We start from the raw sequence: 243,793 nt of genomic DNA on the forward strand, positions 1-243,793 counted from the left end.
AAAGCTCTTAGAAGGAAATAGAGGCAAGTCTTGACAATCTTAGGTTTGGCAATGGTGTCTTAAATAGGAACTCACAACAACATGGGCAACAAAAGAAAAATAGAAAAATTAAATTTCATTAAAACTTAGAACTTTTGTGCCTCAAACTATACTATCAGAAGAGAATAAAAAGACGATTCACAGACATGGAGAAAATATCTTCAAATCACATATCCGAGAAGGGTTTAATACCCAAAGAATACCTACAACTCAACAACAACAACAAAAAAAAAAAAAACAGCCCAAATAAAAGATGGGCAAAGGGCTTGAATAGACATTTTAAAGAAAATATACAAATGGACAATAAGTACATGCTATTCATCACTGGTCATTGGAGAACTGCAAATCAAAACTATTTCATACCACTTAGCACCCACTAAAATAACCTTAATTTAAAAAAAAAAAAAAAAAAAGCAGATAATAGCAACCATTGACCATGATATGGAAAAACTGTAATGCTTGTACATTGCTTTTGGGGATGTAAAATCATGCAGGTGTTTTGGAAAACGGTCTGCATTTCCTCAAAAAGTCACAAACAGTGTTACAATATGATTCAGCAATTCTACTTATACACCCAAGAGAACTGAAAACATACTCAAAAAACAAAACCCACCACATCTTGGCCAATGTTCACAGCAGCATTATTCACAATAGCCAAAAATTAGAAACAACTTAAATGACTAACAACTGATGAATGTGTAAATAAAACATACTATATTCATATAGTACAATATTATCCAATCATAAAAATAAAGAATTGACATGATCTTTGTGGATAAACCTTGAAAATATTATCCTGAGTGAAAAAAGTCAAACACAAAAGGCCATATATTGTATGAAAACATTTATATGTAATGCCCAGAAAGGGAAATCTGTACACACACAAACTAGATCAGTGGTTTTTAGGAATTGAGAGGAGGAAGCCCTGACAATCAACCACTAATATACTTAGCGTTTCTTTCTGGGGTGATAAAAATACTTTGGAATTAAGTAGTGGAGATAGTTATACAACTTTTGGAATAAAATAGAATTATAGAATTGTATACATGTAAAGGGCAAATTTTATGTTATATGAATTGAATCTCAATTTTAAAAAGCATGGTTTAAGGGAAAAATAAGTGTGAAAGTCAAAGGATATCTTCGACAGAAACTTATCAAAAGAGAATTTTATCTCCTAATACTGGAGGACAGAGAAATCTAAGAATAGGCCAGTACTTAGCATACTTCAAAAAAAAAAGTTAAATGCCCAACACAGGTAAATCTGCTAAATTCAATGCTGTGATTGGCAAAGATTGGAAATCTAAGATAGATGCGCGTCATCTAGACTGATGTACTATGTACCCCAAATTCCTCTGACTTCAAGTCTTCAGAAGTGGCCTACTCCTCACTGTTAAAGACAGATGCTTCCTCTTTGCTCAAAGACAACATGGAAGCCTCCCTCTTGTAATAAACAAGTATCTCCATTTCATGATCTTTCCCCTCTGTCCCTCCTATAAATCAATAAAGTTAAGTCATTTCCCATCCAGAGAGGAGCTAGGTGTGGTAAAGGAGAAAAGATGGCACCCCAAAGGAACTTCAACAGCCAGGAGCCAGGAGAATAAATATAGCAATCAATGGAGGGCAGGTGGAGACTGGGGAGAGCATTTTGAAGAGTTTACCAATGCTGGCATGCTTTGTCTAGGATATAAGAATTAAGATCCTGGCAGTGCCCTTCCATGGAGTGTTAAGGTGCTGCCAATAGAGTTGTTACATACTTACAGAAAGCGATGGTCCACACTTAGTAAAGTAGGTTTGTCAGAACTCCCATGGCAGACAGTAGAAGAAGACAGGATGCTAGAGTAGATAGACTACAAGTCAAATAACCCACCAGATAACTTTTCTCCTTAGAAAGATACAAGTATTTTCTCCTTAGAAAGACCTAAGGAATAAAATATTTGGTCAGAATGGCAACAGCATCACTGAGAAGCCAGGTGGTGGCACCCATCCACAGATCAGGAGAGATAGTGCAAGATGATGTTGCGAAATTAGGTTCGTTAGTAGCAATGAGAAAGATATGATCCCAAAAGAATAGAGGTCAGGTGGTAGTGATCCTCTATCAAAGTGGATAACTGTCATAATTAGTGGCAAATTAGGGAGGCACAATGGGGAGGGTTAATAAAACATGCATTTCTCCGAGCAAAGTATAAAGAAGGTCAACAAGTGCATTATTCACTCTGTACAACCAAAAATAAATAGATAATAAGATAAAGGAACAGACACTGGGGGCAGCCACCCCAAGGAAAAACACACAATTCCTTAACCTGTTTTTCAACTCAAAAACCATTCACTGAAGCAGAGTCTGGGGCTCCAGGAGGAAGGACTCTGAAACAAATGTAAAAGGTGATGGATGATTCCCCGAGTCTTTCCACAAAGTAGCTTCAAACACTTATATATTGAAGGGAATATATATTGGGGGAAAGGAAATATATATTGATGAAAGGAAAACATTGAAATAGTTAGAGAACTACAGGTGGGTCTGAAATGACACTAGTACCCAGGGAATCATAGCATTGTCATTGCATTCTGTTAGGGGTGGGATGGTGGTCTCTGGGCCAGCTAATAAATGCAATCGTGGCCCACTCCAGTTCCTAAGGGCCCAATGAGTGCATGGACTCGCATAATAGTCATTTCTCTATCCTCAAAAACATAAGGTACTTAGTAGTTTGAAAAGCCAACATTGGTTCCTTCACCTAAAGAGCAAGCACTATTGTAGTGAGGAATAAAGGACCAAGGGAAAACCCCTTCACTTCCTTGCCCACTCCTTGGCCAAGTGTCACACTCTTGGGAGAATGGCAGAGATTGGTGCATTCTAAAGGCTCACAGGGGTCATGGTTCCCAGCATCATCTTCCTTTAATTCTAAAGGAATTAAAGTCCAATTCCTTCAGATGCTAAAGAAATCCTGAAGATTGGCAAACTCAACAAAATTGTAGCCCTGATTTCAACTGTCATGCTATTATATGATATAATATCTGCCATCGGGGCCGGGGATGTGGCTTAAGAGGTAGTGCGCTCACCTGGCATGCGTGCCGCCCGGGTTCGATCCTCAGCACCACATACAAACAAAGATGTTGTGTCCACGAACAACTAAAAAAATAAATATTTTAAAAAATTTCTCTCTCTCTCTCTCTCTCTCTCTCTCTCTCTCTCTCTCTCTCTCAAAAAAAAAAAATAATAATAATAATATCTGCCATCAATGTGGTACCTGTATTCTTTTCCATTCTCATCTGATAGGAGAATCAGAAATTCTCATTCATTCAGAATGGACAACAGTATACACTTACCATCATGTTCCAGGAAGAGGTACATCCACAATTGGGAGCAAGAGGACCAATGGAACATTACTAGTGCCCCCAGAGGCCCCTGTCATCCACCACTGTTACTAGAGCTTCAGTTCCCCTCATGGTTGCATGGTTGTCCTATACGACCACTGATGGAAGAATAAACCTTGCATTTGGTTTACACATGGTCAGCTTACTATAGGAGTAAAGAAAAAAACAGGTTGCAACTGCCTAATAGGATAACTTTTAAAGATAGAAATGAAGGGAAATCCTAATGGGCAGAGCTACAGGCAGTATATCTAGTTGTATAGTTTTTGTTGAAAGAGAGTAGACAGTAGCAAATGCCTTGACCCATTGGTAAAATGGCTGATAGCAGAAAAATTGAAGGATAGAGAGGAAAAGGCATGTGGATATACTTATGGGAAGGGGCATGGTGTGTAAATATCCTTGCATTGACCATTAATGCCTTCCAGAGAACATCCAACATAGAAAAGACAATTCAACCACCAAAGCAAGACTCAATCAACCAGCTAATAATCAGCCAGCGTATCACTGGCCAGGCCAGTGTTGGATTATAGGTGCAAAAATTAAATAGCCATAGTGGAAAGAGACTACAAAAGTGTCAGTAAGATGCCTCCCATTTATTGGGGCAGACCTGATCACTACTACCACAAAACGTGGAACTGCCTACCAGTATTGAACACCATTCCTCAAAGAAACTCCAGGCAACTGAGAGACAATTGACTACATTGAACTCCTCCCACTTTGGAAGGAACACCTGATCTGAGAAGACAAATACTATGAGCATAGGTTTGGCTTCTCTGCCGACAGGGCATCAGCCACTACCACCATATGAGGGTTTTCAGTATATTCAAACCTCTGCTACAGAACTCCACATAATTCACTTTACAGCAAAATAAGTTAAGCAATGGGTTCCACCGTCCCACCACAAATCAGACCACTCAAAAGCAGCCAGACCAACAGAGCCAACCAAACAGGCTGTTAAAGTCAGAGCTTTTCAGAGACAAGACTCTGAAAGGATAGGATCCCATCTGTGAGGACACACTGTATGGTTCGAACCAGTGACCATGACACTCTGTGTCTGAAAGGAGGAACGGGTGTGTCTGGGAGGGAAGGGGTTGAGATAGGGGCTGCTTCACTTTCAGGGACCTCTCATGGAACTGGTACTTCTTAGCCTGACAACTCTGGTTTCCATAGGTTTACAGGTTCCAGACTTCCAAAGGAGATCCAACAGTTTTCAATCTACACTTGATACCCAAGCATTTGGGGGGCCCTTATGCGAAGGAAGCAATATGCAAAGAGAGCAGTTACCATCCTTTCAAGTCGAGTTGTCCCTGACCACCAGGAGGAAGTCGGACAGCAAGGAATATAATAAGTATCCAAGCGATCCAGTGGGGCATCACTGAATATTCTTTGGCTCAAATTGATGAGGAATAAAGAGCTGGGGATATAGCTTAGTAGTAGAGGTCTTGCCTAGCCTAGCATATGTGAGGCGAGGGTTCAATCCACAGTACCCCAAAAAGGTGGAGGAGAGTTCATTGATGAAAGCAGCACCAAGCCTAGAAGGGACATGCTGATTAGGAACTCAGATATCTCAGAACGGGGGTCTGAGTACCCCAAAGTTTAAGCCACTTAGCCCAGAGAAGGTGGAAGTGGAGGGTGAAAGGAAACTATAATGGAAAACAGAGGAAGGAGCTGATGACTGTCAATTGTCACTCAAGCCAAGCTTAGTAATAGGGACCCCAGTTCACCCAACTAACTTACCCCTTCCTCACGGAAAGTGGCCAGCACAGTCCTGGAGGATCTGCTTTCAGAATTCACACAAAGAAGAGGGTCAGAGCAGCAGAAAGAGCAGGACAGAGCCCATGCTGAGACGGGATGACTGGTCTCCTCTGGCCTGTAGACTCATCCTGCCCCTGCTGACGGAAGTGCTTCCACCTAACAGCTCTCAGCTGTGAGACCTTTCTAGCAACTGCCCTCAGCTGAAGAGAGCTTCCTTTCCCAGTGTCACACGCTCTTACAGCAGGGATAGATCAACATGGCCTTATAACAGCCTGCCCGCCTCCTCAATGTAGGAAATGTGCACCCTTAGCCATGGCATTCCTGGAGAGGGATTAACAGACTATCAATTATCCATCAATAGCTCTTTTTGCGCAATCCCACTGCCTTCTCTTCCCCACAGGTGTTACTCCTGAAAGCAACTCCAAAAATCTTCCTGCTTGCAAATCTATGCCTCAGAGTTTGATATCTGGGAGGCCTGACCTACAAAGTTTATAATGATACCAAAATAGAAAGAAAAGATTCCAGACGACCTTGCATTTTAAGTTTCTTATCACTAGATTAAGGTTATTTGGGATCATATCTTAATTCTGCTAAATTATCTTTTAACCATCCTGATTAACATATTATCAAACATCCCCAAAGAAAATTGGAGAACTTATCCTATGGTTTTCAAGTCTCCAAAAGGCTGTTTTAATCTCAATAAATGACCTCACTTCACAGAAATCAAGGCTGAGCATTATTTCTTTTAACCTCCTTCCTCCCTCTCCTAAATTTGTGTACTCACACATACTTTGTTCCTTTCTTCCTTTCTCAGATAATAAAATGTCTCCTTCCATGCTAAGGTTAATTCTTATTACTTAGTTCTTTACCCTACGGTTTCCTGAATTCTCCAAAGTGGTATTTTATCAAAGTCCTTAATCTCTTCATCTGAAAGTTTCCTTCCTTTTAGTTTATTAATATCTAAAACATTATTCCATCAAAATCTTTAATCTCTCCATATAAAAGTTTCTTTCCTTTTAGTCTATAAATACCATTGCCTGTTTAAAGAATAAAAACAGAAACAAAATCTTGGGGTCTATTTTTTTTTCCTTAACATGCATATTTTTCTCCTATTCTTCACCACTAAACAGGGGTGAAGTCTGTAATCACAATATGTCATTTTGAGTCCTCAGTAAACTGCGGTCTGGAGTCTATGCCCACATCCACTAAACTGCCCCTCTGTGAAGGCACTGGTGATTCCTGATAGTCAAGCTCAGTGGCTTTTCCTCAGTCCTCTCCCTTTTCGGCCACTCCATGATATTTTGCATCATTTGGCCTTGTATTATTTTTTCCCACATTTTTTTTTATTCTGTTTTGGTTTTGATAATTAGTTCTTCTTAAACCATGTCATACATTTCTCATACTGATATCACATGGCCCATTATAGTACAGGCAGGGGGATTTACTTTTGGTGGACCACGTTTCTATACCTTCATACCTTCTATACCTTCATACCTTCTATACCTTCATACCTTCTATGAACTCCAGCCTGGAGTTCCTTGTTCCTGGCACCTTCAACACATGCTTCTCCTTTTTCTGCAGATACTTAATAATAGCAGCTAGTTAGCCTCAAAGTTTTTCTTAATGTGTTCCATTTTCAAGGTCAGTTTTTGTTCTACCATCTTGCTGAAGTTGTTGCTTTCCTCCAAAGCCTCCAAGGGACTTTTTTGCTCTTGTTCTTTCTTCTCTCTTAATTGCTTCAGCACCTGGGCCTCCTGAGACTTTCTTTCCTCTGCAGCCTCTACTTTTTCCTGGACCTCATCTAGGACAGGGTTTTCTCCTTTGGAGAAACAAGAATTCTTTGGACTTCTGAGATAGGACATGGAGGCATTAAGATCAGCTCAAATGCCTGGCTGGGGGCAGACCTGCTGATTTGCTTCAATTCCGTATTATCTTCAGTGTAGATGTCAATCTTGCAAATTCCTGGTGGAAGCAAATTCAAGCCAGGGACAGCATGGACAACCCCTTCATCTACTCCTTGTAGACTATTGCCGTTTTAGCCATTGTGGGGGACGTGCCCATGCTGAGTAGTGGGGAAGGCAAAGCCTCCAGCTAGAGCAGCAGAGAGAGCAAGAGGAAACTCAGGCCTGGTATTATTCATAAAACTCTCCTTATTACATCTCCCAAGAAGCTGTTCTGCCCAGATTCCTATAAAACTCCCTAACCATATTTTCTTAGTTTCTAACCACCCACTATAGCCACTCCTAATATTCTGTTTTTAATTCCTTTCCAACTATAACCTTCCTCTGCTTTAGTAAATCCATTTTTTCCCATCTTGAACTACAAAAATGATGATTTCCCCATTTGGGATAGTTTCTCTTTAGCTCTAAAACACATTTTTACCATGTAGTAATATGTTAATTATTAACAGCAAAATAAATCTTTTATTGTGAATCTTTCTATCCTCAGGTACTAAGTATTCATGCTAAATGTGTGTTAAACATGCTCAACATCTTTTCATGGTAATTTTATTAAGATAATAACATAGATTTTTATCCTTTGATGTAGAGTACTATAATGACAGATTTACTGATAGCTGGTTGTTTTTCTGTTCTTGAAATAAATTCTACTTAAAATGTGGTATTTTTTACACTAGTAGATAGAATTTGTTCAAGATTTCTAAATCAACATGCACAAGTGAAATTGACTCACACATTTTATTGGAACTATCTTCATGGGTTTTGTGTTAGGGTTATTCTTTTCCTGTGCTCTGAAAAATTTTATAGAACATAAAAAGTAGCTGTTTCATAACAATGCCAAAGATGAGGCTAGAACTCTTTTTAATTTCTGCCGAAGTCCAGCTGAGCCAAATAACCGAGAGGTGACAAGCAACCTGAAGGTTGAAGTGGGAACTACTTTATTGCGAGTGAACTTAGCAGGAACTGAGCGAGAACTCAAAGTCGCGGGCACCTGAGGTAGCAGGAGACGCTTCTCTGCAGGACCGCAGAGGTACATATACCCAACTAATTACACACAGCTTAACTTAATTAACATCATCTAGATACAGCAGTCAGTCATTAAGGAATCCTCATCATCTTAATGACTCGCTGGCGTTACTTCACAAACCACTCCTCCTGGCAAAGTGCCAGGCGCCACCTTGACTTGATTTGCATCCCCAACAAATTTCCACCCTTTTATTGGTGCATTATAGTTATGCATATTGATGAGATTTGTTGTTACATATTGGTACATGCACACAATATAACAATATAATTCCGTCAGTATCACTCCCTAGCACTTTCCCCCTCCATCCCTGCCTCCCACCACTTGATCCCTTTCCTCTACTGTTCTCCCTTCAATTTTCATGAGCTACCCTCCCTCACATCTTTCTTTTCCTTTTTCCTCTCTAGCTTCGCATATGACAGAAAACATGTGACCCTTGACCTTCTGAGTTTGGGTTATTTTCTAACATAATTACATATATTTCCATCTGTTTCCCCAAAAATGACATTTCATTTTTTTCTTTATGGCTGAATAAAACTCCATCGTGTATATATATATATATACATCACATTTTCTTTATATATTCATCTATTGATGGACACCAGGGCTTGTTCCATAGTTTGGCTACTGTGAACTGTGCTGCTATAAACTTGAGTATTACTATAGTAGGATGACTTTAATTCTTTAGGATAAATACTGATGGGTAGTATAGCTGGGTCATATGGTGGTTCCATGCCCAGTCCTTTGAGGAACCTCTATACTGATTTCCATAATGGCTTTGCTACTTTACAATTCCATCAACACTGTAAAAGTCTAGAACTCATTTTTTAAGGTAGTCCTTTAGACATTACATTTCTCCCATGGTTTCTCAGCTATTCAGAGGGTGTTTTGTTTTGTTTTGTTTTGTGGGGCAGGGGTTCATCCATATATTTTAACTAGATACCATGCAAAAACATGGGGTTTTTTCGAATATATTAGTGAACTGGCAGGAAAAAAAAATAAAAGAAATTTAAAAGACCAGAACTTCCATGAAAGTGGATATCCAGTGAACTGATTCCTACTGGCCTGGAAACTGAGTTTTAATGAAATTCACCTACAACAAAAAGATGACAAAGCCTGAATTTTTTACAAAGTGGGGAATCAGATTCAGAAAATCCTGAATAATGACATGAAAAAGTAAATGAGAGGGAAAGCCTTACAAGGAGATACAATAAATAATGTGTGGTGATAGCCTTGACTCTGGGAGAAGAGTGATAGAAATTCTCACCTGAGAATTCATAGTTTCAGGCCCTCCCTTGGATGGAATCAGAATCAGAATTTCCATTACTTGTGCCATTGGGAAAACTCCAAACTAAAATTAAACTTAAAGTAAACTTAGGTTAGTAGTGCCCTCTAGGTCCCTGGCAAAAGCAAACACAATATCACTGGAGAAACGCATCTAAACTCATTTCTCAAATTTCCAAAAATAAAATTTCAAGGTTGCGTACTCAACAATGAATATCACAGAAGAAAGGAGAAATAAGCAACGATGATCAGAAATCAGCAAAATCAAGAGAATATAGGATTACATATGCAGCAACAATTACATCTATTAGAATGATCAGATACAGAATAAAAACAGATACATATAATACAAAATAAAATAATGCATTGAAAACAAAAATGATGAAACAATTGACCACCAAAATTGACAATGTGGATTTAAAGACAGAATTATTAAAAATTAACTCAGCAACTTAATGTCAGGTTAAACTGTACAGTAAAAAAGCTGAAAAGAGAATCAGAAAACTAGAAAATTTTTGGGAAAAAAAATTTTCAGATGAATTTCTCAGATGGAAAATATGAAAAGAAAAATAATTAATAAACAGGGAGAATAGAGAGGAAGAAAATACACAGAGTACATCACAAAGTAACCATGAGATTAAAAAACTAAAGACAATTTAAGAAGTAGGAAATATAGGGCTGGGGTAGCTCAGTGGTAGAGTGTGTGCCTACTCTGCATGAGGCCCTGGGTCCAACCTAAAGTTTCAAGACAAAGTAGAGAGAAAATAAAAAGCAATATTTTATTACTTAAAAGCATAATTATAACACACCCAAAACAAAGAGAAGATCTTACAACCCACCAGGGAGAAAAAAACAAAATAGATTATCTACAACAGAACAACATACTAATTATTAATCTCTCAGGAGTAACAATAAAAGCAAAAATACCTAAAAGAACAATTATCAGTAAGAATTATATTCTCAATACTATCCTTCAAGAATGAAGTTGAAGTCATGAGCAGTAGTACATGTAATTCCAGCAATTCAATAGGCTGAGACAGGAAGATCACAAGCTTGAGGTCAGCCTCAGCAACTTAGCAAGACTTTCAACAACTTAGTAAGACCTGCCTCAAAATAAAAAATAAAAGGAACAGGGAGTTATCTCAGTGGTAAAGCACCCATGAGTTTAGTCCCAGTACCAAAAAAAAGTAAATAAATAAAGTTGAAATTAAAATGTATCATCAACATACATCACTAGAGGAATGTCTAAAACATGTCATTTATGAAACTAACTCCTTAGAGAAGACCTGAGATGTAAGATATTCCAGTGTTCTAGTCAGCTTTTTCACTGCTATGAGTGAAAGACCCAACCAGAACAACTGTAAAGGAAGAAAAGTTTGTTTGAGGGCTCACAGTTTCAGAGGTCTAAGTCTATGGACAGCTGACTCCATTCCTCAGGGTCAAGGTGAGACAGGATATCATGGCAAAAGAGTGTGGAAGGAAACAGTTTACACGGTGATCAGGAAGCAGAGAAAGTCCACTTGCCATATACAAATATATACCCAGAGTCACGCCCCAATTCCCAACTCCTCCAGACACACCCTACCACTTCAGTTATCACTCAGTTAATCCCTATCAGGGGATTAATTCACTGATTAGGTTAAGACTCTTACAACCCAATCATTTCTCTTCTGAATTTTCTTGCACTATCTCACAAGTGAGCTCTTGGAGGACACCTCACATCCAAACCATAACATCCAGCCATCGAAGGTAATGGTAAACATGAGATCACTCTGAAAAAGCATTGTATAAATCAACAGCAATAATATTTAATTGCAGGATTCAAATATTAAGATAGAACTTAAATATCAAACAAAATGAAAGTATTATTTTTAATAATAAGGAAGTTGATCAAAATTTAATTATTCTAAGTCTTCATATTGTCCAGGACAATGGTATTGTATTCTGTAGAAGGGAAAGAATGTGAGAAAATGATAGTAACTTCTTAGTTTATTTCACACACAAAATCAATTTCATATGGATATGGCCTCACTGTGAACAGCAAAAAAATGTAATACAGACAGAAGAAAAGAAAGAGCTCTATCTTTATGATAAGCATATGGGAGAATTTCTAGAACAAACAAAAATCCTAATCCATACACTCTTACCAACAAATGTTTATTGAATTCCTCCTAACAAGCATTGTTCTATGTGCTTGTAGACTGAACAGAAGGATTATACAAAAAGATTGTAATAAAGTATATAATATCCCTATCAGTAGAGAGGGAAATAATAATAAAAAAATAATAACTTAATTTAAAAGTAAACAAGAATGGAGGGGGAAAAAAGAAATAAAGCAGAACAAATAAAAAGTTCAAAATTAAATAGAAGAAATAAATTAAATATATTAGTAATTACAATAAATGTAAATGGAAGTAAATTTTTGCTAAAAAACAAAATCAGCCACTTCTGATTTATAAGAGAAATGTTTCCATTTAAGGACAGGGTAACATTCAAACTATTTTAGCAATAATGTGAAAATAACTGATAATATTTTTATTATAATGACTTATAGGGTTAAAATTTAATAGAGTAAATTAGAATATAATGTGAAATAGAGTTGATAAAAAGTCTGAGTGATTCTGTAATCATTAAAGCTGTTCAATCAATAGTTAAAACTCTTTCTCAGAAACAATGTGAATTAAAAACAGGGTCAATTGTTTAAAATAAGTAAATAAATAAAATTTTAAAATTTTTTAAAAACTCTTTCTCATAAAAACAATCAAGCACTTTCCCACCCTTGCTGTATAAATTATATCTCAGTATAACTAAATAAGAGAGATTCAGGAGAAGACAACACTTTCCACATTCTAATATGCTATGTAGTTTGTAGTGAATTATCTTTATTTTCATCAACTCTAAGAATATAAAATCCCATACGCAATGTCCATTAAAATGTTAAATGTTTGTAAAGATATCAAATTTGTGAGACATGCTTATGGTATTAGCTGATAAAAAGAGACTTCTAAACTGGGTACGGGGGTGCATGCCTCCCTGTAATCCCAGCAACTCCAAAGGCTGAGGCAGGAGGATCACAAGTTCAAAACCAGCAAAAGCGAGACACTAAGAATGAAGTAAAAAGCAGGTCTGGGGATGTGGCTCAGTAGTTGAGTGCCCCTGAGTTCAAACCCTGCTACCCCACCCAAAAAATTAAAAATAAAAAAACAGACTTCTAAATTGTACCTATCATATAGTTTAATCTAAGTTTTTTTTAAAAAAAAACTTCAATATAGAATAAATGTTGAAAGAAGCATTCTAAAATATAAGTGTTAATGGCCACAGTGTTTGGATGGTAGAATTTTTCCTATTTCTTAAGCTTTATTTTGTATGTATGAGTAAGTTTTACAATGAAAAGGAACTTCGAATGAAAACGTTTTATATGTGTATATGAATGACCATGTATTTGCACATAGTGTCAATATTTTATGCATAAAGATAATATGAGAAGTAGCAGAGAAATTCCTTAAACTTCAGGCAAAGCCTTGATAACAGGGAACTTAGCTATAATTTTACAGTGGTCATAACTACCAGAAAAATTGAACCATCCATTTAGGAATATTAGTTATGCCTAGAAAACACCCAGGTTCATTTTCACTACAATTGACAAGACCAAATAATAGATTTGAGGAGAAATTTGTTCAGGAAATTTTAGAATGTAGACAATCTAAAAATCACATTCATTGTGCATTTTCTAGTCACTATGTTAATTACCTTAAATACATTATCTCCTTAATCTACACAGGAACTCTGTGACATAGCATCTTTTGCAACAGTGGTTAAGAAAATGAATTCATATCTTTCCGTCCACTTGTAGTAGAACCAAAAAAGCAGGTTTGCCCATGAGTTATGTGAGATTCTACTTTACAACTGAAAATGTTCTGAAGATTGGCTATCCCAACATAGAACAGTTGAGGAACTGCAGTACTGAAGGAGAAAAGAGGCTCATTGATGATCACACAAGAAGTCAGTGGGAACAATGCCAATTCCAAAACTACCATTTTTTTTTCTTTCCAATATACCACACTTTGTTTCCTGATCACTTGAGCTCAATCAAAATGATCAAATAGTTGTATTCAAAAATTACCTCAATAATATATTCCTCCCTGATGGTTTCTTTCCCAAGCATACTTTTTTTTTTTAATTCTCATATTCATTCACATAATTTCAACATTGTAGACTTTAAGGGCAACACCTTGAGGTTCAATATGGATAGACCATCTGCTTTGGGGGAAGAACAATATAATAATCGCTTGAACAAAGCAGCAAGCTTTCAATATATAGATTCTCTATTAAAATGTTCATGAAGCAATTCTCCCTTTTACTGCTGTGAAATGAAAACACTATATCTTCTATTAAAAATTCATTAAGGAATGCCATTCATAAAAAGATTCAATTACATATATGAAACTTACCCCACTGTGACCTGTATTAAGTTATTCTATAAGACCATATAATCCTATTTTTGTCCTGAGTTCATCTCTAGAACCAAAAGGATTGAATTTCGTTACAAAAAACAGCTCTACTCTCCCAGTTAGAGTCCCAGAGGACCCTGACTCTGTGTGAACTATCCAGGATATAGGGTGGAAAAAGACCATTGAAGTGCGCTCTCTCGCTCTCTCGCTCTCTCTCTCTCTCTCTCTCTCTCTCTCTCTCTCTCTCTCTCTCTCTCTCTCTCTCACACACACACACACACACACACACACACCACAGCCTTTCTATATTATTCTTTCCATTTGAGATTGACCAGAGTTATCCCCTTAACTAGTAGACTATCACAGCATTCATTCATTTTTGACAAGAAGCTTAGCAAGGGTCATGCCCTAATCCAAGGTTGATCTCCTAAAAATCATAACTAAAAACTCTCAGGCCTTACTTTTAAGCATTCCTATTGAAATTGTCCTCCCCACTCCCAACTAAAGACATAAATTCCCTGTCTGTCTCTTGCATCATAGATTGTTTCAGACTATTTAGTTAAACTTCTCTCTGCGAAGAAATCCCCATAGCCAGAACAATAGGCCATACTCTGCTTGAATAACCGCAAATGATGGGAAACTCGATAGTGCTTCCTGAAGCAATCTGGGCTTTGTGCGGTAGCTCTAGCAGGAATTTTTTCCTTGTGTTGGTCATGGAGTCTGGTAATGCTTGCCTAAATGTGCCATGGGTTATTAGCCATGTCTACCTCCGCAAGAGAGAAGATCATTAACCCCCATGAAGGTGGCAAGTGTGTTCCCTCATTCATTCCATTTGCCTTTGTGCTCTACAGAACCTTGATCTTCAATATGTGTTAAAATACAGCAAAAATTAGAGCACAGACATTTAGGGTTAAATTTTTTTTTTGTCTAAAAATATTTTTTTCTTCGTCAGTCATTTTAAACACTGATCCATAGACTAGCTTCATCAGAACTGCCAGGAAATTATTTTTTTTTAATCTTGGGTCAGTCCTCTAAAGATCATGATTCATAAAAGCTGGAATAAGACTTGGGAAATCAAACTTTAAAAAAGGAAAATAAAACACCTCCTTCTAGAGATCCTGATACATATCCCAAGTTTAAGAACGAGTGGTCTAAGTAATTCCTAAATTTGTAGAGTCTCTCTGCTTTTAATTAGTGTATTTTTCATTATGCAGAATAATGGGTTTAACTATGTAGAGTTTCTTTTAGTATTCTATACCTCAGATCATTACTATGCTTCTTAATATTTAAACAAACATACAACAGACACAAATTGTGAGCTTACCCACAACTACGAGAACGTACCTCCTTAGTTTCCTGTTGCTGCAGGTCAGATTCCATGGGACACAAGCTTTGGGTCAGAGATTGGCATTTAGAAAGCTTAGTGGGGAGTGGTTGATAACTATGGGGTAAAGCAATGAAGCAGGATTGGAAAAAGAACCCAGATGCCAACTCCAGATCAACCTCCGTACCTCTGAGGTTGGAATCACTGAGGGTTGTTTGGAGCTGGACTAGGGGTTGGGTATTCATACCAGAATATACAATATACCAGTCACTGGAAACAGGCTACTGCCGAGTGGGGACAGGACCCTGGCAGGATGACTTTCCTCATCAAAGGGGAGCCAAATGGGGAATGAGTTCCTCAGTCTTGAACAGGGATCTGGGTGCCATTTACAACAAGCTCTTCACCTACCTTCACAGAGAAAAGTGAGGCAAGGATTAAACCTGAGCATTTCTTAGTAGAGAACTAGCAGCTTTTAACTTGCCAATAAGAGCCCTTTACTGTCTTACTTCCTCCCGTTTCAACCACTGGATGTTTGTGGAATGATTCACCACTCAAAGAAGCATGGATTTTTACGTGGAATTATTTCTATCCCTTAAATGGCATTTCTTAGGGCCTCTTCATGTACAGCTTTGATTAATCAGAATAAATTGCCTCAAAACAATGGGTCATTTATTAGGCTTATTTGTTTGTTTGTTTGTTTGTTTAGAATAATTGTTATTAATACAAGTATTCCCCCTTAATAATGTCTTTTTGTGGTTGTTTTTAATCTGGATACTTTTTTATTATTATTATTTCTATTTGTTCTACTTAGTTAGAATGACAGCAGAATGCATTCGGTTCATTGTACACAAATGGAGCCCAACATTTCAGTTCTCTGATTGTATATGACATAGAGACGCACTGTTCATGCAATCATACGTGTACCTAATGTCCATCTCATTCCACCATCTTTTCTACTCCCATATTCTCTCCCCACCCTCCTCTTTGCCCAAACAAAAGTTCCTCCATTCTTCCCATACCCCACACCCCCCATCATAGATCAGCATCCACTAATCAGAGAAAATATTCAGCTTTTAGTTTTTTGAGATTGGCTTACTTTGCTTAGCATAATTAATTATTTTATTTTATTTTTGGGGGAAGAGAAAAAACTCCCGATTCTTTTAATCATCATACCCCTCAGATCACAGAGAATATCATGAGCAATCATCATTGTGATTTCTCAGGAGTCAGGAAATGTTATCCTTTTCTTTAATTTGCCTGATTTAATAGGTATATCACACAAACAGAATCGTTGAGATCATATCTCAGCAACGCCAAATCAAATGGGACTTCTGGTTACCCAAGGAGCTGTCATCCAGACTGGGGCCCGCGGCAGCCTGCTGAACAGGACACTGGAGTCAAGTACCATTGGCCTGAGCGCTTCAGCTGCTTTCACCTTTGAAACTGAACTTTTCATTCTGTCCCACAGTCCCAGTTTCTTGGAGTAGTGAAGTAAGGTGACATCCTCCCCATCTCAGCGTCATGATGATGACACAGAAAGATCTAACATGGTACACACCTGCAACATCATGATTCCTGTCCAGGAGTCCTCCTGCCGTCTGTTCTTCTGCACTGTCTTCATGTCTGGCACATAAACACACTAAGGCAGACATATTCTCAAATCTCTGAATCAGACACATCCCAAAACTTGCTACAATAATGAAAACAACTATTTATGATCAGCCAGGTACTATGGTCAGTGCTGTCATGCACTAATAAAGTGGGTTCTTCTTATTCTCATTTCACAAATGAGGAAACAGAAGCTGCCATCACACAATGAGAATAGCAAAGCACTTCTACCCCTACTCGCCTCCTCTCTCCGTCCTTGACGAAGTCCAGAGTCACAGATGAGAGAAAGAGAATGTTTCTGAAATCCTCTGATATCACTTCATGTTTATGGTCATTAATATAAATGTTTATTTTTAATTACTTACTTTTATTCATAGTAGTTTTCAGCATAGTATCTTTTGTATTAATTTTTTTGTTCATGATATTCATTTATTACCCAGAATGCCCATCATATCAATCAGTATGATAAAACCTTTCATTTCTTTTTTTTCCCCTAAGTTTCCATAGTATATATTGAATTCAATGAGAAAACTCAAAATACTAAATTGAAAAAAAAAAAAACTTTTGCAACCATCTTTTAGGGTAAATTGAATATTCCATTAACAGTAATAAGGAACCATTTGTCACATTTTACCCATGATTCCTTTTGCATTTATAAATACTTGATGTGAATGCTCAACTACAGTAGCCAGTTGCTAGCTCAGCACCATAGCAATAACTGGAAGTTACAGACCAGGTGCTGAATGAGTGAATGCACACAAAGATTCGGTCAATTTAGTTGGAGGTATATCCAGTGTCTTAGTATTGATTTTAGCCTTTGTCCAATTTCCAGGGGTTATATCTGGATGGTGGGATGTTATCAAAAAAAGATTGGGGAGAATAATTCAGAATTAGGATCATCTATAACAAGAACTCTGGAGCTGACAATCTTCACCCCCTAACCCCCACTTCTCCTTTTCCCCTTGGCCCGATCTAGAGTTCATGAAATCCTCCCATGCCCCCAACCCCACGGCTTATTATGGATCAGCATCCTTAAATCAGAGGAAATATTATTCACCATTAAAAGAGAATAAATTCATGGCATTTGCAGATAAATAGACAGAGCTGGAGAATGTGATGCTAAGTGAAATTAGCCAATCCCAAAAAACCAAATGCCAAATGATTTCCCCGATTTCAGCATGCTGACCCATAATTGTATTAATTTTTTTATTATAATAGATTTTCTTTCTACAGAGTAAAAAAAAAAAAGAAAGAAAAAGAAAAAGAAATTAATTGTTGTTCTGCAGTCATAGACTGAGCAAGCAATGTTAGGCATCACACAGGGACCAGACCAACCCCACCTAGAACCACCTTGGCCAAAAAGAAGGGACACTGCCTGCTGACAGGAGGTGCACAGCATCACAGTCATAGACACAAAAGAAACCATTATTGAGCCTACAGGACTGAACTTTGCTATGTCCTCCCTAACACTTGTCACTATCTTTAAGAAAGAAAGAAACAATCAAAGCCTACATTATAAAACACATTTGGAATACACCAGCAGCTTATACAAATGACTTAAGTAAATAATGCAGAAGACTTAGCTAGCATGATATTTGCAAAATACAGAGTTCCTAAATCCCACCTCCAGAACTGCTGATTGCTAGAGCTAGAGAGAAGCTAAGAAATCTGCATTTTTTAACAAGTACCATGGCCACTTCTGATGCAGGTAATTCCCAAGAAACATTAATTTTAAAAATGGATTAAAATATAGACTTAATACAATCAGCAAATACTTATAACATAAATACTAAAATGAAACAAATATTATATTTACAAACTTGCACTTCCAACCCTTCTGTGGGAAGGAAAGGAAGTGGATAGAAAGGAAATCTCATATTTAAAACAAAGGAGGATCACAGGTATGGAAATGAAGCTTTGATCTTTTCTCTTCGATAGGAAAAAAAAAAACTGTAGACTTTCTAGTACAGAAAAGTAATTTCTGCCTCAGGCAAAAAAGGAAAAGAAACTACAAAAAAGTTCTAGTTAGTTGCCAAGAGCCAGTCACTGATCATCATGTCACCAATGGTACATCTAACAACTTGTATCAGGCTACAGCTGAAAATGGCAGCAACTCTGAAAGAATCTGGGCAATCAAGCAGAAGGCCTCAGGTCCACCTATAGTGTCTCTTGGAAAATAAATTGTTATGTGTTTGTCTCAGTGCAGAATAAGAACCACAATCAAGCAAAGGCTGAGGACAGTGCAGGATTTGGGGTGTTGCTCTCCTTATTATCTTTTGAATAGTTATATCATTGATAGTCAATATTCTACATGATATTGGTTCTTTATTAAAGCCCTCCTATTCTCAAAACAGCAGGACTCTATAATACATTATTGTATATACTGGAAAAAAGCATTTAGAAAATGAAATTGGAAAAAGAGCATTTTAAAAGCATCAATTCCTTAGAAATAAATCCAATAAATGATGTGTAACATCTAAAAATTACAAAATGCTCCTGGTAGAGGGAGATTATACTCATGAACTAGAAGACTCAGAGTTATAAAAATATCTTTGTAGTCAGTGCTTTGGGTCAGTTATATTAGCCAAATGAATATCCATATCTAAAAATGAGAACCTTGAGCATTGTCTCAGTTCTGGATGTATTGTAGATCTAAAGGTGAAAGCCAAAACATAAGGGGCTCTGGAAGACATGATTTCCATGACCTTTGAAGAGGCAAAGATGTTTTCTTTTTATTTTTTTACTTGGTACTAGGGATTAAACCCAGAGCTCCACACACATTAAGCAAGCAGTTTACCACTAAACGGTACCCACAATCAGTCAATAATTCCTTAAAGAGAATTCAAAAAGCAGTAGCCAGAAAAGAAACAAAATTAGTAAATTATACTGTTAAAATTAAGAACATCTATTCATCAAAGTCATCATTAAGAAGTAACAAATCAAGCCTCAGAGTAGAAATGTTTGCAATACATCTTACTGACCAAGGGCTCAGATCCAAAACATAAGGAAATTTCTAAAATTGATGACAAAAAGACAGACCATCCAATAGAAAAAACAAGCAAGAAAATTGAACAGGCTTTTGAAATAACCTCGGTTCAAAAGAGACTATCCAAAGGGTCTATAAACATATCTAAAGGCGCTCAACTTCTTTAGTTGAAACCAGAATGAGACCTTGCTACAATTGACTATAAAGGCTAAAAATAAAGATTATAACTTCAAGAGTTAAAGAGCATTATCCATTCATCTTGTTTTTTTACAGTACTATTTTTCCATTCAGCAGAATTAATATTCTGTTATTTCAATCTAGTTAGGATAAAACAATTCCAATTTGAATTGATCTATCTGAATTCTACATACAATGCTAGCTGTTGATTTCTTATCAAATTTTTATTGATTTGCATAACCACTCTTGTGTCTTGGTTCTCAAACACACCTATGGCATAGTACGTAGTGTCCTCTACCCTCTTACCTCTTAGTTTTTGAATGGTTCATAAGTAGAGCTGAGATTATTTCAAGTCAGCCTGGCTCAGAGTTTTATGCTAAGTGCACCTGCTAACAGTGTCATGCATCTCTATGTGTTCAAGAATTGTCTGCTGATTAAATTAAAAGGAGATTAAAAATTTTCTTTGATGAAGTAATAAGCAGAATTAGGTCATATTTAAAATTTTATCAAAGTAACATGTAAAAATATATAATCTGAGTAATGTGCTCATATTTTAAGAATACTAGAGAATGCTACCTTATTATTTAATTGAGGGAAGCAGATAATCTTGAGAACATAATTTATATTATGATGATATATAAATTCAAAACCTTTGCTAGGAAAATATATAGGAAGGTATTTATCAATATTGAGCCTTTTGAACACTTTTAACTGTTGGTGGATCTGAAAATTATACAATCACTGTTGAAATCAGAATGGAGGCTCCTCAAAAGAATAGGCATAGAACCACCATATGACCCAGCCATACCATTCCTCAGTATTTATCCTTAAGAATTAAAGTCATCATACTATGGTGATACATACATTTACGTGTTTACAGCAGCACAATTCACAATAGCCACACTATGGTGAACCAGTCTAAGTGTCTAACAATGGATGTATGAGTAAAGAAAATGTCATATATAGATATACACAATGGAGTTTTATTCAGCCATAAAGGAAAATAAAATTATGGTATTTGCAGGAAAATGGATGGAACTAAAGACCAACATGTTAAGCAAAATAAGTCAAATTCAGAAGGTAAATGGTCATATGATTATTCTTGTATATGGAAGCTAGAGAGAAAAGAAAAGCAAAGGTGGGGTTGGATCTCATGGAAATCAGTAGAGGAAAGGGATCAAGGGATGGGAAAGATGGAGGGCGGGGGGGAGGGGTAAATGCTGGGGAATGATACTTGCCAAATTATATTGTTATATTGTGTGCATATACAAATATGTAACAATAAATCCCATCAATATGCATAACTATAATACACCAATAAAAATGTGAAAAAAAATTTTAAAAAGAGTTAATGAACAGAAACAGACATAACTATTCTATTAACTATTTCTTTAAAAGTGGAGGTAGTAGCTACATTTAGGCTGCAATGCCTGGAAGGTTATACCAGTGTGGACCCTGGGCTTCTCATGATATTGTGGAATGAGTGACTTCATTTTGTGGAAATTGATTGAGCTATGGACTAGGGTCCTGCACTTTTCTGTATGTCCATGTTACAGTTTAGAAATGAGGTAGTCCCCAAAAGCTCCTTGTGAATACAGGACATAAAACAATTAGATTGTGAGAACTATAACCTAATTAGTAGATCAATCAATTTGATTGAGTAATAATTTTGAAAGGACTACTGTACTAGGTGATAACTGTAGGCAGGTGGGGCATGGCAGGAAGAGTAAGGTCACTGGCAGCAGGGCCTGAAAGAGTTTACGCCATGCCCTTCTGTCATGATGCTTGGCCTCATTTTGAACCCACAGCAATGAAATCAGTCATCTGTAGACTGAGACCTCTGAAACTGTGAGATCAAAACAAACTCTTCCTCCTTTAAGTTGTTCTGGTCAGGTATTTTAGTCACCTCAATTAAAATCTGATTTACACAGAATGTTATATTTCAACAAACATTTATTATTTTTAATTCCCAAAACATTTCACAAAGGAAGAATATTAGGTTTTCATTACATACAACAAGTTAGGGATCCACAATCCATACTGCAGGAGCCAACTAAGCCACTGCCCATTCACCAGTGATGGGTGTCTTAAGGCTAATTTATTCTCAAAAATTCAACTGTACCACTTTTTTCCCATTTTTTTCCTGGTTTTTCTTTCTTGCCATCCTCTTAAGTCTGTGTTTTTTTCTTTCTCGATATGGTTTTGGTGCTGATGAGACCAGACTTCATTGGATTTCAGAAATCTATCCATTTTTCATTTCTTAAGAGCCATAGTAGCCATAACACAATTGTAGAAAGCAATTGCCATTTAAATCTAAAAAAAAAAAAAGAAAAGAAAGAAAGAAGATAAAAGAAAACACTATTTAGAAGCTAATCCATCTTCATTCTTTTAAAAATTGATCATGGTTCTACTTTGATTCCAACGTTCTCATTTTAAACTCCCATTGAATTTCTTGTATTTTAGTGTTTTGCAAATAAACAAATTTTTATGAATTTCTATTGCAAAGTACAATATTGGTATTTATGTTTTTATTCTGTATATTTCATTTTCAAGGTCAAAAACAACATTCATTCAATTTCACACTTTATTAAATGTTATGTTGATGTTCCAAATTCCCTTTGGCCCCAACTCTAATCCTTTCTCACTTTTGATTAGTCTAGTTCTTCAGAACCACAGCAATAAAACTGCTTCAGAAGAAAGGAGAATGAGAATGTAGTTATTGGTTTTTACAAAGGGCATGGTAATGAATTTATAAAACAATTAGGTAGTAAATAATTATTGATGCAAGATGAGCAGCACAAATGCTTCCTACTGGGATTTTTAAACTTTACAATTAAACTATTGTTTTTTTTGTTGTTGTTGTTGTTTTTTATTTTTTTTTTATTGGTGGTCGTTCAAAACATTACACAGTTCTTAATACATCATCTTTCACAGTTTGATTCAAGTGGGTTATGAACTCCCAACTTTACCCCGTATACAGATTGCTGTTTCACATCAGTTACCCTTCCATTGATTGACATATTGCCTTTCTAGTGTCTGATGTATTCTGCTGTCTGTCCTATTCTCTACTATCCCCCCTCCCCTCCCCTCCCCTCCCCTCCCCTTTTCTCATCCCTGTTTAATGTAAATCTTCTTCTCAAGCTCTTCGTCCTTACCCTGTCCTTGTTTACTCCCCTTATATCAAAGGGGTCATTTGGTATTTGTTTTTTAACGATTGACTAGCTTCACTTAGCATAATCTGCTCTAATGCCATCCATTTCCCTCCAAATTCTATGATTTTGTCGTTCCTTAATGCAGAGTAATACTCCATTGTGTAAAAATGCCACATTTTTTTATCCATTCATCTATTGAAGGGCATCTAGGCTGATTCCATAATCTTGCTATAGTGAATTGTGCTGCTATGAACATCGTTGTAGCAGTGTCTCTGTAACATGCTCTTATTAGGTCTTTAGGGAATAGACCGAGAAGGGGAATAGCTGGGTCAAATGGTGGTTCCATTCCCAGCTTTCCAAGAAATCTCCATACTGCTTTCCAAATTGGCTGTACCAATTTGCAGTCCCACCAGCAATGAACAAGAGTGCCCTTTTCCCCGCATCCTCTCCAGCACTTATTGTTGTTTGACTTCCTAATGGCTGCCAATCTTACTGGAGTGAGGTGGTATCTTAGGGTAGTTTTGATTTGCATTTCTCTAACTGCTAGCGATGGTGAGCATTTTTTCATGTACTTATTGATTGATTGTATGTCCTCCTCTGAGAACTGTCTGTTCAGGTCCTTGGCCCATTTATTGATTGGGTTATTTGTTATCTTATTGTCTAATTTTTTGAGTTCTTTGTATATTCTGGTTATTAGGGCTCTATCTGAAGTGTGTGGATTAAAGATTTGTTCCCAGGATGTAGGCTCCCTGTTTATCTCTCTTATTGTTTCTTTTGCTGAGAAAAAACTTTTTAGTTTGAGTAAGTCCCATTTGTTGATTCTAGTTGTTAACTCTTGGCTATGGGTGTCCTATTGAGGAATTTGGGGCCCGATCCCATAGTATGTAGATCATAACCAACTTTTTCTTCTATCAGATGCCGTGTCTCTGATTTAATATCAAGCTCCTTAATCCATTTTGAGTTAACTTTTGTGCATGGCGAGAGATAGGGGTTCAGATTCATTTTGATGCAAATGGATTTCCAGTTTTCCCAGCACCATTTGTTGAAGATGCTATCCTTCCTCCATTGCATGCTTTTAGCCCCTTTATCAAATATAAGATAGTTGTAGTTTTGTGGATTGGTTTCTGTGTCCTCTATTCTGTACCATTGGTCCACCCGCCTGTTTTGGTACCAGTACCATGCTGTTTTTGTTACTATTGCTCTGTAGTATAGTTTGAAGTCTGGTATCGCTATACCGCCTGATTCACACTTCCTGCTTAGCATTGTTTTTGCTATTCTGGGTCTTTTATTATTCCATATGAATTTCATGATTCTTTTATCTATTTCTACAAGAAATTCCATTGGGATTTTGATTGGCATTGCATTGAACTTATAGAGAACTTTTGGTAATATCGCCATTTTGATGATGTTAGTTCTACCTATCCATGAGCAGGGTATATTTTTCCATCTTCTAAGGTCTTCTTCTATATCTTTCTTTAGGGTTCTATAATTTTCATTATATAAATCTTTCACCTCTTTTGTTAGGTTGATTCCCAAGTATTTTATTTTTTGGGGGGATATTGTGAATGGAGTAGTTGTCCTCATTTCCGTTTCAGAGGATTTGTCACTGATATACAGGAATGCCTTTGATTTATGCGTGTTGATCTTATATCCTGCCACTTTGTTGAATTCATTTATTAGCTCTAATAGCTTCTTTGTAGACCCTTTTGGGTCTGCTAGGTATAGGATCATATCATCTGCAAATAGTGATAATTTAAGTTCTTCTTTTCCTATTTTTATGCCTTTAATTTCTTTCGTCTGTCTAATTGCTCTGGCCAGTGTTTCGAGGACTATGTTGAACAGAAGTGGTGAGAGAGGGCATCCCTGTCTTGTACCAGATCTTAGAGGGAATGCCTTCAATTTTTCTCCATTCAGAATGATGCTGGCCTGTGGCTTATCGTAGATTGCTTTTACAATGTTGAGGTATGTTCCAGTTATCCCTAGTTTTTCTAGAGTTTTGAACATAAAGGGATGCTGTACTTTGTCGAATGCTTTTTCTGCATCTATCGAGATGATCATATGGTTCTTATTTTTAAGTCTATTGATGTGGTGAATAACATTTATTGATTTCCGTATATTGAACCAGCCTTGCATCCCAGGGATGAATCCTACTTGATCATGATGTATAATTTTTTTGATATGTATTTGAATCCGATTCGCCAGAATTTTATTGAGGATTTTTGAGTCAAGGTTCATTAGAGATATTGGTCTGTAGTATTCTTTCTTTGAAGTGTCTTTGTCTGGTTTCGGAATCAGGGTGATGTTGGCCTCGTAGAATGAATTTGGAAGTTCTCCCTCTTTTTCTATTTCCTGAAATAGCTTGAAAAGTATTGGTGTTAGTTCCTCTTTAAAGGTTTTGTAAAACTCTGCTGTATACCCATCCGGTCCTGGGCTTTTCTTAGTTGGTAATCTTTTGATGGTTTCTTCTATTTCCTCTATTGTTATTGGTCTGTTTAGGTTGTCTATATCCTCCTGACTCAATCTGGGAAGGTCATAAGACTTAAGGAATTTATCTATGCCTTCACTATCTTCTATTTTATTGGAGTATAAGGATTCAAAATAATTTCTGATTATCTTCTGTATTTCTGAAGTGTCTGTTGTGATATTACCTTTTTCATCCCGTATGTTAGTAATTTGAGTTCTCTCTCTTCTTCTCTTCGTTAGCATGGCTAAGGGTCTGTCAATTTTATTTATTTTTTCAAAAAACCAACTTTTAGTCTTGTCAATTTTTTCAATTGTTTCTTTTGTTTCAATTTCATTTATTTCAGCTCTGATTTTAATTATTTCTTGCCTTCTACTTCTTTTGCTGTTGTGTTGCTCTTCTTTTTCTAGGATTTTGAGATGAAGTATGAGATCATTTATTTGTTGGTTTTTTCTTTTTTTGAGGAATGAACTCCAAGCAATGAATTTTCCTCTTAGAACTGCTTTCAATGTGTCCCATAGATTCCGATATGTTGTGTCTGTGTTTTCATTTAACTCTAGGAATTTTTTAATTTCCTCCTTGATGTCTTCTAAAACCCATTGATCATTCAGCAACCTATTGTTCATTCTCCAAGTGATGCTTGATTTTTCCTTCATTCTTTTATCATTGATTTTCAGTTTTATTCCATTATGATCAGATAAGATGCATGGTATTATCTCTACCCCTTTATATTGTCTAAGAGTTGCCCTGTGACATAATATATGGTCTATTTTTGAGAAGGTTCCATGTGCTGCTGAGAAAAAAGTGTAACTACTTGATTTTGGGTGGTATAGTCTATATATGTCAATTAAGTCTAGGTTGTTAATTGTGTTATTGAGTTCTATAGTTTCTTTATTTAACTTTTGTTTGTAATATCTGTCCAGTGGTGAGAGAGGTGTGTTGAAGTCTCCCATGATTATTGTATGGTGGTCTATTAGACTCTTGAACTTGAGGAGAGTTTGCTTGATGAACACAGCCGCACCATTATTTGGGGCATATATATTTATGATTGTTATGTCTTGTTGGTGTATGGTTCCCTTGAGCAGTATGAAGTGTCCTTCTTTATCCCTTTTGATTAACTTTGGCTTGAAATCTATTTTATTAGATATGAGTATGGACACTCCTGCTTGTTTCCGCATTCCATATGAGTGGTATGATTTTTCCCAACCTTTCACCTTCAGTCTATGAATATCTTTTTCTATCAGATGCGTCTCCTGTAGGCAGCATATTGTTGGTTCTTCTTTTGTGATCCATTCTACTAGCCTGTGTCTCTTAATTGGTGAATTTAAGCCATTAACATTTAGGGTTATTATTGAAATATGATTTGTTCTTCTAGCCATATTTGTTTATTGATGTTTCTAAACCTGATTTGTTATCCTCTTTGACTATTTTTCCCCCTTTACTGTCCCATTTCCTCTTCCTGTAATGTTTTGCCAAGGATTTTTTGAAGAGATGGTTTTCTAGCTGCGAATTCTTTTAACTTTTGTTTATCATGGAAGGTTTTAATTTCATCTTCTATCCTGAAGCTTAATTTCGCCGGATACACGATTCTTGGTTGGAACCCATTTTCTTTCAGTGTTTGAAATATGTTATTCCAGGATCTTCTAGCTTTCAGGGTCTGTGTTGAGAGATCAGCTGTTATCCTGATTGGTTTGCCCCTAAATGTAATCTGCTTTCTTTCTCTTGCAGCTTTTAAAATTCTCTCCTTATTCTGTATGTTGGACATCTTCATTATAATGTGTCTAGGTGTGGATCTCTTATGATTTTGCACATTCGGCGTCCTGTAGGCTTCTAGGATTTGTGATTCTGTCTCATTCTTCAAGTCTGGGAAGTTTTCTTGTATAATCTCACTGAATAGTCTGTTTATTCCTTTAGGTTGGAGCTCTGTGCCTTCCTGTATCCCAATGACTCTTAAATTTGGTCTTTTGATATTGTCCTATAATTCTTGGATGTTCTGCTCATGGTTTCTTAGCAGACTTGCTGAGCTGTCTATGTTCTTTTCCAGTTGAAATACTTTGTCTTCATTGTCTGATGTTCTCTCTTCTAAGTGATCTAATCTGCTGGTAGTATTCTCAATTGAGTTTTTAAGTTGGTTTAATGATTCCTGCATTTCTAGGATTTCAATTTGTTTGTTTTTTATTACCTCTATCTCCCTGTGAAATTGATCTTTTACTTCCTGGATTTGTTTGTCAATGTGATCTTTCATTGTCTGATTTTGCTGTCTCATGTCTTCCTTGAGACTCCAGATCATCTGAAGCATATATATCCTGTACTCTTTATCTGACATTCCGTCTGTTGCAGCTATTACCTCTTCTAAAGTTGAGTTGACCTGCATTGCTTGTGGTCCTTTCTTTCCTTGTCTTTTCATACTGCTCGCGTTTCTTTCTGCTGGTGCAACTGTTGTGTTTTTGAAATTTACCTCCTATTTATTTATATTGCTCTTGTATAGTTGGGAAGTCTCCCTTGCAGGGCGGGTAGTGGCTGTGCTCCTCCCCTAATTAGGGTGGTCTGTCTACCACACTAATTGGTCACAGGTCTGCCCCCACTGCAGGCACTGGTGGCTGTTCTGCTCTGACCCCACTCCAATTGTGGTAACGTAACTACCACGCCCTGGGGTCGTTGGTCCTGATCTGGATGTGGGTGGCGGCTCTGCTGTGACCCCACTCCAATTGGTGTGACGTGTCTACCACGCTGGCAGACCTCTAGGCTGGTGGGTCACAGTTCTGCACAGCCCCCACTCCCAATGGGGGTACCTGACTACCTCTCCAACGGGTCGCTGAGCCCCCTCCGGACCCGGGCGGCGACCCTGCTCCACCCCCACTCCAACCAGTGTGATGCGACTGCCTCAGTGTTACGTGTCCACCACGTTGGCAAGCTACCTGGCCTGTCTTGTCAGTGGGTCGCTGGTCCTATTCTAGGCGTGGGCGGCTTCTCTCTTCAGCCCCAGCTGCATTTGGGGTTTCATGATACCACGCCGGCGGGTCACTTGGCCTGCTCTGGGCGCAGGTGGAAGCTCCACTCTGCCCCCACAGCACCCAGCAGGACCCTGGCCGAGAAGCAGTCACCGCCGGTTCCCTAGCCTTGGGCCAAAGCAGCTTAGGTAGCAAGAACCCCGCCTTTCCGATCCAGATACACTCTCTCTGCTGGGAGCTGGCTCCAGCGAGCGACCCCCACGGGTTCCCCAGCCCCAGGCCAAAACTGTCCCGGGAGTCAGAACCCAGTCGCCCCAAGCTCAGCGCACGCTCCACTCGGAGCTCGCCTTCACAGGCAGTCTCTGCAGATTCCTCAGACCTGGGCCCGGTTAGCCCCGGGAACCCAAGTCCCGGGAACCCAAGTCCCGCTGCTCAGTGCCCGGCGCACGCCTTGCCAGGCACGAGCCTTCAAGAGTATTCTCCACAAGATCCCCAGTCCCGATCCTGAGCAAGAAATCTGTCTGCTAGACGCAGGCAAATGCCAGCCTGAATTCACCTGTTCCGTAGCTGAATGAGCTGAGATCAGCAGAACAATGGGATGATTACATCATCACTCCAAGATGGCAGCCGCCGTCCTCCGTGGTCAGACCGGTGACTGGAACCACCGCTTCTCTCCTCTGTCTCAAGCCGGAACTCCGCACCAAGCGCTGCTGATGTATCACTGGCAGGAGCCCTCTGAATCCGTACCACTGTTCTCCCTCTCCTCGCTGTTCTTCCACTCCGGCACCCTGCCGATCCCCAGCGCGCGCCACAGACAACCAGCCGCGGAGCAATCAGGCTATGCGACCCTCCGTGCGGAGAAATGGAGCTCCCACTGCCGAACCTCGCACGATGGAAACCTGTCTATTAGATTCTGTAGCGCCTCAATTTCACTGGAAATTCCCAACAAGATATCCTTCAGCCGTTTCATATCTTCTTTCACTGGCTCAGTGATGCGGCGCACTGGGGTGATGCACTCCCTTCGCCGCCATCTTCTTCCCTAAACTATTGTAAAGAGCAGTGTCTAGCAATTATAATGTCTCATAAAGAATCTGGCCTAAACATTTTTAAATTATTTTTATTGAGCTATTCAAACATAAGCCTCTTTTTTGACGGCATGATTAATGAATAAATGAAATATTGAGTCATCTTCCTTTAAAGACTAATTCTGAGACTAAGTATTTGTTGATAAAAAAAACTATCAAAAGAGGAACAAAAACCATCCTTTCATTCAGAAAAATGGAAAAGAACATTTCTGATTTAAAATAGTGGTAAATAATAGTTAAATTCTCTTCCACTACTGAATAATCAAAAAGATTTTCATTTTCCAATGAAAATGTGTATACTTACAATGTATTCAGATATAGTAAAAGCATTATGCAACCATAGATCATTTTTTAAAATATTTATATGCCAACACTATTTTTATTACTGACAAGCAAGTAGGAATAAAACCTTACATGTCTGACCATTCCTGGGGAAGTGACTATGACCCCAAAGTAACATTTTTCTTCCTCTAAGTGTTGATGATTTCTGTGACAATTCTCCATCTGCTTTCCACTATTTTCACAGGCTTTTTAAATTAAGCTTACATGTGTCGGTTTTCCAAGATTATCTTTGTTTTTGCATAAACCATATGGCTCTTTGACAGAGTTGATTATGCCAATAACATTAGGGAAATATTTAAATGTCATGTCTGTTATGTAAGGGAAAAATCAATGTACGATGGGATGAAGTTGGGATAGGAAGCACTATTTCTACGTATTCATTCCTAGACCATCTTTAAACAAATGACTGTAAGCTTCTCTTTTGCTTCTAAATCATGAAGTGGTTTAAATTCCATGAAGAAAGTCTTTTGCACAGAATATGTTTGAGCTTATCCAATACTTGAAATCTATAGGAAATGCCCAAGGTTCCCGATGTAACTATGCATTAGCAGTCTTGTTATATTAATTTGACAAGTTTTCCTAAAGATCATGTAAAAAGTCAGGGAATTCCTTTAAAAAACAAACTTACTCCAAGAAGCAAAGAGGAAAAGTCAAACAAACTTGAAACCTCTTTTCTCACTATCAAACCCTTGTTGTGTGACTGGAGAACTGTTTCAGAAATAATTAGGTCCATGAGAAGTGTCCTGAATTTTTTTTTAACTTTAACCCGTGATTTATTATTCTATCATATGTGACAGTACCCTCCAGCCACACAGTCCTAGAAAAGGTGACAGAACCCTTCACCCTTAACAACTGAAACTTTGATCCCAAAAAAGGAAAATATACAACAGTTACATTTCCTATTTTAAAATAGCATTCATCTTAAGGAGACTTTCTAGAAGACGCAAAAATAAATTTAGATGACATTGCTAAATGGATGTTTCTTTTTTTATTTTCAAGTAGGCTGGTCTGTCTTACATGTGGAATGGGCATCTGTGTATCTTATAACCCAGAAAAGCTTAGAAGAGCTTCCCTGTCATAATCTCTTTTGCCACTCTGACTTGACTTTATGCCCCCAAATCCCTATTTGCTTCCATTGGCTTAGGCCATTGAAATTCCCTGTCAGAACACTCACAGCTGAGGAAGGGAAGCCATGGCATCCGGGCTGTGTGCACTTTCATTTCCTAGCAAAGAGTAGGGTTCCAAGAAGATGAGCTAAGTGTGTTTTCACTGGGGCACTCCCTAGAAGGAGCAGGCAGGGCTGAGCAGCTACGGGGGAAACAGTTCAAAAGCTGGACAGGGAGAGAGGTGTCATGAGCACATCAGTTATCTGAAGAAAAACAGGGCAGTGGGACCTAACTACAATGCCCCAATAAGATTTCAGTCTACAGCGACTCAGAAGAGCCATTGCTATTGATTATTTATTTATTTATTTAGGTACCAGGGATTGAACTCAGGGGCACTCGACCACTGAGCCACATCTTCAGTCCTATTTTGTATTTTATTTAGAGACAAGGTCTCACTGAGTTACTTAGCACCTCACTTTTGCTGAGGCTGGCTTTGAACTCTCTATCCTCTTGCCTCAGCCTCCCGAGCCACTGAGATTACAAGCATGCACCACTGCACCCGGCTATTGCCCTTTTTGATGAATAAAAAATGAGGATGTTGTAATTTTGCTAGTTAATATTCTTTCTGCATCCTGCATCATAAGAGAGAAAGTACCTATATCAGCTCTTTAGAATTATTCAAAGTATATGGGACTTAAAAAAAAACCTTTATCTTGACTAAAATGAAAAAGAATATTTTTAAAAGTAGAAGAGAGAGAGGAAGGGGGAAAGAGGGTTGTTGTTGTTGTTGTTGTTGTTGTAAAGATGTTCCATGATGGTCAGACATATATAGAATATACCTACTGACTACGTGTAATACATAGCATTATGGACAGATGTACATTTGCAATGAAAAAATGTATAAATGAAGAGACCATTATCCAGGTTCCTCCTAGGTAAAACCACTTCTTTTTTAACATTTTTATGAGTGCATTATAACTATGCTGGGATTCATTTTCATACATATTCACATAAAAGCTTGCTCAATTTCAGTCTCAAGTTTTTCCCCTTTCCCCCTCTTCCTGCCTCCCTTCATCCCCTAAATCTGCTCTATTGGTCTTCCTTCCATTTATTTACTTATTTATTTATTATTAACTGGTGCACTATAGTGACATATAAAAGCAGAATGCACTGTGGTATGTTCACACATGCACATAGCATAATTTGATCAGCCTAACTCCCCACTTCTTTCCCATTTCCTCTCCTCTTCCCTCCTGCTTTATCCCCAGCTCTACTCTATTGCTCTCTCTTCTATTTTTGAGAGGTCCCCTGCTTTTAATTCCTTTTTTCTCTCTAGCTTCTACATATGAGAGAAAACACTTGACACCTGACTTTCTGAGTCTGGCTCATTTCACTTAACATGATGTTCTCTGGTCTCATCCACTTACCAGCAAATGACATTAATTCATTGTTCTTTATGGCTGAGTAAAGATCCACTGTGTATACAGACCATATCTTCTTTATCTATTCATCCATTGACGGACACTTAGTTTGGTTCCGTAACTTGGTTATTGTTAATTATGTTGCTATAAATGTGCCCATATGCCTATATTACCGTAGTATTCTTATTTCCATTATTTTTGGATAGATTCCAAGAAGTAGAATGGCTGTGTCAAATGGTGGTCCCATTCCTAGTCTTTTGAGTAATCTTCATAATGCTTTCCAAAGTGATTGTGATAATTTGCAATCCCATTGACAACGTTTAAGTGTCTTTTACCCCACCATCCTCACCAGGAATTTTTTTTTATTATTCTTGATGATTGCCATTCTGACTGGTGTGAGATGAAATCTCAATGTAGTTTTAATTTGCATTTTCCTGATTGCTAAGAATGTTGAACATTTCTTCATGTATTTGTTGGCCATTTGTATTTCTTCTTTTGAGAAATATCTCTTTAGATCTTTCACCCATTTATTGAGTGCATTATTTGTTTTTTCATTGTTAAATTTTTTAATATCTTTAATTTTGTTTATTTATTTTCCTACGGTGCTGAGGATTGAACCCTTGTGCCTCACATGTGTGAGGCAAGTGCTCTGCCACTGAACTGTACAGCCCCAGTCCCTTCAGTGTTAGATTTTTTAAAATTCTTTATATATTCTGGGTTTTAACCCCTGTTCGAAGAGTAGCTGGTGAAAATCTTCTCCCATTCTGTAGGCTTTCTCTTCACACTCTTTTTTTCTTGCTGTGCGGGAATTTTGTAATTACGCAAAACCACTTACAAAGCTAATTAGTCATGATAATAATAGGAGTAGACATAATGGTTCAAGGAAGTAGAAAGTACTTTTTGCTTCGAAGCTGGGGTGGGAATGGCATTTGAAGGTTCTTCCTGTGCTTAAAGTAAAAGTTTTACCAAACCAAATCATGTAATTCCAAATGTTCGAATTCAGACAGTTCTTATTGGAAATCCAAGGGGAAACCTAAAGAAAAGTACCTTGCCTTTTGATTAAATAAAAGTAAATTTGTCTTAAAGAAATTTTCTTTCAATCATCTACTCTGGTTTTCCCAGTTTCCCTTTAGGTAAACACGTTTCTTCTCTTGCCATTGTAGAACATTCTGCATTATCCACCCACTGTTTACTCTGACCGTGCCCTTCTGTCACTGGGGGCAGAGCCATTATCTGGACTCCACTCTGACATCTTGAGGTCCTTGGACTCCCTTGTCCATACTGCTCTGTGCTACTGACCAAAGGCTCACAGAACTTTCTCCAGTGGTCCTGGAGAGCTCCAGCTGTGGTGCACTGTTTACAGTTGTGTCTTATTTTTAAGAAAGAAAGAAAGATTTTTCCATTGCATCATCTTAATACTTCTAGTCTGATCCCCTCTGAAACTCTCTCCTCCGCCTTAGGCTCAATCACCTCCTCTCTGTGGTATATACACAGCTTATGTACGCATTGACCCTGACACTGATGACACTGCATTCCCCCCAAATTTTAATCAATTTCCTCAGACAATTCATTTCCTGGAACGTTACAACGTAGCACATCTGGCTCTCCAGCCCCCCTCTAATCCCTTCACACAAATAAACAACAAAAATGGTTTTGCCCCATCACTGAAAAATATCTGAACTATAATACAAACTCTTTAAAATATGTTCAGATTAACTTATATAGCATCTATTAACTGTTAGATTTCCTCATCCTTAAGTGTATTATTTTATTTAGTCACCCTCTGAGGTGGTTTTTACTCTCATTTTGAAACCAAGAAAAGTGAGGCACAGAAACATAAGTAAATTTCCCAAAATCACAGGCTAGCATGACAAAGCCAGACACAAAGCAGACCGTGAGATGTCAGAACACAAGAAACACTTGACCTTTTCTTCTCATTTGATTCCAAGTGGTAGTAGCCTCTACAGTGTCTCCAGAATCACCCTTCCAATTCCACAGCAAGGCCAGGCCCTCACCAGGGTACTGGTCTCCCCACTTATTGTTCCCATCCCACCCACAACATGCATTTCCAGAAGAAAGTTTCCAATCCACTATTACCATCACGTGACACTCCTAGTTAAGAAGCCCCTATTGTTTGTCAGATTATCTTCAGAAGTTCAAGCCGCTTCTGCTAAGAAGTCTGTTCCAGGTTTCTTAGCACTTCTCACATCTATTTAACAAAAGCTTGTTTGACACTGAGGACACAGCAGAATGGTTTCTTGTCACTAAGGAACTTATAAGGGAAAGTAGATATTTAAACCAGAGCATGAAAGGCGGTGTTACAGGTGCTCCATAACACAGTGGACCCTCCATATCCATGACTTCCACATCCATTCACTCAACTAATGAGGACTAGAAATATTTGGGAAAAAAAAATGTGATGTTTGTATTCAACATGCACAGAATTTTCATTACTCCCTTTCATTACTCCCTCAATAACACCAACTATCTAACAGCACTCACATTGTATTAGGTGTTATAAATAATCTAGAGAGAGTTGAAAGTATGCTGGAGGACATGCATGGATTAAATGCAAATACTGTGTCATTTTATTTTAAAAGTCTTGAGCATCCACAGATTTGGGTATCTGAAGGGGTCCTGGAACCAATCCCTTACAGACACGGGGGTGACTGCATTTGGAAAACACAACAGACGTGAAGCAAGTATGACCAGCGGTCGGCTTTGAAGAAGGCAGATTGGGAGAGTCTGGGGTGCTGGGGGGTGCTAGACGGGACAGGCACTCATGTAGGAGGAAGCAACAGGAGACACAGCATAGAAAAACCATGGAGTAAGGTCTAGTCCACCTACCATAACCACAGGAGACCGTGCCAAGCAGGGCAGCGCAAAATTAGAGTCATGGTGCAAAGGCAAGTTTGGGTGGATTAGATTTGATGCTTGAGGATGCACTAAATTCACCCCACACTGTTCCTTTCAGTACCTGCCTCTTCATTGATAATTACAATCTCAGAACTCCTATTTGCTGATTTATAGATACAAGCCAGCTCTGCCAAGTATTTTACAAACATTATTTCATTTGATTTTACTTACATCTTATAACAGTACTAAGAAGTAAGTATAGTTATTCCAGTTTTACACATAAGGCAACTGAGGCCAAATATAAGTAATCTTAATAACCTCATCTAAAAACCACCTGAATTTCTTTACTTAAATTCACATTTCAAATGATAAAAAAATAAATAAATAAATTCACAAGGCACTTTTAGTCTTAAAAGTCTTTAGCATCATCCAAAGTTTGAAATTTATTCATTGGTCCCCCAAATGGGGGCAGAGATTAGAGCAATTTTTCTCCTATAGCATCTTGCGTAGAGCTGGGAAAAGCATCAATGTCTCAAAACTCCAGCTTAAAGTTGAGTTAAATAAATTCATAAAAAGTTCTTTTACAACTGATTCACTACATTTTGCATTGAAATATGTTGATTTGTTTTTTATAGTGTTCCTCATAACCTGGAAGTGCTGTGAATCTGTTAACCGTTGTCCATCATGGCCAGGCTGAGCACCACAGTCTTGGTCAATCAAAGCCTATGAAAGTAGGACCAGCCCCTGCCTCCACCTCAGTGTATGAGGATGTATCAAGTACATCACAGCCATCCAATAAATTCCAAATAACAACTTCAGAGAAGAATACAAAACTTTGTTTTAAAGCTCTCCAGTCAGTTATATAGAAGCACAGTAATTACAGGAGAAGGCATTTTAATTCATTTGTTTTTGTTTTGTTTTGGTTTGGTTTTTGTTTTATTGTTTTGTTTTATTTTGTGTTAGTGGGAACTGAATCCAGGGGTGCTTTACCACTGGATTCCAGTTCCCACTGGAGCTACATCCCCAGACCTTTTTTATTTATTTATTTATTTATTTTTTGAGACAGGATCTCACACAGTTGCTGAGGCTGGACTCAAACATGCCCTCCTCCTGCCTCAGCCTTCCCAGTCATTGGAATTACAGGTATACCCCACCATGCCCAACCACCTGTCTTATTTTAGAATTGTCTAGAATCCATTAATATCAACCAAGAGGACTTCAGAAGTTTCTAGATCAAAATATTGCTGAGGAATTCTTGTTCCAACACTTAGTAACCATGTGGCTGGATTACTGTATTTTTTTTCCCCCTGTATTCTTGATTTTCTGGTATCTGGGGCCTCACTGTGAGAGTGAGAGTGCCCCTCCAGCTCTGGCCAATTCTCAGATAGAAGCTATCTCCTTGCAAGTGCACCTTTCACATGCAAACCGATCAATCCAGATGTACTGATCTAAACTACCTTCTGGGTCACATCTCCCACCCCTCCTGCTCCAGCCCATATTCTTCTGCCTTAATCATCAGGAAAATGAGGGGCAATCTCTACTTATTGGAGTCTGAAATTGTTCAAATTAGCCAATCACATGCCTGTTCACCTTGCCTCCTTTATTCCCTCCTGTAGACCCACAATCAGGGCTCTTGTCCACACTTGATTTCTTCTTCCTCCTTCCTCCTGATTCTGGTACTTCCCCATGTGGCCCTTCATGACATGACATGCCTCCTGTTTCCAGGGAAACAGAAAAACTATAATATGGACCGGTGGTGCACAACTGTAGCCCCAGCGCTCAAGAGGCTGAGGCAGGAGGATCACTTAAACCCAGGAGTTCAGAGCCATCCTGGGCAATATGGCAAGACCCCATCTCAAAAAAAATGTCTTCCTTCATGACATTTATTTTCATGTTCACGTCTTATCATACTTGATTAGAAAACATCCAAGGTAACATTTAAAACTGTGACCTAGCCAGGCACCATGGCACATACCTGTAATCCTAGCAGCTCCGGAAGCTGAGACAGGAGAATCGCCAAGTTCAAAATTAGCCTCAACAATGGCCAGACGAGGCGCTAAGCAATTCAGTGAGACTCTGTCTTTAAATAAAATACAAAATAGGGCTGGGGATGTGGCTCAGTGGTCAAGTGCCCCTGAGTTCCATCCCTGGTATTAAAAAAAAAAAAAAAAACAAAACTGTGACCTTTGGGAAATTTTGGACGTCCCTGTGGCCCAGGTTCCACATGTTTACAATGAATGTAACATTACCTGCTTCAATAAAACTAAGTGCTAAGTCATAAAAATCATTTATTCTAAACTTCACGTTCTAAGTCAGTAGACATTATAACTATGGATTACTTGTAGTTTTGACATTATAACTATGGATTACTTGTAGTTTTGACATTCATCTGGAGTTTCATAACATCTTAATAATGTCCAGTTTTGTAAAGGAAGAAATTAAACTGAGTGCAATGCAAGTGTGGTTTCAGTGAATGGTCCTGGTCATGGCCCCAAAGTCTGCAGTTAACGTGGCTTCCTACAGTTGGATCAATGCATTATTCTTATTATGTAATAAAACTTCCTTTGATTTTCTTTGGAAAATGTCCTCCCACTTCCCTCCCCCAAAAAAGTTGGCCGATGATATAAAAAAAAAAAAGATTAAGTAAATAAACTGAAGAAAGAGATGGTTGCAAGCCAGAAAATGTAAGTTTTGGATAAATTAAAGGGCTAAATACTGAATTCAGCAAAAGCTGGAATATATGATGTAAAGTTGACCATATGCTCTATATAAAAACAGCAAAAAGCAATTCTTTAGACTGTTTCAAGCAGCACACCATCAAGTACGAAAAATGCTTATATATGGGAAATCAAACCAACTAAAAATAAAAAGGAGGAGGTCAACTCATGGAAGGAAAAAATGCATAAAAACAGATGACTCCGGTAAATGTGATTAAAGAAAAAGCCAGAAGCTTGTAAACGAAAAAGAAGTTCCAGGAAAGCAATAGAAAACCAGGGCACTGGACTGACCTTTGCTGTGAATAAAGGTAGGTTTAAATTGTTAACAAAGCACTTTTTCCTAGCACATGAAGTAATCATGGGATATAGCAATAATTTCATATGTTGTTATAGAAGTATTTTCTCCAGCACCAAAGAATGCGTTGCATTATATATTACAACAAATATTCAGTACTTTTAAATACTTTTAAAATATTTTTTAAATCACAATCATGAAATCAATGGTATTAATTACTTAAAAGAAGTCAACTTTAAGTTTTAGATTACATTTGAATATAACTGAAACAACAGGCTTCATTATAGGACAAATGGATTTTTTTTTAAATCTTAAAAATCTTTCTTCTTCCTATCAGAACAGTTTTCAGTCCAAATATAGAATTTAACTATGAGAAATAAGGCAATGAGTATGCAGATTATGAACCAAAGTGGTTTTTTTGTGCATTTGAATGAAAAAAAAAAGCTCAAGAAGCAGATAGGCAGAAGGAACTGGAAAGGGATCCAGAGAAAGAAATTAAAGCCCACATACCACCTACGTGGACAACAACCTGATAGAAATCAGTCACCCCGAAAAAAGAGAGACACTTTTCTGCTCAGAGCCGCGGGCGCTCTGCGCCCATCTGCTGCCTCTTTCACCTCGCTACCGGCAGAGAAGCTGAATACGTAATCAACAGCGGATTGTAAGTACCTGACAAAGAAAGCTCAGTACACCACCTTTTTTTTTTTTTTTGAATATTTTCTATACAAGGAGAGTTAGTGGATTGGGAGTGTTGGCTGGGCTGTGGTTTCGGGGCCGAAAATCCACTCCGCGGGAGCCGCCATTTGCTTCCTGCATGCTGTCTTAATGGCTCTGTCTACATGGTCCTGCTGCCGCACCTAGAGATGGGAACTGGGACCACGACTCTGAACGCAGCGGTTGCTTGTTCCCTGCTGCACCTTTGGGCAGAAACTGTTCTGGGGTTGTTCAGCAGTCCCCTGCAAGGGGACCCGCGCTCCGGAGAAAGGGGCCGGAGAGCTGCGGCGGCAGCCGCTTGGACCCCGGGAGTCAGGCACCTAGCCAAGGAGCGACAGAGGTCCCGGCGTCGCTGCTAAGGCCGCGGACAAGCGCGGCGCCCGAGCGCGGCCCAGAGCCTGCTTGCTCAGGATCACTAGGCAAAGCTGAGCTGACGTGGAACTAAGGCGTACAGCCTGGGCCCCTTAGAAAACACACACTGAGCACGAATCAGCTGCATGCAAGCTCTGGTTCGCCTGCTTCTCATGTCTCAGCACTAACGATCCCACTGAAATAACTAGTCCCACCTGAACTCACAGAAGTAAAAGCCAACTGAGCACCATAGCCGGACCCAGGGAACCAGGAGGGACGTGGGACCTGCAGAGCAGAACTCACAGCTATTGCTTCCACCAGTGCTGACAACAGAGGTCCCTTGCACCAGATACCAGGGGAGTTGCTACCTGAGGGCAAACAAGTTCGCTGGGGCCCTCAGCCCCAAGCCATACAAACTTGGGGTCTGAGGGAGGCAAACAGAAAGGGTGTGGCCAGGCATCCATGAAAACAGAGCTCCCAGGAGCAGCAGACCCAGCGTGTAGCCAGTAGTGTGGTAAGCGTCACAGGTGAGCGGGGTCTGGATTGAGGAACCACAAGAGAAGGCTCCAAGTACTCAGGATTGGAGACCCACACAGTCTGGGAAGAAGAGCTGAGACACAGTGATTGGTTCCCACCTATCAAGAAGAGAAGCCTGGCCCAGTAGGCATAGCTCCACCTACTGGAAGAGAAGTTAATCGAGCTCTATGACTGCATTTATTATTATTATTATTTTTCAATGATTATTATTAGTACTTTTTTATTTTTTTATTTATTTTTTTTATTTTTTTATTTTTATTATTTTTTTACTTTTTGATGTTGATTTAGTTGTTCTTTAACTTTCTTATTAATGGTTTCAATTTTTTTTAATTCTCTTTATTCTATTATGGTTACTATTATTTTTTAAACTTTAATTTCCATTTTTTATTATCACTATAATTTTTTGTTTTAAATTTTTAATTTTTCGTTTTTTCTTTCTTTCTTTTCACTTTTTTCTTCTGTCTTTTCATTTCTTTTCAATTTTCTTACTTCCCCTTTCCTGAATTCTACCTGCCTACACTCATTCTCTTTAGTGACTTCTTCCCTTCCCTTCTAATATCTCTCCTCCCAAACATCAAATAAATTTATAAGAGTAAACAGTAACTCAGCAGTCAAACAGAACAAGAAGTAACATGAGCATAAAAAAGCAAGGAAGAAAAGGAGTACAAACAATGAAGGACAGCCTAAATATTCAGGAGGACTTAGAGTCATCAGAAAAATGGCCATATAAAGAACTCAAGGAACACCTTAGACAGATGGAAAAGAACCTTAAAGATCACATTGAAAGTGAATTACAGAAACAGATAAAAGAATAAGTTAAGCATCTTTATCAGGAAATAGAGATTATTAAAAAAAATCAAACAGTAATTCTAGAAATGAAGGAAACGATAAACCAAATTAAAAACTCAATCGAGAGTATCACCAACAGAGTGGAGCAAGTAGAAGCCAGAACGTCAGATAATGAAGACAAAATATATCACCTTGAAAGGAGTCTAGCCAACTCAGATAGGCTGGTAAAAAATCATGAGAAAAACATCCAAGAGATTTGGGATAATATAATAAAACCAAATTTATGAGTCATCGGGATAGAAGAAGGCACAGAGATTAATACCAAGGGAATGAGTAACCTGCTGAATGAAATAATTACAGAAAACTTTCCAGAAATAAAAAAGGAAACAGATATACAAATTGAAGATGCATACAGGACACCGAGCACACAAAATCACAGTAGACCAACACCAAGACACATTGTTATGAAGATATCCAACATACAGAACAAAGAGAAAATATTAAAAGCTACAATAGAAAAGAGGCAGATTACATTTAGGGGTAAACCAATAAGGTTAACAACGGATTTTTCATCACAGACGCTGAAAGCAAGAAGATCCTGGAACAACATATTTCAAACATTGAAAGACAATGGATGCCAACCAAGAATTTTGTATCCAGCAAAATTAAGCTTCAGGTATGACAACGAAATAAAAATCTTTCAGGATAAACAAAAGCTAAAAGAATTCATAGCCAGAAAACCAGCATTGCAAAGCGTCTTGAGCAAAACATTACATGAAAAAGAAATGAAAAACAATAACCAAAACCATCAGTGGGAAGTGCCTCTATAAAGCCAGAGGGCGGGGGGAAAGCTAATCTAGGAGAAACAAACTAAAAGAAGATAAATAATCAAACATGGCTGGAAGTACAAACCATACATCAATAGTAACTCTAAACGTTAATGGCTTAAACTCTCCAATAAAGTGACATAGGCTGGTAACATGGATTAAAAAAACAAAGCCAACAATATTCTGCCTCCAGGAGAGGCATCTGATTGGAAAAGACATACACAGGCTGAAGGTGAAAGGTTGGGAAAAAATATACCACGCACACGGTCCTCGCAAGCAGGCAGGAGTGGCCATCCTCATATCGAATAAAATCGACTTCAAGACTAAATTAATCAAAAGGGATAAGGAAGGTCATTATATACTGTTAAAAGGAACCATTCACCAACAAGACATAACAATTATCAATATTTATGCACCAAATAATGGGGCTGTGACGTTCATGAAAGAAATTCTCCTCAAGTTCAAGAATCAAATAGACCACAATACAATAATTATGGGTGACTTCAACACACCTCTCTCACCATTGGACAGATCCTCCAAACAAAAGTTGAATAAAGAAACTATAGAACTCAATATCACAATCAACAACCTAGACTTAACTGACATATATAGAATATATCATCCAACATCAAGTGGCTATACTTTTTTTTCAACAGCACATGGATCCTTCTCAAAAATAGACCATATATTATGTCATAGGGCATCCCTCAATAAATATACAGGGGTGGAGATAATACCATGCATTTTATCTGATCATAATGCAATGAAAATGGAAATCAATGATAAAAGAAGGAAGGAAAAATCCTACATCACATGGAAAATGAACAATATGTTACTGAATGATCAATGGGTTACAGAAGACATAAAGGAGGAAATCAAAAAATTCTTAGAGATAAATGAAAACACAGGCACAACATATCGGAATCTATGGGACACAATGAAAGCAGTTTTAAGAGGGAAATTCATCGCCTGGAGGTCATACCTCAAAAAAAAGGAAAAACCAACAAATAAATGAGCTCACACTCCATCTCAAAGACCTAGAAAAGGAAGAGCAAAACAACAGCAAATGTAGCAGAAGGCAAGAAATAATTAAAATCAGAGCAGAAATCAATGAAATTGAAACAAAAGAAACTATTAAAAAAATTAACAAAACTAAAAGTTGGTTCTTTGAAAAAATAAATAAGATCGACAGACCCCTAGCCATGCTAACAAAGAGAAGAAGAGAGAGAAGAGAACACAAATTACTAACATACGGGATGAAAAAGGCAATATTACAACAGACACAACAGAAATACAGAAGACAATTAGAAATTATTTTGAAAACCTATATTCCAATAAAATAGAGGATAGTGAAGACATCGATAAATTCCTTAAGTCATATGAGTTGCCCAGACTGAGTCAGGAGGATACCCACAACTTAAACAGACCAATATCAATGGATGAAATAGAAGAAGCAATCAAAAGACTTCCAACCAAGAAAAGCCCAGGACCGGATGGGTATACAGCGGAGTTTTACAAAACCTTTAAAGAAGAATTAATACCAATACTTCTCAAGTTATTTCAGGAAATAGAAAAAGAGGGAGCTCTGCCAAATTCATTCTATGAGGCCAACATCACCCTGATTCCGAAACCAGACAAAGACACCTCAAAGAAAGAAAACTACAGACCAATATCTCTGATGAACCTAGATGCAAAAATCCTCAATAAAATTCTGGCGAATCGGATACAAAGGCACATCAAAAAAATTGTACACCATGATCAAGTAGGATTCATCTCTGGGATGCAAGGCTGGTTCAATATACGGAAATCAATAAATGTTATTCACCACATCAATCGACTTAAAGATAAGAACCATATGATCATCTCAATAGACGCAGAAAAAGCTTTCGACAAAGTACAGCATCCCTTTATGTTCAAAACACTAGAAAAACTAGGGATAACTGGAACTTACCTCGACATTGTAAAAGCTATTTATGCCAAGCCTCAGGCTAGCATCATTCTCAATGGAGAAAAATTGGAGGCATTCCCCCTAAAATCTGGAACAAGACAGGGATGCCCTCTATCACCACTTCTATTCAATATAGTTCTCAAAACACTGGCCAGAGCAATTAGACAGACGAAAGAAATTAAAGGCATAAAAATAGGAAAAGAAGAACTTAAATTATCACTATTTGCGGACGACATGATTCTATACCTAGAAGAACCAAAAGGGTCCACAAAAAAACTATTAGAACTAATAAATGAATTCAGCAAAGTGGCAGGATATAAAATTAACACGCATAAATCAAAGGCATTTCTGCATATCAGCAACAAAACTTCTGAAATGGAAATGAGGAAAAACACTCCATTCACAATATCATCAAAAAAAATAAAATACTTGGGAATCAACCTAACAAAAGAGGTGAAAGATCTATACAATGAAAACTACAGAACCCTAAAAAGAGAAGTAGAAGAAGATCTTAGAAGATGGAAAAATATACCCTGTTCATGGATAGGCAGAACTAACATCATCAAAATGGCGATATTACCAAAAGCTCTCTATAGGTTTAATGCAATGCCAATCAAAATCCCAATGGCATTTCTTGTAGAAATAGATAAAGCAACCATGAAATTCATATGGAAAAATAAAAGACCCAGAATAGCAAAAGCAATTCTAAGCAGGAAGCGTGAATCAGGCGGTATAGCAATACCAGATTTCAAACTATATTACAGAGCAATAGTAGCAAAGACAGCATGGTACTGGTACCAAAACAGGCGGGTAGACCAATGGTACAGAATAGAGGACACAGAGACTAATCCACAAAGCTACAACTATCTTATATTTGATAAAGGAGCTAAAAGCATGCAATGGAGGAAGGATAGCATCTTCAACAAATGGTGCTGGGAAAACTGGAAATCCATTTGCAACAAAATGAATCTGAATCCCCTCCTCTCGCCATGCACAAAAGTTAACTCAAAGTGGATCAAGGAGCTAGATATCAAATCAGAGACTCTGCGCCTGATAGAAGAAAAATTTGGCTCCGATCTACATATTGTGGGGTCGGGTTCCAAATTCCTTAACAGGACACCCATAGCACAAGAGTTAATAACAAGAATCAATAAATGGGACTTACTTAAACTGAAAAGTTTTTTCTCAGCAAGAGAAACAATAAGAGAGGTAAATAGGGAGCCTACATCATGGGAACAAATTTTTACTCCTCACACTTCAGATAGAGCCCTAATATCCAGAGTATACAAAGAACTCAAAAAATTAAACAATAAGAAAACAAATAACCCAATCAACAAATGGGCCAAAGACCTAAAAAGACACTTCTCAGAGGAGGACATACAATCAATCAACAAATACATGAAAAATGCTCACCTTCTCTAGCAGTCAGAGAAATGCAAATCAAAACCACCCTAAGATACCATCTCACTCCAGTAAGATTGGCAGCCATTATGAACTCAATCAACAACAAGTGCTGGCGAGGATGTGGGGAAAAGGGTACTCTTGTACATTGCTGGTGGGACTGCAAACTAGTGCAGCCAATTTGGAAAGCAGTATGGAGATTCCTGGGAAAGCTGGGAATGGAACCACCATTTGACCCAGCTATTACCCTTCTCGGACTATTCCCTGAAGACCTTAAAAGAGCTTACTACAGGGATACTGCCACATCGATGTTCATAGCGGCACAATTCAATCTGGGCTAGACTGTGGAACCAGCCCAGATGCCCTTCAATAGATGAATGGATAAAAAAATGTGGCATTTATACACCATGGAATATTACGCAGCACTAAAAAATGACAAAATCATGGATTTTGCAGGGAAATGGATGGCACTAGAGCAGATTATGCTTAGTGAAGCTAGCCAATCCCTAAAAAACAAATACCAAATGTCTTCTTTGATATAATGAGAATAACCAGGATCAGAGCAGGGAGGAAGAGCAGGAAGGAAAGATCAACATTAAACAGATGCACTAGGTGGGAGGGAAAGGGAGAGAAAAGGAAAATTGCATGGTAATGGAGGGAGACGCTCATTGTTATACTAAATCACACATAAGAGGTTGCGAGGGGAATGGGTAAATAAACAAGGAGAGAAATGAAATACAGTAGATGGGGTAGAGAGACAAGATGGGAGGGGAGGGGAGGGGGGATAGTAGAGGATAGGAAAGGGAGCAGAATACAACAGATACTAATAGGGCATTATGTAAAAATGTGGATGTGTAACAGATGTGATTCTGCAATCTGTATTTGGGGTAAAAATGGGAGTTCATAACCCACTTGAATCTAATGTATGAAACATGATATGTCAAAAGCTTTGTAATGTTTTGAACAACCAATAAAAAAAAAACAAGAAATATTAAAAGTTAAAAAAAAAAAAAAGAAATCAGTCACCCCAAAAGACATCTCCAAATCTGCACGTCTGGCCTAGTTAGATGAGCCAGGGATATCACATCAGTTGTTGGTGACATGAGCACACCTGAAATTTGCATATGCTCCTGTGAGAAACAAGGAAATTCTGAAAACAATATACTTGTTAAAGGATAATTTTATTTATTTTTTAAAGAAGATACAATAATGACAACCATACAAATATAAACTGAACATCTGTCAAAAATTGTATTTAATTCATTCATTAATAAGGGAATCAGAAAAATTTTACAATTGATTCAAAGGAGAATTCAAAGATTTTATCTATGTACATATTATATATAATGTGTATAAAATACAACACATACATACATTTGTACATATATATGGCAATAAATATTCACAGGGCAATAAAAAAATTGTATTCCACTGGATACAATTCCTGTGGACAAGAATCATTTGCATTGTTAGGTGGTTTTGTTTTGTTTTGTTTTGTTCTACAATTTACAAAATTGTAAAACAGCTCAAAGACAATGAAAGAAATCATATAAACTACAAGGAGACACCAGATTATGCCTTGGTTTCCATTAAAGACACCCAATAATCTCTTCATTCAGTTCAGTCCCACACAATAGTTGGAAAAGATCTGAGATCCACAGAAAAACTCAAGAGTATGCAGAGACCTCATTGCAGAGATAAAGGCATATCCCATGGTCATTATCAGTGGACATCCAGGGAATGACCAGGAGCAAGGATCCAGGCAGCCCTCCATGGATGCCTGGTTTTCGAGGTGAGAGACCATTCAGTGGAGCCAGCAAGGGGCAGAGGGTAAAGGCCCTTTCTCCTGCTCCCGTCCAGATACTAAGCTTCTGCTGAATTCAGACACAATACTGGGAAGAAGAAATGAGGAGAAACCCCCTGAGAGGTAGAAAGGTTAAAATTCATGACTTTTAACAGAAAGAGGTCATTTTAAAAATGAAGAATATGGGTTACTTTTAACTGACCGGTGATACTGCTCCCCTCAAAAACTTCACAACTTGAAGTCCCAACTCCAAGAACCTCTAAATGTGACCGTATTTGAAGATAGGCCCTTTAAAGAGCTAGCTAACTTGAGGCCCTAAGTGTGGGCCCCAACTCCATCTGACTGGTATTATAAGTAGAAGAAACCTGAACCCAGGTTCATGTGCACCTAGGGAAAGCCATGTAAGCACACGCAGAGCAGGTGGCTTTTTGCAAAGCCAACAGGAGAGGCCTTGGCAGATACCAATCCTGCCAACACCTTCACCTTGGACTTCCAACCTCCAAAACTGCTTGAAAATAGATTTCTGTTGTTAAGGCATCCAATCTAAGGCATTTTTATCATGGCAACCCTCACTAAATAACACAAGGTTTTAAGGGGTCTTCCTCCCACTTCCACATCAGAAGGGGTAAAAACAAGATGAGAGATTGGTTATGTAAAGTAACAAGTTACCTGTTTGTTCTTCAATCTGGGACATCTGTGGACATTTTATCCTCTTATATTGGATGAGCACTTCATGAAGTTTGAACACATTCTTAGACTCAGGGTTGCAAACAGTTTTTGATAGTCCTAGTTTTTCAGTGGAGCAAAGACTTACGGCCACCAAAGAAATAAGTTTCAAAGAACTCATATCAGATACACATAGCAGTTTCGAAAAAAAGAAAACATACTGCTGCTATGATCTGAATCTTTATTTCCCCTCCAAAATTAATGTGGAAACCATCTACATGGTGGTGCCATTAAAAGGTGGGACCTTTAAAGAGTGAATGAGCCATACAGGTTTTGCCCTCATGAATGGATTAGTACCTTATATAAGGGCTGGAGGGAATTAATTAGGTCCTTTTGTCACTCCACCAACCTCCATACCAGGACGCCACTATAAAGTGCCATCAATGGAGCAGTCCCCTCACCAGATGCTAAACTTTGATTGTAAACTTCCCAGCCTCCAAGACTATGAACAATAGTAAAGAATTTCCATTCTTTATAAATGACTCAGTCTCAGGTATTTTGTTATAGTAGTACAAATGGACTAAGACAACTGTCAATCATGGTTTTAGAATCCAACTCAAGAATATCTTATTTCTAGGGGCTGGAACTGTAGCTCAGTGGCAGAGCACTTGCTTAGCATGTGTGAGGTACTGAGTTCGACCCTCAGCACCTCATAAAAAATGAATAAATAAAACAAAGGCCTCCTGTTCATACACAACTACAAATATAAATAAAAATAATATCTTATTTCTAGTTTTATATCTTCTGCTTAATGTTTATTCCTCTTATCATTTCCATTGCTGTTGAAGCCACTGCTTCTGAGGAAGCCCAACACTGATAGAACCTGCAGAAGGTCTGAAGTACTATTTTGCTTTGCTTTGCTTTGCTTTGTTCTGGTATCAGGGATTGAACCCAGGGGCACTTAACCACCAAGCCACATCCCCAGCACTAAGTTGGTTAGAAGCTCACTAAGTTGCTGAGGCTGGCTTTGAACCTGCAATCCTCCTGCCTCAGCCTCCAGAGCTGCTAGGATTACAGGCATATTTCACTACACATGGCCTAAAGTACTCTTTTTTAACTTTAGCCCACCTTGATCTGACTATAGCATATACCAAAAAAGTGAGCGCCATTCACTTTAGGGTTAAAGAGTCAGATAACATCACAGGTGACATACCATATGATGACAGCACCTCATGTGCCCATGCCATGGACTTTATTTGCTAGGACGGTGTCTATTTTAGCGGCTTTATAAATGACTTTAATCAGCTATGTATACCAACACTAGAGATCTAAGGTGGTCATTTACATTTTGTTTTAATTTATTGAACTCCAAAGGATAAATTATACTAACGAGTGGTATTTCTGAACTCAAATTTTTTAAAATGTATCCGTTATTTAATTAGGTTCTTAGTAAGAAATTTAGAACATCATTTTGTAAGGATGAATTCCATTTTTTTTAGAGCAAAAACCGATTGCATGTAGCCCTGAAGCTGAGAAATAGTTTTGCTCTGGGGTAAAACTTGTGAGTGCAAAGCTTTCTGATCAGCCTTGTGCTGGTGAGGTGTTTGGGGATTTTCACGTTGCTGATATCAATCTCTGTGGAGGTGGTGATAACAAATTTCTGGTGTGTTCTACACGGAGGAACTCAATTGAGGGCAAAAGGTCCAGCCACAAGGAGCAAGCCACTGCTCAGCTCTTGCCTCTATGGTGCCCAGTAAGGGTCATCAACATGGTCCCAGGAGTGAAGCTGCACACAGGTTTCTCACTAGATGACGGGAGATTTTTTTTTTTTTTTTTTGACGTGGCTCAAGGGCTTTTGTGACACATCTTCAGTAGGATACTGTCTAAGCGTTTTGCAGAGCTTGATCATTCTGGTACCACCATTCTTGTTACCACCAACTGCTTTTGTGACGGTAGCAAGAACCTTCTCCTTCTTCTTCTTTTCAACTTGGATTTAGCAGCTGAGTATTTCCCCTCCTACATGGTCTTTCCCAAATACAGAGCAGATGGGAAGCATCTCCAATTGCTCTAATCAGGATCAGGTTTCAGCTGCAGTGGGGATTGGTTTCCCCCTCTTGGGCTTCTTAGCATTAGGGTTATCCTCTCTAATGCACCAATGGCATCAGCCTTCTTGGCTCCAGGTTTCTTTTCCTTAGTATCTCAGCCCTTTCACCCACAATCTTGCAAAACGGGGAAGAGTGATCTCAAGTTTTCCTGATGGGTTCGTAATATATTCCTCAAAATATCATGGAACTGTGGGCTCGGGTTGCAGCTCAGTGGTTAAGCGATTGCCTCGCATGCATGAGGCACTGGGTTTGATCCGCAGCAACACATAAAATAAGTAAATAAGTAAAATAAAGATATTGTGTCCATCTGCAACTAAAAAAAAAATTCTTTTTTAAATATCAGAGAACTGTCAGTATTGTAAGTGAGAAAATTCCCCTTCAGAACATAAAACCAGCATCGGCATGAGGCCAAGCCTCCCCATTTCTACAAAGTAGAGCAATAGAACGATTAAATTGCAAGTAAAAAAAAAAATCACCTTAACTTAAAATTATCCTCATCTTTCTATTTGTTAAGGTTCTGGTGTCAAAGTTTCAAGCAACTCTTTTGATGAGCAATTCCTGGCCACCGTAGCAATTCTAGCTGCCATGGCTAGAAGATAATATTGCATGCACTAAAGCGAAATGCCCAGATGAAAGATGGGCAGAGGGAACGAAGCCAAGTGAAAACAGGACTGCCCAAACTCTGCCTCTTGCTGAAGAAAGCTCCTGTGAACTGTTACGCCAGGGAAACTACTACTTAACATTTCAAAACAAGCCTTTACATGGTCAGCTCAGAACCGGGAAAGAGATGGGAGCTAGGGGGTATGCTGCAGGCAAGAAGAGCATCCCTAAATGGTTTTTCTGCCTTATTTGATTACTTATTAATTTGTCCAACAAATACTTGTTGAAAATAGACTCTGTGCAAGAATGCTAGGCCACAAAGAAGACTTGAAAAGAATCCACATTCTCAAGGTTACTTAAGGTTCAATAGGTATGAAAAATAAATGAACAAACTGTTTCAACACAGTGTTTTTAAATGCTAATGCAGGTAAGTACAGGGATTTTCCTAAGCAGTGTTGGGAAGGAGGAAGACAATAGAAGCTTTCTGAAAGAGCAACTCTAAAGGGTATCAACTCTAAAAGGTATTTTACTCAGTGATCACTAGATTCCAAACCCATGATTTTATTTTATTTATTTATTTATTTATTTATTTTGGTGGCATAAGAGATTAAAACCCAGGGCACTCGACTACTAAGCCACATCCCTGACCCACGTTTTATTTTTTGTGATTTTTTAAATTTATTTTTTATTCTAAAATGTTATATATGACAGCAGAATGCATTACAATTCATATTACACATATAAAGCACATTTTTGCATATTATTTGGGGGGGGTTATTTTTATTTTTTGAAGTTGTACATGGGCAGTATGACTTTATTTTATTTGTTTCATTATTATGTGTGCTAAAGATCGAACCCAGTGCCTCACACATGCTAGGCAAGCACTCTGTCTCTGAGCTACGGCCCCAGCCCTTATTTTTTTTTTTTTGAGATGGGGTCTCACTACGTTGCCCACACTGACCTCCATTTGCCACCTACCTGCCTCAGCCTTCCCCTGATCCCAGGAATTACAGGTATGTGCCACAGCACCCAGCTAAAACCCATGAACTTTGACCTGGGAAAAGGTGTCCCCAGGCAAAAGTATCTGGTACAGAAACATTGCTACACCAATTTCAGCAAGAAAGAAAAACACAAATATGGCATTTCCAAATTTAGTCAACTAGGGACATTGAGTCAGGCCAACTTAAAAACAAGCATAAAATTTAATCATTCCAAGGAGTTGAGTATTATCCCTTATCTACTAATCTAAAATTAAATTTCCCGTTTAGCTTTGACATAGAGACTATTTATTTATAGACATTGAGAAAAAGAAGAAGAAAAGCAAAAATCTTAACCCAGGTCATAGTTCTTAAAACCCAAAGCAGTGAGAAGAAAGCGACACCTAATGGCTGGTTTACTTCAAAACATCTCTGGTTGCACCCTAAAACTCAAGATGGAAAAAAAGAATTTTAACATAAACCATCAAAGATAACCTCAAAAGTCATTCTAAAAAGTCGAAAATGTCATCTAGCCCTCTGGGAAAATATTTCCATGCTAACTTGCTGGGCTGTAGAAATAGTTGACAAGAACGCATTCCAAAGATTAACCATAAACAGCCCAAGTGCTGTGAGACCTCAGGGTAAGACTTTGTTTTCAGTCTTATGACAAATAACAACAAACATTTAGGAGGTACAGATATGTGTGCCAGACCCTGTTCTAAGTGCCTCCTATATTAACTCATTTAAAGATACTTTTCCACAATCCACAATATTTTTGCAAATAAATAATAAGTTCTGTTAAACCCTTAAGGCTAAAATAGAAATGAATTAATGCTGTGAAAAGATGAGAATATTAATTTAATTACTTCTTGGAATAGAATTGTGAAAGCTTGAGAGGTCAGAGTTCATCCTGTTTCTCTGGAGTTGTTTAAATCTATCCCATGAAAGGAGACATAGCTTTTTTACTTACTTTTACTTATTCCTTAATTCTTTCTATCCTGTTCTTTGCTTTCTTGTCCTAATTTGCAACAAGTATTTTTTTTTCCAAACTTCTTTATACCATTCCTAAATTTTGCTGGGAGTTCCTAGACTTAAGACGTAAACTGTTGGAGTTAACTCTTTCCAAGTATCTCCCTCCAATTAGAAATAGTTATCAGGTGAAAAGTGGCTTCTGGCTTCAATTTACTGGGTCCAACATCCAGGCTAATACCAAGAATGAGAATGGGAATCTCAACCTGTCTTTTCTATAGCAAAACACCTTTAAATAAAATCAAATTATAACCTGTAATATGTATTGCCTATTAAAAAATCTTAATTTTATTATTGTGTGAACATCACCTGACTTTATTAAATGTCAAACAACTTAAATGACTCCTAAATTTAAATGTTTCATCTTTCATTAAATTAAAGAAATCATATTTATCCTCATGTAGAATTTTAGCAGTCAACGAATTACATGTAGTCTTCTGTTCTTTGTTATACCTTTTTGTTAATTATTTTAACTATCCATATTTATGGGACAGAGTATAATAATTTCATACAAGTATACAATGTGTAATGATCAAACCAAGGAAGTCAACATTTCCATTTTTTAATTTAATTTAAATTCATTTTTAACTGATACTTTAAAGCATTCATTTACTTTGTATTATTTTATGGGATACCATGTGACCTTTCAGTACATGTACGCATTTTGTTATGTCTAAATCTGATGAACCATATCTATCTCTCCAAACATTTGTCATTTGTTCCTGATGAAAATATTCAAAATCCTTTCTTCTGGCTTTTTGAAATGGACAGTAAATAATTGCTATCTATAGTGCCCCTACTGTACGGTAGGTAGCTCACTGGACTTCACACTCTTAACTAACCATAGCTTCAGCTTTTGGTAATAATCACTCCTTTGCAACTGATAAAGAAACATTACTTTACATCTTATAGACTCATAATTCACTCTGATGCATCTTTTGCTCTTAATACCCCTGATGCATGTCTCTGCTATACATGAAAGTTTTCTCCCCTTTTCTTTAATAGTCAGAACAGAAAAGCACACTCTGGGTAACAACCAGAATGTGTAAAACCCGTTGCTGATGTTTCTCCAATCAAGAAGAGAGAACCTGTTGGGAACAAATTTCTACAAGGTTCAACCTACTTTTCTTGACATTTGGATATTCTGTTCATAATGCATTAGGCAGAGACTACACTAAAATTATCTATTAACCGAGATAATAATCTCCAGCTTCTTCCAAATCTCTTAGAAGAGTTGATCATTTTGTACTCCTCAGAACAAAAGGAGCACACATTTCAGACTCAGAACCCAGAACCATCACAGAGAATTCAAGCTGTCTACTGCTGAATGGACAAATCCCCTGACCTATATAACTTGTTGGTGATTTCCAGAAGCATGGAGAGTAAGAATTTTGTTTTGTTTCAGGTTTTTTTTTTTCCTATTATTCCTCTCAAAGAGGAAGAACTATAAAAGAAAAAAAAGAAACTCTTAAGCTGGGCACAGTGGTGTCCACCTGCAATCCCAGCTACTTGGAAGCTAAAGTAGGAGGATCACAACTTCCAGGCCAGCCTGGGTAACATAACAAGACCCTGTCTCAAACTAACACTAAAAAGGACTGGGGACGTAGCTCAGTTATGGAGTGTCCCTGGGGTGAATCCCCAGTACCAAAAAGAACAAAAAAGAAAATCCATCCCTTTCTTATTCCATCTGTAAAAAGGAAGGAGCATTGTGGTCAAGTCTCTGAATTTGGGGAAAAGAAAAAAAAAAGAAATTATAAAGTTCTCCATCATTTAAGTCCCCAAACTCCCTCACAATCCAGATGTGGGACCCCCTCCCTCTTGATTTCTCCCCAAACACCTCCTCCACCTTTCTCAGGAAACACTGTCTCCTATAAGAGAGTCTGGCACAACTTAGGCTATTGGTCAATGTTTCTCAAATTAATTAACTAGTTAATTATGAAACAGACAGTTGGAAGCTTAATTCCAACTCGTTCACAGGTCAGTTTCTCTGGCTATAGTCAGCCTATTACTACAGTAGTTTCAATTTCAAGGTTTTATTTTCAGAGACGTGGAGGGAAAGCAATAATGTTAAACCAAACTAACAGCTGCAGCCAGGCTTGGGACAGGGAGATGGGGTGACTGTGGTCAGGATATTTCTCCCAAGACACCAGGTGGTTAGATCAGAGAGACGTAAGATAATAATTCTCCTGGTCATGAGAAGACTGGCTTTTCCCATCAGTGAAAGAAAGCCCTTGGTCTAAATGACTTCTGAAATACTGACATGACTATTGCCACAGAGTTTAGACTGAAAACCAGAAAGTGGCTATAGCAGCCAGGGAGTTTTATGGTGTAGTCAAGAAGGAAATTTAATTCACCAAAAATTCAGAGTGGAGAACACTTCTCGTGAGAAAAGAATGAGAGACTGATTCCCAAGGATTTTTTTTCTTTATACAGCAAGACAGAAAAAAAGGAAGGTAAGTGGAGAAATGGGACGGTCAGGAAATTCTGTAGATGGGAAAAGAAAGGGAACTTTTGTGGCTGCCGTAAGTGATGAATTTTCAAACTTTCTAGAGTAAACACCCAGTTTTGTTTATTTTCAATCTGTTACAAACTGATCTCTGATCTTTGCAAAGTCAGAAAGAGACATTGTGATACCACACCTAATGTATGAAAGAGAGTAAGCAGTATCTTGAATGCAATAATTATGCATTTGATGAGCCCTGATATAACACAGTTTTAAAGAAATTTTTCAGACTTGCATCAATAATGAACACACCATGAAGGGCCTACTTACAATCTAACAAACTAGCCTGCTAATGTTTTGTGAATGCTGGCAGAAGACAGCACTCAAAAAATCATAGACAAAAGATAGGTTATTACTTATTGCAATAATAGCAGCCAGAGTATCACTATTTAAGCCAGTTCCTCTGAGTTCCAAAAGCCACACCAAAATGAAGAGAGAGCTAGATAATACTGCATTCAAATGAGTCATGTTCCAGGAAGAAAACCCTGGCCTTAGGAAACCTGAATATTTTATCATTGGAAATAAGCTTGCCGGCCTTTTGCCCCAGCAAAAGATATTATCCTTATTATATTGTATAACAAATATGCTAAGCCTTTGCTCCAGAGGGAGACACTATTTATCTGGGCAAGGTGTATTAGTTTCCTATTTCTACTGCAACGAGTAACCACAAACTTAATGGCTTAACCAATAAAAACAAGTTATTATCTTGAAGTTTTAGAGGTCAGAAGTCCAAATTGGGCCTTGCTACACTACCATCAAGGTGTGGGCAGGGCTGCAGGGCTTCTGGGGCTCTAGAGGAGAATCTGTTTCCTTGATTTTTTTAAGAAAAAGTACACACACACACACACACACACACACCCCCTTACTGAACGTGAATCTCAAGGCTATCTTGGCTTATATGGACCAAAATGTCTAGATAATTCCATATATTATGTGAAAGAGAAACTTTACTAAACTCTCTTTAGCAAAAGTTTCCTGGTTTAATCAACCCTCAGCCACTTGCAGGGATCAATGGACACTTAACAGGAAACAAGCAGGTTGAGTGATCCAGTAAAGCTGCTTTGGAGGCCAACTCTGGGAAAAGAGTCCTTTGATATTTCATACTAGAGCTAAAGAATCCTCCATGTCAGGAATTCTTCACACTTAACCTCAAATCTTGCTATCTGTAGCTTTAGAGCATTTTCTCTTAATCTGACCTTAGGGATACCTCTTCCACATCCTTTGTATCTTCCAGGGGAAAGATAAAAGACTCTCCAGACACTTTCCCTAATAAATTAATCAGAAAGGAAACTTTACTTTTGTTCTTATACCAAACTTATGAAAAAGATTATTTGTTAATTTTTTTTCCAATGAAGATAACTTCTATACATGTTAAGTTATTCTCACTGGAGTAAGCTAAAAGGTGTTTATCACCCTAGGAAAAACATTTTCATTTTATTTATATTAAGAAGTAAAAATAGAAGCACCAAAAAAAAAAAAAACCTGAAGCACCAAGGTAAGATAGAAGATAAAAACAGTATGAGTCTGTGTGAAGAGTAAACCAAAATACCCTTCACACCACTCATGAAATCTTTTATATATTTCAAAGTTTGTAGCTGGGGGTGCAGGTCAGTAGTAGAACCCTTGCCTGGCATCACAAGGCCCTGGGAGGGGGGGAAAAGAGTTAATTTCCAAAGCTTTTCTGGGAAAAACATTTGTTTCCTGTAGTCTCATTTGGAGCCTGAGGACACACAGGTGTGGTGTGTAAGTTGTATGCTGTCAAGCGTACTCACATCTAATGCTGGGGAGGGAAAATCAGAATTGATTTCTGTGGTAGTCCTCCTATGTTTGTTTGGTTATTTTCTGGTGGATGGCAGGAGAGGGTCTTATGCTCACAAACCCAGTCTATTATAGTTTCCCACTAGGGAGAAAGTGCCTAAGGAATGGCATCTCTTTCTAATAGACGCAAAGCACCACATGGACAAGCAGTGGCACTGTGTGTGTCTCATATGGGAGAGAATAAGCTGGGAGCTGTCTTGAATCCCCCTTCAGGTGGCTGAAACCCCAGCAAACACAAGCAGTCAGGGACACAGATGGCAAGAGTCTGCAGATGGAAGAAGCAGGAGCATTCAGCTGGAACAGGGAGCTGGAGATGACAAGAAACTGGTGTCCCCAGATCAAAAGAAAGCATTTCAGAAGAGAACGTTCCTTTTAAGTACTGGCCAAGAGCAGGTCTCAAGGAAGAACCTTATTCCTCTTCTCCCCACCTGTCCTTCCTCTTTCCTGTTTGCAGGGCCAAGGTCAACAACAGGGGTTGACTCGACAGAGTGACAGAGCACCGATGTAACCAGCTACCACAGAGGGGGTGCAAGGTCCTAGAGGAATATTGCCTCTCAATTTTTTTTTTTTGTACAGCTTCAGACCACCACGGCTTAAATAACTTCTGCTTGACTCCAAAATCAATTTCACACAATCACAAGAATTATGATTTACAATGTTCCTTCAATACCCGAAATTTGCGTAAATCTTCACATGGTTTTTTGATGGCTTGATCTTTACTAGCATTTGGAGAATCATGAAATGGCAATCTAAAGCCAAGGAAGGAAATGTAAAAAGCAATTGAACTTCAAGGGAGAAAGAAGACCAAAAGGTAAAATGGAAATAAAGTGGGATAAATAGAAACCAACCGAAGCAGACAAAGGGACCAGATTTCCAATTAGGACAATGTGGCAATTTTTAACTTAATTGGTACCTCGCGATGGAGTTGATAAAAGCAAGACGGCCAACAGGTAGGTTCTAGGCACTGCCTCCAGCCGCTATCTAGTGCCCTGTGGTGATCAGAAGCAGTCGTGCCATTCACGAATGATGCAAGATCCAGGCATCAAGTTGAAAAGCCAGAAGCCATGGAACGTCTTGGACAGGAGCCTTGAAAAACACAAGGAGGATAGTATAGACCCAGGATGGACATTAAATCCAAAGATCACAGTAAAACCATGTGCCTCAATCAACAGAGGCCAGAAAAAAGCAGACCCACAGGTTTTCCCAATTAATTAGATTCAAACCAGGAACCAGGGTACTCGAGAGAAAGAAGGCAAGGCTGAAACCCAGACAGATAAGCAGAAATGTTCTCTTCCACAGAAGGTACACTTGCCCAGGATGCATGCAAAGGTTTGAGAATAGGTACAAGGTCACAGTTTTAAGGAAATCCATTTTCAAACCCTCTACTTTTATAGGTACTTTTGATACCGGTCTTGGGAGATCCTCCATGGGTCCTTGTTTCCCCAGCGTTGAAGATTAAACACCCAGAAATGCCGAGGCAAGTGTAGAAAACAAGTTTTATTTAAGAGAGAAACAGAGACAGCAGACCTCTTGGAAGAGAAGAGGCCCCAACGCTGGGAGTCCACAGGAGTGGGTGTGTCTTGCTCTTTTGTAGACCCCAGAACCCCACACCCACGAGGGGTAAGTGCCAGGATGTGCAATGCAAGGTCAGCTGCTAGCAACCCATGATTTTTCTTTGATACCAGTCCTCATGCTCTTGACCCGCATCATTCAGTACCTATCCTGACAGCCTGGGCTTTGCCCCCTGCCTGTTTGTTGAGGAATATGACAGATCCTATCCACTCAGACTAGGTGGGACTTTTTGGCAAAGGAAGCATGTAGGGAGTCAGTACAGTGGGTCCATTTTTATAGAATTATTCTCTTCACCTCAAGTTCCCACCATCCTCATCTATCTGTCCCCTATACTTTTCCTATAACTGATAATAGCCTGTTAATAATAGCCTGATACTACATTTCTTTCTCACAGTTCTCTTTCTCCCCATTATAAAGAAATGTCCAACCTTTAGATGGCTCCAGGACAAGCAGAATCTATTCAATATTTCCTTCAATGGAGGCCCCATAAAAGTTTCACATAGATTCTCCACAATGAATCTAAATGAAGAGATGAATTTCCTATAGATTCTTACTTTAAGGTAATCATCAAGATTTTTATAGACATTATTTTAAGCAGTTAAAGACTTCTAGTAATCATATGATGAGTTAAGGCCAAAGAAATATTTTAACACTAATAACCTTATTGTCACAAAAACATTATGTGTAATTTATCTTCCATTTTACATTTTGTTGTTGTTGTTGCAATTTACCAGGGAGAACATATCAAGGTGAGAGAGTGATTTTTAAGGATTCGGTTCAGGTGATTATGGGGCCTGCAAGTCTGAAATCTGTTGAAAGAATTAACAGGAGGTCATTTGATTGAGGCAACTCTAGCACCTTGTATGTTCCTGTGTAAACAAACCACGAAATCCAACTCGGGGTGAGTGGTCATATTCTAGTCCAATCAGCAACTTCCAAGTAACCTCCGACAATTTTCCACTGGAATGATTTCTTTACCTTTCTTTTGCAACTACCCTATAAAGCTCTATCCTTATGCTCCTTCAGGCATATCCCCAAAGCTCTTGTAGTCTCAAAATGGCCAACTCATTAATCACTGTACACTCAAATAAACTCTATAAATTTTAATGTGTTTTAGTTTACCTTTCAACAAATCCACAGGGCAGGCTGGAAACTCTGGGGAGTTAATGTCGCAGTCTTGGAAAGAATTTGTTCTTCAAGAAACCTCCTTCAGTTTTTGCTCTTGGGACCTTTACCCGATTAGATGAATCACTACTCTCATTATGAAGAGTGATCTCTTTCACCTAAAGTAGACCAAGTGTAGGTGCTAACCACGTGGGCAAAATGCCTTCAGAGCAACACCTCCATTAGTGTCGACTGAATAACTACATATGTAACAGGGACTTGGAGAAGCTGCCTTTGCCAAAAGCAATGACTTGGGCCTGAAGATGCCCCATGAGTAATTGAAAGCAGGATGGAGCTTGGTGTCTCTGTCTTCCTTTTGCATCTGTCTTCTTCATTACCTTCAACTTTGGACCAGGTTCCTGTTCAGCTCTGCAAATTGACATTTAAGGAGTGTTCATCTAAAACTGATAATACAAAGCTTATGTACCTTAAATTTACTTGTCACATCCCCCCTCAATACTGAGAGACATAGGGGGCATTTGACCATCCGCTTTTACAGCACCAGTTTCTGACCACTTCTGTCTTCAAAGGTTGTTCAATATCTTCCAGAAAATCATCTCACAACGAGAGTCCCCGCCTCAAGCAAGAGAAATCTCTTGGGAACTATTTGCCTCCTGCTCCAAAAATCACAGGTATGCTAGATAAACATCCTGAGAAACAAGAGGAAATTGCCCCTTCGAGTGATAAAGACTTGTCTTACAGTCACCTTGCAGAATCAGAACTGAAATGAATGATTGAGCAGACCATAATCTGACCAAGACTGACGAACTATCTACACATCTCACCCTCTGCCCCAGTTCTTCCCCTGTTGAAACCTAAATTTCTTCTCAGGTCCCTGAAAACATGATTGAAATACCAGATCTCACTTTGCCATCCAAAGGTGCTCATATTGATTAAAGTTCTTTTCCTACTTTTCAGTATTACCTTTTCTGCTTAGTTTTTGGGGCAAGTGGCTGACCCAGATTCATTGGGACCTCCAGAGTCAGGCCTTTGGCCTAGGGCTCTGGTAAACATGTACTTCAACCCAGCCAAATTGTCACAGAAAATTAACCATCACAGTGAACAACAATAGATTTGGGGAAAAAAAATGTCACCTTAAGATAAAATTCAATAAGGGGAAATGGAGTAAAAATATGATTTCAAGGAATAAGAGAAATAATGCAGAAGATGGCACTGAGTAAGATCCTCCAGTGAGGGTCTCCTCATAGATACACCAAGTTAAACAACTATTTGAGCACCAAACTATTTTCACAAGAGCTAAGGAACCACATGAGGAGACCAAAGTACCTGGTTATAGTATAAGAAAAAAAATTCATTTAAAATGGCAAAAAGGAGTTTGATGCAGTAATTCCAACGACTCAGGAGGCTGAGGCAAAAGGACTGCAAAGTTAAACTCAGCAATTTAGCAAGACCCTGTCTCAGAATACATAAAAATAGCTGAGGATGTGCCTCAGGGATAAAAACTCCCCTAGGTTCTATCCTGAATATTCCTCCCACACACAAAAAAAAAAAAAAGAAAAAAAAAAAAAAAGACAGAAAGGAAAGAGTTTCTCTGTCACCCTTCCCCAAATAAAGCAGCATAGAGAAAGATGTCTCCTGCTTGGGGGACAGATACGAAATTAAGTTCATGTCTTAGACTTGAAACACAGTACTGGTCTACCATGGTGAAGCCTAATTCTAAGCAGAGTCCCAAGATCTCTGCCCCAGGCCTGTGCCTGTGAACTAAGCTGCTGGAACTGTGTTAGCCAGGTGTCAAGGGACTACCACCATAACCCTTCCTCCAACCTTGAGCAACAGAGGATGAACTAAGACTCTAGCAGCAGGGGAGCAGAACACAAGATCTAGCACAGGACTAACTTGGAGTTCAGTGTCAGGCCCCCTGCAGTGAGACCCCCTGCACCCCTGGCAGATTTGGAAAAAACCTGGGCTTGGATTGTCCTCAAGTACTGAAACTACACCAACAGCAGACTTGAAGCAAACCTGGGCTTAGAGCACCACCTAGTGCTGCAATTGTGGAAGTACCTCTAGCCTTAGGGAAAAAAGCATCTTTTAATCTGGAATTTCTGGAAAAACCATCCGATTATGAAGACTGGGATAAGTACCTAATCCTTCAATGTGCAGATGTCATCGCATACCAGCAAGCATCAAATACACTCAGAAAACCATGGACTCACGTAAAGACCAAAATTAAGTGCCTCATACTGACGAGATAGTAACCAGTATGGGAAAACTCTCACATGGAAAATTTAAAATAGCTTTTTTGTTTGTTTTTGTTTGTTTGTTTGTTTTGTGGTGCTGGGGATTGAATCCAGGACCTCACACATGCTAGGCAAGCACTCTGCCACTGAGCTACAGCCCCAGCTCTTTTAAGGAAATTTAATGAGCTTTCTGAGAACACAGAAATAATTCTCTAAGAGAGAAACATGACAGAGAGATGGAAATAATTTTTTTTAACCAAACATAAATGCTTGAGCTGGAAATACACTGAAAATAATCATTAATTATTATGAACAACTATCTGTCAACAAATTTGATAACCTCAAAGAAATGGACAAATTCCTGGACAATACAAGACTAAATCATGAAGAAACACAAAACCTGAACAAACCAATAATGAATAACAAGATTGACTTGTATAATAACTACAAAAAAAATAAAATAAGGGGCTGGGGTGGTAGCTCAGTGATAGGGTGCTTGCCTAGCACTTGGGAGGCACTGGGTTCCATCCTCAGCACCACATAAAAATAAGTAAACAAAATAAAGGTATTGTGTGTCCATCTACAATTAAAAACATTTTTTAAATAAAATACCTAGAAATAAATTTAACCAAAAAGTTGAAATATCTCTATAATAAAACTATAAAACATTAATGAAAGGAATTGAGGGTTCAAAAAAATGGAAATTTAGCATTTGTGTTCATGGATTGGAAGAATCAATATTGTTAAAATGCCCATACTACCCAAAGGGGGCTGCAAATTCCATGCAATCACTATCAAAATACTAATTACATCATTCATGGGACTAGTAAAAATATCCAAAAATTAATCCACAAAAAAACGCTGAATAGCTAATGCCATCTTGAATAAACATAACAAAACAGGAGGTGTTACATTATCTAATTTCAATACATACTACAAAGCTAACAAAAACATCATGGTATTGGCATTAAAAGCAGACACATAGAACAATGTAACAGAAGAGAGAGCAGAGAGGTAAACCCACACATCTGGAGACAACTGATTTTGGACAAAGGTGCTAAGAATGCACATTGCAGAAAAGATAAAACCTTTTCAACAAATGGTGCTTGGAAAATTGGTCACTCGTGTGCAAAAGAATGAAATCAGACCCCTATATCTCCACATATAAAAATCAATTCAAAATTTATTAAAGACATAAATGTGAGACATGAAATTATTAGAAGAAAACATGCTTCAGAACATTGGAATGGGAAAAGGTTTTTTGGACAAGACTCCAAAAGCACAAGAAATAAAAGCAAAATAGACTAATGGGATTGTATTAGACAAAAAAACTTGTGCACAGTAAAAGAAATAATCATTGCAGTGAAGAGACAACCTGAAGGTTGGGAGAAAATATTTGCAAACTATACTTCTGACAAGGTATTGACGTCCAGAATTCGTAAAGAATTCAACAGCAAAAAAACAATTTAATGGGCAATAGATCTAAATAGTTCTCAAAAGAACACATACAAATTGCCACAAGTATATGAAAAAGTGCTCAATATTACTAGTCATCAGGAAAATATAAATTAAAAAACAATAAGCACCTCACTCTAGCAAAAATAGATCTTTTCAAAAAGACACAAGATAACAAGTGCTGATAAGGATGTGGAGAAAAGGGAACCCTCTTGGTGGGATGTAAATTAGCTCCACCATCGTGGAAAATAGTATGGAGAAAAATTAAAAATAGAACTACCAAGAAATCTCATTTATCCTTTGGTGTATACGCAAAAGAAATGAAAACCTATCAAAGAGATGTCTGCACTGTCATGTTTATTGCAGCACTATTCACAAAGCCAAAAGATGGAAACAACTGATGAATAGGTAATGAAAATGTGGTTCATATACACAATAAGAACATTATTCGGTCATAAAAAAGCAAGTCCATCAGCAACATGTGACAATATGATGAAACTAGAAATCATTACATTAAGTGAAATAAGCCAGGCACAGAAAGACAAGTGCCACATGATCTTGCTCATTTGTGAAATTCAAAAAAGTGACCTCATACAAGTCATTGAGAGAGGAATGGTGATTACCAGAGGTTGGAGAGAGTACAGGGTGATGGAGAAAGGTTGATCAATGGGTACAAAGTTACAGTTAAGTAGGAATAAAAAGTTTTGCTGCACAGTAGGGTGACTGTAGATAACAATTATCTACTGTATATTTCAAAAAACTGTATATTTCAGAAAGAAAGAATTTGAATGCCTTCACCATAAAGACATGACAAATGTTCAAGGAGACAGATGAGCTCAACCAACCTAATATAAACACTACACAATGTATATACATAAGAAAACATCACATAATATGCCATAAATATTTACAATTTTATGTTTCTGTGTATCAGTTAAAATAAAATTAAAATTAAAAAGGAAATAGTGTGATATTTTCAATATTGTGAACATCAAATCTCTTTTAAGTGTTTTAAAATGCATATCTTTTGTAAAACTTCTTACATATGACAAAAAATTAGATGTCACCATAAAACTATGCAAAAGTCTATAAGCATTGATTATCAAAATTCCTATAAGATTTTGATAAATAAAAATGATTGAAGACAAGCTCTAGTTAGCATAACAGAGTATAGTTGCTAAACTTGTCGGCTCAGACTGCACTGTACACACAAATTAGCTGTGTCAATTTAGGAGTGTAACTAACATGGAGCTCCTTGGTGTGGGAGATCAATGTTATTGTTTTAGTAGTATGTATGTAGCACTTACTTGATCAGGTTTGGGAGAAGATTCACTGAGATTATTTACAAAGCATTTAGCATGGTTCCTGACACAGAGAAACTTAATAAATTCTGGCTATTATTATTATGCAGCAGATATTCTTTGCAGAACATAAACCAGCAAGACCTGTCTATAACACAGAAACTCCTGACACCAGGCTTGTCTTGCCTGTTTCACTTTTCTCTGGTCCTTTCTCATAGTCAGCCCTTGGTGTTCTCTGGGTAGATGTTAAGAGATTGGTCCTGAGTCCCATCCTCAGCTCATCATGTTAGATCCTCTCCAATTTCCCTCACAAAGTACTCTTAGCACTGTGTCATGGTTTAGATATGAGGTGTCCGCCCCCCCCCAAAAAAAAAAAAACTCATGTATAAGACAATGCAAGAACATTTGAGCCTGGCGCAGTGGTACATGCCTGTAATCCCAGTGGCTCAGGAGGCTGAGACAGGAGAATTGTGAGTTCAAAGCCATCCTCAGCAACCACCGGGGGGGGGGGGGGGGGGGGGGGCTAAGCAGCTCAGTGAAACCCTGTCTCTAAATAAAACACAAAATAGAGCTGGGGATGTGGCTCAGTGACCGAGTGCCCCTGCGTTCAATCCCTGGTACACTGCTCCCCACACACACACACACACACACACAAAAAAAAGAACATTCAAAGGCAAAATGATTAGGTAAGAAGAGGAGTAACCTAATAAGAGGAGTGACCTAATCAATAGCCTGACTCACTCTTACAGATTAACTGGGTGGTAACTGTAGGCAGGTAGGCTGTGGCTAGAGGAAGTAGGTCGCAAGGACATGGCTTTGGTGTATATACTTTGGCCCTGGTAAGCAGCACTCCCTTGCTTCTTCCTGATTGCCGTGTTCTGAGCTGCTTTCTTCCTTCATACTCTTCTACCATGATGTTTGGCCTCACGTCAGGAGGGCAACAGAGCTGTCCATCTGTGGACTGGGACCTCTGACGTCATGAGCCCCAGATGAACTTCCTCCCCTCCCATAGTTCTTGTCAGGTCTTTTGATCACAGCAATGAAAAAACTGACTAAAACATATGGAATCCCCAAATATCTTAATGACATGCTGGACCATTTTCCCTTGTACAGGATATAATAACCCCAGCATGACCTCTAAGACTTCACTGCCTTTCTTCCCAGACAGGTTGCTCTTACTCTCTAAAATATTTCCGATGACTACAAGCTCAAAGTCCCTCTGCTAATCTTCTTAATTACTAGATCCCAAAGCTTCAAAGCAATTTTTTCCCCAGCTTACATAATTTTGTTTGTCTACAGGAGCTGTTCATGCCCCAGGTACCATGCAGTGAACCATCAGTCTGTTTGGGCTATTGGCTTCAGTGACTGACGCCTCTTAAAGCTTTTACGACCCCTTGAGCGTGTGTGCTGCTCTTGTCCTCTTCTGTGAACTACCTGGGGCTGCTTCTCCCTCACAGGGCAAACTATTCCTCTGGAGGATTTCATCTACAGAAGGCAGAAATCACTGAACTGTCTAACAACTTTCTGGAATTTTGCCTATTCACCCTAATGGATGATTTTACTCACATTGAATTATTTCTCCAACTGTACGCCTTTGCATTTTTGTTTCAAGTTGAACCTAGGAAATAGATCTCTTCAAAGAGAGAAAACATAAAATATTATATTGACCCTTTGACATCATTGGTTTTGGATTTGATCAAAGATTTCTTTTAATTTGATCTTCACAAGGCATGGATTTTCTGGAACAACCTTGCTCCTTCCTAACTTAAATTTTAAAATTAAAATATTTTTTTTAAAAAAATCATGTATGTAATAAGGCACTTTGAAGACACTTCAGAGAAATGGAACAAAGGGAGAAAAATACCACATTTTCATCACTCAAAGATAATCACTGTTAACATTTTTTAGATCTTTTCTCTGAACCAAAGAAAGAAAAGGAAAAAGAAAAAAAAAATCAACTTCTTCTCCTACACACACACATACACACACACACACACACACACACACACACAATCACACACCACACTAAAAATAAAGGAGGAGAGGAAAAGCAGATCCAATGTGATTTCCTGCCTTTACCTCTTTTGCAGACATGTGCTAATTACCCACCAGCCCTCATTTCCTTAGGTCACCAAAGAAAACAAAAGCCTTTTGAGTGGGCTGGTTTGGTCTTACCTGCCCCTCTGCTAATGAAATTTCCAACCCTGTCTGTTGCTTTTGCTGGCAAGGCAGGCCTCCTACCGCCTCTGTCCTATAGATGGCAGCACGACCTCTAAGACTTCACTGCCTTTCCTCCCAAGTTATGCAATTCACATTTGAAAAAAAGAGTAAAAAAGAAAAAGAAAAAAAAAAAAGTTGAGTTTGAATTATCTGAAAGAGTGTGCCAAGGAGATGGAGAGACTGGGAGGAGATAGAAGGGTCAGTAAAGGTGAAGGTTGTAGAAAATGAATGTCAATGGCAGGGAAGTGACCAAGTCTGTCAAAGGCTTCTAAGTGTTCAAATCAATGAGTACCAAGAGCTGGCCACTGGAGTTAGCAAAATGAAAACCACGGCCATGTCATTGAGGGCAGTCTCAGTAGAGTATGAGAGAAGAAACTGCCTCGAGGCCACAAGGTGACGGCCATGAGCAGGGAAGTCCTGCTGAGTAGTTTTCTGTAAAGAGGAATCGAGAACTGAAGTAAAATTTAGAGGGGAACAGAAGCCCTCAAAAGCACTTTTAAATATGGGAGCTGCTTCAGCACTTATGTGCTGATAGAAATGATCCAGGAGAGAAGGAGAAACAATAATGAGGGAGAAAGGGGGAGTTCAGTTGCAGGAACAGAACCAGAAGCAGAGGAAATCCATAGCTCATCAGTAGGGCACTGCCCCTGGGTACAGGTCATGGTGGGAGATAAGCTCATTCTCTTCTTACTGCTTCGTATTCTCAGTGGCATAAGGTGTGAGGTCATCAGCCAAGAGTGAGAAGGTAAGGAGGTATTGAAGGTTTAACAAGAGACGAAAAGTGATGAATATTCCTCTTAGGAAACAGGAAGGTAGATCACTAGGAAACATACAGGAGGGTTCTGGGAAGCCCCATAGGCTCACTGAGGTTTGAGATCACAAATTGAGTGAGGCCTGTCAGCAGAGGTTTGCTGTTTTCACTAGGCACATGATGACACTCATGAGAAAGACAGATGGAGAGGATTCCTGGCTTCTCCCCAGGCCTCTCCTGCCACTCTTTTGGCTTCTTCAGTGCCTCAACTTCCTCTCTCTATGGCCTTCTCCTGTACAGCTGCTCTGCCCTGTCTGGGGAGCTCCTCCTTCCAGAGCTGCAGCTCTCTTCTTCCAATCCAGATTCCAGTCTCCACCTTCTCTCCAGGTGAAATGCTGCACTTCTGCGTTGGGTCTCCCACTTCTCATGACACTCAGCAAGCACAGCACTGAGTTACTTGGGACAGTGGCCACACAGCTCCCCAAAGCCTGCTGTTCATATGAGGCTCTATTTTGTTGAACATCTTCCACCCAATCTCTAAGACAAGAGGTCTTATCATTATCTTCAATGATGTCCTTTTGAGGTCCCTTTGTGATCCTATATCCAAGCAGTTGCCAAGAATTCCTAAAAACTGGAGGAGTCCCATATTGTATTTCAAATTTAACTCTAGAATCACTATCTTGGGAATGATATTGTCCAAATTATATTTTTAATTGTGTGCCTGTGAGAATAGGTAACAAATCCCATCATTATGTGCAACTATAGTGCACCAATAAAAATATGGAAATTAAATTTAAAAGGAGGTATGGGGAGAAAACTTTTTTTAAAAAAAGTTTATGCTGAGGCTGGGGTTGTGGCTCAGCAGTAGAGTGCTCACCTAGCGTGTGCGAGGCCCTGGATTCGATCCTCAATAAAAATAAAATAAAGGTATTGTGTCCAACAAAAACTAAAATAAACAAATATTTTTTTTTAATTTTATGCTATCATTTCTCCTTAACTCTTTTTCCTGTGATAACTATGATTTTCTTTAAGGGTCTGATATTAGTCCTTGCTGAAAAAAACATCACTGTTTTATAATACAGTTTAAACTCTTTAGCTAGAATTTGCCATCTTCATCTTTCTGAAATTATTACAGCTGATTTTTTTCCAGCTCTTACCTCCCCCTTCTTCCTTCCATAGTTGTGCATAATCCCTAAATAATAAAGTGAGCAGCATCCCTCCTGCTCCTCCCCACCATTACAGCCACTGTATCGCTCACCAACGGCCTCAGGAGCATCTGCATTCCCCAGACCCCTTTGCAATAAATGACTGGTTCTGTTCAAGAAAAGCATCACTTCTAGATTGAGATGGTTGAGAAGAAATTACCTCCCCCACCTCTCTCCTGGCCTTACAGTTACCATGGAGAACCCATGTTCCAAGCTACAAGATGAAGGGGACTTGCCTGACCCAGATCAGACTTGATGTAAGTGGAAAACAGACAGACATTGTAAGCCAATGAGCTTTGGGATTTGCTTAAAGCAGCAGCCAGCATTTGTTATCCCAATGCTTTACTCTTGTACCTTTGTTTATACAGATGTCATTGCTTAAAATGGTTTTTCCTATTCCTATCCATGATTTCTAGCTACTGAAATCCTCTCTTTCTTAAAAACAATACTTCCCAAACACTGGTATGTAGATTGGCAGGTTCATGATGAAACTGTGCCTAAGTCAAGGGGAAGAAAAGAAAAAAGGGCAATGCTATGAGATTTCATAAAAGCAGATATATCAAACTTAAAGCACTTGCCTAAGGCTGAGATAACCCCTTCTATATTCAAGAGTTTTCTTTTGTAAAATAGTCATGATATTAGACAACAGGAGGGATGTTCCCTACCATTATTTGGCAAAATAAAGTTTGGCATCTGTATTTTATTTCCAAAAGTGCTTTCTATTGTTTATCACTTTATATTCCCAAGTTTGGCAGCCAATCCTTTAAAGCCTAACTTTTGGCAGCTTTGTCAGGAAGATGTCCCTTCTCCCACCAGGCCCATGTGACCTCTGATGTCTTTTATTTTGCCTGAAGCCCTTGGTAGGGGTATTTTATCTTTCCCTGAGAAAAAAAAAGTTCCTTTAGGCAAGTGATGCTTTTTTATTCCCCTTCTTATTACCCACACAAAAAAGCTCAGAAAAATCTCTTCTTATTTGAGAAAAATAGAACTCCAAAAAAGATATTAAATAACCTGAACATCATCATTTATAACATTTACTGAGCATTTGCTTACTATATGCCAGGCACTGTTCTTTGCTTTTTTACATGTATTTATTTACTCATTTCTGTCTCACGACAAACCCATCAGGTAGGTGACCATTCCTATTTCTGTGCGAATTCCTTTCCTGCCTGTCCTACAGGAAGAAAGTAAATTAAATTAAGTCATCGAACATTGTCCAGGCAACTGTGACAGAAACTCAATAAGGTGGGAAATAAGCCAATAATATCCAGCTTCCTTTCGTTAAGATTTTAATACCTGTTTGGTCAGGCTTAAATAAAGCTGGATTCATCTGAGAGCCCTGGGATTTTAAATTCAGTGAGTGCCCCACAGGTCAGATCCTTTGGAGGCAGGTGTGCCACTTTACACTTTCAAAGTCTAAAGAGAATTTGGGACTTCAAACATTAGGAAAATATCAATGCTACAAAAATATGAAGATCAGAGGGGCGCTTGGGTCAAGGAGACCCAGGTGATTTCATTTTAAGGTGGTTTCATGTTTTATTTGCCTAGAAATCACAGGACAATTGAACTACTGAACAGCCATAATAGTATGATATCATTTCCCCAAATGTTTTACCACCACAGCCAACACGTACCTTCTATTTTATTAGGAAAAAAAAAAAATAGCAAATGTTTGTAGCAGGACAAAAGTTACCTAAATTTCACATTTTCTCAATGTCAATGTGGTAAATATCTCCTTTTCCCCATTGTCACATCAGTGACTGTCCCAAGGTGAAGCCTCTTCCACACCAGAGAAAACACCCCCTCATCCTCCAGCTGAAAAGCCTGATTGCCACCACCTCCTCCTCCTCCTGGAAGTCCTCCTTCCAAGGCCCATTCTGCAGCACCAACGACTCATCCTGGGGTGCCTGTAGGTGCCTGGCCACAGTCTAACCAGGACAGCCTGAGCCCCTGATTTTAACACTGAGGCAAATCTCTCTCCTTGAGATTTTTTACTCCCATTCAGGTCCCAGCTGCTCCTGAACAGCAGAGATTCACGTGGAATTTTAGAAATGCTATTTGCCACAAGAGCACACACCGTCTCTCCTTTGAAAGTTCCCTTCTGCCTTCAGCGGCAAAAGAACCAAGAACATTCAAGAAATGCTGAAGCGATGACACACCTCACTGCAAACCAAGCAGCCTTCCTGCCTCTCGGTGAGATTGTCAAATATCCTTCTCTAAGAAGTGTATTCTTGTACTGACCAAGGAGTTGAGATGGGATGCCACATATTTTTATAGGAATATGTTATATTGGCTGGGGATGTGGCTCAAGCAGTAGCGTGCTCTCCTCAGCTCCACATAAAAATAAAATAAAGATGTTGTGTCCACCAAAAAAAACTAAAAAAATTAATGTTAAAAAAATAAATTTGTGATATTATATTATATTATGATGTCATATTGCCATATACCAACATATATTTATGTTGCTATTTTTAAGATATCTTTGTTTTGATAAAAGACAATTAGATGAACATGTAATTAAATAAAGCAACTCCTATAAATACAAGGGAAAGTGCCTGGAAATGCACGCATAACAGTATTCCACACAAACAGAAGCAAATGTTCATAGCAGGACAAAAGTTACCTGAATTACATATTTTCTCAATTTCAGTGGTAAATATCCCCATTCCCCCAAGTCTCATCAAGGGGATAAGATGTCATTTTGCAAGTCTTCCTTTAGCATTTACAAAATTCCATTACATAGTAAGTTCAAAAGAAAACATTATCTGTGACATTCAAAATATGAGACAAGCCAGAGTTGTTTGTAATAATGTGAGAAAAGGAGAAATAAATCATTAAATTATAATCAAAAAAGATTTGTCAACTGAAAAGTGGTCATCCAAATAACTTTTACATGATGATTAATTTTTTGAAATGTAAATTCAGAAATGATTTTTTGGATGTGTTTTTGCGGTTAAGGTCTACTTTTTTTTTTCTTTTTTTTTTTTCCTTTGATGAGGATTGAACACCCGGCCTTGCACATGCTAGGCAAGTGCTCTACCACTGAGCCACATCCCAGTACTCAGGTCTATATTTCTGATGTAAACTTTTCAAGGCCAACGTTATACACTATTTACAAAGAACTGTCATAATAAGGAAGGAAAAATATATCTCCTTCTTACTGATGAAGAATGGAAAATATCACCCCAAAATATGACACGTTGGCATACTGAGTATTTGAAGCTGAAGGAAATTGGGGGTAATAAACAAAAAATAGAAAAGTCTCTCTGACCTTTTTCTATCGCCCCTCTTTTGAGGACCCCCATATGACAGGTGTCTGCCCTTTACCCAGAGGGAAGGAATCTGAAACAAGAGTCCAAGAAGAACCCGAACCAATAGGCTTTGCTAAGTGCCCCCAGTCCATTACCATGAACCACTCCCTTTTTATCTAATCACAGTTCTCTACAATTCTATACAACTGTCCACTCTTCCTTAGACATAAGCCTAAAACATCATTTTTTCCCCAGTTCTTTGGGTGTTGGTTTCTAAAGGCTTCTGTGTCACAAAAACAAATGTTAAATGAACTTACCATTATTTTCTCTTGTTGGTCTGTCCTCTGTTATAGGCTGTAAGCCATGAACTTTGTCTTGGGTAAGAAACAGATGGTACTTTTCTCCCATACAGACCCACTGAGGTCCATGGCTGGGATTGTAACCAAGACAGATTAACAAGAGTAAAGCATGCAAGTTTACTCAATAAAGGTCTGCATGGCGTGGGAAACTTCATAATAAACTCAAGACTGAAGAAACCATGAAACCTGAGTGGTTTCTATAGTCAGTTTGGTGAAGAATGGAAATATATGATAGGGAATGGAGATAATATGATGGGGAAAGGGATGAAAGTAAATTGGGGAACCTGGCAAGGCCTGTTGGTTCGGATTCCTACCTTGGCCTTCAGCAATAAGGATGCTCCTTTCCTCCAGTTACAGGGACGGCACCTCTACACAAAGGTCTTATGACCTGCTTCAGGGGAAGGCCAGAAATCCCTTCCTAGGCTTTAGAACCTGCTCATGGGAGAACAGTGGGTGTGGGGAGACTCTACAATTTCTTCAGTCCTTTCATCTTAAAATATTCAATATGCCAAAGTGTCATATTATGGGATAAGTTGTCCTGAACCCTGTCATCACCACAGCTGGCTGTCAGCCTCTCCCTGGGCTGGTTTCTTTCTGCCGATCTTTAGTTTGGTGGCCACAGAAATCTTAAATTTCTGACCCTTTAGAAAAGCCTGCGGGAGACGTATTAATGCAGAGTTTAGGACACATCCAAGATGAGATTAAAATATAACCTCAGACCCTGTGGCAAATTCTATTACAAGAACTTAGAGCAGTGTGTGTTTAAAAGATGATGAATCCGCAAGTTGAGTAACTTTATACTAACTCAAACCATCTCTCCTCAATGTCATTTAAGATCAAGAAAGCTGCACATTGGCCTCTAACTTATATTCATTTCCCTAAAGCACAAACAATGAAGAACAAGGAATCTCATTAGGCTGTTAATTACATCTGTCCTCCAAAAATATGAAGCAAGACCATGAAGTGATTGTTCCAAATGTACCTTCCTACATACCTTCCAACACCTAAAATATTTTAGTATTTGTAAACAATGTATCTACATAGAATTAACTAAAAATACACAAGTATTCCTTTTTCTTATTCTGAACAAGTCTCCAGAACTAAAAGTAAGAACCATGGTCCTCACAGGAACCATGACACACTGAAAAAGAAGGGAAGAAAATCGCATGATTTGAGGGTCAAATAAAATCATTACATGGTCACTTTAAAATCCAGGCATTTTCAATGGGCTGAGAGATTATTTTCTATAAAAAGAAACATATGTTATCCATATAAGTCTTTTCATTAAACCCCAAAGTCCCATCTATTTGGTGGTCATAAAAATTCTACATATGGAAAGAAGGTTTAAAGCCACTGAACTTGAAATTCAATGTACGTGCACACAGACATATGCACATAATTTCCTGGGTGTGTAACTATCAGCATCATGTAAAATGCCTTGGTTGGTCTTGTTCTGTTTTACTTTTTCCAGCGTTAAGTGATACTGAGTTTCAGAGGAGCAGTTTCAAGTGTGGGTTTAGACTTTAACAGGATTTCTTATTTTCTCTGGCCACACGCAGTAGGAAGAAATTTAATTTGGCCCTGAGAGTGGAGGCACGAGGCACTAGTGGTTTTATTTACCTCTCAAATAAACTGCACCACCAAAAATTTAATCATCTGTCCATCATTCTATACAAAGGAATTCGGCCTCTTTCAGATTACAGTGGTAGAAGGGGAAAACCCACAGGACTTGAAATCAGGCAGCCTCACCGTTCAGCAAGCAGTTCTGTGATCAGACTCCTAACGAGACTGGTACCTCGTCTGTATTAAATGGGAGTAAAAATGCCTTCCCTGTCTAGCCTGGGCAAAGAAATGAGAAAATGAATGTTTAGCACTCAGAGAGCCCAGAATCTCTGCTAGGCACTGAGGAAGCAATGATGGATAAGATAGGGCCCCGCTCGGTCCACTGTAAAGAACTTCCTAAACTGCAAAGGGCCACATCATTGAACGGGGTCTTCATACACCAAATACACACAAGTAGAGCAAACAGGCTCACAATCCCCCACACATCTGTCACACAGCTTCAATACAGCTTCCTTTTTCTGTTGTAACCCTCTTCCTCATGCACCCCCCCCCCAATTCTGGATCTTTGTAAAGCGAATCTCATATTTTTTCCACAATAATATCTCAGCATAATTTTCCATAATACATCTGTATCTATCTTTAAATGACAAAGGCTGGGGGTTTTTTTCAAAGTAAAAATCTTTCTTTATTAAAGATTGTTTACTTCATTGTAGTTAGTGTGAATACTAATAGCTAAAGAAGAAAAGGAATTATGATCACTTGAGGACCAAAAGAAATAGTTAAAGGGAACAGCTTTATGAAAATCCTTGGAAAAGATTTTATCCATGTCCTGTTTTTAACATGTTTGCAACATAAAAGCATCCCCAGCTCTCTTCCCCTGGTCCCATGATTCTATTTAACAGTTGTTCCAGAACATTTTACAGCCATTCAGTGGTTTCCACTGATTTCTCTGACTGAGGTGAGGAAAAATATGATCACAAAATGTTCTCCTGCCATTGAAGTATTGAGGAGAAAGTACCATAATGTTCTTTTGTTTTGTTTGTTTGCTTTTAAATTGTTTTTTTATTTGTACGTTTTAGTTATGCCTGACAGTAGAGTGTATACAAAGGCTGTTTTTAAAAGAACAAAATCATAATTACATAGGCATACCTAAATCTCTTCAAAAGTACAAAATCCCCAGCATTTCCTTACTTTTCTACATTTTTTTTTTCCAAAAGAAAAACACTGGCCAGGCTGGTCTCCAAATCCCCAGCTTCACAGCTGGGACTACCAACATGCTCTGCCACACCCAGCTCTTTCTTTATTCTCTATTTTCTGATTTCCTCCTGATTTATAATATATTTTGCTCACTCATTCATTGTCTGTCTCACCTACTGAAACACAAAATGTCTCCCTGCCTTCTGTTTTGTTCCCTACTGTATCCCCAGTACCTAGAATTGTGTGGAAACTTTGAAAGCACTCAACACTCTGTTTCTGAATAAATGAATCCTTACAAGTCAAAGGAATAGATTAGATCCATATGATGAAGTTACAGCAAGACTCTGGCAGGCCTTAAATGTCGCTTTTTCTCAGCCAAGCTTTTAATCCGAGTAAGATAGTTCAAATTTTCTCTGTTCAAGAAAAATTGAAGTCTTGGATTCCATGTAATTGCTTAAAACTGTATCAAGTGACAAGATAGATATTTTAAAATGAGGCCCTCAAAAATAGGGGGACATAATAATTAATTCATACTTTGACGAAAAGCCATTTTACTTCCATACAAAAGTTGTTAGTCCCTGGGAACACAGAAGAGAACATGATCCCCACAACTTGAATTTGCGCTTCCTGTTTATTAATAGTCTAGAAACCAACACATGCTGAGAGAAGAATTTTGCTTCTATCTTGCATTACTCTAACAATAAAGCTAGCATAGAAAGAGCCCTTAGTAGGCACTAGGTGTTCTCCTAAGTGCTTTCCTCACATTACCTCATCTTCATAGTGATCTACAAACTAGGAATAATTATTATGGTTTATATATATCATAGAATGAGGCACAGAGAGAGCGCCACACAGCAGAGCAATCCAGAGAACATTCTCCAGACACCAACACCCCCAGCTGGAGTGTGCTCGGGACTTGAACTCAGGTGGTCTGGGTCAAGTGTTTGCACCTCTACATGATCCCAGAAATATCACGCATCTGCATTCTCTTGAGGAAACCAGCAGTGCGGCAGCTAAAGCAAACCTTGGGAATCGATCCCACCTGGACTGGTGACCAGCTCTAGCACTCACTAGCTGTATGACCTTCAGCAAATTCATTAGGCTTTCTGAGGTTCAGTTTCTTCATTACAAAATAGGAATTTTAACAGCATATTCCTCATAGAATGATTAAAAGTATCAAGTGAAAGAATCTGTGTAAAGCATTTGGCACAAATTTCGACACTTAGCAGTGATCAATGTAGTATGGCAACCAGGAGGAGTCCGTGGGGTCAGACTGCCCTGCTCGAGGCCCAGCTCTGCCATCCCACTCTATGATCTTGAGCAAGCTAGTTCACCTCTCTGTACCTTTATTTCCTTGGCTACAAAATACAAAAACTAACAATACCAACCTCATAGAGTTATGACAACTTAGAGCATTACTTCCTGTAACATGCTTAGAATAGCACCTGACATTATATATTCTCAATACATGTTAATTATTTTAATTGCCTATGCCATTCCTCCCCGGTCCCAACAAAGATCCATGCCAGCTTTTCACATACCCATTATTATATACTTAACATGGCATTAAAATTAACATTTCTGCAAAGATCCCAAAGTAGCAGTTGGGGGGGGGAAAAAAAAACTTCAAAGAAAAATCCCCAGTGACCATATCCAAACTCTACAAATGCAAAGCCCCAGAACTGGCTTCCAAACTCCTGCCCCCTCTGGTCCTCCCGTCACCACTCTGAGGCCCTCACTTGAAGAATATACAAGGATTGGGGGCGGGGGACAGTAAACCTGTGAGATTTATTTGAAGCCCTGTTCATCCTGTGAGATGCTTCCTCCCAAAGAGGCAGGGGGCGGGGGGGGGGGACCCCGGCTCCAAGGGACCATTCAGACAGCCTGAACGTCCTGTGGGTCATCTGTGCTCCATCATGTCTGAGCAGCCTGTGGCAGCAGGACAGGGGCTACACTCAGCTGGAAGGAGCCTGCCCAGTCAGAGTCCATCAGAGTGAGGATGTGTAAGGAGCTCCTGGGATCCCTGGGGCCCAGGGCCAGAGAGGGTAGGTGTGGGGACATTTTCAATTTCCCACCAAAAAGATCACCTGGGAGAGGAAAAGACTTCCCACAGGGAGAGTCTATGAGGAATGGGCCTCTGCAAGGACCAGAGGCAGAGGGACAGCGGTCGTCTTCATGCCAGAGTAAGGCACCATTCGCCTCAAGGGAGCCACACAGGGAATCACCAAAGTCATTCACAAAAGTGCTGCTAGGAAGAGAGCCAGCTCTAGCTGTCCGTCAGGCCTGCGGACATGGAAGCATCCAGTCATGGAAAGCCCTTACCTTCTCTGCGGGGCTGAAAAACCTCATGGGACAGCCTCCATAAACCAGCCTGCCCTGCACAGACCAGTGGCTGCTCAGCTGCAGTGGGGGAAGAACTCACAGGACCCTTGGCTCACAGTGAAGGAGACTCACGAAGTGTACCCAATCAAGTGTGTGTGTCTCACCAAAAACTGGATTCACTGGAGTAAACAGAAGAGTCCTGGACCTGTGAGGGGTTTTCATCCCAAGGCAGGGGAATTCCATCCCACTGAATAAATTAATGTGCGTTTGTGTTGACAGTTTACTTATATATCTATAAGTAGCCTTTGCCACCTGCACACCAGCTCCGTAGCCATAAGGGTTAGGAATGGTCCCACAGCCCTCTGCTCACCTCCATGCTTTAAACTTCCCTGTGACATCTGACCCCAGCAGATCCTGTACTCACTCATCCCACCTCCACCATCAACCTCTAGCTGCCCAAACCTCCCCTCTGTTCCCAGTACAGATCACAGGTACAGCACATGTCCATCCATCCCTCTGACTACCATGTCCTTTTCCCTCTTCCACTTGGTCAAGAATGGCCTCCCCCTAAGGGACACTTTTCCAATCTTCTTCAGAGAGGCTAGCCCCTGCCTGTCCTGTCTTTCAGCGGCATCCTTAGTTTGTGTCCCTTATCGTGTTTTTCATAGGGGGTGTGACCACTTCTCTGGACTAAAGGCCTCATAAGGGCAGGGTCTTATTCCTCCAGGTAGACTCGTTCACTAGCACCAAAAAGATGCAGCATTACTGAATTCTTTTTTTAAATGGCATTTTTGTTTTCTTTGGAATGTTCGGCTTATTTTCATTATCTTTCTGCCAATTTTCCATCTTTAAAATTTTGCATTTGCTATAAATCAACTATTTCTAAGCACAAATTCATAATAGTTGATTTCTGGATGGAAGACAAAAATCTCCCCAAAATGGAGGTATCTGAGAAGATAAGTGGAGGGAAGAGTTCCAGTTCTTTACAGTTGTCCAGTTCTTAATTCATGGGCGGCAGGGGACAGTGGTGGACACTAAGCAGAGCCCATGCCAGCAGGATCTCAACTGCCTCTGCATTTGGAAGGCAGCACCGACTTTCCCTCTTACTCAGAGCCTTGTCCAGAACAACGAAGAAGATGGCCCTGAGATGCAGGCATTTTTTTCTCTGGCTTTTGCTGGAGCTCCCTGCACAGACTGCCCTTTCATCTGCCTTCAGAGCATTTTCTTGTCTGGCCTTAAAAACCCCTGGAGAAACTTCATAAGATTCAACAGACGGAGGCAAGGTCGGCACATTCCAAACTGATTGAAGGAAGAGAACAGATGACGCGCACATTTTTTTCAAGACGACACGTACCTTTTCTCTGCTTAAAGAGGTTACCAGTGAGGGAAAATTGGGGTCTTCCTAAAAGGGGAGGGTTTCAATAAAGTCAATAATCCTTATCATCAACTGATTACCCACCTTGAAAGGAACTCAAGATACTGTTACCCATGTGATATTTGGAAAACTGTATTGGAAAAATAAATATTATTTCAACAGAATATTCAATACAACTGAGCAGTTTCCATATCCTGAGTATGACATACTATTGTATGTTTTCAATCTGGTTCTATCAATCCCATATGAGACAAATTCTCTCTGCTCCTCCTATAAGCAACCAGGTTCACTCCTTTCCCATCACCACCATCTCATTATATAAGTGATGTCTGACTAGGTGCTGATTGTACCACCGGCAGGAACTTGGGATTGAGGAGGGGACAGAAAGCCGGCATTTGGAGGAAGGGATTGGGCAGCAACAGACTCTGTTGCTTGTTTGCTTTCCGGTGGACACCCAATAAATATTTTCTGAATTTATGTGCTGCCTACAGATTCAACGATAAGGTAGTGGGTGATCTTAATTATGATAGAGCACCAAAGCCCAGGGGTTTTTATTTTTAGACACATCAAAACACTGCATCAATGACTATGATGGGAAGATATCTCCATCACTAAGACACCATTTATTGGCCCACAGACTACTTACTACCCAAGGCCCCATGCCAAGGCTTTGGATGCTAGCTGTTATTTATGAGTCCCTGATTTTATAGTAATATTACTACAAGATGCAGTGTGGATGAATGGCACAGCCCCTCTGCTAGTTACCAGATGCAAACACCACTACAGCCTTCTTGCTTAAACCAGTGTTCAGAGGTTATCTATTTCTTCCCTGCACTGCCCAAAGCTGAACAGGCCTGTAGGAAGGAAGGAGAGAGTAGACTCCAGTGAGATCAGAGAGGCGGCATCCACAAAGCATCAGCCTGCTGGTAAAGAGGGGAATGTGTGAGGGGGTTATCCTGGTGTCCTGTACCAGGACTGTGGACTATACTGAGGACTCTCACTCAAAGGTCCATCCTTCTCTCCAGAGAAGTTCACCCAGCATGCCCTAAACACAGCTGCCTTAAGAGATCCAGTTGCTGGAAGAACAAAATGAAAAGTGAACCTATGACCCAAATTTCCCTTCTTTCCAAAAAAGGCACAAAATATAGCACCGAAGTTACTGATTCAATACAGTGGAAGCGGACAGCAGCTTTGTTTCACCTCTATGAAAACTCCTCGACAAGCTCATTTCTATGACCAATTCCAAGAACAGCTGACCTTTTTAAAGTTTTACCTTGACAAATATAACTGCCATTTCTCCTGCGCCTAACCACTTTCTTCCTTCCTCCGAATCATTTCTCGTTAGCCCCATGTAATTACAGCCACCTCAGGGTGTGTTTCAAACTTCCTAAATCCCTAAATAATACCTACACGCCTCCCACATTGCCAGGGCACAGCCTCCTGTCCCTTTTCTTATGGAAACCGCCCTCGCCCTGCAGATGCCCACCCCGTGCTGACCCAGGCAAGGAAGTCATGCATTAAAAGGTTCCTGCGATGCTCATCAATGTGATGTCATCGGTCTATATTTAAAAATCATTTAGATATCCCTCTGCACAATTGAAAGTTGTATTTAATATGATGTTTGGGGGGAGCTATATTATTTCATGCAGTGATTGTGAACAGAAGTCCAATTTATTAACTTTAGCTCAACACCAGGTGGAAAAGCAGGTGAGAAAACTCAGAGGCAGAGATTTTTTAAATAGCTTTTTAACGAGCACTACTTCTTTTCCTTTTGCTCCCAGTAGTTATATATAATGCATGGACGAAAAAGAGGTAGGGGAGGGCTGGGTTTGTAGCTCGGTGGTAGAGTGCTTGCTTCTCACGTATGAGGCCCGGATTCTATCCTCAGACCACATAAAAATAAATAAAGATATTGTGTCCATCTACAACTAGAAAAAAAGAATTTTTTAAAAAAAGAGGTGGGGAAGAGAATAGCAGGACAGAGACAGGGGGAGGGCTAGAGGGAAGAAGAAGGGAAGGAAGGAGTAGAGATAAAGAACAGAGGTACAGAGAGCAAGAAAAGGGAGAAGCTATACTGTTGAGCTTGAGAGAAGAACTCTGTGGCTGTAGAATATCTCTTGGTTGCTGAAAGTTTGGCAAGTAGAGAAGTAGGTAATTACAAGTTTCCAAATGGAACTTGCAGAGGAAATTTTCTTTGGAGCTACCAAAGTAGTCCTGGCATGGCTTGCTCAGTTGTGTGAATCTGTGATCTGAGTATTACCAGTGAGATAGTCTAACTTTCAGAACCAGTTGCCATTGCCTCTGCTCAGTTTGTATTGAGGACACCTGCCTGCCATTGCTGCACTCTGGGATCTCTTTTTGACAGGTGTATGACATTTACTGCTACAATTAAGGATCCGCAGACACTATCTCAGCATCCTAATTATCCGTTAATTTCTGGGCATTTCTAGCAAAAACTCCTTCCATGTTCATATTTCAGGTTTGCAAAAATCAATTTATATTTCTTATATACATTCTATTTCTAGAAATAGCTTCCTGCTTCATAATCTTTGGGGAGGGGGGCGGTATACTGGGTATTTAACTAAGGGACACTTAACCACTGAACCACATTCCCAGCTCATTCTTTTTTAAAAATTTTGAAACAGGGTCTTGCTAAGTTGCTTAGGGCTTCGCTAAATTACCAAGGCAATTTGAACTTGCAATCCTCCTGCCTCAGCCTCCCAAACTGCTGGGATTACAGGCGTGCTCCACCAAATCTGGCTCCTGCTTTATAATCTTAACACACAGTGATCAGTGCTCTCAGGTCTCTTCAAATTAAAGGTGGGTTCATTTTATAGTGAATAGGAGAGAGAAGCCTGCAGTAAATAACTTTTTCATTACGTTATGTAAAGCCCTTTTATTGAGAGCCTTGGGATAAATGCCTTTATGTTCTTAAAAGCCAGAGCTCTTATGTTTCTCCTCAAGGAATTGGGTTGATTATATCTGACAATAAACTATGTATCTGACCAAGTTTGCCTCTTTGCATTTTGATTTGATAAAAAGCATAAATTCTCAAGAGGATGAGAATATAAGCTACAGATGGGGAAATAAAATTTGCAAACTACATATCTAATAAAAGACTATTATCCAAAATATACAAAGAATCCTTAGTCAGGCAAAGTGGTGAGCACCTGTAGTCCCAGCCACTTAGGAGGCAGGAGAATTGCTTGAGGCCAGGAATTCAAGACTAGCCTAAGCAACAAAGCAAGACCCTAAAAGAGAGAGAGAGAACCCTTAAACTCAATGCTAAAAAAAAATGAATAACACAATTTAAAAATGGGCCAAAGACCTAAACAGATACCTTATCAAAAAAGACATAGAGATGGCAAATAGGCATATGATGAAAAGGTGTTTACAAAATATAAATTGAAATAATGAGATACCTCCACACCTTCTATTAGAATAACCAAAAATAATATGCAGGTGAGAATGTGAAGCAACAGGAACCCTCATTCATTACTGGTAGGAGTGCAAAATGGTACAGACACATTGGAAAACAGTTTGGCAAAACTAAATATACTTTTACCATAGAATCTAGCAATCACAGTCCTTGGTATTTATCCAAATGAATTGAAAAATGTATATCCACACAAAGCCTGCACTTGCATTTTTATATTTTATAGCAGCTTTATGCATATTTGCCAAATCACAGAAGCCACCAATATGCCTTTCAGTAGGTAAATTGGTAATAAACTGTGGTACCTAAAGAAAATGGAATATTATTCAATGCTAACATGAAATTAATTATTAGGCCATGAAAAAACATGGAGGAGCCATAAATGCATATTACTGAATGAAAGAAGCCAATCTGAAAGGGCTTATACTGTATGATTTCAACTATATGACATTCAAGAAAAGACAAACCCTGAAGACAGTATGAAACATCAGTATTAGGCAGGGGTAAGGGGAAACAGGGTCAATAAATTAAAACTTATTTATTAAAGCAAAATTTGTTTGAGTTGGGTCAACATACATTCTGCTTATGATGTGAAGAAAACAAAATAACAAGTAAAACAAAATAGAAATTCTGAATTATATAATGCAGAAAGTCCTGATGTGGCTTCCCGAGCTTTCTCTGTGTGTGGTGGGGGGGAGCATGTATTTCATGAATCACTTGAGAATAAGTTTTAAAACCATGTCCCTTTGCCCCTGGACACTTTAGAGAGTAGAGTGTTTTCTTTTTTTTTTTTAATTTTTTCTTTAGTTGTACATGGACACAATACCTTTGTTTTATTTATTTACTTTTTTGTGGTGCTGAGGATCGAACCCAGGGCCTCGCATGTGCTAGGCGAGCACTCTACCACTGAGCCACAACCCCAGTCCTAGTGTTTTCAGAACAAAGATTTGTCTTTCATAACCTCAGGACTTTTAAACTGGCCCAACACTATATCTGTTGTACTCTTACAATAAGTGCATACCAAATCTAATCATGAGTAAACCCTGTGATAAGCCAAGGTCAGAGAGAGAAAATCATGGGACACTCTACATAATCACTTACGTGCAAAAATGTGAAGGTCATGAGAGACAAGGAGGGACTACTAAAGCCGGGCACAGTGGTGCACACCTGTAATCCTAGCTACCCTCAAGACCATGTTGGTCTTTCTCATGACATCATAACTGGAGGCACTATTTGTCCCAAGACTGGTGATGTTAACTTTGATCAGGGTGATGTTTCCCAGATTTTTCCATCATAAGAATACTACTTTGGGGGATGGGGTTGTAGCTCAGCGGTAGAGTGTTCACCTAGCATGTGCAAGGCCCTGGGTTCGATCCTCAGCACCACATAAAAATAAATGAAATAAAGGTATTGGGTCCAACTACAACTAAGAAATAAATATTTAAAAAGAAGACTACTTTGCCCTTTGTGATAAATAATTTTTTAAAATATACTTTGAGACCATGTTAAATAGCCAATACCTCATCAAACATTCATCTTTACTCTTAGTATGCACGCAAGATTCTTGTCTGAACCAATTATTACAATGATGATTGCCATCTTTTTTCATTTATTAGTTGACAATATATTATAAGGAAAACCTTTCCTTCATTTATACTTATGTATTTATATCAGTGTCATTCACAGTCTTGTTTTATTTAATGGTATTTACATTTATAATTGTTACTTTTAATCCCTATGTCCCACTTTTAACTGATAAGAGTCACCCAGGCTGGACTCCATGATTTGTTTCCACCATTCTCTGGACACCTTCGTACTTTCTGGCATGACAATATATTCCAGTTCACCTTGTACTTCCCTACTCCAGCCTGGAATCAGTAATTTTCTTTTCCCAAAGAGCCTACATTCCTTTAAGGGGAGAACAGTATAGACCATCTCAACATACAGAGCTAACTAAGAAATGTGTGTGTTTATGAATGTGTCTAAACTTAGTTCACACTGATATCTCCAATTCCAATCCAACACCATAGAGTCTACCAAAGACATGCACCTTTCATTTATTCTTTTCTCCAATAATAAAAAAATCTGATTCCCTTCATATCTCTCTCCATCCCCCGCCCCCCCACCCTCCACCTCCTTCCCTTTCTCCCTCTTTTTTTTTTTTTTTTTTGGTGTGTGTGTGTGTGTGTGTGTGTGTGTGTGTGTGTGTGTGTGTGTACGGCGGTACTGGGGTTTGAAACTAAGGGTATTCTACCACAAGTTACATCCCTGCCCTTTTTATTTTTTCTGTTTTGAGACAGGGTCTTGCTAAATTGCCTCGGCCATCTTTGAACTTTTAATCCTCCTGCCTTAGACTTATGAGTAGTTGAGATTATAGACATAAGCCACCATTCCCGGGCATTTCTCTTATTTGAGCTAAGTTAATCATCTTTTCACATGTTTAATGCTCACTTTCATACATTTTGTGGGTTTTGCTTTTTGGTTTTGTTTTGTGAATTACCATTTCATGTCTTTCACCAAATTTTTCCTTAGAATTTTAGGAGGATTTTTCCTTGTATTTTGAGATATCTTTATATCTTAGGGATATCATCCCCTTATCTGTGAAATGTTGCAAATATTTTCTTTCAGATAATCATTTGCCTTCTGGCTTTTCTTTACTGTGGTTTCTGCCATATAAAAGGGGTTTTTTATGTGATCACATTTATCAATCATTTCTTTTATTACGTTGGATTTTAGGTCCAGATTACAGATAACTCCCTGCAGGTTTTCTTCTGGTACTCATTTGGTTTTATTTCTGTAGGATTTTGTTGTTGTTGTTTCTTCCGGTACTGGCCATTAATCCAGGGCCTTCCAAACACTAGACAAGTGCTCTATCACTGAGCCACATCCCCAGCCCTTTATTTCTGTCTTTATCCTACATGGTTTTTTGTTTTTTTTTTTTTAATGTCTGATTCAGTTTAATTTTTTTTCTCATATGGGTAAAGTTATACTTTTTTCTTTCTCCAAATGCAATTTGATTTACCAGGCACCATTTAATAAAAGCCCTTATTTGACCTCATTTTAAGACACCACATGTGCTTTTGTCTATTTATGGACCTTTTTATTCTATTCCATTGATCTGTCAGCTCATGCTCCGGCTCTGCATCATTTTAATTTTAGAGGCTTTATAATATACTTAATATGGGATAGGAATAGCACCTTTTTCTGACATATTTTTTTGTGCATGGCTACTATGTACATAATAATTACTGTTTCTTGTGTTTCTTTCTCTATTCGTTTTCTTCATTGCGTTATTTTTTAAAATTCCTTTTACTATTTAAAAAGTTTCTATTTTATTCTAGTATTTACCTGTTGTACATATTTTTAAATAAATTTTTGAAGTTGAAAAGACATATTGTATTTTCCTAAGGAAAAGAGAATACTTAATATATCTCCAGGCATGTAGTTCTCTTAAACAGCATTAGGATAAAGGTATTTAACTTACTTTTACTATCTGGTTTGTCACTTCCTGATGGCTTCTTTGACTATTACCTATTACCTATATCACACTCGATGGACTTATTTCTATTTTTCTTTCTCTCTCTTCTCCATTTTAAATTAATTTATTTATTTGTCATCAAAATATCTTTACATTTTATACTTCCAGATTCACATCCTTCTCTTTTTTCTAATTTATTGATATTTTGCCCTTAGTCCTTCTGTCAAAACTTTTCTAGTCACATTTAGATGGGAAGAAAATCATCCTCTAGTGGACTCTTCAAGAGAAGCTCATTAGTATTCTTTCATTACTGTCATGTTTAAAACTGCTTTCCTACAGCCTCGGTAGCTAAAGGAGAGCTTAGCTGGATAAAGTTGATTCATTTTATTTCCTTGGTTTTCTTTAAGTGCTGTTTGGGACTGGGAGTGTAGCTCAGTGATAAATGCTTGCCTAGCATGTATAAGGACCTAGGTTTGATCGACAGCACTGACAAAAAGTGGAGGAGGGGGGCAGGGGGAAGGAAGAAATTCTGTTTAATTGCCTTGTTTTCTGTTTCCTCCATTGCTTTTGAGAAATCCAATGCCAGTAAAATTCTCTTGTCCTTTAATATCTTTGCCTGAAAGCCATGAAGATTTTTGTCGCTATCTTGGGATGACTTATTTACCTAGGATGAGCCTCAGAGTTCATTGTCCCAGGTTAATATTTCCAAGTACCTCATAAATACTTTCAAAATACTGACCTAGAATGTTCTTCTTTTGTTTCCAGAAAGTTTTCTGGAAGTATGGTTTTAAATAGTAGTTATGTTCCATTCTTTTGGCTTTTTTCTACTGGTCTCCAATGATACCTAAAATGAATTTTTGTTGTTTATCTTCCATTTCAATCACTCATACTAACCATTTTTATGTCTTTTTTTATTATTTTATTTTTACTCTCTTGCTTGCTTTTCCTCCATGTCATTTTCAAATTTTCATTCAAGTAACTTAAGTTTATTGTAATTTAGTCCTTATTTTTTATACTTAATATTTTATCTTCCTTTTATTTCTTTAATTAATCCATTGATAGCTGAATGGACTACAGGGAGACAGTGGAAATGTAGGCAGTGGGACCTGGTTGAAGGCAGCCGGTCACTGGGGCATGCCCTTTGTCCCTAGCCCCTTTATCTCTCTCTCTCTTTCTCTTCCTGGCATCCGTGGACTCAACAGCTTTCCTCTGCATACCCCTCTGACATGATGTTTCTACCTTGAAGCCAGCCAACCAGAGACTGAAACTATAAGCCAAAATAAATATTTCCTCCTTTTGGTTGTTTATGTCAGGTATTTTAGTCACAACAACAAATAGCTAATACAGTGGACTTTCTATTTCCGGAAGCAGTTTTCTCTCTTTCCCTCTTGTGTCTTCTGACAGTGTTAGAGACCCTTCCCTCAACCCCAAGTCCTTCAAAGGATCCTCAGAGAAAACTCTGCTGGAGATGGGTGTTCATTTTTATATTCTCAAGTAATTGTATGTTTGAGTTCCTTTTGTCTTTGAATAACATACACATGAGATTTGTGTAGGTTTTTTTTTTGTCATTCATCTATATTGAGTTTTGGAGAGTGTGTGGAGAAATTTCAATTTAGACTGCCAGCATTACCTCAGCAACCAAGAGATTCCATCAATACATCATTTTAAATGTATAAACATTCAATGATATCATGATTTTAGTTAGATGTGAAAGTAAAAATCTGACAACATGCAATCTACCTAGGATTTTATAAGATCTGATATAAGAATTATAGGAGTTGCCATATACTAATGGCAAATTATAAAAATATGGGCTGCTTTGTTAAAAAATAGTAATTTCCTCAACATTGGAATGAATACTAACTTGACTTAAATGTTAATCTTTATTAGGGCCAGTTTCAATTCTAACAAATAAGTTTCTTTTCATTTCCCTGTCATCCTAAACTTAAACTAAATCAAAGATGTTTCTATTCTTTTCCAGATTTTCAAGGATACAACAAAAATAATAATCATTTTTAGAAATTTACTAGGGCGGTGGGGGAGAGGTGCTGTTTAAATTGTATTGCTTTTTTTTTTTTTACCTCATTTTTGCTGAACATTTGAGAGTTTAATTCCTTGGTGCTTAGGACCATACTTCCATATTCTATAACAAAAAGGACCAGCCATATTTGTAAACTAACTGGGGCATGGCATTCAATCCAGATTTGCAGCAAATCTTCACCCATATTGCAAGCCAGATGGAGAATTTAACTATTTTGTAGCATCTAGCAGCTGTCTTCTCTTGGTTTGCATGCCTAGAGTTAAAACTCATTGCCTGCTGTGTGTTCTTAGCGAAAAGGCTTAAAAATCAGAGCGAAAAGGCTTATAAATCAGATTTTTCTCAGCTTGCTCTTTGAAAATATTCTTAAAACCTAAATGAACATCTTTTTTTCCCTTCTAAAATATTCTTAAGATATTAACAAATTTGATAATCAAACAAAAAACACAGGGAAATCCCATCCAAATGTGATCGTGTCTATGCAATAGATAACTTTGTTTCACCACAGAGTATCATTGCAAATGCTTTACTAAAGAGTTTTTACACAAATTAGGAATTAAGATCACTGAAATGAATTGTCCTCCTGAATAACTCAATACTCAACAGAAGACCGTTGTTTTGTTTTGTTTTTTAAGGCAACTAAACATTACTGGCCAGAAACACCTGCATATGGTTCATCTCTTCCTGGAATGCACTAAATCAGAGTCTTAAAGAGAAATAGGTGGGGAAGCTCAATTTAATGTTCTCATTACAGAAGACAAATGGTAAAACAGATGGTAGGATATAAAGCAATCCCAGCTCTTTATCACTTTGGTTCTCCCAGAATTAAACATTTAGACCACATGATTTTCAAATACATCCATGAAAAAGCAGGAAAACAGAAAGGGCATGCAAATTTTCCTGGAATTCAAACCACAGTCATGGAGATGGGATTTGCTGGGGCCTCAATAAAATCAGAGAGTGTGAAGATTGATCTTTTAACACAAAATTAACATGTGACCCAAAGGGCTCTGGTGCTTTCTTTTTCTCAAATGGAAACTATTTTTGCAAGTAAAGTATGTTTTTAAGGCTGACTGAACTCTCAGCTGGATAGCAATCTTTTGTTCTCATCATATACTAGACCAATTTTTTAAATGCTCATTTTGATAGTAGGAGCCAAGAGCAGCTATCGATTAAACAGACCTACATAACCCTCAGATTCAATTTTACTGTGAAATTTCACTGTGAAATGTAGTCAGAGATCCATTTGCAGAAAGACATTAAGCAGTAGGACTCCAGCCTCAGCTTAGACTCAACAAGGGTAATGAAAGTGACAGCAGAGAAGAAAGGGAGGAATGGGTACCCTAAATCACTGCTGCGAATGAACTTGATAGCACACTCATGGGAAGAACAGAAGTATACTATAAACACAAACTGTACCAGCAATTATGTTACAGTAATAATTTTGCAGCACAATTACTGCTGCAACAAAATTCATGTGTGTTCAACTATTGCTCTCCTTAAGAGAACATCAAGTGTTTGCAAAAGTGACTGATGTCAGATGAAACAGAGGATAACTTCATAGTTCCGTCTTGAGGACCATAAGAGTCAGACATAATAACAATGGCACATTTAAGCCCTGGGTCTCACCACTGTCATTTGCAAGGTGTTCCTCTGAAGTGGCTTTAATCAATAAAGAACAGTATTCCCTCAAAAGAATAAGCCGGACAAGAATGTTCATATTCCTGACAGAATGCTGCCCCATCCTACTGGTTGGAGAAAGGATAGATTGTAAGATAAGCAACGTTTCCGGCCATTAGAATACCATCCTTTCAGAGACCCAGGAAAAGTCAGTTGTCCACAAAGGAAGTAAAGGTTTGGTTTTCATTACACAGTTAGGCACAAGCTAAGATGAATTATAGAATAGGAAAAGTTTGTCTTCTGGGCCCTGATGTGTTTTTTTTTTCTTCTTCTTCTTTTTAACAAACCAAAACAGAGAGACACTTGGGTATGGAACTGAGTGCTGGATTTAGAGACAGAAACCCTTGACTGTGCCACTGATTAACCAGACATCATTCACCAAATTACCTAGTTTCCTCACTACATTACTAATGAAGTTGTGATCCGGGAAAGGATTTAAAACTCATTTTTTCTGAGCTCTGATTTAGACTCTGAAGTCCAAGAGATCATCTCTACTCTTACATTAATTGTTGGGTTGGGGACAAAAAGTGCCTGTGCATATGCCTGAAACTAAGACGTTTTCAACAAAGCTAGGGAGCCTTTACATCGCACTATGGAAACAAACGTGAAAAGCAAACAATATGTTTCCTAGTAAAATCTAAACAAATTCAGAGTTTATGGAAGACACAGTTAGAAAGAGCAGGGCTATAATTCCAAGCTGGGAAGCAGACTCCCTTACACTGAGCAGGGCCTCTCCATCTCAGAGTGCTCTCAGCCAGCTGTCCATCTCCTCCCTCAGGTGTCACAGAGCTTTGAGGCATTCCTGCCTACCTAGATGTAGTCAAAGACTTGAGCTTTAATGGATTACTTATGACATCTCAAAAGCTATTACATCTCAAAGGAATGAATCTCTATTTGTAAAATTTCAGAAAAGATTAAAAAGTCTTGGAGGCTTGATGTAGGTGCGAGTGTGTGCGTGCATGTATATATTCAAAATACTTCCCCTATCATACCTCAAGGGCAATTACACGATTTTACTAGTCAGAGGATCAACCCTTCAGGAGTCTGTTGATTTAGCCTGAGAATCTTCAAGGCAAAGAAGCTCCTCACCTGGGCAGTTTTTTTTTTCATTTGCTAGAACCAAGTTTATAGAAATTATAGTTTCTAAAAAGCCTACTCCGTATCTCACACATATTTATATTCTTGGTTAAAAAAAAATTCACTAACTTGAGATTTTGTGGTTTGCTTTGGTTTTGTTCTGTGGATTTAACCCAGAGCCTTGATCATGGCAGGCAAGTGCTCTACCACTGAACTACATCCCCAGCCCTTTTCACTTTATTTTGAACAGGATCTTGCTAAATTGCCAAGGCTGTCCTTAAACTTGCAATCCTCCTGCCTCAGCGTCTGGAGCTGGAATTATAGGTATATACCACCATGCCTGGCTTAACTTGAAGTTGTTGTTGTTTGTTTGTTGTTTTGTTTTCCTTTGGTTTTGGAGATTGAACCAAAGAGCACTTTTATCACTGAACTATATATCCCTAGCCCTTTATTTATTTATTTAAAATTTTATTTTTATTTTTATTTATTTTAGTTATTTATTGGTACCAGGGATTAAATCCAGATCACTCAACCTGTGAGCCACATCCCAGTCTTTTTTTTTTTTTAAAGAGAGAGAGAGAGAATTTTTAAAAATATATTTTTTTTTAGCTTTCGGTGGACACAACATCTTTATTTTATTTTTATGTGGTGCTGAGGATCGAACCCAACGCCCCGAGCATGCCAGGTGAGCGCGCTACCACTTGAGCCACATCCCCAGCCCCCCCCCCAGTCCTTTTTTTATGTTTTATTTTGAGACAGGGTCTTGCTAAGTCCTTAGGGTCTAACTAAGTTGCTGAGGTTGCTCTCAAACTTGCAAACCTTCTGCCTGAGTCTCCCAAATTACTGGGATTACAGATGTGTGCCACCATGTCCGGCCCTTCCCCCCAAGCTGCCCATTTTGAGACAGTGTCTAAGTTGCTGAGGACCTTGTTAAATTGCAGAATCCACCCAGCTCGGCCTCCAGAGTTTGAGGGATTTCAGGTATGCCCCACTACGCCCAGCTCTCCCAAGTTTTGTGAAAAGTATCATTTTCTAAAATGGTAGTATCGGTAGTAGCTCAAACACTACCATTCCTACCATCAGAGTCTGGCTCACAGAAGCAGCCTTAGTGTTCAAGGGCAGCTGCTTCACCACAATGGTTTCACATAAGGTTTTTTACTTAGGTGAAGCTGCATTCAAAACTCAATTCTCTCATGCAATGATTATAATCTCTCAACAATGTCAAGTTATACAGCTTTGCTTAAACACTGGATTTTTCTATAAAATAGAAATAATACCCACTCATTTTCACATGTACACTAAGCTTTTTTTTTTTTTTTTTCCACTTTGAAACAGGGTCTCACTGAGTTGCCTAGGGCCTCGATAAATTGCTGAGGCTGGCCTCAAACTTGCAATCCTCTTGCATTCGCCTTCCAAATCTCTGGGATCACAGGCATGTCCCACCAAAACCAGCCATACTAAGCTTTTCCTTGCCCACCATATATAAATCTTCATGCATTAGAATTTCCTATAGCCATTATAGATCACTTGTCACAGAAACATGCACCCAGAAATTTACAAAATGAAGCAACATTAAACTAACCAGGGAAATTAAGGAATTACTGACCTACCATGCATTCAAGCAGCAAGACTTACAGTGGCACTTATACAACTGGAAATAGTCAAAATTCATGATTCAGTTTCTTTCAGAACTCAGATCTAAACTGGTTGGCTCAAGTAACAATGAACTGCCAATAGCTTTAAACATATGTTAACTAGAAGAGGTGGTATTTGTGCCATTGTCAAAACTTCACAGTGCATCCAGTCAGGCAGGGCGATTCATCTCTAACCACAGGATCTGGACACCTGGCTCTCTAAAGCAAACCCTAATAGGCCCGGGCATGTTTTTTTGACCTAGCTTTGCTAATAGGGAATGGTGGCTTTGAAGTGTTTCAGAAAGCGTGAGGTTCTCAGTCTTTGTGTGCTCTGCAGCTACCAAGTGTGACCCTTCAGGGTCAAGTCAAGTCAGATGATCCAACAAGAGAGACAAGCAAGGCAGACCCTGGTCCAGCTCCAAAGTGGTGTTTCTGAGATGAAGATGTCAGCAGGAGATCACAGCAGTGGGGAGAGGAGGGATCAGTAGCAACTGCTTTTGTAGCAGTTCCTCTGTCCTTGACAGAAGGTAGCCAAAGGGAGCGGGTCAGGGCTAAAAGCCAGAACAACCATCCCTGTCAGTTATGAAAGTACAAGTGCAGAACATCTTGTGCTTTGAATAAGAATTCAGTCACACTTCTTTCTTTCCCAAACCTTACCTCCCTAGCGTCTCTCTTCACCTTCAGTAAGAAAGCAATCTGAAGATCTGCCAAGCTTCTGATATCTCATCCGAAGAACTTCTGAGTCCAAACTATGAATAATAAACACTCTGCACTACTGAGAAGTCATTTCAGGATCGTCTGTCTGAATGGACTATTGTTTTAGGGGTTTACTTGCAACACCTTAGAAAACGGGTGTTTGCTAAGATCAGGGATCCTCAGCTGGGATACAAACCCACATGCACAATATCCCTTGGGCCATTTCACTCTGTGAGATAAGAAGCAAGAGGAACTGTACAAACACGAAGCTCCTGTTGCTTCTTGTGCCAAGATAAGGTCCTTTCATTTACAACCTTCCTCCTCACTTGGCTCTCACCTATGCTCCAATTTCAGCCTAATCTACTGATAACCAAACACTGACCATTAGGAATTTTTAATCAAGATCACCAAAGAAAATGTAAATAATTACTTAAGATTTGTCTCCTTAAGATCTGTCTCCTGAAAAAGGCCCCTTGGATGGAGATGGAACCTCATAGGAGATGAAACACAAAGCAGATTAAAGATTTCATATGAGTTTACCTATACTAAAACAGTGTGGCCTGCTTCTAAGAAAACCAAAAACAAAACAAAACAAAAAAAGTTACTGGGGCCTCAGCAAACAAGGAGGAAGGGAGAGAACTGAACAGAACTGAACAACATAGCTGCCATGAGCAGTCAATGTAATTAGGCCCTTTCATTCGTTCCTATTTCCCATTTTATCTGAGTGTTTTTTGGGTGGATACAGTTTCTTTGCCTAAAGTTCTGAATGCCAGGACTCTGGTTGCTTAACCTAAAATCATCATTTATGAGGACATTTTTAGAAACTCCAAAAACGCTACGCATAGGACCCCAAGGTATTTTGAAAGGAGTATAGAAAACAATTCCTTGTCAATGTTCATTTACTGAAGAATTTGGCTTTAATAAAATAGGAGTTGGGTTTCTACCTTTCTACTAACAGCTAACAGAGGCAGAGAATCAAAAGGCACTAGGGCAATTATTTTCCTTAAAAATCAAAAGTTAAAACACCCACTCCTCAACCTCAGAGCGAAAAAATCTGCTTACTATCAAAAGCAGAAGTTCACCCAAAGGTAAATGAGAGTCAATTGCCAGTCCTTTCAGACAGTGGAAAGAACAAACGCATAGTTGCTGGCCTTGTTACAGCAGAGTGTTTATAAAACATTTAATGTAGTGTTTCCTTGCCAATTAAAAGTGAGCATAGGATTTACCTTCCAACTTTAATATCTTTGCCTGACTCATAGTGGTAATATGAGCCAAAGGAATTAGGGAAACTCCTAGATACATATATCTGCAAAACCAAATTCACTGGAAATTATCTTTAGGGTAAAAGGAAATGGTATGAGAGCCCTAAAACTGGGATAGGTTGGATTTCCTTTAGCTATGATTGTTTCAACTTGAAATACATTTGTATTTGTAATGTGAAAGTTTGATTATCTGGCCATCTTGTGAATTCTGTGAGCTACCTAATACCCTTCAATAAAGGTCTTTCTGTTACAACTAGCAAGAGAGGATTCAAGTAGAACAGTAAGCCACAGAGTAACTGATGCCAAATATTTCACAGCCAACACACACACACACACACACACACACACACACACACACACACACAAGAAATCTTTGACTGATTTTCTTCTTTAGGCGTGTCTGAAAACAGTGAAGATCTTATTACCATTACATGACTGATAGTTTATTGTACACAGGACAAGTTAATTACATGATCCCCAGTAGGAACATGGAATGAAACACCACTATTGGCAAAACAAAGTAGCCTCTACTTTCCACACAGGAATGCTTAAAGGAAGAAAATGCCAAATTTGATTTTTAAAATTCTGGGCAGAAGGTACAATCAAAGAATAAGGGGTTGCAGTGACTAGTCTTTAAATAAAGTTTCCTATATCTTGTCTGGCAGCAGAGTATGCCTATAATCTGCAAAATCATATTCACAAGAAATTATCTTCAGTGTAAAAGGAAATGGTATTAGGGTCCTGAAACAGGGATAGGTTGAGCCTTTAGCAACGCTGGAGGCTGAAGCAGGAGGATCAAAAGTTTGAAGTCAGCCTCAGCAATTTACAGAGGCCCTTGGTAATTCAGTGAGAATCTATATATAATCTCAAAATAAAAAATAAAGGGCTAGGATAAGGCTCAATGGTAGAGTGTCCTCAATTAAATCCCTATTACTGGAAAAAAAGGGTGGGGGGCTCCTATGTTTTGCAGTTGCTCAGCTGAGAATGCTGACAGTAAGACACAGGGTGGTCCTAAATTTGCACAATTGCAATGTAGGCTGATTACATAGCCCTTCTGTTAAGTATAAGTGAGGGGACCAACTGATTGAGAAAGAGTGAGGCATTCATACCCCCAAAGCCTTAAAACCCATCAGCCTCCTTTGCAAGATGAAATAGTTCTTTTTCTATTCAGCAAAACCTGCTCCTGACTTCACAGAGGAAACTTGATTGTAAATACCTCTCCTGAAGTAGTGCTTCCCAGAGAGGCCAATTCTCCATGTCACTCTTCTTCTCCTGGACCTACAATTAGAGACATTCCAGCACATCCATTGAGGTAAATTACAAACCAAACCACAGAAGGTACCAGGAGAAGAAAAATTATAAGAACTGGCTCATTCATATTATCAGAAACCTGGAGAATAATTGCAAAAAAAAACTAATTCCAAGGATGCTAGATTAGTGAAAGGAATATAATTTTACATTTACTAAATTAAGAATATGAAAGCACATGTAAGAAATTCTGGATACAAAATGTAGTTCAGGGTAACCCAGGTGACTTCCAACTGTTTCCTTCCTTGTTTAATTAACTCAGATCTGGACTCAGCGATAACCTATGCTAAGTGAGGTACTTAAAATTACAGATGTCAGTGATGTGGTGGGAAAAAAAGAACGCAATAACCTAGAGAGATAAGAATAGCAAACAAAAATTATCATATGCAACTTATTTACCTGTTCTCAACTGTGTCTCCAAAGAAGGTCCAAGATCTTTACCAGAACATGGAGAAAAATCTAAATGCTGAGAGAAGTATCAGTTCCTTTTGAAAGCATTATAGTGGTTAAACTATGTGGATCAAGGTAAGGTGGGAAAAGTCACCCTTGCAATAAAGATTATAGATCCCTCTCTCCCTCCTTCCCCCTCTTCTGGCCCTGCTTCCTGGTTGCCGTGAGGTAAATAGTTTTTCTCCTCCACCCCTTTTGCCATGAGGCTCTGCCTCATCACAGGCCCAGAATCAATGGAACCAGCTGACCATGGACTGAAACCTCTGAATTTGTGAGCCAAAATAAATCTTCCCTCCTCTAATTTGACTTTCTCAGGTATTTGTCCAAGTGACAAAAAGCTCACTAACGGAGCCTCCTTACACACACCCCCCCCATCATGCCAGAAGCTTTGGTGGCCCGCAACCCAACTCATGTAGCTCTAATCTCTCCTTTCACTTCTGGACTTCCAGGAGGACTCCAAAGAACTGGAATTCCACAGAGTGGGATCTGGATTTCCTAACAGCTGTCCCCAGGAGGCCAGGCAATGCACAGGAAAGTACAGGGAGTGAACTCCCCATGGGGCTAACATTGACTGGTGGGAGAAATGAGATGAGGGAGCTGGCAGATAATGGCCTTCCTCCCTCGGAAGACCATTCCTCTGTAGGACATGTACCTCTGTAGGCATGGCCTGCGTGGTGATGTCCTGTCTGAATGAGCATCACACTCTTCACACACCACGGGGCAGTGGCCAGCTTTGCAGCGAGCCAACTTGCTTTTTTTCCCCATTCTTCCCTGTCTTATTCCCCTGCTTCCTCTCTCTCAGCATCCTCAGCATCCCATTTCCTTGGGATAGAATACTGCTCAAGTCTTGCTCCAGTCTCCTTTTCTGGACAACCTAAGCTAAGACAGTAATAAACTTGAAAAGAGAATAATAATCACAGAAGGGTTGAGGATGTGGCTCAGTGATGAAGCACTTGCCTGGCATGTGTGCAGACACTGGGTTTAATCCCCAGCTTCACAGAAGAAACCACTACCACCATTATCATCACCATCACCATCACCATCATAGAAGACACTGGAAAATGAAGTAAAGGCCTACCATTTGGGGGGAGGTGGGAAGATTGTACCAAGGACTGAATCACAGGCACTTAACCACTGAGCCACATCCCCAGCCCTTTTTTTATTTTTTATTTTGAGACAAGGTCTAAGTTGCTTAGGGCCTAAGTTGCTGAAGCTGGCTTAGAACTGGTGATCCGCCTGCTTCAGCCTCCTGTACCCAGCTAAGGCCTGCCATTTTTTAAAAGATATTAGACCTGAATAATATACCAGCCAAACTATAGCTAACTTTTAAAGGACAAATGATCACTAATTTCTCTATTCTCAACCACATGATTCATTTATTTATTTTGTGTATCATTATATATTTCTTATCATAATGAAAATAGTCCAAAAGGAAAACTATAGGCAAATTTCACTTATGAATAAAGATGAACACATTTTAAAATGGATTCAAATTCTTGCCGTGTATTAAAAGAACAATTCATCATAACTGAATTTAAATCATGTTAGCAGTTCACATCAATGTCACTGTGAACTAGAGAGTTCAATAATTTTATTATTATTAAATTAGACCCTCAAAAAGATCTGCTTCTCTCTCTCTCTTTCTCTCTCTCTCTCTCTCTCTCTCTCTCTCTCTCTCTCACACACACACACACACACACACACACACACACACACACACACATGCACCATATGAATGGAACACATTAAAGATACAGTTGGATTCTTCCCCGAATATTTTCAAGCCTTCTTTGAGCTCTTCCCTCCCTCAACTACTGATGCCAGAGAGTCTCTGGAGTCCCAAGGACTAGCCCACAGAGTATATTTCAACAGAGTAGTATCCATATTTGAGGAAAGTCCATTCTATTTGTGTAGCCTCACTCAGGCATTGCAGGAGATTGACCATCTCTGACCCTCAGCCTTACATTTCCCAGCACTCCCAAGTCACTAACAACAACAACAAAAACTCATTCAGTTCCAAGAGCCCAATAAAAATGATCCACTGCTGGTTGAGAGTCCATAGGGGAAGTCCAGTGAAAACTGCCCCTACAGCAATATCCCAGTATCCACTGGGAACCCTTTCCTCCTCCTCAGATGACCTATTGCTGGCTTCTTTCCCATCCCACTATTCTAATCTTCCTTCTTCAGAATTGAACAGGATACACATCTCTTGACCTTCCCTATCTGAGGATGCCAGACAGAAATTCAGGATCCACAATATACAAATTGCCAGCAAAGGAGGTAATTAATGCACTTCCATAAAAAGTGCACAGGAAGCAGTGATGTCTGCACTGTAACTTCAGACAACAAAGCCCTTAGTTTTTATCATGTGTTTTATTTTTGTTTTGCTTTGTTTTTGTTTTTGTTTCAGACGGCTTTTTCATCACTGTGATCAAAAGACCTGACAAAAACAACTTAGAGAAGGAAAAGTTTATTTTGGTTCACGGTTTCAGAGGTTGAGTACATGCTCAGCCAACTCCATAGATCTGGGCCCAACATGAGGCCAAAAGACATGGTGGAAAAGTTCGGCAGAGGAAACCAACACAGAACATGATTTCCAGGAAGCAAAGAGAGACCTCTGCTCACTAGGGACAAAATATAAACCACAAAGGGCATGCTCTCAGTAACCCACCTCCTCCAACCACAACCTACCTGCCCAGTTACCACCCCACTAATCCATATCAGTGGATTAATCCACTGATTATGATACAACTTCCACAACCCTACCATTCATCCCTGACCATTCCTTCACTGTCTAATACCTGAGCTTTGGAAGAATACCTCATCCAGTTTTTGTCTTTTGTGGGTATGGTACTGGGGATTAAACCTAGGGGTCCACTACCTCTGAACTACACCCTTTTTATTTTTTTTATTTTGAGACAAGGTCTCACTGAATTGCTGAGGCTGGCCTCAAACTTGTGATCCTTCTGCCTCAGCTGCCAAGTGTCTGGGATTACAGGCGTGTACCACTGTGCTTGACTTCTCATGATTTTACCAATTGTATAGGTATTGAAAGAACAGAATTTCCACAGAACCAAAAATGACAATCTACCATTAACTATCGAGTCAAAATATCCCACCACACTGAGCCTCTTTTTGTTGTCTCATTCTCAGTGTAACAAGTGGCATAGGTACTGGAGAGAGACAGACATGAATCGAAATTATTCTCTGCCCTTTCTTCTTTATAACCCTAGCAACAAGTTAATCAACCCCTCTGACGTTAGCTTTCCTCATCATAAAAACTAGGGAAATAGGACCTACCTCATAGGATTATTAAAGGAGATAATGATAATTAAAGGGGATAATGCTTGTATGATGCTTATTACAGAGACCAGCATATACTATGTGTCATGTTCAATAGATCTTGACTGTTTTGTTTCGTTGTTCTGGGGACTAGCGATTGAACCTAGGTGTGCTTTACTGCTGAGCTATATGCCCAACCCTTTTTATTCTTTAATTCTGAGACAAGACCTCTCTAAGTTGCTGAGGCTGGCCATGAACTTTCAATCCTCCTGCCTCAGACTCCTGAGTCACTGGGATTACAGGTATGAACCACTCTGTCTAGTTATGTTAGCTATTTTTATCTGCCCCAAACATGATCCTTTCATGTATTTCTACAGTTTTCCAAAATAATTTTTAATTTTATCCAGCTAACCCACTTTAAATGTTTCTTTTATGTATTGTGAAGAGTTGAATATAACACCCTTTGGTGTGATAAGAAACACATAATTAACTTCTTGAAAAAGAGTTACACTTCAATGATCATTTTTAACCATGAGTTAAAGGCTATAGGTCCTGACAAGGGAAGAGAAGGAATCACTGCAACAAATCCAAAGCCTGTCACATTGTAGGCATGTTTATTAAATGTTGACTGAATGAGAAACAAAGCTCACAATTATTTAGTGCTTAGAAGGAACTCTGCTTAGTGTTTTAAATTCATTATTTCTAACTCTTACAACTATCCTAAAAAGTAGGCCATGGTAGGTAACGGTGTTAGGTAACAGTGTTAAATAACAGCTCAAGAAAGTTGCCACCTGACCTTCAGCAACCCCCACCCTAATCAGCCAGCTGCCAACAACTGAAAAGACTGTGACTCACTGAAGGCTCAAATGATCATTAGTATTTTTTAGTAAAAAAGTATTTTAGTTAGGGTTGATTTTTAAATAGAGCCATCACACATTTAATAGACTGTAGTAAACCGTAAACATAGCTTTTATAAGCATTGGGAAACTAAAAAAAAAATTCTGACTCACTTTATAACATTATTTGCTTTATTGAAATATTCTAAAACCAAACCCATAATACCTCCAAGGTATGCCTGTATATACAAAAGAAATGAAATCAGTATGTTGAGGAGACATCTGCACTCTCATGTTTATTGCTGCATTATTCACAATGGTCAAAATATGGAAGCAACCTAAGTGCCTAGCAATGGATGAGTAGGTAAAGAAAATGTGATATAAACAGCCTGCCCTCTGTATCTGTGCATGCCGCCTCCATGAATTCAACCAACCTCAGATGGAAAATATTTAGGAAAAAAAAGTCTATCTATATTGATGTATGTAGACTTTTTTCTTTGTCATTATTCCCTAAACAATATAGTAGAATGACTATTTACATTGTAATAGAAGTAATCCAGGGCTGGGGATATGGCTCAAGCGTTAGTGCGCTCGCCTGGCATGCATGCGACCCGGGTTCAATCCTCAGTACCACATACAAACAAAAGATGTTGTGTCCGCTGAAAACTAAAAATAAATAAATAAATATTTTTTTAAAAAAAGAAGTAATCCAGAGATGATTTAAAATATACAGGAGAATATGCATAGGTTATATGCAAATATTGTGTCATTTTATACAAAGGACTTGAGCACCCACAAATTTTGGTATCTGAGGGGTGCTCTGGAATGGAACCTCTACATACAGATAATAAGGATGGCTCATAGTATCTGCATATTTCATACAGAAATATTCCTTTCAACAATAAAAAGGATGAAATCCAGTCATTTCCAAAAACCTGGATGAAGGTGGAGAATATGATATTAAATGATATAAACCAGGCTCAGAAAGACAAATACCACACGATCTCACTCATGCGGAATATAAAAATGTCGATCTCACAGAAGGTGAGGGGAGATTGGCAGTTACCAGAGGCTGGGTGGCAAGGGGAGAGGGGAGGATGGCCAAAGGATATACAATTCCAGTTAAACACAAGGAATGTGCTCAAGAGAGCTGTTGCACAGCACGGTGACGAGATAATGGTGATATGTCGTATTAAAAAAAAAGAGAGACGACATATCACCATTACCTGGTCACCGTGCTGTGCAGCAGCTCTCTTGAGCACATTCCTTGTGTTTAACTGGAATTGTATATCCTTTGGCCATCCGTGATTCTGCAATCTGCATTTGGGGTAAAATTGGGAGTTCATAACCCACTTCAATCTAATGTATGAAATATGATATGTCAAGAGCTTTGTAATGTTGTGAACAACCAATAAAAAAATAAAATAAAAAAAGAGAGAGAATGATGTTAGATGTTCTCACCATAAATAAACTATATGAGTTAATGCAATTGTTAATTAGTTAGTTAACCATTCCATAATGTTTACATCCTTCAAAATACAAGTGGTACACATAAACACACTCAATTTTGTTGGTCAATTTAAAAGAAATAAATGAGGGGGGAAGAAACCGTGTCTAGCGCACAATAAGCAATTTGTATTTATTATTAGAACAGAAGGTTAGGGATGACAGAAGGAGAACAGGAGTGGAATGTGGAGAGAAGGGATAAAAGAGATTAAAAACAGGAAAGAAAGGTGAAAGTATGTGTGATTGATCTCCATTTTATAGGAATAATAGTTGAGTTTCAACGATGTGGAGAGCTTCTACTGACTTTTCTTGAAAATCATACCCTTCACAAAACAGATTATCTAAAGGAAACTGTCACCATCCTATCTCTTCTCTCACTTCCCTACTTCTCACAACTCTCTGTTCAGATAATTAAACTTCTCTGATGCATCTGCTGCTTCCCAGATGGTGCTCTTTCTAATAACAAACATTTCTATCTAGAGTTGGGAAAATTTTTAAAAAAAAGATTTTTTTGATAAAATATGATACTTCCCACCTTTCTGGGATGTTTCTACAGAATCCTCCATACTTTTTTAGTGCATCTTCTGCTACTTTGCTTGGCTGTTGTTGGCCTTTTGCTACCTTTTCCCTGACTCTTGGCCTTGACGCTAGCTTTAGTCCTTTGGAGGAAACAAACGCCTGATTCCTCACTTCAGAAGCATTTCTTGCCACCACTTTTCATTTCAGTAGCAATGAGAGGGTGCATACCCAAGTGTCTGTCATACCGTGAAGCAGAGAACTCCAGAGCAGCCATGAGTAGAGAGTTGGGTCTGAGCCCCAGTGAGATCCTTCCTGACTGGGTGACTTTAGGCAGATCACTCCATCTCCCTGAGCCTCATTTTTCTTTTCAAAAAAATTGGGAAAAGATTGTCAAAATCACAAAGCTGTGGTAAAAAACAAATAAGACAATGAGGCTACAAATACCGTATGCATGGGGTGAGGAATTATCCCTGTGCTCCTTTTATTCTCCAAAAAAATTTAATTTTCTCCATGTACTCCTGGATGTAGATTATTAAAACAGACAGGGTTTAGATCCTTGTTTTAGTCCTTTCAGGCTACTCTAACAAAGTACCATTAAGCTTATGTGCAAAATAAAATTCTAAGTCTCATCTAAATATAATGTAAAATTGGATACAGGTGAGACTCAGAGTATAATTCATCCTGAGTCAAATTCTACCTGTGAGAATTTGTCAACCCAAAGGCATTATGTGCTTCCAAAATACAATGGTGGGATAAGCCTAAGATAGACATTCCCAGTCTAAAATAAAAGGGAAGAAATATAATAGAAGTGACAGGTCTCAGGTACATGAAAAATCTTCAGAGTAAATGACATTAAACCTTAAGGCCCAAGAATAATCTTGACTTGATGTTCTGCCCTCCAATCCCACTGGGGTGGAGATCCCACCTTTTGGACACACTGGGACATGGGTCACACCTTCCAGATTCACTGGGGCAGCAGGATTGCTCCCACAAACTTGCCAGGCAGGAGTTGAGCCCAAGGCTCCAAGACACTCTTCTTAGAGGCCCATCCTTGAAATGCAGGTGGGGGGCAGCCATATTCTCACAGCTCTGCTAGACACAGCACAGGCCACACTAGGGCCTACTCAAGCTGCACCCAGAATATGGAGCTGAGAGCTGGAGTGTGGGCATTGGAGTCCTCAACAGTGAGACAGCACCATGTGCTAAAGTCCTGCTGGCACCAGCAGCCCCTCTGTGAAAACCATCTGCCCCCTTCCACCCAGCTACCCTTGCACTGTGTGCCCATAAATAGAAGGGGCAACAGTGATGATCTCTGAATCATCTACAGGGTAATTCTCCCTTTGTGTTGCTGGATAATTCCTGGCTCTGTTAAGATGGCTAATTGATCTCTTTATCAAACGGTCATTTAGCTATACCCTTAGTTCTCTCTCCCACACAAGGGTTTTTTGTTTGTTTGTTTCTTTACTACTTCTTTCAATAAAATAGGCTGAGAATTTTCCATATCTTTAAAGCATTTTTTTTCTTTTTGTGTCTTACTATAAGCTGTCAGAAGAATCCATGCCACTCCTTCAATAGTACATGTAGAAATTTCCTCAGCCAAATATCCAGTCTCCTTGCTTACAAGCTCTACCTACCACAAGACACTAGGATACAAAAAATTCAGCCAAATAGTTTGTCATCTTATGACAAATATCGCCTTTCCTCCAGTTTCTAATAACATTTTCCTCTTCTGTATGAGATCTCATCAGAATGGCCTTTACTGTCCATATACCTATTAATATTCAGTCTAGAATTAAATGTCTCTAAGAAAATTGAAAGTTTCTCTACAGTTCTTCTCCGCCCCCACCACTTTCCACGCCCCCATCCTGTCTCTTTTTAATCAGCCTTTACCAGAATTGCCTTTAAAAGGTCTGTTCATGGCAACATAGAATTTTTCTAGTATGTGCCTCAAAATTCTCCTAGCCTCTACCCATTACTCATTGCTTCCACATTTTTAGTTGTTTGCTATAACAGCACCCTCCCCTTTTGGGTAATAAAAATACTATAAATTTGGGGGCTTATAAACAGAAATTTATTTTTCATAGTGCTGGAAGCTAAAAAGTCCAGGCTCAATGCACTGACAGATAAAATGTCTTTGAGAGTCTGTCTGCTTCCTGGTTCATAGATGGCCATCTTCCTGCTATATCCTCACAAGACAGAAGGGACAAGGGAGCTCTCTAATGCCTCTTTTATAAGGGCACAAATCCCATTCATGAGAGCTCCACTCTCAAGACCTAGAGTTTCCAATATCTTACTGGAGGTTAGATTTCAAATCTGAATTTTGGAGGAACACAAATATTCAGTCTTATAGCAGTCTTCAATCATTGACAGTCCGATGCATAGGGACTTTGTCTATATGCTTCATGTTAAAGCACCTCACAAATTTTAGATGATATTAATATCTTTTTTTTTAACAAGAGCATTCTGTCTTCTTTATTCCATTTTATTTTATTTTTTTTTATTGTTGGTCGTTCAAAACATTACATAGTTCTTAATATATCATATTTTACAGTTCGATTCAAGTGGGTTATGAACTCCCAATTTTACCCCGTATACAGATTGCTGTATCACATCAGTTACACTTCCATTGATTGACATATTGCCTTTCTAGTGTCTGATGTATTCTGCTGTCTATCCTATTCTCTACTATCCCTCCTCCCCTCCCCTCCCCTACCCTCCCCTTTTCTCTCTCTACCCCCTCTACTGTAAATCATTTCTTCCACATGTATTATCTTATCTTACCCCTCCTTTCCTCTTATATGTTATTTTGTATAACCCTGAGGATCACCTTCCATTTCCATGCGATTTCCCTTCTCACTCCCTTTCCCTCCCACCTCTCATCCCTGTTTAATGATATTAATATCTTCAACCTTTTCATGTTGCTTCATTTTATCAATTCTCCCTGCAGAATGAATCATGTCAAAAAGCTGTAAGTCTTAACATGTGTACTTAGAAATCAGTGTTTGATTTGGACAAGAGAAATTGAGTCACAAAAACACATGACAAGACTTTATATGTTCTTGATAAATATAGTCTGCTATTAATATTTTCTTCATAATTTACAAGAGCATTTTCCAATGTGGGTTGCATACACTCCAGGAAATAAACCAAGTAAATCAACTGATCCATTGGAGACAGAAAAGAACAAAATATGAGATGTGCTATTAATTTTTTTTACCTCATTCTTTTGACTTTCCACTTTTGTGTGTAGCACTAATAATACACTAGTACAGTGTGTATTAATCAGTATAGTTAGAAATAGTGCATTCAGAAGTCATAAGCTTCTGAATATTCATAAAATGAAGATATCATAATAGCCAATTTATAAGGTCAAAAGAATTTCAACGTAGAGAAAGAACCATTCCATTCATTGGGCAATGAAGTCTGAAATCATGGTTTTCTTGACTGATAATAGAGACTGATATTTTCTATTAAGAGTACTTCATGAGAATAGTGAAGGCACAGTAGTCAGTTTTTCTAACCCACAAGTCAAAGAAGTGCTTGTGAAACTCTAAAGTGTAACACTCAGGGGTTTCTGGGCAGAGAAGAATGTGCCTCTTAAAGATAAGCAAAATCACTTGTGTAAAAGATCCAAAGTCGAGTAACTAAGAAGTGCACCTTAACAAGTTGCACCTTAAGCTCCCATCTTCTCATTCCAAACCTGTTGTTGTTGCTGTCATTTTAATTTGCTAATACTGCATCTTTCCGGATTCAAAGCTTGAGTTTTTGTTCTGCTTTTACCACTTATTGCATGAATGACAGAGGAAGGGAGGAAAGAGGGTGAAGAATTAGGTTAGGAAGCAGATTCACATGAGCAGTGGGAACATGGAATTTAAAGGGTCAGCTGTAGCCAAACTCAGAAACTATCACTAGTTTAGTCTTCTTTGTGGGAAGTTAAAGGAACAAAGGAACCACTGAAGGAACATTAAGAGCTATTATATTCCTTAGAATCACTTATATCTGTTAGACATGGTGGCACATGCCTGTAATCACAGCAAGTCTGGAGACTGAGGAAGGAGGATCACAAGTATGAGGGCAGACTCAGCAACTTAGTGAGGCCCTACGCAACTTAGTGAGACTCTGTCTCAAAATAAAAAATAAAAAGGGTTGGGGATGTGGCTCAGTAATAAAGCACCCCTGGGTTCAATCCTCAGTACCAAAAATTTAAATTTAAAAAAAAACACTTAATTCTGTGTAATACACAGATGGAATTTCTATTTTAATAGCCATACAGGGAACATTTAATACTTGAAAAATTTTCCTAGCCATTTTTGCAACTGTGTTTTCTAACCAAAAGAGTGGAAAAGTATGACGGGTTATGCTGAGTCAAAAAAGAAAAATTTTCTCCATTACTCCTCTCTAATTTTACTGCTCATCTGGATTGGCCTACAACACATTTAATGGCCTAGGAATTAATTAGAAATGTCTGTCCTGGTAAAGTGTCTGTTAGTGCTGTGGTTAGTGATTTCTTTCTTAAATTAAGTTTTAAAAGCTACACCATCTCCAGGTAGTGAAACACTCACTCTGGTAGATCCCTTCTCGTTATTCTTACAAATTAGCTGCAATTTCTGAGAGTTTAGTGCCAGTTTTCCATTATGTTGAGTACATACATGATCCAAAGGAGCTCTTAACATTTCTCAAAGTCCTGCCAAGTCATTCCTTCCAAACCTGAGTGAGACCACACACTAAGATGGATACTAAGATTTCTTGGTTTCAAGACTAAAAAAATTGATGGGCTGGGGATGTGGCTCAAGCAGTAACGTGCTTGCCTGGCATGCGCGGGGCGCTGGGTTCGATCCTCAGCACCACACAAAAAATAAATAAAATAAAGATGTTGCGTCCACAGAAAACTAAGAAATGAATATTAAAAAATTCTCCCTCTCTCTCTGTCTCTCTCAAAAAATATTTTTAAAATGACTAAAACAATTGATAAATAAATCAAGTAAAATAAGATGAGGGGACATGTTAAGGCCACTTCCTGTCTAAAACACTTTCCAACTGCAATCACCATAAAGTTTTTTTTAACAGTGCCCAGTGACCTGGCATTTCTCACGAGAAAAGAACCACTTCAGATTGACAACCGTGTGGGAAAACACACAGTCCAAGAAATCAGAAAGTGTCAAGTCAATGCCAATGATCACAATGACTCAAGAAACCACTAAGTCACAACCTCATAAAATGTTCCTCAAAAAATCTGTTATTAGCTTCAGTGTCTTCATAGTCATGACTGACACTAATTAGGCCTTTGATAATAACTGAATGAATAGGATGAAAAGTTTAGCCAGTCTAAAGAATCATGCATCAAATTATAAAATAAGTTATATTTCTCTAGAAATTTAATTTTAAATTCTTGACCTTGAGAACTACAGAAAAATGTCATATTTCTAAAGAAGAGTTTCTGACATGGGCTGGGATTGTAGCTCAGTGGTATAGCTCTTGCCTTGCACGTGTGAGGCACTGAATTCGATCCTCAGCACCACCTAAAACTTAACAAATAAAATAAAAGCATTCTGTCCATACAAAACTACAAATAAATAAAAAAAACCTCTGACATAGACTGCGAAGACTAATGAGGAGGACAACAATTCATCTTTCTTTGAATGACCCAAAAGTATAGCAACATATGCATCTAAAATATGAATGATTTTAAAAAATAAAATATAAAATATAAATAATTTCAATGGTATTAAAATATCCTAGATAAAATACATGCTGTAGAAAATTGCCTCAAATTTTCAGATCTCTAGATACTGAAATAAACAAATATGGGAAAAAATGTAAATTAACAAATTATATATTTTCTGGGCCTCACTATCAGCAAATAAAGCAGAGAACTAGATGGTCAAACATCTATAAATTCCTTTTATTGTGAATCAGAACAAATTCACACAAGAATTTGTGTTTCCTTTTTCTTTTGCAAAACAAGTTCACATCCCATTTCCAGAATATATTATCTGGACCCATGGGTGCTACTGATGACTTTTACTGTTCTTTCTAAGTGATAAACCATTACCTTCTCCCTTCTTCATACCTAGCTCTATCCATCCCAATCATTACAAAAATACAATATGTGAACAAAAAACTCCAAACTCACACTCTCCTAAGAGGAAAACATACAGGAGCAACATGGCAAGGATAATATTCCTCCCTTGAAGAGTGCTAAGAAGAGTTTTTATACACAATGAACGTGTTCACTGTCCACTGGTAAATTTTTAATCTGTCTAATTTCTATCCCTTTACCTGGTTCTACCTGATTATCTTCTTCCCTTGTCCCAGACCCACCAAATGCTCCTCACATTCATGTCTTCATATCCTCATATCCTCAATTGGTTAATTGCTATGATAATATCTGACATGTTTTCTAAGGTATTAATTTAGCCCTAGAAACTTAAATAAACTTGGGCTAGAACTAAGAATCATAGAAATCCTTACATAGTATGTGTTCTGAGATCTTTATGTACAATAATTCATTTCTTCCTCCCAACACATACATAAGCCAACTACTGTCAGTCACGCTTTTATAGACAATGGAAATAAGGCATAGAGAAGTTAGGCAACTAGCTCAAGAATGCACGGCTAGAAATTGGGAGAACTAGAACTGAAACTCAGGCAGTATGTTTCTAAAACCCATACCCTTAACTCCTGTCCTAGACTGCCTTCACAAAATACGCAAACAATACTACACGATGCTAAGTGGGCTTTTAATAACCCCTTACCTATTTTACATGGATTGTTTTGGGAAATTTTCAATTCCTTCAAGTTTAGTGTCTACTTGTTGAAGAAGACACACAAAATAGATGAGCAGACCAAAGTCTTCCAGGTGGAAAAAGTCAATAAGAATGTGTTCAACAAATGAACAGAGGTATTGGGGCTCTTGCTTTCTCCAATCCAGCAGAACTTGCACAACCCTGGTGCTGTCTCTGCTCTGAACCCACATTTTCCATAAACTTCTTTTCTAATCTTAGCAACTGGTTAATGGTAAGGTACATGTTTACATTTGTATTTCTTCTGAGAAATAGCTATTCAGTTCCTTTGCCCATTTAATTTAGTCCTTGAAACTTAAATAAACTTGGGCTAGAACTAATAATCATAGAAGTCTGGGTTATTTTGTTTTGTTTTGTTTTGGTACCAGAAATTGAACCCAGGGGCCTTAAGCACTGATCCACATCCTCATCCCTATTTTGTATTTTATTTAGAGACAGGTTCTCACTGGCCTCACTAAGTTGCTGAGATTAGCTTTAAACTCGAGATCCTCCTTCTCAGCCTCACAAATCACTGGGATTACAGGTGTTCGTCACCACCTGGTGGATTATTTGTGTTTTTAGTGTTAAGATTTTTGAGTTCTTTTTATATCCTGGAAATTAATGTTCCATCTGAGCTGAAGGTAGCAAAGATTTTTTCCCATTGTGCTGGCTTTTGTTTCATGTTCTCGATTGTTTCCTTTGCTGTGAAGCTTTTTAGTTTGATGCCATCCCATTTATTGATTATTGGTTTTACTACTTGCACTTTAGGAGTCTTGTTAAGAAAGCCAGCCCCTGAGCCAGTATGTTGCAGTATTTGGCCTACATTTTCTTCTACTATGAGCAGGGTTTCTGGTCTAATTTATGGGTCTCTGTTATACTTTGAGTTGATTTTTGTGCAGGGTGGGAGATAGGAATTAAATTTCATTCTATGACATATGGATTTCCAGTTTTTCCAGCACCATTTGTTGAAGAAGCTATCTTTTCTCCAATGTATGTTTTGGGCACCTTTATCAAGTATTAGGTAATTGTATTTTTGTAGGTTTGTCTCTGTGTCTTCTATTCTGTTCCAATGATCTTCTTGCCTCTTTGGGGGCCAATACCATGCTGTTTTGTTACTGCAGCTCTGTAGTGTAATTTAAGGTTGGTATTGTGATGCCTCGTGCTTTGCTTTTCTTACTAAGGGCTGCTTTGGCTATTGATTTCTGGCCTCATATTCTTCCAAATGAATTTCATGACTGTTTTTTCTATTTCTATGAAGAACATCATTGGAATTTTGATGGGAATTGCATTGAATCTTATAGCGGTAAGGTACCTGGAGGTGAGCTGGCAGTCATCTTTCCTCCTGTGCTTCCCTCTTGGGCCCTTGCAGTCTGAGTTCCCCACAGATCCTCCAGTGAAACCACACCAGGTGTTGCTTTTTATTATTTTGGCAAAATATTTCAGGCACACAAAAAGATAACAAATGCCACTCGGCTACAGAAATAAAAAATGAAAATGACTACTTTAACCATAGCCCTGGTGAACTCTGTAGATACCTTGTTCTCTCTCCCTTGAATTCACCACTATTCTCGACTCAGGTGTACTTTATACTTCTAATATGCCTAGAAATAATACATGACTTTAAACTTCACAGGAGTGGGGGTGTAACTTGGTAGTAGAGTGCTTTCCTAGCATGTGTGAGGTCCTGAGTTTGATCCGCAGCACCACAAAAAAAGAAAAGAAAAAATAAAAACAAAAATAAATAAATTCTAAAGAAATTACATCCTGGTGTACATATACTATTCGCTCAGTGTTTTGAATTTTCTAATTATAAAAACAATAATCACCACACAGGTTAACAAAAGGAGCCTTGCTGTCACCACAGAAACCCCAGTGGGCTACTCCTAGATCCTACTCTCGTGTCCCAAAGGGACTGACTGTCTGGACTTTTGCCTCACTCCTCCACTGATTTTTTATTTGCTTTTGTTTTGTTTTGGTACTGGAGACTGAACCCCAAAACGCTTAATCTCAAGCCACATCCCCAGCCCTTTTTATTCTTTGAGACAGGGACTCACTAAGTCGCTGAGGCTGGTTCTGAACTTGTGATCCTCTTGCCTCAGCCTTCCAAGTCTCTGGGACTACAAGCGTGCACCACAACACCTGGCTCCTCCACTGTTTTACATAGTTACAACCACTTACTGTGATCCAGTATCACTCAGTGTTAACCACTATTTTATAAAATATTTTTATGCATACTTTTGTGACCTGATTCCCCAGTTCAACATCTTGGAAATGCAGCCACACTGGTTGACACAGAGGTAGTTCATTTTCACTGTGATATATCAGGTACATTGTATGGCAATTCCACACATTATCCATTCTTCTATTTAGAAGATTTTATTTATTTTACCATTTTACTCTCTCATGCTTGCATGTTCCCCACCCCCCGTCTCTCTCTGCTTTTACCATTACCACCAAAGCTGCTATAAATATACTTGATCATGGTCCTGGTATCCACATGCAAGAATAACTATTATTTAACCATTATCATTTTGCTCTGTAACTTGAGTTCTCTGGGGGAATAACTTTGGTCACTTTTGCATTTTCCCAATTTAAATTAAGTCCAGTCTATCCAAGATTTTTCTCTCTGGTCCTTTTATCCAGAGGGGGATAATACAGTTCAGGTGGCCCTATGAAGAAGCATGATTTTGTACCACAAGAAGGTTTCTGGCTCACTTGGCCTTCCACTGGCATCCTATGGGATGTACCTTGTCTTGGTTCTGAATTGTTACTGTTTTGTTTGGGGCTTTGGCTGTTTTCTTTGACAACAGCCTCTGAGATGGTTTAGTTCCCACTTAGCCATTTCTGTGCCTCTCTCAGGGGAAAAAAAAACAAAAAACCTTCCAGATGCCTCCACACTATTCTGTGGCCCTGAAACGATTAGAGGGCTGCTTTGTGCTTACCCTTCCTGGAATCACACAAAAGGGACTTTTCCACCAGGGCTTCTGTCTCCCCTGATTTCATCAACAAGAGAAGCTGAAAATCTCTCCAGTTGCATGAAGCACTAGGGACATAAACAGCAGAATTATCAACAAAGACTGCAGTTTCGGTGAAATTTCAATGTACCTTACTGGTTTGACTTAATTAACTTATCCCGGAGATTACTTGGAAGGCACAGGAAAGATGTTTCCTTTTGTGGAATAAACCAGTGAGAAAATAAAAGGCTCAGTCTCAATACCTTAGAGAAACACTATCCAACATAGTAACCACTAGCCACATGTGCAAATTTAAATTTAAATTGTAAATAATTGCCAGGTGCCTGTGGTACACACTTATAATCCCAGAGATTTGGGAGGCTGAGACAGGAGGATCACAAATTCAAGGCCAGCTTGAGCAATGTAGTGAGACCCTGTCTCGAAATAAAAAATAAAAGGCCCTGGAAGTATTAATTCTTTTTTCTAATGTAGATTCCACATTGTTTTGGAATTATTTGTAACTTAGTGGTCACATTCCACACCAGATTAAAGTAACAAAAAAATTTTTAAATGAAAAAAAAAGAGCAGGGGGGGAGAGTAGAGATGTAGCTCAGTGGTAAAGCACCCCTAGGTTCAATCCCCAATACAAAAAAAAAAAAGTTGTAAATAATTAAAATTAAAATTCAAGATGCAATTCCTCGGTTTCAATACCACATTTCAAGTGCTCAGTGACCACATGTGGTTAGTGGCTACCCCACTGGACAGCACAGAGAGACCATTTGCATCATCACAGAAAATTCTATTGGACAGATAGTACTTAGAAGATGTTTGCATAAGAGTGAGCAGAGTAGGTATGCTAACTTCCCATCACTTTTGACAAAAAACCTGACAAAATCAATGTAAAGAAGAACAATTAATTCGCTCATGCTTTCAGAGGTTTCAGTTCATGGTCAGCTGGCTCTGTTGTTTCTGGGCCTGTGGTGAGGCAGAATATCATGGTGAAGAGGGTATTGTAGAGCAAAGCTGCGTACCTCCCAATGGCCAGGATACAGAGAGACTGAGAAAGAAAAATTGAGAGAAGAAGAAAAAGAAATGTTCAGGGACAAAAATATATCCTTCAAAGGCACACCCCCCCATGACCCACCTCCTCCACCTAGGTCCCACCTCCTAAAATTTCTACCACCTCCCAATAGTGCCACCAGCTGGGGACCAAGCCTTCAACACACAAGTCCTTGAGGGACATTCCAGATACAAACTGGGTAATCTAAAGAAAGACAAGATAGTCTTGTCTTAGTAGGATATTGGCACTAAGCATCTTGATTCACAACTAGATTTCATTTTACCTCTAGGAGCACTAAGGACCACAGGGGCTCACACAGTGAGTAATGGCTGTTTCTGAGACATCTCAGAGACCACCTCTTTCCTGGAGCTGGAGTGGGGAAACCTACCTTGATCTCCATGGTATGCATGTACTTTTTTTTTTTTTTAATGGTGCTGAGGATTGAACTCAGGGCCTTGTGCATTGGAGGCAAGCACTCTACCAACTGAGCTATATCCCCAGCCCTCACATGTACTTTTTAAGACCATAGTCTTAGATCTATTCCAGCAAGTCTCAATGAAAGCAACCAAGTGTTCATCTTTCATGTTTTAGATGTTTTATTTGTTTTGTCATTCTCTGTTCTTTGACTTATGGACTTGTAGCCATAATTGATATATTTTAAAGGCAAATCTGAAATCCTTCCTCTATGTTGTTTCTGTTAATAAAGCTTTATTTGAGGGAGGAAACATTTGGGTCATTCATGGTTATTCAACTAGTCTCGCTTTTTTTTCTTCTCTTCTTCTTTTTTCCTTTTGTTGTACCAGTCTTCAGCCTATTGGCCCTCAGGTGTGCTTCCTCCTCTCCCTCCAAGCCTACTCTATAATAGGGGGCTAAGTCCGGCAGGCTAATTACCAAGGCTTTCTATAGTTGGAGGATCTGGGATCAGCCAGGAAAGGTACTAGAAGAAAACTGAAGAGGAGAAGGAAAGGAGAAACAAGGGGACTTCTTGCTCTCCTTAACTGCCTTTAGCAACATCTCCAGTAATGACACTGTCTCTCTGTGTGCCAGCTCATTCTGCCCAGGCTACTGTGGCTTCATTTTCCTTAGAGTGATCCTGGCCTCTGGGCTCCAGTAACACTAATTCCTGCCCCCATCACTCCCACCAAGGCATGATATTAGATTCTTTCCATTGCCAATATCTGAGTAGGCTCACATATTCTGTTTGACTTCCCAGCAATTTCATCACCCTTGTGACCAATAGCTGCAAGAAATTTCCTGTATTCTACCTACTGAGAGTTTCTGGGTTCCTATGTGGGCTCTGATACAGCTCTACAAAATTTGTTTAAGATCATATGGTAAAGTTGGCAAGTGTTTTTCCCAGTTTTTGCAAAGTGTTCCCATCCCTCCCAGGAGTATATCAGTCTGTTTATGTAGGCCAAGTTCACAAATTCTTTCCTAAATTGCTTGCACATATGTGTACATAAGCTATATTCTGCTATGATTTTTTAAAATTATCATCTTCAAATGCAACAACCACAAAAACATACTGCTGCCAGGATATCATGTTTACTGACTCAGGTTATGCCTGAAACAGTGGCCCCTATAGTATACGAGATGATTTCAATCCAGCTCTCTTGTGCCCTGGCTAGGGCTAAACTGATCCACCAAAAATGATACCTTTTTCTGATTGGTCTTTGGAGGATGGCCACATTTTGTAATTTATCTGTCTAGAAAAGATTACTCTTCCAATTTGTACAAAGCTAACTTTACACTAGAGGTGGCTCCCCACTTTCCACTTTCCTAACCTGGATACATGTAGTACAACAGATCAGAAGTCATCATCTAATCATGTAAACTTCCAAAGAGTGGCACTACAGGTCTACGAATCTTACATTAAGAAAGTCCCTCAATCTTCATAAGCCCTTACCATCTTTTATGTTATATATTGTAATGCATTATAATTTATGGGCTCATCTGACATCGCCATAGATAGTGAGCTCCCCAAGGAGAATAACTGTCTCTTTCAGCTTTGTATCATAAAACTTAACAAAATAACTGCCACATATTATGTGCTCAATACATGTTCACCGAATGAAGACTGAAAGACATTTCCTAGTTTACAAATCATCTTTTCATATATTATCATATTTAATGTTCACAACAACATTATGGAGTAATTCAGGTGATAAGATTTTGCAGATGAGGACCCTGAGATTTGGAGAAGTCAGTCACATTCAATAGTGACACAAGAAGGACTTAGGCTTGGGCCTCCATATTTCTAGATCAATGTCCATGTATTACTCAGTTTTTTGTGACCAAAATACCTGACAAGAACGACTTAGAGGAAAGAAATCTTATTGTAGCTCATGATTTCAGAGATTTAGTCCATGATGGGCTGATTCCATTGTTTTGGGCCCAAGATGAGGCATAAGATTATGACAGAGAGGCATCGTAGAGGGAAACTGCTCAGGCAGGGAAGCAGAAAAAGAAGGAACCACAGAGAAGATGAACCCTTCCAGGCCATGCCCCCAGTGACCCACCTCCTCCAGCCATGCCCTATCTGCCTACATTTACCACCCAGTCCATTCAAACTAAAATGTACTGATTAGACTACAACTCTCACATTCCAATCATTTTACCTCTGAATATTCCTACATTAACACAGGAGACTTGGCGGTGGAGAGGAGGGGAGGCACCTCATATTTGAAAAATAATGTTCCACCCTTGGTCTCCAAAAGCTCATGTCCCTCTCATAGTGCAAAATGCATTCAGTTCATCTCCAAAAGTCCCATACTCACAACATTGCCTGAGACTGCAGGCAAATTCTTGGTTGCAAGGCCCTATAAAAATAAAAAGCAATTATATATATATATATATATATATATATATATATATATATATATATATATATATATCTGATATACAATGGCACAGAGTAAACATTCCTATTCCAAAAGGGAGGAAAAGGGGCATAGAAAGAAGAGATGTGGCCAAAGCAAAATCAAAACCCAGCCAGGCAAACAGGTCCCATAACTCTACATACAGCATCTAGGATGCACAGTGGCAAGATGTTCTCTCCAGAGGTCTTGGGCAGCCCCGCCCCTTTGGCCTTGTCAGTTGCAGCACACGTAGGCTCTCCTAAGCCTGGGTCTCTTCACAGACAGCACCTTTTCTCAGCAGATAGCCCATGCTACTGTCATCTCATAATTCCTGGGGTCTCTATTCCAGTTCAGCTTCACTTTCACAGCTCCATGCATTGCCTTCTCAGGGACAACTTGCAGGCATTCCAACTCTGCTATACTTTGCCTGGCCTCCCAGGTCTTCTTTTGAAATCTTAATGGAAGCCCCAATCAGCCCCTAACTCCAGCAACCCTCATTCCTACAGAACCAGAACCACATGGATGATGCCATCAGCTCAAATAGTAGCTGGCCTCCTGGAATCATGGCTGCAGTAGCCTCTGAGTGCCTGGGTGGCTAAACATGATGAGACAACTTGGTAGGCCCCCCTGGACAAGCAGGATACCCCGCTCCTCTGTGATGTCTTCTCAAAGAAATTTTCCCTTTGATACCCTGGAGCCTGTAATGGGTGTGGTCTTGCAAATCCCTGAGATGCCCTCAAGCCATCTTTCCTATTATCTCTGTGCAAAGTACATCTCTTCAGTGACTATAATCTCTTCTTCAACAACCACACCCTTCTTGGTACCAGTTTCCTTGTACTTTTCTGGCCAACTGCAAGTTTTTTAAATCCTCCCTCTCTGCTTTCTACTCCTGATTCTCACAGTAAAGCTGGATAAATGTTGCCAGCAAAATGCCACTAACTGAATGCTGTACTGCCTTGAAATTTCCTCCACCAGATTAACTAGTCCATCAATTTTAAATTCAGTTTCACACAAAGTCCAGCACATGGGCAGAATGTAGATGGGGCCCTGCTTTGCACGACTCCATGATGAAAAAAAATAGTAGTTTCCATAATCTCCCTTCACCTGTGTTACTCCATTTTTATAAAACAGTAGTTTTCCATAAGCTACTGTATTTTAGTGCTAAGGTGGGATGACTCTATACCTTGTTTGTAGAAGTAAACAACCATCATCTGCCTACCACAACCATAAGGCACAAATTGATAAATAAGAAAAACTTAGAGGAAGGAAAGTTTATTTTGGCTCCAAGTTTCAGAGATTTAGTCCATGGTGGGGCAACTCCATTTCTCTGTGATCAAGGTAAGGCAGAACATCATGGTAGAAGAGCATGGCAGAGGGAAGCTACTCAGGACACGGCAGCTGGGAAGCAGAGGGGAGGGAGGAGAGGACCACAGGGAAGAGGAGCCCTTCCTGGACATGCCCCCAGTGACCCACCTCCTCCAGCCATGTCCCACCTATCTACAGGTACCATTCGGTCTATTCAAACTAGGATGAACTGACTAGGTTACAGCTCTCACAATCCAATCATTTCAACTCTAGACATCCCTGCATTAAGACAGGAGTTTCAGGAGTGCACTGCATATCCAAACCATAACAGTCCTATGGCAGCTACCCAAGGATTCCTCTTTATCCTTATATTAATTTTGTGTAACACTTTTAATTAATAGGGAAAAATCATCCCCTCTGTGTCATCGAATTACAAAACATTTTCCCTCTAAGGAGACAAATTAGAAGAAGAACCTCCTTCCTCCTGGCTAAGTCAGCCTCACCAGGGCTCAGGCCACCTTAGCCAGGTGATTCTAGGCAAACCAGTCATTGTATTACATACAGTGAAATTTGTTATAACCCATCTGTAAACTGAAATTCAGGGTTTTCTTTTGATTAGAAACTTTCTTTATGCTGAGCACAATGGTGTGTGCCTGTAATCCCAGCAGCTCAGGAGGCTAAGGCAGGGGATGGCGAGTTCAAAACCAGCCTCAACATCTTAGCCAGGCCTTAAGCATCTCAGCCAGGACTTAAGCAACTTCGTTGATACTATGACTCAAAATAAAAAATAAAAAGGGCTGGGGGTGTGGCTCATTAGGTAAGCCACTTTGGTTTCAGTCTCTGGTTACCTGACCCCCTCTCCCCCCAAAAAAACTTCCTTTATCAATTCTAGTATGTGTTTATAGTAAAATGTTTTCCTGGTTTTGTTTTTGATTTTTTAAATAATGTATCTAAACTCAAAGCATTTTTTTAAAAACATTTATTTATTTATTTGGAGCTTAGGATCAAACCCAGTGCCCACACATGCTAGGCAAGCGCTCTACCGTGGAGCCACAACCCCAGCCCTAAACTCAAAGCATTTTGATGGCAATACTTTTAGCCATATCACAATGAAACAGCTATTTTATGTTAGCTATTTTCTGATTTTTCCTATCACCATCTTCAAATGCTTATGGAGCACTGTGCCAGACAATTTTTAATAGATTTACAGCCTCTTTCCCATAAATCTTTTGTCTTACTCGAAAAGGTAAATTTCCTAGCTCAGGAAATGAGGCTTTGCCTCTGTTCTTTGATTTGGTTTGATTTTTAATTAGTTCACCTATAACTATTCCTAATAGAGTGAGATGTAATGCCATTTGTCTTCTACCATCTGTCAATTTCCATGCTTTTCTTACTTTATTTTTAATTCTCTTATTTTCAAATAGAGGATATACCAGACCTAACTGTGCAGAATGAAAACTTAACCCATAGTCCATACTTCACGCCTCCAGCCACTTCTGCACTGTTTTTTGCCTCAGGATCATTTTGCAGATGTCAGAAACTGCCATCCCAGGCTCTTGAAAATGGCAACACTTCTCTTGTTAATGAATTCATTCAGACACACACACACACACACACACACACACACACACACACACACACACACAGAGCAATTCTCCAAAATTTCCTGTAACTTTCTTTGGTCTTCTCCTGAACTTCAAAAGGGAATCATAACTTCATTTCCTGTTCTACATTTTCTCCTCTCCTTTACAATATCAACTAGGATCTTTTTCTTTACATCTTTTTTATGGGATAGTTACAGACACTTCTGGGATTTATTTTAAAAATAATTTCCTTTACACTGATGCAAAACCCTGTTGCTTGCCAACTCATTAGAAACAAAAGTTATGATTCTAAATTTTTCTTTCTTCTCTTTTCAATTTTTACCTCATGTTCTTTTTATTTCACCTTTTCAATTTTGAAGCATCAAGATCAATCTTTTTCTTCTACTTTTCCATACCATCCTTGAACCCTTGAACAAAATGAGAATGCAGTAATTTCAACATGTTCATGGGCATATTCAGTCCTCTTTTCTTTCTACATTCTGTCAGTCACACTTGCTGAAGAAAGCTTTTCCTCCTCTATTTTACCCTCTGAGAATTGCACCTTTATCTAACACTATTATCCATAAGGATATAACCTCAACATTGATCTAATCAGATTTGTACAATTTTAAAAATCACTCTATAATCAACAGAAACATAAAACAGCAGTTGGAACCCAAATGGGTGGTAATAGAAGACGAAGTGGTCGATAGAACACGCAATCAGGGCATGATTGAGGCAATAAATAGCAAAGGCAATCTGGGAGAGAAGATGAGACCTTACACAGTAAAAATGACAAGACTCAGTGACTGGGATGTAGGGGTTGAGGGAGAATAAGTTGTAAAGAATAACTCCTGTTTGAGCTTCAGTGCTGGACAATGCTGAAGATGAGAAGACAAGTCTTGGTAAAAAATGATCCATTCAGTTTTAGTAAATGCCCTTCCTTTAGAAAACAACAATTCCCGTTTTCTTAATTCAATTTGAGGTTGACATGAAGTATTTAGGGAGTACAGCACCAACCCAAAAAAAAAAAAACAAAACCTGACTTGCTAATTTTCTGTATTTTCCTTTGATCTTCCTATGGGACAACAAAAAAGTAATGATTGACAAACAAAAAACAAGTCTGGAAAGTGTTGGTTTGGCTCAGTGGTAGAATACATGCTTAGCATGTATTAGGCCCTGGGTTCAATCCCCAGTACCACAGAAAGAAAGAGAAGGAAGGCAGGCATCTAGGCAGGCAAGTCCATAATTCACAAGAAAGATTTTGTCTAGAAATATAGATTTATGCCAGGTCTTCTGTGTTCTTTCTTTGCTATTTTCTCTCAACTCCAGATTCACATGCTGGGACAGGGACTCTGCAAACTATCCTAGCCTCCTTTGATAGCAGGTTCCTGTTAAATTCTGCACTACAGAGAAACTGGAAGGCAGAATAAGACAAGCAACTTCCTTCTTACCTTGTGTTTAGTGTTCTTTTAAATGGCACTTACCCCCAGCTACAATAGCTAGTTCTTGCCTGAGCAATTTTGGTCCTGTTATCAGTCTCATCTCAGGCCCTCAGAGATTCCAGCTACAATCCAGTCATAGCCATCCTCAGGAGCCTCAGCTCCAATACACAGGCATCCTACTCTGAGATTTTCATTTTTCCTAACACTGATCTCCGCCCTTTCATTCCCCTGCTGTGACTAGAGTTGATTAAGTTTCTTCAGTAATTTCCAAATTATCTCAGTGCCCTCTTTTTGTTCTCTCTACTCTCCAACACCCGTGCAAACAATCCCTATGTTAAATTCCCTCTGTTGAAATCTCTAGTTTGGCTTCTGTTTTACTGACTAGTGGCTGACATACTCCAGCTTTATAAAAATGAATAATAATGTTCCCTGCTGTTAAGGAGAGCACACACTAATTAAGAGCTGAAAATGGGCAAATAAATGTACTAGTTTCTCTTCAAGAGAGTGGGCTGGGGCTAGGGATGTGGCTCAAGCAGTAGCACACTCGCCTGGCATGCATGCGGCCCGGGTTCAATCCTTAGCACCACATACAAACAAAAGATGTTGTGTCCGCCGTCCACCGAAATCTAAAAAATAAATAAATATTAAAATTCTCTCTCTCTCTCTGTAAAATAAAAAATAAAATAAAATAAAATAATAAAAAATAAAATAAAAAATAATTAAAAATAAAATAAAATTAAAAAAATTAAAAAAGAGAGTGGGCTGTGCATCTTTATTTCCTCTCCCATGGAAAACCATAATAAAATGGTAGTACAGGAATAAAAGGTATAAACACTAAACAACAGAGAGTGTGGGAGAGAAGGAAAACGTTCGTAGAGAATTTTAACAAATTTCTGGGAGTTAGAAGGCAGAAGACTCACAGCTGATGATGTAGGGCAGAGTAGCCTACAGCATGGAATGGACATAGAGAGGGCTGTGGATAAGAATGAAGAGAGTCTGCCCAGCTGGACCCGGGAAGGCCTGGAACATCAGAAACAAGAGTTACATGGAGGGCAAGAGTGAGAAACCAGCCTCACTATGGTTAGAATGTGGCTCCCAAAGTTCATGCATTAGAAACTTCATCTCTGATGTAGCAGTAATGAGATATGGAACCTTTGAGAAGTGATTCAGTTGTGAGGGCTCTGCTGTCATAAATGGATCAATGCCATTGTCACAGGAGTGGATTCCTGTTAAAGGATGAATGGTGCTCTCTGTCTCACACTGTCTTGCCATGTGATGCCGTCTGCCATATTATGATGGAGTGGAATGAAAACCACCACCAGAAGAACTAAAAGATTAAAAAATTTTAAAGAAGTTGATCCTAAAGGATAGGACTGAAGCTGGAAAACACCAGGGTGAGGAATATGATTTTCTTTTATCTCAAGCCTTCTAATATTTTCAAGTACAAGCATTAGTTTGACAACTTAAGATTACATTTAGAAAAAAACAAATGTAGCTGAGATACTAGCTATTTTCCTCCCTTCACAAGCCGACTCTGCTGGTCTCACCTCAGCCAGTACAATCACCCTTCAGTGTCCATGCAGAATCATGTCCCAGACCCACTGCAACAGAAAACCTGGGCCTCTCAAGTTTCCTATATAAAATGGCAGAGTATTTGCATACAACCTAAGCACATCCTCCCATATGCTTTAAATCACCTCTGGATTGCTTAGAATACACAATACAATGTAAATTGTTGTGACACTGTATTGTTTAGGATGACAAGGGGAAAAAAAGCTGTCTATGTTCTGTATAGATGTACTTTTTTTCCTAAATATTTTATATCTGAGGTTGGTTAAATCCATGGATGTGGAGCCCACAGATTCAGAGGGCCAACTGTATTCAACCCAGCTTCTTTGCTGATTTTTATAAAAAAATAAAAATAATTACAATGAATACAATGATTTTTCAATTTTTTGTTCTTTATGGAGATTTGTGGGTCCATGGAAAAGAATCACATTACACACAATTGCTACATTTTTTTTCCTAAATATAATTTTTAAAAAATTTATCGAGATGTTACATGCATTTGAAATTTCTCTATTTGTTGCAATAAGGGGGATTGAATGCAGGTCCTTGTGCAGGTTAGGTAAGAGCTCTACCACTGAGCTAAACCACCAGTCTCTGCATTTGATCTTTAAAAATCACAAACAGTGGAAGGCAACCTCTCTGTTTCACCTGTTTTCCAGTGATTTAATTTTCTAGGGTCAACCTCTACTAATTTTTAATGAACTCTATATTTATTCTTCTGGTGGCTTGTACTTTAAATCCTTCGTTGAAATGTCTCTCCTCCTTTCAAATCTCCTGTCTTCTTAATTTTACCCTCTGATCCCAGCCCATAAACTCCTATCTAATTTTCCTAACAGAAACTCAGGCATCGAGGCCAGATTGGTTCCCTGAATCCTAGGACTACCCAGCCCTGGTAGTCAGCTCCAGCTTCTGAACATGCTTATCAAAACCACGCCGCTTCACAGGTTCCGTTCTCCCCCAAGAAATTTTACACCTGCTGCTCACAAAAGAAAGCCTCCTTATTTTACACAAATAATTAACATAAAATATATTTCAAACTATATTTTATATTCATAAAATTTAAAATCAACAATGGAAGTAGGTTTTATGCTCAAGTAAAACCAAAAATAAGGAATGCTTAACTCTAAGGAAATCACAAAACACTTTCCAGAAGGAAATAATATTTTGGTCAATGGAGAAGTCTCTCAATATAGAAAAGTATGGGGGCTGGGATTGTGGCTCGTGGTAGATCACTCGCCTAGCATGTGCAAGGAGGTGGGTTCAATCCTCAGCACCACATAAAAATAAATAAATATAAAATACAGAAAGGCATGGTAAAATTACAGTGTCTTAGGGGAAATTATATTTTTGGAATTTAAAGTTCAAGGGGGAAAATGTGATAAATAAGCCGTAAAAAGTTAGTCTAATCAGCTGGGCATGATGGTATATACCTGTAACCCTAGCAACTCAGGAGGCTAAGGCAGGAGGATTGCATGTTCAAGGCCAGCCTTAGAAATTTATTGAGACTCTGTCTCAAACAAAAAATAAAAAGGGCTAGCTCAGGGGTAGAGTTCCTCTGGGTTTAATCCCAAGTAATTAACACACACACACACACACACACACACACACACACACACACACACACAGAGTTAATCTGAGTTAGATGCTGCTTATATATGAGGCTAAGCAGTCCAAATTGAGTCCAATTCTAAGAGTTGAAATTTTAAATGCCTGTAAATACCAAACAGATCATTTAAATGAACAAAATGAGAACATGTCAATGAAAAAGAAAGATCGAATGCATAGGATACTATGGAAAACTGGGGAATCATGCCCTTCCAAATGGAATCATTAAATTATTATAAAAAGAAATGGAAGCTAGTGTTTCCAGAACTTCTAGTTTTATTTAACAACAGCAGACCATCCAGGTTTTTCTGTCAAATTCTCCTATTTTTAAATCCTGGCAATAGTACATGTCTCTTTTTTTTTCACATATGCACCAAAATATATATATGTGTATATACTTTACAGCTAGTTTCAGCCTAAGTTTCAGCCTTAGTTTCAGATCTAAGATTTAACCCCTTCTAGAAACAAGAGGGAGCCGCCATCATAACATTTTAAGACAGAAGAGCCCTGGTCAGACCTGCAGTTTTAAAGATCTCTCTGGTGACAGGATGTACAACAGATTGATTGGGAGAGGGAGAAATGGAACATAGAGAAGTTAGAAGGATCTTGTAATCCATCATTAGTAGCAGATGTGCTGAGAAGTCCCAGCGAACACATAACACTCTTATAATCAATCATTATTTTTTCAATGCAGAGGTGAAATAGTCTTAAACATTTCTCATCAGAATTTGATCCAAAATGATCACTGTAAACATTCTTATCTGTGTAAATCTTGGGTGTTACAAATTTTCAGAGACACAATAAATTTCTCTCTTCATTACATTCCATAGCTCCCTTTCCTTTTCCTCAAAAATGCACTTGTCCATAGTTATAAAAGGAAAGATTATATAACCCGCTTTAGAAAGAAAACTTGTTAAACCTCTGCCCTCCGTTTCCACATTATATCAATTGTACAAGTAATCAGATATTTTCTGCAAATGGCTTCCATGTGCCCACACCTCTGAATGTAAAATAAACAGTGTAGGCTATGAAAACATTGCGTTAAACAGAGCATTCCAACTGGGAAAACTGTGTAAACATGAACCTCCTGTTTACAGTAATTGAAAAGTATCTTTAACCTATCAAATTAATTGTTAAAACAAAGAAAATATAGGCAGGCAAAGAGAATAGTGGGCTGGGACTGTTGCTCAATGGTAGAGTGCTTGCCTAGCAAAAGTGAAACCCTGGGTTTGATTTGATGTACTACAAAACTAAAAACAAATAAAAGAAACAGAGGAGAAAGAGAGTGGGTATCAATCTTTTTTTCCACAACACCTTGTGTGTGTGTGTGTGTGTGTGTGTGTGTGTGTGACTTAACTAAGGGTTATTCTGAGAAATGCATCATTAGGCAACTTCATCATTGTAAGAACATCATAGAATGTACTGATGCAAATCTAGATGGTATAGGTCAATTAACATCACCTCTTGATGCAATCAATATACCCAGTAAATACAAGATGGATGAGGCTGCTACCAGCAAAACCAGCAAGCCACATGGTTTCATAGCAAACTTTTTTTAATAAGTAGAAAGAGTACATACACTCTAACACAATGATTAAAAAGGTAAATTTCACTCACTGAAATGATAATAATATCATTATTATGCAGAGCATGACTGTGTGTGTAAACATGTATATTACATACGTACTATATGCATAACATACATATATTATGTTCCCAGAACAAAATTATTGCATGTAGGCAATATATAGAGAGAAAAAATTTAGCCACTTTTAGCATATGCTTAAGATTTTTCTGAGCCAAATCTGTGCAAGACATATCAAACACTATCTTAGTTTCATGTTCTAACCAATTAAACCAGGAAATAATTTCCCTGGTTGCACAGACGAACTGTCAGGTGCTAGCCAAGCTCAGTCCATCCCATTCCACAAACACAGAGGATATGCCCAAGCATCAATCCAGTCTCACTTGTGCCTAGAATGACAAGGAAAGGAGATACTACATCAGTGTCAAATTTTGTGCCAGGTAGATTTTGAAGACTTTCCAGGCTCCAGCAATATTATCAGACATTTGAAGCCCCTACCAGCACAGGAAGAAGCCAAGTCTCACATGCAGCCTCCTGGATAAATCTGGCCCACTTTCTCACCAAGTCCTGAGCTTTGGGCTCTGTTTCCATAGTTTATAAGCTCCTTTTCTTTCCAAAAAGATAAGTTTGGATATCACCCTAGCACTAGAGACCCTACTCTCATTGCTATAAAATTTCCTTTCTCCATGGGGATAAAAATCACTCCTGCCTACCATGTGTTTTGGGTAGGCTTCTGCTGTGGTGCCTCAGTTTAACCCATCTTGTTCCATCATCCCAGATGTTGAACACCTACAAAAACTTAAATTGTGCAACAATTGGTAACTTCAAAGTAATTACTATGTTTTTAGAGGTCTATTCTAATAGTAATAGATGAATGATTAAAGTGTTTTAAAATATATATATATATATTCCCATACATATGAAAAAATATATAAAGGTTCTATAAGCTCTAGATTATTGTTTCCAATTTATTTTAATGCCTCTTTGTCAATTTTGTTGAAATAGTCATAGAAATGAAAAATCGGGACTTAATGGGTTAAAGGAGTACAGTTCCTTTCTTTGAGATCAGATTAGAGAGTAAGTGAAATTCCTGTGAATCCTTCTGGAATTGTGACAAATGGAGATGTGTTCCAGATATCCTGAGTTGAAAGCTGGAATACATTTTCTCATAGAAACAATCACTAAATTCCCAGGCAAGTTCTTAAAATCCTACTTAACCCATAACATTCTCAGAATATTCCCCAAATGTCTATGTAACCCATGTACTCTGTTCTCATTTTTCCCAGCTTATTTTTTCTTTTTTACCTGAACAAAATGAATATTATCCTGCTTTTCCATGTCCTCCAATTCTCTCTACTCAAATTAACAAAGTCTCATATGTGCTATCTACCAGATGTGAGAACCACATAGGCTCAACACAGTCTCTCAGTCCCACATTGCCTGTCCACCACAGGCAGATGATAGCATGGGTATGTTCCACAGCTTCTTTTCCTTTTATGCTCATGATCTGCACCATTATAAATGGTGATCCACCAGAAACAGGCCCATTTATATATGGAAATTTTACATGTGATGTCATTTGATTAATGGGAAAAGAAGAGATTGCTTACTAGATGGGGTTAAGAATATTGCTCATTACATGGGGAAAAACAAATCATTCTTCTGGATTTTAAGATTCCTCTCCTGTTTACAGGGAAGGAAAAACATAAAGAGAAGTACATGGAACACTTGATATGCACAGACTGGAACATTTTGCTAGAGTTTATCAAAGTCTCAGTGTGGGCAGGTGACCCCTGCAGCATGTGCTGCTCCCCCAAGAGTAACAAATGACCTACAAGCGTCAGCTTGGCTCCCACTGGCTGCCTCAAGACCATCACCGGTGACATTCATCGGGTAACCTAATGCTGATCTACTCCTCTCCACCTGGTTCCCCAAATGAGAATGTACCTCCTCCTAAGTCTGATCTCTACTAATACCTCTGCTCCGCTAGCCCAGATGCCCTAGTCTAGTCTAGTTTCCCTAAGGCAACAGGTAAAACAATTGTATTCTTCCTCAAAGTACTAGTTATATAGCATTTAGATTCCAGCAGACCCTTTCTTTTGATTCGCAAACCCTATTCAAAGGAAATTAAATGAAAAGACTCTCTATATTTTGGTTATTTTTAGCTCTATTTTTCTCAAAGCAATGAAGATGACTGAGAAATGTCACTTACAATGATGTGGGAAACAAAGCACAAGGATTATTTTCCTGGATATTTTCTGGCTATAGATCAATCATCCAGCACTCTCCTTATATGACCATAGGGGAAAGAGAGCTCATGCGTTCTTATTAGAAAAACACTACAGAAAAACATCTGGTTCAACAAATTCCTCCATCCCTGTCCAAGAACTCTGATTAGGAGAGTGGGGTACTGTGAGAGGCCCATCCTCTGGTTAAAAAAAAAAAAATTAGCCTGTACAAATCCTCATTACCACTCCCCAAAGGCAGCACAACACAGTCCCAGGAGAGACCCTGTTGGCCAGCAATCTCTTGTTCAGAGGAAAGTGAAAATAGAATGAGTATCCAGCTTTCCTGGCCTCTTGAGATACCACTCAAGAGACCCACCTCTGCCTTACCCCACCCGGATTGCTGAGCAGATGATCAGAGCTGAATAGACTGGGGGCAGCTAGAAGCAGCAAGAAGGGACTATAGCCACTACCACAAGGATCTCAAAAACTGGCCATAAGGGTTGGGGGTACAGCTTAGTGACAGAGCATTTTCAGAGCATGCACAAGGCCCAGGGCTCTATCTCCAACTCAAAATCTCTCCATAAACTCTACTGAGTGGCTCATGGACTTTAACAAGAAGCCCACTCATGAACCCTATAGGATGCTTTAACTGCAACCCCCACCCAGCAGCTGAGTGATGCATGCCACAGCAGCCCACACATGCCCAAGATGGTGCATGCTAACCTTCACAGATGGTGAGCAAGCCCCTCCACCAAAGATACATCAAATCCCCACAGACAGCACATGGATATTAACAGCTGGCTCTACTTAGAAAGGTCAGGGAAGGGACACAGCTTTAAACATTTCAGGGCGCTACTATGGGGAAAAATAAATGGAGGCTCTCAGTATCCAGCCTGACTTCACAGAATTAACAGGAGGCATCCTATGACTCCTCCACCAGAGGGGAAAAAGAAGAGAGGTGTGGGCACTCAGATAACAGGTTCTGGGGGACTCCCCAAATCTCTAGCAGGTCTGCCTGGTGAAGGTCTTTCCCTTCCAAAGCCAGACTATAAGGACTGAAAGAGGGGAATGCTTCTGCAGATATGAAACAGCAATAATCCCCATGGGACAACTAGGAGATGGGCTGGGGTGGTGGTCACACAAGTGTGGAAGAAAGAAAAAGAAGGGAGTTATCAACTGCCTCAAATGCTATTTGAGTCACCTAATGGTGACTCAGGGATTGGCTCCATGGATATCATTGGTGACCTTGATAAAGACACAGGGAGGTGGCATGGACAGACATTGCCTGGAGCCATAGTGAAGGAGAGCAGGAGCTGAGGAAGTGTGGATAATGGCTGCAGGCAACTCTTTAAAGAAGGTTATCTGAAAGATGTTGTGAGCAATAAGGTAAAAAAGAGAAGCTCCTGTGTCAATTAATGGGATATACTCCAGCAGCTTAAGTGTCAGAAAAGAGAAGAAAATTCTGGTGCAGGAGAATCCATGAGAAGATGAGAAAGTCTAGAATCCAGAATCCAGGTGGAGGAAGTGGCAGAGGTGGAAGCTGGAATGTTTAAAAGTGAGGACAGGCAGAGAGAGTGGGTACAGATGAATGAGGGGTTGGTAGATTGGAAGGTAAGAAATAAAGGACTTCTTCTAGGGTTTTTCCAAGAATGTTTCTTACTTGAAATTTCAGCTAGTTCCCCTGGATATATCATGATACATTCCCTCACTGAGCAACTACTCCCTCTCCGGTACTGGGAATCTAACCCAGGGTACTTTGCCACTGAGCTACATCTCCAGCTCTTTATATTTTTTGAGACAGGATCTCACTAAATTGCTTAGGGCTTTGCTAAATTATTGGGGCTGGCCTCAAAAGTGCAATCCTCCTGACTCAGTCTCTCTAATTGCTGGGATTATACACCCGTGCCACTGCACTTGCCACATTCCCTCATTTCTAAGGATGAAGCAACAGTACCCATTTCAACTTGATTTTGACAGAGTTAGGCCTTCAAAATAGCTCAAGTTTAGCCAGATGTGATAACACATTCCTGTAATCCCAGCTACTGGGGAAGCTGAAGCAAGAAAATTGCAAGTTTAAGGCCAGCCTGAGCAATTTAGCTAGATCCTGTCTCAAAATAAAAAATAAAAATTTCTGGGGATGTAACTCAGTGGTAGAGTGCTCTTGGGTTCAATTCCCAGTAACACACATACACACACACCAGCTCCAGTTGATATAGAAGTTTTCCCTATGAAGTCTCTCACTGACCCCCCACCCCTACAAATTCTTCTCCTTTTACAAAGTCCTCAAACTTTCCTATTAACCAGAGGTTGAGGCTCGCCTATTTGGTAAAGTTTTTACGTGAATCACTATCCAGAGTAGCTTTTCTTTGGCATCTACTTTATAAAAGGGTTGGATGGATGTTTCTTAAAATTTCTCCAGGTCCCAAGAGTCATTGTCCCGTCCCTCAGTGTTATATTGAATGTTAGCAGGTCAAGTTCATCTCACCTACACAAAGATCCTGTTTTTCTCATCCTAAGTAAGTTTTCTATAATTTCTCTCCTCTTTCCTTTCTTGAGAAATTCAACTGGGCGCAATGGTACACATTTATAATCCCAGCATCTCTGGAACCTGAGGCAGGAGATTACAAATTCAAGGCCAGCCTGGCAAGACTTTTTCTCAAAATAAAAAATAGAAAAGGCTGGGGATATAGCTCAGTGGTGGAGTGAGTGTCATTGGATTCAATCCCTAGTACTTCAAAAAAAAAAAAAAAAAAAAGAGAGAGACAGACAGACAGACAGAGACAGACAGACAACCACTAACTGGCATGTTTTCCAAAAGAAAACCTCCTTACTATGGCTAGTCTACAAGGGGATGGTGAATGACCCTGTGCTGCTGGGTTAATTCTTGAAAAATCAAAGAATATAGTAGTTATTATTACTAAGAAACTAGAAAGTTAAAGAAAAAAAATTTAAAGAACTTCAGACATCTTCTGTCTCAACTGCTTTCAAATGAATTTTAAAGAAGAAATGATTGGCTTTCAGGTGCTCTATTTTTTTGTTTACGTTGCTTATTTAATTGTATACAGCATGGTGACAATTTAAAGTATTAATTGACATGCTCTTTCCCACCTGCCCTATAGAAGTGCTTCAACTCGGCAGAGAATACTTGGCTATAAAACAAAGGGAAAAATATCCCACATTCATCTCAAAGGTCAGAAAGAAATTGCTCCCTCCACCCTGTCCAGGTGAGACAGTGAAATATTGCAATAGGTAGATACAATCTGGAGGAACAAATTTTTTTCCTGCTTCCTCATCCATCACCCCAAAGGGTCAAAGAAATCTCTCAGCAGGAAAAAGCAAAACAAGAACTTAGAAGAAGGAAACCGCTTAGTGACTACAGGGTGGCCATTCGCCATGGAAGGGAGACTATACCAAAAAACTTTAATTGTAAAATTCCAAAGAGAACATGTGTTCTGTTTCAAATCAGAAATATGTTGAAAGGCACAGCCATGTAGAAGCACTGGGGGTCATAAGGCAGCAAGAGAATTGAAGAAGCAACAGGCTATATCTCTACAAAAGAGGAGTTAGAAACAGTGCCTTTTGGTGGGCCTGTAGCTCCTGAGTGGGTGGAGAAGATCCAGAATTTTCCATGGGTATCTTATGGGTATTCATGGGTGTCCACCTGCCAGGAAGCCATGTGCAGGGCATAGACCTTTTGATGTAAGTTAAAGAGGCCTCAGCTCAATTTGAGAGATATCCTTTCTGCCAAGTGATGTGTGGTGTGAACCAAAGAAATACAGACTTCCATTCACTGCCTAGTGAAACAAACCAAGGCAAGACCAGTGAAGCAGTTCCTTCTCACTCTGACAAAGGACAATCATATCAGCCTCAGGGATTTAGAACTTAGGGTCTGGAGAGAGAAAAGGGAAAAGATCTCGAAAGGGAGCCATGTCTGTACACACATTAAACTGAAATTTACACAGCAATTGTAATTGAACTGGGGATTAGATGAAGCTAATTATTAGAGTGTGTTGTGGTTTGGATATGAGGTATCCCCCAAAAGCTCACGTGTGAGATAATGCAAGAAGGTTCAAAGGAGAAATGTTTGGGTTTTAAGAATTTTAACCCAATCAGTGAGTTAATCCTCTGAGAGGGATTAACTGAGTGGTAACTGAAGGCTGGTAGTGTGTGGCTGGAGGAGGTGGGATATTGGGAGCGTGGTTTTGGGGTATATATTTTGTATCTGGCAAGTGGAGTTTCTCTCTCTCTCTCTCTCTCTCTGCTTTTTAATTATCATGTGAGTTGCTACCCTCCTTCACCCTCTTCCGCCATGATGTTCTGCTTCACCTTAAGCCCTGAGGAATGGAGCCAGTCTTCTATGGACTAAGACCTCTGAAACGATGGGGGGCCCCTAAATAAACCTTTCCTCCTCTACAGTTGTTCTGTTTGAGTCTATTAGTCACATTGGAGAAATACCTGACTAAAACAGAGGGGTTGACAGCTCATGGTAGTGAGAAATTAGCCTATTTTATATTTACAATGTCACTAAAAACACCAATTTGGAACCCATTGGATACTACCAACATGTTAACTTCCATTCAGGTTTCTTCATGTTGGTGCTTGAAATATAGCTATTTTAGCCATTCTGGCATAGATAGGTGGCATACTGACTGATAGGTAGTAATTCTGCACCTTTTTGCAGGGGAGGAATTCAGACTTTCACAGAGCCTCACCAATAAAATTATCTAGGGGAGTAGACTTACCTCAGCACACACTCATCAAATTCACTAAAAGCCAGATGAGGCTCAAGTGATTCTGCTTAGTGCTTCCACTTGTCACAAAGCCACAAAAGGCTATACAGCAATAAGCAAACAAGTAACATGTCAAAATATTTATTCAAGCATAAGGCTTATAGTAAGCTTTGGATGCTTTTTGCTTATATTACTTTCATTATGAGATGAAATGATTGATTATCTTTTTGGGTTTTTTTTTGTTTTTTTTTTATATTTATTTTTTAGTTTTCGGCGGACACAACATCTTTGTTTGTATGTGGTGCTGAGGATCGAACCCGGGTCGCACGCATGCCAGGCGAGGGTGCTACCACTTGAGCCACATCCCCAGCCCCAATTGATTATCTTTGATAGCAGAAATGAATCACTGGTTTAAAATAGTAAATATAATGTAAAAATATGATGATAATAAGTAAAACAAGATGGTGCCTGATGATGAAAAGGTTGATTTGCCATGAAATGATATCCAATTAATGGTTAACTCCTACACTCTAACAAAAGAATGTGAAATGAAAGCAAGTACCTCTAAGTTTCACACAAAATCTTCTGAAGGCAAGAAAGTACAGTGAGAATTATCCCTCAACCAGTTCCATTTTCTTTTTCTTTTTTTTTATGAGAGAGATAATTTTTTTAAATATTTATTTTTTAGTTTTCGGCAGATACAACATCTTTGTTTGTATGTGGTACTGAGGATCGAACTTGGCATACCAGGCGAGCGCGCTATGACTTGAGCCATATCCCCAGCCCTCAACCACTTCCATTTTCAACTTGCATTTCAGGCAGTGAAATCTTCAAAACAGTTCTACCGTTTGGCCAAATCACATGATTTTGAAGTAAAACACAGTGAGCCCAAACATAAGGAACTCAGATGCTCCTGCCTAATTAAACTTCTTTGTATCATCAACAAAAAATTTTATGCAAAAAAAATTTTAAATCTGAAAATTAGTGCTTTTTCATAGAACCATGAAGTGTTAACAGTGAGTAAAATATAAAGACAAAATTTTAAAAAGGCTTTTTAGAATCTGGGCTATGCCAGGTGTCGTGACACACACCTGAAATCCCAGTAACTTGGGAGGCTGAGGCAGGAGGATAACAGTTGGAGGGCAGCATTAGCAACTTAGCAAAACCTTGTCTCAAAAAATAAAAAGAGCTGCAGTTGTAGTTCAATGATATAGCCCCCCAGGGTTCAATCCCCAAAACCATTTAAAAAGAAAAAAAATGGTCTAGCCAATATGGACTATGTTACACAAGAAGTCATTTACAAAAACATAATTATTCTCATTTCCTGACAAAGGGCAGGCACCATTGGAATTTACAGTGGGACAAACACAAATCTCTTGGCATCCTCAGCTCTGGAAATCTAAGTGCCAGTTGCACCTAAGGGTGCAATGGGTGCAACCAAAACGCCCCATGTTTCTAAACATCCTTGAGGAGCCAGTGGCTATTATCACTGATCTAATCTAAAAATACACATTCAAAATGTATGTCTGGTGAATTACATTAAAGTTTAGATTTTATAATTCAGCAGGATGAAAAATGTAGATTTGCTGACCTCTGCATTTTGTCTAGTTACACAAATGAACACAAAGATTTATTATGTAAAACACAATAGAGAAAAAAATCAAGTTTCTAGACTTTATTTTTTTAACTAGGGATTTTTCTTTTCCTTTTTTCTTTTTCTTTTTTTTTTTTTTTAAACAGGGTCTAAGTTGCTTAGCACCTCTCTAAGTTGCTAAAGCTGGCCTCGAATTTGCAGTCTCCTGCCTCAGCCTCCCGCATCACTGGGATCAAAGGCATACACCACAGCACCCAACTCTACAGTTCTTATCATGGGGAAACAAATGTGAAGACTTCACCCCAAATAACAAGACAGAGAACTCCCTTCTTCCAAATCACGTTAAGCTGAAATTTCTATTAATCCTAGTTGGAGAAGGTAGGTTGAGACCAAAACCAAATTAAAATCATTTATAAAAATAAATAAAACTTGCTTTATTACTGAGCATCATAAATCAAATGCATACCTATTCATCTTTTTCTAATTAAAACATATGGAAATCAAATGAAAACTGGCTTGCAAATGATGCTTTGCAAAGTACTTTGGTTTGGAAGTATTGTTTTCAATGATTGATTTTTCCATGTCTCAAAAGATAATATTTTTTAAAAAGGGCTGGAGATGTAGCTCAATGGTAAAGTGCCCCTGGGTTCAATTCCTCGTACTACCAAAAAAAAAAAAAAAAAAGAAAAGAAAAGAAAGAAAAGGCTAATGTTCTGTCCAATGGCTTCAATATGGTAAAATAATCTTAGAATTAAGAAAAAAAATATTTCTCACCTTGCCTTGGGATTTACTTGGATAGAAAGCAGAAAGTCTTTAATCAATAGCTATTTAATAATACCAATTGACTACAGGAGTCCTAAAAAGTGCTTGGAAGGTAATTGCTGACTCAATTAGATTGAGGGAAGTAATAACCCACAAATCTGTAGTTGACTCCAAATGTCTCTGCAGCTAAATTAGCTGATACTCAATATAGAATCACGTTTCCTTATATTTCTCCTATTTGGAAGCAGAGTAGAGATATTTACATGATCTTGGAGGCAATGGCATATAGGTTAAAAGTCCATCCTCTGGTTACTGCCTCCCTCTTTCCAGTGCTGCTTGTATTTATGAGCTCAAGACTCTTATCTTTGCCTTTCCTAAGACATTTTAAGTCAACTTCCACAAGTCACAGTCCACCTGGGCTTGAGTCAAAGTTGCTTTTAAAAATAATAACAGGGCTAGGGATATGGCAGAGTGCACACCTAGCATGCACGAGGAACTGGGTTCGATCCTCAGCATCACATAAATGTAAAATATTGTGTCCACCTAAAATAAATAAATATTTAAAATAATAATAATCCACCTAAAACTTAAAAATAAATATTTAAAATACTACTAATAATAAATAATTTTATTCTTAGTCTTTAGGACTTACAGAAAATTTGAGCGAAAAAGTATAGAGTTCCCATAAACCCCTTCTCCGGTCCTCTGTTTGTCCTAATTAAACATCTTGCATTAAGTGTGGGACACAAGTACATAGTTTACATTAGGGTTCACTCTTTGCTGTATATAAAGTTTAGTACCTATTTACACACCAGATCCTGCAGATTTCTCTGCATTTCTTCTGAAGCTGAGTGTTGAGATTAGATCTCATGGCTGACTCTCTGTTTAACCTCACCTGACCCTCATCTTTCCCTATAAGCAGGTGATTTTTTTTATTTGATTTGTTTTATTCCCATGAGTTTGGCAATCAGCACGAGGGCCTCCAGGCAGCTCCCCTCTTTTCCCATTGTGTGATATGTGAGAAACTACAGGGGCCAAGTTAATCAATGGCAAGAATAGCCTGATCTTCAGGTTTTTGTTAGTTTTGTGGCGCTGGGGATTGAACCTAGAGCCCTATGTGTGTTAGGCAAGTGCTGTCCCTCTGAGCCACATACCCAGCCCCTGATATTTGTTTTTGAGACATGCATAACTAAAAAGCATCTCATGCTGGGCCATTAGGATCAGATGTGCATCACTTAGCTATAAACATCCACCTATGAGAAAGTACCTACCAGTCTGCAATCACCCATCTCCTATATAAACCAGCCCCAAATCAGCCTCCTGGTAAGATAAACTTTGAATGAGAATCCTCCATCTTCCCCTTCAGCTGACTTTTCGAACAAAGTCACTGTCCTTGCTTTAATACCTTGTCTTGACCTACTTGCCCTATTGTGAAACAGCTGAACTTCTGTCTGGTAACAATCTGGTGAGCCAGGAGGACTGGTGTCCACAGAAGCTGACCACACCAATAGGAACCTTAAGATTGTCCTTAGCAGGGCTGGGGATGTGGCTCAAGTGGTAGCACGCTCACCTGGCAAGCGTGCGACCCAGGTTTGATCCTCAGCACCACATACAAAGATGTTGTGTCTGCCGAAAACTCTCTCTCTCTCTAAAAAAAAAAAAAAAAAAAAAAAGATTGTCCTTAGCAGCTGCTGGGATCCTTTTGTTCTAGGAACTCTCCTTTGTCTTCCTCCATCATAGCATAAGTTGCCTAAGCACCTTGAAGTAAGGAATCGACATTTGGGTGAGCCATGGTCTCCTGCACAGATAAGTCTGGAACTCCCTTTCTCCCTGGATTGAGGCTTCTGCTCTTTGAAATTTGGTAGGCTCTGATAGAGAAACAATTGTTGAACTCCACTTTTTTTTGTCACCCTTGAATGTATGCGTTTGCATGCTTGTGTGCATAATGCAGAGAGAAGTATAAATGTTTTTCCAAACTATAGGCCACTTGAGCACATTCTTTTATGGGGAGTGGGGGATATTGGGGACTGAACCCTGAGGCAATTTGCTACTGAGCTACAACCCCACTCCTTTTTATTTTTTGAGACAGGATCTTGCTAAGTTGCTGAGGCTGGCTTCAAACAATTCTCCTGCTCTAGTCTCCTGAGTCACTAGGATTATAGGCATGCACCACTATGCCCAGCCACTTAGGCACATTCTGAGAAAATGGTCTTAATTTATTACTTTACTATATCTAAGAGATGAGTTTCTATTGCAATATTGTCTGGCTACAATATGTATTAGAATTTCATAGGGAAAATAGGTTAAGGAAACAGCTTTGGACATAACTCAATTCAAACTCACCAAAGTAAACTTTCCCCAGGATTCTTGGGCAGTCTGATTTTTTCAACAGACTTTTCTAATATTACTATACTCCTGGTGACATTTTATGGCCTTTTCTTGGTTATATGCACTTAGTTTAATATTTTTATTTGATCAACATGCCTAATTTAAGGCTTTTTGCTCTGAATCTGTTTTTCCTTCTGCTAACTTTTTACCTGTACTCATTTTAGACAGAAAAGGGAGGAAATATGTAAAACAATCTTTTCAAAAATCAAGTTGCTAAGTTTGGTGTGAGGGCACACACCTGTAATCCAAGTTGCTCTGGAGGCTGAGGCAGGAGAATCCCAAATTCAAAGCCAGCATTAGCAATTTAGCAAGGCTATAAGCAACTTAGTAAGAACTTGTCTCAAAATAAATAAGGGCTGGAGATATGGCTCATTGGTTAAATTCAATCCCTGGTTATAGGGGGTGGGGATCAAGCTGCTATGTGAACTGCTTTATCTTAAAATTTTTGGTCCATAGCCCTAAATGTAATTTGAATTCAACTGTCTTTTTATCAACTACTATGTCTATATAACAAAATTTCGTAAGGAATTCTATTAAGGGTGGCTTACAGATCTATGAGTGCACAACTGAATTAATTAAAATGAAAATGTCTTCAGAATTATCAGTATACATTTTTGCCTGGGTTTCTAGCCAGTCCGGATTATATTTTTCTTTGTTATATATTTAAGACCTAAGAACAAATATATAAATGAAAGTACAATACAATGTCCATTACATTCTGTTTCAAGTACAGCAACTTTTATGAGTTTTCTAAAACAAAGAAACAGTGATAATTATGCATATCTGCTATGTCAGTTTTTAAAGTTTAGAATAACTTAAAAATAAATAGCTAGATGCAGTGGCACACACGTGTAACTGCAGCAGCTCAGGAGGCTGATGTAGAAGGATCACAAGTTTAAGGCTAGCTTCAGAAACACTTAGTGAGACCCTGTCTCAAAATTTTAAAAAAGAGCTGGAGATGCAGCTCAGTGGTAAAGCACCCCCCCTGGGTTCAATAAAAGGAAGGAAGGAAGGAAGACTGAGCCATTTCTAAGTAAGTTGAAATACTGAAATAACAATTGCTAAATATAAATTCAAATACTCTTGGGTCTACTAAATGTGTTAAATGTGTTTTCATGAATTGTTAGTCTATTAATTTATTTATTTTTAGTTGTAGATTTTTAAGTAGTGCTGAGGATCGAACTCGATGCCTCACATGTGCTAGGTGAGCGCTCTACCACTGAGCTACCACCCCAACCCATTAATCTATTTTTTTTTTTTTTAAAGTTTGCATGTGTCTTTTCAGCAGATTGAATTCAGGGGCTTGCACATGGTATTCAAGTGTTCTACCACTAAGCCACATCGTCAGCCCTGACATGAATAATTCTATATGCAAAGAATAAAAATATTAAGCTTTGTTTTGATGAGAAACTATAAGCACAAAATATATTATACTGAGAAACTGTCTAAACTCAGAAATCTGTTAAGTATTATTTCAAAATGTTTTTTTTTCCTCAAAATGTAAATTTAAGGAAGAAAACAAGGCAGAAATAAACCAGTAAACAGGAGAAAGCAAAAGAGTTTTATGAGGATATATTTGTGGCAAAGAAGATTCAAAAGAAAAGAATGCTGAAACAATGGTCTGGTTTCATCCTCCCACACCAGACAAAGAACATGGTCAGGGAGCCTCCTCCAGATAGCTCCATTATGAGGACAAAGGGGCCTAGTCTGGATTCAAACTACTCATCTTGTTTTGGTTTTTTTTTTTTTGGTGAGGCTGGAGATGGAACCCATAAACTTACTACATGCAAGGAAAGGGTTGTACCACTGAGCTACATCCCCAACCCCCAACAAAGGAATAAACATTTTAATTGACCCCACTGCCACCTGAAATCTAATAAGGCCCCATGTATGGGCCCCTGGCATAAATATGAAATGCCCAGCCCACACAAATGCCTCTGAAGGAAAAAATTGTAAAACCTAATTCAAAACAGTATCTGCTAAAACAGGAAGTGCACACAACCTATTTTAATAAGGTTGATTTTTGTCTTCCTGTGAAAATCAAAACTTAATTAGTCTATGCAGAGAGAAGGAGGAGAAAATTAAAATATATGAAAGTTTACATATATTTGCTATTTTTTCCCTTGAAGATTTGGTATAATTTGATAATGACCCACAAGTTCTTTATGAAACTGACTTTACTTGTATCTATTAAGAAATTGAATTAACATTATCTAGATTATCTATTTCCTATTAAGTGAACACTGGTAATTTGTGAATTTTAAGGAAACTGACCATCTTACGTAAGTTGAATTCTCTGGCAAAGAGCTATTTACAGTCTTTCCTATCATTTTAATATCTATAGGCTCAGTACTGACATCACCTGCCACATTTTTTATATGAGTAATTTGTGACTTCTTTTTGTTCTTTTTTTCCTAAACAGTTAACCTAAAGGATTATCAGGTTTATTGATATCTGAGGAAATAGCTTTTTGCTCCATTAATTTTCCTGTTTTCTGTTTCATTGATTTCTCTAATCATTTCCTTTATTATTACAGCTTGAATTTTCCATTCTTTTTGTTGTGGTGGTGGTGGTGCTGCTGCTGCTTCTGCTGCTGGAGATTGAACCCAGGGCCTTCTGTATTCGAGGCAAGCACTCTACCAACTTTGCTGTATCCCCAGCCCTGAATTTTTCCATTCTTTCTTAAAATAAAATTTAAGGTCATCGATTTAAGACTTTGCTGCTTTCTATATACAGAGTGTGTTTCTTCTAGACAGGTGGTAAAATGGGTTGTTTCATTTCTTTGACAATACTGGAGATCAAATCCATGACCTCATATGTGCTAGGTAAATGCTCTACCACTGAGTTGCATCCCCAACCTTTAAATTTTTATTTGAGACAGAATCTTTTTCTTTTTTTAATATATATTTTTAGTTGTGGATGGACATTTATTTATTTTTATATGGAGCTGAGAATCAAACCCAGTGCCTCTCACATGATAGGCAAGTGGTCTACCACTGAGCCACAACCCCAGCACTTGATCAGTTCAGGCTGGCCTCACACTTGGGATCCTCCTGCCTCATCCTCCCAAATAGCTGGGATTACATGTACAATTATACCATGCCCAGCTGGGTCTTGTGTTTTTAATCCTCTCTGACAAGGGATGTATTTTAACTGGTATATTTAGAAAATTAATATTTGAGATGGTCAATGATATAGTTTCCTATCTACCATATTTACAACTATTTTCTATTTATAGTACTTGCTCTTTGTTTTACTTTACTTTTTCTGTGGGTTTAACATAGCATTCCATATTAATCAACTTCATCTCTTTATCTTATCTTTTAGCATGTCAATTGCTCTTTTTTTTTTTTAAGTGATAAAGCCAGAGATGGTGTTGCACACCTCTAATGCCAATTACTTGGAAGACTGAGGGAGGAGGATCACAAGTTTGAGGCCAACCTCAGCAACTTAGAGAGGCCCAAAATAATTTAATGAGACTGTCTCAAAAAATAAAAAGGACTGGGATGTAGTGTGATCCTAAAGTAGGCAAAATCACCTTTTAAACAGGACAAAAAATATATACAAACATTAAGAAAAATACCTGATCAAAAAGAAAGTGTACCTAGACTATATAGTGAACTCTTAAAACATCATTTTTTAAAAGAGGTAAAAGATTAGAACACGAACAGAACTTCAAAAAGACAAACTAATGGCCAAAAGCATATGAAAACATGTCTACATCAGTAGTCACTGGGGAAATACAAAATAAAACACAAGATAATAGTACATAACACCAATTAGCAGGGTTAAAATAAAATAAAAATTCAAACAATCCCAAGTGCTGAGGAAGAGTCAGAGCAATTGGAATTCTCATGTACTGATGGTGGAAATGATACAAGCACTTTGGGAAACAGTCTGGTAGTATCTTATAAAATTGAACATACTTACCTTATCGCTTAATGATTTCGTATCTAGATATTTCCCGTAGAGAAATGAAAACATAAGTCCACACAAAGACTTTCATATAAATGATTGTGGTAGTTTTATTTGCAACAGTTGGAAACAATCTGAATGTCCACTACATGTGATCTGTGGTGTGTATATTCATACAGAGGCATCCTATGCAGCAATAAAAAGGGATGAACTACTTATAAATACAATAGATGAACAGGAAAACATGCTGAGCAAAAGAAGTCTGACACAAAACAGTCCATATGATATGACTTCAATGATATAAAACCCTACAGAAAAAAGAAAAACTTTAGAAGTGAGCTTCACTTAACCTATGGAGACTGGAGATAAGCAGTTAGGTAGTTGCCTGGGGTTTGGGTAAGAGAGATACTGGGACAGAAAATATTTGTGGATAATGGAAATGTTCGATACCCAGCCCTATGTCTTGGATTTCTGAATACTCTTCTCCCTTAAAAAGAAGCAAGGTTTCCTGAGGTATATTTTGTGAAAACAGCACAGGAGGATAGCTAACTTTAGAAATGCAACTATATTTTTGCAAACTGTATTTGCCTACTATCTTAAATAGGAGCTTTCATATGCATGTATATTTGTGCATACTGTTTTGGTTTTGTGGTTGTAAATGTTCACTGAGAAATAATTGATTTTTTTTTTTTTTTGGTACTAGGGATTGAATCCAGGAGTGCTCTATCACTGAGCCACATCACTAGTCCTCTTTATCCTGTTTTCCATATATCATCTCCATTCTCTACTACTAAACACCAATAATTTTTCTTTGGAGACTTGTGAATCCTAAAAGAATACCAGAAACAAGGTCAAAGGCCAGCATTAAATTGGATTATCTAAAGATGAAGATTTATTGGGCTGAGGTTGTAGTAGAGTGCTTGCCTGGCACTGGATTACAGCATCACATAAAAATAAATAAATAAAACAAAGATATTGTGTCTATCTACCACTAAAAAATGAGAAAAAAAAAATTTTTTTTTGTTGTTTGGTTTGGTTTTGCTTTCTAACCACTCCATAAACTCTACATACACTGACAGCTTTGTAGACTGATCTTTTCCAGGTGAATGACTCTCTATTTATAATGAAAGTCAGCTCCTTCATAAATACTCCTTTACAGATCACTTTTTAGGAGATAAAGAAAAAATAAATAAACAAACTTGAAAGTGTGAAATTCTGCAAAGAGTGAAGGCCAGATTGTTAAAATCTTATTTGAAATGGATTCATTTATGATAATACTGTCTTAAATAAACTTTAAGACACACTCTGGATATTACATATTATGAAATTCCTATTATAGTTAGTTACCCACTAGAATTAGTTACATACAAAAAAAGCCCAAGCTTTATGCAAAATATAAGGAATTACCACTACTTTGTACTATCATCATGCAATATTTACATGAGAAAAGATCAATTGCTTCTTTTAAGTTATTTTTAGGTAGGGCTGGGGATATAGTTAAGCAGTAGAGTGCTTGCTTAGCATGCACAACACCCTAGTTTCAATCCCAGCCCCTCAAAAGAAAAAAAAAGTTATATTTAGAAAGTCTTTTATATATTTTTAATTCTATCATTTTCTTATGTGTTCTTTTTAGATACACATGCAGTAGAGTATATCTTGATATATTATACATAAAGTATAACATATTCTAATTAAGATCCCATTCTTGTGGTTGCACATGATATGGAATTTCACAGGTTGTGGATTCATATATAAACATAGGAAAGTTATGTCCCAATTCATTCTACTGTCTTTCATATTCCTATCCTCTCTCCCTTCCTCTTCCCTTCCTTCCCCTTTGTCTAATCCACTGAACTTCTATTCTTCCCCTCCCCCTTGTTGTGTTAGCATTTGCATAATAAAGAATATTTGGCCTTTGGGTTTTGGGGATTGGCTTACTTCACTTGGCATGATAATCTCCAGATCCATCCATTTACCAGCAAAAGGCATAAAATCATTCTTTTATGGCTGAGTAATATTACGTTATGTATATATATATATATCACATTTTCGGTATCATTCATATGTTGAAGGGCATCTAAGTTGGTTCCACAGCTTAGCTATTGTGAATTGAGCTGCTATAAACACTGATGTGGCTTTGTCACTGTAGTATGCTGTTTTTAAGTCCTTTGAGTATATACCAAGGAGAGGTACAACTGTCAAATAAATGCTAGTTCCATTCCAAGTGTTCTGAGGAATCTCAGAACACTGAGAAATCTCTGTACTGCTTTCCAGAGTGGTAGCACCAATTTTCAGTCCCACCAACAATGTATGAATGTACCTTTTCCTGCACATCCTCCCCCACATTAATTGTTACTTGTATTCTTGAAAATTGCCATTCTGACTGGAGATGGAATCTCAGTGTAGTTTTAATTTGCATTTCTCTAATTGCTAGATGTTGAACATTTTTTTCGTATAACTGTTGACCATTTGTATTTCTTCCTTTGTGAAGGGTCTGTTTAGTTCCTTTGCCCATTTATTGACTGGGTTATGTGATTTTTTTGTGTTAAGTTTTTTGAGCTCTCTGTATATCCTGGATATTAATGCCCTGAGGGAGCAGATGGAAAAAGATTTTCTCCCATTCTGTAGGTTCTCTCTTAATACTCTTCATTGTTTTCTTCACTGTGAGGAAGCTTTTTAGTTTGATGCAATCTCATTTATTGATTTTTTAAATTTTACATATTGTGTTTTAGGAGTCTTGTTGAAGAAGTCAACTCCTAAGCCGACATAATGGAGTGTTGGGCCTACATTTTCTTCTAGTAGGTACAGGATCTCTGCTCTAATGCCTAGGTCCTTGATTCACTTGAGTTGAGTTTCAAGAGTAAGAGATAAGGTTTAAATTTCATTCTGCTAAATGTGGATTTCCAGTTTTCGCAGGACAATTTGTTGAAAAGGCTATCTTTATTCCAATGTGTGTTTAGGTGCCTTTGTCTAGTATGAGATACCTGTATTTATGTGAGTTTGCCTCTGTCTTCTATTCTGTTCCATTTGTCTTCATGTCTGTTTAGGTGCCAATACCATGCTGTTTTTGTTATTATAGTTCCATAGTACAATTTAAGGTCTGGTATTGGGATGCCTCCTGCTTCACTTTTCTTGCTAAGGATTGCTTTGGCTATTCTGGGCCTCTTATTTTCCCAAATAAATTTCATAACTGTTTTTTCTATTTTTATGAGGAACGTCTTTGGAATTTGAATAGGCAATGCATTAAATCTGTATAGTGCTTTTTGAAGTATGGCCATTTTGAGAATATTAATTTTGCCTATCCAAGAATATGGGAGGTCTTTCCATCTTCTAAGGTCTTCTTCAATTTCTTTCTTTAGCATTCTGTAGTTTTCATTGTAGAGATCTTTCACCTTTATTGTTAGACTGATTCCCAAGGTTTTTCTTTTCTTTTTTTCTTTTTGAGGCTATTGGGATAGTTTTCCTAATTTCTCCTTCAACTGATTCATCATTGGTGTATAGGAAGAAAATCGATTTATGGGTGTTACTCTTATACCCTGCAACTTTGCTGAATTCGTTTTATGAGCTCTATAAGTTTTCTGGAGTTTTTGGGGATCCTCAAAATATGATGTCATCAGCAAATAGGGATTGTTTGAGTTCTTCTTTTCCTATTTGTATACCTTAGAAAGTCTTTTTATTTACCTAATAACAATTTAGTGAAGATCTGCTAAAATATACAACATTGTATAAGAGACAAAAATATAAAGCAAAAGCAGTATGGTAAATAAAGGTCAGTTATCATAATTGGAAAGTATGATTTTTGGCAAATAGCCTTTTTACTTGGGTGATAACCAGTGACATGTCACAAGGAACATCCTCAATCAATGGATTCATTAAACTGATGCCAGAGGTAAGTAATGCTCAAAAGAAATCACTCCCATGGTGGGAAATGGGAAATTCCTTTTTTTTTTCCCCTTCCCAACTCCCTCTTGCTTCTTCTATTACTTAACTATAATCCAGGTATTTTAGGTTTTTAAAAACCGGTCATGGGGCTGGGTTTGTGGCTCAATGGTAGAGTACTTGCCTAGCATGTATAAGGCACTGGGTTCAATTCTCAGCACCGCATACAAACAAAAAACTAAATAAATAAAATAAAGGTCCATCAACAACTAAAAAAAATATATATTTTTAAATAGCAGGGCATGGTGGCACAAGCTTGTAATCCCAGAGGTTCAGGAGGCTGAGGTGGGAGGATGGCAAGTTCAAAACCAGCTTCAGGAAAAGTGAGGCAATAAGCAACTCAGTGAGAACCTGCCTCTAGGGCTGGGGATGTGGCTCGGGCGGTAGCGCGCTCGCCTGGCATGCGTGCGGCCCGGGTTCGATCCTCAGCACCACATACCAACAAAGATGTTGTGTCCGCCAAGAACTAAAAAATAAATGTTGAAAGTTCTCTCTCTCTCACTCTCTCTCTCCTCTCTCACTCTCTCAAAAAAAAACAAAATTTGAAAAAAAAAAAAAAAAGAGAACCTGTCTCTAAATAAAACAAACAAACAAAAAATTGGGCTGTGATGTGGTTCAGCGGCCGAGTATCACTGAGTTCAACCCACAGCACCCCCCCACACACCCTGACTCAAACACAAAATAATCCCAGTTCTAGTAAAATCATTCTCCACCTACTTTACACCTTCACCCACAGCTCCTAATATCTCAGGGCAAGTAAACAATATCTATTCTCACTAAATTTATGACAACAAACCATGTGTACTATTTCAATCTTATCTGAAATTGTTCCATCACATTTTCTTACTCCATGTACTCTTCCACAAAATTAGTTTTGACATTCTCCTCTCTCCCTGGAAGCAAGACTGGAATACTTCCAACCACTTAACCTGACACTTACATGTTTAATAAGAATATTGAATGTAACCAATTTCTCTATCAAAGCTCTTTTCCAAACTAGTAAATGCTCCACCTTTTATTCAGTTGCCCTGAAAACCAAGGGTCACCCTTGGCTGGCCCCTAGACACACACACCCACACACATTACTTCTAATACAAAGAATAATTTTCCCCTTGTCAACTCCATTGTTGCTGACTCATTGAAGGCACAGGACCTTTTTTTCTATACGAGTGAAATTTGAATAACTTTTCCTGCTTCCACTTGTATGGAGACTACCTTCTGCTCTCCACAAAACAACTTGTAATTCTTTTTTAAAAAAAAAATATATATATATTTTTTAGTTATAGGTGGACACAATGTCTTTATGTGGTGCTGAGGATTGAACCCAGTTCCTCACGCATGCTAGGCGAGTGCTCTACCTCTGAGTCACAACCCCAGCCCAAGTTGTAATTTTTTAAAATAAATCCTATCAATTCTTACTGATTCATAATCCTCTAGTGACTCTGAACACATTTAAATTAAAACCTGACATACTTTCCAATGGTAGATTACACCTTGTATCAGCAGGAAGCTAACTAAGGCCAACATGCCAAATCTGGTCCACTATCTAGCTTGTAAATAAAGTTTTACGGGAACAGAGTCATGTTCATTTGTCTATACAACATCTCTGGCTGTTTTTCTTCTACAACAGAGAAAAGTAGCTGTGATAAAGCCCCCAAATACTAGTTTTACAGAAAAGTTTCATCAGCCCCTGACGTTCTTATACCCCAAATAGTGCATCCCTGTGTTCCAGCCACACCAACAGCTTCCTGTCCTGAAGCAGGCCAGCTCACTCCAAGGCACAGGTGTTTGTCTGAATTCATGCCCACACCTTATCCCCATGTCCACATGCCTTGTTCCCTTCTGTTACATCTCTGTTCAAACATCACTCCTTCAGAAAGAACTTTACTATTAACTAAAATACCACCATACTTGTCTCTAGCTTGTCACATGCTGTTTATTCATAGCCCTTATCACTGACTTCATATATTTATTGTGGTTTATAGTCTTGTCCTTTACTTCTCCCAGAACATAAGTTCCATGATAATGGGGCCTTTCATTCTATTCATTGCTGGTATCTCTGGAACACTGCACATGATTGGGTTTCAGTTAAGTATGAACTCAACAAGTTTTCACGATCTGCATTTGTGCTATTTACTGAATGTAGGTTTCTCCCACTAAAACTAGATGAATGATCCCCAACTTACTTGACTCAACTATGATTTTACTTTATCATGGTGCAAAATCAATATACATTCAATAGAAACCATACTTCAAGTGTATAACTTGGATTTTTCCTGGGCTAGCAAAATGATACTTCTGCAATACCTGGCAGTGAGCTATGGTTCCAAGTCAGCCATGTAATCAGGAGGAAGAAGTAACCAATACTCTACAGTGCACTACTGCTAAATTACGATGCTCAGTGTATTAAATGCAATAATTCCACCTACCATACTTTCAACTCATAATGGGCTTATCAGGATATAACCCCATCTTAAATTAATGAGTATCTGTAATAAATTGAAATTTACACGTTGATTCCCAAGGGGAGGACCAATACTCAACCCCATTGAGAAGGGGTCACGGCATAGGTGGGGCCACCACAAAGAGCTAGTATAGGCAGTGTCATGACAAGATGTGGGAGCAACTGCCAGCAGACATGACTTCTGCCTCAGCAGTGTCAGAAGGCAAGACCACAAAACCAGGGTGTCTGGAAGTGGAACAGTGAACTGAGAGTATTACTCTCAAGACTTTTTAATGGAGTTTGGTCTATTAGATCTTGGACTTACTTGGGACTTGTTGCCTGTTTCTTCTTCCAATTTCTCTTTTTTAAAATGAGAATATCTATCATATGCCTGCCTCACCATTGTATTTTGGGAGCACATAACTTGTTTGATTTCAGACTCACAACCGTGGTGCAATCAACTTCAGGATTAATCATAAGCGAGTCCCACCCATATCAAGTTTAGATATTTAGATAACACTTTAAATTTTAGACTTTAAAATTGATGCTGGAATGAGTTTTAAAATTTGGGGTGGGGGTACTATGAACTAAAAGTAATTTATGCAAAAAAAGAACATGAATTTTGGGGGAAGAGACAGAATATTAGGCTGAATATCTGTGCTCCCCAAAATTCACATTGAAATCCCAACCCATGAGGTGATGAGGTGAGGTGATAAGCACTTGCCTAGTTTATGCAACATCCTGGGTTCCACACCTAGTGTTAACAAAAACTGGCGGCAGAGGTGGCGGGTAGAGCCTTTGGGAGGCTAACTCTGTCAGGAGACTAATGTCATTATGAATGGGATTAGTGGCCTTATAATAGAGTAACCAGACAGCTCTCTTAGAATCTTTCCACCATGTGAGGACCCAATGAAAAGCCAGCACGCTGCATCCTGGAAGAGGGGCCCTGACCAGAACCTGACCTTGCTGGCACCCTGATCCCAGAGTTCCAGCCTATGGAACTGTGAGAAAGAAATTTCAGTTATTTATAAGACACATAGACTGTAGTACTTTGTTATAGCAGTCTAAGCTGTCCATTCTTCCTTTTTCCTCATTTAATTTCTCTTCATTCTTCATTTAAGTTCCTATATTTTGAGTAGTGGAGTGGGGAGAAATCTTTAAAACTGCAAAAATAGAAATACTGTAATTTTGCATGAGAATACTTAATCTCAGCTGATATAAATTATATAACAATCTGAAAACACATTACTGATCACTGGATATACTTAAATCTCATTTATACCAATGAAGCTACAGCAATGTATGATAGTAGATTACTATTATTTCTAATGGTTTGAACTTCCAGTTTCTGGTCCAGCATGTAAGAATCCATCCCAAGAAGAAACAACTCTTCTCAGATCCACCCAGAATTCAGATCACAGAGCAACCACTACCACAAACATTGGAGATAAACTGGCAAATACAGAGAACCACCTTGTAGAAATGGAAACCTCCACAGGAACAAGCACCAAGGCAAGCAAACATAAACTGGAACTGAAAAACTGCTACATGCTCACAGTGGACAAATCTGAGAGTTAAAACTCCACAGGGGGCTAGTCACATACTTCTGTGAGTCTTACCTCCAGTTCTATCCCATTCACACAGTAACGTTTAGGGGGAAAAAAAATCCCTATTATGGTTTAGACATGAGGGGTTCTCCAAAAGTTCATGTGTGAAACAATGCAAGAATCAGAAGTGAAATGATTGAGTTATGAGAGCCTTAGGCTATTCAGTGCATTAATCTCGCCCCCCCCCATAAGGATTAACAGGACAGTAATTATAGGCAGGTAGTGTGTGTCTGGAGGAGAAAGTTCCTTGGGGGTGTTCGGGGAGTATATATTTTGTCCCTGGTGAGCAGAGTTCTCTCTCTGCTTTCTGATTGTCCCGTCCTGAGCTGCTTTCCTCCCTGATGTTCTGCCTCACTTTGTAGTGACACCCCCTTTCTCCACAGAAAAGTCTAAACCGGGCTTCTCCAGAAATCTTTACCATCAATGATTTTCAGACTGTCAACAAAAGAGTGTCTAAAAAGAGTTCAATATAGATAAACTTCCTAATTTGGTGTTGTCCTGTCTTACTTGGCCACTGGCCAGAAAGAAATCAACAATCCAGGTGCTGGACACTCCCTTACTAGTTTTTCACAAACATGTATCCAGTATAGTTATTTGTAAAAATGTGTAAACAAGGCCTCTGGCCTTGAGCTGGGACTTCACAGAAATGTCTACATTTCTTTTTTTTTTTTTTTAATATTTATTTTTTAGTTCTCGGCGGACACAACATCTTTGTTGGTATGTGGTGCTGAGGATCGAACCAGGGTTGCACGCATGCCCGGCGAGCGTGCTACCGCTTGAGCCACATCCCCAGCGCAGATGTCTACATTTCTAAGATAAGAAAAGTTACCAATTGGGCTCCATGGTAACAGCTGGTAGGAGGAGGAAAGAAAGGGGAAGAAGCAGCTCTTCCTTTCTCAGGTGTTGTCCTTGAAGGGTTCACTTGCCCAGAACAGTGAAAGAAAAAACTGCTTTTAAGTGAACTTCTACAGACTGTAAACTTCTGAGCCTCTCCCCTTACATGCTGGGTATAAAATTCTCAAGCTACTAGAACTTGGGGTTCAGGGGACTGATTAATTACAGCAAAAGCTATGCCATCTGAACCTGGCTGCAGCCAAATAAAACTGTTTTCTGATATCATCGGTGCCTTGGCTCATTTGTCCCCACAACCACCTCAGGCACAGAGCAATGGAGTCAGCTGTTAATGGATTGAGACCTCTGAAACTGTGAGAACCAAATATTTTCTGTTTTAAACTTACTCTTGTCAGGTCTAGCAAAAAAAAAAAAAAAAAAAAGCTGACACTTTTAGCAGGGGAAAGAGAAAAATACCCAGTTCATTCTGTTTTTCTTAAGGCTTGACTTCAAGGGAAACTGTTTAATCAGAGCCTAACCAATTGGGGTTTCAGAATCTCACCAATCTGGGATAAACTGTCTAGGTGGGAAAATGGAAATACCCAAATCCAGCCCTTTCTAAGGGGTCATCTTGTCTCACGTAAGGGAATAGTCTGACAATCACATGTGAAGGTCACAGGTCAAGAACATAGTCACTAAAAGAAGGAAATCTGAACACAGAACTATAAAGCATTTCTCTTAAAAAAAAAAAATCCTCCCACATCTCACTTTCAATCACTAAGGACTTATTTATTTATCACCACATACTTCTACCCAGTGTATCATGTGTGCCTGTCAACCAAAAATTATAAATCATACTAAAAAGCAGAAAATACTATTTTTAATAGAACAAGTATCAAAATCACATTCAGGCCAGTAGGCATGGTGGCACATGCCTGTAATCCCAGCAGCTTAAGAGGCTGAGGCAGGAGGATCACAAGTTCAAAGCCATCCTCAGTAAAAGAGAAGAGCTAAGCAACTCAGTTACACCCTGTCTCTAAATAAAATACAAAACAGGGCTAGGGATGTGGCTCAGTGGTTGAGTGCCCCCCCCTGAAAAAAAAAACAATTTAGGATGATGGGCATGGTGGCACATCCCTGTAATCCGAGGAACTTGGGAGGCTGAGGCAGGAGGATCTCAAGTTCAAGGCAAGCTTCAGCAACTTAGTGAGGTTCTAAGCAACTTAGCAAGATCCTGTCTCAAAATAAAGCATAAAAGGAGCTTGGAATGCAGCTCTGTGGTTAAACACTCCTAGATTCAACCCCTGGTTCCAAACCAAACCAAAAAAAAAAAAAAAAAAACAGTATATGCTATACAAGGACAGAGAAGTAACATAAGCAGAGAGGTAGAAATTCTAAGGAATAAAAAAGAAATTTTAGAAATCAAAAATCCTGTAACAAAAGTGATATTGATGAGCTCTTTAGTCAACTCAGGTAAGGAAAGTATATCTGAACCTGTGGATACATAAATAGAAACTTCCAAAACTGAAATGAAAAAAAAAAGATGATTATGATCATCCAAAAATGTTGGACAACTGCAAAACATGTGATATGGGAATAACAAAAGTAAAGAAACAGAAGAAATATTTGAAGCCAAATGACTAAGAATTTCCCAAAATTATTAGACACCAAGCCACAGATCCTGAAAGCAGGATAAAACCCAGAATTTATACCTAGATATATATATTTAAACTGCAGAAAGTCAAAAATAAAAAAAAAAATCTTTGAAGAAACTAGATGGGAGAAAATCCTATCCATAGAGCAGCAAGTGTAATACCGCTGCTTCCCCCTCCTGCCTTCCTAGGCAAGGCTGCTGCTCCTTCTTAATCCTTTTACACTCCCACTTTTGCCTGACACTCTAAATTTTAAAGAGAGCCCCACCTACATGGTTAAGATGTTAACTGCTATATCTTTCTTTAGATTTACAGAACTCAGGACATCAGATAAGCCTTAGAGTGCTGCTCCTCAGTTTTCAGCATTAACATAAAACATGTAACTTGCTGTGAGACTAAACCCAAAGTCTGATTTAATACAGAAACTCACAGCAGAAGATTGAGGTCTATTGAAATGTTCTGGTCAGGGGAAAAACAAACAAGGAGACCCATGTCCTGGATGATGAAGACCCTGCTCAGCATAGTCTTTCTACTTGCGAATTTCCCCCCTCTCCTTTCCCTATTAAAGCTCTTTGTACCCCGAGTTACCCTAGGTGGAGCTCCAAGGTAACAGGCCATCTACCTTCTCAAAATTGCCCACTTTTGAATAAACCCAATTCTTCCTACAACACTCCTCTCCTGAGTACTGGCCTCTGAAAAGTGGGTATCATGGACTTTTATTCCAGAAACACAAGGATAACAATAACATCGGAATTCTCAGAAGTTATTCAAGCAAGAAGATTCTGGAGTAAAAAATTTCAAATGTTGAGGGGGAGGGAATATGACCAACCTAGAATCCTTTGTGAAATTATCCCTCAAAAAAAAAGACAGAGAAGGCTGGTGGCATAGTTCAGAGGTATATTGCTTATCTATCATGCATAAAGGCTGTGAATTCAATCCCCAGCAATGCAAGCACAGACACACAAGCAAAGTGGAGAAATAAAGACTTTCTCAACAAAATTTGAGGGAATTTGTTGCCAATAGATTTGCCTTGCAAGAAATTAACTTCCTCCAAGAGAAAGAAAATAATATGGTCATAAACTCAGACCAATAACGGAAGAGCATTGGAAGGAAGAATAAATGAAGATAAAATGTGTAATGGTTTTGTAACATGTTTACATGTTTACCTTTCTGTTTGTCATAAATTAAAAGTAATATCAATTGCTGGGCAATCCACTGCATAAGTGGAAATGGTTTGCAAGGACATGAGCAAAACTTGTTTAAGATGTCTGTCACCAGACATTTTCTTTTAGAGATGTTTATTCTTTTAACACAGTCTTACAAAATACATTGAAATATTTGACCACATTATCAAAAACAAATACTAGAACAATCTAGGTTTAAAATCAAGCATAATTGATACAAACTCCAGATTCAGTTACTTGTTGACTATATGATCTTAGATAAGTTACCTGAAAAACTCAACTATAAAAACCTACACTTCATGTTTAACTGTAAGGATTAAACATAAAGGAGATAAAAATTCACCTAGCCCACTGTGCAGATAATTTTAAATGCTGAATGAATTGCTAAAAACACCACGAATCTTACAGCATCCTCTATGCACTTCTTCATAGACTAACTTAAAGTTAACAAGTTTATAACCAATCTCTGATATACAAAAACCTAAGAGGTTGCATTTTGCATATCTCACTCCAGTAGTATGTTGCTTTTAATTTTTTCCTTATTAATTTCAAAAACTGTTATCTTGTACAAGTGGTCCACTTTATGCTTTGGATGTGGCCCTTGCTGCACTGCCACTGTAACTTATTTTTAAAAGGAACATGCTTCTTTCTCTTCCTCTCCCCACCTCCTTCCTAATCTCTCCTCCTCCCTAATCTCAGAAGAAACAGGATTACCATTCTTCACATCCTAGGCAGAATTATTATAATTAAGCACACAGGCACCACAAGAACATAAGTAATTCAGACCTGGGGATGGCACCAGATCTAAGAAGTGGCTATCTCCCAAATTGTCAAGTGAATTACAGCTCCAAAGACACAGAATGTAGCCTTTGACTCACCTCTTAAACTCTCTTATCCCCTTTCCCCAAAGGGCAGAATCACAACCTCTGGACAGGAGTCCCCTGTGTTTTCTCCTTTGCCAGCAATTAAACAACTTTTTCCTTTTTCTCAAAACTTTGTCCTCATTATTGGATTGGATCGGGACAAGGACAGAGCTTTCACTAACAATTTTGTTCCAGTATTAAAATTTTTTGAATGACAGGGGCTGAAAAGTTGAAAGACAAAGTTTCTTACTTTCTCCAAAGGATGGAAGAAATGACCTTAGAAAGTTAAGTTCTAGAAATGTCTCAACCTTCATTCTTCATAACACTTCAAAGTAGACACCTGCTCATGTCTCAGGAAATGCCAACTATACATACATTTTTGTAGTTTATTATAATTATCTTATTTTGCTCTCTTCCTTTTTGTTTTCAAGCAAAGATGATAAAATTTCAAATATGTGATATTAAATCTGTGTGGTATATACATCTCAGGCTCAAATTCTCCTATAAGAATTATCAACTTCTCTATGCCAAATGCTATTTTCTATTTCAAGAAATACCCCACATTGATAAACTCCTGCATAATTTGCAGAATGACACAAAATAAGTAATGATAGTAGGAAAAAAATAATTTTTGGTCCAAGCTCATTTTAATGAGGCTACTTTCCTGCCACTTGGAAATATATCTATCTAGTCAGGACTCTTCTGCCAGTTTTCAAAGTAACATTCCACAAAGGCAAGGCTATTTAATATTTTTTTCCTCCAGTAGTGGGGACTAAACCCAAAGGTGCTCTAGCACTGAGCTATATCTTCAGCCTTTTTTTTTTTTAGACGGGATCTCAATGTATTGTCCAGGCTGCCCTTAAACTTGTGATCTTCCTGCCTCAGCCTCCAGAGTAGCTGGGTTTACAGGCGCATGCCACTGAACTCAGCTTAAGAATGTTTTTGATATCTTATTGCTTGTGAAGATAAAATGAACAACTTATTGTATTGGATAAAAACGTACTAAAGTAATATGATTACAGCAATTAAGTGTTGCAACTATCAAAGCAACACTTAAGTAGAAAGTTCGTTATCTTCTTAAGTAATGTAGAACATTGAAGTCAAGTCTGACTGATTTAATAGGTATAGTTGACTAAGAACTGTAAAACAACACATTAATTTACCATTAATTTAAAGAATTCTAATTTTTCAAATCTTGGAAAATTACTTTTCAGTGAAACTTAAATGTTGGAAAAATCTTATTTACTCCTTACTGGACAGGCAGAGCAGCAGTCTTTGCTCCCCATCCCCAATATAAATTATCAAAACCTTTGGTTAGTTTTCTAACCAAAACCTTAAGTGGTTCCCCATACATATTTCAAAGAAAGCTCTAAGGCAGAGAGCAAGATCTTCAACAGCTGGTTCTCCCTCCCATTAGGTTTATCTCCCACCATTCAGTCCCCTGTCTCCAAGACACCAGGTGTCCCACACTCTAGAACAGTAATTTCCTCAACTTGAGCTATTCCACCTTCCCCTCCTCACTCCTTGGAAGATGCACACATTCTCTGAAAAGTAACTCCAAGTTCTCCAAGGGGAACCTGTGCTAATGCTACAGAACTGGGCTAACCATACTCTGTGCTTCCATGTAACTCCAGGCACACCACCACCAAACACCTCCCTCTATAACAGAACTCATATTAATGTTACTATGATCTCCTACTCCCAAATCTGTAAAGCATAAACCCAACACCGTACTCATTTTTAATGCAAATAAAGTACATGCTGGGTACTAAATATTTGAAAATCATTCAATTTCTTTTAATTTGGGGGGCAAAGGCTTTTTTCCCTCTGGAAAGTTTCACCTTGTCCTTCTTTATCAAGTTTGAAAGTCACTTCCTCTGTGATATCATTTGCAAGGTTTATCTAAATGCAGCATCAGAAACACAGCTTAACCTTTCTATACTTGTTTCCTCTACCCTCCACCCTAGAAAGGGGACAGTAGAATACAAGCCTTCCAGTTTGTATCAGAGACGTATCATGTGTCTAAGGTACATCATCTGGCACTTGATGTCTGATGAATATTCATTCTTCCTATTACTTCAAGTAATAACACTAATGACTTTATTCCAAATCGTTCCCTAAAAGATTTAGGATGGCTAATTTAAACCAATATTTGGTACACAGAAACAAAGCAATTGTCTTTCTGTTCCTAAATTTTTTATCACCAGCAACTTGAACCACTGAGGTCATTCTTAACCATAATTTAGTAGTTGATAAACCTACCAAAAAGTTCTTCTTCCCCAGCATTGCTTAACAAAAAAAATTATTTCTATGAGGTCTTATGTTGAATCTTTCCTTTTTGCAGCTCACTCAAAAGATGCCCAAAACCTTGTCATTGCTCAGATCCAGACTCACAAGCAGTTTATGAACTCCTCCCTGGAGGTAAAATGATATAAACTTGTCTTTATTTATGTGTAACACAGACTTTTAAAAAAAATATTCTAATTATATCCTTATACTTGAAATCATCTTCACTATCATTCCTGATTCATGATTTCCCCACCTGGATATCTTTTTTAACACAATGCCTTTATTTTTATGTGATACTGAGGATCAAACCCGGGTCCCGCCCGTGCTAGGCGAGCGCTCTACCACTGAGCCACAATCCCAGCCCAGGATCTTATTAAACATCCTAAATATAACATTTAAAGCTTAATTCCTAAATTCTTCCCTCCCCAACCCTCCTCCACGTTGCAGGCTTTCCCATCACTGTCTCAAAGCACTACATTTTACTAGCCTTTTAAACCAAAAATCGTCTCATACTTTGTGAACTATTAACCCTATCTTCAAAGGAATACCCAAATTCCAACTACTACTTTTTTTTTATATAACAATTTAAAGCAGTTCTAGGTTCAAAGCAAAACCAACTACTCACTTCGTATCACCATTCATTTTGGTTCAAGCCAGAATTAATTAATTTTGGAGACAGGAACTTGCTAAATCACCCAGGCTGGCCTTGAACTTGCAATTTTTCTGCCACTCCCCCAGAGTAACTGGGGTTACAGATCATAACAGCCTATCAAGCCACAGATATTTTTAATAGCCTTTACCTATTCTTCCTGCTTCTGCCTTTGATCCAACAGAATTAATTCTTCAGAGTAGTCAGAATGATCCCTTTATCTGACCTCTTTTTTTTTTTAATGAACACAATACCTTTACTTGTTTTTGTTTTTTTTTTTTAAATGTAGTGCTGCGGATAGAACCCAGTGCCTCATCTATTACTGAGCCACAACTCCATCCCCTGAGTGATCCCTTCAAAACATGACTCAGACCATAACTTTACTCAAACTCTCCAATACCTTCTTGTCCTTCCAAAGATAAAGTCTTTTCACATTAACTTTAGCCTTACATAACACTTAGCATGATGAAATGTTAAGTTCCAAGAAGCTGGGATTGAACCCAGGGCCTTGTGCATGCGAGGCAAGCACTCTACCAAATGAGCTGTATCTCCAGCCCAGTACATTTTTGTTTGTTTTACCTCAAGTCTCCTCCCCACTCCCAATTTTTTCTTGATAGCACCCGCACAACACACTACATATTTTACTCATTATGTCACCAGTCATCTCCCATCTACACACTTGTTTCATGATATCAATACTATTTACTTTGGTCACTGCTAAATCCACATCTATATTAGCACCCTGTAGTTTGCAGGTGCTCAGTATTAAATGGTACATTTTTCTGTATGTATCCACTGTGTTTCATTCCTGAAATATATAAGATCTTTAAGATTTTACTTTCTATTAATATTTTTATTAATTCTATAAGCTAAAAGTCAAGTTAATAATGACAGTGCTAGTACAAACAATTTCTTTCCTGGAAATAACTTATCCTTGCTAGGTAGTGACATAAACCTGTGAATCCCAGTAACTCTGGAGTCTGACGCAGGAGGATCACAAGTTGGAAGCCAGCCCGACACCCTGTCTCAAAGTAAAGTAAGAAAGGGATAGAGATGTAGCTCAGTGGCAGAGGATTCCTGGGTTCAATCCTAAATACCATAAAAAATAAACAAAAAAAAAATACTTGTCCCAACATCTCCAGCATATAGAAAGAGATCTCCATCCAAAGTCACACAACTACCTTAAAAACTGATTATTAAGCTGGTATAACAGGTCATTTTTAAAATAACTGCTTAGAATACTATCTTCAATGCTGCTCAACAATATCCCAGAGTAGGAAGTCTTTTGTATTTATTTAGTAAATCTTCAAGAGCAATCTGAAGACACAAAAGTTCAGATAATTATTTATGTCCCCAATATCTACTTTAACTAGAAAAGCTAAAAAAAATACTGAAAAAAGTGTTCAATATCACTAAATAAGAACACCTTAATATTTGTATATATTTAATGATACATTTCAAAATAATTTATGCTGAACGAAAGCAGATATATAAGAGCACATATTGTATCATTCCATTAATACAGAGTTCTAGAAAATACAGAACACAAAGTAGTTCAGTGGTTACCTGTGGTTTAGGACATTAGGATGGACTGTGAACAATGAGGAAATGTTCTGCATTTTAATTGTTTATGATGTTATATACTTCTGTCAAAACTCACTGTCCTTACTTTTATGCCATTTTTCCACCTTAAACTGCATAACAGTCAAAGAATATGTACTGTTATGGTAGGGAAAAACAACATTCAGATCCATTCAATGAGAATTTACTTTGGTACCATCTTTTTCAGGAAAACATTTTGGCAAAACCAAGTTACAATGGATGTGCTTTGCAAACTCTTTAAGCCAGCTAACAATTCCAAGAAATGACACTATAAAAATATCATCCCAAGTATACTTTCAAGGATGCTGCTGTACTACTGGATATCTAAAATTTAAAAATAAATAAATAAAATCTCAGTGCAAACCCAACAGAGAATGGTTAAATATTTAACAGTACATGATGTCATGTCACTAAAAAAGAAATCATATCTATGTGATTGCCCTGAGTGGAAAAAAAGACCAAAATCTCAAAACTAGGTGTAAGAAGCTGAATGAGCACATTTTGGAATAATTAAATGAAATATTAATCTGGAGACCAGGCAAAGGTGATTAAAGGTAACAACTTTTACTCATTCTTATTTTCTATATTATTAAATTAATGTACTTATTTTAACTAGGTATATGTGACAGCAGAATGCATTTTGATTCATTGTACACAACTGCAGCACAACTTTTCATTTCTCTGGCTGTACACGATATAGCATCATACCATATGTGCAGTCATACATTTATTAATTCTTTGATTTGGAAATTATTAATTTCTTTGATTTGGGAATTATAACTTTAATGACATAAAAAGCAATTTTAAAAATACTGATACTTAGGACAAATTTCCAAGAAATGTTGACTATCCTGAATTACATTTTAAAATAAGCCATTTGGAAGAGGTCACAAAGAGCAAGAAAAAAAAAAAAGCAATTACAAGTCGGGCACAGTGGCGCAAGTCTGTAATTCCAGCAATTCAGGAGTTCAAAGCCAGCCTCAGCAAAAAGCAAGACACTAAACAACTCAGTGAGACCCTGTCTCTAAATAAAACACAAAATAGGGCTGGGGGTGTGGCTCAGTTGCCAAATGCCCTTGAGTTCAATCCCTCGTACCACAAAAAAAAAAAAAAAAAAAAAAAAAGGCAGTTACAAAACCCTACTGATGTTTAGGGCAAATTTTGCAAAAAAATTATTATCCTGAATTACATTTTTAAATAAATCAGATCTTTCACATGATTACAGAACAATAGAACGTAAACTTAAGCTAACTTCTACAAAGACTAACATTTATTAGGTAGACACTGCTGTTCTGGCATTTAAAGATAACCATTAGGGCTGGGCTTGTGGCTCAGAGGTAGAGCCCTTGCCTAGCATGCATGAGGTAGGTGGAAGGCATGCCTTTCATAACCATAGCAATGGGTCCACTCCTCAGCACCTAGATTCAAAGCCTCCTTTCCAAAAAATTAATGCTTTTCTCAAGAGAAAAGGCCCTCCAAAATACAACAGTTTCATGCACATGCAAGATCCCTCTGGGGTCCAAATACAAATAAATCTATGAAACAGCCTTAAGAGAAACGTAAATCCAAGGCAATTTCATAATAAATTTGTAAGATTTAGAAAATGTAAGTTTTCTTATCAGATATAAAACACCGAAGAAGAAAAAAGGTCCTGGGGGAGGGAAGCAATCCTCTAGAACCATGACAAAATATTCAAATAAACAAACCAAATATCAGGTCCCTCTTTCAAAATAGTGTTATTTGAAAATGTTATTTGTGGGAATGTAGCACAGAGGTAATGCTTGCCTAGTATACTAGCATGTGTGAAGTCCTGTATTTAATCCTCATTACTTTAAAAAAAAGGGGGGGGGAGGGAATGGGTGAACAGATACAAAGATAAATAAAAGGGAAAAGATAAAAATGTTACTCATGTTAAAAAAATATTTTTAAAGGCTCTGCCAAAAAACAAATATAATAAAATTTTTTTAAAAAATTACAACTGAGTACATAAAAATATAACATCAATAATGCTTTATACTGAGAATGTTTAAACAAACTAAAGCATAATTCCCTTTATAAGATTCCTATGAAAAGGCATATAATATCACAAAATGTGACAAGTCACTTCAGCCCTACCAGTGCTTTATTCTTATAATTCTCCAAAATATCTTAACCACAACAAGTACTCATCTATTATCCCAATTCAACAAATAATAAGGCTATTTTGTGCTATGGATAATCATGCTAGGAACTGGCTATTGCAGAAGCACTGAATACATCACAATGATATTGCAATATACATTCATCTCCTCTCTCACACTGTAAAAGCAGTTTGGGGAAATGGAAAGAATGCTAACCTGGAGGGTGGGAGGGACTGGGTTATAATTCCTGCTGTAACCCACTTACAAGTCTGTTTTAGCTTTCAGATTAACAAAGCCATGAGTGATATCACACAAACTTGATTCAGAAAATACATCAGGGTAGGTTAAGAATTTACAACTTTTTAAACAATCAAGAGTCAGTACACTTCATTCCAACATTTTAAGGCAATTTAAGTGTATAATAAACCATTAGAAATGACAAAAAGACTCTTTTTATTAAAAAAAAAAAGGAAAACTTGCAAATGTTATTTATACTAAAACCATAATGCTAGATTGCAAAAATGTCCTACACCAGGTCACAAGATTCTTTAAATACTTACAAAAAAATTATACATATAAGCAAGAAATTTGTCTAATGAAAATTTTCTATCCTTTTATAAAGTATTTTCCGTAATTTTAGAATAGAAATATATTTTTAATTAAAAACCTTGAGACTACTTCCCTCAAAAAAATTTTTCAAATGTCAAGTTATAAATCCTTTTTAATAAGTAGACTATAACTAAGTATCTCATTATGAGCCTGCCTGTTATACAGACAAATATATCCTTTTTTTAAAACCTACAGTTTAAAAAATTGTTTGCCTTTTAATCACTTAATGCAGAAAGCTGTGATTAAATAGACTCCTCCACTGAGTAGTTAAAATACTTCAACCATATTTTCCCATTTTTATATCTTACTCAAAATATATAACATTTTGTCAACCATGTCTTAAGAATTCAAAGAGCAAACAACAGAACATATTTTAAACAACTATAACTATGGCAAATTCTTTCAAGAAGTATTTGCATTTTGAAAACTTTTATTTGTATGTGAAAGGGAAAGTTTTATACCCAAAGATTTACTGACATGATTTGTCAAAACTTTCAATGAGTAAGACTAATCTGAAACTATTCCCTGTGGATTAATTACTATCTATCTTAATTTCTGGGGGACCTGGAAAGAACGGGAATGGGTTAAGTGAGCTGGGTGTGTAGAGTGCTTGCCTAGCACATGCAAGGCCTTAGGTTTGATTCCCAGCACTGCAAAGAAAAAAAGTAATGTGTGGCGACTTAAGGGAAAATTTATATATAAAAAAGTTTATTAGAAAAATAAACAACTTTAAATTATACAATATTTTCTACTTCAAGAGTCTTTGAAATAAAGCAGATATGCCTATAGATTAAACATAATCTGATTTACAAAATCTCATTTAATCCTATTTTATAAAACAAAATATAAAAATACAAATGGTGAAATAATGGATTATTGTCAACTATTAAGAAACCCAACATAAAAGTTCCCATAACACCATTTGTGCATGTATCTAATATGGTAATATTTACTTTAAACTATATTAAAAAGCTTTCACTAAAATTTAATATACTAGTTCATTATCAAAAATCAACATTATCATATTAAAATGCAAGTTCTGTTGTCTATTAAAAAAAAAAAAAAAAAAGACGTATCAACTAGAAAGTGATTAGCAAACTTTTTCTTAAAGGACCAGACAGTACATATTACAGGCTGGTAGGTCCTACTGATCTCAATATTCAACTCTACCACTACAGGAAGAAAGTATTTACAAACAACATGTAAATAAAATGTCACGTCTGTAGATTGTAATTTGCCCAAACTAAACTACACATGGATTTTGAGTGAGATTGATTATTTCAGGAATCATATTATAAATACAATTTAGATGACTAAACATTAATAAATATATGTTACAGATTAAAATTTTTACTTATTTTCCAGTCACAATTGAATGTGTGTGCATATATGTACACATACAAGTTACAAAACTCATTTTTAACTCCACGTTCTTTTTGGTGTGCTAATATTAGTGTCAGATAAGCAGCAAAAATTGAGTACACAGAAGCTAATCAATAACTAAGAAATTTGATTTTGATATCTATTTCTACACAATGAAAAAAACTAATTTATTACTGTGCCCCTAAAGAAAGTATTGAATGGATATTTTTAAATGTTATTTTTAAAATTTAATTGAATTGCTACAATTTGAAGCTAAATGTGATTTGCTTTGTTTTATTAGAAAAAATACTCAAGCAAGGTCTACAATCATCGGTCAATTAAGAATGACTTACAAGAACATGAGGCAATAAAATAAAAATACAAGTACAAACTATATATCTGAAACATTTCTATTTGGCAATTTTTTAACAAATCAAAATTTTAAAAGAACAAAAAAGATTGCAGATTACTTCAAAGATACAGAATAAAGCAATTGATGAAGTGCTTAAGCAAAGAAAAACAAAAAAAATAGAAAACACACTGCTTTTTTCCTTTTAAAAATAAAAATCACATTTGCTACAGATCGTATGGATAATACCCTTATTAAACAACCTTTCCAGAATGTCTTCTAGTAGCAGTGCTTTTATTTGCACTTCATTTAATTTTATATGACTCATTTCATGTATATAGCTCTTTATCCCACTGTTAACGAATAAAGTCTCCCATAATTTTTACTATTTTTATTTTTATTTTTAAAGCAAACGAGAAATGATTTATGTATCATGGAACCTTTCCCATTTTGGAACCAAAGGTTTAATCTATATTTTTGTCTATTCTTTCTTTAAAAAATTTTTGTAAAAACTGCTGGTTTTTATATCACTGTAGTAAAGTGAAAACTCCTCAATCAGGAGTATTTTTTGCAGTTTGACTGCATATAACCACATACTTTACAATATGTTCTTCCTACAGTAAGGAAATTGATTTCACGGTCACTGTCAGAAATGAGTGCCATAATTCTATTATGGGTATAGGTCCTCCCTCAAAGACTTTCTGGAAGGATGTTCAATGTGTTTTGTTCTTATAGATATTAACAGTAGTACATAGTCCCTTAAGTCTGCAAAAGACATTTATTGTTAAAGAAGGTGCTTTATTAACAATTCCTCTGGCAGCACTAGTGAATTACAATATCCTTCAATATTATTTCTACCATAATATATACATTTTTAACTTTCATGCCTCTAGAAAAACATCTACAGTACATTTCATAATATAAAAATATATTACAAATCTGCTGAATTATTTACAAGCAATGTTCTATTATCTCTATGCAACATTTGTTTGATACAATACTAACAAGTTACACATATTTCCATTTCTGTAAGTTAAAAAAAATTCCATATGGCTTCTTGCTAACCAAGCAAGAAAGTGATTTTATTTTCCTTTTCAAAACCAACTTTGGTGCATAAAGGATTCAGTTTGAAGATACTCTTAAAAAAAATACAATTTTTCTTATATTAAGAAAAAACAACTCAAAAACCAAATGCTTTCCTCAGAAAAAAAATTAGAGTCATATAGGTTAGATGAAAATATGAAGATTATATTCAAATTTGAAATAGAGGTTTTTCAAAAACCGTTAACAGATTAGTTATATAGGTAAATATTAACATACTGTACTCCATGAGAAAACCCTAGTCCTGAAAAGGGAGTCACCAGACATACTGCAACACTCTTTAACAGTAATTTTCAGCCCTAATTCGAAAGACGAATTTTTAGTTGATTGCAAATGTCGGTTCACTGTTTGCTTAAATACAAATTGAACACTTTTCTTATCAGAGTTCTGCAAAAGAACACAAATGGCAACCAATCACATCTATTTATCATAATTGAAAGATTAATTATCTCTTGATTATTTTCACTCTAAATATTTTCTAATATGACTTCAAATCAATAGACACTGTCAAGATAAGTATCCTTACAGTGTTTTTGGTATTTGTAAGGGCACATGTTGTAATTGTTTTTCTTTCCAATAAAACTATTGTAATCACTAGAGGGAAGAAAAAAAAAGCTTAAAGCAGCAAGCATGCAAAGCCTTTAAGAAGCTGTTCCACTACGTTGCCAGAAGAGTGTTTGCTCAGTCTCCCACAGTACCATTCCATGAAAATGTGGATATACAGTAATATATTAATATATTCCACAGAAGAGTCTACTTCATTCACAGAATGTTTACACTAAGCATAAATATTATTCTAAATACTGATTTTTAAAAAAAAAGAGGAAGGGGGTTGACTCTAATGTGCAACTTTTCCTAAACCCATTGTCAGTGACTAAGACTGCAGGTGTCCCCGCTTGTTTGCTTTTTATGTATTTATTTATTTTTTACCTCTTCAACCTCTTCTGCGGCATTGTTCTAGAAAAAGAAAAAAAAGAATTTTCTTTTATTCAAATGAAACAAATACACTGAGTAGTTCAAAAGAGAGACATTAAAAATATCTGTAATATACAGGCATTTCTACCAATATAGATCATCATTAAAAGCTATTTCTACACTTGTCTTTCTACATATTTGTCAAGCACTATGTATATTTAGAGATATAAATAAATAACAAATACTATACAGTTAGGAAAAAAAGTTAATTCCCCATGGTGGTACACACCTATATTTTCAGCTACACAGGAAGCTGAAGCATGAGTAACATTTGAGCCCAAGAGTTCTGAGGCCAGCCTGGGCAATAATAGCAAAACTTATCTTTTTAAAAAATTTCTTTTGAAACAAAAGAAGTGAGCAATTTATTTGTAAAACATCTGCATATGATGGAAACAAATTTAGTTACATAAGACAGCTTTTTAGTAAATCTTTTTCATATATCCTGCTAAAAAAAATTCTAAGTTTAACACATGGGCTTTAGTCAACTACTACTTCTTTAAAACTGATGCTTAAAAATCCCAAATAAATTTTCTTTCCGGATCCACTTTGAAGTTACATATATTTCTGGAAGACTTATCATACCTTCATTCTGACAGATTTATGATAATTGTTTTTCCCTTTTACTTAATTTCACAATTAATTTCATTGGTATTCTTAGTCAAAATCCAGAAATTTAGGTAATGATGCCATACCAGGGTAATGATGAAGCTTCTTTAACAGAAGAACAAAAATTTGGTCAAAATTAAATCCTGGATTTTCTGGGGTACAGTTAGGAAACATTAAATCCATAGAAGCATCTAATATATCTTAAGAGCATTCTCATTTCCAAATCACACATCATGAGAACATCAATTACTGCTCCTAAGAACTTTTGAATATTAATTCTAAGCTTATATGATATCTTGTTAAGTCACTTTCAATAAAGTATTTAAATCGCCTCCCACATAACACAAGAGCAAAAAAACAAGCTGATTGGTGTGAAAGGAAGAAGGGAAAGGGAGAATTACAATACAGGTTGTAATCACAGATTAATATAAATTACAACCCAAAACTACAGAAATAAATTCTAAACCAGGTGCTAGTAAATAAAGAATACTCCATTATTTTCTTTATACATGGGCAAATTGTTAACTTTTCCATATTCTAGTAGTAGTAGTAGTAAATTTCTCCATACAGTGAATTTCCCTTTCCTTCAAATCTACCACATCATACACAGAACAAATTTCACTACACTCGGCACCCTTGCCAAAGGATCATTTTTTTTTTTAATTTTTGTTATTAGAAAAAACTCAAGTTCAATGTTACCACATGGCAAGTCATATGAAATCCTGATATAGTGAATAACTTTCCAAAAAGTTGAGTTATGGAATTAACAGAACCTTTGAAATGTTCGATTGCTCTAAAATTAGTTAACATCATGATAGTTAAAAATCTACATTTGAGAATTATCAATTATCATGTTATCTTATTCATGTCAAGCCTAATCCTATGCAAAATACATATTCAATTAAAATTTCATTAAAAAACACATAAAGTTCTTTCATTGAGTGCCTTTTAAAAATTACTTTAAAGCATTTTTACCACCTTTTAAATCACCCTAGCATATGTCATTTAGATAGACACAATAAGGAGTTCAACCGCATACTATCTATGTAACCTTCAGCATTTGAACTATTTAAACTCTTAACTGTTTTCCGATTTGTAAAACAGTACCACCTAATTCAAAGAGCAGAAAAGAAGAAGAAGTATATGTATGTAAAGCATCTAGCAAAGTGACTCAGCACATAGCAATGTTGGTCTCTTCTCCCCTTACCCATACCTTCATTTGCATAACACACTAAAGCAAAGTTCAAGTCAGAAAAATTATTAAAAATGTGAACACTGAGACACCTCTTAAGAAACAATAATATTTAAACTGTTCTTCTGAAGTTTGAGGAAAGTTCTAAAGAACAAACACACAGCCAACTGGGCATCATGTTCCAGCTTGGGGAGCTGAGGCAGGAGGATCACAGTTCAAGGCCAAGGCCAGCCTTAGCAATTTAGTGAGACCCTTAGCAACTCAGACCCTATTTCAAGCTAAACCTTAAAAAAAAAAAAAAGGTGGGGGGGGAGTGTAGGCGGGGGGGATGGACGGGACCACCAATTTAGGCCCCCCAACCAACCAAAAAACAAATCAGATAATATATAAATGATTACGTATTTAAGCAAAAGGCACTTAATTGCAAATATTTGTATATTATAATCTAATCTACTTAAATAGGCATATAAACTTTATTGTGTTTCTGGATTTTATAATTCATAACTTATTGAGAAGTCATTTCCACATAAAAAAGTACCAGAAGACAGTAGCAATGGTGCACACATTTAAACCCAGTGACTTGCGAGGCTGAGACAGGAGGATTGCAAGTTGAAGACAAGCCTCAACCACTTGGTGAGGACCTGTCTCAAAATGCGGGGGAGGGAGGGTGGTGCCTGACACTAGGGATAAAACTCAGTGGTAAAGCACCCCCAGGTTCAAGTCTCAGTATCCACCCCTCACACACACTCATACCTGGGGATGAGGGAAAAACACAAGAAAGGTACACTTAGTGCTGAAATTCAGCACAAGGCCTGGAGGTGTGATGCATTCCTATAATCTCAGCGACTTGGAGGAGCTGAGGCAGGAAGATCACAAGTTGAAGTCCCGAATTGTAAACTTAGCAACATGCCATCTCAAAGATAAAAATTTAAAAAGTGTTGTGGTGTAAAAGCTCAATAGTAGGGCACCCTTATGTGAAATCCCATTTAAAAAAAAAAAAAAAAACTACATATATTAGCTACCCCTAGATCCAAAAAATCCAAAATATTTTGAAATCTGAAATCTTTGAGTACCAACATGATTCTGAAAAATTTTGGGCTTTGAAACATATCAATTTTCGATTTTCAGATTAGATATACCCAGCTGATATTACCTATACAAATATTCCAAAATTGAAAAAGCAAAACACAAACTCTGACATGTCAAACACTTATGTTTCTAAGTATTCTGGATAAAAAATATTCAACCTGTAGTTAAAAACAAATTCTACCAGGCATTGTGGTCCAATTCAGAAGGCTGAGGCAGGAGAATTTAATTTAATGAGCAATTTGAGTTGTTTAGGGCCTAAGCAATTTAATGAAGGCCCTAAACACTTAGTAAGACCCTATCACAAAATAAAAAAAAGCTGGAGATGTGGCTCAGTAGTTAAGCACCCTGAGGTTAAATGCCTATTATCAAAATTTTTTTTAAAAGTCTAAAATTAAACAAAACTTAAGATTACAATCCAAAAAATAAAGCCTGAAATAAAAAAATAAATTACCTGTATATGTTTGGGTCCAAAAGCAAGGCAGTATCTTTGGGTAACTTTGATAAATGAACTACTTTTGTTTTTAATTGATGTCGTTCACTTTCATTCACCCATACATCTGGCAGACTGTAAATTAAAAAAAAAAAAAAAGTCAACAAAAAAAAATACAGTAACTTCAGATTTATCTTTCAGATGTCTTCACATTCTCCAGCCTTTCCTACAAGTCTAATAGGGCCATCTACATTAACAAATTTCCCAAAGCTCAGCCATCAACATGGTAGCATGATATGGAATTTCAGATTTAATTAAAAAAAAAAAAAGGTGAGGTGAGGGAGTACCATTAAATTTTAAAAATGAATTTAGGGATGAACAAGGAATTTTTGGTGGTAAAGTCATAACACACTGCCTGGCTTTTAACTCACTACATAAAATTCATTCCTGAGTTTGGCTCTAGGGGAATGTGACATCTCCTTAAGGAAAATCCCACAAAACCTAATTCCACTTAAAAGGAAGGGAAAATGTATATAAGTGACAAAATCTAATTTCAAAGAATTTAATCCTACAAAAAAAATTTTTTAAGAAAGCATTTTGATACTTGGATTACTTCTTTTCCAAAATACTAGGAATACACAGGCATTCAAAAATCATCATTTTGGTGGGGTATTTGGTGGGGGGATGGGAGCGGTGGGTGTTGTTTAGGAGTTTTTTGGTGCTAGGGCTCAAAACCAGGACTTCCCACATGCTGGGCAAGTGCTAATAGGTATTTCTTTTAAAAACATGCCAATAACATGAATATAAAAAGACCTCTTAAAAACCAATATGAAGCACATGAACATTCATTAGGGATACATCGAATGGGAGAGATAAAGGACACCAGCCATCAATTTGCTAAAGATAAGAAGAGTTATAAATTACTGTAATTTAAAAAACACAAAATGTAAAAGGGAATGATAACAGCCAGTATTGAGAACTGAGATGTAGCTCAGAAGTAGAGCACAAATGAGGCTCTAGATTTGATGTCCAGCAATGAGAAAAACAGAGCCAGCCAGTATTGATAATATGCCAGAGAAATAAGCTCACTAATATAGTACAGGGATTACAAACTGTTTTCAGAGGGGGTAATTCCTATTTAAAAAAAAAAAAAATCTTAACATTATGCATGATTTATAATAAATAAGAGATTTTCATATCTTTTGAGAAGCTAAAAATTATTGAAGTCAACATTTAGCAAAAAGGAATTGACTAAATAAATACCATGTCCACAAAACCAATACAGGGTGTAGATGTGTGTGTGTAGGGCAATAGAGCAGGGAGAGAACTGTGAAAAATGTTTTCCACATACTAAAGAAGTATGATAATCACAGAATTCAAAAGTTAAAATAGACTTATGAATTAAATTTAAACTGTAAATTTCCAAATCTATTGAAACACTCTTTATTCATATAATACTCATATTAACATCTCCTAAGAAGTGAGTAGAAAAACACTGCAGAAAAAAATAACAAGGGCAAATATTAACCATATACTAATTACTGAAGTAGGCATATACAATAAAATTCTCTTCGTTTAAATTTATACTATTCTGGATGCTCATCAGGCTTTGTCCAACATTTTATGATACACCTTCATTAACTTTTTGTAACAAAATTTTAATACAAAGATAAATGGAAATTTATAAATTTAGGAACATATAGATAAGGATAATAAAACTCAAAGAAAAATGTAATCATTGTTAGAAAAAGTGGACAACAGTTTTTCTTTTCTTTATCTTGTACCAGGGGATTGAACCAGGGCCACTTAACTACTGAGCCACATCCCCAGCCCATTTTATGTTTTATTTTGAGATGGGGTCTTGCTAAGTTGCTCAGGGCCTCACTAAGTTGTCAAAGCTGGCTTTGAACTTATGATCCTCCTACCTCTACTTCTTGAGCCGCTGGGATTACAGGCCTGTGCCACTGTGCCTTGCAATAGTAGTTTTTCTATAAAATATTATGTGCTGGAAGACATTTAGAAATTTTCTTTAAAAAAAAAAATCATTGAAACAAAAGCATGGCTCAGGATGATTCCATACTACTTGGAGGTTATTAAAATTCCTAATAAATACTAAAAATGATTAAACTAATTTTACTGAAAACAATAAAAAGCTAAGGTTTTCAAGCTTATAACTTGAGCTATGCATTCATATACCTTTCAGATTCTCTATTTAATCCTGATAACCTCAAAACACTATACCGTTTGGTTCCTCTAAAATCTTTTTAATAAGCTGAGTAATTATTGTGCTTAAGACTTTAATAAAGCAGGGCATGGTGGCACACGCCTATAATCCAGCAACTTGGGAGGCTGCAGCAGAAGGATCACAAATTCAAGACCAGCCTCAGCAACTTAGCAGGACCCTGTCTCAAAATAAAAAATAAGAAGGGCCGAGGATGCAGCCCAGTGGTTAAATTCCCCTGGTTCAATTCTCAGTACCAAAAAAGATTTTAATAAAAGTATAATATACGTCCATTAGTTACAAATAATATTTCAAATACTTACATGTCTTCAGGCATCCAATGAAGCAAAAGTTTTATCTTTCCAGAATCCTCTTTTCTCTTAGCTATTACCTAGTAATAATATGAAAATAAATCATAAAATAAGTTGTAAAATATCATTCTCTTGTACTGTTAAAAAGCACTTTTACCTCTATTCAAGAACTTTAAGTGCCCATATCCTACAAAAGACACTATCGCACTCAACCTCTTTCCTGCAAGACTGAAACTTCTAAGACACAGAAATCTATCCTACAGATTCTGGTTTCATACTAAATACAGCAGTAGCAGTGTTTATTATAAACTGAATTAACTAAACTTTCAGAAATTCATCCTAAAGAAACAAGCTTGAATTTAGAAAAAGCTTAAGGATATTCATGTTACAATGAAAATCTTTGGACACTCTGGCCCTCAAAAGGGAGAACAAAAATCCAAACTTATAGATCTAGTAGTTACTAGTAGTTACTTTTTTTTTTTTTTTTTTTAATCATTATCTCCACCCAAGTCACCAAAACCAAAGTTTAGTTCTTCAATCTTCTGGACTTCTTCAGGTTCCCTGAACCATTCTTCACTCAGTTCCCAGAGTGCCTGGTCCAAAGCACAGATTCAATAGTAGTACCACTTCCCTGACTACAATTTTACAGAACTTCTCCTGAGCACTTTAAGACAAGGTAATCTTATTATGATGCCTGAAATCATTCAGGATCTGGCTTGTCAAGCCTCGTTTAGTTTTAGGTTTTCATTTTACATTTTTCTGCCTTGAACTTCAACCTCATGTTAAGAATCACTTCCCAAACTATGAGACATATAAAAGACACTTTCTGATTTCTGACCTCTAATTTTTCAGAATAATAAACTCTGTGCTTTGTACCAACAATACTGCAATTTGCAGAAGAAATGGCTGTCACAGATCAGATCCTAGGCAGTGATGCACACCAAATCCCATTCTAGTAAAATTAGAGGATTGCTCATATGAAAACTAAGTTCACAGCTTTACTTGCTAAAGACAGTCTCTAAAAACTGCATATGCTATAGAATTACAGTAAAAAGAATGAAAATAAAAGTCTTAAAATCTGAAAGATTCACATATATGGGTATCTCTAACAGCTTTCAAATTGTCTGTTAAGTTCTGGTTCCAATTCAAATATATAGAAACTGCACACTACTAGATTATATATATGAATTATAAATATGGCTTAATGAAAAAATGTAACTAGAGGTCATCTAAATTCACTTACAAATGGAGCTAAAATGTTGAAAGTATATATAATTTGGGGAGGAAGGGAAGATACTAGGGTCTGGTTATGCTGCCCAGATTTACATCAAACTCTCAATCCTCCTGCTTCAGTCTCCCAAGTAGCTGGCATCACAAGACATAAAATACCACAACAGGCTTACGGTAAACACACACATACACACACACACACACACACACACACACACACACATTTTTAGTAGTAGATGGACACAATATTTTTATTTTATTTATTTTTATGTGGTGCTATGGATCGAACCTAGTGCCTTACGCATGCAAGGCAAGTGCTCTACCACTGAGCTACAACCTTAGCCCCTTATGGTTCATTTTTTATTACAAACTTTAAGATAATGCTTAAACAGAATATTAACAAGACTAAGAAAACAGTTCAGTGGTACAGCACTTGCCTAGCATTCACAAGGCCCTGGGTTTTATCCCCAGAACCACAAATAAAATAAAAACAAATCAAAATGATCATAGCAGTTATAATTTCCACATTAGCAAAATAGTGCTTACTGTTTTAATTAACTCAATCTCAATTTTTTTAACAAGTTTTGTTTCAACCAGCCAAATTTATGTCATCCTGTGAACATACTAGAAATTAGTAAAAACAGGACTTCAAACAAAAATACAACATTTGCTCCATTATATAAAAACCTGTAGTTAAATTTAAATAAACACTATAATTCTAGACTTGAAAATGAAATTTAAAAGCTCAAGAAAAGACTTTGAGGTGCTAAAACAAAATGTTACCACCACAAGCCAGGCACAGCGGTGCAAATCCCAGCACCTTGGGAGGCCGAAATAGGAGAATTCCAAGATTGAGACCAGCCACAGCAATTTATCAAGACCCTGTCTCAAAACAAAAAATATAAAGGACTGGGAATGTAGCTCAGTGGTGGAGTGCACCTGAGTTCAATATACCCAGCACTAAATAAATAAACCACCACAATAAAATAAGATAAACAATGCAAGTCAACCAAGTACCATAAGCCCACTAACTATTAACTAAGATTCTGATGACCTCTTCTGGAGAAGGCTCAAAGGAAAATTGTTTTAGTTAAGGAAATAAGACACATTAGGCAAACTGCATACATACCATTCTTTTGCAACCTGTTTCATTATTAGTATGGTTATTGCCTATAAAAGTTAATTTGATAACAAGGAAATTTAAAGCTGCCTTAAGTATGGAACTTTCTGACAACTAACAGAAGTGATTCTGCTTAACATATACTGCCACCAGCAAAACCTTACTAGTATGGAGAGAACTTATGCACCTAGCTCCTTTCTTTTCTATTGTGTCCCAAGACCCTGCCTCATTCGGTATCTCTTCCTTCCACTTTCCTTCCCTAGCAAAAATTATTCTTCAGATTACATTCCACCTTTTTGACTTTTCCTCAGCCAAGATACCTCTGCCTCCTTGCTGTCACTTAAGGATTCACACCACTCATTTCTCAGTTTTCAAACCATCACATACACACATATCATGGCCTTAAATCCTCTCACATAGTTTTAGAGCCAGAAAAATTTCCATCTGCATATACTTATATGGAACCCATAAAATTTTATTTTCTTTCTAGATTCTTAATAGCATTCATCACACTATTTTTAGTTACTTCATTTTTTCCTGATCATGGCAGAGGGCATCTGTAGTCCTCCCATGGTGTAAGGATTTTGTCCAAAGGACTATTTTTATGAAAGTTAATAAGCTGGTACTTCACCTTTTTTTGGGGGGCGGGGGGGCAGGGAGTTACCGGGGATTGAACTCAGGGGCACTATACCACTTAGCCACACCCCCAGTACTATATTGTGTTTTATATAGAGGCAGGGTCTGAGTTGCTGAGCACCTCACTTTTACTGAGGTTGGCTTTGATCTCATGATCCTCCTGTCTCAGCCTCCCAAGCCACTGGGATTACAGGTATGCACCACCAGGCCCGGCAGTACTTCACTTTTCAATCATAACTCTACTTGTTATTATCAAAAACTTATTTGTAGATACCTGTTCATTATAAGACCACCATTTCATTAACTCTTTGGAGAACCCCAAACCTCAGTCCTTACACTACTTACTCTTTTCTATTTACACTGGTTTTTTAGGTAATAACATCCAATCTGACACTTGCAAATATCACTGATATGCTAAAAATTCCCCATCCTTGTTATCTGTAGTCATATCTCTCCTCTAAACTCTTACATCCATACCTACTTGTGGGAAAGAGCTACATCACTACATGCCTTAAAAGCCGATCATGTCAATCCAGATTAGAGCTCCTAAAACTGTCTTAATTTGCTCATACCACAGCCAATGGCAACTCCACCACATAAGCCAGCTACCTTGGCCAAAAAGTCGTGGAGTCATCCTTTCATCTCAAACTATTTATAATTCTTGTCAATACTAACATCAAAACATACTCAAAATGTACTACTTCACCAAACATATAAAATCACAACAGATCTACACCAAAGCATATTATAATGAAAATGCCTAGCATACAGAGTAAGGATAGAATCTTAAAAGCCACAAGAGAGAGGAATCAGATCACATATAGAGGGAGACCAATTCCTATCTAAGCAGATTTTTTCAACACAGACCCTCAAAAGCCAGGAGATCATGAAACAACATATATCAAGTCTGAAAAAAAATAGATGCCAACCAAGAATCTTATATCCAGCAAAACTAAGCTTTATATTTGTAATGAAATAAAAACCTTCCATGAAAAACAAAAAATTAAAAGAATTTACAACTAGAAAGCCTGCACTACAGAACATCCTCAGCAAAATATTCCACAAGGAGGAAATTAAAAGCAGTGATAAAAATCAGCAGAGGGAGGGATTACACTAAAGGAAAAACAGAGGAGAAACCAAATCATATTAAATACTAAAAATAAACAAAAATGAGTGGGAATACAAATCATGTCTCAATAGTAACCCTGAATGTTAATAGCCTAAACTTACCAATCAAAAGACATAGACTGGCAGACTGGATCAAAAGGAGAAAAAAATAAAGAAAAACCTACGCAACAATATGCTGCCTCCAAGAGACTCATCTTATAGAAAAGACATCCACAGACTGAAGGTGAAGGGTGGGGAAAAATCATACCACTCACATGGACTGTAGAAGTAAGCATGGGTTCCCAGCCTTGTATTAAATAAAGTAGTCTTGAAACTAAAGTTAATCAAAAGAGATAAAGAAGGACACTACATACTGCTCAAGGGAACCATAAACCAACAAGACTTAACAAATACAAATATACATGCCCCAAATAATAAAGCATCTATGTTCATCAAACAAACTTTACGCAAGTTCAAGAGTCATACAGACCACAACACAATAATTTTGGGTGACTTAACACACCTCTTTCACCACAGGATAGATCTTCCAACCAAAAGCTGAACAAAGAAACTACAGAACTTAATACAATCAATAACTTAGACTTCACTGACATATATAGAGTATTTCACCCTTCAAAATGAGAACACAGATACAAAATATTGAAATCTCTGGGATGCTATGAAGGCAGTTCTCAGAGGAAAAGGTTCATTGCGTGAAGTTCACTCATTAAAAGAACAAAAAGTCAACAAATAAATGACTTAACATTGCACCTCAAAGCCCTAGAAAAACAATGTTACACCAAAAGAAGTCGAAGACTGGAAATAATTAAAATCAGAGCTGAAATCAATGAAATTGAAACAGAAGAAATAAAATTGACAAGTCAAAAAGTTGATTCTTTGAAAAAATAAAAGACAATTCCTTAGCCATGTTAATGAGAGAAGGAGAGAGACAACTCAAATTACTAGAATCCATGATAAAAAGGAAATATCACAACAGACACTACAGAAACATAGAATACAATTAGAAATTATTTTGAAAACTTGTACTCCAATAAAATAGAAAATATTGAAGGCATCGACAAATTTCTAGAGTCATATGATTTGCCCAAACTGAATCAGGATGATATACATAATTTAAACAGATCAATTTCAAGTGATGAAATAGAAGACGCTATCAGAAGCCTACCAACCAAGAAAAGTCCAGGACCAAATGGATACACAGCCAACTTCTGCAAGACCTTTAAAGATGAACTAATACCAATACTCTTCAATTTATTTCAGGAAATAGAAAAAAAAAGAAGCACTTCCAAACTCATTCTTTGAGGCCAATATCACCCTGATCCTAAAACCAGGCAAAGACACATCAAAGAAAGAAAACTTCAGACCAATATCTCTAATGAACATAGATGCAAAAATTCTCAATAAAATTCTGGCAAATCAAATACAAAAACATATCAAAAAGATTGTACACCACAATCAAGTGGGGCTTATCCCAGGGATGCAAGGTTGGTTCAACATATGGAAATCAATAAATGTAATTCATCACATAAATAAACTTAAAGAACCATATGATCAACTCAATAGATGTAGAAAAAGCATTTGACAAAATACTGCACCCCTTCATGTTCAAAACACTAGAAAAACTAGGCATAATAGGAACATATCTCAACATTGTAGAAGCTATCTCTGCTAAGCCTCAGGCCAACATTATTCTAAACAGAGAAAAATTGAAAGCATTCCATCTTAAAAAAAAAAAATGTAACACAGGGATGCCCTCTTTTTAACATAGTTCTTGAAGCACTGGCCAGAACAATTAGAGAAATTATAGGGATACAGATAGGTAAAGAAGAACTCAATTAGCACTATTTGTTGATGATATATGATTCTATACCTAGAAAACCCAAAAAATTCCACCAGAAAACTTCTAGAACTAGTAAATAAAATCAAAGTGGCAGGATATAAAATCAACACCATAAATCAAAGGTATTTCTGTATATCAGTAACAAGTCCTCTGAAAGGGAAATGAGGATAACTACCCCATTTACAACAGCAACAAAAAATAAAATACTTGGGAATCAACAAAAGAGGTGAAAAACCTCTACAACAAAAACTACAGAATGCTAAAGAAAGAAACTGAAGAAGACCTTATAAGAGATCTACCTTGTTCTTACATAGGCAGAATTAATATTGTCAAAATGACCATACTACCAAAAATACTATACAGATTTAATGCAATTCCAATCAAAATCCAAATGACACAGAAAACGAAAAAGAAATCATGGAATTCATCTGGAAAAATAATAGACTCAGAATCACTAAAACAATCTTTAGCAAGAAGAGTGTAACAGGGGACATCCCTACACCAGACATTTAACTATACTACAGAGCAATAGTAACGAAAACAGCATGGTATTGGTACCAAAATAGACTTGTAGACCATTGGTACAGAACAGAGGAGACTAACACAGAGACTAACCCACATAATTACAGTTATTTTATATTTGACAAAGGCACCAAAAACATACATTGGAGAAAAATAGCCTCTTCAACAAATGGCGCTGGGAAAATTGGAAATCCATATGCAACAAAATGAAATTAAACCCCTCTCTCTCACCATGCACAAAACTCAACTCAAAGTGGATCAAGAACCTAGGAATTAAACCAGAGACACTGTGTCTATTAGAAGAAAAAGTAGGTCCAAATCTCTATCATGTCAGATTAGCCCCCAACTTCCTTATTAAGACTCCTATGGCACAATTTTAATATCAGAAATCAATAAATGGTATGGATTCAAACTAAAAAACTTCTTCTCAGCAAAAGAAACAATCGGTGAGATGAATAGAGAGGCTACTAATTGGAAACAAATTCTTTCCACATGCATGTCAGATAGAGCACTAATCTCTAGAATACATAAAGAACTCAAAAATCTTAACACCAATAAATAAATAAATAACCAAATCAATAAATGGGCCAAGGAACTGAACAGACACTTCTCAGAAGATGATCAACAAATATATGAAAAAATGTTGAACATCTCTAGCAATTAGAAAAGAGCAAATCAAAACTACTCTACGATTTCATCTCACTCCCATCAGAACAACAATAAGTGTTGACGAGGATGCAGGGGAAAAGGCATACTCATACACTGCTGGTGGGACCACAAATGGTGCAACCTATATGGAAAGCAGTAAGGAGAATCTTTGGAAAACTGGGAATGCAACCAACATTTGACCTAGCTATCCCACTCCTTGGTCTATACCCAAAGGACTTAAAAATGGCATGCTACAAGGACACAGCCACATCAATGTTTATAGCAGCACAATTCACAGTAGCTAAACTGTAGAACCAACCTACATGCCCTTCAGTAGAGGAATGGATAAAGAAAATATGGTATATACACACAATGGAATATTATTCAGCATTAAAAGAGAATAAAATCATGGCATTTGTAGGTAAATGGATGGAGCTAGAGAATATAATGCTAAGTGAAATTAGCCAATGCCCAAAAACCAAATACTGAATGATTTCTCTGATTTAAGGATGCTAATTCATAATATGCTGTGGGGCAGGGGCATTAAATGAACTCTAAATAGGGCAAAGGGGAAAAGGGGAGGGAGGGAAAGCGAGAGCATAGGGTAGAAAAGACAGTGGAATGGGATGGTCATCATTAACCTAAGTATGAAGAAACAAAGGATGTGACTCTACTTTGTGTACACCAAAGATATGAAAAATTGTGCTCTATATGTGTAATATGAATTGTAATGCATTCTGTTGTCATGTTTAACAAATTAAAAATTTTTAAAAAAGATGCAGTCCTTACCATTTCCACTGCAACCACACTGAACCAAGCCACTATCAGTCTCAACTGAAAGACTCAACTCTTTTCTCCCTACTCCTGACCTCCTACAATCTGTTCAACACCAAAAACAAAGCAAGCACATTATAGTCTGTGAGAGTCAAAACAATAGTATATTCTTTAGAGGAAAAGGTGGAGGAATTAACTGCAACACTGAGAGTGATGGGAATATTCTATATCTTAACTGTAGTAGTTGTTTCATAGGTGAATGCAACTGTCAAAATTCACAGAATTGTACACTTAATTGGGTGCCATTTACTTTATGTAAATTATACCTCAATTAAAAAATCAAGGAAGAAAGTCAGATCATGCTTACTCAAATTCCTTCAATGGCTTCTCATCTCACACAGAGTAAGTCTATAAGGTTCTCCCACTTATCTGACTTAACTCCTGCTGTCTAGTTCTCTCCAGCTACACTGATCTTCCTCTTCTCTGCTTTTCAAACATACCAGGCATTTTTCCGCTCTAGTTAAAATGTCCTTTTTCTTTCAAGTTTTTACAATTTTACTAACTTCCTTTATTTATCATGTCTCTTCCACTACAGTGTACCATATTTGTTTTCCCTAGTATATACCATTAGTACCTGACCTCACAGTAAGTCCTCAATAATTACATGAGTGAACAAATTGGCCCTAATGCCACACTCAGCCTGGTGACCACATCTTTATTGACCTTTTTTTTGTTGTTGTTTGTTTGTTTGTTTAACGACAGACATATAGACAAATGGACCGACTTCGAGGTGGTATACTTCAATTCCTACAATTCAGAAGGTTGAGGCAGGAGGATCGTAAGTTCAAAGCTAGCCTGGGCAAGTTAACTAGACCCTGTCTCCAAATAAAAAGACTGGGAATTATACTCAGTGGCAGAGCACCCATGGATTTGATACCTAGTACTGCAAAAAATTAAATGAAAAAAATAATAATAAAATAAATAAAGACTTCTGGGGGCTGGGGAATATATCTCAGTAGTAAAGCACTTGCCTAGCATACACAAGGCCTTACATGAAATTCCTGCCAAACTTTGCAAATAAGTAAAAGAACCAATTTCAGACCTACCGCATTATAAACCTATGTTTACAAGCTTTAAAAAAAGGACTTCTATCATCACTACTGAGCAAGCCCCTGACCTTGATATCACAGCAAAATTCCCAAAGTAGCCATTTTAACTCATTCCGGTCTCCAAACATTATATTTTCCCCTTCAATTCTCTCATCCTTATTTAGATAAATATATTTCCTATGCTCTTTAAAAGAATATAAATATCGTATACCTCTCTTCAAATCCAAACACACACATCTCACATCTTACAATTTCAAATAAAATTTCCCTTTCCTCTTTCTATATGCAATCTTTTACTTTCTTTCCTTTAATTACACATCTTCAATTTTTTACTCTCTCACACTCATATCTTTACCTAATTTCCAATATTCACAATTCCACCCCTAATTATTTAAAAAGCTTGCTTCGAGTATACTGATACTTAAATATTGCTCTATTTTTCTATATTCCTTTTAACATCACATATTTTAGTCTAATACCACAAGGGTTCTCACTATGGAATCCATGAATCAACCTAGGGATAGAGGTCCCTAAGCCCTATGTAACTACACTATGTACATACATATGTAACTACACTGTGTCATACTGGAAAAGGCACAGAACATTTTTAGTTCCTAGTTTTGTCATCTGAAAAATCTGAGTTAGTAACAGCAGTGCTGTGTGATCAATTAAAAATATCTACAATTTAATTTTATATAATATATTTAATAATTTGTCTTAAATTGATCAAGTTTGCCTCCATTTAGTTTTATTTCATAAATACAATCCATTGTTATTTTCTTGACCCATTCAATCTTAATAGAGCTTATAAAATTATATATCCTTGCATCCAGACTAATCTAGACTAAAATTATATCACATAAAAATAAAATATTATAAATTCAGGAGGAGACAGAAGGACTTCAAGTTTGAGCCCAGCCTAGACACTTAGTAAGACCCTGCTCAAATTTTTAAAATACTTTTAAAAGGCTGGAGAGGTAGCTTAGTGGTAGAGTATCTGCCAAGCATGCAAAATACTGTAGGTTCAATTCCTACTAAGACAAACACAAATACTGTAAGATCTTATTTCCAACTCTCTTCAGAAAGTAGTTAACAGTATTTTACCACTCAATTCTTATGATAAATATCCACAAATACACTACTGGAACATTTCCTTATTTTTTAAATGAGAATATTGGAGAGACCCAGCAGAGTAGATTGTTATAATGGTAGTACTGGAAGTTGTTTTCTAAAATGGATTGGAATGGGGAATATAACAGGTAACATATATTTAGTGAGCAAGACAGATGAGAAATCAAAAGGGTCAGAAAGAGCAATAGAAGTATACACAAATATACAAAAAAGTCTAATAACTGGGAAATAGCTATAAATGTAAGGAAAAGTAAAACTGCCAAGAAAATCTCATTACAGGAGATGGGGAAAGCAGATTCAAATCCAATAAGATATAGATGTCAGCAATTATTTTAATATTAACTTCTTGTTAGAGTAAACCAAATTTAGAATATTTAATATTTTAACAGTGAAAATTACTTTTTTTCTATGGACTCAAATTATCAATAATCTGGTCTATAATTCACCTTTACTAATTTACCTACACCAAACTACACCAACTTAAAAAGGACTAGAATTGGGCACAGTAGCACATGCCTGTAATCTCAGCTACTTGGGAGGCTGAAGCAGGAAGACTGCAAGTTTGAGGTCAGCCTGGGCAATTTAGAGAGACCTTGTCTGAAAATAAAAAGGACTGGGGGATATAGCTCAGTGATAAGGGCAGCCCTGGGTTTAATCTCCAGAATGAAGTAGGGTGGTGGATTGATGATTAGGTAACAAATGGAAAGAGACATGAAAGAAAACAATTATATTAACTCTTAGTTAACCTAAAAGTAAACTATACTTACTTCTTGTTTTTTCAATTTAATTATTTTTCTTCTGTGTTGAAAACCTGGTCACCCAACAAATATACTGAATGTCTACCATGTGCTAGCCAAAATTCAAGACACCCAAAATATATCAGTAAAACAAAACATTTAAATTTTCTCCCTCAACAAACTTTAATTTGATGGCCAATGATATATAACTTTTTAACTACATATGTATATATTGAGGGTAAGGTCTACACAACACATGGGGTATGAATAAAAAGTTTTAGACCTAAACGAAATTTGTATTCTACTTTAAAAACAAAATAAAACACCACAGAGGGCAGAAAAGACACCTCATTTACTTAAGGTCAAAGCTCAGTCTAATACAAGTAGCACACTATGCCACAATATCTTTAAAATTCAAACAAAAGGCTTAACTATTCACTTTAATCATAAACATACAGAATTATAGGAATTATCTGCTTTATAACCACTAATACAAATAATTTTTAAAATACTGATAAAGCATAAAGGTTTTGTGACTTTGTTAAAATGTATTTTCTTAGAATTTGAGCAATTCAGAGTATGGTTTTAAAAACAAAATAGACCTTGCAAATCTTTTTAAATTTTTCTGTAGTTACAGATGGACAACATACCTTCATTTTATTTATTTTGTAAGCGGTGCTAAAGATCGAAACCAGTGCCCCACACAAGCTAGGCAAGTGCTTTACCACTGAGCCCCAGCCCCAGCCCAGACCTCGCAAATATACATATATATAATTTGAAAGGAAAAATTAAATACTTACGGTACTATGAAAAACAACGCTGTGTCCCTTCCCTAAACTTTCTATATGAGCTGAGAGGTTAAAGCATATGGCTCGGTGTCTTATCGCATCCAGTGTTTGTGCATCGAAGAAATCATGTGGTCGTGCTACAAGTCAACAAAAAAAAAAGGAAAAGAATATTTAGAAAAATATAAAGTCTATTCAATGTACAAATAGTCCATTTGCCACAAAAATAAGTTAAAAAGATTAATTTTAAACAAGTAATTGTTTAACCCTATCTAGGGTTTAAATGCAAGATATTCTTTGCTTTCAAAACAGGGACTCTGGCAGAGAAGAGAAAGATGGAGAAGATAAAGTTGGAAAGCAAAATTCTAACTAATGCTTGAATATGGACTAATTCTCCCCCATTAAAATATGAGACTCTAACCTCAAACCTCATAATTTCATATTGCAGCTACTTTTTCATAAAATTGTACCTTTTATTCCAACATCTCTCCTCAGCACCAGCTCTACATTTTCAACACAGATTAACATCTAATTGACATCCTCCATCTATGCACAACACCAGGGTCTCAAACTCACCGTGGCCAAACATAAACACATTTCATGGGGCGAGGGTGTAGCTCAATGGTGGAGCACTTGCCTATCATGTTTGAGACATTGGTTTGATTCTCAGCACCACATATAAATAAATAAAGGACCACTGACAACTTAAAAATTAGCATTTTAAAAAAATTACATTTCATGGGCATTGTTTTTAATATGTAATAAAAAATTTTTCCAGTACCAACGAAGTGACATTTAGAGATGTTGGTAAGTATTTTATTGAATACAACAATTTAAGAAATATTGACAATTTTTTGGAGGCGGGGGATAATATCCAAGCTGGTCTCAGAACTACTAGGCTCAAATGATCCTTCTCATTTGTCCCAGTAACCGGGACTATAAACATGAGCCACTGTGCTCAGCCTAATATGTCATTGAATTTTGTGTGTATCTGCGGTGCTGCGGAATCCAGGGCCTAACACATGCTAGGCAAGCACTCCATCAGTTAACTACATCCCCATCAATACACTTCTGAATTATAATCAGTCCACCAAAGTTCCAAACTCACGAGTTATCAGCATGCAGGGGATTATGTGCCTTTAGACTATTTCTCATTCAGAAAATGGGAATAAAACAACTATATATTGATTAAACAAACAAAAGCATTCAAAACTGTCTTGTAAATCATACATCAATTTATACCAAACCTTATGTAACATTTTAAAATAAACAAAGTGAGCAATTGTTTAGTGTATTCACAATAAAGTCAGACACTGGAGAATGTTTTTTAAATTTCTATTTTTATTCCACTAAATACTACTACAAATTGGGCTATTCTTAGTACTAATAAGAAAATTAGGCTGGGGTTTTAACTCAGTCGTAGAGCACTTGCCTAGCATGTGTGAGGCACTGGGTTCGATCCTTAGCACCATCCATAAATAATAATAAAGGAACATCAACAACTAAAAAAAAATTTTTAAAGAAAATTTCTCAAATTAATAAAGAGTTGGTTATGTTATATTTACAGAGCTTACTGATATATGTAATTTTCATGATCTGAACTCAAAATTCAGTTTTCCTAAAAACAATGAATTGGCTTGATTTTCTGGTATAAAGTATTCTGAATTACATGCAGGCTGATTTTCCATACTGTGACTATCCATAGATTTCTCAGAATACCTATAAAAATAATAAAAATACAACAGTTTATTTTACTTATTTATTTGGTACAGGGGACTGAACCCAGGGGTGCTTTTCACTACTGAGTATTGTATCCCCAAGTGCTTTTCACTTTTTATTTTGAACCAGGGTCTTGCTAAGTTGCCCAGGCCAGCCTTGAACTTGCCTGCCTCGGCCTCCTGAATCGCTGGGATATAGGTGTGTGCCACAACACCCAGTACCACCACAGGTTTTGTACAGGACATTTTCACCAGCTGGCATCGAAAGATATCAAAGTAACTTTTCTCACTAGATTTTTTTTTTTTTTCCAAGAGAAAATAAGAAAAACACCATCTAAAAATGAAGTAGCAGAACCCACAAAACCAGGAGTGCAACCATATTTGGGGTGGGAAGCAGTGATGATTTTTACCTAATGCTTAGAAACAAATCTCTCTTCAGTAGCTACTGGGGAGAAAAATGTGGTTTCATAAAAAGTTTTCCTAAGAAAGAATAAGCACTATGAGAAAATAATAATTTACCCCTTCTAATCATTCAGGTTAGTCACTCCTCCTTCAAGATCAAAACACTAAAATCATCACATAAGTTTCAAAAATGATAAAAATAGCCACTGAACTTCTATGCAATGCAGACCTTCACCATGTTACCTCCACTGTTATAATAAATATGAAGAATAGCAAACTAAAATCTGGGGTATAGCTTGGTGATAAAGTACACATTCAGAATGTGTGAGGACCTGGGTTCAATCCCCAGCCCCAGACAGACACACACACACTCTCTCTCACTCTCTCTCCCCCTCTCCGCCCCCCCCCGCCAAAGCACATGTATAATTCATTAGAATAAGGGAAATAGCACTTTTGTTTATTTCTTCATTTCTTCCTTTTCAATATTCCTTCTAAGCAATTCCTTTCAATGTGTTTTAATATTACCTACAATGTATAAATTATGTATATTACAGCTGTGTACAGTCCATGCATGTTTCAACTGATAAATACATAATCAAAAACTATGGATAGGCAATTGGATATGGTGGTGGATCCTGGGGAGCAGTAGAGTGAAAGGAGTGAAAGGGTAAATATTTTTACCCCTCCGAGTGTCTAACTCACCAGGAGGGGTAAAAAAATTTTCCATTATGGCTTATTCAAAGACCAGGACCAATGATGAAAAAATTACTTATCATCCTAGTGTCAAGGAAATCTCAGATAAAATATCTAAAGAGGAGATGGTGAGATGGTTAAAGATGACTGTGAAAACTTTCAAGGACATGGACTAGGACTTTGAAAAAGAAAAAGAGCTTTATCTAAACATAGCTTTACATCTTGCTTCAGATTGTTTCCTTAAGCCTCCTGATAAAGATGTTCATTTACTGATGGCCTGCTGCCTTGCCAATATTTTCAGGATTTATGCTCCTGAAGCTTCTTACACATCCCCGGGTAAACTAAAGGATATATTTATGTTTATAACAAGGCAGCTGAAGGGGTTGGAGGATACAAAGAGCCCATAATACAATAGATGTTTTTATTTACTTGAGAACATTGCTTGGGTCAAGTCATACAACAATGCGTTGAGTTAGAAGACAGCAATGAAATTTTTACCTAATTATACAGAACATTATTTTCAGTTATAAACAATGGGCATAATCAGAAAGTTCATATGCACATGGTAGACCCCATGAGCTCTATTATTTGTGAAGGTGATACAGTGTCTCAGGAGCTTTTGGACACCTTTTTAGTAAATCTGGTGCCTGCCAATAAGAATTTAAACAAGCAAGTATATGATTTGGCAAGTCTTTACTGAAGAGGACAACTCAAACTATTAAACCATATATTACCATTTTTTTTTTAAATCAGGATCTGATGCTGGGGAAAATATCTATCAGTTATTTGTCAGAACATGTGTTTGACTTAATTTTGGAGCTCTACAATATTGATAGTCAACTGCTGCTCTCTGTTTTTCCCCAGCTTGAGTTTAAATTAAAGAGAAACTATATTGAGGAAGGACTCCAAGTTGTTAAACTACTAGCAAAAATGTTCAGGGCAAAGGATTCAGAATTGGCTTCTCAAAACAAACCACTTTGGCAGTGCTTAAGCAGGTTTAATGATATCCATGTACCAATCCACCTGGAATCTGTGAAATTTGCTAGTCGTTGTCTCATGAACCACCGATTTAGCAAAGGATTTAACATAATATTTTAAAATGAGGTTTCATGACTATAAGGAAGAAGCTATTAGACATAATATTATCATCTCTGCAGTTATAGTTGCTAAAAAAGATATTCTTCTGGTCAATGATCATTTACTTAATTTTGTGAGAGAGTGAGCATTAGATAAACATTGGAGAGTGTGCAAAGAAGCCATGATGGGATTTGCCCAAATTTGCAAAAATTATGCTTTACAATCAATAGCTGGAAAAGATGCTACAAAACAGATATCAAGGATCAAGGAAAATGGCTACATATATTTTACCAAAACAGTATTGATGATCAATTACTTTTGAATGGATCTTTCCTCAATACATGGTTCCCTAAAATTTGCAAAATACAGAACAGATGAAGTGCTTTTACTACTTGTACTTGCCACATTGGATTTACATGCTGTGAAGAATGTCTCAAATGTCACAGTCTTCTTTTCATCTTCTGCACTACTGGATTTTATGGGAAAGAAGCCACAAATAGCTGTATTTAAAAATGTGAACTACACAATATAAGCTTTGTTTAAAAGGTAAAGACACAATAAAATACCCCACTATTTTTTAGAAATTTTGCCAAAATGAGATTAAGCAATTAAAAAGCAGAACTAACTGACTGGGAGGGAGAGCTATGGAACATGCCAGACCCATCCCCTACCATAATCCCATTGGTTAAGGAGGTTGAAGCGGGAGGACCACAAGTTCAAAGCCAGCCTCTGTAACTGAGCAACACCCTAAGCAACTTAGAAAGATCTTGTCTCGAAATAAAAAAATACAAAGGGCTGGGGGTGTGTCTCTGTTATTAAAAGCCCCTGGGTTCAATCCCTGGTGTACACACACACACACACACACACACATACACACACAGTGTGTCTCTGTTATTAAAAGCCCCTGGGTTCAATCCCTGGTGTACACACACACACACACACACACACACACACACACACACACAGTGTGTCTCTGTTATTAAAAGCCCCTGGGTTCAATCCCTGGTGTGTACACACACACACACACACCAAAAAAAAAAAAAAAAAACCCTGTGGAAAGCTGGGGATGTGGCCCACATGGCTTGTCTAGTATGAGGCCCTGGATTCAATCCCCAAGCATCACACACACCCTTTGGAAATCATAAAAATAGACACCCTATGTTCCAGTGGTTATGTGTAAAAATGGTGATGTGGTTATGCAGAAGAATATTCTCAGAAAATGTGTTAAGTATTTGATTGAGGACCCACCCCCACCCCCCAAAAAAGATATAGGTAGAGAAATGACAAAAACTATCTACTCCCATCTACTCAAAAGGCTGAGGCAGGAGGGTTGTTAAATGCAAGGCCAGCCTGAACAATTTAATGGGGATCTAGTTAAGAGGTAGAGAGCCCTGGGTTAAGTCCCTCGTACTATCAGGGAAAAAAAAAAAAAAATGCCATGCTGAAGACTAAAACTTTTAAGCCAGACGTGATGGTACACACCTGTAATCCCAGCTACTCAGAAGGCTGAGTCACTGCAGCTTTGCATTAACAAAAATATTTCAAGTCAGGTATGGTGGCTCATGCCTTTATTTTCTGCTGAGTCAGGAGAATCCCAAATTACAGGCAAACCTTATCAACTTAGAAATACCCTACCTCAGAATTTTAAAGAGGAGGAGGTAGGGACAGATAGTTCAGAAGTAAAGTACCCCTGGGTTCAATCCCTAGTACTGCAGTAAACGGAGGGATGGAGATAGGGGTCCATGTTTTAGAGATTAAAGTTATATCCTGGATTTAGTATCTGGATTTTCTTCTATACCCCAATCAAATCCCAAGAGAAGAAGGTAAGGTGCAATCTTTTTTTTTTCCCTTCCCCCTAGTTCACCACTGTAGAGAACTTGTTTCCATTACACCTCCATTCATTCATTCATTCATATCCACTCTGACTCATATTTCTGCGTGATTGGCTGGCCAGCTGCAGCTGATACAAAGAGCTAAGAATGGTGCTAGACTCTGGGGTTTCAATCAATTCTTGCCCCAACACTTGCAAGCCTTATCATCTAATCATTTTCTATCCTAAACATAAAGGATGTATCTTATTACCTAGTAATTAAGCACATAACCATAGTACATACGTATTACAATGGACTGTAGGTACAGACTCGTAGAGTATATTCAATTCTTTTGCTTTCACACATACTACACTTGGGAGTTGATGTATTACTTAAATTTTACTTGACTTTCACCTTCACCATTTTTCAAATTTCCTAAAATGTTTCCTTTTAGAATACCAACATGCCCATATGTTCTAAATTTTCTTCAACTACAACAGAAGCAAAGTAGTCCTCAAAATCTAATTCTATACATTGCATATTCTAAGGTCATATATAATTCTATGGCTACTGCACATGTGTCACTGAATTTTCACACTGACAAACAGGTATCCTTCCTGTATATTACTTTTAATAGAAACAGATAAGCCAAGTTGAAGAACGGTAAAAATCGAATTTGCTTGAAAGGTAGAGATATAAACAGATTCTTCAAATATACACAGATTCTCAAGTGAAACACTTACGTAATGAGCGTCGTCTTTTGTTCTTTAATTTCCTCCTTTTGTTCATTCCAGCCTTAGAAGGAGATTCTTCTTTGGCCTTTGGCTGGCTAGAAACTTTTGAGGAGTTCTGCTGACTGAAGTGTGTGGGTACGTGGCGAGCTAGCCCTCCCTGAGAAGCAAAGCTGGCATTGCAGCCACCAACAACACACTAAATAAAAATAAAAGAGAAAAAGGACATCAGGGATACTGTTTAAGTGATGAGAATTAACCTAGCTAGTTAATACTTGGTATTTTCAGAAATAAATCAGTGCAATGGAAATAATTCTAGAAAAGATACATGAGAGACTTCTTTTATAAAAGAAGTTCATTTTATACATAAAACAAAGCTATTAAAGATAACAATGTTTGTCAGTGGCGCAAGTGGAAAATACAACTCAAGCTTCATGACTCATCAGTCCTGCTACTCTTTCCACTACATGCAAGACAAAAAATGGTGACATGTTCTTCCCAGAAATATCTGATTTTGAATTAATCACTTTTATAAAAGGAGCAGGAAGTTATTTATCCCAACAAAAAATTACTGGGATTCCTAAATTTTTAAAATTTCTTACCTTAAGATATATGCTACTTCAAAAGCTTCACTAGCTTCCCTACTGTTCTGTAGTGTTGTTACAGGTAGAAGAGAAATTTATTGATCTTTAAAGAATTTTCTTATTAGCTGGGCATTTACTTGAGAAGCTGAAGCAAGAGGATTGCAAGTTTGAGGACAGCCTAGCAGTATATTGAGACCCTGTCTCAAAATAGAATTTGAAAACAATGACTGGTGATGTAGCTCAGTGGTAGAGTACATGCCTAGCATATACAGGCCTAGGGTTCAATACCCAGTACTCCAAAAATAATGATTTTCTTATAAATTTGCTCAGTGTTGGACTTTTGTGGGCCTTTATAAGTTCCATTAAATAATGCTTCTTCAGCCTTCTCTACTTGCAAGATTTCAATGAAAAGGACAACTATCCAAGTAACCTGGCAAATCTACCATTCTAGGAACAAATTAGAAGGTTCAGATATCATCAGAATTACAATATACAAATCAGCTACATTACTCTAGTTAGATCTTGGAATATAATTTTTGCATGTCTCTTATAACAAATGGCTCTCCATAATCAAATCATTTTCCAAAATGGTCCTCAAGCAGCAAAATCCACAACTGATACCAGGCATAGTGGCACACACCCATAATCCCAGCAACTCAGAGGAAGCTGAGGATCACAAACTCCAGGACAGCCTTTGCAACTTAGCAAGGCCCTAAGCAAAGATCCTATCTCAAAATAAAAAATAAAAGGGGCTGGTAGTATAAGCTTAGTAGTAAAGCACCCCTGGCTTCAATCCCCAGTATCAAGACAAAAACAAAAACAAAAACAAAAAAACACAGCTGGATTGATAACAACTTTTCTATTAATAAAATGGTGTTCAGTTTATTCAGTTTCTGACTTGAAAACCAAAAAAACACCAAGCACATATATTTTTAAGGTCCAACACTAAACCCACATGCCTTCAGGTTCTTTCTTTTGATTCAGGTACCCTATATCAGTTTAAATTACCAAAAAGTTCAACACAATCCTCCAGTAGAAATTCTAACTTTGTCACAAATTCCCTAAATCTGCCTAAAGTAAACAAGTGCTGATACTCCTTTGAGCCTATCCTTACACATTCACTGTCTATCTGCTTATCCCAACACATAACCTTCTACGCGTTTTGAAGACATAAATGCACACTTATGAGTGACGATTTCTAGAAGGATCTTGTGAATCAAACATTTCTAAATACATCAACAGATATGAATAGCAATGTGCTTACAGATTGTGATAAAAATCAATGTGGGCTTAAACATTTCACAACAAGCTCCTTATACAGTGCCAATAATTATTCCATCTATTTTGACGTTTTGGGGAACTTTTAATAGCACTCCATATTACTGGTAAAAATCTTACCCATTTTTAGGTAAACCATAATAAAAAGAAAAATACACCGTCATTGGTGTAGTCTTCAAATAACCTGCATAAGAAATATTCAACTATGTATTCTAACCATGAGAAGTTTAGAATCTATTGGTTATTGCCTTCTTAGACTTTTAAGAATTCACCAAACATATTCATAGAACTACACTGTTCACTACAGGAGCCACTAATCAAAATAGCTATTGTAAATTTTAAAATTTATTTCATTGCAACTAATTTGTTACTATTATTTGTTGAGGTAAAATTTATATAGCATTTAGTTTTTAATTATTCTGTAGAAGATTAATCATCATCATCATCATATTGAAAAATACAAAGCTTGAAAGACTTACACTACCAAATCTCATCATTTACTACACAGACACAGTAATCACTGTGATATGGTATTAGGAAAAGGACAGAAATACAGATAAATAAAACATTAGGAATATCCACAACAGACCCACACAATATGTCAACTGATAACTTTGTCACAAATTCCCTAAAGCCAATTAATGGAGAAAAATAGTCTTTTCGAAACATGTCTTTTTCCAAACATAGCACAAGAACCTAAAAATGGTTACATAATTCTCAGGAGGTTGAGGCAGGAGAGCCCCAAACTCAAGGCAAGCCCTAGAAAAATTAACAAGATCCCACCTCAAAACAAAATTTTATAAAGGGCTAGAGATATAACTCAGTTATAGAGAGCTTGCCTACCATACGTAAAGTTCTGAGATCAATCCCCTGTACTTGATGAGGGGAAAGGAAAGAAACACTGGAATATTTGTTTATATATAAAAAGAAAACAAAAACAACCTAAACACAGACCTTACACCTTTAACAAATATTAAAATGGTGCCAGGGTTGTGGCTCAGTGGTAGAGCACTTGCCTAGCATGTGAGAGGCACTGGGTTCCATCCCCGGCAACACATAAAAACAAATAAAGGTATTGGGTCCATCTACAACTAAAAAATAAATAAATAAATAGATAGATAGATCAAAATGGACCATAGACCTAACGTAAAATATAAAAATCATGACTGTCTAAAAGAAAACAGGAGAAAATCTAGGTGACTCAGTCTTATAGAAAAATTTTGGATATATTATCAAAAGCACAAATAATTAAAGAAAAAAACTGACAAGATGATTGATAAGATGGACTTCCCAATCTTACCAATTATTTTATCCATTACCTATCCTATTGCCTTACCCAAATGGTCAACCCCGCCCCCCCAGGCTTAGCCAAGTAAAACGGTTTAGGTACTAACACTGCTCAAAGACCTTATTTAGGCAGGTGCTGCAGCTCAGTGGCAGAGTGTTTGCCTCCCATGTGAGAAGCAATGGGTTTGATCCTCAGCACCACATAAAAATAAACAAACAAAGGCATTCTGTTCATACACAACTACAAAAAAAAAAAAATTAAAAAGACCTTGCTTATAGGGCTGGGGTTGTGGTTCAGTGGCAGAGCGCTTGCCTAGCATGTGAGGTACTGGGTTCAATTCTTAGCACCAAATGTAAATAAATAAATAATTAAGGACCAACAACAACTAAAAAAGAAGTAATTGCAAATAAAAAAAATTTTTAAAAAAATAGAAAACAAAAAAAGACTTTGCTATATTTGAGGGACAGAAAAAGAGGGGATCCAGAACCCTGGCAACTTAGTTCTTAACAAAAAAGTGATCTCAACAAGGATCTATGCATAAAGGGTGATATGGTCATTTGAATCCTTCACTCCCTACACACACAAAACATTTTTATCTATTTAATCTTTTTAATAAATGAAGTATACTATCTCAAAGTATACAATTTTAAAGTGCATATTTAAAATTTAAGCAACATATGACTTTAAATTTTAAGTTGGATATGGATTTTAGTTTAGTTAGAACACTTCCTGTAGGATGCACAGGGCCTTGGGTTCAAAATCCAACACTACAAAAAATAATAATAATAAGATAAACAAAAATAATAATATATTTTAAATTACATGCATGGGAATGTGGCTTAATGGTAGACCACTTGTCTACCAAGCAAGAGGTCCTGGTTCAATCCCAATACCATAAATATTTAATAATTAAAAATTATATTACTTAAATTTAATCATAACTTTATTTTAGTACTAATATAACATTTGGAATAACATTATGTAAAGTTAAATTTAAACATACACTTAAATTTGAATTTTAAATAACAATTTTAAAGTGTGCCATTTTAAACTGTACACTTCAGTAGAATATTTAGAGTCCTCAAAACATGGTATAACTACTAATTCCACATCCTTGGCAACACTTGTTATTTTACCTTTTTTTGAATAACAATGTTTTAGTGAGTATGAGACGATATTTCATGATTCTGAACTGTATTTTGGGAATGATTTCTCTCTTTAATGTAATACCAAAGATTGACCCTGGGGTGTTCTAACACTGAATAGTATCCATAGCCTATTTTTCTGAGACAAGGTCTTGCTAAAGTTGCCCATATGATGTGGTCTCAACTTGAGATCTTCCTACCTCAGACTCCGAAGTGGCTGAGACTTCAAGTGTGTTCCACAGAACTTAGCTATGACCAATTTAGTTTTTAACTTAAAATCTGATTTTTAGCTTAGTTACTGTAAAATTTTAAGTCTATTTGGAACAACTTGGGTTTGTATACTTCAATTGGAAATACTGTGAAATTCAAAGAAAGTTAAATTGTTTAACTTTTGAATTGACAAAGTTTTAAGTATAAATGGACCTAATGAATTAATTTCCCACTGTTCATTTAACCATGATTGGAGTATACTTATCGAGCATTTAAAAAGTACCCTTCCCCACCCCAAAATAAAATGGGGTCTCTCTTTCTCATTATGTTCCCCAGGCTGGCCTGAAATTCCTGAGCTTGTAATGTGCTTCAGCCTCCCAGGTAGCTGTGACTACAGGTGTGTGCTACCACACCACCCTGTGGCTAGTCTTATTTGAGAAGTGCTGTAAGTGTAGAATACACACCAGATTTGGAAGTGTTAGTATCCCTCTCAAAAAGTACATTTCATTAATGTTTGCATATGGATAACATTCTGAAATACTGTGTTTTGTGTTTAAGTCAAAGACATTTAAATTTACTTTTGCTTTTTTTGGGGGGGGGCGGGGGGGGGACCTAGGTCCTCAGCATGACAGTCAAGTGCTCTACCACCAACATACACATCAAGCCCTTTTTCAAATTCTTTATTTTAAGGCACGTTGTAGCTAAACTGCCCAGTCCAGCCTCAAACTAGTGATGCTCCTGCCTCAGGCTCCCAATTTTCTGGCATTTGACAGGTTTATGCCATCAAACCCAGTTTCACTTTTCTCTTTAAACTATTTCCAGTGACACTGGAAATTTTTAATATGTGTTTTATATATATATTTCTATTAGGCAATATTACCATAGAATAAGCTAAGCAATGATTTTTTTTTTCCTTACTTCGAAAGTTCAGAAGATACCATCTCTAACCTATCTTTTACTCTAAAATCATACACTGGCATGATGACACATGCCTATAATTCCAGTGACTGGGAGGTTGAGGCAGGATGATTATAAATTTGAGGCCAGTCTCAGCAACTTTAGCTTGACCTATTATCAAAATAAAATAAAAAGAGCTAGGGGTACAAGCAGGTAGTAGAGCACCACTACTTCATTCAATCCTAAGTATTGGAAAAATAAATAAAACAAATATCTGTCTGCTGAATCTAATAATTCTGGGAATACACCATTTAAAGAAAAAAAAAAGTTTTTGTCCTTGGTTTCAGTTCAGTACTGGTATAACAACAAACCTACTGAAAAACTCCACATTTCAAATATTAGAACAATTACTTGCCTACAGATTAAGGAAGAGAAGACAGTAAAGGTTCAGATTCAAGCCCTATATTTTAATTCAGAGATGGTGGCTTTACCCACAATTATCTGTGTAGCATCCCAGAAAGCTTATACAGTCATTTTGTCCTGCACTACAAAGAACAGGCCCTGATAGCATCTAGAACTAGAAGAGTAAATCTCAAGAGTATATTTTAATGAACAGTGATTTGACACTTTGAAAATGGAATCAGTATTTAAAATGCTAATAGAGAATTGTTTTTTCTTTCATTTTGATCAATCACAAATCTAAAGAAGAAAGCAAAAAAGTATAATTTAAAATGAAAGAAAAACTGCTTTTATAAAATTTAAAATATATAATGGAATTTAAATACAAACTCCTTTCCTAAAAAAGAAAATAATTTTAGGTGTCATCTATCAACATTCTACTTATTAGCGTATATCCTCGAAGATGTGAGGAGAGTGACAAATCTGTAGCTTCACTCTGCTTTACATAACCATTTCATGATAGTGAATATAGTTTTAGTGTTCAAATATTCATCTTACATTTTCTTTCACACATATAAAAATGCCCATAATTCAAGCTACAACACCTGGTGTTCTAATGAAAAAGCAACCTGTTTCAACCATTAAGAAAAAGAGTTGTTGTTAGACATTGACTATTTTAAATGTTTTATCTCCTAAATCCATCAAAACATCCAACTGTTTTAAAATTTGAAACATGAAATTACTGGACTTTTTTCAAAAATTTATTCAAACAAAGTAATACTAAGACCATTTTTGTTATTATGAACACTGTTTTATTCAAAATTATATTCCTGAAAGTGCTATGATATTTTATTATGGGATACTGGAACAGAGTAGAAAGTAATGGATTCAAAAGATGTAGTATTATTAGCAGGTAAATCTGAAGGAAAATAAATACTCCAGGTAGAAATGTTGGTTTTAGACAAATATACTATAGCATTACAAGATAACATTGCAGGAAACAAATGTGATGAGTACACAGGAATTCTATCTTTGCAACTTTTCTTTTTTGGTGGGTACAAGGAATTGAACTCATGGGCACTTAACCACTGAGCCACATTCCCAGCCCTTTTATTTTTTCCTTTGAGACAGTGTCTCCCTAAGTTGCTTAAGGTCTCATTAAGTTGCTGTGACTGGCTCTGAACTTGCGATCCTGTTTGCAACTTTTCTATGAATAAAAATATTGGTCTGGGGCTGGGGTTGTGTCTCAGTGGCAGAGCATTTGCCCAGCACATGTGAGGCACTGGGTTCAATCCTCAGCACCACATAAAAATAAATAAAATAAAGGTACTATGTCCATCTACAACAACAACCAAAAAATTACTAAAAAAATTAGTCTGAAATAAAGGTTTTAAAACAGGTATAAAACACAGCCTATAAAAGCAAAATGACAATAAAATATGATTCATATGAAAACTATAAATAATGTGGTATGGCTAGAACACAATTTTCTATGAGGGGATAATGAGGGACTAAGACTAGAGAAGCAGGTGAATATTAAATAAGAAGATCGGGGCTGGGGATATGGCTCAAGCGGTAGCGCGCTCGCCTGGCATGCGTCCGGGTTCGATCCTCAGCACCACATACAAACAAAGATGTTGTGTCCGCCGAGAACTAAAAAATAAATATTAAAAATTCATTCTCTCTCTCTCTCTCTCCCCCCCCATCTTTAAAAAAAAAATAAGAAGATCATTTATGAATCATACATAATGGAAAGAAATTTGGATTTTCCTAGCCATAGCAATTAGGCAAGAAAAGGAAATAAAGAGCATTCAAATTGGAAAAGAGAAGTTAAAACAATGCCTCTTCAAAAACCTAAAAACTCAACAGCAAAAACAACAGAACTATTAAAACTGACAAATGAATTAAATGAATTAAGTTGTAGGATATAAGACCAACATACAAAAGCCAGTAGCATTTCCATATTTCAATACTTAACTGGCTCAAACAGAAAATTAAGAAAGCAATTTCAGTTACAGTAGCTATGAAAAAATTAGATACCTAGGAATAAATTTAATCAAAGAAGTAAAAGACCTCCAAAATGAAAACTATGACACGAAAAGAAAAAAATGAAGGAGCACACCAAAAAAATGTAAAGATATCCCATGCTCATAGATTATAAGAATAAACAGATACACAGGTGAAATTTATACAAACATCAGCCAAGAAACACACTGCCCTACTCAGTGTCCTATACTTTGATGATTTGTTGCAGTTTAACAGTATAGCCATAATTCACATAACCAAACTAATAAAACTTTGAAATAAGAACTAAAGAGACATAGATTAATGATTATACACACACAAGACTCTGCATTCAGGGATGAGGTTGTATCTCAGGAGGAGACTGCTTGCCTAGCATGAAGCACGGGATTTGATCCTTAGCACCATATAAAAATAAATAAAATAAAGGTATTGGTGTCCATCTAGAACTAAAAAAATATATTTTAAAAAAAGGACCCTGCATTCAATCCAACACTAATAACAGCAATAATAATTGCACACACGCATGCGTAAACAAACACAAGATATTTTCCTTTTTGAAACACTATTAACACCAAAAATTCTAATAACACAATCAATAAATGGGTAAAAGATCTAAATAGTATTTCTTAAAAGAAGAAATACAAATGGTCAACATGAAAAAATATTCAATATCTTTGGTAATCAGGGAAATGCAAATAAAAACTACACAGAGATTTCATCTCATTCCAGTTAGAATCTCAATCATCAAGAATACAAATAACAATTGCTGACAAGGATGTGGCAGAAAAGGTATACTTATAAATTGTTGGTGGGAAGGCAAATGGGTAGAACCATTCCGGAAAGCATTATGGAGATTCCTAACAGACTAGGAATAGAACCACCATATGACCCAGCTATCCCAGAAATCTAAAATAAGCATACTATAGTGCTATATGCACGCCAATGTTTATAGCAGCACAATTCCCAAAGCTAAGTTATGAAATCAGCCTAGGTATCCATCAACAGATGAACAGATAAAAAAAATGTGGTGTATACAAACAATGAAGTTTTACTCAGCCATAAAAAGTATAAAATTTTGCCATTTGCAGGTAAATCAATGTACTTGGAGAACATCATGCTAAATAAGTAAAATCAGCCAGACTCAGAAAGCCAAAGGTCATATATTTTCTCTCAATATGAGGATGCCAGAGAAAGGGAGGTTAAAAAAAGAATATGAAAAAACAAAGGGGGGGGAGTCTCAGAAAAACAGAAGCAGAGTAGAGGAGGAGGAGGAATTGTAGAGAGAAAGGAAAGGCACAGGGAAATACTGGAGAATAAAATTTATCAAATTATGCTATGTCCATGTTCAAATATACCATAATGAATCCTGTATATATACAAAATATTATAATGTACTAATTAAAATAACAATAATAGAAGAGTAATCAGCAGAGCACAGTAGGTGGATCAGGAGATGGAGGAACACAGAAAAAGAAACTATTATGTGCATGTACAAATATGGTACAATGAATCCCACTATTGTTTAATTATGATGTACCAATTAAAAAAGAAATACTATCATTAGCGCTGGGAAGTATGGCTCAGTGGTAGGGTGTTTGCCCAGCATGCACAAGGAATTGAGTTCAAAACTCACCACTTCAAAAAATAATAATGAATAAAAATTAAATAATAAACGCAATTAATGGGGGTAGGCTGTACCTCTGCAGTAGTGCAATGCCTAGCATGTGTAAGGCCCCGAGTTCAATACCCAACACTGTAAAAAATAAAAATGAAAAATAAGATTGAAGACGTAGCTCAGTGGAAGACTGCCTGCTTACCATGCATGATACCCTAGGTTTGATTCCTAGTACCTGAAAAAAGGAAAGTGAGGGAAGAGGGGATGGAGGGAGGGGGGAGGAAAGAAAAGGGGGAGGGGTATAGAAAAGGGGGAAGAAGGAAGAAAGAAAAGAAAGGAGGAAGCGAGGGAGGAATAGGGTACTATTAAAATGAATTATAAAATGTACATGTTTATTATGAAATACTTCCTGCATTATGGTCCTGTGAATTGAACCAAGGGGCACTTTGCCACTGAGCCACATTAACAGATCTGTATTTTTTTTTTTTTGAGGCAGAGTCTCACTAAACTTCCCAAGCTAGCCCTGAACTTGCAAGATTCTCCTGTGTCAACCTTCCAAGAAGCTAGAATTACAGGCATACAACAACATGCCCAGCTACTCAATGTTTTTGATAAGACATGACTGTTAGATAGTCTATTTTAAGAATCCTTTTTAGATTATGAAGCTCTCAAAATAGTCAATCTGGAAAGAAAAACATTAAAATGTCCATATTGCCCAAAGTGATCTACAGATTCAATACAATCCCTTTCAAAATAACAATGCTACTTTCCTCAAAAATAGAAAAAACACTCCTAAAGTTCATATATAATCACAAAATACCCTAAATAGTTACAGCAGTTCTGTTGTTGTTATGGTACTGAACACAGGGCTTCACGCATGCTAGGCAAGCTCTCTATGACTGAGAGAGAATTTTTTATTCTGAGACAGGTCTTGCTGAATTACCCAGGCTAGCCTCAAACTTGCAAACTTCCTGTTTCAGTCTCCTAGATAGCTGGAATTACAGACATACTCTACCACCCGGCTAGCCAAGTAATCTGAGCAAAAAGAACAAAAGTTGAAACCATTACAATATCTGACTTAAAAACATGCATGGTAGTAGCATAAGCATATTACATACAGACCAATGGAACAGACTAGAAAACCCAGAAATAAACTCACATATTTATTTCAACCACCTGATTTTCAACAAAGGAACCAAGATGTATGAAAGACTAGTCTCTTTCAATAAAATGCAGGTAAGACTGGATATGCATGTTCTGAATAATTACAACCCTACCTCTTATCATACACAAAAATTAACCTGAGATGGACAACTAAGACAAAAATCAAATCAAAGTAGATCAAGTGAGACCCAAAACTATGACATTACTAGAAGAAAACAGGACAGATGATTCAGGACATTGTTCTAGGCAAACATTTTTTTGGCTATAACCCCAAAAATACAGGCAACAAAAACAAAAACTGACAAATGGAATTATATCAAACTAAAAGTTTCTGAAAAACAAAAGAAACAATCAACAGTGAAGAGACAACCTACAGGAAATAAGCAATTATTTGTAAACTCCAATAAGAGATTAATACCCAGAATATAGGGGCTAGGGATGTGGGCTCAGTGGTAGAGCACTTGCCTAGCATGTGTGAGGCACTGGGTTTGATCCTCAGCACCACATAAAAATAAATAAATAAAATAAAGGTCTATCAACAACTTTAAAAAAAAAAAAAAAGGCCAGAAAATATATGGAACTCAGCAACCCAAAGGCAAAAAAAAAAAAAATCCAATTAAAAACAGGCAAATGAACTGAAAACACATTTCTCAAAAGAAGATAAACACATGGCCAACACTTATATGGAAAAATGTTCAACATCACTAATCATCAGGGAAATGAAAATCAAAACCACAATGAGGGGCTGGGGACGTAGATCTGCCTAGTACGCACAGGGCCCTATTTCTATCTCAAGCTCTGGGGAAAGAAAAAAAAAATCTCTCCAACTAGAAGGGCTATTATCAAAAAGACCCCCAAAAATTATAAAATAAAATAAAAAAGACAAATGCTGACAAAGATGCAGCAGAAAGGGAAATCAGCCTACCGTTTATACCTGTAATCCTAGCTACTTGGGAGGCTGAGGCAAGGGGATCTCAAGTTCAATGCCAGCCTCAGCGATTTAGCAAGATCTTGTCTCAAAAATAAAAAGGGCTGGGGAGGTAGCTCATTAGTAAAGCACCCTTGAGTTTAATCTTTAGCTAGTACGTGGTGGTGGTTCATTTCCTATTATTGGGAATGTAAACCAGTATAGCCATATGTACCAAAAGAGATTTCTCAAAAAGCTAGAAACAGAAAAATAGATCCAGCAATCCCTTTTCCTTTCCAAAAGGAAAGGAAATCACCATGTTTAAGAAATATGTGTTTCTATGTTCATTACAGTACCATTCCCAATAGCCAAAACATGGAATTTACCTAGTTGTTCAACAATGGATAAATAGATGAAGAAAATACGCTGTACACACACAACAGAATATTACTTGCCACAAAAAAGGGGCATCACATCATTTGCAGCAATATGGATAGAACTGGAGGACATATTAAATAAAAGGCGACAAAGAAAGACAAATACTGCATGATGTCATTTATACAAACTAAAAACGTTGATTTCACAAAAATGTAACAGTGGTTACCAAAGTCTGAAAATGGTGTGGAAATGGAAATTACATGGTTAACAGGTACAGGAGTATAGCTGGATAGGAGGAATAAATTCTAATGTTACCCTATCACAGTAGGGTAATTATATAGTTGACAACAAATTGTATATTTAAAAATAGCTAAAAGAGAGTGTTTTGATCCCCAAAGAAAGGATAAAAATTTCCTAAGTACACAGAATTGAACCCAGGGCTTAATGCATGCTAAGCAAATAGTTAACCAGTGAGTTAACCCTCCACCTTGTTTTAAATTATGAGACAGGTCTCTCTAAGTTACCCAGTGTAGCCTTAAACTTGTGATACTCCTGCCTCAGCCTCTCCAGTCGCAGAAATTACAGGTATGCAACTGTACCCAGAGATAATTTTAGTATATTTAAAAATTGCCAGACCTGGGAACAATATTGTACACCTATAATCCCAGTGGCTCCAGAAGCTGAGGCAGAAGGATCTCAAGTTCAAGGCCAGCCTCAGCAACTTAGCAAGGCCCTAAACAACTTAGTGAAACTCTATCTAAAAATGTTGCTCTGGTAACATGCCTTTGGAGTCAATTCTCAGTATATTAAAAAAGAACTCCTAGATAAACTAATTTCCCTGATCTGATCATTACATATTATACCTGTACTGAAATACCACACAATATGCCAAAAATATGTTCCATTATTGTGTGTACACAAATGAGATTTGGATTTTAATTTGTAGTGAGTTGGTGTTTCCAAGGCCATGTAAAATAGAATAACTAATTAAACTCAAAAAAATGAACTAAAGTACACTGAAAAGTAATAGTCATGTTTAAAATGTACAAAAGATCAAAGTGACAAAATCCACTAGTATCTGGGGTGAAGGTGTTGAGAAGAAGGAGGTTATCTCCCAATCCTTCCACACCAGCTACTAATAGGGATTCTGTTACTTTTAAAACTACAGTATTAACTGGATGGATGATTTTTACCATTTACTGAGTCTACAGAACAAACATGTCTGTAACGGAAAACCTCAAGATTTTGAACAAATTTGAAATGCTCTATTAGACATCCAAGCTGAATTTTCTAGTCAGTAATTCAAAACAGAAAGTTAAGTCTAGTTAGAGATAAACCTTACAGAATAATCAGAATATATATAGCATTAAAATCAAAGTATTGGATAAGACCAATCAGGGTTCAAAAGTTTAAGAGAACACTTTCTAATACCTAGAAGCTTGACAGAACAGAGGCCAGCAAAGCAGACTAGAAAGAAGTAGCCTAAATTTAGGAGTGAGGGAAGAGGGATGGAAAAAGGAGAGTGCTGAAATGTAAGTTAATAAAAACAAGATCCCTGCTGGGCACAATCGCACACATTTGAAATCCCAGCAGCACAGAAGGCTAAGGCAGAAGAATTGAAAGTTCAAAGCTAGCCTTAGCAACTCAGCAAGACCTAGGCAACTTAGTGAGATCCTGTCTCAAAATAAAATAAAAAGGGCTGAAGATGGACCCGGGACATGGTTCAGTGATACAGTGGTTGCCTGGAAAACATGAGGCCCTGGGTTCAATCCCTTGAACCAAAAAAGAAGGGGGGGGGGGTTGAGGATGTGGCTCAGTTGTCAAGTGCCCTTGGATTCAATCCTTGGTATGAAAGAAAGAAAGAAAATGACTAAGAGAGAATAAAGACAGTCAAAATCCTAGTACTGTAAACATTTGTCAAGTTTTCTGACCCTTTAATAATTAAAATTTTCACTGCACTTAACAAAATGGCAACATAAACTCCAAATGTACATTTAAAAAGTAGAGGTGTATACATACATAGTGAACAAAAGAGGGGTGGGCATCAATTTTATCTAAGAATTCTCTTGACACTTTACCAGAAATACTTAAAACCCTTGGCAAAGATACTATATTTACATTTCAAAACTTAAATTTCATAATGACCTTACACGCTCAATTATTTGACGTGAAATAAACCTTCTACATCAGTCATAAGACAAATACATTTAGGGGTCTTAAAATCAGATTTAAATCTAAATGACACATGCATGATTTAAATTTACTTCCAATATCAAGTCAATTAGGTTTTGATATTAGTCAATCGTCAATGGAGACTCTTACCTACTTAAATCTTAAAGGACAGTTGCTCCAGAAGCCACATGTGCAAGGAGAGACAAATTCAATATATAAAAATATGAGGTCTAGGGATGTTGCTTGGTGGTACAGTGCTTGTCTGGGTTCAAGTCCCAGCACCAGAAAAATACATACATACATACATTCACAGACAGACAGTTATCTTTTAGAGGACAACCAAAATAACAAATCATCTATTATAACCCAAAGAATAAAATAAGAATACACGAGTTCATTCTATAGACAGATGGAGGCAGACAACAAGTCTGGTTCTGGGCTGGGAAAATATCCCAGTGGTTGAGCACCTGCCTATCTTGCATAGCCCTGAGTTCAAACCCCAATGTCTACCCGCCCCCAAAAGTCTCATTCTGCAAGTAGAGCAAACAACTAATAAATTGAGAAGTTAGAAAAATACTTGTTTTGTAATTCTCACAGTAATTGATTCAGGCAATTGTTGATGATACAAAAACTAGTTTTGATGGGAGGTAAGAGTTACAGAAACTCAAATTCTCTCTCCATAAAACTATAAATTACAAAGATACAAATTAACAACTTTACAATGTATAAATAATGGTAGGTAAATAATGGTAGATAACTTCATCTGTGATGGCACAAGCTGTCATCTTGATATGATTCAGTGAGAATTTTGTTTTTTTCAAAAAAACACATAAATTAAAATCTAAATCATGTCATTACCAAAACACCAAACAACTCAAAACTGAGAGATAATACAAATACATGGCTTAAATTCATCAAAAACGGTAGTGCCATGAAGATAAGTAAAGACTGAGGCAACTTTAAGATTAAAGAAGCCATAAAAGGACCAGGGTTGCTAAGAGCTAGAGTGCTTGCTTGGCATGTGAGAGGCACTGGGTTCAATCCTCTGCACCACATAAAAATAAAATTTAAAAAAAATAAATGTATTGTGTCCATCTGTAACTAAAAATATATATTTATTCTTTTTTTTTAAGAGCCATGAAAACTAAATGCAGGATTGCATCATAGCTTCATGGTAGACTAAGTGTGGGTGAGGCCCTAGGCTCAATTCCCAGCACAAAGAAACAATAACAACAACGAAATGCAATGCATGATCATGCACTGGATCCTAAATTAAGAAAAAATATATTATTAAGGACATTATTGGGGAAATTATTAAAATTTGAATAGCTAACTAATATCAATGTTAAATTTTTGGATTTTGATAACTGTACTAAGGTTATATAATGAATGCATGAAAGTCACTGTTAGGAAACATACATATTTAGAGAAAAAGAATACTGCTCCTCTCAAATAGTTCCCCCAAAAGACTGAACTGGTCTGATTGTATCTATATGAGAGAATACAGGAAGGGGAAAAGGGCAGAGAGACAGAAAATGAGAGAAAACAGATGACAAAATAGGTTAAGAGGTTAATAAATGGAAGGGATATTCAGTGGCAGGCAGATATATAGATAAAAGCACTGTGGGACTGGGGATGTAGCTCAGCAACAGTACTCATGAGGTTATGAGTTCAATCCCCAATATGGAAAAAGAAATTACAGGGGGCAGGGGGAGGGTTGTGATCTGGCTCAGTAGTAGAACACTTGTCTAGCATGTCAAAGTCCTGGGTTTGATCCTCAGCAATGTGGAAAAGGGGTTAGGTGTGGCACACTGGACTCCAAATCACAGAACAGGGGCAAAACACTATCTGGTAAATCTGGGTTCAGAGAACTTGAGAGTTCTACATGGGAAAGCAGCATAAAAAATTCAGGAACAATCTCAAAATGAGCAAAAACAATGCTTTTTCTCCCCCTATTTCATAAAAATGAATGAGTTCCAAATTATTCCATCCTAAAACTAAAATTGTGGGTGTCATTAGGTGGCAGAGTTCTTGCCTAGCATGTGTGAGGCTTCACACGCTATACAGTAAGCTATACTGTACTGTCTTAAATATAAAACTAAATATTTATATTATTTAAGCAATATATTTTCCTAATTATCATTTTACATTAAAACTATATTTAAAAATTAGAATGAGGGGGAAAAGTCTAATGGAAAAAAAGTCAAAGCTACCAGGTGTGGTAATGTGTATCTACAGTCTGCTACTCAGAAAACTGAGGAAAGGTAATGGCTTGAGTCCAGGACTTCAAGGCCAGTCTAGGTAATATAGGGAGATTTTCACATAAGCTTGCTTTTGACAGTTTATACTTTAACATGAAGGATTTAATTTAGTGCCTATTTCTTAACCTTGCTGAAGCTGTTTGTTCAGCTTCAGCAAGGTTAAGAAATAGGGTAGTTTCGGGAACAAACTCAGTAGTTGGATAGTTTACGGGGAAAAAAACTCAGGGCCTGGCTACTGTGGTTTAGATGTAAGGTGTCCCCCAAAAAGCTCATGTGTGAGACAATGCAAGAAGGCTTCGAGGTGAAATGATTGGCTTGTGAGAGCCTTAACCCAGTCACTGCACGCATTAACTCAGTGGTAACTAAAGGCAGATTTGATGAGGCTAGGAGGTAGGTCATTGGGAACATGCTTTTGGAGTAGACCTTTTTTTAATATTTTTACTCCATATGCTATTATTTTTATTTGTTTTAATGTAGTGTTGAGGATCGAACCCAGTGCCTCACATATGCTGGGCAAGAGCTGTACCACTGAGCCACAACCCCAGCCCATGGAGTATATATTTTATATCTGACAAGTGAAATCTCTCTGCTTCCTGATAATGTCCTGAGCTACTTTCCTCCACCATACTCTTCTACCATGATGTTCTGCCTCATTTCAGGCCCCAAGAAAAGGAGTCAGCTATCTATGAACATAGACCTCTAAAACCATAAGCCCCCAAATAAACTTCCTCCTCTAAAATTGTTCATTTCGTCACAGCAGCAAAAAAAAAAAAAAAAAAAAAAAAAAAAAAAAGCTGAATAAAACACTGCAATTGCCAGGTAAGCACTCCACCACTGAGTTGTACCCCAATCTACCAAGACTCTATCTTAGGGGCTGTGGTTGTAGTTCAGCAGTAGAGCGCTCACCTAGCACATGCAAGGCTCTGGGTTGGATCCTCAGCACCACATAAAAATAAATAAATAAATAAATAAAATAAAGACAGTGTGTCCATATATATAAACACACACACACATTTTTTTAAAAAAGACTATCTTAATGAAATAAAAGCAAAGTACATGAATAAGAAATTTAGAAGGGGAAAAAAGATCAAAAGATATAAACACATTCAAATCTTGCCAGTAATAAAAAACTGCCTAATAGAACTGCAAAGATATTTATTTTAAAATACCAGTAATACCAACAGCTTCAGCAAGGTTAAGAAATAGGCACTAAATTAAACCCTTCGGGTTAAAGTATAAACTGAAGGAAGAACGTAGCAATAGTTATCAAAAGCAAGCTTATGCGAAAAAAATGCACACAAACTTTGGCCTAGCAAACTACATTCTAGAAATTTATGTTAATTCTCAAGATAAGTTTATAAAAATGTATTCATTGACTACATTGTTTGGGGGTTTTATGATACTGAGTATTGAACCCAGGAGTACTCTACTACTGAACTACTTCCCCAGCCCTTTTTATTTTGAGACAGTGTCTTCCTAAGTTCCCAGGCTGGCCTTGAACTTGCCATCCTCCTGCCTCAGACTCCCAAATCACTGGGATTACAGGTATGCTCTACCACTCCAAGCTACATGGCTCTTTACATTGGGGAAAAAAAAAATTAAAAATACCCAAGAAAGGACTAGTTAGATAAAATATGATAAATCCTCATATGAGAATATTACACAATCTTAAAATATTAGTTAAATAAGTTTACTAACATAAAATGATGCCCTGTAAAGACCAAAAAAGTATACTATGCATGTATGAAATGACTCCATTTAAAAAAAAAAAAAAGACTTCACTTATTGACAAACATGTCAACAACATGTCAACAACATGGCTTTCTATATATGAAAGATTAATTACATTTATTATTTATGCTTTTTAATATCAATTTTAATAGCAGGAAGTATTACTTTCATAACATACGTAATTCCACATGACATGTGAAAGAAAAACAGAGACTATCAAGAATTAAGAAAAGCTGGGGTAGGAATGTGGCTCAAGCGGTAAGGCGCTCACCTGGCACCACATAAGGATAAAATAAAGATGTTGTGTCCACCGAAAACTGAAAAACAAATATTAAAAAATTCTCTCTTTAAAAAAAAAAAAAAAGAATTAAGAAAAGCTTTGTTGCCAGATGCAGTGGCACATGCTTATTATCCCAGAGACTTGGGAGACTGAAGCAGGAAGATTACAAATTTAAGGCCAGCCTCAGCAATTTAGAAGGCCCCAAGCAATTTAGTGAGACCCTGTCTCAAAATAAAAAATGAAAAGGGCTGGGGATGTAGATCGGTGATAAAGCATGTCTGCATTCAATCCCTAGTACGAGAGGAAGGGAAGGACGGAGGGGAAAAAAACTTTGTTGCTTTCCTGCACAATAATGCATGCCTGTAATCCCAAAGACTTGGGAAGCTGAGGCAAGAGTATCTTAAGTTTATAGCCAGTGTCAACAACTTAGGGAGCCCATAAGCAACTTAGTGAGACCCTATCTCAAAATAAAAAGAAAGGATTAGGGATACAGCTCAGCAGTTAAGCACCCTTTGGTTCAATCTCTAGTGTCAAGGGGAGTGGAGGGGAAAGGTTCCCATTGGTGTGAACTCCATATGTCTGTCAAAGCCAGTCAAGGTTGAGTGCTATTAGTACTTTCTTTCCCTTTCTCAGGTTTTATTTTAAAGAATTAACAGGGGGATGGGGCTAGGGCTCAGCGGTAGGTAGCACACTTGCCTGGCATGTGTGAGGCACTGGGTTTGGTTCTCAGCACCGCAAATAAATAAATAAAATAAAGGTCTATCAATGACTAAAAGAAATTTTTAAATTTAAAAAAAAATTGACAGGTTGAGGTTGTAGTTCAAATGATAGAGTGCTACCTAGGGTAAAAGGCCATGGTTTTGATCCTTAGCACCACAAAAACAATTTAAAAAGTGACTAAAGAATTACCAACTTGAAATGTTTTTCAGTAAAGTCCATACACATGTTTAAGAATTCCTCAGCAAGCCAGGGGCATATGCCTGTAATCCCAGTGGCACAAGAGGCTAAGATAGGAGGATCATTAGTTCAAAGCCACCCTTAGTAACAGTGAGGAGCTAAGCAACTTGGTGAGACCCTGTCACTAAATAAAATACAAAATAGGACTGGGAATGTGGCTTGGTTGAGGTTCCCCTGAGTTCAATCCCCAGTACCAAAAAAAAAAAAAAAAAAGATTCCTCAGTGAGATTTTTTTTAAAATCAATTATGTCACAAGGTACTCAACAACAAAAAGACCACTGATTTCCTAAGATATGCATACATAAGTCCTCAAGCGCCCCCTCCCCCAAAAAAAGCACCAAGAAAAGCCCATTTTTTGAAACTACTAGAGATTGAACCCAGAGCAGCCTGTTGCATGCTAAGCAAGCATTTTACCATTGAGCTACATCCCCAACCTTTTTCTTTTGAGAAAGGGGTCTTGATAAAATTGCCCAGGCTTGCAATCCTCCTGCCTTAGCTTCCCAAGTCCCTAGGATTACAGGCATGTGTGCCACTACACCTAAAAGAGAAAAATTTATTTAACTGCCAGTCTAAAAGATATTAGGAGATAATAACAGATAGTAATCTAAGGACAGAATAGATGTATAAATATTGAACAGGAGCTATTCAGCATTATAACTAAGAAGAATTATAGTAAAATTGGTTAAGAACAGAGACTCACAGCCTCTAAAATCCCGATTCTGTCACTGATTGCCAATGACAGAAAATATTTAACCTCTTTTTGTCTGCTTCCTCATCCTTAAAAGGAGAACAACAATAATTAAAAAACTATTATAAATATCTATGCAAAGTGCAAAGCACCAGGTAGTATCATTCAAGCCCTGGCTGTCATGATTATTTCTGCCACCCATTTAACTTCACTCAGTGCATAACAAATACTAGAATAATCAACAAGAAACTTTCTGCAACCAACTTAATTTATCATAGTTCAAACTCCATAGTAATAAATTCTAGTTTTTAAAATATTTCAAATTGCCACCAAGTATCACATATTTAAAACTGAATGATAACCCCTAAATAGTTTATTCTTTTCTTGCTTTGTTATGTACATACACATTTTCAATATATACCTAAAGTATCCTCCATAGTATGAGACACAAGACTCCATTAAAAAAGGGAAAGGGGACTAGGTGCAGTGGTGCACACCTTGTAATCCCAGCTACTTGAGAGACTAAGGCAGGAGAATCAAAAGTTTGAGGTTAGCCAAGTGAGTTAGGCTAGAACCTGCCTCAAAATAAAAAGAAGTAAAGCGCCCCTGGGTTCAATCCCCAGTACCAAAATATAAAGGGAAAAATGAAAACCAAACACAGACTAGGAGAAGATATCAGCAATACACATGTCAGACAAAGGGTTTCTTTTCCAAACATATGAATAATTTCTATAACTAAATAATAAAAAACAAACCACCCAATAAAATAGACAAGACATGAATAGTACCTTCACCCAAAATATGAAATTCAGACAGACACAGCACATGTAAATGTACTCAACAGCATTATCAACAAGAGAAATAAAAACTAAAGCCAACAATGAAATGCTTTTACTCACGAACCATGATGGCCAAAATTAAAAGTGCTGAGTGTACTAAAATACTACACAGCCAAGAGGAATAAGTATGTGTACGCAATGAGAAGACAAGTAGAGGGCTAGGATGTGGTTCAGTGGTAGAGTGCTTGCCTAGCATGCATGAAGCCATGGATTCAATCGCCAGCACTGAAAAAATAAGATATGTAGAAAAATGTCTAAATGTCTACAGGGCAGCTTGATTAACATCAGCAAGAGAATAAACTGGTTTATCTGCACTATGAAATTTATTTTTTAAAATGACACATACAACAATTTGGATCAATCAAATAATTTAGTAAGTGAAAAATGACACAAGAGTTCATACAATCAAGACAGGATGACAGAATACAGACTGGGAGAAGCGGTGGAGGACAGAAGGATAGACTAGAAAGAGACATTAGGAAAACTTGCTTTACTGAGAATACCCATTAGGGTAGTAGTTAAACATATGAAACAAATCATTAAGTTGCTAAACATGTTAAGTACACTTTAGACACTGTATACAACACCCAAAATAAACAATGATAGTCACCTCAAATATCACCTCATTGCCTTCTTTCTGTAGTCAACTTCCACTCACCTTTTACTACTCTTTCCCAGCCCCTATTAATTTAACTGATTCAGAATCCATGCATGTTCCCAAAGAACATTTAATAAGTCACTATTAAAAATCTGAAACATTTCATTATTTACATTTATTTAAATCTATATAACTCTAAAAAAAAAATAAGTTCCCTGAATGGTAGAGGCCTGTTTTTCTTATTCATCTTACTTCCATAATGCCTAGCAGAAGGAGTGTTATTAACTTTTACACATCCATAAAGTTCTTTTTTTTTTTAATCTAAATGATTGTTATGAAGGGTATTGAAGAGGGCTAGATTTGGTCAGGATGCATTCTCATTATATGCATGCACTGAAATATTACACTGAATTCCACTAATATGTACAATAAATGTTAACCAAAGATTTTTTAAAAACAATTTTTCTCTTGATTCACAGAATAATGGTTTAACAAAAGCTTTTTTCCCCTCTCCAATCAAAATTTTCCTACAGCTTCTAAGAAGAGGATTTAGAAAAATACCCATTTGTACAAAGTTTAAAATTAACCTACATATCATAATCAACCACCTAATGGACATCTTAAAAATATATAGAAATATAAGTGAGAAAGTATCTTTTTTTTACTCTTAACAATAATCTCATATTTATTGAATATACACTGCACAACAAACGCTTACCAAGTAACACAGAATTACTCAACTACATATTAGACAGGAAGTTAGGAATGCAGTTCCAGGTAGAATTTCTAATAAACGTCAGGACCAAGATCTATAGTATGACTACAGAAGATTAGGGTGTTACAAAAGATTAGGACTCAGACTGGGAATGCAGCCCAGTGGTAGACCACTTGTCTACCATGTGCAAAGCCCTAGGGTTTAGTCCCCACTACTGCAACTATACATAAAGACATAATTTTCCACCTATTAGTTTGACAAAATCCAAAAGGTTAAAAGCACCCTCTTAGCAAGGCTTTAGAAAAGGCAAATGCTCTACCACTGCTAATGGAGAGGGTACAACCTACAGAGAAGGCAATCTGGAATATTTATAAAAATCACCAATGCTTACTCAACTCACTTTTTAGGAATTTCTCCTAAATGTTTAATTATACATATACAAAATTTTTTATATATGTTCACCATTTTTAATAGTAAGACTAAAAGCAACCCAAGTATCTATGGAAATTTGGCTAAATAAACTTACAACTATACAATATAAGATTTTGAAGCTGCTAAAAGAAAATTAAAAATATTCTGAATTTATGTGGACAGATCCAAGATTAAGTCTATTCAAAAACTAAGGTACAGATTCACACAATGTAAAATGTTAACAATGGCAGAAATTTCTGTACTCTAATCTTTGAAAGGTATCTATATATACTGATCCAAAGAAATAATTAAAGAAAAAAGGTACAAATAACGCTTACTAGATTTTGTGTAAAGGAAGGAGAATGAAACTACATATTTATGTTGTAGTTTTGTAGAATAATACTAGAAGAGTTCACAAGACTACTAAAAGTAGTTATATATGTAGGGGATAAAGGATGAGAGAATAAAAAAAAAAAAAAAACGAACAAGATTTCTAAATCTAAAAGAAAAAAACATTTACTTAAAAGACCAGGTGTCAAATTTCTGGTTTTCAGCAATCCTCCTGCCTCACTCCCTGGAACAGCTGCGCTATATGCATGTGCCACCACACCTGGTTGTAAATTTTTTGTGATTTTTTTAAACTTATTAATTACTGCCTTTTCAAAAAACATTAAGTGATCTTTTAAAGCAACTTCATAGGAATTACCTCATTCTCTGATGAAACCCAAGGGAAATTTCTGGCACAGTATTTACATTCCAGTAGAAATTATAGATTTAGTGATTATTAAACCTCTTTAAACACAAACTTTTAATCTCTGTGATATATGCTTTCCAAATATTTTGTCTATTTCCAAACTATTTTGTCTAATTTTTTAATGAAGATAAAATGGAAAAACAATTTTTTCCAAAAAGCCTTTTTTTTTTTGGTTCTAGGGAGTATACCCAAGGATACTTTACCACTGAGCTGTATCCTCAGTTCTTTTTCATTTCCTATTTTGAAACAGAGTTTTGTTAAATTGTGGAGGATCTCACTAAGTTGCCTGGGCTGACTCCAAATTGCAATCATCCTGCCTCCGCCTCAAGTTGCTGGGATTACAGGTATGCATCACCATGCCTGGCAATGCTTTCTCTTTGTAAAAAATTTCCCAGACACATCTATTTGGACAAACTGATCTATAATTAAGCTCGGTAGTGTGATCTCAAAACTGAAAGGAGTATCTTACAGATCTACAATTTCTTTACTTCATACAAGAGTCAGTGTTATTTGCTAATAATGTTGAAACCTCTAACACTGAGAAAACAATCAGACCACAAGGTATCAACCACAGCCAAGTGATAGACAAAGCTTAAAGTCATCAGTCTATCTACAAGTTGTTTTTAAGACCCTCACCTAATAGCAACTTTTTTTCTGTTCTTCAAACTAAATATTTTGGATTAAATTATCTAAATCTACTTTCCAAACCTATGCACCTTATATGAATATTAAAACAAATAGTTCTTTTAAAAAATTTTAGAAAGACAAAAGTATATCCAGTAAGAAACATGTCAGCTTAGGGGTGGGGGTGTTATTTTAATGACAAAATGCTTGCCTAGCATGCTGGAGGTTCTGGGTTCAATCCCAGTACAAAAAAAGAGAGCCAGAGAGAGAGAAAGAAAAAGAAATATCTTAAGTAGAAGTTTAACAAACAAAAGGAAAAAACCCTCACATACATACCTTGAAAGGTTTGTCTCCACTGTGTGTCAGCATATGCCTCTGTAACCAACTCTGACTGGTTGACGGAGTGTTATATACTTTACAACCTTTCCATAAGCAAACAAACACCTGTTAAAACAAGAGCCATAATAATTTTCATCACTTATCTCAACAAATAGTTCAATTCCTTGTTAATGCAATGAACACAATGTAAGTCTTCAATTGAAAAGAAAAAGCCATTTAATGTATATAACAATCAAAATTATTCATATAACTAACTTTATGAATTTTCCATATACAAGCACTATTTTAATCCTACTCCCCTAAACCTGCTCACTCAATAAAGAACTGAAACACCAATTGCAAAGTACCATTCATAAGAAAATATATAAAATATAGACAATATATCTATAATAAGACAATAAGCCATTATTAATATTTTTTAGCTACTACATAAGAGAACAAGCATTAATTTTTAATTTTAAGGATCAGGAAAATATAAAAGCACAAATAGTAAAAATTAAGATATCAATAAATGTTTAATATAGTATTTATTATTCAAGAAACTGATGTTTTCAACTTCAAAGAATGACTTTTTACATCAAATTATCAACAGGTATGGTGGCACATGCCTGTAATCCCAGGAGTTTGGAGTCAGAGGTAGGATATTTCAAGTTTAAAGCCAGCCTTTGAACGTTAGTGAGGCTCTAAGCAACTTAGTGAGACCCTCTCACAAAATAAAAAACAAAAGACGCTGGTAATGTGACTCAGTGGTTAAGTGTCTCTGGATTCAGTTCCTGGTACCAAAAAAAAAAAAAATCAAATTATAGTTTTTCTACTCATGAATTCTTATTCTCACATGCATGGTAACATTATTTATTCTTATACCGTTCTATCTATAAAAATTTAATTCCAGTAAAGCCCAGTAGCCCAAACCTGTAATTTCGCATTGACTTGGGGGGACTGAGGTAGAAATATCACAAATTCATAGGTCTCACAAACTTAGCAAAAACCCTGTCTCAAAGTAAAAAATATAAAGGGTTGGGGATTGGAAATGTAGCTCAGTGGTAAAGCACCCCTAAGTTCAATCCTCAGTGTTAAAAATAATAAAATTTTAAAAGTTAATGAATTCTTTCCAAAGCCAGGCAAGGTGGCACATACTTTTAATTCCAGCTATCCCAGAGGCTAAGGCAGGAGTATTATAAATTCAAGACCAGTCTGGGCAATTTATCAAGATTCTGTCTCAAAATTAAAAGGATTGGAGGTATAAATCAGTAGAGTACCCTGGATTCAATACCCAGTGTCAACAAAAACAACAACAACAAAAAAACTATTTCCAAAAATCTGAATTATGAAGGGGATTGAGGGTACTAGGGATTAAATCCAGGGTACTCCAAATTGAGCTGAACCCTCCTTGCCACACCCTTTTTTTGTACTAAGGATTGAACCCAGGAGCACTTTACCACTAAGCTACCTTCCAGCCCCTTTCAATTTTTACTTTGAGACAAGATCTTGCTAAACTAATGAGGCTGGGCCTCAAACTTGCCAATCTCCTGCCTCAGCTTCCTGAGTAGCTGGGATTACAGGCCACCACTACTATGCTTGGGTAGATATGCGCTTTTCTTTTCAGCTCCTGTGCCCCACACTCATGACTGAATACAAGGGTGCTCTACCAAAAGTGGGCTACATCCCAAGTACTTTTCTTTTATTTACGATAGGGTCCCACTAAATTGCCTAGGCTCTAGGCTGGCTTGAACTTGTGATCCTCTTGTCCTCTTGTCTCAGCCTCCTGAAACACTGGGATTAGAGGTGTGTACCACCATTCCCAACTGGACATTAGGTTTTCTTTAACAGACCTACATTCTTAGGTTTAATCAACTGCGAATGACTAGATTTGAAAAGTAACAACTCTAAAATTCTAATCTTTATTATCTTCCTATTACTGAGGTATCAATTTACTAATTGATGGTACTTCATCAAATTCAACATTGTAAACTGCCACACAACTACTGCAACCATTACCTTCAAATAACCACTTTTAGTCTGTTTTTTCCCTAAGGTAAGAACCATTATAAAAAGAGTAACACTTTGAATACCTCAGCATAATACATACAGAACATATCAAAGATGTAGATGGAACTGAAGAAACATGCTTTAAGAGCTGGGGTTCTAGCTCAGTGACAGAGCACTCGCCTAGCATGTGCAAGGCCTTGGTTTCAATCCTTGGCAACACACACACACACACACACACACACGCACACCTAGAAAAAAAAGATCAACAATCTAGGAATAAATAACTGAGGTCAAGTTTTCCTCCAAAACTTGACCTCTAAACCCTTTTGTCAAGGTCTAACAAGTCAATTCCACTACTGAGAGTGGTCAAGGTTATTTAGATGCTGATGCCCATCCTGATTCCACAACAGATTTCTATTTTCTTTTAGTTAAGTAGATAGAGGAAGTCATAATATATCCTCCTTCATATTTAAGATTCTTTACCCTAACATGTTATAAAATGATGCTTAAGGTTTTCAGAGTTTTAAAAGTGACTTTTAAAAAATAAATCTACGAAGAATTAAAATGTTACATGCTATAAAAATTCAATTCTGTTTGATAATCACATGCAGATAATAAACACTATCTACCAATTTCCAAAGCTACTAGTCTCATTCTTAAATTATCAATCCAAGAAACAGATAAGAATTGGGTTAGTTTAAAATTTTCTCAAGTGCCAGGTGTGGTAGTGTTCAAGTGCCAGTTGGGGTGGTGCAAACCTGTAACCCCAGCAATTTATGAGGCTAAGGCAGAAGGATTACAAGTTTGAGGACAGCCTCAATAACTTAGCAAAATAAAAAATAAAAATCCCCCCCCCAAAAAATGTTTTTTCTTCTCACAATTGATACCACATACTTGAAAATCCCTTAAAGTATTAGGGAAACTTTTACATCATTTTTGTAACCATTTTTTAACAGTGAAGAATTCTATTGATATAACTCTTAAGTGACCCCTATTCAAAAAATGTAGGACTTATAGCTGCTTTCATATAAACACTGCCTCTATTTATAATAACCCAACTACTACATTTGGAGAAAAAAAAAACAGTTTTTTACTTATAACTCTTCCCCTAGCAGCAAACTGGAAGCAATGGCAGACCACATAAGAACTTTAGGTACAGCCTTTATTAAAAGTAGGTATGGTCTAGACTCCACATGCAATTATGTCTAGTAACACTACTAAAGCAAACTTCAGATTTGAAACCTTCAGTTTAATAAATTTTATAGAAAGTGACATGTATAAAGAAACCAAAGTTAATGATGTTTAGCTGCATTTGAGAAAATACTTTAAAATAACTGGTGGGGGAACACTAAGCTTCCACAAACATGGTCTTGACACACACCACCAGCAATAAGGTATCTACACAAGGTATCTACAAAAAAACACCAAACTTAAGAAGCGAAATTTCCTTTCCTAACCTATGTTAGAAAGGTCCCTTGATAAAAGCAGTCCAAAATCTGATAACAGAGTCTTCTTCAAACCTGAGACTTTGTAGATGCACAATGGGGAAGGGGGACTTTTATTTTTAGAAATGCTTCTACTATAAAAATTAACCTGAAAACTAAATACAACAGAATTCAATCCAAATTTGAAAGGAGCCAAGTCTATAATCCCAGCTACTCAGAAGGCTACTACACGAGGAATGGAAGTTTGAGGACAATCTGGACAACTTAATGATACCCTGTCTCAAAATAAAATTAAAAAGGGCTAGGGATGTAACTCAGTAGTACAGTGCTAATCTAGCAAGGCTAAGGCTCTAGATATGACTCCTCCAGAATCAGATAAATAAATAAAAATTTTAAAGGGGGGGGGGTTGTGGCTCAGCAGTAGAGCGCTTGCCTCCATGTGTGAGGCCCTGGGTTCAATCCTCAGCACTGCATAAAAATAAATAAACAAAATAAAAGTATTTTGTCCGTCTACAACTAAAAAAAAAATTAATTTTTTTTTCAAAAGGAAGGAATATGGTTCAAGAATATAATTCAGGGTTGGGGTTATAGTTCAGTACCTAGCACACATGAGGCACTGGGTTCAATCCTCAGCACCACATAAAAATAAAATAAAGGTATTGTGTCCACCTACAACTAAAAAATAAATATGTTTTTAAAAAGAATATAATTCATCATGGATCATATTTTAAAATGGCTCATATTTTTAAATGGATCATATTTAATTAGAATATTTAGGCAGAAATACACAATCTACTTTCTCATGACAGAGATTTGTGTATCCAGCCAAGCATGGTGGTACACATCAGTAATCCTAGTGGCTCAGGAGACAGAGGCAGGAAGATTTCAATTTCAAAGACAGCCTCAGCAACTTATCGAGGGCCTAAGTAATTCAGTGAGACCCCATCTCTAAAAAACAAAAGTGCTGGGGATATGGCGACATGACTCAGTGGTTAAGCACTCCTATATTCATCCCCTAGTACCCAAAACATAAAAGAGACTTTGGTAATACAGAGTTTACTAGACATATTATAAATGGAACAAGATACATTGAATTATATCAAGCACTTTACAATTATGAAATAATCTTGGAAGATTAACTTCATCAAAGTCTATATTTCCATCAAAAATATGAGCACACGTCCTATAATTCCAAAACACTAATATAAATATATATTTTCCCAAAAAGCCTAGATAACAGAAATTTTGCATTTATATTAGATATCGAAGTTCCCTTTTCAAATAACAGCAATCATTTTTCTGCAACAGTCTAGGAAAAGAAATAGTCACTAAATGAGTATTTTTGAACTACCAAAGAATCTTCAGATTTACGAAAGATCTAACATATAAGATGTAGAGATCTAAAGTTTCAACGCTATAGGCAGATTTGGGGTTTCTGTTAAGAACTCTTAAGAAACCTAGAGTTCTGTCAGAATGACTCAGCTTTATCTTCAGAAATCTCCATAATGCTCAAAAAGGAGGCTAGTAGCAACTCTGGGATCTAAGAGTAGGCTTAGTTCCCTTGACTTTGGTGAATATCCCTGAATGGACATAAAGCTGTGTTTATTTCAATCTATACATGGCTTATTCCTATAAAAGCTTATGTGACAACACAGGTAAATGTCTTAAATTTGTTTGGTTATTAATACTCATATCTTAATTGAACAAATTAATCCACTAAAATCTTCTGTAAGCAAATGAAAAATGCATTCCAAAAGAATGCAACATATGGGGCTGGGGATATAGCTCAGTTGTTAGAGAATTTGCCTTGCATGCACAAGGCCCTAGGTTCAATCCCCAGCACCATTAAAAAAAAAAAAAGCAACATTAACCTGACAGAAGTCATTAACCTGACAGAAGTGTGCTTGATAAAACTCAGTTAATAATAAATTATAAGCAGTCAAATATATTCTAAATGCATAGCAGATAAGCATTATAATTTATATGCCAAAATAAATAAATAAAGGTCTAGTTACACTGAGCAATTAGATTCTTTTTAGCAGTAAAATGATATAAAAAGATTTTATATAAAGGATTTAATGGTATCTTTAAACTCTAATACTTTTTTGAAGGTGTATCAGGGATTGATCCCAAGTATGCTTAACCACCAAGCCACTCCCCAGCCCTTTTTAAAATTTTATTAGAGACAGGGTCTCATGAAGTTGCTTAGGGCCTAACTAAATTGCTGAGGCTGGATTTGGATTCACAACCCTCCTGCCTCAAGCTCCTGAGTTGCTGGGATTACAAGTGTGTGCCACGACACCCAGCAAGAACTTCATTCTTTTACAAGATGTAAACATAAAAAAATAAAATACACTGTGGATCCAATTAGTATGTCTATTTGCTCTTTAAAAATGCCAGCAAAGCAGCGGTATACACCTCTTGATTCTAGCTTCTCAGGAGGGTGAGGCAGGAGGATGGCAAATTCAAGCCCAGCCTGAACAACCTGGCAAGATCATGTCTCAAAATAAAAAATTAAAAAGTGGTGCTTAAGTTGTAGCTTAGTGGTAGAGCACCTGCCTATCACATGTGAGGCACTGGGTTTGATCCTCAGCACCACTTACAAATAAATAAGTAAATAAATAGAGGTATTGTGTTCATCAACAACTAAAAAAAAAAGAACCCTTAAAATTAAAATTTAAAAAATAGAAATTAAAGAGGGCTGGGGTAGTCAGGCATGGTGGTGAATGCCTATTAACCCAATGACTAAGAGGCTGAAGCAGGAGGATCCCAAGTTCGAGGCCAGTCTCAGCAACTTAATGAGACCCTCATCAACTAGGAAGAACTTGTCTCAAAAAAACTAAAAAGGAATGGGGATGTAGCTCAGTGGCAAAGCACCCCTGGGTTCAATACCCCAGTATCAAAAAAAAAAAAAAAAAAAAAAAGTTGGGGATATGGCTCAGCAGTGAAAAAAATAAAAAATCTAGGGGCTGGTGATATAGCTCAGTTGGTACAGTATTTACCTCACATACACAAGGCCCTAGATTCAATCCCAAGCACCAAAAAAAAAAAAAATCTAGTCCTGAGACTAAACTATTTCTCATTTCTTATAAAAGATATGACCCATTTTATGTTGTATTTAGGATATGCCTAGTTGGTAATCAAAACTCAAAATGACCAGGTTAGGGAAATAGTTCAGTGGTAGAGAACTTGCACAGCATGTGCAATGATCCTAGATTTGATTCCCAGGACCACAAACAAAAGAATAACAACAACAACAAAAAACCTCCTAAGACTTACTTAGAATACTAGAAGCCCTCCCACAAATTCAACATAGAAATTTTATAAGATATAAAAGTGTCAGGCTACATTAATCTTCAAATACCCTATTATCCCATCACTCCAAAACACACTCAAGAATATACACAACAGTAAACAAACTAAACACAAATCCTACATAAGAAAGCTGATTTCTTTGTGATAATTCCCCACCACCACCATCCTTTGACATAGCAATTCTTTTTAATGTGTGAAGTAGTTAAGGCAGAAAGAACAGTACATGAATGGACTTCATACTTAATCGAAGATGAAGCTCCCAACAAGACTTAGGTATATAAAACAGTAAAGTTTGAAATTTGATTTGTAAAATAGTTCAAGGTCTGGTTTAGGGAGCTCAATAAAAGGAATTTATTTATTCATTTTTGCTTATTTATTTTGTGACACTGGGGACTGAACCCAGCAGTGCTCTACCACTAAGCTGCATCCCCAGTCCCTTTTGTTTTAAATTTTGAGATAAGAGTCTCAATAAATTGCCCAGGCTGGTCTCAAACCTGTAAAGCTCCTGCCTCAGGCTCCTGAGTAGCTAAAATTATAGGTATGTGCCAATGTGCATAGCTTGATTACTTATTTTTTAATTGTAGAAAGCATTCTCATGTGTATAAGAATATCCATAATTTGCTGAATGTGGGTAGTAATAAGATCCTGATTCAAAATTTTAAAGAAGGGACAGGGATACAGCTCAGTGGTACAGCACTTACCTAGCATGGGAGAGGTTCTGGGTTTAACAGCAAATACTAAAAAAAAAAAAAAAAAAGTTTATATACATAAAATATTTATAATTTGGTGTTTAAATGGTTAAATGTCCATCAATCCACTCTGATATATAAAATGGTCAAGATAATCTAAACTGCACTTGACTTCAGCCTCCAAACCCAATTTAAGTCTACAGGTACAGAACAACATAAGTACCTGGGGGTGTGGGGGTCCTAAGCTATTAAAGGATAGTTTTGTTTTTTGTTTTTCCTAGGGTAAGGATTACAGTGGAATGAGAAGAAGAGGAATACGATACTTAGATCTTGCCTAACTTACTACTCCAGCAAGACTGTCATGTTTCAATAATTAGGAGCATAAAATCTTCTAGAGTAACAAATTTTTTCCTCATTGTTTCTATTCTATGATGACAATTTAACACTTAGGACAAAAAAAAAGAAATAAGAAAACAATTAAGCCATAAATTAAATGCTTTTTAGTTAGATGATGTATGAAGAACAAGTCAAATTCATAGAAACAGAAAGTTCAGTAGTAGTTACTAGGGACTGTTGCCAGAAGAGAATGAGTTTGATTAATGACTTCAGTTTGAGATGATGATGAAAAAGTTCTACAGACAGGAAGTTAGTGATGGTTGCACAATGAATTTACTTAATGTCACTGAACTACACACTTAAAATGGTTAAGAAAAAGTTTTTTAAAGTTATATTCAAGGAGGCCATTTAAAAAAAAAATTCAATCCACCAACTATACTTCAAAACACAAGACCTAACTTCAAAATACAAATCAGTTCAGGATTTCTCGTGTCTTTTATAGCAGTACTAAGTATGAAATTCTCTACACCAGTGAGTGGTATGTAGAAAATGTGTGTTTCCTTCATCTTTTATTTTATAATGAAGAAATTAATGTCCTTGAAATATCAAGAATCATTTATTTGGTCAAAATAGCTTTACTACTAAAATCAGCTAGGAAATCATTAGTAAAATGGGCTCAAGAAATTACATGGGGAATTAATAAGGGCTCAAGAAATTACATGGGGAATTTTAATTTCAATAAAATTATATTTATAATAGAAATATCAGGATTTCATAACTAGTTCTATAATATCAATAAGGTATATGTAATTGCAGGTGATTACATAATACTTCTACTTTAGAAAATTAGAAAAGTCAGTTTGTTACTGCATTTTTCCTACAAATTTGTAAAGGACTGAAAACAATCTTTTAAGGATGTGTGCCAACTCAATCTGTAGGATCCAAAACTTAGAAATATGAAATTCTCCCACACCTAAGAGAAGCCCAGGAATCTTTTTACATAATTTGTGATCCCGTATATAGTATATAAGTGTCAAGAAAGTTGCTAAGTGACAAAAAAGCATCTGCCAAGTCTCAAAAGCAGCACATACCAAGTCACATCAAGCATTGGTCCACAAAAGACGGGGTTTTTTTTTTCTAGTAGCAAGGAAACTAACCTGGTAAGACACTTCACTCTAAATACGTTGAATAAGGAATAACCAACAAACTGGCTTTAACAATGAAAATACCATATTATGAATACAGTTTCATTAAAAGATCATATGGAAGTACAAAATTTGACTTACTCAGATGTTCTAAATTTAAGAAAACAAATGTATTTATGTCTCACAATTGAGTAAACAAAAGATTTCTGGCACATTATAATATTATAACAGGGATGAGAATTTCTTAAATCTCAAATGTGTTCATATGGTTGTATTTTTGGTTTTGGAAGGTACTAAGGACTGAACCCAGGACCTCACCCATACTAGTCAAGAGCTCAACTACTGACCTATGTCCACAGTCACAGCTGTATTTTTTTTTTATATTTCAATACTATAATTTAAGTATCAATACAATCTTGCAAACAGTTGCCTACTCACTTAAACTGTGATGATTTTAATCACTTCAGCAACAGTGTACCTCAACGGTAATGGCAGGCTAATAGATAAATGGCCTCATAAATTATCTGTACGTATGATGTAACATTAGTTTCTGGAATATGTAGAAAGACAAACCTAGCTATAAGCTGGGCACAGTGACATACACCAGCAATTTAGGAGGCTGAGGCAAGAAAATCACGAACAAGTTCAGGGTCAGCCTGGCAACTTAGCAAGATCCTGTTTCAAAATAAATAAAAAAGACTGAAGCTGTAGCTCAGTGGTAAAGCACCCTTGGGTTCAATACCTAGTAATCAAAACAAAAACTAAAAATAATTATAAATATTCGAGTCCATTACACTTTAACTCATCTAATTTGCTTAGTTCTTTATTCACTACCCATTAACGTGAAATTTCATGAGCTGACACAATTAAATGTATACCTGAAAATGTATAGGTCAATAATGACTAGTCAGAACTTTCTATCTAAATGAGTTCTGACAAGACCTGCAACAGATAATCAATTCTTATCTATGAAAAATGAGTTCAGGTTGTCATTAAATAGAATTGCATATACTAATTCTAGTACCAATAGTCTCTCTAGTTGATTTCAGCAACAAGGTTAATCTAGAACCCTCTAACAAGGGAAATCCAGGACAATGCCAATTCCTAAGTGTTTTCAACTCAAAACATTAGAACCTTGAAATATATTCATTTATAATATTTCCATACATTTTTAAAAGTCTAAATTCTTCAGAACATACCTAGAAGCAAACTAAAATCCAATATGTAATATATCCTATTTTCATTTGATTCTATCAAGTAGATGGGGTAGTAACTAAAGAAAAATAATCATCTGAAAAAATAAAGCCTATGTAAAAATAATCCTAAATTACTGTGGGGGGGGAGGAAAAGGTCTAACTAGCAATTACAAATTAATAAAACTAATAAAAACAGGGAGTGGAAAAAAAAAAAGAAATGTCAAAACCAACCCCTCCTCGCTGACCATCTACATGTATGGAACGGATGTGATCTGCCAGATCTGGACTAGAGTTGAAGCAAGCCTGGCACTGGTCCCAACAACAATTATAGGCAATATTTTTGCTTGAAGAAGTAGTGCTTCCTTGTCCGTTCATCATTGCTGGAGTTGAACGCCCACTGGAAATTGTGCTGTCTACATCCATTATAGTACTGCTTATGCTACAAAAGAAGAAAAAAGGCTGTGTTATTCCTAGAAATTCACTAACATGATTTTATAAATATTTAATCAAGATTACCACCACATTCTGCTCCATACAAATAAAGCATACTAACCAAATTCTCCATTAGAAAACAGCAACATTTTGAAAATTATTTACTTGGAAGTAAAAGTACAAACAGAAGCAGAAACACAACAGCACCTCAAGCAACTTTGACAAATAAGAACTGCCCCAATACTATACTACAGAAAACAGGCCCACACACACAGCTTTGTCCCATTTCATCGATTCCCTGGTCTTAAGAAGCACAAGACAGTAACTCTTTCTAGCTATAAATAATTCAGAATCAAAGCATTAACTTCACAGGTCTGAAAATCATTTTGATGACCTGAAATGTTTACTTCTATTCATCAATATGAAACTAGCTGCTATCACATCTTACCTCTTTCCAACTCAAAAGAGTTGGAAAATTTTGCAGTACTTCCCCTTCGAAATAAAATAGTAGGGGCCAGTTAGCTCAGTAGTAGAGAGCTTTCCTAGCAGCTGAGAGGCCCTGAACACAGTTAATTCAAGACCTTGGTTTTACTAAAGTCCAAATAAATAACTTTTATTCTTTTTTTTTTAAGATGGAATTTTATCATGTTGCCCAGGCTTATTTTAACCATTTTTTAATAGTTAATCATCTCTATCTAATAAAAAGATTCAAAATGCCAATCAATCCTTTTTACGTCTTATTTAATAAAATATTACATATTAGTAATTGTCTTATTTACTAAAACAATTACATACTAAGCATGGTCAAAATACTCAAAATTTCACACTACTAAAATGTACCACACTTGAGCCTTCATTTTAAAAGCAATATAGAGCTAGGGATAAAACTCAGAGGTGAAGCATTTACCTAGCATGTGTGAGACCCTTGTTTCAAAACCCAGCACCATAAAAGAAAAATTAATAAATATTTTTAAAGATAATTAAATTTCTTATCTTTCCTATAAATAAAACTACATAAAAGTAGCTTAAATGACACAAGAATTAACTGGTAAATTAATTAGTTTTCAGACTAAATCCACCAAAAGCTGTGCACCTGCTTGTAATTTAAGAAATACCAGGCTGTAGCAGGAAGATCACAAGATACAGGCAAGCAATGTCAACCTAGTGAGACCTGATTAAAATTCTATATAAAGGCCAGGCGTGGTGGCACGGACCTCTAATCCTAGTGGCTCAAGAAGCTGAGGCAGAATGACAAAGGTTCAAAGCCAGCCTCAGCATCTTTTAGCAAGGTTACAAGCAACCTAGCGAGACCCTGTTTCAAAATAAAAAATGAAAAGGGCTAGGGATGTAGCTTAGTGGTTAAGCTCCCTTAGATTCCATCTCTGGTGCCAAAAAAAAAAAAAAAAAAAAAAAAAAAAACCTTCTACATTTAAGGGTTGGGAATATAGCTTAGTAGTAGAAAGCCCCTAGGTTTAATTCCCCACTACCCCCCACACACAATTAATTAATTAATTAAAATGCTGGGGGTGTAATTCAGTAATTAAGCACTCCTAGATTCAATTTTAAGTACCACAAAAAAAAATAGTAATTGTGATTATATTAACCTTTCAGATGAGGTCTCATTATGAATCTCAGGCTGGCCTTGAACTCCACCTCAGCCCCTGAGTATTAGGACTACATGTGTGCATTACACACCCAGCTTTTTTATTAACTTTTTAGGGGGTATGCTTCCCTCCCTGCAATATCTTATTATGGAAAATTTCAAAGACACACAGTGCTTCTGCATCTGAAACCAATGAATATTTTGCCCTATTTGCTAAATGTAGTGTTTTTTGGAATCATTTCAAAGTTACACTTCAATCACAATTATTTCAGCATATACTTTCTAAAAAGAACATTCAATCAACTATATACCAATATAACATTATTGATTCACACCTAAAAATATTAACAATATAAACTGTATTAATTTATTATGTGATCTTTATAATTACTTAACACCAAAAATACACATTTTTAAAATCAGCAAAAGTAGCTAGGGCACACGCCTGTAATCCCAGCAGCTCAGGAGGCTAAGGCAGAAAGATCCCAAGTTCAAAGCCAGCAATTTATGGAGGCCCTAAGTAACTCATCGAGACCCCAGACTCTAAGTAAAAAACAAAAAGGCCTGGGGATGTGGCTCAGTGCTTAAGCGCCACTGGGTTTAATCTCTGGTACCAAAAAACAAAAAAAGTTAGTAAAAATGTTTGTACAGAATGCTTTAGATATAAAATATATCTCAAGACAGGAATGGTAAATAACACACACCTATAATCCCAGCCACTCCTGCAATCCCAATCACTTGGGAGACTGGGGCCCTAATCCATTTAGCAAGACCCAGTCTCAAAATAAAAAATAAAAAGGGCTGGGGATGTAGCATCAGTAACCAAAAACAAACAAACAAACAACCTCAAACTTCCCCTTAAAGAATATTCTAGTATTTAAATTAATCTGGCTGACTTCCTACCAGTTAATATAGATTCTAAATTTTATCTCCTAAGGCTTCAAAAACTTCCAAATGTGGCCAGATAAAGTGGCACATGCCTGTAACCCTAGCTACACCAGAGGCTGAAGGAGGAGGACGGAAACTTGGAAGCCAGTCTGAGCAATTTAATGACAACTTGTCTCAAAACCAAAAAATCTAAAGGGCTATAGCTATGTGATAAGCATGCCCCTAGGTTCAATACCCAGTATCAACAAAAAAAGGGGGGGAAATAAAACCAAACATGATCAGCTCTTCAGTATCTGAATTTTCACATTGTTTAATGTTGAACAAATAAACTGTGGATACAGGGGTTTTTTTTTAAATATCAAAGTACGTATTTTAACTACTAGAAATGTTAAGTTTCACCAGGTCCTTAACCCTAATATAGCTGCCTTTTTCCTTACCACTAGCTTTCTCTAAGTTAAAATATCAACTATAAAGCATTTATTTACATGATCATACTAATTTAACTCCAAAGGCAAATATTTATAGTTTCAAGTGATCAATCATATCCGATTTATAAACAATCGAAGGAACAGTAATAAACCTCAACAAATTATGGTGGAACAATCCCCAAACTATAGTTAAGTAACACACACACACACACAGAGGATAAGAAAGTTCCAATTTGCATACCTAAATGGATGAAGTTAGATGTACACAGAACTATCCTCTAAAGGCCTCTTGAAGATACACAAACCACAGTAGACACTTGTGGAAAGAAAAGGATGGCTACAGGAGAGAAACTTACCCTTCACTGTATATGTCATTTTTAACCATCTAACCCATACTGTTTTTATTAAAAAGTTAGTTGAAAACAAAGCCAAATCATTGTTTTTAATTGGGCAAATAAGGTCAAGAGAAATTCATACACTTGTGAGAGAACCATCAACAACAGAATCATCTATAGAGTGTTTAACATACTTTTTTTATTTCCACAAAAAGGGAACCTTACCAAAAAGAAAAAAAGGTGAAAGAACTATGAACACTAAGCATTGTTTAGTCAGTTTGTGTGTGATAACATTCATTTGAAAGAGTACATCAGTGGGCACTATGGCACATGTATATAATCTCATCTACTCAGAAAGCTAAACCAGGATTCCAAGTTCAAGTCCAGTGTGGGCAATTTATTGAAATGATATCTTAAAAAATTATAATTAAAAAAAAAAGTGCTGGGTTATAGCTCAGTGGTGGAGTGCATGTGTTCAATCACCAGCACCTAAACAAACAAATAAATAATAAAAATTTTAAAAAGGGATGGGGATAGTGCTTGGGTTGTGGCTCAGCAGTAGAGTGGTTGTCTAGCAAGGCACTGGGTTTGATCCTCATCACCACATAAAAATAAATAAATAAGGGCACTGTGTCTATGTACAACTAAAAAAATATATATTTTTTAAAAAGCATAACAGTACTTAAATAAAAAAGATGGTGATACAGATATAGCTCAATGCTAGAATATCTCTGGGCTAGAGTCACAATACCTCAAAAAAAAAAAAAATTTATACACACACACACAGCTTTTTAAAACATATGTATCAAAATTTAGATAAATAGCATCAGAACCATACATAGGACTTCTAATTTAATGGAATAGCAAGGTAAACTACTATTTGGCTACAGGTGATATTCCTTTCATCTATAAATAAAATGCTTACTTGTTACTAGAAATACTGTATGTCTCTCCTATACTGATAATCAAATTGAAGGTAAAAATTCAAAAACAATGCAGAGCATTTGAGAATACCCTATATCTTGGAAAGTGTGAAGCTATATACTTGATATTATACATTTCTCAACTTTTTGCTGGAGCAGACTATATTATGTGCCCTGGTACCTACTGTAAGTCTGACAAAGGGATTAAAAGCTAAGCCTCAGCCCGGCACATGGTGCTCGGCTTGGGAGACTGATCAGGAAAATCAGGAGTTCAAAGCCAGCCTCAGCAATGGCGAGGCACTTAGAAACTCAGTGAGATCCTGTCTCTAAATAAAATACAAAATACGGCTGAGGATGTGGTTCAGTGGTTGAGTGCCCCTGAGTTCAATCCCTGGTACCAAAAAACAAACAGCTAAACCTCAACCAGTTTGATTTTACAAGAAAATCAACACTTTACCTGATACTCATGAATTTCTCTTCATGAAAAAAGGGATTATATAATTCACTATATTGAAACCTATATCACAAAAGTCACTCTCTTTCTACTTTTCATAATAGCTAACAACACTTATTGAGCATTTACTATGTGTTCTGCATTATTCTATGTGCTTGTGTCAGGTTATATTTTCCAAAAAAACTCATAACAAGATTTCTCATCCTACTCCTTAAAATGTGGTGTCAAGAGATAGGGTCTATGTTATCACCCTTAAATGTGAGCAGGTCTGAAACTACTACAGAAGTGGTACTGCCAGATTTCCAAGACTAGGTCATAAATGGAAATATAGTTTAAGTCTGTTTCTATCTCTTGAGACACACAGCTTGAGTCCTGAACTATCAAGTAAATAACCCAGTTCCTTACACCATGCAGAGGAGAATCTGTGAAGAACATAGGAAGAGAGCAAGAAGCCTTGAGAAATTCCACCGTTCCAGTCCCTGATATGTGAGTGTTTTGAACACAGGCACCAGTTTGTGATAGATACATGAAGAAAGCCAGTGAGCTTTGAGGATTCCAGCACCCAGCCTTTAAGTTGCTCTACAAGTTGACAAGAAGAGGAGCAATAGCGCTGGCTAACTACCGAGCCATGCTCAGATTGCAGATTCACAGGCAAAATAATAGCTGTTTTAAACCACTGAATGTTAGGATAGGCTGTCATACAGCCATTAAGTAGAAAAATGCTTTACACATATTAGTGTACTCAATGACAATCCACAAATAATAAGTATCTTCATCTTTTAGAGAAGCTGAGACACAAAAAGTATGTGACTTGCCCTAAACAAGTACAAGAGTTAATGTCAAAAAATTTAACACAAAAAAAAAATTTAACACATTGCTATATATTCAAAGGAAAAATTTGAATACATTATTTACATTTGAAAACTTCGATGAGACAAGATGACTGCAAGTTCAAGGCCAGAATGGACAACTTACATCTCCATGTCTCAACATAAAAAGGGCTGGGGTAGTAAAAATCAGTGGTAGAATGCCCCTGAATTCAATTCTCAGTTCCACTAAGAGAGAAGAAATAAATAAGCCAGGTAAGGTGGTGCATGCCTGTAATTCCAGCCACTCAAGAGGCTAGGCAGGAGGATCACAAGTTTGAGGCCAGCTTGAGCAACTCAGCAAAACCCTATCTTGAGATAAAATAAAAAGGACTAGGACAAAGCTCAGTGATAGAGCATTCGCCTAACATTAGAAATACCCTAATCAATTCCCATTACTGCAAATAAAAAAAAAAAAAGAAAGAAATGAGATATAGCCTATGACACAGACAAAATTACTGACACTCTGATTCATTTACTATGCATACAAACCAAATATTTCTTTAGTTTTACATGTCATTAGCATAGACACACAAAATATTTAACATGTATATATAATTTAACTTGTTTTCGGCACATAGTTTTACTTATAAGATAAACTAAAAAATTTAAGTTTCTGGAGCAGGAGTGGTGGGGCAAACGCCAATAATTCCAGTGACTCCAGAGGCTAAGAAAGGGGGAACCCCGCTTCAAAGCCAAGATTGGTCATTTTGCAAGACTCTGTCTCAAAAGAAAAAAACAAAAATCTCCGTAGAACACCAAGGTCAGTACCTCGTATGAGGGAAAAAAAATTTTTTTAAATTTAGTTTCTGCAAATCAATTAGTTCCATTAAAAAATTAATTCAAATTTAGACACAACAAGTAACATTGTTCTCAGGTAGATATTGTCCCTAATTAAGAAACTAGGCCACTGAAACAGATGTGAACCTAACAATGTCAACATAAAACACATCTACTAATATTCATTCCAGGGACAAAGATATAGTCAATTTACTTTTTCTTTTATCAAAGACAAATAGTTATAGACACTGATTTTAAACAAGATAAAAACATTTAGACCATCAGATTTCTGTAAGGCTGTGAGGATTTGCTTTCTAAACTGCTAAAGTGTTATAAATCAGGTCCTTCCTCAGAAACAATTAGGAAGAAAAGTATAGACAAGTGCCTACTTTACTGTATGTGTTATACATATGTGTGTTATAAATAAGTCAAATTTCCCTAAGGCGCTTCCTACTCACCTAAGGTAGAATGAATTCTGCTCTCTCTGATCCAATTAATTTGTACTGTGAATTAGCTATAAAACTCTCCTTTAAAGAAAACTCCCAGATCTAGCTTGCACCTCGCACACAGTGGATGCTCATGGTTCTTAGTGACAAATTTAAGTAGGATTTTTAAGGTAAGTAAATAATATGGCTTCGTCACAGTAACATAATAATAAAAAATTAATTAGAGGCACACTAAAAATCATTAGCTAAATCCAAGATAATAATATTATTATTACTACTACTACTATTATAATTACGAGCTATTATCACTGTAATTTAAAAAGCCAAAATGGATTTTTCTAATCAAGAAAAAGACTACTCTCTATCCCCACAATTATTTCTCTGGATAAAGACAAAAGATTTTTCTTCCCAAGACCCAGTAGCATTCACTAAATTAGCCAAAAGGGACTTTATGCAACAATGATGAAATATAATCTATGGAAAACAAGGAGGCTGCAGTCTTTCATCACCACTATACACTGTGCACATTACTTAAAATGTGTTTCTCTTCTCAAGCCTATTGCCCTTAAAGATCACTCCACCCATATTTTTCATCTAGCTTGAGATCAGCAAGCAAAGCAATTATCTTGTAAAAGACAATAGTAAAAACATCCTACTTCAACACAATTATAAAATACATAATGATCTCTTACTCTTACTTCATAAGGAAACAATCACATTTAGTTTTTTTTAAATCAATAGAATGATTTTTCCAGATGATTTTCAAATACATGCTAATTACCAGAATGAGTACAGCAGTGCCCAACACTTCAAAAGATGTTCAAATGACTAATTTCCAAGATGAGTTTAAAACATTTAAAAAAAAATGTTTTACCTGCCGGTCACAGTGGCACACCTGTAACTCCAGAGAAGATCACAAGTTCAAGACCAACCTTGGGAACTCAGCAAAGACCATGGCTCAAAATTAAAAAAGAAGGAGGACTTAGGATTCAACCAGGGGTAAAGCACACCTGAGTTCATATCTATCTCTATCTCTCTCTCTCTCTCTCTCTCTCTCTCTCTCACACACACACACACAACTAACTATTCTCAGCTAGGTGTGATTGCACACACCTGAGGCATAAGGATTCCAAGCTCCAGATCAGCTTCTGCAACTAAGCAAGACCCTGCCTCAAAATATGAAAAATAAAAAAGCCTGAGGATATAGCTCGGTGGTAGGGTGCCTTGGATTTAATTCCCAGTAAAACACACACACACACACACACACACACAAAGAATGGATAAATAACAAAGCATGATACATACAAAGGAACATCACTCTCAATCATGCAATGGAATATTACTCAATCTTAAAAAAGAAATTCTGCCAGGGATACCAATAATCCCAGCTATCTAGAATGCTAAGGCAGTAGAATCATAAATTCCAGGTCAGCTTCATGAACTTAGCAAAATCCAGTCTCAAAAAAAAAAAATTAAAAATAGGGGTTGGGGTTGTAGTTCAGCGGTAGAGCGCATGTGAGGCCCTTGGTTCGATCCTCAGCACCACATAAAAATAAATAAATAAACGTATTGTGTAAAAAAATTAAAAAGGGCTGGGGATGTAGCTCATTGGAAAGCACTTACATAGCAGGTATGAGACCCTAGGTTCAATCCCCAGCATCACAAAATTAAAAATAAAAAAAAAATTCTGACAAATGCTGTAACATGGATGAACCTTGAGTATTTTATGCTACATGAAAATAAGTCAGTCACAAAAAGAACAACAGCATATGATTCCAATTATATGAGGCACTTACAGTATGCAAGAATGGTTACCTTCTTGTTTCATGTAGCCCCACTAATGAAGGCAGAAAAAAGAAATATGCATCTGGTACATCCACATTCAATTCAATTCAACCAATTACTGAGTTACAAAATAGGAACAGCTTATTATTAAGTGTGGTAGTTGAGTTCTGAAAGCATAAAGATAAAAAGACTTAGCCAGGCACATTTGCACACAACTGTGGTTCCAACTTCTCAGAAGGGTGAGGCAAACTGCATAAGCCCATGAGTTTGGGGCAAGCCTGAACAACACAGGGGGATGCCATTTTAAATAAAAAAAAAAAAAAAAAAAAAAAAAGTCCAGGCCTGGTAGTGCACACCTGTAATGCCAGCTACTCAGGAGGATCTAAAATTCAAGGACAGTCTGGGCAATTGAGCAAGACCCTGTCTCAAAAAAAAAAAAAAAAAGAAAAGAAAAAAATTTTTTTGGTAATGGGGATTGACTCCAGGGGTGTTCTACCACTGAGCCACTGAGCTACATCTCCAGGCTTTTTTTTGAGGCAGGTTCTGAGTTGCCCAGGCTAGCCTCAAACTTCAGTTCACCTGCCTCAGCCTCTGAAGTAACTGAGATTATAGGTATGCGCCACTGTGCAGTCTCTAATCTTTCATCTTGAAGATATGACAACAGGCTCAGTGGTAGAGGGCTTTCCTAGAGTGCACAAGGTCCTTTTCTCAACCCCCAGCACTGCAGGGAAAAAAAGAAAATTACAGCCAAGGAGACAAGAATGAGTATTTCAGTACAACACCAAATATATGAAATAAAAATATGGCAACTTTTGAACCCAGAAAAACCTTTGGAAAGTATCCTTGAGGGTTGCAGGTGAGGCTCAGTGGTAGAGAGCTTGCCTTAAATGCTCAAGACCCTGAGGCCGATCCCCAGCATCATTTAAAAAAGGGGGGGGGGTAAAAATATCCCTGGCTGGGCATGGTGCCACATACTTGTAATCCCAGTGGCTCAGGAGGCTGAGACAGGAGGATCACAAGTTCAAAGCCAGGCTCAGCAAAAGCAAGGCACTAAGCAACTTAATGAGACCCTGTCTCTAAATAAAATACAAAATAGAGCTGGGGATGTAGCTCAGTGATCAAGTGTCCCTGTGTTCAATCCCTGGTACCAAAAAAAGGACCCCTGATAGCCTCGACACAAGCAAAGTTAAACTAGTCAATATTCTGGGTTTGTCTAAAGGATATATAATATATTTGTTTGACTTTAGTTGGAATACTTGCCAAGTCTACAGCAGAATCCTCACAACTGTACACCAAATTACTTTAAACCATTGTGTCAAAATCCTCATACTGATTGGGCTGGGGATATAGTTCAGCCGGTTGAGTGCTTGGCTAGGACACCCAAGGCCGTGGGTTCAATCCCCAGCACCACCAAAAAAAATTAAATTAAATTAAATTTAAAAACCCTCATATTTAAGAAAAAGGATCCATCTGACGTTCAGAGACACAAAATCACTTGCCAAAGTTCCTTCAGGAAGTATCTAGTATTTACTAAGTCAAGATAGCAACACTGATCATTTATTCTCATTTCATATTCCTTCCACCATCTCTCTCTGTATGAGAAATGAAATAACCTCTCTGAATTAAATAGAGTCCTGGGCCCTTTACATATGCATCTCATTTAATCCTAAGAGTAAAACACTGAAGACTTTTTTGGGGGTGGATATAGTACTGGGGATTAAAACCAGGGCTTCCAACATACAAAGCAAGTACTCTACTACTGAGTTACATCTCCAGCCTTTTTAATTTTATTTTGAAACATGTTCTCCCTAAATTGCCTGAGATGGCCTTTGAATCTATGTTCCTCCTGCCTCACCCTCCTAAGCAGCTAGGCTTACAGGCATGTATCACCTTGCCCTGCTAAAGAAGTTTTCATTCAGAAATAATAACTGATTTTTGTCATGGCCCATCAAGAGAACTAGTTTTTCCCCTCATATTCTATCTTAACTCTCTTCAGTTCACACATGTACTAATCTGAACACCTCCTAATTTCTCCCAGATTCTAAACTGTCCTTCTCTACCTTTGCCATTTAATGTCTTGTAACACATAACTTTCCTCATTCCTCCAAAATCTATTCAAAAATATATAAAACACATGTCAAACTCTGTGCAAGGTGCAACAGAGAGAGCACTGAATAAGACAGACACAGCCCCATACTCAGGGAGTGCACAAATCAGCAAACAATTACTCAAATTTAACAGAGACATTGAAGAATTCATCTGCTGACATAACAACTCACAAAGAATCAGACAGAACGTTCAAGATAAGACCTGATTAGAAGTTGGGAAGAGGCAAAATTATGTAATTCACAAACCTGTACTAAGAAAGATGTGCAAAATGGTGTAGGTATAAAAGGTCCTCTGTAGTCATTGATTCTTATTTCCTACATTTAGTATGGATCCTCAGATCTAGGCAGCAAGTCTCCTGAACCTGCTAGGTTCATTCCTGCCTCCATGTTTCAATTAGGCTTTCTCAAATTCTCTCTTCAACATTCATTTAAACCTGGCTGGATCTGTAGCTCAGCAGTAGAAAGCCTGCCTAGCATGCACAAAGCTCTAGTTCAATCCCCAGCACCAAAAAATTTTTAAAAGATTGCTGTAACATTCACCTAACCCAAATATGTCATCGCCTTCTCCCAACAATTTGTTTTCATTGCACTGCTAGGAGTCCAAACCAGGGCCTCACCAGTTAACCAAATCTTTAGTTACTGACTATACAATACTCTCCAACTCTAGTTTTAATGCACTGTGACAATTTACAAGAGAAAAACAGAAAATAATGCAATCATCTCTTTAACATTCTCATTAAAAACTAAGCATCTAAGAAAGTATCATGGTATTTTTTTCTTATTGCTTAATAGGGTACAATGCTAACCATCATTGGTTAAGGAATCAAGTGGTCAAGGAATAATCTCTTAAACATTCACCCATCCACATCCAGAACTAAACTATCACTTTAGTTCTAAGGCCAGTATAAAAACTACATTCACAAACGCAAACTTTTGTGACTGGGTTACAAAAATGAATATAAGGCTAGGAATGTAGCTCATGATAGGAAGCATGCTTAGCATGTTTGAGGTCTTGGGTTCAAATATTGGCACACACACACAACCCAAAACACAAACACATCATAAATTCAACATATAGTTAAATCACTGTATATCCCCATAACAGCAAAACATATTCCATATTCCAAAGCCTTTACAATCAATGCATACCAGTTTCATATTAAAAATGACTAAAATTAAAATGTACTATGAGGCATTTCAGATCCATTAGAATGCAGTTACATTACAGAAAATTGATTAAACAAGGCAAGACAGGGTGAGGCCCAAAGACAAATTTGCTGAAAACCGACAAACATCCTATCTCAAATTGTTTCCCCCCCCCCCCAGATGGTTGAATGCTTGCCTCGGATGCACAAGGCCCTTGGTTCATTCCCCAGCACCATTAAATAAATAAATAAATGTTAAAAGAAAGCTAGATTAAAATATATATTTTTATGATGAAATACTTTAATCTACCATAGCACTTTCCAAGTTTTTGCAGTACTCCTTTGCAAATATTTGCCATACATTTAATGCTTGATATAGCACTCTTTTTTGGTATTACAAACCTTACACTACTTCATAACAATGATTCATTCAAATGCAAACAATAAAAATAATCATTACTAACACAATTCATTTGTGCAGAATCTTGTCTCCTACACTCATGAAGTCAGGACTTGGTTTTCCTTCTTCACTGCTTTACTTCCAGCATCTGGCACAGATGTAGTATCTGGCACATAATGGGGATTTTTTTAAATAATTATTTTATTTATTTATTTGTATACAATGCTAAGGATCAAATCCAGTGCCTCACACATGATAGGCAAGCGCTCTGCCACTGAGCTATAGTCCCAGCCCACATAGTGGGAATTCTACGAACATCTGTAGGAAAAAATGCCTATCAGATAGTGAACCCTTAATTATTTTGCTAATATTTTACAAGTAATCCACCTAACAATCTTACAGACTAGGAACTAGTATTGTCCCCCTTTGATTTTTTATTTTTAATTTTATTTGAGACAGGGATTCAATTGCACAGGCTGACCTCAAACTTGGAATCCTCCTGCCTCAGCCTCCTGAATAGCAGGGATTACAAGTGTGCCCCCACACACACACCTTTTTTTTTATGGCTTTTCTCTTTAGGCTGAGAATGATTTTTTGTTTATGTTTATTTTTATTTTTTTATGTGGTGCTGGGGATCGAACCCAGTGCCTCATGCATGCTAGGCAACACTCCACCACTGAGCCGCAACTCCAGCCCTGTGTGCCCCTCTTTTACAAAAAGAGACATCAGAAGTTATTAAAGATAGTAAATAAGCAAATCCGATTGTTGGCATTTCAATTTATTGTTAGTGGTATCTGAGGATTCACCATACCCAAGGTATTATTAGGTACTACAGAAACCTAAATGAGCAAAACTGTCCCGACTTCAAAAATCTCATTCAACAGGAAAGACTAAGCAAGCATTCAGATAACATGGTTCTATAGAACAGTTCACAGGATTTTTTTTTCTTCCTCTTTTTGTAATGAGGATAAAACCAGGGGCACCCTATCAATGGGCTACATTACAATCCCACTCCTTTTTGAGACACTAAGTTGCCCATGCTAGCCTCAAACTTGCAATCCTCTATTCTCAGACTGCTAAGGTGCTAGCATTACAGGTGAATACCACTGTTCCAAGCTCACAAGATTCTTTTAACAGAAATGATGTCACTAGTACCTCAGAAACACTTTAATAATGCAGGTGGTGACACACACACATATAATCCCAGCACTTAGGGAGACTGAGGCAGGAAGACTGCAGGTTTGAGGCCAACCTGGGAAACTTAATAAGATCTTGTCTCAAAATAAGAAGTAAACAGGGATGGAGATATAGCTCATGAAAGACCACTTAGCTAGCATGTGTGAAGCCCTAGGTTCGATTCCCACTACTTTAAAAGGAAAAGCCAAGTTTAAGGCCAGGAGAGCATTCATTGCAGAAATTTGATGGGCTATAAAGGGTTATGTCAAAATTTTTGAAGAAATTTATCAGAAACTATACATAAAAAGAAAAAAAGCTTACCTGCTAAGTGAAAATACACAAACATGAGCAGATATATTTGGGTCATAAAAGATCACTATGGCTTCTTTCTCATTCTTTATCAGCTCACTTGGGAGAAATGGCTACACAAACAGCCCTACGGAGATGTTGAGCTAGTAAGATGTTGAGCCTTCTGCTCAAGAGCTACATAAGTGAGCCACCTTTGATGATACTTCCTGTCTCACTGCAGTGCTACCAATACCTTGGCTGCAACCTCATGAGAATAAGCCTTCAAGTTGCTAAATTATGGGGAAATTTGTTGCCCAGCATTAAACAATAGGTTAAGGAATGAAATCTGTTCACATTAGACGTAAGGAAGTTTTCTGCTAGGAGCTACAGAAAAATCTACCTGGATTAAAAATCTAACTCCAATAGCAAGATGGATGAAGTGGGAAGCATTCTGTCCTCTCTCTCACAAAAAAACAATGTCCTAAACATAGTAATACCTGTGTTTGGTAGCAACCTAGCCTACATACAGGACTTCCTAACTGACCCAACAAAATAGTCATTGTGTATTGTTTTTTTTTTTAAAGTTCCTTAGAACCTCTCCATATAAGTACAATATTGAAATCTGTGGGGGTTTTATTGTCCTTGTTTCATTTTAACACTGCCAAATCTTACTTAACTGAAAGCAACAACATGTTACCAATGAAAACTAAGAAATATTGGAAGCTCTTTTTCCTACGTTTCATCAAAATAAAAGAGGGTGCTGAGTGTAGTAGATACATAACTGTAATCCCACCTCCATGAGAGGCTGAAACAGGAGGATCACAAGTTTGAGGGCAGCCTGGGAAATTTAGCCAGACCCTGTCTCAAAATAAAATTTAATTCAGCCAGGTACAGTGGTACACGCCTTTAATCCCACCAGTGGGAAGGGTGGGTTGGGGGGCCCTAAGGCAGAAGGATTTCAAGTTGAAAGACAACCTCAGCAACTTAGTGAGGATTAAGTAGCTTAGGGAGACCCTGTCTCAAAATAAAAAGGGTTGGGGATGTGGCTCAGTGGTTAAGCACCCCTGGTTTCCATCCTTAGTACCAAATAAATCATAATAATTTTTTAGGGGACAGGGGTGCTGGATATATACCACAGTGGTAGAGTACTTGTCTGGCATGTGCTAGGCCCTGAGTTCAATCCCCAGTACTGGGGTGAGGTGGGGGAGAATCTGGACTGCTAACAGCTGCAATTTAATTAAAATGGGTAGCTAGTCAAGCAGTAGCACATGCCTATAATCCCAGGGACTCCAGAAGCCGAGGCAGAAAGATCAAGAGTTCAAAGCCAGCCTCAGCAATGGCAAGACACTGAGCAACTAAGGTGAGACTCTGTCTCTAAGTAAAACTTCAAAAAAATAAACAGGACTGGGGATGTGGCTCAGTGGTTGAGCGCATGAGTTCAATCCCCAATACCAAAAAGAAAGGGGCAAGGGGTAGCTAGTGAAAGGGAGTTGTAGCATCAAGTAGGAACAACATATTACTTTACGCAAAGTATTTTATTGACTCAATTATACAAATCTTTAGTAAATCTTTTTTCTTTTTTTTTTTTGGCAGTGGGGAGGGGGGTGGTGCTGGGGATTGAACCTGGGGCCTTATACATGCAAGGTAAGCACTCTACCACCTGAGCTATACCCCCAGCCCTCCTTAGTAAATCTTGACAACCTCAACATGCAATGTTCCAGTTCAGATGTTTAGTCTTTCTAATCATCTTACTGGGATACGGGACTATATAAACAAATTTTCTTAATGTCCAAGCAAGCTATATCTCAAAATTTGCAACCTGTAGGGCTAGGAGTTCCAAACTCTGACCCATAAAATGATAAAGGCCTATGCCCTTTGCTGACCGTTAATTCTATACTAAATATACCCGTTCTTATTAATTCCCAATGCTTATGTATGCATCTTCCACTTTACATCTGGATTACTCAGAAAGACTGATAATTGAAAGTTATCTTAAGTTTTTTTTTTTTTGTAGTATTAGTGATTAAACGCAGGGGTGCTATGCCTCTAACTACATCCCCAGCCCTTTTTATTTGTTTGAGACAGGTGTCACTAAGTTGCCCAAGCAGGCCTAGAACTTGTGATCCTCCTGCTCAGCCTTCTGAGTCACCAGGATTACAGTCATGTACCACCAGGCCAGGCCAATTTAGCTTTTTCAAAATAAGTTATGGCTTATACTGGAGGAAGAAAAAACAACCACCACTACAAAAGATAGGCTGTTGTCAAATTAACCATATAGATAAGAAGCTAAGAGCAGTACTTTCATAAATCTAATTCAACAGCAAGTACTATAATAAGTTCACAGGTATTTTATGTTTAAAATTCTATTTTAAAAAGTTAATTTACTACTTGAAACTGAGACTATGTCTCCTGTTTTCTCATCTTCCCCCACCTAACCCCCAAGTACTGGGGATTGAACCCAGGAGCACTCTACCACTGTGCTACATATCTACAGACCTTGTTATTTTTTCAGACAAGGTCTAAGTTGCCCAGGCTGACCTCAAACTTGCAATCTTTCTGCCTCAGCCTCCCTAGCAGCTGAGATTACAGGCATACACCACCATGCCCTGCTTTGACATTATCTTTTTAGTATCAATACATATTCAGTACAAGTGTGGCATTGAATTACTATTTGGATGATTCACTCAACAAATGTTTCCTAAATTGATTTTTTTCCCTAAATGTTTTTTTTTTTTGAGAAGGGGGGGGAATTTTTTAATATTTATTTTTTAGTTTTCAGTGGACACAACATCTTTATTTTATTTTTATGTGGTGCTGAGGATCGAACCCAGCGCCTCGCTCATGCCAGGCAGGCGTGCTACCGCTTGAGCCACATCCCCAGCTCCTCCCCTAAATGTTTTTATATAACAGATATTAGAAAACAGAAATGAGAAAAAGGAAATGATGTATTAAAAATAATTTTTTCAAAGTTAACTTAGTATCATAAGTTATCTTAGTTAACTTTTTTAAAAGTACCTAAAGTTTAGATTCAAAGTAAAAGAAAAGCTAAGTTTTAGTGGGGTCACACAGCTAAATATACCCCCTGAAGAAAATTCTATTATCTGCATTACATAAGTAATATTATATATCAACTTTAGATTTTCAATCCAAAATAAACACATTTATAAATTTATCACTGGCTTTAAATAACTTTCATCTAGGAAAAATAGTCAATATTTTTTGTACCAAGTGTCATTTAATCATTTTATAAATTAGTCACTTTTCATTACTCAATACTTTCAATACATGTCTGTAAATGACATCTCAGGTCACAAACTCTAGTCTTGATTTTAATTCTCTTAAATAAACCAGCACACCTGTAGTCTGTCACTTGGTAGGCTGAAGGAGGAAGGAAGATTGCAAGTTCAAAGCCAACCTTAGCAAATAAGTCAGACCATCAGCAACTTAGCAATACTCTGCCTCAAAATTAAAAAGTAAAAAGGGCTGGAGGGTGTAGCTCACTAGTAAAGTGACCCCTCTGTTCAATTTCCGGTACCAATAAATAATAAAAATAAAAAGCACCAACAAAAATATTTAACAAATTTCAACAGCCTAAAGCACATCAGATAAAAAAGTATAATATAATTTCAAAACAACAGAAAAACAGAATAGATATTCCAATATAAACAAAGTTCTAATGATAATAGAATTGTTGTCACAGGAGTGCTCCAATATTTTAAAAGTACTTTAATACTACTATATTCTTCCACCAATTACAAAAGATTACCATGAAATCAACCTATGATATCCACATAGAGTTGTGTGATCTGAAGTATAGCTTGTAAGAATTACGAATCCTTCCCAAATTTAAATAACTCTGAAAACAAAATAACTTTCAAAATTAACAAGGTTATTTCAGAATATAAAGACCACAGTCCAGTTTCACTAGATAGGTTTTTCTCATACAAGTGAAAATCTACCAGCATGAAGTAATAAAACTATAATATTTTGCAGTCTCTAGTATTTAAGCATTAAAGTAAATTATGTTTGGTTATCATGTTTTAATCCTTTTTTAGACTTGGAACACCAATTTTTCTCCTTACTCTGAGATAAGGTATAAAATCAGATATTCAAATAAATATCTAATAAATATCAAGTGAAACCAAAATTTCACTTGACTAATATATATAATTCATTGTCTCCTGAATTGACATAATAGGTAGATGTTAATTAAAACAAAACTGAAACATACCACTTGTTATTTAAGGTGATTTATTATAACTCTCCTGAAGTGGAGACACTGAACTTGAGAACCTTTGTTCAGATTCAGCTCTATCATTTCCATGCCATACACACAAACTGCTTCTTCATCTGTTAAATGGAAGTCAAAATATTACCTATCTTATACTATAGTTTTGAAGAAGAGGTGGAGACATTTAAACTGCAGTGCAAGGCAAACATCTGTCACATTATCTATTCTAGGTAAACAGGAAAACTATGATTGGATGCTGATAGCATAAAGTCAACTTTCAAATGTGTAGTGCTATCAATGAAAAAATATAAATAGTAAAATGATAAATAGCACATGCTTCATTCTGGAGTTCACAGCAATTTTTAATTTTCTGATGTTCTCCTTCCTGTCTATCTCTGTGCCTATACAGTTCAAAACCTTTCTTAAGGTTTAAATCACTTATTTTATTCTATATAAAGGTATCTTGTTAACTACCTATTAAAGTAAATGTCAAAAATAATTTAATATTAGATTTTCAAAATATTCCAATATTTGAAGTCCTTGGAGCATTAACTATACGGAGTTCATTTTTATCAGTTAACAATCAGAATTCCTAAAACTTCAGAATTAAACTTTTAAATTAAAATCACTATCAACTTTTTAAAATTCTATTGCTCATTAAAACATTAGCAGATAGTCAAAATAAATGCTAACATACTTTAGAAGCAGAATATGCATGATTTCATTCTTCTTTTTGAAATACATTAAAAACCCACTACTTAAAATATTAAGTATTCCAAAGAGATAATAACGGAAGCACATATTATTAGAACAAATTTCTTAAATATCCTGGGGGAGGAAAATGGGGGATGCTTTTTTGTCAGTTTCCAGTTACTTCTAAAGAGCTTTAGAAAAATACTAATTGCAGACCTCACCAACACACGACTAAATATTATCAATCAAACCATGACTCTCATGGTGAAATACTACCATGTAATAAAGATTTTAAGCTACGTACTGTTTTACCTTCATGAATACATTGTGTTACCACTTCAACTCTCTTTGAGGGAAGTTATTTTAAAAGGCTATTAATTCACTATTCTTTTCCACAATGATTTTTGTGTTTTCAACTTTCTCCCAGATTTGATCAGAAAACAAATAAGACAGATTAAAATCTCGTTGGAGACCGCGTTACTGAGTATAAATATGGAATTTTGGTGGTAATGATTAAATATAAAACAATTCTTTTTTTTTTTTAAGTAGAAAAAAGTGATAGTTGGGGTCTCCTCCCTGGACAAGGAAGTTCTGTTAAATCCAAGCGAGACCAGCCATATTGGAAAACACTTGTCAATTATAGTTCTGACAAGTGTTCACGAACACGGTTGGATGAAGCTAACCTTGTGTACCGAGGTGTACATCAAGGCCCTCTTCTGCTCCGCCAGAGGGTCTGGGCCTGTTTGGGGATTGTCTCCGAAGTTAGAGCAGTCCTTAGGTCCGAAAGGAGTGCGGAGCCGAGGGGAAAGAGGGCGGGGAAAGGAGAGTTGGGGGGGAATGGTTTGAGAGTTGGAAGCCGCTATCCGAGAGGGGCGCGGCGGCGGCCAGGGATTTCCGAGTTGAGAGCCTGGGGGAGGGGCCGAGAATTCGGGGAGCTGGGGAGATCACGGCAAAAAGTCCCCTTGGTCCCTGTGAGGGGTCCAGGAGTTCGAGGAGAGGAAGGGAATGGGGAAACGCTTCGGTGCACTGACCTGTCTTCCGAGTCCATGCGGCTCAGAGGTTCCCCGTCCGACGACATCTCCAGGCTGCCTCGCCGGCCCCCGGAGGTCGCGCTGCTTCCGCCTCCCCCGGTCCCGTAGCCTTCGTCGCCGCCGCTAGAGACGACGCTACTACTACTGCTGCCGCCCCCGCCGCCGCCCTGGCTGCCCCGCGGTCCCTTGGGCTCCTCCAGGCCCTCCTTGCCGTCCCCATCCCCGCTGCTGCTGCTGGCGGCGCCGGGGCTCAGCGAGCGCGTCTCGTCGCTGCTACTCGCGCCGCTGCTGCCCACCAGGCTCTCGGCGCTACTCTCCTCCTCACCCCCGCCGCTGCTGCTGCTCTCGTCCTCTTCCTCCTCCTCGTCTTCCTCCTCGTCCTCATCCTCCCCGGCCTGGCTGGCGCTCTCAGGGCTCGGCTCCGACATCGTCTCCGCCTCGCCGCCCCCCACTCCGCCGCCTCCTCCGCCGCCCCCACCGCCGCCGCCGCCGTTTAGCAGCAGCGCCGCCACAGCCTCGGCCTCCGCCTCCTCTTCCTCCTCCTCCTCTTCCTCCTCCTCCTCGGGGGGCTCAGTCCGGCCCCGCGCCGCTGGGCTAGGGCTGCCGGGGGGCAGAGGGCTCAGGCGGGAGAGCTCCTCCAGGTCGGCCATGTCGGTGATAGCGGCGGCCATGGCGGCGCCAGCTCCTCCTCCTCCTCCTCCTCCCCGCCGCCACCGCCTCCCTCTCTCGACTCTCGCTCCCTCGCCCCCTCCCAAACGCCCAAAACTCCGCTGCCGCCGCTGCAGAGCAGGAGGAGGGCCCGCGAGCTGCGTCAGCCTGCACACGCGCTACGGAGCCCGCGCGGGGACAGGCGCGCGACTGCGCGCACTCACGCGGAGAAGGCTGCGCGCCTGCGCGGCGGCACTAGAGGGCACCTCCCCCGCGGCGAGTTCTGCGCCCGAACCCCCTCCGGGCCCCACAGAGTGCTCAAGAGTTTCCTCGCGGCCTTCCCACGCCCTTCCAGCCCTCGCGGCGGAAAGCTGGCTGGGGATTTTAACCGCCCTCCGAGTTCTCACGATTAAGTCATTCATTCAGGGGGTGTTTGGGGAGTGTCCCCTAGATGCAGGCGCAGAGCCAGCAATCGAACAAGTGCCTGGCCTTCTGAAAGCTTACATTCTACGAGAAAAGGCAATTAAAATGAACAAAATGAGAATTACGATACAAGATATTAAATCCACGTGTGCAACAGAGTGCCACAGGTTTTAATCTAATGTGTATCCCAAGGGATGAAGAGATCACAAACTGGAAGCCAACATCCTTGGTTCAAGGTCTTGAAGTTTTTCAGTTTATGAGCCCATTAAAACTGTTTTGTAAAGTTTAAAGTGACATCTGCATTCTTTCCCAATTTGTTAATTGCATCTATCTGTAACAGGGATTGAATCCAGAGTCTCTTAACCATTGAGCCACATCCCCAGCTCTTTTTATTTTTTATTTTGAGACCGCGCCTGGCTACAGTGCTGAGTTCCAGAGCTAAATTGCTGAAGCTAGCTTTGAACTTGGGATCCTCCTACCTCAGCCTCCCCAGCCTCTGGAATTACAAGTGTGAGCCACCATGCTCCGGTGTCTCATTTTTAAAAATGTATGGAGGGAATTAATTTCCACCAATATCCACTTATTAAAATACAACCCTTGGGCTGGGGTTGGAGCTCAGTGGTACAGTGCTTGCCTCCTACGTGTGAGGCCCTGGGTTCGATCCTCAGCACCACATAAAAATAAATATATGAAAATAAATATGTAAAAAAAAATACAATCCTTTTTATACTTGGAGAACTTGAAGTCTTTTTTATAGTTTTCTGGAACTCACATTTACATTCCACACCCGCCCCCGAATTTTATCCTAATGATCCAGTTATATTGAACTCTTATTGATTAGCTTACCAATTTCCCTGTAGTAAAAATGTGTACCTAAGTTGAAATTTACAGGTTG

General features: G+C 37.4%; 1 protein-coding gene, 1 long non-coding RNA gene and 3 pseudogenes across 7 annotated transcripts; 2 read left to right on the forward strand and 3 right to left on the reverse strand.

The window, feature by feature from the left end:
* Positions 1-4,101: 4,101 nt before the first annotated feature.
* LOC101955301 (stathmin-2 pseudogene) lies at positions 4,102-7,203 on the reverse strand (annotated as a pseudogene).
* A 14,704-nt stretch (positions 7,204-21,907) lies between these two features.
* Positions 21,908-242,684, reverse strand: Aebp2 (AE binding protein 2). 6 transcript variants are annotated; one of them, XM_078015132.1, is made up of 10 exons: positions 241,828-242,681; positions 222,047-222,254; positions 211,698-211,805; positions 187,454-187,640; positions 181,025-181,149; positions 169,362-169,429; positions 166,839-166,952; positions 163,456-163,482; positions 120,470-120,569; positions 118,184-120,175 (listed from the first exon to the last, which is right to left on the reverse strand). In XM_078015132.1, exons 1-10 carry the CDS (start codon positions 242,496-242,498, stop codon positions 120,065-120,067), a joined length of 1,719 nt encoding a protein of 572 aa, XP_077871258.1. In that variant the 5' UTR covers positions 242,499-242,681; the 3' UTR covers positions 118,184-120,064. The 6 variants fall into 6 exon arrangements, with proteins under 6 accessions (XP_077871261.1, XP_077871259.1, XP_077871262.1 ...); XM_078015135.1 differs by lacking the exons at positions 118,184-120,175; positions 120,470-120,569 and adding an exon at positions 21,908-22,285 and having other exon boundaries at positions 241,828-242,679; XM_078015133.1 differs by lacking the exons at positions 118,184-120,175; positions 120,470-120,569 and adding an exon at positions 107,444-111,387 and having other exon boundaries at positions 241,828-242,679.
* On the reverse strand, positions 46,106-51,067 carry LOC101955594 (large ribosomal subunit protein eL6 pseudogene; annotated as a pseudogene).
* Positions 54,111-60,086, forward strand: LOC144364914 (uncharacterized). The gene is made up of 2 exons (XR_013423034.1): positions 54,111-54,559; positions 56,882-60,086. It is a non-coding gene; the product is annotated as an uncharacterized LOC144364914 (long non-coding RNA).
* On the forward strand, positions 183,858-185,431 carry LOC106144992 (sister chromatid cohesion protein PDS5 homolog B pseudogene; annotated as a pseudogene).
* Positions 242,685-243,793: the final 1,109 nt, after the last annotated feature.

The sequence above is a fragment of the Ictidomys tridecemlineatus genome, chromosome 6, assembly GCF_052094955.1.
Source record: "Ictidomys tridecemlineatus isolate mIctTri1 chromosome 6, mIctTri1.hap1, whole genome shotgun sequence".
NCBI lineage: Eukaryota > Metazoa > Chordata > Mammalia > Rodentia > Sciuridae > Ictidomys > Ictidomys tridecemlineatus.

Coding starts and splice junctions, on each gene's coding strand:
- Aebp2 (XM_078015132.1), bottom strand. CDS start 242,498: ATGGCCGCCGCTATCACCGACATGGCCGACCTGGAGGAGCTCTCCCGC. Junction 222,255..241,827: donor CGCATGGACTCGGAAGACAG/GTCAGTGCACCG, acceptor CTTCTTTTGTAG/CATAAGCAGTACTATAATGG. Junction 181,150..187,453: donor CAAAAGACGACGCTCATTAC/GTAAGTGTTTCA, acceptor GTTGACTTGTAG/CACGACCACATGATTTCTTC.